Genomic DNA, 288,358 nt, shown 5'->3' on the forward strand with positions numbered 1-288,358 from the left:
ATTGGATCGAATCTAGGTTTTGCCTTTAGATTTCGTGAAAGTTACATTACATTTTCCCTTCTCCCATTGACTTGCCAAACCCTGGTCTGGTCTGTCAAGTCTGCTTCGCGAGGCATTCCCAAAAGTATCGGCCTGTTGGGCCTCTGGGTTTGAAAACTCTTTACTTTCATGCTGACATGTTGGCTAGAAAATAATTTTCAGAGTCATGTGTCCAATGCCCCCAAATGGATGGTCTCATCTCGGAACGTCCAAAAAGCTCTTAGAATAGCACCTTGAAAAGGAACAGCGATGAAATCATTTCTTTAATCATCTAATTTGTTGCTAATTCAGGTAATAGTTGGTTATGTGATAAATAATAGAGCTTCCACTTCCCATTAGCTTCTGGCTCGATGTAGAGAGCAGGAGGGAGGGGGGAGGAAGGGAGGAAGAAAAAAAGGGAGGGAGTAGGTAGAGAGGGTGGCGAGGGAGAGGGGAGGGATATAGAAATACATTTGAGCTACAGAGGCAAAGGTTAAACAAATCTCAAGAGTAAAAGCAGACTTACCTACTGGTTATTCTTAACTATAGCCTATAGCTACAGTACATCTCTCTTTGGTCTTTGCACATGAACTTCTGACATATACAAGACAAACAACTTCATATGATTTCATAAGAACACAAAAATAGACAAGTTTAACCAGGCAACTTTATTTAACTTTATTGGATGTTGTGGCTCAGGTCAGATGTTAAAGGGAATGTTTGTAGGTGGAAGGATCAGACGATGGCATTATGAGGATAGATTGGAAGTAGAACACACACTGCAATGTACTGTGATCTGTGCCATTGTCCAGGATTGACCTTGTTTTCTGTCCAGAGCTGACAGTAGTAATCTTGTTTATAGAAAAAAAGATTTCTGCCATCCCAGACCTGCAGTAGTGACCCCAGATGGTCTGGTCCAGAAGGGACTCACTGGACTAAGCCCTTTGTGTGTGTGTGTGTCAGTAGACATCCTTTCTCTCCTTTGCTGTTTAAATGCTACTGTGGCAAGTGAAATCACAGATTACGATACTCACCTATAGATTGTGTGGTGCCGGAGAGTAGGGCTGCCATCTTATTGGCTCTTAAACAACCATGCTTTTTCATTTTTTTTTTTTTGAGTTGTTCGTAACTTGTTTTCTACATAATGTTGCTGCTACTGTCTCTTATGACTGAAAAGAGCTTCTGGACATCAGAACTGGGATTACTCAACTCAAATTGGACGAGGAGTTCTTCTTCAATGAGTCGGACGCGAGGGATATACTACGCACACCCCGACCAGGCTGAGATCCCCGTGATTCGCTGGAAAAGGAAACGTAGGTTTCGCGGAAAGAGATCATGATGCCTTGTGAGGATCAGACGACGCGTGGCTAATCTGCCCTTGCCTTCCGTTCTGCTAGCTAACGTTCAATTGCTGGAAAATAAATGGGACGAACTGAAAGCAAGTATATCCGATCTTAGCTTTGAAAGACTGGTCATGGCTCACATCAACACCATCATCCTGTAAACCCTCCACCCACTCCAATTCGCATACTTCACCAACAGATGAAGCGATCTGAATCGCACTCCACACTGCCCTTTCCCACCTGGACAAATGGAACACCAATGTGAGAATGCTCTTCATTGACTACAGCTCAGCGTTCAACACGCGTTCCTGACGGGATGCCCCCAGGTGGTAGGGGTAGGCAACAACACATCATCCACGCTGATCCACAACACAGGGGCCCCTCAGGGGTACGTGCTTAGTCCCCTGTGGTACTCCCTGTTCACCCACGACTGTGTGGCCAAGCACAACTCCAACACCATCATTAAGATTGCTGACGACACAACAGTGTCGTCAACAGCCTGATCACCCACAACGATGAGACAGCCTATAGGGAGGAAGTCAGAGAACTGGCAGTGTTGTGCCTGGACAACAACCTCTCCCTCAATGTGAGCAAGACAAAGGAGCTGATCGTGGACTGCAGGAAAATGAGGGCCGAACAGGCCCCATTAACATCGGGGCTGAAGTGGAGCGGGTCAAGAGTTTCAAGTTCCTTGGTGTCTACATCACCAACAGTTGTGAAGAGGGCACGACAACACCTTTCCCCCCCAGGAGACTGAAGATTTGGCATGGGTCCCCAGATCCTCAAAGTTCTACAGCTGCACCATCTGGAACATCCTGACCGGTTGCATCATTGCCAGGTATGGCAACTGCTTGGCATCTGAGGGTAGTGCGTTCGGCCCAGTACATCACTGGGGCCAAGCTTCCTGACATCCAGCATTGTCGGAGGAAGGCACAAAAAAATGTCAAGACTCCAGTCCCCCAAGTCATAGACTTTTGTCTTTGCTACCGCATGGCAAGCGGTACTGGATCTCCAAGTCTAGGTAAAAAAAACAGCTTCTACCCCCAAGCCATAAGGCAGCTGAACAATTAATCAAATGACCACCCGGATTGCTACTCGCTGTTTATTATCTATGCATAGTCACTTTACAAATTACCTCGACTAACCTGTATCCCTGCACATTGACTCGTTACTGGTACCCACTGTATATAGCCTTGTTATTGTTATGTCATTTTCTTGTGTTACTTTTAGATTCTTTTTTACTTTTGTTTATTACTTTTGTTTATTTTGTAAATATTTTCGTAAACTCTTTCTTGAACTGCATTGTTAGTTATGGGCTTGTAAGAAAGCATTTCACGCACGCACACACACTAACACTAACCTCACTTTTCTACACATAATCAAACATTATCTTCATAAATCTCTCTTTCTTCATAAATCTCTCTATAAAGTTATAATTTCCATCTCACAACTGCATCCCACCTCGTCTGTCTGGGGTAGCTCATTGTAGAGTGTGCAGGGATGTCATTTATCAGAGGAGGGTAATCCTGACCGGTTCCTTTCCATAGATTGTGTCTAGAAAGGGGGAGTGACTCGGGTGATAACAGTTCTATAGATCGGGAGTGTTAAGATTGGCAAGAGTCAGGAAAAGTGAAGCTTGAATGGGAGATGGTTGACGTACTTTACTTTTCGGTGATCTTAGTGTTTTGGGGTCCAAAGAACACCCTTCTTGCAGCAAGGCAGCCCTTTTATTAGGGGTTCAAGCATCGAACCTGGGTGAAACCCTATTGTTTTTGTTGCCGTTCTTATTCTTATTCTTCCGTAAGGGGAAATTCAGATGGTAAGAGTTACAAGGTTGAGACTTTGCTAAAAGGCAAAGAGCCAAGGGCCACACCCTCACAAGCAATGCCATGTCAGTTGACCACATGGTGGCGCTATAACCAGCAATTGAAGATGAACATTTTGAAAAGTCTCACCTCTCACCACGTCAGACCTAGAGTCCTGAAATTTGGTACATAGGTCCCTCTCCTCAAGGACTCATATGGCCCGCCATGATGGACTTTCTGGCATTTTCTATATGGAGCTGAATATGTGGCATCTATGGACCAAGGTCTCTCAAATAAATACATATTTTCCAGACTAGTAACTCAAACACTCTACTGACCAATCAACTCTCCCGTTAGCATGGCCTGGCACATGAATACATATAAATCAGACATTGATATTCGTATTGTATCAACTTGATACCAATGTCCCAAACTCTTGTCAAAACTCAACAAATGCAAGCACTTTGAGATCAGCCACATGTTGGTACTATAACGGGCACAATCTGTTTGACAATCTGTTTAATCTGTTTAATTTGGCACACATGCTCAGGGATGTGAGTATAGCTAAACTGTAGATGCAAGCTCTGGCTCATATTTGGCAAGTGTGATATGATAAGGAGTACAGAAGTAGCTCATCCTATGGCAATGTGTCCGATTTGTACTGATGGTGGCGCTATGGGGCCAAGCTTGAACCCCGGCATGGCTGCTTCCAGCTATTGTGTTACATAATGTAGGTGTGAGTGTGTTTTATTTTGTGTGTGTGCATCCATGCGTGTGTTTGCGCGTGTGTCCGTGTGTGCTTCAGAATAATAACCTGTATGCCAGACAACGCTGCATTCAACAGCGTTACAGCTTGTTTGGCATGACAACAGCAGCAACATAGTTGGCTTAAGCAGAAGCAGACTGACGTTCAGGCTAAGGAGTAATGCTCTTGTCAGAGTTATGAGAATGTAATAAAGCCAATCCCCATTCGATATAACTAAAGTAGCCCCCCAGTTCAGATCCCTACTCGAGAATAGCTTCCATCTTCAGAACTCCCACACTCAAATCTGGAGACCATGCTAGATGCCAGATCCTGCCACTGTGCCACAGTCCGAAACCCAGGCTCATGGAGAGTCACAAGGGGTTCGGTATGTTGCTATTACTCTCTTTGATTTCCCTTCATTTCAGTGGCATTACTCCCTTAGCTTCGATCACACCGGCATTGTCTGTGTCCTTATTGTACCCCCTATCACACAGGCGAGCACCCCTGAACACACACACATACACACCCCATCACTCGCCCTTACTTCCCACTAAAGGCATGTGATGAACTCTGAGATTAGAGGTTAATGGATTTTACGGAAGTGAGACTGCCTTAATCGCCCCCTAATTAGTGTTCATTCATATCAGCCCTTCAGTACCTCTCTTCACAATTGGCCTCTTGCTTTCTCTGTCCACTGGCTCTTTTCACAGGTCCACATGGAATTGTAAAGTAGGGCAGAGGAGTTGCGCAGCGGTCAGGCCCTAGAGCACGTATCCTTCCACACAGTCAGGACCTAACTCTTGTAACTGTGGAGTCATTCTCTAACGGGTGTTAGTGCTTTGTGAGAAGGGACTGGAGTGGGACTCTAGGGTGAGTTCTGTGGTTTGGATTTCTAAGCTTCCTGTTGAACTTGCCCTAGATGAGAATACAGTAGAGACAAAAAGGAGGATCTGGAGATTTGCCAATAGGCAGGCTCCAAAATGATTCACTCCCTAATTTCGGTTGCTCTGTCTGTCGATGTCCCTCTCTCGTGCTCTCTTTCGTGTTCACAGTATACATTATTCACATGGTTAGAAGACAACGACATCTCGTTAGTTTCCCTCCCTTTCTTTCGCCATATGTGATATCAGCTTAGTTACAGACTGTAGAAGATTAGCTGGAGCAAAGTTAAAGTTCAGTGCTATTGCCCTGTTCCCTATTCTATGACATTTGAACTCTGACCAAGCACTGTGCTAATTGAATCTAATGATTGCACCATTTGTCCCTCCCTATCTGCCAGACATTGTAAGTGTATGTGTGTGTCTCTCTTTCTCTGTGTGTGTGTGTGTGTGTGTGTGGCATGTTATTCTAAGATCTCTAAAGTGAATTATGAGACTTAATGTGAGTGCAGAATAGCCGGAGGAGGAGCATGAGAGCCTGAGGGAGAGATGGAGCGAGAGAAGGATGTGGGATAGATGAAAGAACACATTAGCATGCTTAATTTACCCTGCTCTTTCCTTCCTCAACTACCCTCTCCCCTACACCCACACACCCTACGCTGTCTCTTAAAGTTCCTTGGAGACTTGCACGTCTCTCCTTCGACATCACACCCCTCTTACCCTCTATCAACCCTCACCGAAACACCGCAAGCGTAGTGTAAAATCTTCACCAATGACATTAGCTTTGCGGGTTTTGTAGTGATTGCATGTGCGTGTACAAGTGTGTGTGTGTGTGTGTGCTTGCTTCTGTGAGGTAAGTGCTCTAGATCTGAAACCAACAAAAAGCCTTTCCGATAACAACTAAAAACACAAGTTAACTACCATCATTAATGCAGTTTTGAGTCTACAGTATAGTTATTTTAGATACATTTCAAACGTGTAAGCCCAAGCCCAGGCTTGGCATCTGTACGACTGGGTCCTTGGCGCTGCTTAATGTTTCAGGATCCAAATAAACTATTCATAATGTGTGGATACTGTGGAGGGAGCTGCGTTGTAGAGGCGTAAACGCAACAAGCACATCCATCACAAACCCTTCCGTGTGGAGCTGCTCACCAGAGGAGAAAGAGAAAGAACTGAGAAGGTACGGTTTTAGAGGGTTCTCCTGTGCTGCTGTACTCTTCTGACAACCCAACTTCAGAACATTCTTTGTTTGACTATGCCTGAGTTTCACTCTTTTTTTTCAGATGCCTGTCTGCCTTCCCGTCTGCTTTCCTGCCTGTCTGCCTTCCCACCTGCCTTCCTTCCCGCCTGTCTGCCTTCCCGCCTTCCTTCCTTCCTGCCTGTCTGCCTTCCCGCCTGCCTTCCTTCCCGCCTGCCTGTCTGTCTGTAAATTAATGGACTCTATGGTCTTGTTAGGGAGCATCAGGAGTCAGGCGGGAATCATGTCCAAAATGGTTGTGTTTATTTACTGGTGCAGAAGGTGAATAAAGTTGGATCCAAAATATACAGGATGTTGATGAACACTGACATAGACTTAATAAGTATAACAAACAATAATTTAAATGGCCAATTCACCGAAGCTACAACTGGCTTCAGAGGCAGAGCGCTTTCAAACTAGGCAGAGTGCCTATAACTTGGACAAAGAGTCAATGATTCCTCACACAGCTACGTTAAAGAGAGCCCTGCGACAACTTGTCCCTCCAGCCTAAACTCCCTTGAAATGAACCACCTGGACAGGTTAATTGCCCAGCCCTTAACTCTGGAATCATCAAAAAGGAAACTAGACAGATATTTAATAAATGTATACATTGATATGTCACTCTAACTATTACTCTTCAATAGTTTAAGTACCAGTACGTAATTCATATCAGGGACAGAATATTACAAACATTTAACAAATAAAGATATTAGGAAAACGCCATTAACATAGAACATTCCAATTCCTATTGAGCGTGTGCACCTGCTAGATACTGCAACTATGTAGACTTGACAAGCGTACGCTCTTGTAATCAATCCTCAAACAACCACAGTGGCGAGTAGGCCAGGCCTATAGGTTGGTAATATAATGTCATTTTAATCTCTAAACAGTGTTAGAATTTATATGATATATGTTGTGATATTTTGTATTAGAACTGTTGGACATGTTTAGTGATAGAGTTGGAAACGATAAACATTAGCAAACACTTGCAATATCCGTTTGGTACCAAATGAGAGGATATAGCAATGTCAGAGGTGGAGTGATGAGAGAAAAGAGAGAAATCGGGCTTGTGAGACAGACAGCTATTCAAATTCTATCAGCATCAATACAATTGGTTTACTGTTTCCACCAAATGTTGTCTAGATTGCTGATGTGACAGGGCTCATGGTAGGAGTTATGACACGTTTGTGATAGCATCATGGGAGCATTAGAAACACACAGGTTTTCTGCCGTGGTGTAAAGTACTTCATTATCTGTACTTTACTTGACTATTTATGTTTTTGAGAACTTTTACTTTTACTCCACTACATTCTGAAAGAAAATAATGTACTTTTTACTCCATACATACTCTTGCCTTTGATCTAGCGGACACACTAAACACATGCTTCGAGTGTTGGAGTGTACACCTGGCTATCCATAAATCAAAAAACAAGAAAATGGTGCCGTTTGGTTTGCTTATAATATAAGGAATTTACAAATGATTTATATTTTTACTTTTGATACTTGCGTGTATTTTTAAACCAAATTCTTTCAGACTTTTACTCAAGTAGAATTTACTGTGTGACTTTCACTTCTACTTGAGTCATTGTCTATTAAGGCATCTTTACTTCTACTCAGTAGGACAACTGTCTCTACTTTTTCCATCATTTGGTTTTCTGTCATAATATTCTGGAGAATGCAGCTCACTGTCTATTCTAAGTACGTGGCAACGTGTTTGCAGTCCTTCAGCTAGGGATTGAATAGTGTGAAATGCATTTTCCTGCTGTGTACGTCACATCTACGTAAAACAATTGCCATGTCCTTTTTGACATTGTTAAGCAGGATTTCCACAACAACAGTAAGTTGTTTTTGCGGTGTTGAATGCAGTTTGGCTGGCAGACAGAACATTGCCTATAGAATGAAAGCAGGCTTTATGGACTTGTTTTAGTTGCAATTGACAATATCTAGCCAATGTACTAAGATAAAATAGAGGTTCCAGCACACACTTGCCCTCTCTCCCTTTCAGTGGCAGAGATAGTAGTAATTAGCAGAGTTAAGATAAGAAAACCCTGTGGTGGTTGAGTGGTTCACTGGCCAGCTGACATGCTGGGATAAACACAGTCGGTGAGAGAGATGAAAATAAAAACACCAGGTACTGTGGGTTGTCTTTTTGTTAGGGAAACACTGGTTTGAAATGGCTACACCCACACACACTGGGTTCCAATTGAAGAGGACTAATTCAAATCATTGTGTGTGTGTGTGGAGGTTAAGAGAGAATCGCCTTTTTAAAAACTCCCCATTTAATGTTTTATTGAAAGGCCGATTCCACTTGGTAACAATAACAGTATGGATCCCCCCCCCCCCCCCCGAATTAATGTCATGACATCGGCTTCAGGAATCAATCAGCATCTCATCTCCAGCCTCATTGGAAATTGGAAAATCTGTTTTTTATCCTCTCACTTGTTCTTCGGGGTGGCTGTGCAGAACAAATCTCTTTTTCTCTCTCCCATCTTTCTCTGTTCTTCAATTTTTCTTCTCTCTCTCGCACTGGCTCTTCTCTCGCCATCCTGCCCCTCCATCCTCTCTCTCTCTCTCCCCGCCATTCTCCCCCATGGGTTAGGCGGGTCAAGTGATGAAGACTAGATTGATTGTCTCACTCTGCCCATCTTTAGTTTACAGTGTTAATCTCCTCTTTAACAGTCTATAATCCTCATGCATTGAGTGTAAATCGTACAGTCGGCCAGCATGGTCAATAGGTGTTATTTCTGTTGTAGACTCATCACATTATTGGCATTTGAGTATCAACATGTCCAATAGTAAATCATATGAGTACATATTGTAGTCCCGGCCACTTTGGAAGCCTTTGTTAAGGCCTCTAGAAGTGCAAGTTATATAAAACACCAACTATTCATTTATATGCTGTAATGTGTAAACCAACCTGCTCTCACCACTCATGTAATTACGGTGAAACACTGTGAAATACAATCCCCATCTGCTCTGAATGAATTTGATTAATTCATCTATTTTATTCATTCATTACGATTTCAGTAGCATTGACCTTCTTGTTTTTTACAGTATAATGCAATCAATTCTACGGCATTGTGCTGTGTGTCATAATGTTGTTTTTGCTTTGAGACTGTATTTACATTACAGTAGGTGTACTCAATAGGAAATACGGTAGCTTACTTGCCAAGGCTGCCTGTAAGTCAGTCAAATTCACAGCGTCCCCTTTATGGTGCAGTGTTTTCAGGAATATTGCATTTTATGTGAGTCTACAGCATATGAACGTTGTGTTGCCATGGATATCAGATCTTCTATTTAACCGAGAGGAACAATAGAGCAAGTATGTTGCAATGAATCATCTTGTAAGTAGCCTATATCTACTATGTGTTTTCATGAATATACGTTTTATGCAACAGTAAAGATGATGGTGACCAACAGGCGTGACCTTTTATCACATGATCATTTGTGTTCTCCACATATAGACTCAAATTCCTGACCTCATATTCATAAAGTGTTTAGGATCAGTTTGCCTTTTAGATCATAACTAATACAATTACATGAACTGTGGGGGACCTGATCTTAGATCAGCACTCCTTACTTTGAGGCACTTTATGAGTAAAGGGCTTTTAACACTAAGTTCTCCTCCAGCAACCACGGGGCATGCAAAGCGTCTGAGAGTAGGAGTGCTGATCTAGGATCAGTTTAGCCTTTTAGATCATAATGAATATGATTATATGGACAGGGAAAGGAACTAATCCTAGACCGGCACTTGTATTCTGAGACGTAGACTTGACGAACACGGGCCCAGATGTATATTATTATGTATCTTGCCAACATCTGTGGACAGAGCCTAGTGATTTAAGCCTCGTTGTTGTTGTCTTATCTCTGATCTTCATGAACCATCTGATGTTTATGACCTGTCTGGGTTTCTCTTTGTCTGCTCCTTATGCCAGACACGGTGGGCGTGCCAATACACTCTGTGTTCCTCCTAAGGCTCCTACTGCGCTGAGTGTGTTATGATATGCTGTTAGCAAAGACAGTATGAATATGGGCAGAAAGTGCTTCTCCAGCAGAAATCCCCGATCCCACTTGTAGGCGATGTACTGGCGATGTTGGCTAGCTAAGCTTATGCGTACACCCGGTGACGTGTTTCTAACGGTCGCCTCGCGCCGAGCTGTGCATGTGCAGGCAGTCAAAGCAAAGGCACTCCTCTGATATAACTTTGTCAAAATTGAATTTTGACAAAAATGTGTTAGTTTGTCACTTTCATGTCGGCTTAAGTAATAACATGTTCATCTACTTAAAGACATTGGCTCGAATCTAGGTCGTGCCTTTAGATTTCAAGGAAATGAACAAGGGAATCATTTGTCACTTCCCTCGTTGACTTCTCAAACCCCAAACACCGGTCTGTTTTTGCAAGCGTTTCCGGAAGTCTGGCGCTGTAGCGCCTCCGGGTTTTCGAAACTCAGTGCTCCTAGGCTCCTGTCTGTTCTGATGCTAATGGCTGATGTTGACTACAATTAAGGGCCATTACCACACACTCAGCACAAGCATATAGACACGCATGTTAAATGGATGTTATCAGTGGCTGAGTGTTTACCATTAAAGAGTATATTTGCATGATGAGCGTAGGAGTGATGGACTTACCATGGCACTTTACTGTAATGGCAGCTCCACGCACACACACACAAGACAGCTTGAACAGAAGGGTTAACAGAATATACGCACACGCACAAACACACCCATGCACGCAGTGACATATAAACACATGATTGTGGGCAGGCAGGCAGGCAAACACGCACACACGCGCGCACACACACTGACCAATCTAATGTCCACTTACAAAGCACAAACTCTCCAACCCCTCATTTCCCTCCCACTCATCTCTACCCCTTTGTCTCCCTCGCACTCTCTTTCTCTCTCTCTCGCGCTCGCTCTCTCTTTTTATATTCCTCCTCCTTTTTTTATCTAATTTTCCCCTCATTGTTTGTTTGCATGTGTATATGCCTGTGTACATGTTTGAATGCATTAATTAACTCAGCCTCTCACGTTGTTACAGTGCTGTCAGTGGATCAGTTTCTCTGTCAGCATGATAGATCACTCTCCTCTCTCTGCTGTTTTCAAACTAATGCTTCCGATGGGATTCGGTGGGACATAACTAATTTAGTTAACAAATCACAGCGATTACCTCACAGATTGCTGCTGAAGTGACTCTCCGTCATCACAAGGGCTGGAAACACAATGTGCATGTTGATGACATGTCTCTCTCCTCCTACTAATCACCCCTCCCTCCTTTTATTGACCTCTAGTCTTTCAAAGACCTCCTCCTTTCCCTCTCCCTCCTTTTCCTCCCCTCCCTCTTTCCTCCTCCTCCTCTCTCTATCCAGTTCATTCCCTTTTGTTTAGCTGACGCTACAGAACACCTTAATTAATGAGCTCACACAGAAATATCATTTCTCTCTCTCTCTCCAGTGGGCCTCTTCAGTCACTTTTCCCCTTCCTCTGCACGGTACAAAAACCTCTTTAGGTGGGGGGTTACAGCTGTTGTGTTTTAGTAGACTGGGAGGGACCTCTTTTGACGTCTTTCCCACGCAATCCCAGATTACTGCTCGTAAACCAGCTCGGAAAACCGATTTTTAGGAACGCCTTTAGGTCTGTGGACAAACAACAGCTGGTATTCTGAGTGGTCTGCCATATAGCTTGAGTGAGCGTTCTAAAGGAGAAAGTAGGGAGTTCTAAATTCCATGCCATTCTAGAATAGGAGGATAGGAGAGAGATGCGCCATAGAACTTAAATAAGGGTTAGCCATAGCTAATTAGTGGTTAGCGTTCTATGGCTAATTGCATGTGTTAGCAGCTAATTAGCCATTAGCCTGCACCGCATTTGTGCTTGCATGTGTTCAGTGCTAATTAGTGGCTAATTCATCATGTACACTCTCCACGATAGTTGTTGATTGGGGACTTGTTAGGTCTTTATAGCTATTGTTTGGTGCACTTAAATGCACTCCAAAAGCCCCTTAATTGATTGTAATGCCAGGTTAATATGCAAGTGACCTGATGTGCGTCCTATATGAAAACGTTCAAATTGATGAAAGGAGGTGTTTTCAAATAAACACCTTTCAACTCTATGCATGAAGTGGTCATCAAGTGCAGTCATTCACTTTCTTTTATACATCGCTAAGGTACGAAATGCAATACAAAATTCCTCGGGAGAGCCATGGAATTAAAACGCAGAGCTTTAAGATAGTTATGGTTTCAGTTTTTCTCCCTTGTCTAATAGTTAAGATTGACTCGTCTCTGTGTGTGTGTGTGTGTGTGTGTGTGTAGGCTCGTGCACTCGTGTATTCTAATTCCTTTATTTGTGTGTGTGTTTCCTGCGTGCGTCATCATTCAACAATCTCACCCTTAACCCCTAACCCTCACCCTGCAATCTCACCCTTTATTACATAACCCCTGTATTGTTGCTTCTGTTTGAGACTGCTTAGTGACCCCACAGGACCTACCATTAGACGCCCAGCTCTCCCAGCTCAGCCGAGGCACTTACACCCCAATTTGTCCTCATTATAATTAACAGAAAACACTGTCAAAATGAATCCCATTTGGTGTGGCTATAGCTACTGCTCCTTGCTAACCCTGTGCGATCCTGCTGGGGAGGGAGGGAAGTTATTGTGTGGTGGGGGTAATTAAAAACAATGTCTTTGAACACGGCTGGGGCCATCGCCATCCGGAATGCTGTCGACCATGGAAACCGACGCATCCCTCCGCTCTCTCAGGCAATTCAATTGAATGATATACATGAGCTACGGCGTCAGCAGTGTTGTCTGTGAGTTACATACACAGTATTATCAAAAGAGATGTTGGAGAGGTTTCTCTCACTTTCTCTCTATGTACAGTATCTCTCTCTCCATCTTCTCTCCACCCCCACTTTCTGTCGGTCTTCTCCTTCTGTCTCTTGTCCCCCCCCCCCCCCCCTTTATCTCTCTGTTGCTGTCTCTCTATTTCTCCCACCCTAGCTATTTGTGTTGAAGGGCAGCAGAGCTATTGCCATAATTTACTGGAACTGCACCAGTGACGTCATCGGCCAGCTCAAGTGTTTCACTCTAGCTTTCAGACAAACCAGCCAGGAGCTGTAGAAGTACATTTATAAATATATGTTTACATTGGAAGAGAGAGATGGCATGTTTTATCAACTTTCAGTTCGTCCTGGGGGGGGGGGGGGGACGGGACTTTCCTCTGCTTGTCAAGTGTTTTAAGCCTCAGCTGCTTCCTCTGTCTCAGTACGGTAATGTCATCTTGGAGGATGGCGAGGAGGTCCGTGGGGAACATTGCAATTCCTGATATGTCCTGGTGTTTACTAGGTTTCACATTAGCAGCAGATTATATCTGTAGTTCCCCCGCTCTGTGAGTGAGGGCGTGCGGGCCTGCCTGTGTGCTTCCCGTGTGTTAAATGTTCTGTCTGTTTTATTTACAGTATGTAGGTTCAAACGGGCTTTGCAGGGAATGTTTCTTTCAAATCCATTTGTGGTTCTTGTTTCAGCCATCCCTAATTGTTTAGCTTGATCCAATTTCCACAAATCGACACTGAACAGAGAACACTTATCAATTTTAAACACGATCAAAAAGTATTTTGGCCTAATGCTCACCTTTCAAAGGTGGATCAGGAAGTGTCTAGTCCTCCAGTGTCCATATCATTATCAGTCATTTGGTCAGCTCAATGAGAGGAGCTGTCATGTAGCTGTCCTATAGATTCACTAGCCATGTTTATAGGACCCATTCCTCAGCATGTGACTTCCCGAAAGCTTGCCACCATGCATGCTCAAGTTAGAATCAATGCTAATTCTGACTGATGTATTTGTGTGCTGGGGGGCAACAGCAGGCTAATTGTAGCTAGGCTATTTTCAGTGGCATTGGCTAGCACTGGGACCTCACAGCTCCTGCATCATAACCTGGATATAATATATTTGTGTGTTGTCAGGGTCCCCAAGGAATGGTACGTCCCTGTATGACTGAGAGAGAGAGCTCGGAATAGCCCAAACGAGTTGGCGGCCCCTGTTTTTATAGCCGCTCACATTGGGTCCTCTTTTTTGTTGTTGTTGCTAATCGCTAGCAAGTTAGCTTAGCCCCTTGCTACTAGTCGGGGTGGTTGAGGTGCCACAAGGAGATTGGATTGTAATCCTTTAGTCCCATAAATATAAGAAGAATGTAAGTACTTTTATGTTTCTGTTTCTCCACTGTCTTCTCTCAATTCTCACTCTCCGCCTCCTCTCTTTGTTTCTTTCCTCCCTGTCATTGTAATGAATACTCAGGGAGAAAAGGGTGTAGATTCACGCGCAGAGCACAGCAGGTGTTTATTTCGCCTTTGCAGAAGGCAGGAATCGTGGTCACAGGCAGGCAATGGTCATACACAGGTAGACAAACAGGCAGGTGAATCAAAACTAGGACTGAAGGCTTTAACTGGTTCTCACAAACGAGCTAGGAAAAGGCTTAGTAGAGTCCAAATGAAGAATACCTCACAAAGGCACAAACAGAATGAACTGAACTAAATAAGGAGCTGATGAGACCAGGTGAGTAACTAACGCAGGTGAAATCAATGAACAAAAATGAAAGACAGGGCTACATTCAAGAACAACAACGAAACAGAACACAAGGTTGACTAAGAAAATAAATACAGAACCTTACGGTCATCCTTACATGACTTGACTGTGGTAACCTCTAAAGCAGTAACCTTGGACATACATTCTCTGTGTTTCTGTGGTATGTGTTTATGTGTAGCTGTGTGCAATATGTGTTTTTCTATTTGTTTGACCTATAACCTTTGGAATTTCTATAGAGTCTGCAACGATCGTGGTCCTCCCCGGATGAGGAATTGGAAGGATCAGACCAAAACGCAGTGTGGTAAGTGTCCATGTTAATTTTTATAAATAAACTGAACACTGCAATAACCAAAAAACAACAAAGAGAGAGTGAACGAAACAGTTCTTTAAGGTAAACACACAAAACAGAAAACAACTACCCACAAACACCAGGTGGGAACAGGCTACCTAAGTATGGTTCTTAATCAGAGACAACGATTGACAGCTGCCTCTGATTGGGAACCATACCAGGCCAAACACATAGAACTATAACACACAGAACAAACAGAATGCCCACCCCAACTCACGCCCTAACTAAAATAGAGACATAAAAAAGGAACTAAGGTCAGGACGTGACAGAGTATTTGTTACATGGATTGTTGCTATCTTTGTCAGCAGATCTCTTTCTCCAATAGCCAAGTTGTTTCGTTGTCAATGCCAGATATGAACTATTTTGCATACAGAGAGAATGTAGTTGGCTAAAGCAGTAACAAGTCTGCCTACCAGGCTGGCTAGCTTGCATCCCTAGTAGGTGTCCCAACTTTCGCCTCACGAGAATACCAGTGTCATGCACAGTTCATGACCTTCCCCCTCCCCCCATTGATTGCTGAGTGGATCTTGTCCAATCATAGAGGTTTATGAAGGCTATTGTCAAACAACCATGACGGATGTTTCACTCCGAGTCCTTGGAGACATTTGGCTGGGCAGGGCCCTCTCTCTCGAATGTTCTATATCTCCATGGTATTAAGTGTAGAGGTGGATGGAAGGGGGATTAAAAAGGAGGCGAGGAAGGTAATTGGATGAGTGCAGAGTGGACCCCTGTCTGTCCTCGTCCTCAGTGGGCATTTTGACTTTGATGCCTGCCAAGAACACACACACACCAGGGTTTCCGCAAGGAAAACTTGGTGCTGGACCACGTGAACGGGAATATTTTAATTTACCAGCCATTTGAGATATTTACAGGATCTAAATCTAAAGATGCATCAAGTAGGATGGGTCGCTAATATGACTAAGATTGATTAAGACTAAGATTGTGCCTTTGGCTTCGAGATCGAAAAACCAATAGAACAGAAGATAAATGGCATAGTGGTGGGTGCAATAGGGAAGTAGGCTAAATGGAAATAAACAATTATACACTGTAATTACTACTTATATAATCATTGAAAACGCTTCACCAGAAGACAGCCACAGAGGAATAAAGGATCATTTTCTTCCTTAACAACATAGCTGTGGATTGTTTCAAATCACAAGCTCGCAGTCCTATGCCTATTTGGGAAGTCCGCAATTTGGGCAGGGCGCGTGGCAATAGGCCTAGCTGATTGAGTTGCGGCTGTCAGTGAAAAGCATCAAAACATTTGAGATGAGAAGGGGAAGGGTGTGTGGCGAAAATAGCAGAGTCTCTCCAGAATGTCTCAGCTGTCTCCCGGCAATTCTTGAGCATTCATTGTTTCATTGTGTGAATTGTTTGGACTTTTATTTCAAATAATGATCAATTCCCCATTACATATCTCATCAGTAGTAAAAGTACTGTTAATCGCCTTCATTTGGTCATTTACCGTTCTCATTCTCGGAGTGGAAATGCTGTTTGCAGAGTTCACAACCAGCTACACTTATGAGAAACAAGTTTTGGTTTATTTCATAACCTGATTTGTATATTGCTTCAGTGTCTTTTTGTTTGGAGTGCTCCATGTGAGCATGTCTGGTTTCTCTGTTCCAATAATGTTGAGGGATCGTCGCGCATGCTTGAGCACGCATAGGAGTACCTGGCCTGCTGCGCGGAAATGTAGGAAAGTGTTGTTTTTTTAACATCCATTGCAGATGATAATACATTAAAAGTATAGTTCCTAGTAAGCTGTTTCAAAAATCTTTCCAACAATCTCCCCCTTGATAATCACCAATCCTCGGTGTAAACTGCTGCATTTGACCTATAGACCATTAGTTCCATGCTCTCATTTCTTGAGCGGCAAATGGATAATGGTGTATCAATATGTCCACATAAAAGAGGCTGGTGATCTCGCATTAGTTGACTTGAAAATTTCAGAATTTTATGATTACCCACATGACAATGATTTTTTAAATATTAAATCATGAATAATTAGGCTACCTCTAATTTCCATTCAGATAGCCTTGTCCAGCTAGGCCTGCTATCACCTTGTATACCTTAGCTGGAAATGTTGATATTGTGGCAGATTGCAACCAATACTAGACGTAATTAACCATATACTATAAAGCCTTGGCTACAGGTAAAACCATTTACAGCTATGATTTTATCCCCATTACCGTCAAGGGAGGTAAATAACGGGTTTCCTTGAAAAGTGGAGCTTTACAAAAATGCCAGTAGTATTAATCTACTCCTAATATTCAACATGTAGCATTTGGAGAAAAACGTGGAGCGAGCGCGGCAACACAGATGAATGAATTAAACCGCACGTGGGAAAATAGAGCTTTGAATGTGATCAAAGCAAAAATATTCTGCATGAAAGTAAGAGAGAGAGAGAGTAAACTTTATTGTTTCTAGTGGAGGTTGGTTACAAGTCAAGTGTCCTGGCTTTGCATCAGTTCAAAAGATAATGAGTGACTGAAGTGACCGCCTGGGAGCTGTGTGGGAGAGCTGGGCAGATCAGCTCAAGCAGACCGTGCAACTGAAAGATGTCAATTCTGCAAATGAGAGGATTGCATTAAATTAAATGTAATTTGTAATTGTTCTAATTGTTGTCTCGTTATAGTCATAGCTTTACTCAGGAAAAATAGGTAGTTGACGGGTATTGACATGGTTACTATTGACGAAATGAACACTGTGTTTTATATAGGTCATAAGATGGGAAGGTGAAAGGTCGGTGTTCGGAGGGTTCCTAAAACAACACGCATGCATAACACGCTCAGCAGAGAAAAATGTTGTTAATTTAGCTCTAACCTTTCCACGGCTATTGCCCACAGACCAGTCACATGTACCTGATCTCTCACTCTCACACTCACTCTCACTCTCACTCTCACACTCACTCTCACACTCACTCTCACACTCACTCACTCTCTCACTCTCTCTCTCACTCTCTCTCTCTCTCTCACGGCATTAAGAGTAAACCATACCCAATATGTTACGTGTGTGTTTACGAGAGAGAGAAATAGACGGAGACCCTCAGTAAGTACCGGCAGATGTTAGTGGTAGACAAAGCTCTATCTTTTCAGGGCAAAAGGAATCAAGGCTGTCATGCTCTTATACAGGGCAGACACACACACACACACGCTAGAACTAACACACACATGCACACACACAAGCAAAGTAGAGGGTGTAAGCGTTGACTTTATGATCTTAAATGGCATTTACACTGGCTGTTTAAACTCTCCTCTGGTGTCCTCACTTTTATCTCTCTCTCACTCAATCTCTCTCCCTCTCTCTTTCAATCAGTCTCTCTATCACACGATTATGTGACAAATGGCTGTGACTAAAACTAGACAAAAATTGTCCAGAGTCGACTGATGATAACTAAAACTAACGAAGGAGGAAATTACTAAAATGTGACTAAGACTTAAAGGTATTTTAAGATTGAAACTAAAGGAAACTAAATCTAAAACAGCTGCCAAAATGAAAATGCTAGCCACCTAATTTTCAAACGCTTTATGAGTGTCACGTTCTGACCTTTATTTCCTTTGTTTTGTATTTATTTAGTATGGTCAGGGCGTGAGTTGGGTGGGCAGTCTATGTTTGTTTTTCTATGATTTGGGTATTTCTATGTTTCGGCCTAGTATGGTTCTCAATCAGAGGCAGGTGTCATTAGTTGTCTCTGATTGAGAATCATACTTAGGTAGCCTGGGATGCACTGTTTGTTTGTGGGTGATTGTCTATGTTGTAGCTTCACGGTCGTCATTTGTTTATTGTTTTGTATACAGTGTCAGTACTTTCTTTATAAAAAATGTACCATGGACACTTACGACGCCGCATTTTGGTCCGATCCTTCTCGCCTCTCCTCTTCAGATGAAGAGGAGGACGACCGTGACAGAATCACCCACCAACCAAGGACCAAGCGGCGTGGTAAACAGCAGCGAGGACAGCAGCAGCAGCGGCCAGCATCACAGGAGGAATGGACATGGGAGGATGTATTGGACGGCAAGGGTTGCTACACCTGGGAGGAGATCCTGGCGGGAAAGGATCGCCTTCCATGGGAACAGGTGGAGGCAGCTAGGAGAACAGAGGCAGCCGGAGAGAGGAGCCGGCGATATGAGGAGGCAGCACAGCAGTGCGACAGGTACGAGAGGCAGCCCCAAAAATATTTTGGGGGGGGGCAGACGAGGTGTGGTACTAAGCCAGGTAGCAGACCTGAGCTCACGCCTCGTGCTTATTATAAGCAGCGCATTACTGGTCAGGCACCGTGTTATGTGGTTAAGCGCACAGTGTCGCCAGTGCGTGCCCATAGCCCGGTGCGCTATAGGGCAGCCCCCCGAAAGTGCCATGCGAGTGTGGGCATCGAGCCAGGGCGTATGGTGCCTGCTCAGCGGGTCTGGTCGCCGGTACGCAGTTTTGGTCCAGGTTATCCTGCGCCGGCTCTGCGTGCCGTGTCTCCGGGGCGCTGGGAGGGTGCAGTGCGTCCTCTGCCTGCGCTCCGCTCGTGCCGGGCGAATGTGGGAGTGGAGCCTAAGGGAGAGGTGCGTGTAGTAAGCACTAGATCTCCCGTGCTTACCCACAGCCCGGTTCAACCTGTGCCTGCACTCTGGAGGGTCCGGGCTAGAGTAGTTGTCCAGCCTGGGGATGTGGTGCCAAGGTTGCGCACCAGAGCTCCAGTGCTCCCCCACAGCCCGGTCCTTCAGGTGCCTCCTAACACCAAGCCTCCTGAGGGTCTCCTGTGGCAGCCCCACGCACCAGGCTGTCTCTCTGTCTCCTCCCTGCAGGTGGTCCCGCCTGTCCGGCGCCGCTGCCGGAGCCTCCCGCCTGTCCGGCGCCGCTGCCGGCGCCTCCCGCCTGTCCGGCGCCGCTGCCGGAGCCTCCCGCCTGTCCGGCGCCGCTGCCGGAGTCTCCCGCCTGTCCGGCGCCTCCCGCCTGTCCGGCGCTGCTGCCGGAGTCTCCCGCCTGTCCGGCGCTGCTGCCGGAGTCTCCCGCCTGTCCGGCGCTGCTGCCGGAGTCTCCCGCCTGTCCGGCGCTGCTGCCGGAGTCTCCCGCCTGTCCGGCGCTGCTGCCGGAGTCTCCCGCCTGTCCGGCGCTGCTGCCGGAGTCTCCCGCCTGTCCGGCGCTGCTGCCGGAGTCTCCCGCCTGTCCGGCGCTGCTGCCGGAGTCTCCCGCCTGTCCGGCGCTGCTGCCGGAGTCTCCCGCCTGTCCGGCGCTGCTGCCGGAGTCTGAGGCACCAGAGCCCCTCAGCCCAGAGCCCCTCAGCCCAGAGGCGCCAGAGCTTCCGCCCCTCTGTCCAGAGCTTCCGCCCCTCTGTCCAGAGCTTCCACCCCTCTGTCCAGTGGGGTCATTGAGAGGGGTGGTCATGGTTAGAAAGCCACGGAGGCGGACAATAAGGCGGACAAAGACAATGGTTAAGTAGGGTCCGCGTCCCGCGCCAGAGCCGCCACCGCGGACAGACGCCCACCCAGACCCTCCCCTATAGGTCAAGGTTTTGCGGCCGGAGTCCGCACCTTTTGGGGGGGGGTACTGTCACGTTCTGACCTTTATTTCCTTTGTTTTGTATTTATTTAGTATGGTCAGGGCGTGAGTTGGGTGGGCAGTCTATGTTATGTTTTTCTATGATTTGGGTATTTCTATGTTTCGGACTAGTATGGTTCTCAATCAGAGGCAGGTGTCATTAGTTGTCTCTGATTGAGAATCATACTTAGGTAGCCTGGGATGCACTGTTTGTTTGTGGGTGATTGTCTATGTTGTAGCTTCACGGTCGTCTTTTGTTTATTGTTTTGTATACAGTGTCAGTACTTTCTTTATTAAAAATTTACCATGGACACTTACGACGCCGCATTTTGGTCCGATCCTTCTCGCCTCTCCTCTTCAGATGAAGAGGAGGACGACCGTGACAATGAGTGGCCTGCTAAGGTACCTTTCTGCACCTTCTAAACCGTTGAGAATAGACCCAAACCTATCCTAATGGTCGCATAATCAGGTCCAGGCTGTTGGCCTATGCAGTTATTTTGGCGTGAAACAAAACAGGAGCACATCACTGTAGTTTACAGCCTACGGACAATAATTGTGTATTCACTTGTTAACATGAATAAAATCCTCATTGCACCGTGTTGTTGTAGCCCAGGTATAATAATATAAATTTTCTAAAAGCGTAGGCCTAATCAATAGTGGAGCTTTGCATTACCCAGGGACCACACAGCCTGGAGGAGCACACTACAGATCTGCCATTTCATAATCTGTTAATATTTAGCTGATGAATGGCCTAATATCTAGCTAATATTTAGCTTCTTACTTTGACTACACATCACTAGCCTCTCTCTTCCAGCTGTTCCCGTTGCCAACAAGCTATAGGCTACGCAAGCCTCTCCACAATAGACCATTCCTCTGCTTGTGAAAAGCCATAGGACATTTATTTTGATGATTGTTTATAGCCTATTTGGGGAAAGAAGCAGGATTGCTCTTGCTAATTGCTGAATGTAAAACAGGCCAACACCATAGAAAATGCATGTCTTGGATTGTTGAGGAGAGAGTGCATTGGTGTGATGACTTTTGGCCAGTTATGATAGCGCTGATGCATTGCAGATAGTTTGCACAGGACGTACAGAGATGAGTACAGTGAGAAATAAGACCCAAAGGACTTGACAACCATTAGAAAAATGGAAATCACTTGCAAACCATTTGAACAATGAGGCAATGACATACTGTAAAAGATGCGCCGGCTAAACGTTGATTTGCTCAATTTAAATACAAGGGTCTATCATTTGTCATTAGGCCTACATGTACATTAAATAATTATTTGCAATTGTCACTATGACAATGAACACACCCGGAAAGCACTGAACAGTCTGAACCAGTATCTGTGCAGCAGAAACCTCTTGAATGGTTGTGTTAACACCTTATTAAAAAGGCAACGTGCAGCAGGATGTGTTGATCAGTTGTTTGTCTGTAAAACGGTAAACTTTCTTCTCATGTGAATGCTCACCAATGGTTTATAGTTATTCTCACAACATTCTTACTAGCCTACTAGTAAGTCTAGCTAACGTTAGCAAACTTGAATAAAATCACACTTATACACTTTTACTTGTTTACCTGACTTTTATACTCTATAAATGTACTCTTTCCAATAATTTACCCTGGCAAGTTTTGCTACTGGCATGCTGCAGTTTTAACTCTATCCCAAACCTTAACCCTCAGAATGAATGCCTAAACTTAACCCTAATGCTAGACTTAACCAAAATCTTGGAATTAATGCTTGAACTTAAAAGTCAAGGTTAGTTTTGGTTTCACTTTTGAGCAGTTTGACTGAACGCTAACATACGGCAACACACTCCATAATCTACAGATGGCCCCACACACAGCCTCACATGCCATAATTGAAAGGGCGCGTCATCAGAGACACGAGGGCTGCTCGGGTTGAGTTCTCTGTGTAGCGTATTTACCCACTCTGAAATGAATATCCGGGGCTCTATTTTAACAAACCTAACGCAATGGTAAACCTTAGCGCTGGTGGTAGTGCTATAAGGTCCGGGTGTGTCAGAAATATTTTTGCCATTTTCACTGCGGGATTTAGAAGCGCAATAGCTGTTGGTGGCGCGAAAGGGCTGGGTTTTGATGAATAAATAGATTAAATGTGTGAGGAGAGCTTGGCCACTCACTGGCCAATCAACGTGTTTCCTGGCTTATTGCTGCATGCCGTTGCCTTAAATTCTGTTAGTTATTGACGGTCTTTACGTTGTCATCAACTCCTATTCGGCTGGGGGCACGTAATATTCTCTTCCTAGTCCATTGTGGATTGACACAGTTTATTTAATAGCAGAGGCTACAGTAATGAGTAAAAGCAGCAACAATTTTTTATTTATTTTTAAATCCAGTGTTGGCTAAAATATGTTTGGAGTGTTGACAGGCAACATTGTCGTAATTGGCTTCAGCGGGTATAGGCCTTTTACACATGGCACTTCTCCTCAAATGAAAAAATACTAGGCTACCGTAAATTGTATTGTATGTGTGAGGCACGTTGTCAATAAGCAAGATATAGCCTGGGCCTACAATTCATATGGCGCTACAGGACTGAATAATTTTAATTTAGAGGAGCAGGTCTTTGTTAACCGGACACGTGGTGCTCTTTGGAAATGGGGATGGAACCAACAGACTAGAGGAGTTTATGCACTGCAGGTAGGCAGTGAATTGTGAATAATGCAAAAACACGACGGCAAAAAAAGCCTCACGAGTAGACCATTTTAGAAACATTTTATGGATTGGCTACTTGGCTAATGCAAGGCTAAGATAAGAAAGACACCAGACACACTACTGTCGAACCAGCTGTCGTTATAGTAGGGTAATGTACAATAGCCTACATAGATTGAAAAGGGATGCTCCCAAACTTGATCTTTTAATATAGCTTTGGTTATTAAGATTTTCTAAATATGAGGTTTACGGGGGCAAAAAAAAGGACATCTCTCTTGTTCCATGTGCATATGAACACTGTGTGTCAGGGCTGGATAAGCTGTACATCCGCTGTGAAAATACATGCCATAACCAACTGTTACGGCTAAGACCAGCTTTTGGTTGGTTTTAATGGTCCAATGCAGCCGTTATCTCCATATCAAACCATTTCTGGGTAACAATTAAGTACCTCACTGTGGTGGTTTTCAATTAAAATGGTCAAAAATAAATAAGAATAGCCTCTTAGCGAAGAGGAAGAATGTATTAAGCAATAACTTTGCTAGGACTGTCTGGGAGTGGTCTGAGTGGGGAGGGGAAAACTGGAAACTAGCTTTTATTGGCCGAATGGTTTGGAACTCTTTCTTTTTGGTTTATTCACTAATTTAACACCAGGCAGGCCAAAACTCCATCCCACCAAAACAGGCTGATATTTACGGTCGTCTCTTACACTAAATTATTAGTATTATTCTAACCTCATAGTGTGGAAATATATATATATCACAAGAAAATCATGTTTTTGACTGCACTTTGACTTTGGCTCATGTTTTTAAGGACACACCTCAGATATTACCACTCCTCCAACCCCAGCGCAAGCCAATCCTGGCGCTAGGGTTTGGCAGCTTTAACAGGTTGAAATTGCAAACGAGCATGCATGCAGGTCTTGTGTAAATCTGCAATTAGGTGGTATTTATTTGGTCTTACCATAAAAGCTTCTCAGGTAAATTATACATCATAATCAAATCTAATTTTATTTGGTGACATACACATACTTAGCAGATGTTTTTACGGGTGTAGCGAAATGCTTGTGTTCCTAGCTCCAACAGTGCAGTAATATCTAACAATTCACACACATCTAAAAGAAAAAGCATGGAATTAAGAAATGTATAAATATTAGGACGAGCAATGTCGGGGTGGAGTAGAATACAGTATATACACATATGAAATAAGTAAAGCAGTATGTAAACATTATTAAAGTGACTACTGTTCCATTATTAAAGTGGCCAGTGATTCCATGTCTATGTATATAAGGCAGCAGCCGCTAAGCTCCAGGGTTGCATAACCGGGTGGTAGCCGGCTAGTGATGGCTATTTAATAGTCTGATGTCCTTCAAATAGAAGCTGTTTTTCAGTCTCTCAGTCCCAGCTTTGATGCACCTGTACTGACCTTGCCTTCTGGATGATAGCGGGGTGAGCAGGCCGTGGCTCGGGTGGTTGATGTCCTTCATGATCTTTTTGGCCTTCCTGTGACCTCAGGTGCTGTAGGTCTCCTGGAGGGCAGGCGGACTGCACCACCTTCTGGAGAGCCCTGATGTTGTGGGTGCAGTTGTCCTACCAGGCTGTGATACAGCCTGACATGATGCTCTCAATTGTGCACCTGTAAAAGTTTGTGAGGGTCTTAGGGACCAAGCCAAATTTCTTCAGCCTCCTGAGGTTAAAGAGGCACTGTTGCGCCTTATTCACCACACTGTCTGTGTGGGTGGATCAGTTCAGATTGTCAGTGATGTGTATGCCGAGGAACTTGAAGCTTTTTACCTTCTCCACTGCGCTTCTCATCAATGTGGATAGAGGCGTGCTCCTTCTGTTTCCCAGTGGTGTACTTTAAAGTATACTTTAAAGTATACTTTAAAGTACTACTTAAGTAGTTTTTTGTGGTATTTGTGCTTTACTATTAACATTTGACTAATTTTACTTCACTACATTCTTAAATAAAATAATGTACCTTTTACACCATACTCCAGAACATCCCTGGTCATCCCTACTGCCTCTGATCTGGTGGACTCACGGACTCACAAAACACATTCTTTGTTTGTAAATTATGTCTGAGTGTTTACACATTCTTTGTTTGTAAATTATGTCTGAGTGTTTGTATGCCCCTGGCTATCCATAAATTAATATATATATATATATGCCACAGAGAACGAGAGCCCAGAGTCCTTGGGAGCGGGCCGCGTTGGTGGCACTGTGTTATCCTCAAAGCGGGCGAAGAAGGTGTTTAGTTTGTCCAAGAGCAAGACATCGGTGTCCACGACTTGGCTGGGTTTTCCCTTTTGTAATCCGTGATTGTCTGTAGACCCTGCTACATCCCGTGTCTGAGCTGTTGAATTGTGACTCCACTTTGTCACAGTGGGTACAACATCCCCTATACACTTCCTGATGAACTCACTCACTGTGTCTGTGTATATGTCAATGTTATTCTCAGAGGCTACCTGGAACATATCCCAGTCCGCGTGATCTAAATAATCTTGAAGCATGGATTCCGATTGGTCAAACCAACCTTAGCACGGGTACTTCCTGTTTGAGTTTCTGCCTACAGCAAGGGAGGAGTCGTGATCTGATTTGCTGAAGGGAGGGTATAATAAATGCGGCCTCAGGATAAGTGGTTTCCAGTTTGCATATATCCAGTGTAGTTCTTGAGGGATGTCATGGTATCGGCTTGAGGGGGAATATACACCGTTGCGACTATAACATTAGAGAATTCTCTTGAGGTAATACGGTCGGCATTTGATTGTGATATTCTTGGTCGGGTGAACAAAAGGACTTGAGTTTCTGTATGTTATCACACCATGAGTAGTTAATCATGAAACATACATCACCAGCTTTCTTCTTCCCGGAGAGTTCTTTATTCCTGATTGTGCGATGTACTGAGAACCCAGCTGGCTGTATGGATGGGGACAGTATATGATTCCGTGAATCAGAGTATGTTACAGTCCCTGATGTCTCTCTGGAGAAGATACTCGTCCTGAGCTTGTTTACTTTATTGTCCAAAGACTGAACATTAGCGAGTAATATACTCTGAAGCGGTGGATGGTGTGCATGCCTCTTAAGTCCGACTAGAAGACCACTCCAAATACCTCTTCTCCGCCGGCTGCGTCTAGGAGCAGCCTCTGGGATAAGTTCAATTGCCCTGGGGGGTACGAACAAAGGATCCAATTCTGGAAAGGCATATTCCTGGTCGTAATGCTGGTGAGTTACCGCCTCTCTGATATCCAAAAGTTATTTCCGGCTGTATGTAATAACACAAACATTCTGGGCTAAAATTGCTCCACTTACACATAAACAAGAGTGCGAGAGAGAGAATCTTTGGCTGTGCATCACACGACAACAATGGGCCATGAAGTTAAACATACTTCACCCGGACATTAACACAGTATTTTACAGTGGGCACTTCAAAGTCTGCACAGCCCCAAATCAGCAAAAACAACTTCTCTTGGCAGTGTAGGGACAGTTTGAAATGTACTATTTTCACATGACCCTCCACTTAAATGGTCAATTAAATTATTAAACAAATAACAACTGTGTTTTCTTAACGTGAATATTGACTTTGCCGCTTCAGCATGCTTTTGTGGCACAGTCAATGCCACACAGTGCTACGGGCCAGAAGGTTGAGAGTTCGCCGACAACCACGGGGTCGAGCTCACTCTGCCTGTTTCATTGCACTACGGTCACAGCCAGTTGCAGACATTGATCAGCTAGGGGGAAATCAGATTTTAAACATTTTGATGCCATATTTATAAATATATAAAATATATTCAATACATTTTCCACCAACAGGTTTCTGTGCCAATGCACCACACAACCAATGAAAAAAAACATACAGGCGTTGGACACTTCAATATCATGGTTTGCGTTTTCAACACCACAATAAATAGACCGTCAATCTCGACAAACAGAAAATACACCCCTCCCTACCCTGTAGGCCTACACACTATTGAAGGCTTGGCTTGACAATCGCCGAATGTCATTAAACTTTTTGTGTTTTGTAACAGTTGTCTCTTTCAAATAGCTGCTCTCAGTAAAAACAAATGCAGTCGTGGCCAAAAGTTGAGAGAATGACACAAATATTAATTTTCACAAAGTCTGCTGCCTCGGATTGTATGATGGCAATTTGCATACACTCCAGAATGTTAAGAAGAGTGATAAAATTAATTGCAAAGTCCCTCTTTGCCATGCAAATTAACTGAATCCCCCAAAAACATTACCACTGCATTTCAGCCCTGCCACAAAATGACCAGCTGACACAGGTGTGAGTTGATGAGGGCAAGGCTGGAGATCACTCTGTCATGCTGATTTGAGTTCGAATAACAGACTGGAAGCTTCAAAAGGAGGGTGGTGCCTGGAATCATTGTTCTTCCTCTGTCAATCATGGTTACCTGCAAGGAAACACGTGCCATCATCATCATTGCTTTGCACAAAAAGGGCTTCACAGGCAAGGATATTGCTACCAGTAAGATTGCACCTAAATCAACCATTTATCGGATCATCAAGAACTTTGCGTTTCAATTGTTTTGAAGAAAGTTTCAGGGCGCCCAAGAAATTCCAGCAAGCGCCAGGACCGTCTCCTAAAGTTGATTCAGCTGGGGATTGGGGCACCACCAGTACAGAGCTTGCTCAGGAATGGCAGCAGGCAGGTGTGAGTGCATCTGCACGCACAGTGAGGCAAAGACTTTTGGAGGATGGCCTGGTGTCAAGAAAGGCAGCAAAGAAGCCACTTCTCTCCAGGAAGAACATCAGGGACAGACTGATATTCTGCAAAAGGTCCAGGGATTGGACTGCTGAGGACTGGGGTAAAGTCATTTTCTCTGATGAATCCCCTTTCCGATTGTTTGGGGCATCCGGGAAAAAAGCTTGTCCGGAGAAGACAAGGTGAGCGCTACCATCAGTCCTGTGTCATACAAACTGTAAAGCATCCTGAGACCATTCATGTGTGGGATTTCTTTTCAGCCAAGGGAGTGGGCTCACTTACAATTTTACCTAAGAACACAGCCATGAATAAAGAATGGTACCAGCACATCCTCCGAGAGCAGCTTCTCCCAACCATCCAGGAAGAGTTTAGTGACGAACAATGCCTTTTCCAGCATGATGGAGCACCTTGCCATAATGCAAAAGTGATAACTAAGTGGCTCGGGGAAGAAAATATCAATATTTTGGTTCCATGGCCAGGAAACTCCCCAGACCTTAATCCAATTGAGAACTTGTGGTCAATCCTCAAGAGGCAGGTGGACAAACAAAACCCAAAAGTTCTGACATACTCCAAGCATTGATTTATGCAAGAATTGGCTGCCATCGGGCAGGATGTGGCCCAGAAGTTAATAGACAGCATTCCAGTACGGATTGCAGAGGTCTTGAAAAAGAAGGGTCAACACTGCAAAAATTGACTCTTTGCATCAACTTCATGTAATTGTCAATGAAAGCCTTTGACACTTATGAAATGATTGTAATTATACTTCAGTATTCCATCTGACAAAAATAATCTAAAGACACTGAAGCAGCAGACTTTGAAAATTAATATTTGTGGCCAAGACTGTACATACAGTGCCTTGCGAAAGTATTCGGCCCCCTTGAACTTTGCGACCTTTTGCCACATTTCAGGCTTCAAACATAAAGATATAAAACTGTATTTTTTTGTGAAGAATCAACAACAAGTGGGACACAACCATGAAGTGGAACGACATTTATTGGATATTTCAAACTTTTTTAACAAAGAAAAAACTGAAAAATTGGGCGTGCAAAATTATTCAGCCCCTTTACTTTCAGTGCAGCAAACTCTCTCCAGAAGTTCAGTGAGGATCTCTGAATGATCCAATGTTGACCTAAATGACTAATGATGATAAATACAATCCACCTGTGTGTAATCAAGTCTCCGTATAAATGCACCTGCACTGTGATAGTCTCAGAGGTCCGTTAAAAGCGCAGAGAGCATCATGAAGAACAAGGAACACACCAGGGAGGTCCGAGATACTGTTGTGAAGAAGTTTAAAGCCGGATTTGGATACAAAAAGATTTCCCAAGCTTTAAACATCCCAAGGAGCACTGTGCAAGTGATAATATTGAAATGGAAGGAGTATCAGACCACTGCAAATCTACCAAGACCTGGCCGTCCCTCTAAACTTTCAGCTCATACAAGGAGAAGACTGGTCAGAGATGCAGCCAAGAGGTCCATGATCACTCTGGAAGAACTCCACAGATCTACAGCTGAGGTGGGAGACTCTGTCCATAGGACAACAATCAGTCGTATATTGCACAAATCTGGCCTTTATGGAAGAGTGGCAAGAAGAAAGCCATTTCTTAAAGATATCCATAAAAAGTGTTGTTTAACGTTTGCCACAAGCCACCTGGGAGACACACCAAACATGTGGAAGAAGGTGCTCTGGTCAGATGAAACCAAAATTGAACTTTTTGGCAACAATGCAAAACGTTATGTTTGGCGTAAAAGCAACACAGCTCATCACCCTGAACACACCATCCCCACTGTCAAACATGGTGGTGGCAGCATCATGGTTTGGGCCTGCTTTTCTTCAGCAGGGACAGGGAAGATGGTTAAAATTGATGGGAAGATGGATGGAGCCAAATACAGGACCATTCTGGAAGAAAACCTGATGGAGTCTGCAAAAGACCTGAGACTGGGACGGAGATTTGTCTTCCAACAAGACAATGATCCAAAACATAAAGCAAAATCTACAATGGAATGGTTCAAAAATAAACATATCCAGGTGTTAGAATGGCCAAGTCAAAGTCCAGACCTGAATCCAATCGAGAATCTGTGGAAAGAACTGAAAACTGCTGTTCACAAATGCTCTCCATCCAACCTCACTGAGCTCGAGCTGTTTTGCAAGGAGGGATGGGAAAAAATTTCAGTCTTTCGATGTGCAAAACTGATAGAGACATACCCCAAGCGACTTACAGCTGTAATCGCAGCAAAAGGTGGCGCTACAAAGTGTTAACTTAAGGGGGCTGAATAATTTTGCACACCCAATTTTTCAGTTTTTGATTTGTAAAAAAAGTTTGAAATATCCAATAAATGTCGTTCCACTTCATGATTGTGTCCCACTTGTTGTTGATTCTTCACAAAAAAATACAGTTTTATAACTTTATGTTTGAAGCTTGAAATGTGGCAAAAGGTCGCAAAGTTCAAGGGGGCCGAATACTTTCGCAAGGCACTGTATATACACACAGTACAAATATTTTTAAGTGACCGGGATTACACAATATAACGTTTGGGACTTATTTCTATTGTGGTCCCTATTTCTTTATATATTGTACACTGAGTATACAAAACATTAGGAACATCTGCTCTTTCCATGACAGACTGACCAGGTGAATGCATATTGATGTCACTTGTTAAATCCACTTCAATCAGTGTAGATGAAGGGGAGGATAAAGTTTAAAGAAGGATTTTAAAGCCTTGAGACGAATTGAGGCTGTTGAGGGCAAAGAAAGGGGGGGTGCAACTCAGTATTAGGAAAGTGTTCCTAATTTTTGGTATGTGCCTTCAGAAAGTATTCATACCCCTTGACTTATTATTACAGCCTGAATTCAAAATTGAATGTTTGTTTTTCACTCACCCATCACCCATGTTTTTAGAAATATTTGCAAACGTATTGAAAATTAAATACAGAAATATCTCATATGTATTCACACCCCTGAGTCAATACTTTGTAGAAGCACCTTTGGCGGCGAATACAGATTAGAGTCGTCTTGGGTATGTCTGTATCAGCTTTGCACACCTAGATTTGGGTATTTTCTCAAGCTCTGTTAAATTCAATGGGGAGTAGCAGTGAACAGCGATCTTCAAGTTTTTCAAGACTTGGATTTTGCTGGGCCACTTAAGGACATTCACATTTTTATTCTGAAGCCATTCCAGCATTGCTTTGGCTGCATGCCCCAGTCTAAGGTCATTTGCACTCTGAAGCAGGTTCTCATCAAGGACTTGCCTGTATTTTGCTCCATTCATTTTCCCTTCTCTCCTTACCAGTCTCCCAGTCCCTGCCGCTGAAAAGCATCCCCATAGCATGATGCTGCCACCACCATGCTTCATGGTAGGGATGGTGTTTGACAGGTGATGAGCTGTGCCTGGTTTTCTCCAGACATTGCGCTTTGCATTCAGGCCAAAGAGTCACATTTTTGTCTCATCAGACCACATCTTTTGCCTTATGATCTCAGTCTTTCACGTGCCTTTTTGAATCTCCAGGTGTGCTGTCATGTGCCTTTTTTTTAGGAGTGGATTTTTCAGGAGTGACTTCAGTGGTGATGTGCTGTACAGACTGTTTTCCTTCTGAACTCTGTAGTTCTGTCAGTGGTAATTTGGGTTTTTGTTCACCTCCCTGACCAAGGTCCTTCTTGCCCGGTAGCTCAGTTTGGTTGGACAGCCAGCTTTAGGCAGAGTCTGGGTAGCTCTATACTTGTCCAACCATTTCTTTTAAATAGCCTATGCAAAACATGATTTGTTTTAATCTGTTGAGACTTGGGTGACCACATTTAAAAACAAAACAAATGCAGGACAACGGGATGATTTCACTGGACATTCACAGAACAGTGTAGCCCACACACACACACACACACACACACACACACACACACACACACACACACACACACACACACACACACACACACATCCCCCTCCCAATGCAACAAACGGAGCTAATTGAAGTGCAGTTAGCCTCGTAATCTTTTGTCTCGTACAAAATTTGGTGTAACTTTCCTCTCCAAGTTAATTGGAATTAAGCCCAGCAGTCTGATGAATGTGATTTGGTTTCTCGTTGGTCTACTCTTGCGCTGTGCTTAATATCAGATCGCAAAAATTATTGGAGAAGTGTTTAACCTCACCAGTACCATATCCTTATGATATAAATCTTGTGAAAGGCGCAACTTGATTGCAAAAGAGACAGGTTGGAATGTCAATTTGCGTCAAATGACTAGGACGTCAGACTGAAATACAGGACAAATGGACCTTTTCTTGAAAAATAGTGGTGTTTTTAATTTGTTCAAAAAATGCAGGACATGGTTGTTTGACTTGCCTCGTGAAATAAAGGTTAAAAACAATTTTAATTAAGAGTTTGGTTGCAGAACGCTGGACATAATGCGGGAATGTCCAACACAATCCGGGACATGTGATCACTCTAATTGAGACATTTTCACTGTCTAAATGAAGTTGGAATTGTGTGTTAGGTTTTAAGTAGGCCTCTTGTAAAATAAACATCAGTAAACTACTGCTGTCATTTGTTGGGGACAGTAGGCACTAGCCTTTCTTGGTAATTGCTGCAATATACTGTAGCCTGTTCAAAATGTAGATGTAATTCTGTTTTGTTTCATTCTGTTGAGCAATTTTCTTTTGGCCAAATGTAATATCCTGCTCGAATTTTCCCTATAAACAATAGCTTGACTTTCATTTGATATTATCTTAAACTTATGTGAAGATTCGGTGTGGTGTTGTAACGAGTGCGCTGAGAGTCGGGAAGCAAGTTCAGGGAGTGGGTGTTTTAATAAATAAACAATGAACGCGAAACACAAACGCACCGAGAATGAACACAGAGACAATAACACCTGAGTAAAGAACCAAGGGGAGTGACAGATATAGGGAAGATAATCAAGGAGGTGATGGAGTCCAGGTGAGTGTCATGAGGCACAGGTGCGCGAGATGATGGTGACAGGTGTGCGGGATAATCATCAGCCTGATGACCTAGAGGCCGGAGAGGGAGTATACGTTACAGTTGTGGCTATCAAATAAAATCAAATTGTATTTGTCACATGCGCCGAATACAACAGTTGAAATCCTTACTTACAAGCCCTTAAACAACAATGCAGTTCAAGAAAGAGTGATAAGAAAATAAACTAAAGTTTTAAAAAATCGAATCAATCAAAAAGTAACACAAATGTACATAACAATAACGAGGCTATAAACAGGGGGTGCCAATACTGAATCAATGTGCGGGGATACAGGTTAGTCGAGGTAATTTGTAAAGTGACTATGCATAGATAATAAACGGTGAGTAGCAGCAGTGTGGTGAATGTAAATAGTCTGGGTGTCTATTTGATTAATTGTTCAGTCTTATGGCTTGGGGGTAGAAGCTGCTAAGGAGCCTTTTGGTACTAGACTTGGTGCTCCAGTACCACTTGCCGTGCGGTAGCAGAGGGAACAGTCTATGACTTGAGTGACTGGAGTCTTTGACACTTTTTTGGGCCTTCCTCTGACACCGCCTATTATACAGTGCCTTGCGAAAGTATTCGGCCCCCTTGAACTTTGCGTACTTTTGCCACATTTCAGGCTTCAAACATAAAGATATAAAACTGTATTTTTTTGTGAAGAATCAACAACAAGTGGGACACAATCATGAAGTGGAATGACATTGTATATTTCAAACTTTTTTAACAAATCAAAAACTGAAAAATTGGGAGTGCAAAATTATTCAGACCCTTTACTTTCAGTGCAGCAAACTCATGGCTACTTGCCACCCCATTTGGAGGTCAAGCTTCCATTTCTGAAGAGGGGAAAAGGGCAATGAACATTGAAGATAGAAAGTCTGAAACTCGACAACTGCCTCAGCCCCCTGTGACACACAGAACGTTTCTGGTAAGTGCACTCTCTCTTTTAATCTCTTGCTCGTTCTCTCTCTCATTCCGCTGCCCCATGGTCCTCTGCTCTTCATTACCATCTTTGTCTATATATGTATTTCCCTTCAGAGTCAGCAAAACAAATTATTCAGACCCTTTACTTTCAGTGCAGCAAACTCTCTCCAGAAGGAGGGTGGTGCCTGGAATCATTGTTCTTCCTCTGTCAATCATGGTTACCTGCAAGGAAACACGTGCCATCATCATCATTGCTTTGCACAAAAAGGGCTTCACAGGCAAGGATATTGCTACCAGTAAGATTGCACCTAAATCAACCATTTATCGGATCATCAAGAACTTTGCGTTTCAATTGTTTTGAAGAAAGTTTCAGGGCACCCAAGAAATTCCAGCAAGCGCCAGGACCGTCTCCTAAAGTTGATTCAGCTGCGGGATTGGGACACCACCAGTACAGAGCTTGCTCAGGAATGGCAGCAGGCAGGTGTGAGTGCATCTGCACGCACAGTGAGGCAAAGACTTTTGGAGGATAGCCTGGTGTCAAGAAAGGCAGCAAAGAAGCCTGGTGGATTGTATTTATCATCATTAGTCATTTAGGTCAACATTGGATCATTCAGAGATCCTCACTGAACTTCTGGAGAGAGTTTGCTGCACTGAAAGTAAAGGGGCTGAATAATTTTTGATTGGTTAAAAAAGTTTGAAATATCCAATAAATGTCGTTCCACTTCATGATTGTGTCCCACTTGTTGTTGATTCTTCACAAAAATATACCGTTTTATATCTTTATGTTTGAAGCCTGAAATGTGGCAAAAGGTTGCAAAGTTCAAGGGGGCCGAATACTTTCGCAAGGCACTGTATATGTCCTGAATGTCAGGAAGCTTGCCCCATGATGTACTGGGCCGTATGCACTACCCTCTGTAGTGCCTTACGGTCAGATGCCGAGCAGTTGCCATACCAGGCGGTGATGCAACCAGTCAGGATGCTCTCGATGGTGCAGGTGTAGAACGTTTTGAGCACCCACGCCAAATCTTTTCAGTCTCCTGAGGGAGAAAAGGTGTTGTGCCCTATTCACGACTGTCTTGGTGTGTTTGGACCATGATTGTCCGTTGGTGATGTGGATACCAAGGAACTTGAAGCTCTCAACCTGCACCACTGCAGCCCCGTCGATGAGAATGGGGGCGTGCTCGGTCCTCCTTTTCCTGTAGTCCACAATCATCTCCTTTGTCTTGATCACATTGAGAGAGAGGTTGTTGTCCTTGCACCACACTGACTGTTCTCTGACCTCCTCCCTATAGGCTGTCGGTGATCAGGCCTACCACTGTTGTGTCATCAGCAAACGTAATGTAGTCGTGTTTGGCCACACAGTCGTGGGTGAACAGGGAGTGCAGGAGGGGACTAAGTACACACCCCTGAGGGACCCCAGTGTTGAGGAACAGCATGGCAGACATGTTGTTGCCTACCCTTACCATTGACCCACAAGTCAATTCCAGGAATCAACGTTGTTTCCACATCATTTCAATTGATTAGATGTTGAATTGACTTGTGGGTTATGTGCAGCAGTCAGAAATCTTATCTCCCTCTCTGACTGTAGGATTAATGTGTCTCATTAGAGCTGACATTTCCTGCTTGGTTTCCCTGCTCCTCTTTATTGGATCCACGCTGACTGGTTGATGGGGGGGTTATGAACATATTTACTTCCCGCATCAAAATGAGCCTGCCTCCTCCTGGGATAAACGCACCACCTTGCAACATGGAAACGTAATTATGCTTTTGGGCTTGGTCTGCACTTGGTGTGTGTGTGCGCTCGCTGCTCAGGTGTGTACTGTGGGCCGTCAACTAGTCAAGCGCCAGTGGTCTGCCAGCTCGGATTAAATCAAGTGTGTGTGTGCACATGCTTGTGCGAGAGAACTTGCTTGCGTCTTGTTTGTGTGTGTGTGTGTGTGTGCCTTCTCCTCCAGATCAAACTCACTTACTATGGATCAGTCTCTTTCATAGTCTAGAGACAGTTTTATATGGATCATGTTATTTTTCTATCAAACTCTCCTTTTCCTCTCTCGCTCTTTCCTGTAGAAGTTCTTTTACATACGTTTATTTCCCACTCTAGTGACCATATGTCACATCCTAATTCCCTCAACGTTCCTTCCACAGTAAGTATGCTCACACAATTTCCATTCACATCTTATTCTTTTTCCTCACCAAAACATCTCTCCTCCTCTCTCAACCAAAGCTGGTGCGTTCTTTTATCCGTGTGAGGACGTCAACATTTTGATCTCTGCGTTGTGACTGATGTTTTTTTTTATGCTGCTCTCTCAGAGCGCTACTCAGATTAGCATGAGAACACAGCACAGTGCCTCTCTCTCTCTGCAGAATAATTCAATTGCATGAATTTGATTAGCTTCTGAGCTTCTGCTCTGTGCCTTTTTCATTGGGAGCTTTTCGATAATTCATAGGCATTGTTCCCGACTCGCATTTAACCTGTTTATGCTTTTACCCCAACCTCCTGGTGTCTATCAAATGTCTTCAAAAAGAACATTTCCTACAAATGAATTCCTCCAAAAGAAACAAGGCATCAAGTTTGAACATTTTGATTAAAGGTTGTGAATATTTTAGAAGTCTGTGTACGGTCCCGGTAAAACATTTTCTTTGCAATCAGAATATATATATATAATATATACAATATTATCGCTTGCACAGTGCTCCTTGGGATGTTTAAAGCTTGGGAAATCTTTTTGTATCCAAATCCGGCTTTAAACTTCTTCACAACAGTATCTCGGACCTGCCTGGTGTGTTCCTTGTTCTTCATGATGCTCTCTGCGCTTTTAACGGACCTCTGAGACTATCACAGTGCAGGTGCATTTATACGGAGACTTGATTACACACAGGTGGATTGTATTTATCCTCATTAGTCATTTAGGTCAACATTGGATCATTCAGAGATCCTCACTGAACTTCTGGAGAGTTTGCTGCACTGAAAGTAAAGGGGCTGAATAATTTTGCACGCCCAATTTTTCCGTTTTTGATTTGTTAAAAAAGTTTGAAATATCCAATAAATGTCGTTCCACTTCATGATTGTGTCCCACTTGTAGTTGATTCTTCACAAAAATATACCGTTTTATATCTTTATGTTTGAAGCCTGAAATGTGGCAAAAGGTCGCAAAGTTCAAGGGGGCCAAATACTTTCGCAAGGCACTGTATGTATATATATATATATATATCCATGACTACATGTAACTCTATTCCTCATCAACTAACAGATGCAAGCATTAAAATGAGATTTAAAAAAACAGTTAAATACACCTGATGGAACAGCAGGGACTGTGAAGCACACAGGCACATGCATACACACAATACACACATACACTATGATTTTGTGTTGTGGATATGTGGTAGTGGTGCAGCTAATGAGTATCCATAGTACATACAAGTGGCTTCCCTTTCTCTTTCCATTTTTTTTTGCTGACCTTTATTTAACTAGGCAAGTCAGTTAAGAACAAGTCCTTATTTTTAATGACGGCCTACAAACAGTGGGTTAACTGCCTTGTTCAGGGGCAGAACGTCAGCTTGGGGATTCAATCTTGCAACCGTTCGGTGACGAGTCCAACGTTCTAACCACGAGGCTACTTGCCACCCCATTTGGAGGTCAAGCTTCCATTTCTGAAGAGGGGAAAAGGGCAATGAACATTGAAGATAGAAAGTCTGAAACTCGACAACTGCCTCAGCCCCCTGTGACACACAGAACGTTTCTGGTAAGTGCACTCTCTCTTTTAATCTCTTGCTCGTTCTCTCTCTCATTCCGCTGCCCCATGGTCCTCTGCTCTTCATTACCATCTTTGTCTATATATGTATTTCCCTTCAGAGTCAGCAAAACATTGTTGAATGTTGTATGAAGGTCTTACCTTGGTTACACCCTGTTCTCCTCAGTGGACTAGACAGTTGGGGACTAGACTGCTGAGCTGGACTGGGGCTAGAACTGGTCTATACAAACTATCCATACCTAGTTATCTGTTGTAAAGTTGTTATCCACCCCACTGTGCCCATCCCAAGGTTTCCACAGAGTGCAGTGTATGATGAGGTTGCCCCTGTAGATGCTGATCCAAGGAATTAGAATTGGGAAAGAGTAAGCTCATCCTAGATCTGTTCAGGGAACTTGCCCAGACTCATTTGCACTCATAATCCTTTGGGGGTGATACATTTTTTAAGAGCTTAGAGGGACGAGTGCACTATGGGCAGCAGGTTTTTTAATGACCACTTAAGTCTGCGCGCACACACACACACACAAACTTAGGGTCTCTTTTCCACCTGGGAGGCTCTCCTAATGTCTCTGAAAGCTCACTGATGCTTAATACTCCCTCTGACCTCTCTTCTCTTTTTCCTCCTCTCCCTTTCCGTCTCTCCTCTCCTCCGGTTTCTGGGGTTTAAAGAGCGAGGGGAGACGGTTCTAACGTCTGAGTAACCTATGGTTCATTGGACAGGCCCTGGCAAAGGGCAGCACAGTTATATAAGCCTAGATAGAGCACTTAGTAAAAGTTAGACATTGGGCCATGTCCCCCTTTTCAAATAGATTTTCAAGTCTGGTATCCCCCTTGTGAAAAAAATATAAACGCAACAAGCAACAATTGCAGTTCATATAAGGAAATCAGTCAATTGAAGTAAATAAATTAGGCCCTAATCTAAGGATTTCTCATGACTAGATATACAGATATATCTGTTGGTCACATCTTTTTTTTTTTTTTAAGGTAGGGGCGTGTATCAGAGAACCAGTCAGTATTTGCCTCATGCAGCGCGATACGTCTCCTTCACATAGAGTTGATCAGGCTGTTGATTGTGGCCTGTGGAATGTTGTCCCACTCCTCTTCAATGGCTGTGCGGAGTTGCTGTATATTGGCGGGAACTGGAACATGCTGCCGTAGACATCGATCCAGAGAATCCCAAACATGCTCAATAGGTGACATGTCTGAGTATGTAGACCATGGAAAAACTGGGATTTTTTTCAGCTTCCAGGAATTGTGTACAAATCCTTGCTACATGGGGCTGTGCATTATCATGCTGAAACATGAGGTGATGGAGGCGGATGAATGACACGACAATGGGCTTTAAATACGCACCGGAAAAAAATGCGCTTGCCAAGAAACTGGGCGCACATAAACAATTGCCCTAAACCAGGACCACACCAGTCCGTAGGGAAAATACAAAATAACCAGCTTTACCACACAAAGTACATAGTGAGAAACGCAACAAGCCCGCACAAAGATGTGTAAGCCCTGGGCAGGCGTGGTTACACGTCTGCAGTTGTGAGGCCAGTAGGACGTACTGCCAAATTCTAAAATGACTTTGTCGGTGGCTTGTGGCATCTTGTTGTGTGACAAAACGGCACATTGTAGAGTGGCCTTTTGTTTTCCCCAGCACAAGGTGCACCTGTGTAATGATATGCTGTTTAATCAGCTTCTTGATATGCCACACCTGTCAGTTGGATGGATAATCTTGTCAAATGAGAAATGCTCAATATCAGGGATGTGAACAAATGTGTGCACAACATTTGAGAGAAACAAGCTTCTTGTGTGTTTGGAACATTTCTGTGATCTTTTATTTCAGCTCATGAAACATGGGACCAACACTTTACATGTTGCGTTTATATTTTTGTTCAGTGTAGTTTACACAGAATTCTAGTAGGTTATGTACAGTTGGTGTGACACCAGAATGAGAGGGATTTTAAACAGTTCTGGGACCAGGCTAGATACTGGCATGCCGCCACAGGAACTCCCGCTGATCCACCCGACAACGAGAGCTCCGAGATCACCGTGTTGGTGGCTGTTTGATTGTTCAATGTTGCTTCAGTAATAGGGGGACCCTGTCCCCTCACATCCTTCAGACTGGCTGTTCCCTGTAAAAAAATTAAGTTTGAATTCCCGAGGGGTGTATTGATACGGGGTTGCTAGGCAACCTTCTGTGACAGGGTCTTTAGGAGCAGGTTCTCTGGGCCATTGTGTCACAGCTGGGCAATCAACATTGAATCGTACATAGTGTGTGTGTTTGTGTACATGTTTATCTTGGTTTAACATAGTCTGAGATTTCATTCATCTTTGAGCAACAGGAGGGGACTGCTTTGACCTTATACACATAAGCTTTGGCTACAAACTGTTTGAACTAGTTATATTACGCCTTCTCTACCCCAAACCTTAAAGACCAGCTAACACCCCTCTAGACACCCAGCTGCGGACAGTCTGCAGTCCCTACTGAAGCTGTAGTTTAAAACCTATAAGGAGTGATTTCCCCCAGACACACAACTGTCACTCTGACTGGAGGCTCTTAATTGTAGATTGGGCAAGCTTCAGGGCTCTTTAGATGCTGTTGGAGTGTTAAAGTGTTTTCTCTCTGTGTTCTCTGTGCGTGGCTGGACCCTGCGTGTCAAATGTCACGTTGCTGGCTGTTGGGAGATGTAAGGGGCTTTTCTATACAACTCGTGACGTAACCCTGAGAATGTGGGACTGTTGGACATTCTAGAGAGGCTTATCACACACACACACATGGATTCCGTATGACACAGCTCCACACACACAGCTCCAGACACACACACACACACACACTCCTGTCCAGATGGTTGTGTGTGGTATCCAGAGACAGCCTTAATAAACATCATTAAACCCTACTCAACACACTGGGACTGAAAGAGCAGCCTGTGTGTGAGTAGCATTAGGTGGATAGAGTCGAAGAACCAGGTTAAGAAGACTCATTATAAAACCAAGTAAACATAAACAAGACAACAAAGAGAAAATACTTTTTTCTCATTCTCCCTGTATCTCTACTGAGCCTGTTTGGCTGTTTTTGCTCTGTATCCAATTTTCGGGCTTGAGAAATAATGTTGTTTTACCTTACCTCAATGTTCTGAACATTGGAACATAGGCCAAATGTAGGATTTATGAGTAGTCAAAGCAAGACGAGACGTGATTGAGCAAAACAATCTGTAATTTGAGTATGTTATATGGAACCCAGTAGAATAATTTGCTGTCTTAGCAGATGGGGGGGGAAAGTTTGAGCTAAACTAACTAGCTGTGTGACATGTTCTCTCTCTGTAAAATCTCATTCCTGACTGCTTGTTTATCAGATTCTCTGGTGTGTGTGTGTGCCTGCCTGCCTGCCTGTGAGCTTGCATGCACATGCATGTTTGTCTGTGTGTGTGTACGTGTATGCGCAGGTGTGTGTTTCTTCCCAAACGGACTTCCACTGGCTCATTAATTGTTATTTTATCCTAACTCTCAGATAAAGACATTCTCTGTTCATGCGGTGAATACCTTATAATATCTTTCCACTCAATGAGAAACAAGCTGATTTCTGAATGGAGGGACAAGGCTGAATAATCAGCCCTCATCTTGATTGTTTTCCTACTTCTACAAGTAGGAAAACAGGGTGGATGGACATTTTTCAGAGATTTTTTTAAATTTTCTCTGAAGATATGTATCGGGGAAATAATGAAAACAGCTAGGTTGTAATTCTATCGGCCCTATTCAAAATTATTACACTACATAAGGGAATAGGGTGCCATTTCAGACACAGCCCTAATGTTCTAGTTTTAATTCCCAGGCTGGCAGGATTGGGGTGTGGTGGTGAGCTCTGGGTATGAAAAGGAAAGTGAATGAAATCCTAACTCTCTGAAGCTCCCTTTAAGGTTTTGGAAGGAAAATGGAATAGTGTAGTCACGGTTAATACCAATACCAGAGATTAATAGATATTGATCACACCCCATCATTCTTAAATGGAAGACGTTTGGAACCACCAAAGACTCTTCCTAGAGCTGGGCCTTGGTCAGGGAAGGGCCTTGGTCAGGGAAGGGAGGTGACCAAGAACTCTGAGTTCATCCTATAGAGATGTGAGGAACTTCCAGAAGGACAACCATCTCTGCAGCATTCTACCAATCAGGCCTTTATGGTAGTGATGCAGAAACTTACATTGATGGAAGCTGCAATCTATCTGCAATATTAAAGCTGTTTCATGTAGGCTTCCCCTGGCTTGACATTTTGATAACCGTGTAAATTCCTTCGAGGACAAGGTGACTTTTATCAATATATACACTTGTATTTACCCCCCCCCAAAAGTGAAATGCTAATGTGGCAATCATAAAGAACTACAAATGCCATGATGATCTGTACGAGACTGCCTCTCACTCTCTCTCTCCTCTATGATCCATGTCCTACTTTCCCTCTCTCCCCTTCTCCTTTCCCCCCCTCCACCTCCCTCCCTCTATGAAGCCGTTTGCCATCCTGGGCTTCTGGCTTACCCTTACTTCCTCCCCCTCCCTTTTCCCTGTCCATCCAGCTTCCTGCCATCCCTGTTTCCTGTCCAGTCCTTTCTCTTTCCCATCGGCCCTCAGGGATAATTCTGGGTAATGGACCTGAGAGCCTGTGGTTGGCTGACGCCTGAGGGGAGGCCATGGGCCTGTGGAACATTCTGGAAGGCTGAACCAGCCAATGAACAACCATCCCTGTCCTCTCTCTGTGTTCTACTGCCAACTGAGATCAGCTCATAAGAGTCATTCATGAGGCGTTATGACTTTCCAGTTCAGGGTGTGCTAGAGGCCGGAGTGTGTGTGTGTGTGTGTGTGTACGTGTGTTCATGTGTGCGCATGCATGCATTCCTGTAAGTGTGCTGTAAAGGTGATCCAACTTTTTATTTTATATAGGTAATCTCATGCTATTCTACACATTTTGCCATGAAGCTCACTCTCCACCTCAGAACCAATTTGACCAGTGGAGGCTCCTCAGAGGAGGAAGGGGAGGACCATCCTACACAGTGAAATTCTGAAAAAAATCTGAAATAATACAACATAAAGTTACCCTTTTATACACTGAACACGAATATAAATGCAACATGCAACAATTTCAAATATTTTACTGAGTTACAGTTCATCTAAGGAAATTGAAATAAATGTATTAGGCCTTAATCTATGGATTTCAAATGACTGGGAATACAAAGGCAGGGGTGTGGATCAGAAAACCAGTCAGTATCTGGTGTGACCACCATTTCAGGATCACGTCACGGCATCTCTGTGCATTATTGCCATCGATAAAATGCAATTGTTGTCTTTGTCTGTAGCTTATGCCTGCCCATACCATAACCCCACCGCCACCATAGGGCACTCTGTTCACAACGTCGACATCAGCAAACCACTCGCCCACACAACGCCATAGACGCTGTCTGTCATCTGCCCGGTACAGATGAAACCCAGATTAATTCGTGAAGACCACACTTTTCCAGTCATCGAAGGTGAGCATTTGCCCACTGAAGTCAGTTATGACGCCAAAGTGCAGTCAGGTCAAGACCCCGGTGAAGACGATGAGCATGCAGATGAGCTTCCCTGAGACGTTTTCTGACAGTTTGTACAAAAATTCTCAGGTTGTGCAAACCCACAGTTTCATCAGCTGTCCAGGTGGCTGGTCTCAGGCGATCCCGCAGGTGAAGAAGCCGAATGTGGAGGTCCTGGGCTTATGGTAGTGAAATTAACATTACATTCTCTGGCAACAACTCTGGTGTACATTCCTGCAGTCAACATGCAAATGGCACACTCCCTCAAAACTTGAGACATCTGTACTTAATATTTCCACTTCTCCAAATACCTGATCAACCCTTGTGTGGTGTTCGGGTCTGTGGTACCCGTTTTGAATGTTTAGTCAAATAAAAAGGATGCAATGAATTGTTTTTTCATCCTGGGACTTATTGGCCGTGGCTCATTTTCTGTGAAGAACATGTAGAAGAACACATTTTCATTGAGAGCACACTGTGCACCCCCCTACACATTTACATTACATATATGGTGCTCGGCTCCACCGGGTAATAAAGGTGTGGAAAAGTGTGTGTGTTGGTGAAAACAAGTAAAAAATCAACAAAGGTTTGCTGTGTGCCTTCACTCTTTCTCCTCCCTGGGCCTGCTGTTTCAACATAACCCCAAGAACCTGTCTTTCTCCCTGCCTGTCTCACGCTTTTCTCACACTCTTTACCCTTTGTAGTGTGCGAAACGACACAATGTCTTGCGGGAACCTGTACAATACATTATTTCGATACATTATTTTGATACATTGCGAAAAGTTTTCCCACACTCTACCCCAGCCAGGTGCAAATTGGGGGAGGGACACAACAAATAAATAGCTTTGCTTGTGTGGCTCCTTAACACAATCAATCAGTATGGCAAAAATAATCTCTGCTCAGAGTGCTTTAGCATTTATTTTTGCAGAGAGAGAGAAGCTAGTGTGGAGGGAGCGTCTTCCACTTTTTTTCCCCAATATGAGGATCATGTCAAATCAAATCAAAAGTTATTTGTCACATGCGCCGAATATAACAGGTGTAGACCTTACAGTGAATTGCTTACAAGCCCTGAACCAACAATGCTTTTAAGAAGTTTTAGTGGAAAAAAAGTGTTAAGTAAAAAATAGAAAATAAGAGGAACAAATAATAAGTAAATTAACAGTAACGAGGCTACATACAGGGGGTACCGGCACAGAGTCAGTGTGGGAGGGGGCACCGGTTAGTCGAGGTAATTGAGGTAATATGTACATGTAGGTAGAGTTATTAAAGTTACTATGCATAGATAATAAGCCAGAGTAGCAGCAGCATAAAAGATGGGTCTGGTTAGACCTTTGATTAGATGTTCAGGAGTCTTTTGGCTTGGGATAGAAGCTGTTAAGAAGCCTTTTGGACCTAGACTTGGCATTCCGGTACCACTTGCCGTGCGATAGCAGAGAGAACAGTTCATGACTAGGGTGGCTGGAGTCTTTGACAATTTTTAGGTCCTTCCTCTGACACCGCCTGGTATAGAGGTCCTGGATGGCAGGAAGCTTGGCCACAGTGATATAGTGGGCCGTACGCACTACTCTCTGTAGTGCCTTGCAGTTGGAGGCCGAGCAATAGTCATACCAGGCAGTGATGCAACCAGGATGCCAAATATTTTTAGTTTCCTGAGTGGGAATAGGCTTTGTCGTGCCCTCTTCATATCGGTCTTAGTATGTTTGGACCATGATAGTTTGTTGGTGATGTGGACACCAATGAACTTGAAGCTCTCAACCTGCTCCACTGCAGCCCCCCCGATGAGAATGGGGTGTGCTCGGTCCTCCTTTTCCTGTATTCCAGAATCATCTCCTTTGTCCTGATCACGTTGAGGGAGAGGTTGTTGTCCTGGCACCACACGGCCAGGTCTCTGACCTCCTCCCTATAGGCTGTCTCATCCTTGTTGGTGATCAGGCCTACCACTGTTGTGTCATCGGTAAACTTGATGATTATGTTGGAGTTGTGCCTGGCCATACAGTCATGAGTGAACAGGGAGTGCAGGAGGAGACTGAGCACGCACCTCTGAGAGGCCCCCGTGTTGAGGATCAGCATGGCGACATGTTACCTGCCCTTACCACCTGGGGGCGGCCCGTCAGGAAGTACAGAATCCAGTTGCAAAAGTTGTTTAGTCCCAGGGCCTTTGGTTTAGTGATGAGCATTGAGTGCACTATGTTTTTAAATGCTGAGCTGTAGGCAATGAATAGCATTCTCACAAATGTATTTATTTTGTCCAGGTGGGAAAGGGCAGTGTTGAGTGCAATAGAGATTGCATAATCTGTGGATCTTTTTGGATTGCATGCAAATTGGACAGGGTATAGGGTTTCTGGGATTCTGGTGTTGATGTGAGCCATGACCAGCCTTTTCAAAGCACTTCATGGCTACAGACGTGTCGGCAGAAGTGTTGGTAGTCATTTAGGCAGATTCTTTTAGTGTTCTTGGGCACAGGGACTATGGTGGTCTGCTTGAAACATGTTGGTATTACAGATTCAGTCAGGGACAGGTTGCAAATGTAAGGGAAGACACTTGCCATTTGGTCAGCGCATGCTCGTATTTCACGTCCTCGTAATCCGTCTGGCCCTGTGGCCTTGTGAATGGTGACCGGTTTAATGGTCTAACTCTATGATCACACTCTACGAAGAGTGTGATCATACAGACTCATGCATGCTTCAGTGTTACTTTCCGCGAAATGAGCGTAGAAGTAATTTAGTAGGCTGGTAGGCTTGTGTGAATGGGTAGCTCTCGGCTGTGCTTCCCTTTGTAGTCTGTAATAGTTTGCAAGCCCTGCCACATCCAACAAGTTTCAGAGCTGGTGTAGTACGATTCAATCTTAGTCCTGTTTTGACACTTTGCCTGTTTGATGGTTCATCGGTGGGCATTGCAGGATGTCTTATAAGCTTCCAGTTTAGAGTCCCGCTCCTTGAAAGCAGCAGCTCTACCCTTTAGCTCAGTGCTGTAACCAAGGTATTTATTGAAACACGGGGAAGATTGAGTTCAGGCCAGGAGAAGACGGCATCAGGCAAGGGGGAACGGGCACAACGGGACAACAGGAACAAACAGCTAAAAACATGGACTGACTGAGCAGAGATTACGACTCAGCAGCGTGGAAGAGGCAGGACTGTGTATGTAGAGGTCTTGATTATGGAACAGGTTGCAGCTGATGGGGATCTGCTCTGACTCCAGCACACCTGTCTCCAGGAGAGAATTATGGTCAGATTTTCCAAATGGAGGGCAAGGGAGAGCTTTATATGAGTCTCTGTATGTGGAGTAAAGGTGATCTAGAGTTTTTTTTCTCCCTGGTTGCACATTTAACATGCTGGTAGAAATGATGTAAAACTGATTTAAGTTTCCCTGCATTAAAGTCCCTGTCCACTAGGAGCGTCTTCTCTGGGTGAGCATTTTCCTCTTTGCTTATGGCAAGCTCATTGAGTGCGGTCTTAGTGCCAGCATATGTTTGTGGTGGTATATAGACAGCTATGGAAAATACAGATGAACTCTCATGGTAAATGGTGTGGTCTACAGCTTGTCATGAGATACTCTACCTCAGGCGAGCAAAACCTTGAGACTTCCCTAGATTTCGTGCACCAGCTGTTTACAGATATGCATAGACCGCCACCCCTTGTTACAAGAGGCCACTGTTCTATCCTGCAGAAAAATATTAAAACCTGTATGTTATTCATGTCGTCGTTCAGCCACGACTCGGTGAAACATAAGATATTACAGTTTTTAATGTCCAGTTGGTAGGATATACGTAATCATAGTTTGTCTATTATATTATCGACTGATTGTACGTTGGCCTTTTAGGACCATTGGTAAAGGTAGATTAACCTCTCGGCAATGGATCCTTACAAGGCATCCGGATCTTCATCCTCAGTACCTCCGTCTTTTTCTCCTGCGAATGACTGGGATGAGGGTGTCTAATAATGTAAATCCTTCCCGTCTGACTCGTTGAAGAAAAACTATTCCTCCAGTACGGGGTGATTAATCACTGTCCTGATATCTAGAAGCTCTTTTCAATCATAAGACATGGTGGCAGAAACATTACGCACAAAATAAGTTACAAATAATGAGAAAAAAACATACACAGTAGCACAATTGGTTACGGGATCGTTAAACAGCAGCCATCTCCTTCGACGCCATTTGTCTCTGTCAATTCGGAGTCTGATAGTGAGTTAGAAGAAAAGGATGAGATTGACCCTCAGCCATCCCCAGGACCAGCCCGTCAGCAGCCATCCCCAGGACCAGCCCGTCAGCAGCCATCCACAGGACCAGCCCATCAGCAGCCTGCAGGAGGAGAAATATGAATGTGAAAAAATTGTGAAATGTAATGGTCTGCTTGCTCAATGGGCCATCTGCCAATGTGATAAGGATGCAACCAGGGCTGATGCGGATGGTGGTTATTTATGTGCAGGACAGTCTTCTTTTGAACTGTTCATCCCAGACACCAACCAGAAAATTACTCTGGACTGCACTCATTTGGAGGGAAGGCGTGTTTTGGAGAGAGATGGAAGGAGATGGACCAAACTCATTTACATGCATACTTTGGTGTTCTTATCCTTGCTGTATGATGCAGAAACTGTCAAAGAGCTTTTCAGTGCAAACAATGTCTCTGGAAAATGTACACATTATTTTCTGGATTATCCTCTTCGATAACCGAGACACCAGACCAGCCTGGCGACAGAGACCAGCTAGCTGCAATCAAGTCCGTGTGGGAGAAGTGTGTGGACCTCCTTCCCCTGTTTTTACAACCCTGGGCCCAACATTACTGTTGATGAGCAGCTCATGCCATTTAGGGGCTGCTGCATTCCGTCTAAACCCGCAAAATATGGAATCAAGATATGGGCTGCCTGTGATGCTGCTTCATCATATGCGTGGACCTTGCAAGTATATATGGGGATGCCAGATGGAGGAGCCTCTGAGAAGAACCAAGGGATGTAGGTTGTTCTGGATGTGACACAGGGACTCCGTGGCCACAACATCACATGCAATAACTTTTTTTACTTCACACAAGCTGGGACAGGAGCTCCTGAAGAAGGGATCTGACGATGGTAGGAACAGTACGAAAAAACAAGCCAGAGCTCTCACCTCAGCTGTTGAATACATGGAACAGACCAATCAATGCTCCTAAGTTTATGTTCACGGTCGACACGTTCCTAGGGTCCTACGTGGTACTCGTGAGTACGCTGCACAGGGATGGGAGAATCTGTGACCAGCAACATCAAAAATAAGAAATCATAATGGATTACAATGCCACAAAAGGAGGGGTGGACAATTTAAACAAGCTGGGGACTGGCTACAGCTGCAAAAGAAGAAACCTATGCTGGCCACGTGTGATATTCTTTAACATCTTGGACATCTCGGCGTACAACACGTTTGTCATCTGGATGGCGTTGAACCCAGATTGGAAGTGAGGGAAGCTCCAGCGCTGCAATGTGTGTAGACCCAAGAAGGACAGGAAGACGTAGTGCACACGCATCATGTGCAAGAAATACATTTGCAACACACACACATTTGTGTTCAATGGGGCTGATTTTTCATTTCCATAAAACACTGTAGGTAAAATTTGTCCTTCCAATTTGTTCAGTTCAATGCAATAAACATCAATAGTGATGAAAACCTTGTTTCATTTATATTTGTTCAAGATTAACATGATTTATTCACATTTTATTTAAAAAACATAATAGCGATTTTATTGATACATCTGATCTAGCAGAGGTAAATGGCAAATATTAACCAAGTATGCGATCTATATTGCTTGAAATTGATATGTCAACATCTAAGCATGAAGTATTTTTACATAAATTGTTATGGCTCTATTGTTTTAAAAACCCAATGATGTCATGGGTGAATAACAAAACATGACCACCACACAAGGGATAACACACAAGGTTTGGCAATGAAGCAGTAGTCTCAATAGCAACTTTCCTTTCTACTCTTGATGTAATGCCTCCAATCCAATAGTATGGAGGCTCGTGGTTCTCACTCCCTTCCATAGACTAACACGGTAATTACCCAGTCAACCTATCAGATAGGTGGCAGTATGAACTAACATATTTTCCATCCAATCAAAGGATCAGAGAATGAACCTAGTACTACGCATGGGTGATTTAGAAGAGGGAGAAAGTAAAATGTGACAAACACAGTTTTTCATTATGGTTGCTGGCTACGCTTTGCTACCACCAAAAACTAGGAAAGATTGCCAATTATTTCATTTTTAGAAGGACCAAAAAAATGGAGGCAGTGGGAGAATCACATTTAATACCACACAATACATGCCACCAGAGGTCTCTTCACAATCCCCAAGTCCAGAACAGACTATGGGACTTGCACAGTACTACATAAAGCAATGACTACATGGAACTCTATTCCACATCATGGAACAGCGGGGACTGTGAAGAGACACATACACAGGTACAGACACATGCATTCGCACACTCCCACACGCACTCTACACACACGTACATTGTAATATTGTTGTATGGGGTTATTATACATTTTGTATTGTAGATATGATGTAGTGTTTTTTATTTTTTGTTTTATGTACGATGTAAATGCCTTAATGGGTTTGGACCCCAGGAAGAGTAAGCAGCTAATGGGGCTCACAAATAAATATAATTACAAATACAAACCGTGGCAGTAGGAGAACCTATTAAAGTAAGGTTTGAATAAGTTCTCCTACTGTTTCCTTGCCACGACACCTCTTAGTATCGCCATACCGGTATTGTGACAACCCTAGCCCAAACACACCGACACAGTTGTAAAGAGGGCAACACCAACGGCTCTTCCCCCTCAGGACGCTGAAAAGTTTTGGCATGTGCCATCAGATTCTCCATAAGTTCTACAGCTGCACCATTGAGAGCATCTTGACAGGCTGCATCACCGCCTGGTATGGCAACTACTTGGAATCCGACTGTAAGGCGCTACACAGGGTGCTGCATACAGCCCAGTACATCACTTGTGCCGAGGTCCCTGCCATCCAGGGCCTCTATTTTGTTTGACTTTTATTCACTCGGGAACCCATTGAGCATAGACGTGGAAAGTAGGGGTGCTGAAGCACCCCATGAAAAAAAAAAAAGATACATATTACTAGTAGTAGCGGACCAATATAGACAGACCGATATTACTTTTTTTCCCAACAGCTCTACTTTGGTTGTTGTCCTGTCCCCGTCTCTGCAATTGTCATTCTAATGGAATCCAGAAAGAACAAAACCCTGTTCTCAAACATTTACAGTAAATGTAAAGTAAGATTGGAGACACGCACAAGGGGGTGGAGACAAGCACAAGACAGGTGAAAAAGATCTGGGTGTGACACAGTATTAATTTACCATCCTTACAACAATTCTTACAAAAATGTACATGACTGTATTTTACATAGGCTGGTCATCTAGGTTTGAATCTGTATCACCATGAAGAAAAACAATGCACAACACAGTAATTGAGTACATTTGAGACATCAAGTGGTTTGTGGTGATGTGGCTCAGTTGGTAGGACATGGCACTTGCAGTGCTAGGGTTGTGGGTTAGATTGTGGGTTAGAGGGACCAGTACGGAAAATGTAAGCACTCACTACTGTAAGTTGTTCTGGATAAGAGCGTCTACTGAAAAGGAATGAATAGACCATTCAAGTTGCATTTGTAAAGTAAGTAGCAAGTGTTTTTATTTTCCACAAGTATTATCCGATTAACTTTTTTTACAGATAATGATCAGACTCAAGTGCATTTAGTTGACATTTTTTCACAAAAGTCATGCACTGGGCCTTTACTAGTCCTGTGTTAGCGGACCAATAGACGTCTTCAGCTCGGGCAAAAAACAATCTCCACCCGTCTACAGACACATAAAAAATTCTCAATAAAAATTAAGTAAGCTACAAATTGCAGAATCAACACTACAGCTTCAAACACCATAAACACAATCACTTTATCCAAACAGTTGCAATTCTCATTAAATTCATTCAACATTAAAACTGCCCTAGAGGCACCAGAGTCTAGATCTAGGGAGTTTTGTAGGCTATTCCAAAAATGGGGGACAGTAAAACGGATTTACTTATCCAGTTGAATGGGTTTGGTGTCTCATTTAACATTTTGGTACTTTAAAATATAATAATTCTAACTCATTTTTTACCTTTATTTAACTAGGCAAGTCAGTTAAGACAAATTCTTATTTTCAATGACGGCCTAGGAACAGTGGGTTAACTGCCTTGTTCAAGGGTCGAATGACAGATTTTTAGCCTGTCAGCTCGGGGATTGATCTTGCAACCTTTCGGTTACAAGTCCAACGCTCTAACCACTAGGCTACCTGCCGCCCCAAGAATGTATTATTTGTTATACATTAAGAATATAACATTAAGAATATAATTTGAAGTAAAAAAAATGATTAGTTGAGAGGGTGCCAGTGATTCATATATTTTTGCAGGGCAAGATAGTTTAGAAATTGGGTGGTAGTTATCTAGGTCAGAAGGATCTACACCTTTGTGAAGGGGGAGGACATACGCCACCTTCCAGAACTTAGGGATAGTACCAGAAGCAATTTTTAAAATAAAAAAACCTGGGTCACATGAGGGGGGCAGAAAGCTGCAGTAGAAAGGGATCAAGCGAATCAGCTCCTGTGGACTTTTTTTTACATACATTTTCTTTGCAAGGCACTTAATACATGAAGAAAAAACATTGCGTGCCTGGAAGTGCATCGTTCTCTGCTATCTGTTTAGTGGTGAATAAAGGAGTCCCTCTTGTGGAAACTTGCGATATTTTCAGAAATCATTATTTCAAGTAGACAGCCAGCTGAGGCCGAATGGTTACTAAAAGCACCACAAATGTAGTTTTTGTCTTATGGGACCAGTTTTCAAAGATTTGACCACTTTCCAGAATTTTTCTGGATTTTCACCACTCTCAGATACAAAATTCAAGAAGTATACTGACTTTGCTTTTCTAACCAGAGTAGGACATCTCTTTCTCAAATGTCTGAAAGACTGCCAGTCAGAGGTAGAATCAGTCAATCTTGCCTTAGCATAAGCTAAGTTACTTTCATGTAATCTTTCAGACAAGTCATGCATGAACCATGGGTTAGATCTGTCCTTTACCCTTCATCTCTTATATGGGGCATACTTATCTGCAACAGAGTTAAAAAAAGAGTGGTAAAACATTTACGGGCCTGATCCAAATCAGGTTATACAGGAAATGTTGCTCATTGAAAGTTCTAAAATGTACTTTTGTAATGCATTAACACAATTTAGGTAGCTTAGTATCTCTAATGCAGGCAATGGAACAGTGGTCACTGAGCTTGTTACAAAATATTCCATTGACTGTATACTTATGAGGGGCGTTAGTCAAAGATATTCCAAAATAGTTGATTTTTCAGTTGTTTTAAGTTGGGGAAGGTTGTTTTAGTTATCAGTTCAGTTTACATTTAGCTCAGTACAAATATATTTCAGTCTATCTGATACTGGCATCAACCAATCCAGGTTAATATCACCCAATATTAATAATTCAGATTTAGCATAGTTAGACAGCAAGTCAGACAATTTGCTAAGAGCAATTGAGCGATAAACTCCCACTAATATTTGTTGGGCTTTATTACCAAGGCCCACATTTAGGACAATAAATTCAAATTGCTTAGAGACAGAGGTGATAATACACACAACAACATTCAAGTTGTTCTTTATGAATATGTTGACACCCCCACCTCTGCCAGCTCTGTCAGGTCTATAAACATTCAGAGACACATCGGAGTCTGGCACAGACTTTTTTTTATCCTAGTCTCAGTAACAATCAGAATGTATGTGTTAGTTTGAGAAGCTAGAATTACACTTTTTAAATCGAACTTCTGACATTTACATGAATCAATCCAATGCCAGAGCTGCAGGATTTCAGATCAGACGGGGTCTTTAACACTGTCACGTTCTGACCTTAGTTCTGTTGTTATGTCTTTGTTTGTTTTAGTATGGTCAGGGCGTGAGTTGGGTGGGTTGTCTATGTTCTTTTTTCTATGATTTGGGATTTCTGTGTTTGGCCTGGTATGGTCTCAATCAGAGGCAGCTGTCAATCGTTGTCCCTGATTGAGAACCATACTTAGGTAGCCTGGTTTCACTTTTGAGTTGTAGGTGCTTATTTTCCGTGTCAGTGCTTTGTTCCACACGGAACTGTTTCGGTTTTGTTTTTTTCACGTGGTCGTTTATTGTTTTGTTCACTGTTCATTATTCTTATTAAAAAACTAAGATGAACACTTACCACGCTGCGTATTGGTCCGATCCTTGCTACTCCTCCTCAGAAGAGGAAAGACGTTACAAACACAAACATGCTGTGATCGGTAGGTAACCCTCTAAACGAAATAGCCACGGGGTTGCCTTGAAATGGTATAGATACAAGATTGCTTAGAACTGTGAAATTTGGTCTGTGCCTCGAACAAGGATGTGGATTTAATACAAGGCTCAATAAGGGTTACCTTTTTCGGGCAAGGAATTGTATCCCGTAGTATCTTTTCAACATTAGCGTTCAGCATCCAAGCTCCTTTCCTGTTTGGGAGCAGGCCGTCCCTTTTTAGGAACTGTGGTCGCTCCAAAAACAGATTGTCAATCAGAGTCCTGATTTCATCCAAGAGTCCAGTGCGAATGGTCGGAAGAAGCGAGCAATTCCACGGCCATGTGTTGGGATAGGGCCAGAAAAAAAGGGAGAAAGTGAATAAGATCTTTTTGCTCGCTCGCCATTCCTCTTTCTGAGAGGTGATGACACAGGAGTCAAAGAAGTAATGAATCCTTGTCTCCAGTCTTCAGTTCTCTGATGTCAGCTCCTATCCCTCTTCCTCCTGTCCTTTCATTATAATCCCAGTCCACTTGATTCAGCCTTCTGGATTTAGCATGGCAACATCACCACTTCCTTCCTCTGAGACGTAACTGAAGGATCTGTAACAATGGCCCTTCATAAATACCAATTAAATTCCTTTTTTTGGTTGCTCTGACTGTGACACAGTACGACTGTAAGTCTCTGATCATAAGCGGGTAACAAGAGAGAGTAGATGAGACGAGGCTATAGAGTTAATTTCTGTTATTTTTTTTAAATCAATCAATCATTCAGAAGAAGTCTGTTTGATTTCACTGGTCTCAGTCGCTCGTGTCCTCTTGAATGTACACTGAACAAAAATATAAACACAACATGTAAATGTTCATTACTCTACCATAAGCCGTCTCCAACATTGTTTTAGAGAATTTGGCAGTACATCAAACCGGACTGGTTTTCTGATCCACGCCCCTACCCTTTTTAAAGCTATATGTGACTAACAGATCAAATCAAATCAAATTGGATTTGTCACATGCGCCTAATACAACAGATGTAGACCTTACAGTGAAATGCTTACTTACAAGCCCTTAACCAACAATGTAGTTTTAAGAAAATACCTAAAAAAGCAACAAATAAAAGTAACATAATTAAAGAGCAGCAGTAAAATAACAGTAGCGAGGCTATATACAGGGGGTACCGTTACAGAGTCAATGTTCGTGGGCACTGGTTAGTCAAGGTAATTGAGGTAATATGTACATGAAGGTAGCATTATTAAAGTGTGACTGCATAGATAACAGAGAGTAGCAGCAGCGTAGAAGAGGGTGGGGGTGGGGGGCGGGCAATGCAAATAGTCTGAGTAGCCAATTGATTAGATTAGAGCTCATGGCTTGGGGGTAGAAGCCTCTTGCACCTAGACTTGGCACTCCGGTATGGCTTGCCATGCAGTAGCAGAAAGAACCGTCTATAACTAGGGTGGCTGGAGTCTTTGGCAATTTTTAGGGCCTTCCTCTGGCACAGCCTGGTATAGAGGTTCTGGATGGCAGGAAGCTTGTACTGGGCCATACTCACTACCCTCTAGTGCCTTGTGAGCAGTTGCCATACCAAGCAGTGATGCAACCCATCAGGATGCTCTCGATGGTGCAGCTGTAGAAACATTTGAGGATCTGAGGACCCGTGTCAAATATTTTCAGTCTCTTTAGGAGGAATAGGTTTTGTCGTGCCCTCTTCACAACTGTCTTGTTGTGCTTGGACCATGATAGTTTGTTGCCAAGGAACTTGAAGTTCTCAACCTGCTCCACTACAGCCCCGTCAATGAGAAGGGGGGCGTGCTCGGTCCACCTTTTCCTGTAGTCCACAATCATCTCCTTTTTCTTGATCAGGTTGAGGGAGAGGTTGTTGTCCCCACCGCAGCCCTATAGGCTGTCTCGTCGTTGTTGGTGATCAGGCATACCACTGTTTTGTCATCGGTATACTTGATGATATTGTTGGAGTCGTGCCTGGCCGTGCAGTCATGAGTGAACAGGGAGTTCAAGAAGGGACTGAGCACGCACCCCTGAGGGGCCCCCATGTTGAGGATCAGCGTGGTGGATGTGTTGTTACCTACCCTTACCGCCTGGGGGTGGCCTGTTAGAAAGTCCAGGGGCCAGTTGCAGAGGGATGTGTTTAGTCCCAGGATCCTTAGCATCGTGATGAGCTTTGAGGGCACTATGGTGTTGAACGCTGAGCTGTAGGCAATGAATAGCATTCTCACAGGTGTTCCTTTTGTCCAGGTGTGAAAGGGCAGTGTGGAGTGCAATAGAGATTGCATCATCTGTGGATCTGTTGGTGCGGTATGCAAATTGGAGTGGGTCTAGGGTTTCTGGGATAATGGTGTCGATGTGAGCCACGACTGGCCTTTCAAAGCATTTCATTGCTACAGACGTGAGTGCTACGGGTTGGTAGTCGTTTAGGCAGGTTACCTTAGTGTTCTTGGGCACAGGGACCATGGTGGTCTGCTTGAAACATGTTGGTATTACAGACTCAGACAGGGAGAGGTTGAAAATGTCAGTGAAGACACTTGCCAGATCGTCAGCACATGCACGTCCTGGTAATCCATCTGGCCCTGCGGCCTTGTGAATGGTGACCTGTTTAAAGGTCTTACTCACATCGGCTGCAGAGAGCATGGACACACAGTCGTCTGGAACAGCTGATGCTCTCATGCATGTTTCAGTGTTACTCATGTCACGACTCTCCTGTGAGGATCACTCTCCTGAGGGATCAGGTTACAGTGAGTCCGCTCTACATCTCCCTCTCTCCCGCAGAGGGAAGACGGTCCGCAGAGAGAAAGACGGACCGTTTTATGACAGTTGTAAATACCTTATAGAAACTCTGCCTTTTGGCTCAGCAGGATGGAGGGGAACGAAACCTTTTGTTACAAGGAGATTCCTCCCGCCAAAACTACGACATCAAAAGGCTGGATAATGAATCAATAGTTCTGTAATCCAAACATTGGGAATGGTCCATGGGTCTTGAAAAAATAGCCATGTTCAGTTGTTTTGTGATATCATGAAGGATGGTATAACTAAATAATTGTACCTCAACTGGGATATATGCACTTGTAATCAGATTCAAATCTAAATGTTGTGGAACTCATATGATTAAATATGAAACTATTTTTGAGAAGATGTAATGTTAGTCTTCTTAATTAGAGAATAGTTTTTCATATAAAGTCTTAACCAGTCAGTGACCACACCCACATGAGCACAGACATTATGTCAGCGTCACGGAATGCCCCTTTTGCCAGAGTGCATAAAACCCCTCGTGAAGAATTAACATGCCAGATCAAGCAGGCGGATGGTGTTGAACCGTACGCCACGAATGGTTAGACTCCACCAGACCAGTATACGTGCAGCGCAAGCTGAATACATCACAAATGGTCAGGAACTCTGGACGAGTGTAGAAGAAAAAGAATGCACATTCAGTCTGCAGCTGTCTCAGCCTCCAGCATTTATGCTGCAGTAGTTTGTGTCGGGGGGCTGGGGTCAGTTTGTTATATCTGGAGTACTTCTCCTGTCCTATTCGGTGTCCTGTGTGAATCTAAGTGTGTGTTCTCTAATTCTCTCTTTCTTTCTCTCTCTCGGAGGACCTGAGCCCTAGGACCATGCCCCAGGACTACCTGACATGATGACTCCTTGCTGTCCCCAGTCCACCTGGCCATGCTGCTGTTCCAGTTTCAACTGACCTGAGCCCTAGGACCATGCCCCAGGACTACCTGACATGATGACTCCTTGCTGTCCCCAGTCCACCTGGCCATGCTGCTGCTCCAGTTTCAACTTCCACCTGACTGTGCTGCTGCTCCAGTTTCAACTGTTCTGCCTTATTATTATTCGACCATGCTGGTCATTTATGAACATTTGAACATCTTGGCCATGTTCTGTTATAATCTCCACCTGGCACAGCCAGAAGAGGACTGGCCACCCCACATAGCCTGGTTCCTCTCTAGGTTTCTTCCTAGGTATTGGCCTTTCTAGTGAGTTTTTCCTAGCCACCGTGCTTCTACACCTGCATTGCTTGCTGTTTGGGGTTTTAGGCTGGGTTTCTGTACAGCACTTTGAGATATCAGCTGATGTACGAAGGGCTATATAAATAAATTTGATTTGATTTGATATGTAAAATAGTCTAGGAAACTCGACCGAAGATAAGAATAAGAACATTTCCCTATCGAATGACCATTGGTACATCTGGAAAATCCATCTAACAGACACTTCGAGACCAACCTACTACAACGGACATGGTGACCTCTGGTGGACAACCAAATACTTACACAACAGGACTCTGTCAAATGACTCTCCAGACTGACTGGCGATTTCAACAGAGAGAAAAATACATACAATTGTAAATATTTACATTGCATTTCCAAATCAGAATGAGTGGATGTTGGGGTGCTTAATATCCATGTTTACAATAAGCGTATTATTCAACTGTATGTACGATAGGTGAAGTCCTTTGTCTCTTCTCCCGCAGGCGTTTATTTGTAAAGGACCTCAGGAGGAGGCAGGTAGCTGGATCCAGGGGCAGGCAGAAGATCATACACAGGGGGTCCAAAAAGGCAACAGTACAGGCAGGGAAAAGGCTAGTAATGTCATCCGGGAGATCAGGGAATAGGTTGATAGCAGGAAATCCGATAGGCTAAGGTACAGGCAGGGAATAGGCAAAAGACATCATTAGTGAGGCAGGCAAAAAATATCATACACGGAGGATTAAATTACGGGAAAAACAGAGCTTCGACTAGAAGTGTGTCACAAAACAAACAATACCTCTCAATGATGGGGTGCACCATTTTTTACTAAATAGTGTGTGATAATGACATACAGGGGTGTGAAGAGGATCAGAATTCAGGTGATTGGGATCTGGAGAGTGAGCTGCGTTCACGGGATCTATGTGTTTGCGAGTGTGAGCTGGAAAGTGAGCTGCGTTCAGAGGATCTACGTGTTTGAGAGTGCGAGTTGGAAGCACACATTACAATATCACTGATTCATCATTTATGCTAGTGTTCGTGCAGATTGTTAGGATATTACGACATTCAGAAGGAGAATGAAGGTAAATAAGAATGAATGAATTGACTGACTGATGTAATATATATTTCTATCTTTAGAGTTTAGTCGGGAGATAGTAACTTGTTAAATAACTTTTCCCATGGTGCCCCAGATGACTACTTAATTGTTATGTGATTAATTTATTTGCGTAATAGTTGAACGTGGTATGTAATTATTTTATAAATTAACAGTCAAACACATTAATGATAGTCAAGACACGACACTTGCCTCGAAGCGAGCATAGAAGTTATTTTGTGTCGGAGCCAGTGTAGTACGATGCCTTTTTGATGGTTCGTCAGAGGGCATAGCGAGATTTCTTAATCATCTCCTTTAGCTCTACTCTTTAGCTCAGTGCAGATGTTTCCTGTAATCCATGGCTTCTGGTTGGGGTATGCACGTACAGTCACTGTGAGGACGACGTCATCAATGCACTTACTGATGAAGCCAGTGACTGATGTGGTGTAATCCTCAATGCCATCGGAAGAATCCCGGAACATATTCCAGTCTGTGCTAGCAAAACATGACTGGGAATACATATCTGTTTTCCCAGTCATGTAACATCCATATTTTAGGGCCTAATGATTTAATGATGGTGATTTATTTAGATTCTAATGATTTATTTCAATTGACTGATTTCCTTATGTGAACTGTACCTCAGTAAAATCTTTGAAGTTGTTGCATTTTGCATTTCTACTTTTGTTCAGTATGGATCCACAGACAGAGTAGATGGTATTAACAGTTGGGGTTATATACGAGATTATGGGGATAGTTGATTTTGTATAATAAACCAGACATTCACTCTGTTTTGCAGCATTAGGTCACTGTGTTGGTTAAATTGTATTGTTCATATTTCTGTTTTCACTAAAATGGAAGAGATTGTCAGAGAGTTTGACAAAATATAGCAAAATATCAGAGGGGTGCATTTCTCCTATCATGCATTTTTGTCACCCTCAAAATATACTGAGATTAACTCAAATTGTAGCTGTGCATACATTCAATCAACATTTGATGCTGATTCAGCTTGTAAGAAATTGTCGGTGTGAGATAGGGCCTCATTCATAAATGCATCTATTTAGCAGATCTGTGAGTATAATGGGGGTTGATCATCTCTCTTAAATCAGACTAGCAGTGATAATGCAGGCAGTTAAAACTGCTTGAAGGAAAATTCCACCCCAAATCTATATTTTGGTATTTGTTTCATTAGGCCATTGTTGGTATAGTCCCAAAATGTGTTGCAGATCAGCAATCAGGTTTTCAAGATACAGAAATACAGCCGGTATTATGCATTTTTCATTAAAATGCTGTGAAGCCTAGTGGCAGCCTTGGTGTTTTACTGCTGAAAATGTCTCCTTATGTACAGTACCATTCAAAAGTTTGGACACACCTACTCATTCATTTGTTTTTCTTCATTTTTACTATTTTCTACATTGTAGAATAATAGTGAAGACAGCAAAGCAATCAAATAACACATATGGAATCATGTAGGAACCAAAAAATTGTTAGACAAAGCAAAATATGTTTTATATTTGAGATTCTTCAAATAGCCAACTATGCCTTAATGACAGCTTTGCACACTCTTGGCATTCTCTCAACCAGCTTCATGAGGTAGTCGCCTGGAATGCATTTCAATAAACAGGTGTGCCTTAAGTTAATTTGTGTTGTGACAAGGTAGGTGTGGGATACAGAAAATAGCCCTATTTGGTAAAAGACCAAGTTCATATTATGGCAAGAACAGCTCAAATAAGCAAAGAGAAACGACAGTCCATCATTACTTTAAGACATGAAGGTCAGTCAATACGGAAAATGTCAAGAACTTTGAAAGTGAATACATTACAATACAATACTCAGGGGTGTGAATACTTATGTAAATGAGATGTTTCTGTTTTTCATTTAAAAAAAATGTCTTACAATTTCTAACATGTTTTAACTTTGTCATGATGGGGGGTATTGTGTGTAGGTGGGCGAGGGGAAAAAACATATTTATTTCATTTTGAATTCAGGCTGTAACACAACAAAATGTGGAAGAAATCAAGGGGTATGAATATTTTCTGAAGGCACTGTAAATTGTAGTAAATCTGACTAAATTACTGGATAATATATTATCCAAAATGTGACCAGAAGACAATACTTAGGAAGTATTTCAAAACCCACACAAAGTAGGCTATTTGAATGACAGTGTATCTTACTTCTGTTACAATTCAGCGAAAAGAGAAAATACAAAACACAGTTTTTAAAATGACACAATTTCCCTATAAGACTTGTAGGAGAAATGTATATTTCACACTGTCATGGTACGTCTGGAAGCACAGCCCCATCCTGCAAAGTGGCACAGAACACATAGAACAGCCAAAGGAGGTTTCTACACATTTCCCAGTCTTAGCCCTGAATCCACTCTGGATGCATGCCACACACCCTCTCTTGCGCCCTTCAAACTTCACCGGGGAGTGGCCAGCTTTCAAATTATGAGTAACAGCTCAGGTCCACACCCCATGGTGCCACACAATTGGCACCCTGTTTCCTTCCACTGTAGCCATTACAAATTGAATGCACATGCTGCATTTTGAATGCCTTCAGGGACCAGTACCTGTCGTTTCTGGGAAGGGGCCTTTGCAGGGTCCCCCACACTGGTCTACTGACACCACTCTCGTGTCGTGACTATCATTAATGCGATGGGGGCTATTCATTGAATAATTACATACCACATTAAATTATTACGTGATTAAATTGATCATATAACAATTAATTAAGTAGTAATCTGGGGCACCACGGGAAAATTTAGTTTCTCGAATTAACTCAAGAATAGATCAGAATATCTATCATAGCCGTCATCCATCAATAATTAGCTAATTGTTACCTTATCAGTCCCATTCTGAATGTCGCAAAGTTCTTGGATATCTGCATGAACCCAAGCATAAATGATGAATCAGCAATCTCCAAATGAGCTTAATTATTTATTTACTAACTAACTAAATAATCACACAGAAATACATAAACACACACCAGATATATTATATATTGGTTACTAAAATGATGCAATGAAAAGTCCCAAGTTGACTAACCCGATATGATGTCTTGTTACACAATGAAAGAGGGGGGAGAAAGTGCGGGAGAAGAAGAGACAAAGGAATTCAACTATCGTACATACGGTTGAGTAATACGCTCATCGTATATATGGATATTTAGCACCCCAACAACGGCTCATTCGGATTTAGAAATGCAACGCATATTTACGCTTGCATGTCCTTGTCGTCTCTCTGTTGAAATCAACCGGTCCATCTATTGAGAGTAATTCATCAGAAGTCTCTGGTTGTGTGAGTCTCTGGTTGTCCACCAGAGGTCACCGTGTCTTTGTAATTGTAGTAGGTTGGTCTCGGCGTGTCTGTTAGAACTGGTCTTCCAGACTGGTCGTTCGATAGGGAAATGTTCTTATTTTCTTCAGTCAAATTTCCTAGACTATTTTACATATACAGCTGCAGACTGTGAATGTGTAGTCTTTATCTTCTACACTCGTTGAGAGTTCCTGACCATTTGTGACGTATTCAGCTTGCGCTGCACGTACACTGGTCTGGTAACCATTTGTGATGTCCGGTTCAACACCGTCCGCCTGCTTGGTCTGATAGAGACTTTCTTCTTCTCTGATGAAAGTTTCAGAGTTTCTAGCCATTCCGTACCTTTCAGCTGACGTTGTCGGTCTCGCTGATCTAAGAGAGGGCGCTGTAGGGCAGACCCACTGTAACCTGATCCTTCGGATCCTCACAGGACAGTCATGACACCACCCTCAGGGTATTATACATACTTTTATATATAGTATATATAAAAGTATGTCGATAAAAATATAAATGCAGCATGCAACAATTTCAACGATTTTACTGAGTTACAATTCTCATAAGGAAATCAGTAAATTTAAATAAATTCATTAGGCCATAATATATGGATTTCACATGACTCGGCAGGGTTGCAGCAATGTGAGTTTTTTAACACGACAAAATAAACAACTTGTTAGCTGGCTATGTAAACAAATATCACTGCAACTCAATATCATTTGAGCTCCATTGCATGGGCTTCTACCATAACACAACAGCTAAGCAAGCTGTCAAATAATAGGAAAATTAGGAAACCTATAGCCCATGAATATCTGTTACTAGAAAACAAGGCCAACAGAAAAACACAAATTACTCTAATTTCTATTCCATGGCTAGTTAGCTGGTTGTCTGTATGGCTAACGTTAGGTAGTGAAAGTGGCAGCTTGGCGTTTCGTGAGCGCAGCACACATTTAGCTAGCCTGACAGACAAACCTGACAGTTAACTAGCCAGTTAGCTGCTGTAGCTAGCTATAGCAAGCAGCTTGGGTCGTTTCAAGACAATACCATGATAGTCATTTAGCCAAGACCATGGACGTATTTAGAATACATTTCAAAGAGTGGATTAAGGTGTGATAACTATATTTTGTATATCTTTTGTTTATGCTTTCATTCCTTTTCGGTTCAGTTCCCTTGACACTTCGGAAGTGATAGAGCCATAAGCAAAGTCCCCATACAGACATCACTTAGTGCCACAATGCCGCTCATTTTGGAAAGAAATGTAATTATGTATTTCGAGAGTGTGTGTGCGCTGCTGACATCTGCCTAAAGTTACTGCCCAGATCTACAAGCCTGGACGACCAGACGACAGGTCCTGAAGGGCGATGCCCAACCCGGACATCCCCGGCCCATCCTTGGAGCGGCCAGAAGCTTGCAGAAATCCTTCCAGGGTAAACAACCAGAGGGGGATAGCAACGGCGATCTCAAACCAAGACATCCCCTGGCCATTCTTGTGGTGTCTTGCAGAAGTCCTCCGGGGGTAAACCACCAGAGGGGGTCATCAATGGCGATCACCAACCGGATCTCCGCTGCCCATCCTTGGAGCGGCTAGCAGCTTGCAGAAATCCTCCTAGGGTAATGGTGTGAACTCTGAACTATTGATCACTCAAGAAGAAGTGAGTCCTAGATGACAGCCTAACAGACTGCAGCTGGAAAGGTAGCAAATCTAGTACGACAACACTGACCGACGTGGACGATTTTCCGGAGTGAGATGAACCTCTCAGACCACGTGACCACACGACGACCCGGAAGATTCCACAAAGGCCAGGGCAAACCAGAGCCTCACATCACCAGCTTCACGTAAATACAATGCATTGCTTTTCCGAATGAGCGATCGTTAGTGGCATATGTATTTATGTGAGAATAGCTTCCCCTAGAGATCCATGTTCCTTAGTCTTCCTTCCAAAACCTCTTCTCTGAATCTATTGTGCTATAACCAAAAGTGTTTTGTTTAGTCCACTAGGGACGGTATAATGATATTATGTATTGTATATTCTGTAATTGTTTAATTAGTTAGTTAATAAATAATTGAGTCAATTGGTGTATGGCTGATTTATAGTAAAGGCTGGGTTTGTGCAGACAACCAAAAAATAACGGAATACCTGAAAAATATTCGGATACTGATAACTTTGGAATCTGAACATTTTCCATGGTGCTCCGACTCCCAAGTTAATTACATTTACATGCTTAGTTTAATCATGTAATAATAATTACAGAGAATTGATTTGATAAAATAAGTCTTCACCTTTAATGATACTAAAGACACGACAACAGCCAAACACACACACACACACATTAAGACACTGCCCTTTGAGAAAGGCCTTCAATTACAGGAGTGAAGGGAAAATGAGTGGAATGTTCCGATGGTTTTGTGTGTGTGTTGTTGGAATCGCAAAAGGAGTCTTGTCCCTGAGTGCTTTTTTATGTTCTGGTGAAGCTGCTGTCGTTATGTAGTGTAGTTATGACTGAGGTTCATGTCAGTGCAAGCCTTAGCACAAAGAGGAGAAAGAACGTCCTCATCCAACCCTTACTCTCTGATGCTAGAAGCCCATGCAGACTGTTAAAGTTGTATGCACACAGACATTCAGTAAACACACACACACACACACACTCTTTCCCACACTTCACCTCCATTGAATCTGCTCATATTTGCTCACAGATTCATCTGCCCATCGCATCCTACCATCACATCCAATGCCTTTATTTGGCCCTTTCTCCTCCTATCCCAGAATAATCCACTAGTCCTGCTCTGATGGGCATACATAGGCACATACAGCCCAGCCCACAGTGCCCACACCATCAAGACACCAACTTTGATGTTCATTCAAGCATGTCACATCAAAAAGGTTCCCCTGCTGGGATTACTGGAGTAAGAAGATTAAGGTAATTGGGGTTTGCAGAGGTGGAACAAAAAGTTTCCCGTTCTAAGGTTCCCTGTCAAAGAGAAAGCTACGGGAGAGAACAGTACAGTATGTCTCTGAGAACACTAAAGTACTGTACAGTAGGTTTCAAGACATACACACAGAGTCAGGGCTCTGGGTAATTGGTTGTTAGGGTTTTGATGTTGTCATACATTTGGGTTTGGGGTTACATGAATGAGCTGTTTATTCACAAACTGGGATTGGTGTTAGGATAAAAAAATATATATCTTTACCTCAGGGAGCTTGTTTGGACATGTATGTGTTATTATTCGCTCTGTGTTTGTGAGTGCGTAAATACTAGATAATGATTCATGTGTGTGTGTGTTTTTACAGGCTGGAGCAGAAGCTACGTGTGTAAGGGGTCTCCTTAGAAGAAGCACAGGGGCAGAAGCATAAAGGTAAGACTGGGATGCCAATACATCACTCTGCTTTTCAACAGGTCTACAGATCAAAGACAGTTCAATATAAATAAGTAGTGAGTATGTGATTGGGCGCATGGTTATATTTAGTTCAGTGAGATAGAGAGGGAATGATAGGGAGAAAGAGGAGGAGAGAGACACCTGAACCAGTGTGTGCTGCCATTTTTTTGGGGGGGGGGAGGGACTGGCTGCCTCCGCTTTTGATTCCCTCAGGTGTGCGTGAGCGAGCGTGTATGTGGGTTTGCGTGTGTGTGTGCTGTGTGTGTTTGCTCCTGTGTGTTCAGTCAAGTATGAAATTACTCTTTTAGTTACAATCTATTTTAACTTTATTGACCGTTCCATTGAACTAGTCTGAAATCAATCATTCTGAAAATCATTACCCCTAAACATGTTCGGTTAAACTGATTGATGGTTTATTTTTAATTTCCTTCCACACTTACTGTATAATCAATCTAATTTCTGAGCTTTGTATCTTTTGTTCTCCTTGCTAGCACACTCTACTAAAAAGCTTAGTTATGTACATGTGTGTGTGTATAAATCAGTCAATGCTACAATAATCTCATTCCCAGACACTTTGCCTAAATGCGCGGAAGGTCTATTGGAACACAAACTTGACCTTCGTTAGGACACGTAGCAGACATAAAAGAAGCACCTGAAACTAGACCCCCCCCCCTCATTCTGGTCTTGACGAGAATTACATTTTTAGTTGTTGTTGAGGGAGGTTTTCTTCTGCACTGCTCAACCAATCCACTAAATGTGGAGGAGAAAAGATGGAGTGTCGACCTTGTTAACTTCCAAAAGCGGAAGTCACGTCAAAGGCGCTCTCATACATTTCCCCTGAAAACCGGAACATTCAAGTTGTTGATGACCCCGCTAAGGCTAGGGATACAAGTTGCATTACTCAATGACTTAATTGGCTTAATCTACCAACCAATCACCTCTCACAACACCTACCCTCACGTGTCTAGGGCACCTCTTACGTTCAGCGGCGGCAGCTGAGCTGTCTCGATACTGCAATGACTCGGCGCAGAACAGGCAGTTGCTGCTTCATTAAAACGTATTAATTGTGATACAATTATGTTACTACTGTAGCTAGCTAACTAGCTAGCTAGGTTATTGAAGGAACATTGCATTTAGTGTTGCACTAGCTGCTTACCTACTCTTTCGTTTTGTAAGAAGTGGCCAGGGTCAGTCATTGCTTCGTCCCACAACGAGCCATTGTTTACAGACAGATGGATCGTTGTTGAAACTTCCGTAGACTGGTGTCCTTGATCAACCAAATCTAAACTATTCGGTATCACCAAAATAACGTTTCCAGTTAAGAGGTATTTCCAATATCTCTTAGGAACAATACTAATGATTTGTCGGGTTGAATTTGTCCTTCGCTATCAAATAAGCGTTGAAAACACATTTTTATCCAGGATTTCCCATTTTCTGCCTATGGACTGCCGTTGTAGATCACGCAGTCATGCGAGAGTAAGCTGCCGCATCATTTTCTACAGGTGGAAAATGTGAGACCCTGGATGAAAAACGTGTTTTAAATGCTTATTTGCATAGCGAAGGACACATTCAAACCGACAAATCGTAATGATTTTTGTTGTTGCTAGGTAGCACGCAGAGGTTCATGGGAAGATTCTGCCTAGGGAATGCATTCACTAAAATGAAATGATGACAAATACTTTACTCAGTAGGTCACTCCAATTAAATGATATGGTCACTCCCACTAAGGCCATTAACCTGGGGATGAGGTTAATGCTACAGTAGCTTTCTGTTATTATACAAACAGAAGCTCAGTCTGTTGCTGTGATGCATCTAGCTCCATGCTCGGACAAGCACATCGTCTAGTTTCAATTCAAACTATGAGTGCAATTCAGATGCTATGAGTCATCCATAGTCCACCTCGGCTCATCACTAATTCAGCCATTTCATCAAATGCGAGTTGAAGCTACTGTACCTTTCTGTTATGATCTAAATAAGGTGCAGTTCACTGTTAGAACATTAGGTTAGTGCTCCCAATGGTGGTGGTAAGAGTTTGAAGGAAGGTTTGACAAATGTATTTTTTCCCTCTGGGGCTCTGACACCTTTTTAGAGTCTCTTTCACTTGACTAGTGATGGATTCTGGGTTCTAGTGATGGGTTCTGGATTCTGGGTTCCTAAACTTAGGAATAGTGTTAATTATCAGGTATCCTATTGAAATATTGAGTGCTATGGTCTAGAGCAGGGGTGGGCAACTCCAGTCCTTCGAGGACCTGATTGGTGTCACCCCTTTTCTCCAGCCCTAATGAATCAAATTGCATTCTAAACTGAAGATCATGACTAGGTGATTATTGGAGTCTGGTGTGTTAGCTGGGGCTGGGGCAAAACTGTGACACCAATCAGGACCTCGAGGACTGGAATTTCCCACCCCTGGTCTAGAGGGTCGACACCAGAAGTTAATGGTTATCTGTAGGAGGAATGTATATGGTAGAGGCAATTAAGCTTAGAATGTACTGAGCGCAGAGCAGACGATCACATGTTGGCAGTCACTGATAAGGGGGGAGAGCTGTGGATTAGTGAGGAAGGTGTGTCGAGGTCAGGTCACCTTAAGGGAGAAGGAACAGTTTGTGGCCCGTATCACTTAACTTCCTTCCTAGTAATAAAGATGTAATGTTTAGAGAGAAGGGGGAGACTCCCACCCAAATTGGGGTATATATACTCAGTGTTGTAAAGTACTTAAGTAAAAATACTTAAGTACTTTAAGTTGTTTTTTGGGGTATCTGTACTTTACTTTGCTATTTATATTTTTGATTACTTTTACTTTTACTTTGCTATGTTCCAAAAGAAAATTATGTACTTTTTACTCCATACATTTTCCCTAACACCCAAAAGTGCTTGTTACATTTTGACAGGAAAATGGTTCAATTCACGCACTTGTCCAGGGATGTTCTCTTGATATCCCTACTGCCTCTGATCTGGAAAACTCACTAAACACTAATGCTTCATTTGTAAATTAATATCTGAGTGTTGGAGTGTACCCCTGACTATCGGTAAATAAAAAATTGAATAATAATTGTGCCGTCTGGTTTGCATAATATAAGGAATTTGAAATCATGAATACTTTTACTTTTGATACTTAGGTCACTTTTTCACACAGTGAGCACAACAGCAGTCTATGTGGGCTAAACTGTGGATCGTTTTTCATTGCTTTGACACGAATGCATTCAATGACTACATTTTTCAAATTTCATCAATTATTTTCTCACTCAGACACAACCACCACCAAAACTCTATGTACCTACAGGCAAATTTGTACATAACACAAAATAACATAACACAAAATTGAATAAGACAGCAATTTGCTACATTTCTACAGTAATACCGTATTGAAATATATTCCAAATCTAAAAAATGAAGTACTATAAAAAAACTATTGGACCAACCACAACTGATTCCCATTGTAGCTGAACACCTATCCAGGTGTTAGTCTTTCAATTTCATTACCATCTATACAAAAGGGGACATCTTGGGAATAATGCTGTACTTTAATGTAAACATGGACCCAGCAAAGCCTCCAAACCCACTTGTGTGTAATTGTTTTTGTATTTCTGCTTAGGACCCAACAGTTTCCTCCCACAGGCGGGAGAGGTAGGATTTTCACTGCTCAAAGAGATTCGGGACAGAGTGTTGGTAGACTACATTACATTTGGAAATATTCACAATGTAAGCATAACAACTATTTCTAGAGTCCTGAAACAACATCAAGTCAGTTGTACACTGTCCCCATTGAGAGGAACGCTGAAGTCAAGCAACTCAGGAACCAATATGTTCAGGTAAGATGACTATAAAATACAGAACGGGTTTTGAACTAAACCAAACAGTGCAGAGGCACACAATGGCATGTTTTAAGGTATAATGTAAACTACCGTAATAGCATAACTCTTATGTTGTCTTGTGGATTTATTTGAGAGAATCATGGAGATTGAAGCCAGGCAAACACCCCACATATTCATCTTTGTGGATGAGGCTGGTTTCAACTTGGCCAAAAAAACGGCGGCGAGGAAGGAATGTGATTGGGAAAAGAGCCACAGTGGATGTCCCGGGCCAGAGGGGTGCCAACATCACAATGTCTGCAGCAATATCCTCTGATGGATGGCTGTTACACAAGCCGCTAATTGGGCCATACAACACCGAGCGTCTCATTTCATTCCTTGATGACCTCTATGGAAGGGTTGTGCCAGGTGAGGAAAGGGTTGCAGTGAGGTGAAATCAGCCAACGTTTGTAATTGTATGGGACAACGTGGCATTTCACCACTCCCGTGCATTCACAGAGTGGTTTGCAGCCGATACCAGGATGGTGTCACTTTTCCTCCCACCTTACTCTCCATTCCTCAACCCCATAGAGGAATTATCTTCCTCGTGGAGGTGGAAGGTTTATGACCACCATCCACATGATCAAATGACCCTCCTGGATGCAATGAATGCTGGATGCCTGGACATATCTGCAGAATATTGCCAGGGATGGACCAGGCATGCCAAAATATTATTTCCTAGGTGTATTGCCCAAGATGACATAAGTTGTGATGTGGATGAGAACCTGTGGCCAAATGCAGAAGACAGGGTTGACTAGCATTGCTACTGTATCTGTACCGGTAGATGGTGTATATACAAATGATTGTATTTTGGAATCACTCAATGCCAAAAAATGACATAAATCATATTGAAGCATATTGCATCATGTCTGATTAATTCCTGTAACAAATACTGCGGTGAATTCTAAACAGTGGAGAGGTGTCATTCTTGTCTGGTAAAGACATTTTGAAAAATAAAATATTGTGTGATGCTACCTGTTGTTGGTGTTTTTTAGGTCATTGTTTTATGAGCGACAAAGTGTGCTTGTTGGGTGACAACCTTTGCTAGTGTTATGGAAGAAGGAGTTGATTTGAGACGTGTGAAGTGTTTTGGTAGTTTTAGTGCATTTTGGATGGGAAATGAACTGCTGTGCCAAGCTGAAAGTTGGTTAGGAGAACTGTGTGAAGAGTTTTGAAAAAGTGACCTAAGTATTGAGAAATGGGTCCTAGCGATTCAAAAAAGTATATTTTAGCAATTCCATTTACTTTTGATACTTAACACCAAATACTTTTAGACTTTTACTCAAGTAGGTTTTTACTAGGTGACTTTTACTTTTACTCGAGTCCTTTTCTTTTATGGTATCTTTACTTTTACTCAAGCATGACATTTGAGTACTTTTTCCACCACTGTATATACTACCACTGGTGGAGATAAGTATTTGTCTTATGCAGATGTATTGACTCAATGGGTGAATAAACTTGGATTGAGCTTTATTAAATATCCGTAAGTTTTAATAGGTTCGTTTAGAACCTAACGCTAGGTATTCACATCCTTGTTGCCGCTACGCTTATAAGTGCACCAACACATTATTCACATTCTGATTAGCTATACTGTATGTTTGTAATATACACACCAATATATTTAATGACCCACTTAGCAGCTGACAAACTGTCAAAGCTTTTCCTAGCATTTGATGGTAATTGTGTCCATGTTAGTGTTTGTGCGTGCGTGTCTGCGTGCGTATTATGCGTATATGTGTATTTGTGTACAGTTATGTATACATGTGTGTGTGTGTGTGTGTGTGAACATATCCTCTGGTGTCGATCCTCTAGTGTCCCCATTATCACTTCTACATCATACCGTACTTATGTAGGATCTTCATTTGAGCCAGTTTGCAGCAGCAGGAATATAATCCTGCAGCAACAAGAAATGTGAATTATTATTTATATTTGTAATTAATTAACATTTTTGTAGAGGTTGATACATTTTTTGTAAGGAAGTCTGAAATTTTAAAGTGGCAAATTCAAACTTAAGAAACCTTTTTTAAACCTCCAAGATGCTACACATTTTTAAAGTTCTCCTGCAACAGGGTGATCAAATTAAGGTCCTACATCTGTGGGATTGGTGATGGTTTGGTTCATTAGCTCATTTCATTCACACATACTAATCATATACGGTAAAAGACACAACAGAAGGTCATAATATCACAGATATATGGGCTTGTCTATCATAACAGCAGGGATTATTTAAACAAGAGAAAGCGCTATTAAGCTGTGTTATCTCAATTTTGATATTTTATTTCACCTTTATTTAACCAGGTAGGCCAGTTGAGAACAAGTTCTCATTTACAACTGTGACCTGGCCAAGATAAAGCAAAGCAGTGTGACACAAACAACAACACAGAGTTACATATGGAATAAACAAACGTACAGTCAATAACATAATAGAAATGTCTATATACAGTGTGTGCAAATGAAGTAAGATTAGGGAGGTAAGGCAATAAATAGCCTGTAGTGGCGAAATAATTACAATTTAGCAAATAAACACTGGAGATGTGCAGAAAATGTGCAAGTAGAGATACTGGGGTGCAAAGGAGCAATAAATCAATAACAATATGGGGATGAGGTAGTTGGATGGGCTATTTACAGATGGGATATGTACAGGTGCAATGATCCATAAGCTGCTCTGATAGCTGATGCTTAACTTCTTGCATCGAGCCATCCCGGATCCGGGATCGTGAATACAGCCTCAAGCTTAAAACTGGCACGTTTTTTTATCCATAAATTAAAAGAGCGCCCCCTATATCCAAGAAGTTAAAGTTAGTGAGGGAGATATGAGTCACCAGCTTCAGTGATTTTTGCCATTCATTCCAGTCATTGGCCGCAGAAAAGGAAAGGAAGGAAGGAAAGGCAGCCAAAGGAGGAATTGGCTTTAGGAGATGACCAGTAAAATATACCTGCTGGAGCGCATGCTACCGGTGGGTGCTACTTTGGTGACCAGTGAGCTGAGATAAGGCGGGGCTTTACCTAGCAAAGACTTATAGATGACCTGGAGCCAGTGGGTTTGGCGACAAATATGAAGCAAGGGCCAGCCAACGAGAGCACACATGTCGCAGTGGCGGATAGTATATGGGGCTTTGGTGATGAAACGGATGGCACTGTGGTAGACTGCATCCAATTTGCTGAGTAGGGTGTTGGAGGCTATTTTGTAAATGACATCGCCGAAGTCAAGGATCGGTAGGATGGTCAGTTTTATGAGGGTATGTTTGGCAGCATGCGTGAAGGATGCTTTGTTGCGAAATAGGAAGCCGATTCTAGATTTAATTTTGGATTGGCGATGCTTAATATGAGTCTGGAAGGAGAGTTTACAGTCTAACCAGACACCTAGGTATTTGTAGTTTTCCACATATTCTAAGTCAGAACCGTCCAGAGTAGTGATGCTAGGCAGGCGGGCAGGTGCGGGCAGCGATCAGTTGAAGAGCATGCATTTAGTTTTACTTGCATTTAAGAGCAGTTGGAGACCACGGAAGGAGAGTTGTATGGCATTGAAACTTGTCTGGAGGTCAGTTAGCACAGTGTCGAAAGAAGGGCCAGAGGTATACAGAATGCGTAGAGGTGGATCAGAGAATCACCAGCCACAAGAGCGCCATCATTGATGTATACAGAGAAAAGAGTTGGCCCTAGAATTGAACCCTGTGGAACCCCCATAGAGCCTGCCAGAGGTCCGGACATCAGGCCCTCTGATTTGACACACTGACCAATGTCTGAGAAGTAGTTGGTGAACCAGGCAAGGCAGTCATTTGAGAACCCAAGGCTGTTGAGTCTGCCAATAAGAATGCGGTGATTGACAGAGTCCAAAGCATTGGCCAGGTCGATGAATACGGCTGCACAGTCTTTTATCAATGCCGGTTATGACATCGGGCACGTTGCCGTGGGGGGTGCAGAGCTGTTTACAGGGGTAGCCAGGTGGAAAGAATAGCCAGCCGTAGAGAAATGCTGATTGAAATTCTCAATTATCCCGGATGTATCAGTGGTGACAGTTTTTCCTAGCCTCAGTGCAGTGGGCAGCTGGGAGGAGGTGCTCTTATTCTCCATGGACTTTACAGTGGCCCAGAAGGTTTTGGAGTTTGTGCTACCGGATGCAAATTTCTGTTTGAAAAAGCTAGCCATTGCTCTCCTAACTGCCTGTGGATATTGGTTCCTAACTTCCCTGAAAAGTTGCATATCGCAGGGGCTATTCGATGTTAATGCAGTACACCACAGAATGATTTTGTGCTGGTCAAGGGCAGTCAAGTCTGGAGTGAACCAAGGGCTATATCTGTTCTTGCCTGCTCGCTGAAGTGTTTTAGGGAGCGTTTGACAGTGATGAGGGGTGGTCATTTGACCGCAGACCCATTGCGGATGCAGGCAATGAGGCAGTGATCTCTGAAATCCTGGTTGAAGACAGCAGAGGTGTATTTAGTGGGCAGGTTGGTCAGGATGATATTTATTAGGGTCCCCGAGTTTACAGATTTGGGGTTGTACCTGGTAGGTTCCATGATCATTTGGGTGAGATTGAGGGCATCAAGCTTAGATTGTAGGACGGTCGGGGTGTTAAGCATATCCCAGTTTAGGTCACCTAACATTACAAACTCTGAAGATAAATGGGGGTAATTAATTTACATATGGTGTCCAGGGGTCTGGGGGCTGAGGGGGGTCTGTAACAAGCGGCAACAGTGAGAGACTTATTTCTGGAAAGGTGGAAGCTCGAACTGTTTGGGCACAGACCTGGATAGCATGACCGTACTCTGCAGGCTTTCTCTGCAGTAAATTGCAACTCCACCCCCTTTGGCAGTTCTATCTTGGCGGAAAATATTATAGTTGAGGATGGAAATTTCAGAATTTTTGGTGGCCTTCCTTAGCTAGGATTCAGACACGGCTAGGACATCAAGTTTGGCGGAGTGTGCTAAAGCAGTGGAAGAAAATAAACTTAGGGAGGGGGCTTCTGATGTTAACATGCATGAAACCAAGGCTTTTACAGTTACAGAAGTCAACAAATGATAGCGCATGGGGAATAGGAGTGTAACTGGGGGCCACAGGGCCTGGGTTAGCCTCTACATCACCAGAGGAACTGAGGAGGATAAGGGTACGGCTAAAGGCTATAAGAACTGTCCGTCTTGTGCGTTGGGGACAGAGAATAAAAGGACCAGATTTCTGGGTGTGGTAGAATAGATTCAAGGCATAATGTACAGACAAGGGTATGTGAGTACAGTGGAGGTAAACCTATGCGTTGTGATGATGAGAAAGGTTTCATCTCTGGAGGCCCAAATAGGTCCACAGACGATGCAATCTCAACCACACTGCACACTGCCCTAACCCATCTGGACAAGAGGAAGAGAATGCTGTTCATCGACTACAGCTCGGCATTCAACACCATAGTGCCCTCCAAGCTCGTCATCAAGCTCGAGACCCTGGGTCTCGACCCCGCCCTGTGCAACTGGGTACTGGACTTCCTGACGGGCCGCCCCCAGGTGGTGAGGGTAGGCAACAACATCTCCTCCCCGCTGATCCTCAACACTGGGGCCCCACAAGGGTGCGTTCTGAGCCCTCTCCTGTACTCCCTGTTCACCCACGACTGCGTGGCCATGCACGCCTCCAACTCAATCATCAAGTTTGCGGACGACACAACAGTGGTAGGCTTGATTACCAGCAACGACGAGACGGCCTACAGGGAGGAGGTGAGGGCCCTCGGAGTGTGGTGTCAGGAAAATAACCTCACACTCAACGTCAACAAAACTAAGGAGATGATTGTGGACTTCAGGAAACAGCAGAGGGAACACCCCCCCCCATCCACATCGATGGAACAGTAGTGGAGAGGGTAGCAAGTTTTAAGTTCCTCGGCATACACATCACAGACAAACTGAATTGGTCCACTCACACAGACAGCATCGTGAGGAAGGCGCAGCAGCGCCTCTTCAACCTCAGGAGGCTGAAGAAATTTGGCTTGTCACCAAAAGCACTCACAAACTTCTACAGATGCACAATCGAGAGCATCCTGGCGGGCTGTATCACCGCCTGGTATGGCAACTGCACCGCCCTCAACCGTAAGGCTCTCCAGAGGGTAGTGAGGTCTGCACAACGCATCACCGGGGGCAAACTACCTGCCCTCCAGGACACCTACACCACCCGATGCTACAGGAAGGCCATAAAGATCATCAAGGACATCAACCACCCGAGCCACTGCCTGTTCACCCCGCTGTCATCCAGAAGGCGAGGTCAGTACAGGTGCATCAAAGCTGGGACTGAGAGACTGAAAAACAGCTTCTATCTCAAGGCCATCAGACTGTTAAACAGCCACCACTAACATTGAGTGGCTACTGCCAACACACTGTCAATGACACTGACTCTACTCCAGCCACTTTAATCATGGGAATTGATGGGAAATGATGTAAATATATCACTAGCCACTTTAAACAATGCTACCTTATATAATGTTACTTACCCTACATTATTCATCTCATATGCATACGTAGATACTGTACTCTATATCATCGACTGCATCCTTATGTAATACATGTATCACTAGCCACTTTAACTACGCCACTTGGTTTACATACTCATCTCATATGTATATACTGTACTCGATATCATCTACTGTATCTTGCCTATGCTGCTCTGTACCATCACTCATTCATATATCCTTATGTACATATTCTTTATCCCCTTGCACTGTGTATAAGACAGTAGTTTTTTTTGGAATTGTTAGTTAGATTACTTGTTCGTTATTACTGCATTGTCGGAACTAGAAGCACAAGCATTTCGCTACACTCGCATTAACATCTGCTAACCATGTGTATGTGACAAATAAAATTTGATTTGATTTGACATAGGTGAGGTCTCCGCAAGAGTGTGGGGTGTGACGAAAGCGCTATCTAAGGCATTTTGAGTGAGACTGAGGGCTCCACAGTGAAATAAAGCAATACAAACTAGCCAAGACAGCAGTAGACAAGGCATATTGACATTAGTACTCACATACCCTTGTCTGTGGCTCCAGGTCATCTACAAGTCCATGCTAGGTAAAGCTCCGCCATTATCTCAGTTCACTGGTCATGATGGCAACACCCACCCGTAGCACACGCTCCAGCAGGTGTATCTCACTGATCATCCCTAAAACCAACACCTCATTTGGCTGCCTTTCATTCCAGTTCTCTGCTGCCTGTGACTGGAACGAATTGCAAAAATCGCTGAAGTTGGAGACTTTTATCTCCCTCACCAACTTCAAACATCTGCTATCTGAGCAGCTAACCGATCGCTGCAGCTAACCGATCGCTGCAGCTGTACATAGTCCATCGTTTATATTTATTTACTTTTCTGCTCTTTTGCACACCAATATCTCTACCTGTACATGACCATCTGATCATTTATCACTCCAGTGTTAATCTGCAAAATTGTAATTATTCGCCTACCTCCTCATGCCTTTTGCACACAATGTATATAGACTCTTTTTTTTCTACTGTGTTATTGACTTGTTAATTGTTTACTCCATGTGTAACTCTGTGTTGTCTGTTCACACTGCTATGCTTTATCTTGGCCAGGTCGCAGTTGTAAATGAGAACTTGTTCTCAACTAGCCTACCTGGTTAAATAAAGGTGAAATAAAAAATAAAAAGAAAGAGGCACAAAGCAATCACAGGTGTTGCTCAGGAGAGGTAAGACAACGGGTAAATGGCGAGGAAAGGGCAGAGCGGGTCAGTTAGATACATACAGGACCTGAGTTCGAGAATGGGGCCGACAGGTAAACAAAATGAGGTACCGTGTTATTGAAACAGTCCAGGGGGCATCAGCTGTGTAGCCGAGTGATCATAGGGTCAAAAGAGTAGCAATAGGTGAGTCAGGGTGCTGTACAGTATTCAGTACTACGCTGGGTGAGCAGGGGACACAGTATTCAGACAAAGCTAACGTAGATGGTTCTGCGGCGATATCGTGACAGAATACCCTGTTGAGACCACGATCATGGCGGCAGTCCAGTCGTGATGGATCGTCGGGGCTCCGTGTCGACAATAAAGGGTTCAGGCCAATTGGCAAAGGAGGTAATTGTAGCCCTAGCATTAGTTGGTATATGGGCCTAGCTCGAGGCTAGCTGATGCTTGCTTCGAAATAGATGCGTTAGCTAACAGTAGCCACTCGTTTGCAGCAAGCTAGGTAGCTAAAGCTAGCTAGGAGTAATGATCCAGAGCGGCAGGAATCCGGTGATATGGTAGAGAGAAGCAGTCCGGTATGCTCAGGGTTGATCTCGCGCTGTGCAGACTGGCAGGTAGGTGATTGTCCGAGCTAAGGCTGGCTGATTCCAGGGGGAAAAGGTGAGGACAGCTAGCCATGGCTAGCTCCTGATGGAAGTTCCAGTTATAATGAATAAAAATAGCAGATCCGTACCTCATTGGGTGAGGTGGGTTGCAGGAAAGTATATTTACTTCGTTGATATAAGTGAGATTGAGATATATATGAAAAAAGACTGGCTATTTGCAAGGGATAAGACATGGGATAAGACAAAGACAGATATATACGTCCTATTGCGCTGACATCTTGGATTCCAGATGTAATGTGGGTTTGGAGTGTGAGTGTATGTTTGTGTGTGTATGTGTGTGTGTTTGTGTGTGCGAGCATGAATGTGTGTACTTGTGCTTGTGTGTGTGTTGTGAAATTTCATGTTTTGAAGAAAAAGTCTTGAAAATGTTAATCTTGTCTTTAGGGGGGATGACCTTCACCTTAGGACCATCTGGCTGAATGCCCAGAATATGTTCTATAAGTTACGATAGGAGACGGTGCCAGACACATGCCAGAACCAACCTTATGAACTATGCCTATGTAACGTGTCTGTAACCAGTATGTAAGGGAACTGACAGGACTGCCCCGTTAGAGCTCCTGACAGACGTTCACTATGATGCATCGAGTTTGTTGGAACCTCTCCAGTTAACTGATAATAAACAATGATTTATTGACTTTCACTGTCCCTGTGTTAGAAGTTCTACAACAGTGTGTTGCGTTGTGCACGTGTGTGGGTTCTGAAGGAGACATTTCAGAAACTCAGCAACCCATTAATTACATAACCAAACATCAGACAGGCAAATAAGCACATTAACATCAACTATATTGAGTAATAGGCACTAGGGCTGTCCTATTATGACTGTGTCAGTGTACTGTGTACCAGTGTTACTTAGGGGAAAAAAGGATTTCCTAGGACTCATATGACAGTTTGATAGCCCTGCCACCTTCAGTCATTTCTGCTACAGTAGACTCTCTCTCCATCTCCCAGTCTAGACCACAATAAGTTTTGTGTCCACTTCATTTCACGCTTCCTGCTGTGTAGAAATATTCACTGTTTCCTTTTTCGCCTAATTCCTCTTGCTAGGGGCTAATGAGGCGATTTACCTGCATGATGTCAGTGGCTCTCAGAATTTTCATTAGGACGCTCAACATCAGCTTCCATGTAGCATTTCTTCCACTGGAATGGCTGTTGCTATTCTCTCAGGGTTTCCTACTTGTATTCCTAGATATGGTGATGAGGACAGGGCCTTGAATCAGCATACAGTGCTCCCAAAACTAACGATCTGTATAGAAGACCAACGATCTGTATAGAAGACCAACTGTAGCCGATGACTATTTGGTCTGCCTCACAAAAGTAAATGTCGGGGAAACACTTCCCCCTGGATGCGACAGAGCAGGCGAAACACAACAGTAGTATGAGACAGTAATAGCTGTGCTGAGTTAGTTTAGCCCCTCTGTCTCTCTCAGGACGATAAGGCTGTATAGAAACGAATCCCTCTCCAATTTCCCAGAAAAAATTAAGGAAAGAAAGAAAAACGAAAGCTGTGCAGCTCTCGCTAACCTGAGAGGAGCGTTTCCCTGGTCGGGGAGTTACCGTGGAAACGGAGCGTGAAGATAACTTCCTCCAGAGGGATGGAGAGAGAGAGAGGAAGACAGAGACTCAGAGGTGGGGAATGAATGAATGAAAGAAGGATATTTTACAGTAGGGATGAGGAAGGACAGATGAGATTGAGGAGGAAACAGAACGGAAGCAGAGAGAACGAGAGAAAGGTCAATAAAACTGATAGCAGCATGTCAGGATGCCCTCTTAGAATATCCTTCCTCTCCGATACACATCATGGAACACATTATATTAGCCATGTTTCACCCCTGGTGTGTGTGTGTTGCATAGAGGGAGATTGAGCATACAGAAAGCACCTCCTTGTCCAAACAGCTAGGCTGCCCACGACAGCTGAAACAGAACAGTACCTAGCCAATTGCTTTGCCCTAGTTTTTTATCAGGCCCGCAATCTGGAGGCCATGCAATGCAAGCCTGTGTACGTGGCCAAGACTGCCAAATATCAGCGCCACCATCTTGGACCTACACCCGAGGCTGAACAAGCATACCACAAGGGGCTGCTATTTAAGCAGCTCCTCGGCAAAGGCCTGCTCCATGTTGCCATCGAATGAGCAGGCCACTTCCAAAATGACCACCTCCCCCTGGCCTCCCCCATAACAACAATACCTGGTGTATTTGGCACACAGGAAAACACATCCTCAACATCAAACCAGATTCCCCTTACACAAGAATGTTTAAACATGTGTGCGGTTAGTGAGACTGCTTGTAGCATGTCAGCATGTCTGATTGCTTTCCTCTCTGATAACCATCATGGAACACATTACATTAGTCATGTTTCAACCCTGGGCCGTGTGTATGTGTGTGTGTGTGTGTTGAATAGAGGGAGATTGAGCAGCCAGCAGGGCAGGGAAATGCCTATGAACTGTGTGTGTGTGTGGTTGCTTGCGTTCGAGTGTGCGAATGACTGAACTGATGGTAATTTGTCCTCTGCTGTTTCTCCTGTAATTCTCTCTGTGATAAGCTGTAAACCTCACACACACACATACCACTCCCTTAATAGACACTGCCATCAAAAACAACACCCACTAAAGACTCTATGAATGCCTATAAACAAATCCCATATCCAGTGAGTGGCAGTACTGCTGGCTGACTACGAAGGAGGGTACACAGAGCGAGAGAGCTGGTGTGTTTAAAATTGTATTAGTATTTTTTTAAATTTAAACTTAATATAAAAAAGTATGTGGACACCCCTTCAATTAGTGGATTCGGCTATTTCAGCCACACCCATTGCTGACAGGTGTATAAAATCGAACACACTGCCATGCAATCTCCATTTACAAACAGTGGCAGTAGAATTGCCTTACTGAAGAGCTCAGTGAATTTCAGGAGGAATAATGGTCTGTGTTTTTTTTTTCATGGTTCGGGCTTCGGCCCCTTAGTTCCGGTGAAGGGAAATCTTAACGCTATGGCGTATAATGACATTCTAGACGATTCTGTGCTTCCAACTTTGTGGCAACATTTTGGGGAAGGCCCTTTCCTGTTTCAGCATGACAGAGCCCATGTGCACAAAACGAAGGCCATGTGCACAAAGCAAGGCCCATGTGCACAAAGCGAGGTCGATACAGAATTGGTTTGTTGCGATCGGTGTGTAAGAACTTGACTGGCCTGCACAGAGCCCTGTCCTCAACCCCATCGAACACCTTTGGGATGAATTGGAACACCGACTGAGAGCCAGGCCTAATCGCCCAACATCAGTGCTGACCTCCCTAATGCGGTTGTGGCTGAATGGAAGCAATGTTCCAACATCTAGTCGAAAGCCTTTCCAGAAGAATGTAGGCGTTATATCAGCAAATGGGGAGGGGGAACAACTCCATATTAATGCCCATGATTTTGAAATGAGATGTTCGATGACCAGGTGTCCACACACTTTTGATCATGTAGTGTGTCTTTAAAAGACAATTCCGCCACTTTATAACCAGTTAAAAGGAGATGATTGAGATGATTGTGGACTACAGGAAAAAGAGGACCGGGCACGCCCCCATTCTCATCGACGGGGCTGCAGTGGAGCAGCTTGAGAGCTTTTAAATACTTGTATTTAAAAAAATGCCATTGTTGGTTAGCGGTTCGTAAGTAAACATTTCACTGTAAGGTCTACACGTTGTATTCGGTGCATGTGACTAATAACATTTGATTTGATTTATTATGCTGCTAGTATATATACACTACTGTTTTGATGTTTTATCGTGATTGTTAGTCATACTGCACAGTTCCTAGTTTGTCATTTTGAAGCTTCTGTATTTCCGTCCTCTACTGCATACTACGATTCCAAGGGTGAATTTCGTCTCCCATGATGCAATGCACTATATAGTTAGCCTGCAGTTAGCTTAGCTAGCTGGTTATCAGACTAAGCTTAGTCTAAATATAGTGCTTATTATGTCATAAGTTATGAGTGCATTTCACAACAGTCTAAAGAAAATGCAGGCCTGTTAGAAGAACAAAACATATATTATGAAATTTACAGGCAAATTATTGCAGAATCCTAGTCTCTCAGCCTGTATCTTTGGTGCTAACGTTAGCAATGCTAGCTAGGTAAGCCTGCTGCATCTGAAATAAAGTGTTTTCAATGATAACAGACAAGTACAGCCTCACCGATTGTCCAATCAACCATCCAACAACACTGGACAACCTAATAAAAATAATTACGTTTATAGGTTATTCAATACAAAATATAGGCTGTTTGGAAAGGGCACAATGGCTTCTAGAGATGCAACTTTGCTGGATTACATTAGTGGAAACAAAGACTGTTGTCAGGGTTGATCTGGCGGTTTTGACTCGAAGAAGTAACTTTTTTTTTTTACTGGGATGACAGGGCAGCTAAGGTGAACAGTTATTAAAGTGTGAGTGCCATACTCTTGTTCTGTAATACAAAGTCTGCAACAATAACAGAGGATGGACCTACTACAACTCCAATAACTATTCACTTCCTTAAGTAGGGGTGCAGCTCTAACTCTCTCGCTCTCTCTCTCTCGCTTTATCAGTGCCCGTATTCTTATCTGCTCCCATCCATTTCTCTACACTCATCCACCCTCCGGTTTATCTCCTCTCCCTATCCCCATTCAATCACCTCCATATCTTTTCTCCATTTTCCAATATCATCTATCCAATTTACCCCCCCCCCACCCCTCTCACCATGTTATCCTCCTCTCCTCTCTTTCTACATCTTTTTGCCATTACCTGTGTGTGAGATGGGTCCTACTTGGGGTATAAAGATGCATCCCACTTCCCCTCTCAGTCCCTCTCTGCCCTTTCTACCCCCCCCCCCCCCCCCGCTTCCCCTTTCTGTCCCCTCCTTCCCTCTACCCACTCTTTCTTCATCTGTCTCCATCCCTCTCCCTCTCCTCAGTTCCTCCCCTCCTCTGTCCCTCTCTCCCTACTGTTACCCCCCCCCTATGCAGTATGGTCTTCTAGCGTCTGTGTGGAGTTTTATTGGAGGTAGATTGAAATGGGTGGAGCTGTAATGAGATGCCTCTTTACTGCAGGAGTATGAATCTCCATCTACCTCCATCTACCCATGGTTTTCTGAGGTCCAACATGCACATGCACGCACCAGGGGCGAACCGTGACTGTTGGAGCTAGGCCCTCAGTTGCAGAAGAAGATCTGACCGTCATGCATATAGATGCCTGTGTATACAGAGCATGACTTGAGACCTTTCTTTTGCAGACCTGTAGGAGAAGCAATTCTTTGATGACAGAGTCGAACGGTCCTAAGCCACGCCTCGGCTGCAAATATCGATAGCAGGAACCACGTCAGAAGAAAACACGGTTGCGTCGTTTCCACAAAACTTTTGCCAAAACAAACGGTCACTCAAATAGAGGCGGAATAAATTCCACCACACAAGTACTCGCATTGTTTCAAGACCACGGACAGTATATTCTGTCAGAGAGAAAAAAAAAGTTGTGCTGTATTCAATGTTCTATCTCCAGCATGCAACACTAAAAAAACAAATGCAGCACAAGACGAAATGTCATGTTCCCAGTACGTCCAATTGCAACGTCATTACCTTTGTTTCTACCACACAACCAGTGATCTACGGTTGAAATAAAATTTTACGAGTTGTATTCATAATGATATGAACGAGAGAGCTGCAAAATGCAAGCTTTAGATGGAAACAAGAAGTCATCATTATGATTATTATTTAAAAAACGAAGTCCATTCTCCTGTCCTTCTTCATGAAATGGGCAATGACGGGTTCATATAGCATGTCGTTTGATTTTAAAACCAAAATACGTTTTGGGCCTGTCCAGTGGTGATCCTGGAACATGTCTTGATCCTTTTTAGTACAGAAAATGTTTTTGTTTTTTTCTACTGATGCAGTGGACACTGGAATGGTCAAAACTAGACAGGTAAGCAGATTCAATTGGTGCATACTATCAATTAGTCTCTTCTGCTGGAGAAAGTGTGGCAGATCAGCTGGGCTCTTGCTCTCGAAGTCAGACATACATAACTGAGTTCTGTTTTAAACTGATCAAAATTAGGGTCAAAGCTTTCCTCGAGACTTGAGAACGCAGCGCTTGGAAAGTTTGGCTTTCCCTATATATATACTTTTGTGGGTCAAGGAGGGCAAGGAACCTGTTTCTTAGCTGAGTGACAATGTTGTCGATGATCGCACTGTGTAGCTGTTGGTACTGCCCTCAAACTTCTCCTTGCGTGTGTGTCCTGCGCTCCCTTGGAACTCACTCACAGTGTCCTCGGAGATGGAATCGAATTTTAATTTCCCCCCCTATCTGTGTTGTTGCAGAAGTAATCCACCCTGGACAAGCAGACCTGCATGTCAAACTCCCTGTTCCGCAGTATTCCAAACAGCACGTCAGAGTATGCAAATATGGAGTAGAACGCGGATAGCAGAAAGCAGAACTCGAAGCTTGTCAGGCGCATCGTGTATCCATCTGCGCCGAGAACGGTGTCTTCATCAGAGTCATCGGGATGGTCCGCTATGTATTCAAAGAGTTCAATGAGTTCTGCCTTTTTTTCATACACTGTGCAAACTAAGCATGAGGAGAGGTTCCATCCTGTTGGCGCCACTCTGGGTAGTTTTCGCTGGTGTATTTCATCCAGCAGTTTTGTTCGTTTGACAGGTCTTGATTAAAAACAAGATGAGGAAAAACAAATCTTGCATTTTTTTAGTTTACCAACACCTTGTGACATGACCAGATTAAGAGTGTGTGCATAGCAATGAATGAACAGAGCTTGGGGGATAGACTCTTTCACCTTGGTTTGTACTCTGTTTATACCATGGGCCATGGTAACACTTTCATAACACTTTGCCACAAATTTGGCCACGCATTCACTCTTCTAAAAAAAAAAGCTGATAATTCAAGCAGCAACCACTTCTGCCAGTTTATCCTCAGTTACATCCTCAAGATTTGAAAAACCTTTCCTTCCCACCACCATCGGTAGTGTAACGCAACACATCAGCAATGTAGCCCAAATGTCTTATGTCTGTCGTCTCGTCAAACCATGGTGGTTACAAAGCGGGTTTCCATGACATCTGTCATTACATTCGCGACTGCGGGTCATTTTGGATTTTGCTGGAAGTGCCTGTGAACACCGTAGGCGTAGCCAAATGGCAGTTTAACGTGCTGTCATACTCAGCCAAGAAATCCAGTATTTCCAAGTAGTTTCCATTATTCTTTACCCTCATCATGTCCTCTGAATGCTAATTCTTGCTTGCTTAAAAACCCAACCGTATGAATAAGGCGCTTTAGAATCTCCCTGTTGTACCTGACTTTATCATTGTGAGCAAGTGTCTCATTGCGCCGCTGCTCGTTAAGAAGAAGGTCTTCTCTTGTTTCAACAAATGTTTTTAAACTCACTGTAGCTCGCCGGTGTGAAGTTTTGGTGTCGAAGTGCTGACTTTGTCAAATAAGCTAAATCTTTGAAACCAGTTGTCGTTATAGGCAGACTATCACATTTGACCTATACTGTAGCCCATATAGCTGATATATTTTTTTTTAAAGGTCTGAAGACAGAAAACAGATCACTTGGTTCCATTTCAACATATTTAACATATATAAATGAAATCACCAAAACTTTTCAAATGTTCAAATCAAAAGGCTATTGCACAGAAAAACGTGGACAGATGGGCACATCGCAAATTCAGAACTGCTGGACAGCAACATAATAAACTAAAGCACTGATCATTGGGAAGGAGTTAAGGCTTGATCCATACATTAAATAATGAAACAGGTAGCCTACAAAACCTAAACAATCCATATGTTCAAAACAAAAAGCCTGATTAACATGACATCAATAACGCAGCCACATCCCGAGTCTCCGGTGCCGACACACTCAGAAATCAACACGTTTCCGTATTTAGTTTAAAAGGTCTGACTAAGGCCAAGAGAACAAGAAACACTTTTCAATTACAAAACAGAAATCCACTTTAGGTAAATACTCGTGATACTTTTAAGGAAAACAAAAACTACTTAGCCTATATTTGAACACCACCACGGAAGCTTTGCTATTCAGCAAATGTACAATTAATTAGTTTTGTTCTTTTGGCTACTTGAAGAGATCTAGGGCCCATCACTTGCATCCCATATCTTCCAATGCATTGTGGGAAAGTGTGCATCGAATTCTACTAGATGAAGTGCCGATATGAGTTCAGCATCCTGTATTTAAACCCACATACTATAAAACTTTCCATCTTCGCATACTGAGAATGCGTCATGCGCAAAATTTGTTTTCCACTATTCGTTTATTTCGGTAGCGCATCCCCATATCTAATTGATCAGCTGTTGTCAAAGCCAAAATTAGTATGACATACCAGGCAGGCATTGAAAATATACTAGACTTTTGAAATGTTGCATATTAATAAACTTAATTTTTTCACATACTCAAATGTCCCACTATTTAGGATGCAAGTACGGGTATTTGGATACAAGCCAGTATCTATAGTCCTAGATTTTCCCCAAAGTTACATGACCCCAAATCCCTCACCCTTTTTCCAATCCCCCCCACATCAGCCCGTGCCACTTTTACTGATTGTGTTGCGATGGGATGATTAGGCCCCCCTCCCCCCATGTCATGGTGTGGTTCGCTGGTTTACACACACTGCCATCAAAGCATACGGTCCTCTGACCGCGCTCCTCCTCCGCTTCTCTTTCTCTCGTTTCTCTCTCTATTAACAGCATCGCGCTTACTTCGCACTTCTGGGCGCCAGTATGTGATGCATTATGGATGTGTGTGTCTGGCGTGGGATGTGTGTGTGACTAGCGTGTGTGAGAAAGAGCTCTTTGATCTGGAGAGCCTGTCTTAAAGTGTAGAGAACACGCACACAACAGTGTTAAAGATGGCCATTAGAAGAGCCACTGTGCCACCTGGGGACTCATCAAATATTGACCATCTGTCTGGAATTGCGGCTTGAGCGGAACACACACTTCTCTCTCTCTCTCTCTCTCTCTCTCACACACACAAACACAAACACATTCATACACAGACACACCAGTCGAGTGTAGCGGAGGACACTATGAGGGTGCTTGCTGTTGGTGTAACACTAGGCCAGCTCAGCCTCCCTCCTTTGGGAACTCTGGAGCTCCCTCTCTCAATGTTCTTAATGCTTTGTATACTCAGTGTGTATATGGAAGGCATATGTTTGTTGGTCATGGCAACTACTCCCTGTTGTCCTTTACTATACTCACACACAGCGCGCGTACACGCACACAAACGCACGTACACAGATGCCTACTGTACACAAACACACACACCAGTCGAGGCTGCTGAGGGGAGGACAGCTCATAATAATTTCTGGAACAGAGCAAATGGAATGGCATTAAACACATGGAAGCCATGTGTTTGATGTTGTTGATACCTTTTCACTTATTCCGCTCCAGCCATTACCATGTGCCTGTCCTCCCGAATGAAGGTGCCACCAACCTCCTGTGACACTCTCGCAAAATGAACACAAAATGCCTACACACACACACGCACACACACACACACACACATATGGTCTATCAGCATTTACACTCATGTTTGCTTATCCCGCCTCACCGTGAGTGTGTTTGCACGTCCGTGTGAGTGTTTTAGTGTGTGTGCGTGTATACGTGTGTGTGTTTCTGAAAGGGTGAGGGGACAGATTTTGGAGTTTAGAGGAGCAGAAGTTTAAGTGTCAGAGCACAAAGTGTCTTTGTATCTGTGCTGTTCTTGAGTGGACCTTCTCTCTGAATTATTTGTGATATTGTGACTGTGTTGTGCTTTCTCTACAAATGCAGTCTATAGGCTAAGCAATGTTTTTTATACAAAAATACTTGTTACATCACTATCTGTCTGCTGCTGCAGTGTTTGTCTGAGACATACTCCAAGGCAGACACACATTCAGATGCATGACACAAACACAGAGAGAACCGTTGTCTGCTATTTTTCTGTAGTTTTCTGTCATGTCGAATTTAGCATTAGTAAGTTATATACATTTTTCAAGTTTACTTAAATTGCAAGCCCTGCCCAACAGTGCAGTATTTCATATAAAAATATTATAACTAAAAACTATTTTTAAAAACACGAGGAATATATGGAAGAATGTCAGTACCAAATGTACAATGTTCAGGGATACTGGAGTATTTGCGGTATATATGTAGATGTAGACAGATACTGTTTTAGGAGAAAGTGAATTTTTATTATTATTATTAACAGTATGGCAGCAGGGTGTGTGTGTGTGTGTGTGTGTGTGTGTAGGTCTTATAGGTGATTATACAGTACATGTAAAGAGGGTATCAGTAATATATAAATACTTCTGGTCATATACAAAAGGTAATACAATTGAAGTCGGAAGTTTACATACACCTAAGCCAAATACATTTAAACTCAGTTTTTCACAATTCCTGACATTTAAACCTTGTAAAAATTCATTGTCTTAGGTCAGTAAGGATCACCACTTTATTTTAAGAATGTAAAATGTCAGAATAATAGTAGAGAGAATGATTTATTTCAACTTTTATTTATTTCATCAAGTTCCCAGAGGGTCAGAAGTTCACATACACTCGATTAGTATTTGGTAACATTGCCTTTAAATTATTTAACTTGGGCCAAACATTTCGGGTAGCCTTCCACAAGCCTCCCACGATAAGTTGGGTGAATTTTGGCCCATTCTGCCTGACAGAGCTTGCTCCTGACAGAGCAAGCTTTTTCAGTTCTGCCCACAAATGTTCTATAGGATTGAGGTCAGGGCTTTGTGATGGCCACTCCAATACCTTGACTTTGTTGTCCTTAAGCTATTTTGCCACAACTTTGGAAGTATGCTTGGGGTAATTGTCCGTTTGGATGACCCATTTGCGACCAAGCTTGAACTTCCTGACTGATGAGATGTTGCTTCAATATATCCACAGGATTTTTCTTCCTCATGATGCCATCTATTTTGTGAAGTGCTTCACGGTTGGCATGGTATACTTCGGCTTGCAAGCGTCCTCCTTTTTCCTCCAAACATAACGATGGTCATTATGGCCAAACAGTTCTATTTTTGTTTCATCAATCTATTTATCTATGTGCAGTTGCAAACCATAGTCTGGCTTTTTTTATGGTGGTTTTGGAGCAGTGGCTTCTTCCTTGCTGAGCAGTCTTTCAGGTTATGTCGATATAGGACTCGTTTTACTGTGGATATAGATACTTTTGTACCTGTTTCCTCCAGCATCTTCACAAGGTCCTTTGCTGTTGTTCTGGGATTGATTTGCACTTTTCACACCAAAGTACGTTCATCTCTAGGAGACAGAATACGTCTCCTTCCTGAGCGGTATGACGGTTGTGTGGTTCCATTTTGTTTGCGTACTATTGTTTGTACAGATGAACGTGGTACCTTCAGGCGTTTAGAAATTGCTCCCAAGGATGAACCAGACTTGTGGAGGTCTGCACATTTTTGTTTAGGTCTTGGCTGATTTCTTTCAATTGTCCCATGATGTCAAGCAAAGAAGCACTGAGTTTGAAGGTAGGCCTTCAAATACATCCACAGGTACACCTCCAATTGACTCCAATGATGTCAATTAGCCTTTCAGAAGCTTCTAAAGCCATGACATCATTTTCTGGAATTTTGCATACTGTTTAAAGGCACAGTCAACTTAGTGTATGTAAACTTCTTACCCACTGGAATTGTGATATAGTGAATTATAATTGAAATAATCTGTCTGTAAACAATTGTTGTAAAAATTACTTGTGTCATGCACAAAGTAGATGTCCTAACCGACTTGCCAAAACTATAGTTTGTTAACAAGAAAAGTGTGGAGTGGTTTAAAAAGGAGTTTTAATGATTCCAACCTAAGTGTACGTAAACTTCAGACTTCAACTGTATATACATGTAATAGGGACCAGTAGCAGGATACATAGATTTATACTAATGTTAATGGCAATCAATAAGGGGAATTATACTGGTAGTATTACATCTAATCAATAATCATTTTAGCTGCAGTTTAGGAGTGAGAGGGGGAGTGGCTGTACTGTATGTGTGTAGTGTCGGTAATGACTCTGTGAATGAGGGAGGAAGGGTGTGTGTGAGTATGTGTTTGCGCGTGTGAGGTAAGTGAGTGAGTGGTGTGTGTGTGTGTCTGAGTGGGTGAACAGGGAGTACAGGAAGTTGCTATGGGCACACATCCTGTGGTCGTGAGCTAAGGGCACTATGGGGTTGAACCCTGAGTTGTAGTTGATGAACAGCATCCTCACATAGGTGTTCCCCTTTCTAGGTGGGAGACGGCAGTGTGGAGTGCAATTGAGATTGTGTTGTCTGTGGATCTGTTGGGGCGGTATTCAAATTGAGAATTTGGGAACAGGAAGGATGGTAGTCACCTTGTAATGTGAGGATTACCGACTGGGACAAGGAGAGGTTGAAAATGTCAGTTAAGACACCTGCCAGCTGGTGTATGTGTGTGTGTGTGTGTTTACGTTGAAGCATGTGTGTCTGAGTTAGTGAGTGTTTCGTGTGATTACTCCTAAGTGTTAACCTGTGCCAATGTCTGTATTGCCAGGGAGAGGGAGTGCCTGTGAGTGTGTGTATTTCAGTGTGTGGGTGGTCAGTGCTCTCCTATTGGCTGAAACCCGAAGGGGTGTATTTCGGGGCTGGGCCAGGACTTGTGGGGGAGGGGCCGTGCGTTGAGTCTTTCTCTTTGCAGGGTGCTCAGTCGAGAGCGGAGTGTGTGAGTGTGCACACAACAGAGAGAGCAGACGATAGAAAGAGGGAGTTGTTCTACTCTGGTTTTTATTCAGCTTATCCGTTTGTCTCCTCCTGACACCCAGGACTCCTCTGGCTCTATCTAACCCAGCAGGGTGCTTTCTGTTGGTGTAACAGTAGACCAGCTAAGCCTCCCTCCTTTTGGGAACTCTGGAGCTCCCTCTCTCACCGTCTGTGTTTGCTCTCCATCGACTGGCTGATTTTTCTTAATTTGGAGTGTGTGAGAGTGTGTTTTACTCGGCAGGATTAGGCAGTCAGTATGCACTCTGGTACAAGCTGGTACGGTGGAGGGCGTTTCACTCGTAAGTGTGTGTCGTTGCCTCTCGCTCTGTGAGCCGCACTTGAGTCTCATATACTCGTCGGATCTAACGGAACGAGCACCAACTCTTCCCAAGGATTTGGGATATTTGTATAAAGGTTTAGCCTTCCCTGAATTGTGGATACAGAGAGGGCTACACCTTACAACTTCCCAGAGGAGTAACATCGTCTGAGCAGGTGAGAGAGGCGTACCACTGCTTTCACTGGTTATCCACATGGACTGAGGTGTGTGCTTTCGTGTGCCAGCTTTTAAATCTGTTCATGTTGTGGGTAGGGGCATCCATGGCGAGTTGCATAAACTAGAGTCTGGTTCAGAGGGAGCATAGCTTATGTGCAGCTTTCTGCAGTAAACCATAAACCGAACTGAATATGTTGACTAGTATTTTCCGCATGGATGTTTGTCCTTGTGGTTCGTGGGCAGATTCCATGTTTTGGTGCGTTTGTGTAGGTCAGTGTGCTTTTTTGGTAGTTTTCATATGTGGCTGTGTGTGTGTGTGTGTGTGTGTGAGAGAGAGATCAGGTACATGTGACTGGTCTGTGGGCTATAGCCGTGGAAGGGTTAGAGCTAAATTAACAACATTCTTCTCTGCTGAGCCACAGAGTATGGAGACCTCCCCCTTGCAATATCCCCTTATACCCCCATCTGTACACCCCTCACCCTGCACCCTCACCCCCTATCACATCTGCACCCTCCCCTCAGGCCCCCTGCTTGCACCCCCCATTAAGGCCCCATTCCCCCACCCCCATAACCCCTATCCCACTCGTGTACTCCCCCCCCCCCCCCCCCCCCCCCAGACACACACACACAACCGTTATTGCTTCCCCATCCTAGCTCACACACACACACACACACCACTCTACCCCTGGGGTCTCGCTCAAACAGCTGTTACTTCCTCGACACTTTAAACACTTCGCTGGTCACAGGTTGAGGAATGGTTCCAAAAAAAATCACAACATTCACCTAAAATGAACCCTACAAATAGCAGTGTTGGGCGATTTGGAAAGCCATAGTCAGTCAATAAATAATAGATTAATACTGGTAGGAAAGGTTTTCATCTTTAGCTCACAATCTGGGGATTCTATATGATTAGAAAGGTTCAAAATGTAAAACAAAACGGCACAATTAAAAGATATATGGCACATGGGAACCAAACGAGGGTGGTCTATGGTGATGGGTAGGATGGGCTGAGAGTGGCTGAGGGGTGGGATTAAAGAGCTTATGGTTGTTAATGTATTATTGTTTTGTGATTGCTTTATGTACAAGTACCATGTATGTAAAATATGTATGCTAAATGTGTATGTAATATGTATTTGTAAAATGTATGTATATGTAGCAGAAAAGCTGTAAAAAAAATAAAATAAAAAGATATCTGTCCTCTGAAAGGGGGGGGTTAATAATAATAAATCATTTAAAAAATACACAAAATCGAAGGAAAACAAAAAATAAACAACTCTGCTGCTTTTCTGCTCCTCTCTCCTCCCTCCACTTCTCCTCTACCCTTCCTTTCTTCCCTCCCTCCCTCACTTGTCTCCTCCTCCACTTCTTCTCTCCCGTGCTCCTCTCCTCCCTTCTTTCATTCCTCATCTCCCCTGCTGCCATTTTACCATCTACCACTCTCTGGGCCACCGCTGCAACGAGCTCCTGTAAAACAGTAACCAGTGTGTGTGTGTGTGTGAGGATATGTTTTATGCCTTAGACCTTGTATCTTCTGGAGGAATGATGTATTACTTCTCTCACTGGGTCCTTTACCTCCCCTCTCTCTCTCTCTCTCTCTCTCTCACTCACTCACTCACTCACTCACTCACTCACTCACTCACTCACTTTCACTAAATTGTTCAATTCAATGTAAGGGCTTTATTGGCATGGGACACATATGTTAACGTTGCCAAAGCAAGTGAAGTAGATAATAAACCAAATTGAACCAAGCAATGCAAATGAACAGTAAATATTAGACTCCCAAATGTTCCAAAAGAATAAAGACATTACAAATGTCACATGTGCAAAGTGTAATAGTTAAAGTACAAAAGAGAAAATAAATTAACCTACATATGGGTTGCATTTACAATGGTGTTTGTTCTTCTCTAGTTGCCCTTTTCTTGTGGCAACAGGTCACAAATCTTGCTGCTGTGATGGCACATTGTGGTATTTCACCCAATAGATATGGGAGTTTATCAAAACTGGGCTTGTTTTCAAATTCTCTGTCTTTCTGTGTAATCTGAAATATGGTCATATTTTTTGCAGGAGGTTAGAAAGTGCAGGTCAGTTTCCACCTCATTTTCTGGGCAGTGTGCACATAGCCTGTCTTCTCTTGAGAGCCAGGTCTGCCTACGGCGGCCTTTCTCAATAGCAAGGCTATGTTCACTGCCTCTGTAAATAGTCAAAGCTTTCCGTAAGATTGGGTCATTCACAGTGGTCAGGTATTCTGCTCCCTGTACCCTGCATGCATTATTTGGTGTTTTACATTGTACACAGAGGATATTTTTGCAGAATTCTGCATGCAGAGTCTCAATTTGGTGTTTGTCCCATTTTGTGAATTCTTGGTTGGTGAGTGGACCCCAGACCTCACAACCATTAAGGGCAATAGGTTCTATAACTGATTCAAGTATTTTTAGCCAGATCCTAATGTCAAATTGAATATTCCCTTTGATGGCATAGAAGGCCCTTCTTGCCTTGTCTTTCAGCTCGTTCACAGTGGTCTCTCTCTCTCTCTCTCTCGCTCTCGCTCTCTCTCTCGCTCTCTCTTACATTCACAAAAAAATGTAAATGTCAAATATCAGGTTATTGGCTATGTACAGCGGTGTTATAATGTGCAAGTATAGTGCATTCGGAAAGTATTCAGACGCCTTCACTTTTTACACGTTGTTACATTACTGCCTTATTCTAAAATGTATGATTTTTTTTTTAAATACTCAGGAATCTACACTCAATACCCCATAATGACAAAGCGAAAAAAGTTTTACATTTTTGCAAATGTATAAAAAAAATTAAAGATACCTTATTTACATAAGTATTCAGACCCTTTGCATCCTGTTTCTATTGATCATTCTTGAGATGTTTCTACAACTTGATTGGAGTCCACTTGTGTTAAATTCAATTGATTGGACATGATTTGGAAAGGTACAAAGGTGTGTGTGTATATATATATATATATATATATATATATATACCCTGTATATAAATATATATATAAGGTCCCACAGTTGACAGTGCATGTCAGAGCAATAGACAAGCCATGAGGTCAAAGGAATTGTCCGTAGAGCTCAGGGACAGGATCTTCTCGAGGCACAGATCTGGGAAAGGGTACCGAAAAAATTCTGCAGCATTGAAAGTCCCCGAGAACACAGTGGCCTCAATCATTCTTAACTGGAAGACGTTTGGAACCACCAAGACTCTTCCTAGAGCTGGCCACCTGTCCAAACTGACCAATCAGGGGAGAAGGTCCTTGGTCAGGGAGGTAATCAAGAACCCAATGGTCACTCTGACAGAGCTCCTCTGTAGAGATGGGTGTGATAACATGCGTCTTGGTGAGAGGTGTAGGAGTCAGGCGCAGGAGAGCAGGGATGTCTGAGAAGTGTGTTTAATAATATAGTCCACCAATACAAAACGGCACAGACAAAATCCCAAAACTACGCTCTCGAATACTCAGAAACTCGTGCAAACGCACGGAGGAACAAACACAGTTCCGACACTTTACATACACGTGCGTAATAGCGAAAAAACAACAAACATCAAATACAATCGAGCGCAATACACACAAGTCTAATCCTGCACGAATTACGGAAGGTAACAGGTGCGCTATATACCCACAGAAATCAAAGCAATTGAAAACCAGGTGTGAAAAGGAACACAGACAAAACAACCAGAAAAAGAAAAAGGGATCGGTAGTGGCTAGTATACCGGTGACGCCGAGCGCCGCCCGAACAGGGAGAGGAGTTACCTTCGGTAGAAGTCGTGACAAATGGAGAAGCTTCCAGAAGGACAAACATCTCTGCAGCACTCTACCAATCAGGCCTTTTTTTTAACTTTACCTTTATTTAACTAGGCAAGTCAGTTAAGAACAAATTCTTATTTACGATGACAACCTACCAGGGAACAGTGGGTTAACTGCCTTGTTCAGGGGCAGAAGAGATTTTTACCTTGTCAGCGCAGGGATTCGATCCAGCTACCTTTTGGTTACTGGCCCAACACTTCAGCCACTAGGCTACCTGCCAGCCTTTATGGTAGAGTAGCCAGACAGATGCCACTCCTCAGTAAAAGTTATATGTCAACCAACTTGGAGTTTGCCAAAAGGCACCGAAAAACAAGATTCTCTGGTCTGAAGAAACCCAGATTGAACCCTTTGGCCTGAATGTCAAGCGTCACGTCTGAAGGAAACCTGGCACCATCCCTACAGTGAAGCATGGTGGTGGCAGCATCATGCTGTGGAGATGTTTTTCAGCAGCAGTGACTGGGAGACTAGTCAGGATCGAGGTAAAGATGAACGGAGTAACATACAGAGAGATCCTTAATGAAAACCTGCTCCAGAGCGCTCAGGACCGAAGACTGGGGTGAAGATTTACCTTCCAACAGGACAACAACCCTAAGCACACATCCAAGACAATGCAGGAGTGGCTTCAGGTCAAGTCAGGTCAGGTCAGGCTTCAGGTCAAGTCTCTGAATGTCCTTGAGTGGCCCAGCCAGATCCCGGACTTGAACCCGATCAGACTTCTCTGGAGAGACCTGAAAATAATGCAATGCTCCCCATCCAACCTGACAGAGCTTGAGAGGATCTGCAGAGAAGAATGGGAGAAACCTCCCAAATACAAGTGTGCCAAGCTTGTAGCGTCATACCCAGGAAGACTCAAGTCTGTAATCGCTGCCAAAGGTGCTTCAACAAAGTACTGAGTAAAGGGTCTGAATACTTATGTAAATGTAATATTTCAGGTTTTTATTTGTAATGAATTAGCAAAAACTTCTTCACCTGTTTTTGATGTTTTTGTCATTATGGGTTATTGTGTGAGTATTTTTTTAAAATGTTAATACATTTTATTTTAAATCTGTAACTTAACAAAATCATGAAAAAGTCAAGGGGTCTGAATACTTTCCGGAGGCATTGTAGTTAAAGTATGAAAGGGAAAATAAATAAACAGATAAATATAGGTTGTATTTACAATGTTCGTGCTCCAGTTTCCCTTTTCTCATGGCAATGGGCCAAAAATCTTGCTGCTGTGATTGTACCCTGCGGTATTTTCCCTAACAGATATGGGAGTTTATCCTTGTTTGATTTTTTTTCAAATTCTTTGCGGGTGTGATCTGTCGGAAATATGTGTCACTAATGTGGTCATACATTTGGCAGCAGGTTAGGAAGTATAGATCAGTTTCAACCTCATTTTGTGGGCAGTGGGCACATAGGCAGACCTGGCTCTCGAGAGAAGACAGGCTATGGCAGCCTCTCTGAATAGCAAGGCTGTGCTCACGGAGTCTGTACATAGTCAAGGATTTTCTTAATTTCAGGTCAGTCACAGTGGTCAGGTTTTCTGCCACTGTGTGCTCTGTTTAGGGCCAGATAGTAGTCCAATTTGCTCCGTTTCATTTGTTTGACTCTTTCCAGTGTGTCAAATATTTATAATTTAGCTTTCTCATAAATTGGATGGGTCTTAATGTGTTTCTGTCCTGGGGCTCTTTGTTGTCTGTTTTGTGAATAGAGCCCCAGGACCACCTGGCTGAGGAGACTCTTCTCAAGGTTCAGCTCTCTGTAGGTGAACTCTTTGTGGTGGAATTTGTGAGGATCGCTTCCTTTTAGGTGGTTGAAGAATTGAACGGGTCTTTTCTGGATTTTGACAGTTAGCGGGTATAGTCCTAATTCTGCTCTGCGTGCATTGTTTGTGGTTTTGCATTGTACACAAAGTATATTTTTACAGAACTCTGCATGCGGAGTCTCAATTTGGGTGTTTGTACCATCTTGTGAATTCTTGGTTGGTGAGTGGACCCCAGATCTCACAACCATAGAGGGCAATGTGTTTAACTGATTAAAGTCCCAGCGTCGTCCAGGTTTGGCTGTGGTAGGCTGTCATTGTAAATAAGATTTTTATTTAACTGACTTGCCTCGTTAAATAAAGATTCAAATTTCAATTCAAAGTATTTTCTCTCCCTCTCGCGCTCTCTCTCTCTCTTCCTCTCTCTCTCTCGCTCTCTCTGTGTGCTGATGTTTGTAATGCTTATAAAGGTTTGGCATGAATTCAGTCATTGCACTTCACCAGTGTGTTTGGTTAGCCCAACAGCTAGCTGTGTGTCCCGGATGGATGGCGTTAACACCTGGGACACAATCAGGAGGCAGACGTTGTGGAACTTTGCAGATAGACACGTCATGAATAGAACTGTATCCACTTTTATATTATGTTCACTCTACCTATTTGTACATAATGTTTGTAAACTTTGTGCAAACTCCTCTGTGTCTTTTCTCTCTAAATCGTGTTTATCACTAGCAGCACCATGTTACCAAGTAAAATTCTGAGTATGTGTAAATGTACTTGGTGAATAAAAGTGATTCCGATTTTGGCACGATTCCTAATTCTACATGTCAGAGAGGCGTGTTTGTTCTACATAACGTATTTCTATTCCCTGCTCCCAGTCTGCACTGATTGAATTCCAGCTTCAATATTTTGCTTTACCGACACAACTCTGGATATCCGTGGGTTCTCCCAGTCCATTTCCCAGGTAACCTCTAGTGCCTAATGCAATATGTTAATGTAACGCTCTGATAAGAGCCACTCTTATCATACAGTATAGCTGCCACCATGGAGGAGCTTATCAGCCCATGTTAACTGGTGCAGCCTATTGGTGAGGTGTGTGCATCCGTGTGTGTGTCTGTATGCGTGTGTTTTTTTTCAGCCCAACCCTCTCAAAGGCCCAGCCCTCAGCAGCTGAGACGTATATTAAAAAATATATTACTTTTTATGGCAGTATTAGTTTTAAGATGAGTTAAAACTGGACCCTTCTCTTCTCGTATGAATGTGGAACAGAGATTAAACTCTGTAGAGAGATTAAACACTGTGATGTAAATTAATGTGTTTTTGCAATGTAAGGGTAATTGTGTTATTAGCACAGACATGCACATACGTGTGCACACACACACTGCTCAGCCAGCGGTGGTCAGATGTACTCTTTGACATTGTGACCTGTTACCATAGCGACGGATGGTCATTAATCATACAGAGGGAGGGGGGGATAGGCTTCCAGCCTCTCTAACGTTTTAGAGCAGTGGGCCAGTAACCGAATGGTCGCTGGTTCGAATCCCTGAGCAAAGATCTTAACCCCCTAATTGCTCCTGTTAAGTCACTCTGGATAAGACTGTCTGCTTAATGACTAAACGTTCCCCTCTGCCCTCCATGACCCATGCATGATGTATGACTTCAGAGTGACCCCTCTTTGTCCAATGGGACCCCGCAGTAAACCCTGAAGGTTCAAGCTTGTAAGTACCCTCCCCCCGGGCCTCTTATTACTGATTGATGAACTGGTGGCGTGCTCTCTGGAGTGGACGACAAAACAATGATGATTTCATGAGTTATTGACTAACAGAGAGGCCTGTACCTCACACTCTTTCTCATACGCCCACATTTTCTCATTAACATTCTCGCTCTCTACCTCGTACACTTTTTCTCTGTGGTTCTTTCTTTCTTTCCCTCTGCAATTTCCTCACCATATGTTCTGTCTCTCCCTTCATTTTATCCTGTTTTCTTTCGTTTCTTCGCTCTTTTGCTCAGCGGTAAATTGGCAGGGATGGCGGCAGACATTTCCGTATTAAGCCAAAATCTCTTTATTCCACCCATGGCTGATTTATGAATGACCACGCCCCACCCGCCCTCTCCTCTCTTTTCCCCATCCCTCTCTCCCCTCTAGACGCTCCCCTGTTCCTCCCATGGTAATGTTTTCTCCATTAACCCCACCTGATGGCTGTGCAAGTAATTATAAGTCTATTGACGGCCCTGTGGCCACACACAATGAGAAATAAATAACGCGTTCGCCCAAGCAGAAACGCATTAGTTAGCTCTCTCCCTCCCTGCTCCCATCCCTCACTCACTCACACACACAAAACTCAAGAAGCTATAGGCCTTGATTTTTCCACAGAACTGCATTGTGCCTTACATCTCTCTTATTGGCTATTGTATGAGTTCTGACTCGCAGAGAGCCTTGCTCTATTATCTTCCCTTCAACAGTAAGGCTGTGCCCTTTACCCACATACTGTGTGTGTTCCACTCCTCGTCCACTCCACTTTCACTCCACTCCCCCACCGCCATTATTATATGTACACTGTGTTCACAAATAGGACTGGTGAATGACGTGAATAGGTTGTTGAGTCCGTCTGTATTCTTCTCTGGCGTATGTGGAATATTGTATGTATGACCTATAGCCGTATCATTTTAGAGTGCAGCCATGGCCATATTATCCAGCCTTTTTTTCTCCACATGGGGCATCTTCCTAGAGTACATGTCAAGCTTACCGCTCTGTTGGTAAATCTAAATGGGCATGTGTATGTGACTCCTTTCCTTCCTTCACACTTGACTCCTTTCCTTCCTTCCTTCCTTCCTTCCTTCCTTCCTTCCTTCTTCCTTCCTTCTGTGCTGGTGAAAGCATACATTTGGTTGGTGTCACACGTATCACTTTGACTCATCGCTTGCTTTTATATCAGTGCAAGATAAAGTAGAGGAGAAGAAGCCACTTTATTTTGAGATGCAAACATTGGTAATATTATTATCGTTTCATAGTCATCTTTTCCAGAGGTTAGGTGTCATAGCGTCCTACATAACGTCAACCCCTGCTCCTCTGGACCCGCTGATGCTGTTAAGTTACTGAGGCAATTTCAAGTTGTTATAACTCATATTTCATTCACTTTGGAGTCATGCCACATGACTTTATACTGGTATGATTTATCGTTGGTTGTTAGTCACTAAATCTCCTCTGTGTGGTGTTGTGTGAGACATTAGGCAAGCCTAGGCGCCAGAATGATTTGCTGTGGTAGAGTCGAGCATGAAGACTTCTGATTGCTTGATTGATTCGAGGTCGTTGTTTGTTTGTTTACTCACTCGGCTGTTTACCTCCGCAGTATGCCGAGAACGCTTGTCAGACTCGTGGCTTAGGGGTGTCGACAATAACCATTAACTAGTGTAAGTCAAACTATGCTGTAGCTAAGATGGTAAATCAACGTTTTTTTTTACAACTCATTTATCGAAGGCTCCCTTTTTGATTCATGCCATGTTGTGAAAATGTCGCCCGATGCCGTTGTATGCTCAATAATTGAATTAGGCACTCTGTGTATGAAGGGCTATTACACTTCACTGTGCCTGGAGTTTAAGACCCTCTCCAAGTTATAGAGGCTCAAAGAGGGAAGGAGGCAGAGAGAGAATGGGGTTGGTAGAAGTTCAATATGAAATATTGAAGTACTTCTACTTTGTTCCCTCCCGGTACACGAAAGCATGCAGGAGGCACGTTGAAACAACGTGTTCACATCTAAGTGTTCATCCAACATCCATGCCACATTGTGGTGCATGTGTGTGTACTTTCAAACGGAGTGGGACAAAGCAGAACACAGACACAGAAAGAGATTATATAAAAAATAAAATAATAAGTTATATGATTTAACTGTTCCTCCGTACTGGTTCAGATTCTTATGGGCGCGTGTAATCACTATCAGCCAGGATATGCTCTCAATACTTTCTAGTTCTGTGTGTGCGTGCGTTCGTGCGTGCGTGCGTGAGAGCGAGAGAACTGAGGTCATTTCGCTGCACTCGTTTTTCCTGTAGACATCCAAAGCAAAGAGTCGGACGAGAGAGCCTTGGTAACCATCCCTCTCTTCCACATGGATAAACAGAGAGAAATGAAGACAAGGAGGGACGAGAGCGGGAGCCGAGTATAAAGAGAGACTGGGGAGGATGGTTGAAATAATGGCCCACTGTCCAACATGTTCCACTCATCCTGCTCTTTTCATATTGAGTTGGGTGAAGGGTTCCACCAGACAGACCGAGAGGAGTCAGGGTGTGTGTGTGTGTGTGTGTGTGTGTGTGTGTGTGTGTGTGTGTGTGTGTGTGTGTGTGTGTGTGTGTGTGTGTGTGTGTGTGTGTGTGTGTGTGTGTGTGTGAGACCTGTAGAGGTGTTGCCCCTCCTGATGCCCACCATTGTGCTCCGAAGAGATGGGCAGCACTTACTCAGTACCTATTATGCTGAACATTATAGGTGAATGTGAGTCAGGGGTCATAGAACTGCAGAGACATGCGCGAGACTGACAATGTGGCCCGATTATTCCGTTTCGTTCAGTTGATTTTAATCCATGACACCAATGTTAGCTAGTCCTTTAGAATAGGGGATAATTATGTTCTGAATAGGTAACTGGCACCTGCTTTATCCTCTCTTCCCCCTGCTCTATATAACATATGCATAGCTGTTTAATTGCTAATTAGCCACTAATAGCTCTACATGCCCCGATGCCTACATGGCTGAATAGGCTGATAGGTGCTTTACATAGAAATACCCCTGTACTGTTGTGTGAGCGATTGTGTCTGTAGCAGCTGCCCCCAATAGACCAGTACATTCTTCTCAATATGGCCCAGTACATATTTTTTGAAGTTAATTACAGTATAATGTGACACAACATAACTTTTGTTGCTGTACAAGGTACTCTTACGTCCTCACAGTTGCGTGGTAGAATAAACAATACTGCCACCTCTTATGCCCCAAAACTGCTATGTCGCGTTTTGAAGTGGCGTGATCTGTGTAGTACAATATAGATCGGGTTGGAGTTCCTAATGGCATGACTTTCTGTTGCTGCCCTGTGTGTCTGTAAACCCAATTTGTAGATCTGTAAATTCAGTGGGAGATGCTTTGTCAGCTGGCTGTGTTCCGGACCTCCCTGTACCCTCGTGTTTAAAGGAAAGGTTCGCCCATTTTGGAATGTTATTGTTTTTGTTCACCTCTGAGGGATGCTCTATTGATTCCCAGCGTCATGTTTTCACGTGTATCTGAGCTGTTGCCTTTCAAGCGTGCTAGAAAGTATGACGTGCTTATAAAGCCACTCTCACTACGCTGGAGGTTAATAGGAATATGACTTTTAGATCACGAAAACCCCTGATATATGTCAGATTTCAATACTGGCCGATGTCATAACGCAGAGCGTCGTCTTCTCTTGAATGAGCCATTGATCATATTTTTGCGGTTTTCCTACTTCGAGAAATGTGTAATTTTAACAGAGGGTCTAGCACATTTCTTCTATTTGTCTGCCTCATCAGTCCAGGGTGCATTGCATGGTGATGTTGCATGGCTGCTGTGAATGTCAGACTCCATTCTGTGAGACATATCGATCTGCAGGTTGAACGTGGTGAGATTGTTGACTCCTCAATTGATAGTGCAGTTTGCTTAGGCAATTTTACAGTTAACTAGCTACTTCACATGCTGATACTGACTTTGTTATTATTGTGTGTAGCTATGTTTGCTTGCATTGTAGGTTTTGTAGTTGACTTGAGCCGCAACATATTTTCACATGTTGCTAGCAACCTTATTATAATGACAAAATGAAACATTTGTTCACGAAAAATATTGTTCTCATACATTAGTGTTGTTTAACACTGTAAATGAATGAATTAATTAATTAATTTGTGGTTCTGGATAGGTTTTTCCTTTTATCAAGAATCGTTGATCTACAGTGGTTCCTCCTTTAAAAGTTGTGTTGTACTGCGGCACACCTGGCGTGCTGCCGCAGCATTCGGTGGCACGTCATTTAATTATCAGTCATTTTTTCTGTTACTGCAAGTTATTGCTAGTTTGACCACCAGAGGGCATATTTGAGAAGCATTTGATAGTATTCCATATTGGCATTACCAGAGAATTTTAAACCTTTTTTGTAATAACATAAAATATGGGATTGATTTTAAGAAATTTGGCTTAATTTAATTAATATTATGGGGTTTCGATTCAAAGAAAAACTAAAACTAAACCCTCAGGGTTTCCGTTAGGATGGAATGGAAAATATGGTGCTGTACAATGTGACGGTCGGGAGTAGGCTACAGGATTGGAGGATTCTGAATTGTTTGCCTTCATTAGACAACTTTGTTCCAATAATTCCGTAAATAAGTGATATTTATTCCCGTAGTAATTTGTTATCGATCCAACTAAATCAACATCTGCATTTTGAAAGAGTTTTTTTAACCATTATTTTATGAACAAAATGTGTTTACTTGTTTATTAGGATGTCTGTACTACAGAATGCGGGGCACGTGGGAGACCGGGGTTCAAATCCCCATTGGGGAAGAAGGAGTAGGCTGTTCTTGTAAATAATCATTTGTTCTTAACTGATTACATATGTGCTATTTCATAGTTGTGATGTCTTCACTATTATTCTACAATGTAGAAAATATTAAACATTTAGAATAATCCTGGAATGAGTACAGTAGGTGTGTCCAAACTTTTGACTGGTACTTGCTGGAATGGAAAATATGGCACTGTGCAACATGACGGTTGGATGTACAGTACTGGGCTATTTAGCTAAATAATCCCCGCAGGGCACGAGGAAGGAGTATGCTGTCCTTGTAAATAAGAATTTGTTCTTAACTGAGTTGCCTAGCTAAATAAAGGTTACACTAAGAGCATAACATTTCTGCACCCTAATTTTCTAATTCTTGTCTAACCAAAAAATCTCATTGATTTTTCAAGACCAGTCCCCATGCTTGTCTCAGAGCAGTGCTAAACGGTGCTAAAATAATTGTAAGCTTTTTCTTCTAAGTTTTATATGCTCTTTAAATAAATTAAACCTACACCATTAACAGCACATTACTCAACAATAGTGAGACTCATTTTGCCTATGATAGGCCTACAGTATATCGAAAAATATTTTTTTCAATGACGTGACTCTCTGCCAATAATTGCATTTAGAGGATTGGAGGACTCTAAATGAATATCTAAGGGGCATTTTCCAGTAGGATCTGTAATAATATCTAAGGGGCTTTTATATAATTCTAAATGAATTAATAATAATAATAATCGCTTGTTTAAAATTAACAATATTTTGGAGATTTCGAGTTCATTTAACCTAGAATGAGCGAGAAAAGGGCAATTCTTGAACACGGTGTGAGACATTCTCACTCATTTGTAAGTAAAGCCAGTTTGTTATTTAGAATGGTTTATTTCTCGAGAAACCTAACTTGATTATTTGGCAGACATCACTTGCTTATATTCATGAAGATGATGAGCGATCGGCAAAGGCAATCTGTAATCTGCTGGCATCACGGCATGACACAGTCAGAAGACTTGCATGGACTTATGGATCGCTCGGTAAGAAATGTTCTATATATAAAGTTGAAGTCGGAAGTTTACATACATTTAGGTTGGAGTCATTAAAACTCATTTTTCAACCACTCCACAAATGTCTTGTTAATAAACTATAGTTTTGTCAAGTCGGTACTTTGTGCATGAGACGAGTACTTTTTCCAAATTTTTTTACAGACAGATTATTTCTCTTATAATTCACTGTATCACAATTCCAGTGGGTCAGAAGTTTACATACACTAAGTTGACTGTGCCTTTTAACAGCTTGGAAAATTCCAGAAAATGATGTCATGGCTTTTGAAGCTTCTGATAGGCTAATTGACATAATTTGAGTGAATTGGAGCTGTACCTGTGGATGTATTTCAAGGCCTACCTTCAAACTCAGTGCCTCTTTGCTAGACATCATGGGAGAAAAAAATAAATAAATAAATAAATCGAAACCCGCCATAAAAAAGCCTGACTACAGTTTGCAACTGCACATGGGGACAAAGATTGTACTTTTTGGAGAAATGTCCTCTGGTCTGATGAAACAAAAATAGAACCTTTTGGCCATAATGACCATCATTATGTTTGGAGGAAAAAGGCGGCTGCTTGCAAGAAGAAGACCACCATCATGACCGTGAAGCACGGGGGTGGCAGCATCATATTTTGGGGGTGCGTTGATGCAGAAGGGACTGGTGCACATCACAAAATAGATGTCATCATGAGGGAGGGAAATTATGTGGATATATTCAAGCAACATCTCAAGGCATCAGTCAGGAAGTTAAAGCTTGGTCACAAATGGGTCTTCCAAATGTCAATGACCCCAAGCATACTTCCAAAGTTGTGGCAAAATGGCTTAAGGACATCAAAGTCAAGGTATTGGAGTGGCCATTACACAGCCCCGACCTCAATCCCATAGAAAATTTGTGTGCAGAACTGAAAAAGCGTGTGCGAGCAAAGAGGCCTATAAACCTGACTCAGTTACACCAGCTCTGTCAGGAGGAATGGGCCAAATTTCACTCAACTTATTGTGGGAAGCTTGTGGAAGGCTACCCAAAACGTTTGACCCAAGTTAAACAAATTAAAGGCAATGTGTATATATACACATACATACAGTTGAAGTCGGAAGTTTACATACACTTTAGGCAAGTACATTTAAACTCAGTTTTTCACAATTCCTGACATTTAATCCCAGTAAAAATTCCTTCTTTTAGGTCAGTTAGGATCCACTTTATTTTAAGAATGTGAAATGTCCAAATAATAGTAGAGAGAATGATTTAGTTCGGCTTTTATTTCTTTCATCACATTCCCAGTGGGTCAGAAATGTATATACACTCAATTTAGGACCGTTTTTACAAAAACTTCTGCCTTCTTGAAGGCCAACAGGTCACTGAGCAATAGTTTCCCCTTGGGCTAGCTAGCTGGCTTTTGTTTTTGGCTAGTTTGCAGTGCTGCACAGGTGTTATCAAATAGGATGTTGCTGCTAATGTGTTAGCATCTCCCTTTTCAAGAATGACTTTAAACAAGAAGGTATGTTTCAAATGATCATCATCATCTGGTGAGTGGAACTATTTTTTATTGCAGTGCGTTTGCTGTTGTTGACCATCTATTTGAAAATAACTTATCTGTGTGAAACATTTTTGCATTGTAGCAACATGAAATCTTATAAATATCTGTTCAAATACACCCCCAGGAAGAATATGACACTTAAAGAAAATCTGACAAGCTACCACTTAGATCAGGTCCTTTTCACTTTTTCATACATTCTTAGAATGTTTGGGAATGATGTATAATAAGGCATTTGTGAAAATTCTATAGCAATATAGAGTGGGAAAGCGGCCGTGCATTTGGACAATTTATAGACACTGCAATAAAAAATAGATATATCTGTCTTGTCCATGTCCAGAGTCTACACACAGACCGGTGCTCTATAGCCGATCAGAGCTACAGTAGGCCTTTACAGTGCATTCGGAATAGATTCAGACCCCTTGTCTTTTTCAACATTTTATTATGTTACAGATTTATTCTAAAATAGATCAAACAAAATAATCCAGGTTTTTAGAGATGTTTGCAGATATACTTAAAATTAAAAATGGAAATACCTTATTTACATAAGTATTCAGACCTTTTGCTATGAGAATCGGAATTGAGCTCAGTTGCATCCTGTTTCTAAATCTTCATTGGAGTCCACCTGTGGTCAATTCATGATTGGGCATGATTTGGAATGGCACACATCTGTCTAAATAAGGTCCCACAATTGACAGTGCATGTCAGAGCAAAAACCAAGCCATGAAGTCGAAGGAATAGTCCGTAGAGCTCCGACACACAATTGTGTCGAGGCACAGATCTGGGGAAGGGTACCAAAAAATGTCTGCAGCATTGAAGGTCCTCAAGAACACAGTGGCCTCCATCAGCTCTTCCTAGAGCTGGTCGCCCGGCCAAACTGAGCAATCGAGGGAGAAGGGCATTGATGAGGGAGGTGACCAAGAACAGAGCTCCAGAGATCCTCTGTGGAGTTGGGGGAGCCTTCCATAAGGACAGCCATCTCTGCAGCACTCCACCAATCAGGCCTTTATGGTAGAGTGGAAAGACAGAAGCCACTCCTTAGTAAAAGGCACATGACAGCCCACATGGAGTTTGCCAAAAGGCACCGAAAGGACTCTCAGACCATGAGGAACAAGATTCTCTGGTCTGATGAAACCAAGATTGAACTCTTTGGCCTGAATGCCAAGCGTCACGTCTGGAGGAAACCTGGCAACATTCATATAGTGAAGCATCGTGGTGGAAGCATCATACTGTGGAGATGTTTTTCAGCAGCAGGTACTGGGAGACTGTTCAGGATCGAGGGGAAGATGAACAGAGCAAAGTACAAAGATATATCTTTGAGCGCTCAGGCTCCCCTTCCAACAGGACAACAACCCTAAGCACACAGCCAAGACAACTCAGGAACTCAACTCACAACTTAAGTTTCTGAATGTCCTTGAGTAGCCCAGCCAGAGCCCAGACTTGAACCCAGTCGATCATCTCTGGAGAGACCTGAAAATAGCTGTGCATTGACGGTCCCCATCCGACCTGACAGAGATTGAGATGAACTGCAGAGAAGAATGGGAGAAACTCTCCAAATACAGGTGTACCAAGCTTGTAGCGTCATACCAAAGACTCGAGGCTGTACTTGCTGCCATAGGTGCTTCAACAAAATACTGAGGAAAGGGTCTGAATATTTATGTAAATATGATATTTCAATGTATTTTAAATTTTTAATGTTTTAATTTTTAATTTTTAATTTGACCCCTTTCTCCCCAATTTCGTGGTATCCAATTGTTTAGTAGCTACTATCTTGTCTCATCGCTACATCTCCCATACAGGCTCGGGAGAGACGAAGGTTGAAAGTAATGCGTCCTCCTATACACAACCCAACCAAGCCGCACTGCTTAACACAGAGCGCATCCAACCCGGAAGACAGCCGCACCAATGTGTTGGAGGAAACACTGTGCACCTGGCAACCTTGGTTGGTGCGCACTGCGCCCGGCCCGCCACAGGAGTCGCTGGTGCGCGATGAGACAAGTATATCCCTACCGGCCAAACCCTCCCTAACCCGGACGACGCTAGGCCAATTGTGCGTCGCCCCACGGACCTCCCGGTCGCGGCCGGTTACGACAGAGCCTGGGCGCGAACCCAGAGTCTCTGGTGGCACAGCTGGCGCTGCAGTACAGCGCCCTTAACCACTGCGCCACCCAGGGGGCATATTGATTTATTTTTGTCCCAAAATGTAAAAAAAAAATGTTTTGCTTTGTCATTATGTGGTATTGTGTGTAGATTGATGAGGGGGAAAACAACTATTTAATCAATTTTAGAAAAAGGCTGTAAAGTTAAAAAAATGTGGATTTGGTATTATATTAGGATCCCCATTAGCTGTTGCAAAAGCAGCAGCTACTCTTCCTGGGGTCCACACAAAACATGAAACATAATACAGAATTACAGAATTGACAAGAACAGCTCAAGGACAGAAGTACATACATTTTGAAAAAATGCACACAGCCTACATATCAATGCCTACACACAAACTATCTAGGTCAATTAGGGGAGAGGCATTGTGCCGTGAAGTGTTGCTTTATCTGTTTTTTTAAACCAGGTTTGCTCTTTATTTGATCAATATGAGATGGAAGGAAGTCCCATTCAGTAAGGTCTCTATATAATAATGTACGCTTTCTTGAATTTGTTCTGAATTTGGGGACTGTGAAAAGTCCCTTGGTGGCATGTCTGGTGGGATAAGTGTGTGTGTCAGAGCTGTGTTTAAGTTGACTATGCAAACTATTTGTGATTTTCAACACATGAATGTTTCAGTATAAAATAAAGAAGTGATGCAGTCAATCTCTCCTCAACTCTTAGCCAAGAGAGACTTGCATGCATAATATTTATATCAGCCCTCTGATTACAATGAAGAGCAAAAAGTGCCACTCTCTTCTGGGCCAGCTGCAGCTTAACTCGGTCGTTCCTTGCAGCACTGGACCACACGACTGCACAATAATCAAGATTAGACAAAACTAGAGCCTGCAGAACTTACTTTTTGGAGTGTGGTGTCAAAACACCAGAGCATCTCTTTATTAAGGCCAGACCTCTCCCCATCTTTACAACCATTGAATCTATATGTTTTGACCACAATCTAAGGTAACGGCAAGTCATTTAGTCTTGTTCAACAGCCACACCATTCATTGCCAGATTCAGCTGAGGTCGAGAACTTAAGGAATGATTTGTACCAAATATAATGCTCTTAGTTTTAGAGTCGTTCAGGACAAGTTTATTACTGGCCACCCATTCCAAAACAGACTGCAACTCTTTGTTAAGGGTTTCAGTGACTTCATTAGCTGTAGTTGCTGATGCATATATGGTTGAATCATCAGCATACATGGACACGCATGCTTTGTTTAATTCCAGTGGCAAGTCATTGGTAAAAATGGGAGAGTAGAGGGCCTAGAGAGCTGCCCTGTGGTACACCACACTTTACATGTTTGTCATTAGAGAAGCTTTCATTAAAGAAAACCTTTTGAGCTCTGACCAATCGTATCGGGTGGTTTCCATGACGAATTGGACGCTATACCCTAAAATGTTTGGTATAAATATTATTTGTGAACCTAGCTATGAACCTCCTAAGCGGGTTGTATGAACTTCAAAATAGTCTGACATTAAGTAGAATATAATGGATTGAGTAGAATATAATATAACTTATAACTGTTTCAAGGATGCAAGTCGTAAATACATGTAGTTATTACCAAGGATGAGATCCCCACATTGTAGCATGTACATTGAATATATTCACTGATCATGTACTCTACCTGGACAAATAAAGGTGCAGTTTAGGGATTGAATGTCTGAGACATTCTTTTTCAGCCATGTCCAATACCAGGAGTATCAGACTCCGGTCTTTGAATGATGCTGTATCTGCATGTATGTATTACAATTATACACTTCAACAGTGTTTATCAATCCTGGTCCTGGGACATTGTTACACATTGTAACTCTGCAATAGACTAGAAACATGATTTAACTAGTTCAAGGCTGATTTCTAATCCATTTATACAGAAACAGAATTTAAAAAACTGTACACTGCACATCCTATGCATCATGTAAATACTCTAAAACTGGTTCCTCTCAATATCTAATTTCCTTCATATGCACTGATCTGAAGACACGGGATAGGTGTAGTATTTCATAAAATTAGAGACTTATTTTCAACCAGTAGAGAATGTGAAAAACTTTCTTGAAAGAAGTTCCTTATCCAAGTGTTATAAATACATAATGCATGCATTATAAATATTATATTTGTCATATTATATTATAAATACAAGTTCAAATTGAACTTCAATGCACATCTGGTGTCCATTATAAAAACAGAGGAAGAAAGAGAAGGTGGGAAGAGATGTGTGAGAGAGTGTAATAGACAGAAAGGGAAAGAGGTAAGACAACATATGATTAATGAATTACAGTGCTACTAAACTTAATATTCTCTCAGTTCCTCACAATTACATTATACATTATAGTTCTAGGGTTTCTAGCTGTGTCTCCTTACCAGCCTTGGGCTCCCAGTTGGCATGAAGGTTATCTTAAGAGCGGATGAGGTGGCGATGACAGGACTGGGGTTTGGCATCCTCTCTCAAATCCAAACATACCTGCGGACAAGAGACAGACAGAAGGATGGAGAGAGAGAGCATGATTAAGCCTCGTGTTTTGTTTATTCTAACACTGTCAGTCATCATAATCATCAGGAGGTGAAATGTAAAACTGACCTTGGATCATTAACTCTGGGACTACTACATCTCTATCTGTATTTCAATGTAAAGCATCTCTTGAATAACACTTCATGTTGACCCGACCAAGTGACCTCAAACCTCTGATCATGCCGTGCCCTCTATGTAGCCAGTTTTTATTTTTATTTTATTTCACTTTATTTAACCAGGTAGGCTAGTTGAGAACAAGTTCTCATTCACAACTGCGACTTGGCCAAGATAAAGCATAGCAGTGTGAACAGATAACAACACAGAGTTACACGTGGAGTAAACAATAAACAAGTAAATAACACAGTAGAAAAAAAGAAAGAGTCTATATGCATTGTGTGCAAAAGGCATGAGGAGGTAGGCGAATAATTACAATTTAGCAGATTAACACTGGAGTGATAAATGATCAGATGGTCATGTGCAGGTAGATATACTGGTGTGCAAAAGAGCAGAAAAGTAAATAAATAAAAACAGTATGGGGATGAGGTAGGTGAATTGGGTGGGCTATTTACCGATGGACTATGTACAGCTGCAGCGATCGGTTAGCTGCTCAGATAGCAGATAGCAGTTCAGATGTGGGAGGGTTCACCGACACTGCTGATATAACCTAGAGGATTTAGGGAGAAGGGGGGGGGGGGGCAGGTGTAAAGTGAAGGAGAGAGACTGTTATTGTGAAAATCAGGTAGTTAAAGAGTGTTCAACAGGCATCTGTGTGTGTGGCCTCACCTGGTGTCCACACTAAGTGGCTGCAGAGTACTTTATACTGATAAACATGCACAGACACTCGTGGACAAACAATATAGCGTAGTTATAGAAATAATGAAGTGTCTTACTATTCTCCATGGTTGGTCCTTTTGCCTATTCTTTGAAGGTGGAAGGAGACACAGTAACACACCTGAGCCTGCTTACTGCACAACACAATCCATCAATCAGATTGATACACGAGTGTGTAGGTGTGGGTTATAGGGTGTCTAATTGTTCTATATTTTTCCAATATGGATGACTCTTGCCTCCCATGCTGCGATGTTGGCCCCCATCCTTGAAACATCCTGCAGAGCAGCAGACCTCTCTGGCACATGGTGGCAAGATGCGGATCCCCTCCAACCTTATGAATTTATTCAGGACACAGTTAGCTTTCACATGCCTGAATTCCCCTAGGAGGCAGTCCCAGATGGCCCTGGTCACCCAACCATGCAGTGCCCTACACAGTGACTATAGGCTATCGAATTGAAGGAATCTCCAGTTGCAAGGTATCTGTAGGAATATTGGAAGATAATTTTAATATTATCAGGTCATTGTGGATTACTGAAGTTGAATATCTCTTATAACAAATCATTATAACATTATAACAAATCATGATAACATTGGATAGATAGATGCATGCACACTCGTGCACATGTAGCATGTGACAACAGCATGATCATATCAAGAATAGCATCACAAATGAATACATAAGTACCGCTTGAAGCTTGATGATGAGTTGATCATTTGAATCAGTTGTGTAGTTCAAAAACAAAAATGTGCAACCCTTTGAGTCCCTAGGACTGAGAACCACTGCTCTTCATTGGGACCTCTTCATCTGCAGACAGACTTTCATAGCTCTCTGTATCCGAGGACAGAAGACATCACAAGAAACAGACTTCATTATACTCAAATTAGACAGCACTGAATATTATGTTACTATTATCTCTGTCCTCACTGCTAGGGACTGGAACTACACAAAAGTACCTGCCCTATCCAGATTAGCCTACTCTCTCACTTTGACAGTTGGGGCTGCTATCCTTTCACCCTTCTCCATGGCTGGTAGCTAGCTACCGACAAATGCACATATAGATAGCTAATATGAAGTTAGGTAGCTGGTGATATTGAATCGACTTAGCTAGCTAGCTGTACAGTATGTAGAGTTTGTTAGACAGCTAGCTAGCTACATTAGCAGCTCCTTTGAGTTAGCCTGCACTGTAGCTGGTGAGCTAATAATATATTTTTTATTTTTTTTACATTTTCAAAATGTATTTACTTACCTGAATAGGTTATCCCAGTCATGTGGACGATTGGAAACAAAGCAGCAAAGTTTTTTTTGTCACCAAAGCAGTTTAGAGCATATTACAGTGCCTTGCAAAAGTATTCATTCCCCTTGGCATTTTTCAAATTTTGTTGCATTACAACCTGGATTATAAATTTATTTGGATTTCATGTAACGGACATACACAAAATATTCCAAATTGGTGAAGTGAAATGAAAATAAAAAACTTAAATAAAGTCCACCTGTGTTTGCTATGAAGTTCCTAAATAAGATCTAGTGCAACCAATTACCTTTAGAAGTCACATAATTAGTTAAAGAGGGACCACATGTGTGCAACCTAAGTGTCACCAGATCTGTCACATGATCTCAGTATATATACACCTGTTCTGAAAGGCCCCAGAGTCTGCAACACCACTAAGCAAGGGACACCACCAAGCAAGTGGCACCATGAAGACCAAGGAGCTCTCCAAACAGGGCAGGGACAAAGTTGTGGAGAAGTACAGATCAGGATTGGGTTATAAAAGATTATCAGAAACGTTGAACATCCCACATAGCATCATTAAATCCATTATTAAAAAATGAAAAGAATATGGAACCACCTCAAACCTGCCAAGAGAGGGCTGCCCACCAAAACTCACGGACCAGGCAAGGAGGGCATTAATCAGAGAGGTAACAAAGAGACCAAAGACAACCCTGAAGGAGCTGCAAAGCTCTACAGAGGAGATTGGAGTATCTGTCCATAGAACCACTTTAAGCCGTACACTCCACGGAGCTGGGCTTTTTGGAAGATTGTCCAGAAAAAAGTCATTGCTTAAAGACAAAAATAAGCAACATGTTTGGTGTTCACCAAAAGGCATGTGGGAGACACACCAAACATATGGAAGAAGGTACTCTGGTCAGATGAGACTAAAATTGAGCTTTTTGGCCATCAAGGAAAATGCTATCTCTGCCTTAAACCCAACACCTCACATCACCCTGAGAACACCATCCCCACAGTGAAGCATGGTGGTGGCAGCATCATGCTGTGGGGATGTTTTCATTCGGCATGGACTGGGAAACTGGTCAGAATTAAAGGAATGATGGATGGCTTTAAATACAGGGAAATTCTTGAGGGAAACCCGTTTCAGTCTTCCAAAGATTTGAGACTGGGATGGAGGGTTCACGTTCCAGCGGGACAATGACCCTAAGCATATTGCTAAAGCAACACTCGAGTGGTTTAAGGGGAAACATTTAAATGTCTTGGAATGGCCTATTCAAAGCCCAGACCTCAATCCATTTGAGAATCTGTATACTAGCGGAACCCATCCAACTTGAAAGAGTTGGAGCAGTTATGCCTTGAAGAATGGGCAAAAGTCCCAGTGGCTAGATGTGCCAAGCTTATAGAGACATACCCCCAAGAGACTTGCAGCTGTAATTGCTGTAATCCGTACCTCTACAAAGTATTGACTTTGTCTTATTTCTTATTTGTTTCACAAGAAAAAATATTTTGAATCTTAAAAGTGGTAGGCATGTTGTGTAAATCAAATGATTCAACCCCCCCAAAAGTCCATTTTAATTCTAGGTTGTAAGGCAACAAAATAAGAAAGATCATACAAACTTACTATGCTGGATTCTGGATGCACAATCGAACGTGCTGCTAAATGCTGCCAGCACACCCACAACAAGCAAGCCACTCTGGGCTTCCAGAGCGGCACACAGCAATTTACCACATAATAATGTATCCAGGGAATTAGTCATGGATTTTGTTTTTAAACCTATTTTTAAAACCTGTTATGAAGTTGGTTTTGTAGCATAAAATGGTAATTTGATATTTTTTGACTGATGTTGTAATTGTCTGTTTTTTCGTATCTGCAAAGTAGTTAAAACGGCATCACTTCCACTTTAAACGTTAGGTCACCGGTTACTTTGTGTGCCAAATGTGATTATAGTTTTTTTCCGCAATAGGAGGTAATAGTTGTACATTTCAATTGGGAAATGCTTAATGGTTGTGTTTTTGGATTCTTATGATTGGGACCTTCTGGCATATTATGTATGAGTTTATGGACTGCTTATTGTTTGACATCATACTGTGTGTTACTGCTGTCTTTCCATCGGCCCTATGCGATGGTGTAGTGGTGCCTGGAGGTTCCCAAATGACCCGCCCAGCGAAGCAAAGGCACCCTGTGTGGAAAATCCTGTTTTCCAGTTGTTGTCCTGTTGTCCACCCAGGCCCTATCCATGTGTATGCCCCTGACGCAAACAGTGCATGATGACAATTGCGCAACACAAATAGCCTAGGACAGAAATGCTATTTATGAATGTATGTGTGTGGGGGGTTTTCATCTTCAACTGAAACGTCTTTCCTACCCTACCGGCTACCAATGTCTTTCTTCTGTGAACTGCTCCATGCCAAAACCAGTTCAGAGCTGCACAGTCTTGCTCCCTGGAGATTATATTCTGCTGGAACTAGGCTACGTGTGCGGCACACGTTTGAATATATTTCACATGCTTTGCCATTGTGTAGGCTACTTTGTTCATGATTGCTCTATTGTACTACATAATTGATAAGTTGTATACCTCCACTACACTACTTTGATACGCATCAGTAGGGATTCAGAAGTGAGTGTACACAATGCCCACTGAAAATAAAATGTGTATACCCTCCACTACACCACTGGCCTTTGTGTTTTACAAAAAGTCACACACTGAAGACCTATAGGTTCTCTACACTATGGACCTGTCACACACTGAAGACCTATAGGTTCACCACTGTACTAACCTGTCACATACTGAAGACCTATAGGTTCACCACTGTACTGACCTGTCACACACTGAAGACCTATAGGTTCACCACTGTACTAACCTGTCACACACTGAAGACCTATAGGTTCACCACTGTACTAACCTGTCACACACTGAAGGCCTATAGGTTCACCACTGTACTGACCTGTCACACACTGAAGACCTATTGGTTCACCACTGAAGACCGATAGGTTCACCACTGTACTAACCTGTCACACACTGAAGACCTATTGGTTCACCACTGAAGACCTATAGGTTCACCACAGTACTAACCTGTCACACACTGAAGACCTATAGGTTCTCCACTGTGCTAACCTGTCACACACTGAAGACCTATAGGTTCACCACAGTATTAACCTGTCACACACTGAAGACCTATAGGTTCTCTACTGTACTGACCTGTCACACTGAAGACCTACAGGTTCACCACTGTACTAACCTGTCACACACACTGAAGACATATACGTTCACCACTGTACTAACCTGTCACACACACTGAAGACCTATAGGTTCACCACTGTACTAACCTCTCACACACTGAAGACCTATAGGTTCACCACTGTACGGACCTGTCACACACTGAAGGCCTATAGGTTCACCACTGTACTAACCTGTCACACACTGAAGACCTATAGTTTCACCACTGTACTAACCTGTCACACACACTGAAGACCTATAGGTTCACCACTGTACAGACCTGTCACACACTGAATACCTATAGGTTCTCTACTGTATGGACCTGTCACACACTGAAGACCTATTGGTTCACCACTGAAGACCTATAGGTTCACCACTGAAGACCTATTGGTTCGCCACTGAAGACCTATAGGTTCACCACAGTACTAACCTGTCACACACTGAAGACCTATAGGTTCACCACTGTACTAACCTGTCACACACTGAAGACCTATAGGTTCTCCACTGTACTAACCTGTCACACTGAAGACCTATAGGTTCACCACTGTACTTCCCTGTCACACACTGAAGACCTATAGGTTCACCACTGTACTAACCTGTCACACACTGAAGGCCTATAGGTTCACCACTGTACTAACCTGTTACACACTGAAGGCCTATAGGTTCACCACTGTACTGACCTGTCACACACTGAAGGCCTATAGGTTCTCCACTGTTTGGACCTGCCACACACTGAAGGCCTATAGGTTCTCCACTGCGCAGACATGTCTATAATAGATAAGGCTCTTAAAATACTAATGTTTCAAGAAAGGACTGTATATATTTGGCCTGGCAAAGCAGTTTTATGCGCTGACAGAATGGAAGCTGATAATTATTTGTTTTTTACTCGGCTGGTGTCTGGTAAGTCCTCACTGTCTGAGACCTAGCAAAGACCAAGTACAAATGCATCCGACACCGATAGATTTGCACATTGGTGTTGGATACATTTGTACTCGGTCTTGACCGATTCTTGAGTACTACAAGTCTACAACACTGGGTTTAAGGATTCAAAACAGTTGTCTGAAAGTGTCTCAAAACATGACGATAGTACATCACATGTAGACAATGCTTTTAAACTTGGAATACTGGTGAAATGAAGCTTTGGGGCTCAGTTAGAAACAGGGGCGTGTATTCATTCATAGATGTCAAGGGAAGTCAGGCTTCCCCCAAAAAATGGTCCAATAACAAAAAATCAAAAAGTACATTTCCTCTCTGTGCTTCATTAATTTCCCTTCAATTTGCAAGATGCTGAATGTATCTCACTGGAGAAAGCACATGAGTGAGAGAAACAAGGCCACCCTGTCTCTATGTGAAGACCATCTACAGTGCATTCGGAAAGTATTCAGACCCCTTGACCTTTTCCACATTTTGTTATATTACAGCCTTATTCTAAAATGGATAAAATTGTTGTTTTCCCCATCACCAATCTACACACAATCTACACACTTTTTTGGGGGTAATTTTTGCAAATGTATAAAAAAATCTGAAATATCACATTTATGTAAGTATTCAGCGATTACAGCCTTGAATCATTTTGTGTATGACCTTATAAGCTTTGCAAATTAATTACTTAAAAATCATACAATGTGATTTTCGGGATTTTTGTTTTAGATTCCGTCTCTCACAGTTGAAGTGTACCTATGATAAAAAATTACAGACCTCTACATGCTTTGTAAGTAGGAAAACCTGCAAAATCGGCAGTGTATCAAATACTTGTTCTCCCCACTGTATCTAACTTAGACTACTCAAATAGAGAGGGATGCTATGTTAGCTAGCTGGCTATGACTATTCAACATTAGAACTTCCAAGTCCAGGTCATCTTTTGGTTTTATTAATTTATTGCCACGAGGCCCGCCAGTGTAACTGCTAAACTGCTTTCAGGTAGATGCAGGCAAGAGTGTGCAAGGCGGTATTGAATGGAGGTACCTCTGCACCGACCTGTACACCTACATTGTCAACTTTAATTCATAGCTAGGTTAGTATCATGTAGTAGTCTCAACCTATACATTTTTTTTATTTTTTATTTTACCTTTATTTAACCAGGCAAGTCAGTTAAGAACACATTCTTATTTTCAATGACTGCCTCAGGGGTTTGAACTCGCAACCTTCCGGTTACTAGTCCAACGCTCTAACCACTAGGCTACGCTGCCGCCCCAATGTTACATTGAGTTGGGTGAATGGAATATGACGTTCATCCAACATGCTGTAATAAAAATAAGGCCATGCTCAAAGAAATGATCATCCTCCCTCATCTTAAACAGCAACGACAGCCACTGGTGCAGCATCACCCAACCTCACCCCATCCCAATCACACCCCAAGATATTTGTCTGCCCCTCTTTCCCATAAGTGTGGAAAAGTCTGTTCACAACCAGGCTACTTGTGATTTCCTCCCTAATCTCTGTCTCTCCCTCTCCCTCCCTGTGATTCTTTTTGAACCCCAAATATGATCTGAATGCCATTTCTCCTAAAGTGGCATAAAGGATGGCAGCGTGGCTGAAGAGAGCAGCCACAGCTAAATTATTTTCTGACTACAGGGGCCAGGAAGGGGATGCCGAGGAAGGACAAAGTGACAAGCTAAATTGAGGCACAAGAAATAATTAAATATTTCAGGAAGGTCAGGGGGAGCAGCTGCTTTCTCCATGGGATTGGGAGTGTGTGTGTGTGTGTGTGTGTGTGTGTGGATGTGATGACAGGTTTTATGTTTGGTTGTTCCTATAGTTCCATTCGGACTGACATTCTGTGCAGAGAGCAACACAGAGGAGAACATAGGCAGGGTGACACATGAAGGGAGGCAGGGTAAGATTGAGAGGCAGAGTGAGAGAGGGGCAGGACGATAGGGGAGGAGAGACAGAGGATGGAATGGAGAGGCAAGGTAAGGCTGAAGACTTAAAGACCTGAACTTTCATCTCTCTCCTCTCTTTGCCTCTCTCTTTCTCTATTCAATTCAATTCAATTCAAAGGGCTTTACTGGCATGGGAAACGCATGTTTACTTTGCCAAAGCAAATGAAATAGATAATAAACAAAAGGGAATTAAACAATAAACAATAGTGGTGCGGTAGGTAGCCTAGTGGTTAGAGCGTTGGGCCCGTAACCAACGCTAGTTCGAATCCCTGAGATGGTAGGTAAAAATCTGTCGTTCTGCCCCTGAACAAGGCAGTTAACCCACTGTCCCTAGGCCATCATTATAAAAAAGAATTTGATCTTGACTGACTTGCCTAGTTAAATAAACGTAAAAAAATGTACAGTATGTACATTACACCCACAAACATTCCATAGGAATACTTTTCAAATGTCATATTATAGCTAAATGCAGTGATGTAACGATGTGCAAATAGTTAAAGTACAAAAGGGAAAATAAATAAACATACATATGGGTTGTATTTACGATTGTGTTTGTTCTTCACTGGTCACCCTTTTCTTGTGGCAAAAGGTCACAAATCTTGCTTTTGTGATGGCACAATGTGGTATGTCACCCAATATATATGGGACTTCATCAGAATTGGATTTGTTTTCAAATTATGTGTGTAATCTGAAATAAATTATGTCTCTCTAATATGGTCATACATTTGACAGGAGGTTAGGAAGTGCAGCTCAGTTTCCACCTCATTTTGTGGGCAGTGTGCACATACTGTAGCCTGTCTTCTCTTGAGAGCCAGGTCTGCCTATGGCAGCCTCTCTCAATAGCAAGGCTATGCTCATTGACTCTTTACATAGTCAAAGATTTCCTTCATTTTGGGTCAGCCACAGTGGTCAGGTGCCTCTGTTTAGGTCAAAATAGCATTCTAGTTTGCTCTGTTTAATTTTTTAAAATTTTATTTCCAATGTAAAATAATGATATTTTTGTTTTCTCATGATTTGATTGGGTCTAATTGTGTTGCTGACCTGGGGCTCTGTGGGGTCTGTTCATGTTTATGAACCGAGCCCCATAACCGGCTCTCTCTGGGCAGTGTTAATAGTGATGATGTGATTGGTTTCATAAGCACTTCAACCTGGTCTAAAATACTTGCATGCATGTGTGGGTATAAAGGGGTCTGAGTCATAGCGATAGTGTGTGGTATGTACACCCCTCCACTTCTACGCTTCTCTGCCTCTGTTCCTTCTATACCCACTGTGTACGTGGTCCGTATTTATATGGCTGTAGCGTGACTGGGGTATGTTGTGGGTGTCTGGTTTCGCAGTGAACAGATAAGGCTTCTCACCCACTTCTAACCAGACTATAAGTTACCTGTGTTCCTTGGTTATTACATTAGAGCGACGAGACAGATATTTCACCGGGTGGTAGTGAGAGGAAGCCCAGTGGCCGTTAGTGGAGAAGATGGAGAGAGGGGGATTTTGTCTGACATTCTGAAAATGTTCTCATCAATGTTTATTATTATTCATTTTATTTTTTAACCTTTGTTTAACTAGGCAAGTCAGTTATGTCATGACTCTCCTGTGACGATCTGAAGGATCAGGTTACAGCGTGTCCGCTCTACAGCGTGCTCTCTCTCGTAGAGGGGGAGAGCGGGAAGTCTGCCGTTTTATGACGGCCATTAAATAGGCTGCATCTATGCTCTGTAGTGTTTGAGATTGGAATGTAAAACTGTGGAACACCAAGAGAACCTTGCACATCAAAAGTTGCAATATTTAAACCGTATTTATATTTTTGAGAATGGGAGTGGTCCGTGGACACTTATGGAACAATCCTGTCAAAGTTGTTTCATTTGGTGACCTCATGAAAGGCAGGAGACCCATATTACTGTATCTCTGTTTCTTTGTGTACACTTTTAAATATCAGATTTACATCTAGATGTTGTATAAAATGAATGAGTAAATATGAAACTATTTGTGAAAAGATGTAATGTGATGTTAGACTTCTAAATGAGTGTATGTATTCTTATATAAAACTAGTCAGTGGCCACGCCCCCGTGAGGCCATGGAATCGGCCATTTTACCAAACTGCTTCCTACAAAATGTACATTAGGTCAGAGAACGCAAGGACAGGGTCCCCACATTGGAATGGATACAATTCTATAGGCCATTAGGCCAGAAAATATGGAGCTGACGCTACATGTTGAAGTGGTTAATAACACAACTCTATAGGCCCAGGAGACCAGAGGGTGTGTAGTGTTGACTACACGGCTGGAAATGGTTCAACTCTGAGACTATCGATGACTACAGAATAAGATCAAACCATAAAATTATAATTACTGGTCTGCAGCTGGAAATTACGTAAGTCTAGTACGAGAACACCGTCAACCACGGGAAGCATCTATTCTATGCAATGACCATCTGTACGCCTGATGTATCCATTACGACAGACACTATTCAGAATTGCTGAGAAAGCGACAACTACAAAAGACATTGACTCTCTGATGAACTGACTCTCCAGCAGACAGACCGGCGATTCCAACAGAGAAGACAACATACGGGCGTAAATATATACATTGCAATTATTTTCGAATGAGCGGCCGTTCATGTGCAAATGATTAGCATTTCAATGAATATAATTATCAACTGTATGTAGTGAATCCATTTTGTCTTTCCTGCTTTTTATCTGTCCCCACCCCTTTCCATTGTCTACCAAGCCATCATACCGGTATAGCCCACTAGTGACGTATCAATGTATTGTGTTAGTAACCAATAACTATATTGTTTGTTTATGTATTTCTGTGATTTGATTAGTTAGTTCGTAAATAAATAATTAAGCCAATTTGTATATCGCTGACTCATTATGGAAACTAGGGTTTTTGCAGATATCCAAGGGTTTGCGACGTTCAGTAATGAGAACTGATGAGAACTGATGAGAAATGATGATACATTAATACAAGACTGTACTCGATAAGATGAAAATATCTGAAGAGTCGATTCGGGAAAAAGAGACTATAAACATTTTCCCGTGGTTCCCCGACTTCCTAGTTAATCAAAGTTTACATGATTAGTTTAATCACATAATAATAATTACACATAGAGAATTGATTTGATAAAAAATAGTCTTCACATTCAATGATAGTCACAGACTCGACAGTTAAGAACAAATTCTTATTTACAATGACGGCCTAATGGGGAACTGCCTTATTCAGAACAGATTTTTACCTTGTCAGTGCAGGGATTTGATCCAGCAACCTTTTGGTTACTGGCCCAGTGCTCTAACCACTAGGCTACCTGCCACACCAATCAATGAAACATTTGATCTTAATACAGTTTTATGTTCCCAAAACTAGAATCTCTTTACCCTGTGTTTTTTACCCTTAACCTAAGTTTTTTTTTTATTGCGTTGTTTAGAATGAGTGCAAAGGCGAATTGAGTTATTGCACACTCGCACTTCAGAGTAGGCGTTCCCTAACGGGAATATGCAAATGTTTGCTCGAATGCGCCAATAGGATCTCGCTAGCTAGTGCTTGGTGATGCCCACCTCCTTGCTTGTTCTGCCCACTATGACTCATTTGTTCCCATTTGAAACGATGTGCTGTGGTCTATCTTGGTTAAGTTATAAAGAATCTTTGCCTTGTTACAGGGGAGGGCCTCCAGAGAACAGACAAACTCACTCACTCGCTGGTGGAGGTGAAAGGAAGCTTAATTAGAAGCCAGTTCAACTATCTTAAAGTAAATTGCTTGTGCTGGGACACACACTAAAAAGATCAAAGAAAGAAAGGGGGAAACAGAATTTATTTTTTTATTTTATTTTTTTATTTCACCTTTATTTAACCAGGTAGGCTAGTTGAGAACAAGTTCTCATTTGCAACTGCGACCTGGCCAAGATAAAGCATAGCAGTGTGAGCATACAACAAAGAGTTACACATGGAGTAAACAATTAACAAGTCAATAACACAGTAGAAAACGAAGGGGGGGTCTATATACAATGTGTGCAAAAGGCATGAGGAGGTAGGCAAATAATTACAATTTTGCAGATTAACACTGGAGTGATAAAAGATCAGATGGTCATGTACAGGTAGAGATATTGGTGTGCAGAAGAGCAGAAAAGTAAATAAATAAAAACAGTACGGGGATGAGGTAGGTGAAAAGGGTGGGCTATTTACCAATAGACTATGTACAGCTGCAGCGATCGGTTAGCTGCTCAGATAGCTGATGTTTGAAGTTGGTGAGGGAGATGAAAGTCTCCAACTTCAGCGATTTTTGCAATTCGTTCCAGTCACAGGCAGCAGAGTACTGGAACGAAAGGCGGCCAAATGAGGTGTTGATAATGATAATGATAGGGAGAGGGAGAAGGAAACATGGCAGATGGGCAGCAGGTAGCCTAGCGATTTAAAGCGTTGAGCCAGTAACTGCAAGGTTATGCTGAAAAATCTGTCAGTGCCCTTGAACAATGCACTAGAACCCTAATCGCTCCAGGGTCGCCATTGATAATGGCAGACCCTGTGAACCCACTCTCCCAGGGTCTCCGGGGGAGTTGGGATGTGCAAAAAAACACATTTCCAATTCACACATGCATATAATACACACACTTGTACAATAATATATAATAATATATATAGTATAATACACACACTTGTACACTTGAAATAGGACAAATATAAGCACCCACACACGCACTATCAATGTTATCCATAAATAATGCAGACTGTATTTTGACGACGCTCCTAAATTCAGCGCCCCGAGCAGACTGTGTGTGGACGAGTCAGAGCCCGTCAGGCTATATTTGTTTCTTTGTGTCTGTTTTGTCTCTGTATATTCTATGCCTGCCTGTGTGTGTGCTTCTTTGAGTGTTTGTTTGTGTGTGTGTGAGTGCGTGAGATTGCTGTCTTTGAAGACATTTTAGCCTAATGCAATTGCATCTCAGTGGAGGGAGGGGGTGACTTCAAGCTAATTCTCTGGTAAATGTCAAACCCAGGTGCTTTGAATACATGTTTACATCATAGAGTGTTTGCGTGTGTGCACATGTGGTTAACATTGCTGTGTAACCAACAGGAACTCCCCTTTGAAATGTTATGGACAAACAGTTAACATTTAACTGTTAAGTTTAGGCATTCATTCCAGCGGGTTAGGGCTAAGGTTTTGGGATAGGATTAACACACACACACACTGGAAGCACAAGGTGCTGGGATTCAGTTAGGTTGTGTGTGTGTGTGTGTGTGTGTGTGTGTGTGAACCCTCCCCTTTTAACACACTCTGATACCTTGACTGTTAGTTTGGTGAAAATCTGACCTATTATCGCCATAGACATCACACGCCAGTGTGTGTGTTTGTATATGCGTGTGTCTGTTTGTGCAGGTGTACTTGCGCTTGTGTGTGTCCCCTAGCCTTTTGTCTGCTGCTGTTCCCTTAGGGGTGCGCTCAGAGGCTAGCATTGATTCACACTTGACACCACATCCAGCTGCATCCACAGAGAGTGGGGTGGATCGGTGACAATGTGTTGAATGCAGTTGTAGTTCTATAGGGTTGCTAAATTGGACCGAGCTCATTCTAAAAATCCTCTTCAACTTCATCCAGGTATTCAACAATCTCCCAGAATAGCTTTACTGCTCAACATGTGGTGGAGCCCTATTCTGGGAAGCCCAATGTAGCAACCCTAGATTGCTAGCACACTGGTGTGGTCGTTGTTGCGTCGCTAACTGCATTGACAGTGGGAGATGTGCTGTGGTGTGTGCTAAGCTAAAGAGGTGGCTGTGGGAAATTGCTACTGTTGCGCTGTATGCTAAGCTAATGTAGCACTATGCTACTTTGGGGAACATGGGTGTAATGGAGTAGAGAGAGATTACTGTTCTACATTAGCTTCATTATCTCTGTGGTCGTTCCTGAAGAGACAACAATTTCGCGTTAGCTTTAAATGGGATTGTTCTTAAGGTGTGTGTGTGTGTGTGTGTGTGTGTGTTTTGGCTAGTCATGCACAGGATTTTTTGAGGGATACAGACACACTCTTAACACACACAATTGGTCTACACACCAAACTCACTCACCAAACTCACTCACTGCTCACTGCTCTCAAACTTGGCCAAACTATAAATCTCAATTTGAGAGGTTTTATTCTGGATTTGTATATTGGAAACTTAAAAGAAAATGTATCCTTATCTTTGGCCTGTTAACTTATCGTGACTACATCCAAGCTCTCTTGCGCACAAGGAAGTAATGTCATTCGAAACAGCAATGTCAGTTTTTCAGTGTTTGCTGCTAGCAGTAAGAAGTCATCTTTTTAAATCACCTTGTTGGAGCCACTGCTCTCCCTCTCCCATTCTCTCTTCTCTCTTTCCCACTTCTTACTCTTCTTTATCTCTCTGCCCCTGTCTTCCCCTTGTTCTCTCTCTCTTTTTCTCCCTCTCTCTCTCTTTTCTCTGATTCTTGCCTCTAATTAACTTGTGGCCGTATGTACAGCCAAGACCCTGCTTGATTGATGATGAGTCAGAGTATCAGACTTGAATGATTGGACCGCTTGATTAGAGGGCAGTGCTGTCTCTACTATCTCCCTGAGTGTGTTATCTGTGTAATATGTCAAGAGACACTGGTCTTCCCTCCCTACCTATGCCCATCTCTCCCTTCACCCCTCCCTCCCCTCCGCTTCTTTCATCTCACTTCACCCCTACTCTCCCCCAGACAGTGTGGCTCTGTTTGGGTTATAGTAGGTTTTCCTCCCATTCCCCCTGGTCGTATAGAGCTTTACAGCAGCATTTCCATTATGGGCCAATCTGCCCCAGTCATGTCACCATCAGTGGGCTGTTACCACACCAGGCTGCTGTTAACAGGCAAACAATGGCAACACATCAGCTATTAACAGTCAACAGGAGGAGAAGAATAGACAGAGACCTCATGTGGATCTGTGTGTGTGTGTGTGTGTGTTTGATTGCGTGCGTGCGTGAGTGTGCGTGTGTGTAGCTCTGGGTGTACCTTTAATGCTTCAGGCCCCTGCTGTCAGTGTCTAGTATGGAGACAGTTGTGTAGGTGAGTATGTGTCTACTCCGAGTGCAGCAGGCCCCGGGGCCCAAAGGCAACCATTTCTGGAGCTTTTGACAGAGGTCACGTCCTCTGTTCTCTCTAAGAAGGAGATGGCCATCTGGAAACACAGCAAGGAGGAGAGAAGGATGGGCAAAGGACATAATACATTTATTCTGTTACTTACTCTCTTTGCTCTCGCTTCCATCTTAAAATACCCCCACTCTTTTCAGCCTCCCTCAGTCTCTTATAATGTAGTTCCATGTGACTTAGACACTCTCAAACTCTGTAATGAGCTCTCATTCACTGTATGTCTGGGCAACATATTTATTTTTTATTTATTTAACCTTTTATTTAACTAGGCACGTCAATTAAGAAATAAATCTTATTTACCATGATGGCCTACTCCGGCCAATCCCTAACCCGGACAACGCTGGGCCAGACGACGCTGTGCGCCGCCCTATGGGACTCCCAATCATGGCCGCTTGTGATACAGCCTGGAATGGAACCAGGGTCTGTAGTGACACCTCTAGCACTGAGATGCAGTGCCTTAGACCGCTGCACCACTCGGGAGCCCAGGTGATAGAGAGGCTACAGAAAGGGAAGCTTTTGCGAAAAGATAGGCGTTCTCTGGCACACTTGCACACACTTGAAAGCGCTGTAAAAAAAAAAGATATACAATATAACAAATACTAGGATTGATTGATTAAACAAACTCCTGTTGTTGTTGGTACTTTTAATCGACTTCTGTGCTACTTGTCGTCCAAATCCCCGAGCATGATTTTATGTTATTTATCTTTAGCTGTAATGCTCACTGTTTCCCTGTTTCTTTCCAGGTTCAAAGAGGGAGGAGCTCCCTCTTGTATTTCCAGGCTGACCCGTGAGGTGTCTTGGTATTGAGGAGTTGCTTTTCCCATTAAACGGAATTTCAGAGAGCGAACCTGGTGAGTAACCAATGGGAATTCTGGAAGGGCGTGTGCCTGTGTGTGTGCGTGTGAATGTGCGTTTCAAACTGTAGCCTGCGAGTCTTCGTATGTTGTGGTTCAATCAGCTTCTGTGCAGCAGCGCTAGACGGGTTCTTTCTGCTGAAATCTGTGTTATCCCCTGTCTGTCACCTGAGATTTGCTATGCAGTCCAATCAGTTTCCTTGGTCTCCTGATTTTGTGTGAGGATAATGTTTCATACACTGATCTTTACAGGAAACCTATTGATCGTAACAGTTTGTTGAGGGCTTCCCTTGAAAAACAGTTTTCCCTACAGCCAATTCTGTCAAATCAAAAGAATTTGCAAAAAACAATCAGATTCCGACAGAAATATGCCTGAGACGCAAAGAAAATTCAAGGGTACAAAAATGGTCCGATTAATACTGCCATTGAGAAAATTCAAAACAAATCCAGACAAATCTCTTTCAAGGACAGTCTAGCAAAAATAATCATTATTGTGTTCTAAGTACCCGCTATTCAAAGGGCTCTGAACAAATTAAGGGAATTGTTCACAAACATTGGCCAATTCTAAGATTCGATGACAGTATCGGTAATGTGTTTACGGACCCTTCCTTGGTTGTATTCTCGCGGGGCAATCTCAGAGATCAATTGGTAAACTCTGATTTCCCCCCCAAAAAAATATCCCTGCACAACTTTTATTTGCGCCTCTACCGGATGGAAACGTGTAATGGCTGCGTTCCAATGCAAGGGAACTTACAAATGTAGATCATTCGAACACTCCCAAATAGGAAAACAGATCCCAATCAAAGGTGTTATCACGTGCTCCACTAAGGCAGTTATTTGTCTTATAACTTGTCCTTGTGGTGTAAATGATGTGGGTAAAAAGAAGCGCGAATTAAAAGTGCAAATCCCAGAGCAACATATTTATCCCGAATCTTTAATTTAAAGACCCTTGCTGCCTTCGGTCTCAACTTTGACTTTGCTCTGAAGCCATTCTTGTGATTGTTGTGATTTTGCTATTGTAAATGTTTGTAGGCTTATGTAGCCAAATTGTACCTATGATCTTATGCTATCATTCATGGTTTTTGTATATTTTTACGTCTAAGAATGAACCAATGATATCAGGCCACACCCGGCCATGATTGCAGACACCCGTGTGTGTCCTTTGACACTATATAAACTAGTGACCGGCAGTGTTTGTCATTATGCCCTGATGAAGGCAGCTTGTCTGTCGAAAATGTTGGATATTCGGTTATTAAATGATTGCATCTGAGCTCCTTTTCTTTTTCTAGTGTTCTACTCCGCTAGCCAGCACCTCGTCTAAACAGGTGTTCTACTCCGCTAGCCAGCACCTCATCTAAACAGGTCTTCTACTCTGCTAGCCAGCACCTCGTCTAAACAGGTGTTCTACTCCGCTAGCCAGCACCTCGTCTAAACAGGTGTTCTACTCCGCTAGCCAGCACCTCTTCTAAACAGGTGTTCTACTCCGCTAGCCAGCACCTCGTCTAAACAGGTGTTCTACTCCGCTAGCCAGCACCTCGTCTAAACAGGTGTTCTACTCCGCTAGCCAGCACCTCGTCCAAACAGGTGTTCTACTCCGCTAGCCAGCACCTCGTCTAAACAGGTGTTCTACTCCGCTAGCCAGCACCTCGTCTAAACAGGTGTTCTACTCCGCTAGCCAGCACCTCGTCTAAACAGTTGTTCTACTCCGCTAGCCAGCACCTCGTCTAAACAGTTGTTCTACTCCGCTAGCCAGCACCTCGTCTAAACAGTTGTTCTACTCCGCTAGCCAGCACCTCGTCTAAACAGTTGTTCTACTCCGCTAGCCAGCACCTAGTCTAAACAGGTGTTCTACTCCGCTAGCCAGCACCTCGTCTAAACAGGTGTTCTACTCCACTAGCCAGCACCTCGTCTAAACAGTTGTTCTACTCCGCTAGCCAGCACCTCGTCTAAACAGGTGTTCTACTCCGCTAGCCAGCACCTCGTCTAAACAGGTGTTCTACTCCGCTAGCCAGCACCTCGTCTAAACAGGTGTTCTACTCCGCTAGCCAGCACCTCGTCTAAACAGGTGTTCTACTCCGCTAGCCAGCACCTCGTCCAAACAGGTGTTCTACTCCGCTAGCCAGCACCTCGTCCAGACAGGTGTTCTACTCCGCTAGCCAGCACCTCGTCTAAACAGGTGTTCTACTCCGCTAGCCAGCACCTCGTCTAAACAGGTGTTCTACTCCGCTAGCCAGCACCTCGTCTAAACAGTTGTTCTACTCCGCTAGCCAGCACCTCGTCTAAACAGTTGTTCTACTCCGCTAGCCAGCACCTAGTCTAAACAGGTGTTCTACTCCGCTAGCCAGCACCTCGTCTAAACAGGTGTTCTACTCCACTAGCCAGCACCTCGTCTAAACAGTTGTTCTACTCCGCTAGCCAGCACCTCGTCTAAACAGGTGTGCGCTTCTTTCGCCTCCAGGTCCCCTATCTGTCAGGCCTCCATTGCTTTGATCCAAGCACACTTAACATGGTTTGGCTTTATATTTGTCCTCATTAAACATTTAAAACACAATCTATATTCACAGCTGGATGTGGTGATGTGTGGGTAACTTTGTTTGTGTGTGTGTGTGTGTGTGTGTGTGTGTGTGTGTGTGTGTGTGTGTGTGTGTGTGTGTGTGTGTGTGTGTGTGTGTGTGTGTGTGTGTGTGTGTGTGTGTGTGTGTGAGAGTGTGTGTGTGTGAGAGTGTGTGTGTGAGTGAGTGAGTGAGTGATGAAGTCCCCGCAGTTATATCCAGGGGACAGGTGCATTTAGGGTCATGAAATATTGTGTGGATGAAGGGCGGGTTGAATAAAGAGAGAACAATAAATGTATCATTCATGTGCAATTTATATTTATAGGCTATATTGAGGCTTTTCTTTCATTATTTTGGGCTATCTGGCATCATTAGTGCGTAAGCTTTAGGGCCTCCTTAACAGCTTCTACCCCCAAGCCATAAGACTGCTAATCAAATGGCAACTCGGACTATTTACGTTGCCCCACCCCTTGGTTTTTACACTGCTGCTACTCGCTGTTTATTATGTATGCATAGTCACTTTACCCCTATCTACCCCCACACATTGACTCGGTACTGGTGCCAATTTTATTTTATTTTACTTTCGTTTCAATTGTATTTGTCACGTCCTCTGCATCCATTTTGCTGTCATGTGTTACGGTGTTCAGAGTTTGATATAACCAATGTATTGATGTGATTATGACATGCTATATGTCAGCCCCTATTGTGCCCTATTTTGGACTGGATTAGTTTTACTGGGGGAGGTTGGGTAATGTAATTATATGCACGAGCACAAAACAGAATTTTAGTCCCGTCTGAATCTGCCATGGCAGTCATTTTTACATGGCAGGAGAGTAACAATTCCAGCCAGAATAACCTACTGTTTTTTGGCTATCTACTAGTCCCGTGCGAATCGACGTCCCTGTGTATTGAGAGAAATGTCTGAGTTTGACAGGTGTTGATTGCGGTTTGCTGCGCATAAGTTACAGTCTATATGAATGGCCTACATTTGGCCTATCAACTTTCACAGTGAATGCTTTTGTTAATATGTTTTGTGCGTATGAATTGAATATTGCCAAATGCATCAGTACAAATATATATTTAGGCTGTTTAATGCAACCCTTGATGTCAATAGATCGCAAAGCAGCATTCAACTGACCTAAACATGTGGAAATGATCATTTAACTTTCTCGACCATAGCCTTTAAACAGTGTTTAATTCACATCTGAAGGCTGGGGGCATTTAGGACATACAGCGGATCACTAAAATATCCTAATGATTATGATCACACTCCCTCAATGAAATATTATGGCGACACTATAGCAAAAATGTTTTTCTATGTGGCCCTATCACTTGAACATGTTGAAATACTGTATCTTCGTGCCTAGAATAAAAACCTCCAGGCTTCCGTCACAATTTATATAAAAAATATAAAAAGATTCACGGGGCAGTTTGGAATAAACTAATCCCGTCCGAATCGTCCTCAGGAATAATGGACATTCTGGAGTAATAATTACATAGTCAACATTCTCTAGTAATACTAGTCCCGTGTGAATAGGTATTTGGTCACGTGCAGTGCAATGCATACATGTGGCAAGTAAAGGGAGCAAGTGTTGAGGGAATAGGGAATGTTTTTCCTAAACAAATGAGGGCTTTCAGTGACAGAACTTTTCAGTCAGAAATGGCTGTGCTTATGTTGCAGCTTCAGCAACACGGACAGCGCAATAAAGACTGATGTTCTGTGGTGGTCGTTGCAGCAGGGAGGAGAGGGAGACACAGTTACTCGCTGTCTTTATTTTTTAATAACACAGTGCAGCAAGTCTGAACCTGGCCCGGCACAATCAAATCAATTGCTGTTCGGACTCCCCCAAGCAATTTGTCTGTCTTAACTATTTAATCAAAGAGTGTGCTTAAAGCATCAGACCAGCTCAGTGAATATGGTTGATTCGATTAAAACACATAGGATGTGTCAATATATGGAAAAATCGCATTTTAAAATGTTGACTCATTAATTGGTCGAAGGAACAGACGACTCTTGGTCGACTAAGATATATTTTAGTCGGGGAGAACCCTAGTGAGCATGCATATGTGGGTGGGTGCATGTGTTCATCCTTTGTTCAACACACTCTCTCCCGGCCGTGCTGTGTGACAGGCTAAATCCTGTGAGACTCATATAAGGTCTCTGACAGGGCATTGGATCATAATGAAATTGAACTCTAGGTGTAAAAGTTCACACTGATATGTGGGTGGTGGGGATTTGATGTGGTTCACAGGCTCTCAACTCTACTAAACACACACACACACACACACACACACACACACACACACACACACACACACACACACACACACACACACGCACAGCATCCCACTGGTCCTCTCCTCACAGGAGCCAGACACATCATTGCAGAGCTGACCGGTTAGGCACAATACCTCTCTCGCCCTGACCCCTACCTCTTGACCTCAGACCCCTGACCAGTGAAAGTGGAAGGCGCTTATTGTCTTTACCACTGCCTGTTTGGCTCTCCCACAGGGCTTAGAGGGTCAGGTGGTGTTCTGACTAAACACTTTGCACACAGGGGAGGGTAGAGTATCTCACAATATATCAGAGCCTGCTGTGCTGTGTGCTTATGGTCAGTGCCATGCAGTGGGGGTTGTGTATAGGCCTCACTCAATCTAAACAAACAGTTAGCATTTATCCCTGTCAATAACTACTGGTGGACTCACACACAGGACAATTTAAAACTTCCACCCCACTGCCTCCCATCTCCATCCCTATAACACCCCTGCCCCCCACCATCCCTAAAACATATACACCGAGTGCAGAAGACATTAGGAACACCTGCTCTTTCCACAATATAGACTGACCAGGTGAATGGTAGAAGGTGCCAGGGGCACCGGTTTGAGAGTGTCAAGAACTGTAACGCTGCTGGGTTTTTCACGCTCGACAGTTTCCCAGTTTCCCACTCGGTGTATATGTTTTAGGGATGGTGGGGGGCAGGGGTGTCGTCTCGGGAGAGGCAAAGGTTGAGAGCTGTGCATCCTACGAAACACTACCCAGCAAAGCCGCACTGTTTCTTGACACAATGCTCACATAACCCAGTCACACCATGTGTCAGAGGAAACACCGTACACCTGGCGATCGTGTCAGCATGCATGTGCCCGGCCCGCCACAGGAGTCGCTAGAGTGTGATGGGACAAGGAAATCCCGGCCGACCAAACCCTCCCTTAACCTGGATGACGCTGGGCCAATTGCGCGCCACCCCATGGCTCTCTCGGTCACGGCAGAGCCTAGACTCGAACCAGGATCTCTAATGGCACTGTAATGCAGTGCCTTAGACCACTGCACCACTCAGGAGGCCACTAACCTTTATTGTTTGAAGAACTTAGGAAAGAGATCAGTGTGTTTTTTTTTCACTATGTAATCATGGAATTGGGTTGTTCAATGACACATTTATTTGTTTAAAATCTATCATATTTTATGGTTTCATTTCAGAGAGACAAATAATCATGTTTTAAAAAACATGCTATATATCCACCTCACTCTCAAGAAATAAGTGGTACTGCTATCTTTTACAGAGTGAAATGTAACAAATAACGACATTTTTAATAAAGAACTGTACAAATGATACAATTGTGACATCAAGGTGCATTTATTTTTAGAAAAAATAGTTACACTAATTTGAGATCTGTATGTATAACATTTACATTTGACATTGTAGTGATTTTGTCACACCCTGATCTGTTTCACCTGTCCTTGTGATTGTCTCCACTACCCCTCCAGGTGTCTCCCATCGTCCCCATTATCCCCTGTGTATTTATACCTTTGTTCGTTGTTTGTCCGTTGCCACTTCATCTTGTTTGTCAAGTCAACCAGCGTCGTTGTTCTCGGCTCCTGCTTTTCCCAGTCTCTCCTTTTTCCTCACCCTCCTGGTTTTGACCCTTGCCTGTTCTAACTCTGAGCCCGCCTGCCCCTGACACTGAGCCCGCCTGCCCCTGACACTGAGCCCGCCTGCCCCTGACACTGAGCTCGCCTGCCCCTGACACTGAGCCCGCCTACCCCTGACACTGAGCCCGCCTGCCCCTGACACTGAGCCCGCCTGCCCCTGACACTGAGCCCGCCTGCCCCTGACACTGAGCCCGCCTGCCCCTGACACTGAGCCCGCCTGCCCCTGACACTGAGCCCGCCTGCCCCTGACACTGAGCCCGCCTGCCCCTGACACTGAGCCCACCTGCCCCTGACACTGAGCCCGCCTGCCCCTGTCACTGAGCCCGCCTGCCCCTGACACTGAGCCCGCCTGCCCCTGACACTGAGCCCGCCTGTCCCCTGACACTGAGCCTGCCTGCCGACCTGTACCTTTGCCCCACCTCTGGATTATTGACCACTACCTGCCCTAACCACGAGCCTGCCTGCCGTCCGGTACCGTTGCCCCTCCTCTGGTTTACTGACCCCTGCCTGCCTTGACCTGTCTATTGCCTGCCCCCTGTTGGAATATTAAACCATTGTCAATTTGATGTGTCTGCGTCTGGGTCTTACCTTGAATTCTTGATACATTTAGCAGATGTTTTTAGCCAGAGCAACTTCCAGTTGCATTCATCTTAAGATAGCTAGGTGAGACAACCACATGTCACAGTCAAACATACAGGATCCGAACATCCCATTCCAACTTAACAATGGATATATACCGTAAAAGAAGATAAATGATTTCGATACACATCTAAAAATGTGTGAATCAAACGTTTGAGAACAGTCATATTTTACACACACATGAACATAACCCATAAGCAATCATTTCTGATGAAAAAACACAAATGTGAAAAATTGGTTTTGGAAATAAACTCTTCATATTGAAAGAGGAAAAAAATTGTGAAGAGATTAACAGAGAGGAGATGTGATTCGTACAGGCTCAAAATGGAAGTCCCTCCTATCCCTGAAGTAAGCATCCTCATCCCTTCCTCACCATCCCTCTCTACACTTCTGCTGTCCTCATTGTCTCTCTTCCCCTCTTTCCATCTGTTACACCCTCCCCTCTCACCATCTCTAAACCTACCTCCACCCATTCTCCTCCCTCTCTCCTCTTCTCCCCTTCTAATGGCCCTTACCCCCTTCATCTTGTCCATCTTATCCACTCCTCCTCTCTTCTACCTCTCACCCACTACTCTTTCAGAGAGATAAATGCCTCTCATCTTCTGCTTTGGAAGGTAAGAAATGGAGCTTCAACTCCACTGGGGAAATAAGCTATACCCCATCCTTTATCACCCAGCCTCTCATCCCCCCCCCCCCCCCCCCCCCCCCCCCCCCCCCCATAAACAGTCCCTCTTTCTTCTCCCTTTTCCCATAAGGCCTACTGTCACACTTCCATCTCTCTTTCTCTTTCGCTCTCCCTCTCTATTCCTCTATTTTTCTCTCAGATGAGAAACCCACACAGTTTACTCTCTCATACATGGAGATGTTCTCTGATATTACATGTTCTTTATGTTCATGATCTCTGTTTCTAGCGATTCATTTATTTTCTTCGAGAGCCGTCCAGCTTTGGATGATTAACTACCAAGTTAAGTTAATGATGTTGTTGTTTTTTGAAGGCACTGAGTCACAGGTGACTACCTCGTGAAGCTGGTTAAGAGAATGCAAAAGAGTTTGCAAAGCTGTCATCAAGGCAAAGGCTGGCTATTTGAAGAATCTCAAGTATGAAATACATTTTGATTTGTTTAACACTTTTTTCATAGTTTTGGTGTCTTCACTATTATTTAAAACAGTAAAAATAAAGAAAAAACCCATGAATGAGTAGTTGTGCTTAAACTTTAGACTAGTAGTGTATATGTACACTGCCGTTCAAAAGTTTTGGGTCACTTAGAAATGTCCTTGTTTTTGAAAGAAAAGCACATTTTTTTTGTCCTTTTAAAATCAAATTGATCAGAAATACAGCGTAGACATTGTTATTGTAGTAAATGACTATTGTAGTTGGAAAAGGCCAGCATCCCTGAGACGCCTCTTCACTGTTAACGTTGAGACTGGTGTTTTGCGGGTACTGTTTAATGAAGCTACCAGTTGAGGACTTGTGAGGCGACTGTTTCTCAAACTAGACATTCTAATGTACTTGTCTTCTTGCTCAGTTGTGTACCGGGTCCTCCCACTCCTCTTTCTATTCTGGTTAGAGCCAATTTGCGCTGTTCTGTAAAGGGAATAGTACACAGCGTTGTACGAAATCTTCAGTTTCTTGGTAATTTCTCGCATGGAATAGCCTTCATTTCTCAGAACAAGAATAGACTGACGAGTTTCAGAAGAAAGGCCTTTGTTTCTGGCCATTTTGAGCTTGTAATCAAACCCACCAATGGTGACACTCCAGATACTCAACTAGTCTAAAGAAGGCAAGTTTTATTGCTTCTTTAGTCAGAACAACAGTTTTCAACTGTGCTAACATAATTGCAAAAGGGTTTTCTGATTATCAATCAGCCTTATAAAATGATAAACTTGGATTAGCTAACACAACGTGCCATTGGAACTCAGGAGTGATGGTTGCTGATAGTGGGCCTCTGTACACCTATGGAGATACATAAAAAACTGCAGTTTCCAGCTACAATAGCCATTTAGAAGATTAAGAATGTCTACACTCTATTTCTGATTCATTTGATGTTATTTTAATGGACAACATTGTTTGATTTTCTTTCAAAAACAAGGACATTTCTAAGTGACCCCAAACTTTTGAACGCTAGTATGCAATATAAACAGTACCAGTCAAAAGTTTGGACACACCTACTCATTCAAGAGTTTACCTTTATTTGGACTATTTTCCATATTGTAGAATAATAGTGAAGACTTAAACTATGAAATAACACATATGGAATCATATAGTAAGCAAAAAAGTGTCACACAAATAAACCACATATCGGCCATATACCAACCCCCCCCCCCATGCATTATTGCTTAATTATACAACGTTTGGGTCTAATCCTGATTGCTGATTGGTTAAAAGCACACTCCAGCGCACTCAACCTATTCCACAAATTACCACCGGATAAATATTTGACTTTAAAATATCTCTTTTAGACTAGCATTTAGTTTTCAACAGTGGAGATTTGTGTAAACCTTGCTGTCTCTCTCCGACATTTACAACATTGGTTCAATATTCAAATTTGAATTCGATCTCCAACTGTCGCATAGTAATGAACGTGTAGGGGTTGGGAGTCGGGATGAGAGAGAGAGAGGCAGGCAGCGTTTCTCAGCCAGTCGAAATCATGAATCAGCTGGCAGCAATATTATGGATATGTACAAAATAAATGCAGCTAGTATGTGCAGCTAGTATGTCGTCTTTCCAGCTTACGTTTGAAGATGTTGTGTTAGCTGTGTTGTTGGCTAGCTCCTCTGAACAGCAGTGTCCTGACGAGAGAGCACATTCTCTATGCCAGGCGAAATCGCGCCTCATTTGCTCATTGTTATGGATGTATCCAAATAAATGCCACTAGAAAATCGATTCAACAAATTCAGCTACTGTTGTTATTCTGTCTGCACTGATTGACAGGGATAAGACCATTGCCAGCCAATTTGGCAATGGCACATTTAGAATGAACGACTGAGTCGCGTCTCTGGCAACCGAACCGATAGAACAGCCAGCTTGGGTAGCAACCCTAGATTTGTGTCGGGACATGAAATAGAATGAATAAATTAATAAAAATAATGTATTTAATGAAAATATGTCAATCATTATTTGAATATGTTGGTAACCCGTTGTATGAAAGTGATAATGCCCTTGAAGCCGGTGTTTGGGGGATATATTGGCACGGATTTGCCGGCCTGAGACAAGACCGGTGCCAATGTATCCTATATACACCGGCTTCTCGGGCGTTATCACTTAATTAACCCTTAAGAGTCTACGCCCTGTCTAAGCCCAAAAATGCTTAAATAATTTGATGAAACATTGTTGGGGGCCTTACTACTATTAGCCCATACTATCGGATTGAATAACAGATTCACTACATGGACCAACAGATAGTCCCAAAAAACACGACAAGGAAGTTTGTTTGAGATAAATTTGAGATAAATAAGAAAGATCAGGAAACATTTGTTATTTTTTGGACATGTGTTCATCCCCTTATGTTTTGGCACTAAACCGTCTCCATATATACTGTACCTCAATTGTTTTTATTTTCAACGGATCCTGGGGGACCTTCAGATGAGTCTTGTGAGGCCTGTGGTCATCCTAGAGAAATCTCACCTTTTCACAGAGGAGTCTAATTTAGTGTGTAGCCCAAGCTGTTTGGACGTTACAGACAGAAGTTGGCAGATCGGCTGTGCCGACTTCAGACGAGTGCCAAGACGCATCGTGTTCGTAAGAGTCCCATAATAGTTTTGTAGGCTAAACCGTTCGGACGCTACAGATGATTTTGTTAGAAGACAGATTTTGCTTGCTTGCTGTGCGGTAGCAGAGAGAACAGTCTATGACTAGGGTGGCTGGAGTCTTTGGGAATTTTTAGGGCCGTCCTTTGACACTGCCTGGTATAGAGGTTCTAGATGGCAGGAAGCTTGATGTACTGGGCCGTACGCACTACCCTCTGTCATGCCTTGCAGTCGGAGGCCCAGCAGTTGCCAAACCAGGCAGTGATGCAACCAGTCAGGATGCTCTCGATGGTGCAGCTGTAGAACTTTTTGATGATTTGAGGACCCATGACACATCTTGTCAGTCCCCTGAGGGGGAATAGGCTTTGTCTTGCACTCTTCACAACTTTATCTGGTGTTTGGACCATGTTAGATTGTTGGGGATGTGGACACCAAGGAACTTGAAGCTCTCAACCTGTTCCACTATAGCCCCATCGATGAGAATGGGGGGCGTGCTCAGTCCTCCTTTTGCTGCAAGCCACAATCATCTCCTTTGTCTTGATCGCGTTGAGGGAGAGGTTGATATCCTGCACCACACGGCCAGGTCTCTGACCTCCTCCCTATAGTCTCATCGTTGTCGTGATCAGGCCTATCACTGTTGTGTCTTCGGCAAGCTTAATAATGGTGTTGGTTTCGTGCCTGGCCATGTAGTCATGGGTGAACAGGGAGTACAGGAGGGGACTGAGGACGCACCCCTGAGGTGGCCACTGTATTGAGGATCAGCGTGGTAATGTGTTGTTACCTATCCTTTCCACCTGGGGGCGGCCCATCATGATATCCAGGATCCAGTTGCAGAGGGAGGTGTTTAGTCCCAGGGTCCTTAGCTTAGTGATGAGCTTTGAGGTTACTACGATATATTCACCCTCTGAATGGCACACAATCCATCTCAATTGTCTCCAGGCTTAAAAATCCTCTCTCTTTCCCCTTAATCTTTACTGATTTGAAGTAGATTTAAGATTTAAGTGACATCAATAAGGGATCATAGCGTTCACCTTGATTCACCTGGTCAGTCTATGCCATGGAAAGAGCATGCTAGACCTAGAAGTACAGACAGCTCAACTAATGCTGCAGCAGTCAAGTGCAGTGGAGGCACGAATAAAAAGCAGAGACACGGACAGATGTACTGCCAGTTGTATGTTTTGGCTCTAAATTATAGTGTAATAGTAATTAACCCTTAGGATAGTAGTTAGGCTTTTATAAGGTATTATGAGCCAATGGTCATCTGTTAAGCATTTATTCTGTCATTATTCTTCTTTATCTGGTATATGAGTCTATTCATTCACGACTAGGATGTTGCTGGGCCAAGCATGATCCCCTGGTCTTCTGGTACCAGTGCTGTGGGAAAGGTCAGAGGTGAGTGCGGTGGAGGTAGGAAGTAACCAGAGAGAGACGGATGTACTGCCAGTTCCTTAATATGTTGGCTCTATGTGAAGTCGTGACAGACTGACAGTGACAGCAGAGAAGATACAGAGACAGACTGCACAGAAGGGAGGCAACAGAGGCACAGTTGTCGTAGTGAGTTGTGGTTTCTAAGTGTTGTATTTGTCTTAAACATGAGCTGGTTAAAAGAGGAGGAGGACTATGTTCCACCGGTCACTGGTACAGTACATTTTGAAAAACGCTGTACTAGTGTGCTGCCTATGTTATGTGTAAGTAACATGGGGGGGGGGGGGGGGCAGGTGCGTGCACAGTGACGTGGGCAGGTGTGGCTAAAATGCCAGGGCAAATTGTTGTGTGTGTGTGTGCACATCCGCGATTGAGTGTCTGTCTATATGCGTGTGTGTTTTGTAGCAGTTATCTGTCTTGCTCAGTGGTGCTGAGAGCCAACCCATTAGTTGTCTCCACGGGGGAGAAAGGCAGTGATCAGATCAGCCCAGTGTCTGCAACTCCTATGGAGAAGAGATTAGCTGTCTGGCAGTTTGTTTATCCTGCGTTTTGAACACAGTAGCAGTCTTCCCGGCCACGCCTCCTTTTGAAGGTAGAGCAGACAAGTTGCACTGAGAAACTGTGTTTCTCATAGGAAGCATGGAGGCGTTCCCGAATGTTCTTGGGAGGGCAAATACAGCCCCACCCCCCTCCTCACTATTTCCTACACACCAATTTATGTGGAACATACGTGGGAGCCAGGGAAACCTAAACCATGTCACCTCTCTTCTCTCTCTTCTCCTTCCCACACATTTTATGCTGGTGGGGAAACCCAACCCTGAACCCTGGCCACTCCCCCCCCCGTTCATGTCGGACCCCCTGTATGGGTGTGTGGTGGGGGGACTTTAGGTTTACTGGCCAAGGCCCAGCCAGACCTTTAACCTCATAATTAGGAGATAAGCAGAGGTGTTAACCTGCATTAGTCATCTGGTTTGACAGCCACCGGATCCTGAGCCAACATCCCTGGACACTGATCTAAGGTCAGTTCCTTGCTGCCTCTCCTCTAATGGTTAAGGTCAGGAATGGGGGAAGGTAAGCTGATCCTTGATTTATAACTGTGCCTATGGGTAACTTCTACCCAAAGCAACCAGAGGAGAAAGAGCACTGGAGACTAGAAGAAAGCAGTGAAACCAGTTCAACTGACCTAAAGGTCCATTAGCAACGTGAAACCTTAAAACTGGTGGCTGTAGAAGTACTGTATGAATCACTATCCGTTTCATCAGTGTGTTTTCTTTTTGTTATTGGTATAGAACGGCGAGCGCTGCTACCAGTTGTTTGTGTTGTTTCTACTGGAATCGGACTGTCTTGGTTTAGCTTGGAGGCTCAATGGGAAACTGGTGCTCTAGGGATGAGATTGAATTTCAGGATGTAACTTTTTTTTCTCTCTCACTCACACACACACACACACACACACACACTCACACTCACACTCACACACTCACACACACACACACACACACACACACACACACACACACACACACACACACACACACACACACACACACACACACACACACACACACACACACACACACACACACACACACACACACACACACAGTGCTGAGACTGTACTCTCTGCTCCTCAGCTCAGTTCAATCTCCCTTCAGACTTTCTCCAGTTATTACTGCCTCTGATAAGGGATCGATCATCACAGCTTAATTTAGATAGCAGGCCAGACGCAGGCTCCAACTAGCTCTCTGTTTAGCAAAAACAGCATTGTGTCTACTTTAATTAGAGAGCTGTACTCCCCTGTCGCATGAACTCACACACACACACACATGCACATACGTACGGAAGCGCACACACGTTCCCTACTTAAGTGATAATGCCAGAGAAGCCGGTTTTTGGAGGATATATTGGCACAGGTGTCAGGCCCGAGACGAAGTCGAGCTAATAATGCAGGATACTTAGTATATATCCATAAAAATGATGCCATCTGTCTACCTGTCTGTCTGTCTGTCTCATCCCAAAATGTTCATTGCTATGGAACAGCTGGAGATCGAATTTGAATATTGAAACAATGTTGCAAATGTCAGAGACAGACCGCGAGGTTTAAACAAATCTTTGCTGTTGACAACCAAACGCTAGTCTAAAAGAAATGGGAGATAATGTCTAGATGCTTTTTATAGCGGAGATCAAGTTTATAAATTGCGTGGCTGGGCTGATGAGATAGTGGATTGCTCAGTGAGATGGAACAGAGTAAATAGGCATTTCAACTTCATAGCTTTAGCTGGTGGTAACTTGTGGAATAAACACTGGCTGAAATGAGGTTTTAACCAATGAAATTCGGAATGTCTGAATGTAATTTAATTCAAACAATACATTCTAATTTGAATTATCCACACCCTACAGGAAGCAGAATAAAATGTGAATTGAAGGAATTCACACATCACACACACACACTGTTAATCATCGACTCTTTGGAATCAGGTTAGACAATGAGAGAGAGTCTTGCATTCCTGAACTCCAACCAACTCCTGTCTTTTGTCACAGAGGGTTAACCGTGTGCACGGTGAAACCACTCCCCCTTTCTCTTGTTCTCCTTCCAGCTTCTCTCACCCCTTTCTCTGAGAGAGAGACTTATTGAAAGCGTGGCTGTCCACAACAACGTGGACTTGCAGCTACACGCTTGGTAGACACTTGACACACAGAGAGGAAACGATTGGAGCGTACACAAACACGCCGGTCGAAAGAATGTGCAAAGGTCACAGCGGCTTTTCACTATCGACTGTGTGGGTCTGTGTTTGTCCACTCGGTGTGTATGCCGGCTTTGTTTTCACCGTCAGCTGTCAATGTTCTTGTCAGGCCTACAAGCACGTCTCACAGATGGAAAGGTGAGAGAGAGACAGAACGAACAAGAGTGTGTGTGTGAGAGAGGGACGGAAAGAGAGGTGTGTGTGTGTGTGTGTGTTCCTGTGTGAACAGGAGTGAGAGGTGAGCAGCACTCCTCTGTTCTCTCCTTCCGTTCCCCCTTGAGTGAATTGTAGCCCTTCTGTACCCTTCTTTTACTTCTGTCCCTCTCTTCCTACAGTATCTCTCTCTGTTGTCGTCTACCTACAGAATGTTTATGTCCTGCATCTCTACCTTTTTCTGATATCTTTTCTCGCAATTATTTTCCTTAAAAGGTACTATCTCCAAAAAGTTTTCCCCAGGAATTTGACCTTGGTGTGCTGTGTTTACTATCTTGGATGTCCTTCTCTACACTGTGTGTGTGTGTGTGTGTGTGTGTGTCTGTTATGTGTTCTGTCTTTGTTTTATGTTGTTACCTAGTCATCCAGAGTGAGCCGTCGGAGGTGACAGTATGTTAGAACAACAAAGTAGGGCAGATGGGACGAGGTAACTATCTCTGCAGTTGTTGTTATTTCTGCAGGCCATTAAAGGATACTCAACTTAATCTGTTGTAGCGTCACTCTCTACAGGGGGCTGAGGAGGACGTTGTGTGTGCCTGTGTGTACGCCTGAGCATGTTTGTGAGTATTAGTGTGTCGGCGTCCGTGCGTGTTTATGCATAAGCAGGTAAATTATTGATTGTAAACTGAGGTGAGATTAGTTAGTCTGTGATCTAGCGTAATCTTCAGCTTTAGTGTTTCTCAAATCAAATCAAATGTTTTTGGTCTCATACACATGGTTTGCAGATGTTAATGCGAGTGTAGCGAAAAGCTTGTGCTTCTAGTTCCAACAGTGCAGTAATATCTGACAAGTAATCTAAGAATTCCCAACAACTACCTAATACACACTAATCTAACAAGTAATCTAACAATTCCCCAACAACTACCTAATACACACAAATCTAAAGGGGTGAATGAGAATATGTACATATAAGTATATGGCTGAGCGGCATAGGCAAGATGCAGGAGATGGTATATACATGTGATATGAGTAATGTAAGATATGTAGACATTATTAAAGTGCCATTATTTAGAGTGGCATTGTTTAAAGTGACTAGTAATCCATTTATTAAAGTGTCCAGTGATTGGGTCTCAATGTAGGCAGCAGCCTCTCTGAGTTAGTGATTGCTGTTCAGCAGTCTGATGACCTTGAGATAGAAGCTATTTCTCAATCTCTCGGTCCCAGCTTTGACCTGTACTGACCTCGCCTTCTGGATGATAGCGGGGTGAACAGGCAGTTGCTCGGGTGGTTGTTGCCCATGATGATCTTTTTGGCCTTCCTGTGACATCGGGCGCTGTAGGTGTCATGGAGGGCAGATAGTTTGTCCCCGGTGATGCATTGTGAAGAACGCACCACCCTCTGGAGAGCCTTGCGGTTGAGGGTGGAGCAGTTGCCGTACCAGGCTGTGATACAGCCCGACAGGATGCTCTCGATTGTGCATCTGTTAAAGTTTGGCAGGGTTTTGGGTGACAAGCCAAATGTCTTCAGCCTCCTGAGGTTGAAGAGGTGCTGTTCCACCGTCTTCACCACACTGTCTGTGTGAGTGGACCATTTCAGTTTGTCTATGATGTGTACGCCCAGGAACAACACTTTCCACCTTCTCCACTGCTGTCTCTTTGATGTGGATGGGGGGTGCTCCCTCTGCTTTTTCCTGAAGTCCACAATCATCTCCTTTTGTTTTTTTGACGTTGAGTGAGAGCTTGTTTTCCTGACACCACACTCCGAGTGCCCTCACCTCCTCCCTGTAGGATGTCTCGTCATTGTTGGTGTTCAAGCCCACTACTGTGGTAGTGATTTAATTGGAAGCGTGCATGGCCACACTGTTGTGGGTGAACAGGGAGTACAGGAGAGGGCTGAGCGCACACCCTTGTGGGGCCACAGTGTTGAGGGTCAGCAAAGTGGAGATGTTGTTTCCTACCTTCACCATCTGGGGGCGGCCTGTCAGACTGTCCAGGACCCATTTGCACAGGGAGGGGTTGAGACCCAGGCCTCCGGCTTGATGATGAGCTTGGAAGGTACGATGGTGTTGAATGCTGAGCTGTAGTCAATGAACAGCATTCTTACATAAATATTATTTTTGTCCAGATGGGACAGGGCAGTGTGCAGTGCGATGGCGATTGCGTCATCTGTGGACCTGTTGGGGCGGTATGCAAACTGAAGTGGGTCTAGGGTGGCCGGTAAGGTGGCGGTGATATGATCCTTGATTAGCCTCTCAAAGCACTTCATGATGACATAAGTGAGTGCTACGGGGCGGTAGTCATTTAGTTCAGTTTTCTTTGCCTTCTTGGGTACAGCAACAATGGTAGCCATCTTGAAGCATATGGGGACAACAGACTGGGATAGGGAGCGATTAAATATGTCCGTAAACACACCAGTCAGCTGGTCTGCGCATGCTCTGAGAACGCGGCTAGGGATGTCGTCTGGGCCAGCAGCCTTGCGATGGTTAACATTTATAAAGATTTTACTCACGTCAACCACTGAGAAGGAAAGAGCGCAGTCTTTGTTAGCGAGCTGCGACGGTGGCACTGTATTATCCTCAAAGCGGGCAAAGAAGGTGTTTAGTTTGTCTGGAAGCGTTCTCCTTCCCCTGTGTCCCTGTGACAGCTGGGGTTTAGCTCAGCAAACAATCCTCCATATTGTAAACAAACATTATATGATTATGACATTTTTTTCACACTAGAATTTAATGATCTTAACCAGGATTTGCTTTTCTTTTTTACTATGGCTCTGATTGGTCACACACACTCTCTTGCTGTGTGGAGTGTGTGAGAGAGTCCTTGCATTCATGCGTGAAGATTAACAGATTTTCACACAGTTCAGAGAAACACCTTACACACTGCTGAATCACCTTTTTTTCCCATTAGGAGAAGATTTTCTTTACATTTTTCAAACCATATTCTGAAAGAATTTTTTTCTGTGCCTCTGTCGATGATAGATAAGGGATAGGTAAAGATAGGTCATGGATATTTGCCCAGAATCCTTTATTTTGCTTCTTGCTCTCATGTTTCTGCAGGCTGCAGAACATCTCGCTCTCCTTCTGGCCCTCAGTAACCTGAAAACCATTCCCACCTAGAATTCCTAGACTAGAGTACTCTTTTGATGTATCTCTGTCTCCCAGGAATGCTACCCTAGTCTGCCCTCAAGCATGTAATTCCCTCATTTTTATTTTTTACCTTTATTTAACTAGGCAAGTCAGTTAAGAACAAATTCTTATTTTCAATGACAGCCTAGGAATGGTGGGTTAACTGCCTGGGAATGGTGGGTTAAGATTTGTACCTTGTCAGCTCGGGGGTTTGAACTTGCAACCTTCCGGTTCCTAGTCCAATGCTCTAACCACTAGGCTACACTGCCGCCCCACATGCCATGTGTTTCTAGTACTACATGTGTTTTCTATTCACACTACCGTTCAAAAGTGTGGGGACACTTAGAAATGTCCTTGTGTTTGAAAGAAAAGCACATTTTTGTCCATTAAAATAACATCAAATTGGTCATTGTTAATATTGTAAATGACTATTGTAGCTGGAAATTGCTCATTTTTAATGGATCTACACAGACGTACAGAGGCACATTATCAGAAGCCATCACTCATGTGTTCCAATGGCACGTTGTGTTAGATAATGCAAGTTTATCATTTTAAAAGGCTGATTGATAATTAGAAAACCCTTTTGCCATTATGTTAGCACAGCTGAAAGCTGAAAGACATTTATTCTGAAACTCGTCAGTCTATTCTTGTTCTGAGAAATGAAGGCTATTCCATGCGAGAAATTGCCAAGAAACTGAAGATCTCGTACAAAGCTGTGTATTACTCCTTCACAGAACAGCGCAAACTGGCCCGAACCAGAATAGAAAGACGAGCGGGAGGCCCCAGTGCACAAATGAGCAAGAGGACAAGTACATTAGAGTGTCTGGTTTGAGAAACAGACACCTCACAAGTCCTCAACTGGTAGCTTCTTTAAATTATACCCGCAAAACACCAGTCTCAACGTCAACAGTGAAGAGGTGGCTCCGGGATGCTGGCCTCCTAGGCTGAGTTCCTCTGTCCAGTGTCTGTGTTCTTTTGCCCATCTTAATCTTTTATTTTCATTGGCCAGTCAATGGACACTGTGCTATCTATTGGCCAGATAACAGAGCCGAGTAGAGTTAACAACTTCACAGTCCCCCTAGAACTCTGTCAATCACCATATTCTTATCAGCAGACTCTGTAGCCTCTTTTTTTCGGATGACTGCCTTGCCTGGTTCACCAATTACTTTGCAGACAGAGTTCAGTGTGTCAAATCGGAGGGCATGCTGTCCGGTCCTCTGGCAGTCTCTATGGGGGTGCCACAGGGTTCAATCCTCGGGCCGACTCTTTTCTCATCAATGATGTTGCTCTTGCTGCGGGCGATTCCCTGATCCACCTCTACGCAGACGACACCATTCTATATACTTCCGGCCCGTCCTTGGACACTGTGCTATCTAACCTCCAAACGAGCTTCAATGCCATACAACACTCCTTCCGTGGCCTCCAACTGCTCTTAAACACTAGTAAAACCAAATGCATGCTTTTCAACCGTTCGCTGCCTGCACCCGCACGCCTGACCAGCATCACCACCCTGGATGGTTCCGACCTTGAATATGTGGACATCTATAAGTACCTAAGTGTCTGGCTAGACTGTAAACTCTCCTTCCAGACTCATATCAAACATCTCCAATCGAAAATCAAATCAATAGTCGGCTTTCTATTCCGCAACAAAGCCTCCTTCACTCACGCCGCCAAACTTACCCTAGTAAAACTGACTATCCTACCGATCCTCGACTTCGGCGATGTCATCTACAAAATTGCTTCCAACACTCTACTCAGCAAACTGGATGCAGTTTATCACAGTGCCATCCGTTTTGTCACTAAAGCACCTTATACCACCCACCACTGCGACTTGTATGCTCTAGTCGGCTGGCCCTCGCTACATATTCGTCGCCAGACCCACTGGCTCCAGGTCATCTACAAGTCCATGCTAGGTAAAGCTCTGCCTTATCTCAGTTCACTGGTCACAATGGCAACACCCATCCGTAGCACGCGCTCCAGCAGGTGCATCTCACTGATCATCCCTAAAGCCAACACCTCATTTGGCCGCCTTTCGTTCCAGTTCTCTGCTGCCTGTGACTGGAACGAATTGCAAAAATCGCTGAAGTTGGAGACTTTTATCTCCCTCACCAATTTCAAACATCTGCTATCTAAGCAGCTAACAGATCGCTGCAGCTGTACATAGTCTATCGGTAAATAGCCCACCCATTTTTACCTACCTCATCCCCATACTGTTTTTATTTATTTACTTTTCTGCTCTTTTGCACACCAATATCTCTACCTGTACATGACCATCTGATCATTTATCACTCCAGTGTTAATCTGCAAAATATTTATTATTCGCCTACCTCCTCATGCCTTTTGCACACAATGTATATAGACTCCCCTTTTTTTCTACTGTGTTATTGACTTGTTAATTGTTTACTCCATGTGTAACTCTGTGTTGTCTGTTCACACTGCTATGCTTTATCTTGGCCAGGTCGCAGTTGCAAATGAGAACTTGTTCTCAACTAGCCTACCTGGTTAAATAAAGGTGAAAAAATTATAAAAAATAAAACTATTCCACGATCCTAATGGCAAAGCTACTGCAGTTAACTTTAGAGCTCTCTCTGTCTTTCTGCCATTCTTTCTCACTCTCTTTCTCTATGTCAATCTTCCTTATACAGTGCCTTCGGAAAGTAATCAGACCGCTTGACCTTTTCCACATTTTGCTACGCTACAGCCTAATTCTAAAATTGATTAAATTGTTGTTTTTTCCTCCTCATCAATCTACACAAAATACCCCAGAATGATAAAGCAAAACAGGTTTTTATAAATTTTTGCAAATGTCTTAAAAATCTAAAACTGAAATATCACATTTACATAAGACCCTTTACTCAGTACTTTGTTGAAGCACCTTTGGCGGTGATTACAGCTAGAGGTCGACCGATTATGAATTTTCAACGCCGATACCGATACAGATTATTGGAGGACCCAAAAAAGCTGATGCCGATTAATCGGCCGATTTCTTTTATTTTTTTTATTTGTAGTAATGACAGTTACAACAATACTGAATGAACACTTATTTTAACTTAATATAATACATCAATAAAATCAATTTAGCCTCAAATAAATAATGAAACAAGTGTTGGAGAAGAAAGTAAAAGTGCAATATGTGCCATGTAAGAAAGCTAACGTTTAAGTTCCTTGCTCAGAACATGAGAACATATGAAAGCATATGAAAGCTGGTGGTTCCTTTTAACATGAGTCTTCAATATTCCCAGGTAAGAAGTTTTAGGTTGTAGTTATTAGAGGAATTGTAGGACTATTTCTCTCTATACCATTTGTATTTCATATACCTGTGACTATTGGATGTTCTTATAGGAACTTTAGTATTGCCAGTCTAACAGTATAGCTTCCGTCCCTCTCCTCGCCCCTACCTGGGCTCGTACCAGGAACACATCGACAACAGCCACCCTCGAAGCAGCGTTATCCATGCAGAGCAAGGGGAATAACTACTCCAAGTGACGTTTGAAATGCTATTAGCGCGCACCCCGCTAACTAGCTAGCCATTTCACATCGGTTACACCAGCCTAATCTCGGGAGTTCATTGGCTTGAAGTCATAAACAGCGCAATGCTTGAAGCACAGCAAAGAGCTGCTGGCAAAACGCACGAACGTGCTGTTTGAATTAATGCTTACGGGCCTGCTAGTGCCTACCATCGCTCAGTCAGATTGCTCTATCAAATCATAGACTTAATTATAATATAATAACACACAGAAATACGAGCCTTAGGTCATTAATAGGGTCGAATCCGGAAACTATCATCTCGAAAACAAGACGTTTATTCTTTCAGTGAAATACGGAACCGCGAATACGGACCATATCGATTACACACTAGATAAACTAGTAATATCATCAACCATGTGTAATTAACTAGTGATTATGAGTGATTGATTGTTTTTTATAAAATAAGTTTAATGCTAGCTAGCAACTTACCTTGGCTTACTGCATTCGTGTAACAGGCAGGCTCCTCGTGGAGTGCAATGAGAGGCAGGTGGTTAGAGCGTTGGACTAGTTAACTGTAAGGTTGCAAGATTGAATCCCCAAGCTGACAAGGTAAAAATCTGTCGTTCTGCCCCTGAACAAGGCAGTTAACCCACCGTTCCTAGGCCTTCATTGAAAATAATAATGTGTTCTTAACTGACTTGCCTAGTTAAATAAAGATTAAATAAAGGTGTAAAAAATATATATTTTTTAAATCGGCCAAATCAGGTGTAAAAAAATACAGATTTCCGATTGTTATGAAAAATTGAAATCGGCCCTAATTAATCGGTCGACCTCTAATTACAGCATAGAGTTGTTTTGGGTATGACGTTACAAGCTTGGCACACCTGTATTTGGGGAGTTTCTCCCATTCTTCTCTGCTGATCCTCTCAAGCTCTGTCAGGGTGGACGAGGAGAGTCGCTGCAAAGCTATTTTCAGGTCTTTCCAGAGATGTTTGATCGAGTTCAAGTCCCAGCTCTGGCTGGGGCGCTCAAGGACATTCAGAGACTTGTCCCGAAGCCACTCCTGCATTGTCTTGGCTGTGTGCTTACGGTCATTGTGCTGATGGAGTCTGAGGTCCTGAGCGCTCTGGAGCAGGTTTTCAACAAGGATGTCTCTGTACTTTCCTCCGTTCATCTTTCCCTGACTAGTCTCCCAGTTCCTCATACATATCAAAAAGAAATAACAAAGACAAATAGAAACAAATTTGTGTTGATTTGGCACTCAAGCATCAGTTCATTACCCATCCTCCGACACTGTCAACCAAGAGTCAAGACTAAACCAATTCACCGTGGTGGTGTGCAGACTGGTTTATTAATATTATTCTTAACCATTTCACACAAAATAAAACAGAAAAAAATAACAACAATTTGTCCGTGAAACTGTATATTCAAAGTATTATGAATGAATTGTGGTTCATTTGGTAGTGTGTCGTAGTGTGACCGAATTGACTAATTACATCCCCAGGTCGCTGCTGTAAATGAGAATGTGTTCTCAGTCAACTTACCTGGTCAGAAAAAAATAAAAATAAAACATTAGTACTGTACAAAGTTGGCGCACCTCTATTTGATAGATTCCCACCCGCTCCCCCGACCTCGGGCTTCCAGTGGGTTTCACGTTCTGACCATAGTTCTTTTGTGTTTTCTTTGTTTTAGTGTTGGTCAGGACGTGAGCTGAGTGGGCATTCTATGTTGTGTGTCTAGTTTTCCCATTTCTATGTTTGGCCTGATATGGTTCTCAATCAGAGGCAGGTGTTAGTCATTGTCTCTGATTGGGAACCATATTTAGGTAGCCTGTTTTGTGTTGGGTTTTGTGGGTGGTTGTTTCCTGTCTTCTATGCACCAGATAGGACTGTTTCGGTTTTTCACATTTGTTCTTTTGGTATTTTGTAGTGTTCACGTTTATGGTCTTTATTAAAGATGTTGAACTCTAACCACGCTGCGCTTTGGTCCGATCCTTCATCCACAGAAGAAAACCGTTACAGTGGGGAGACCTGAGGTCAACCTGCCTCCGCCCCATCTCGTACTTCTGAGTGGGAGACCTTCCCTGGCAGTAGCCTGCCTAGCTCACAAACTACAATCAGGGCGCCCACTCCGACAAGGCTAATTGACCCACAGTCCCACACGGGGACATGATATCACTGACGTGACGTGCAAACGAGCGATTAGAAATTTGATCACGCAAAGGTCACCTTTACGAGTTTTATGGTGCGGGTGCCCCGTGCCACCCCCGGCAAGATGGCCACATCGCCTCTACGTAAATCCGCCACTACTCACACTCGCACACCCACAAAAACAAAGAAACACACACACTCTTATGATAGCAGTCAGAGCTGCAGCAGATGTGATATGAGCAGCAGAGTCTAAATTGCAGTTTCATGTTTCATGTGAAAACTCCCTGCTGTTACTTCAAAGTGTGTGAACCATCATATGAGCACAGATTATTGAACGGGGTGATAATTGTGTTTCTTATCCTGCTCTGAGAGAAATGCAGAAGAGAGAAAGGTGTGTGTGTGTGTTGCGTCTCTCTGTCATCTCCCCCGACACACGCCTGAACAGACTCCATTACTGTATATTGCCCCAAGTGACATAAAGCCTGATTTGACCTGATTTGAAGTGAACAGAAGTGATCTAGGGAGGCTGCAACAACAATACATGATGACACACAGTCAGCCAACCAAACGCTAATACAAACATTCACACACACACCCGAAATGGCTAATAAATATAGAAAATGCGCTGTAGGCTACAGTCAGAGAAGGAGCAATGATTTTTTGACAGGGGGTGCAGAATCGTTTTTTGCCTAATTTAAATATGTTTCTGCTTATAATTTCTGACATTTTGGTAGGCTATTTGTTTGTCAACTTGTCTGTAATTAGATACATGCAGCTTCCCTTCTGTCAGTATATGTTGCCTTGAAGACCAAATAAACTTGCTCACCAGAATGTTTATTTAAAAAATATTTATATATATTTAACTAGGCAAGTCAGTTAAGAACAAATTAACAATGACAGTCTACTTGTAAAGCCCCCCTTGGCCAAACCCTCCCCAAATGACACTAGGTCAATTGTGCGCCGCCCGATCACAGCCAGTTGTGATACAGCCCGGGATCGAACCCTGGTCCTTAATGACGCCTCAGACCGCTGCGCCACTCGGGAGTCTACACTGTTAAAAATAAGTGCTTTAAGGCCTCCCGGGTGGTGCAGTGGTCTAAGGCACTGCATTGCAGTGCTAGCTGTGTCACCAGAGACTTTGGGTTTGAGCCCAGGTTCTGTCGCAGCCGGCCGCGACCGGGAGTTCCATGGAGCGACGCATAATTGGCCTAGCGTCGTCCGGGTTAGGGAGGGTTTGGCCGGTAGGGAAATCCTTGTCTCATCACGCACACTTGCCCTCTTCCATTGTGGCGGGCCGGGCGCAGTGCACGCTAACCAGGTTGCCAGGGGCACTGTGTTTCCTCCATAACATTGGTGCAGCTGGCTTCTGGGTTGGATGCGCGCTGTGTTAAGAAGCAGTGCGGCCTGGTTGGGTTGTGTTTCGGAGGACACATGGCCTTCGACGTTCGTCTCTCCCGAGCCCGTACGGGAGTTGTAGCGATGAGACAAGATAGTAACGACTAACAATTGGATATCATGAAAAGGGGGTAAAAATACATTTTAAAAAAGTGCTTTGTAACACCAAAACTAGTGGCGACTGAGCTGCCATCAACTTGAAGGAGATGAAACTTTAACTTTGGTGGAGTACTGAAAAACATTATCCTGAGATGTTTTGAAACATAACATGGAGTGTTGTAACGCCACTTAAGTGTTGTGTGCAACACCTTGCCAGAGACTGGGAGCACTAAAAAGAAATGATTGAAAACACTATTTTGGTGTTTCGAGTCCTGTTTAGTGCCGAATTAGATACCTTCTCTTTTGGTGTCGTTTCCTCACTCTAAAGCTCCTAAACACCATTACGATTAGAATCCCTTCTAATGCATAATTAGATCCCTTTTTCTGAAGTGTTTTAATGTTTAACATTGTTTTATGTATTTGATCATTTGCCATTGTATAACATTTTGGCAGGTATTGTCAAGCTCAGTGTTCAAACCATCAACACTAACTGGTTGAACAGCAAAACTGTGGGACTCTGCACTTGCCCTCTTCCATTGACAATCATGAAGGCTTGAATGGGTGCTGTCTTCATTCAACATCAATTTGCCTGATGGTTTTGATATCCACTCATCAAGATCCATTACACCTCATGGCACAACGAGCTTATTACTCGTATAAAAATAGGCTTTTCTTTCGTCAAACATGTAATACAACATTGTGTGAAAGAATGATAAAGTCTAAAAATGTTGCATTATGCACAATGCTTTAACATCAGAGTCACATGGCAGGATATAAAATGCAAGGTGATTAAAACCAAAGACTTCCAATGAGTTCGATCACGACATTTTCCTCATGTTAGTTACTTACATTTTGAGGAATATATTTTGTTGAATTGATTCTTAGATTATTTTGGTAGAATGAAATGAATTAATCATAGAAATAACTTACATACATATTTTTTTTCAAGGTATTTTGGTGGTATTTTGACACTATTGAAACAGTCATGAAATGACAGAGGGGATACAGATAGGTGGGAGAAACAGACTGAAGGGTTGGAGCGGGGAATTTAAGCCCCGTCTTGGGTGGATAGAGAGGGGTGACATGTTTAAGCCGTGTGCGTTATTGCTAGACCCACGGGCACTACACGACTTGCATTCATTTTTCACGTTTGATTTCATTTCAATTAACCCCAGAATAATTTCTTGCAGCGTGACTGTGTGGTTGAGTGTGTCAAATTCCAACAAAATGTACCATTTTACTGCCCTCCTGTTTCTAATCTGTCTTAAAAAAGCATTGAAAAAAGGTATAATTCCACATGAAATATTCTCCATCGGCCCTTGTCATCAATCAATATTTAGACTATAAACCATTGATTGTAATGAGAAACAGTTTTTGTGTTTTTGATGCTGTCTTTTATGTGCACTAAAACCCTCAGTGTTTTCACAATACTCTCTTCAAAACAACAATATTAAGGTTGAAGAACCACTTTGGGTGGTTTCAGAGTACTTCCTTTCTGTTTAAAAACACATTCTGTGCATTAAAACACTTGCATTGGGTTTACATTCAAACAACCTCCAAACACCAGATCTCAGCTTAGTTTTCATGGTTTCATTACACAATCATGGTGTTTTGAGGCTTTTTACTTTTACAGTGTAGTTGACATCGTAAATCTGTGCTCTTGGGGACCTTCAATGCTGCAGACATTTGTTGGTACCTTTCCCCAGATCTGTGCCATGACACAATACTGTCTCAGAGCTCTACGGACAATTCCTTCGACCTCATGGCTTGGTTTTTGCTCCGACCTGTACAGTAAACTGTCGGACCTTATACAGACAGGTGTGTGCCTTTCAAAATCATGTCCAATCAATCGAATGTACCAAAGGTGGACACCGATCAAGTTGTAGGATGATGATCACTGATAATAGGATGAGGATTCTGTTTTGTATTATTATTAACTTTGCAAACATTTCTAAAAACCTGTTTTATGGGGTATTGTGTGTAGGTTGATGAGGAACATGTTTTATTTCATCCATTTTAGAATAAGGCTGTAATGTAACAAAATGTGGAAAAAGTCAAGTGGTGTGAATACTTTCAGAATACACCGTATGTATTATATGTATACATATAGTTATATTCCTGCCTCTGACATTGCTCGTACTGATAATTCTTAATTTCTTAATTTCTCTGGATTATGCGTGTGTTTTCTAAATGTTGTATTATTATTGCTAGGTATTACTGCACTGTTGGAGCTAGAAACACAAGCATTTCGCTGAACCTGCAATAACACCATTTGCAAATCTGTGTACGCGACCAATACACTTTGATTTGATTTGCCTCTCTCTCTCTGTCTCTGTCACACACACACACACACACACACACACACACACACACACACACACACACACACACACACACACACACACACACACACACACACACACACACACACACACACATGAACAAACAAACACACACACACACTCTTATGATAGCAGTCAGAGCTGCAGCAGATGTGATATGAGCAGCAGAGTCTAACTGCAGTTTCATGTTTCATGTGAAAACTCCCTGCTGTTACTGTGAAGTGTGTGAACCATCATGTGAGCACAGATTATTGAGCGGGGTGATAATTGTGTTTCTTACCCTGCTCTGAGAGAAATACAGAGAGAGAAAGGTGTGTGTGTGTGTGTGTGTGCTGCCTCTCTCTGTCATCTCCCCCGACACACGCCTGAACAGACTCCATTACCGTATATTCCTCAAACATTCTGTGCATTAAAACACTTGCATTGGGTCAAACACTCTTCAAACACCAGATATCAGTTTAGTTGTCATGGTTTCATTACACAATCATGGTGTTTTGAGACTTTCTACTTTTACAGTGTAGTTGACATCACAACATTGTTCTCTGTCATCTCTGCTTCTTTCATGGAGCAAAGACGTTTAGGGACCGGGGAGAAAATGCAATAATACTTTTTTTATTATATATATATATATATTTTTTACATTTAGTGTATCAATTAGCCAGGTCACCCGTGATACAAGTCAGTATTTGAAGTCTATCCATGTCTGAGGATGTCTGGCGAAGACGTGTAAACCGTCCACTAGGGGCAACAGTGAGCGCTGTTACCTTGAAGTAGGTTTCGGTTTTTCTCGGGTGTTGTGGAGTGGGATGGGCGTAAGCATCTGCCTCTGGTGCCAAAGGTTGCATGTTTGAATCCAGCAATAGAAAGTTGTTTTTGCGATTTTTGTTTTTAGCCTATCCCAAACCTTAACCCTTTACCTTAACCATTCGGAGGTAATGCCTTACCTTTAAAAATTCTGAGTTAATACCTAAACACTTAAAGACTTCGAAATGTGATGTTTGAGAAACATAGATGAACATCTAATTCTGACTTGAGCTTGTTGGTATCAATTTACTGCAAGAATTGCTTATTTCTGCAGGAGTTAATGTTAAGACTATGTGAGAGGTTATAGACCTACAGTCATTATCCAGATTTCAGTTTCCATTTAACCCATCTGAACAGTAGGCTACAGTTCCCTTGACGTGTCATATAGTGAATTCATATAGTGCCTCACACAAATCACACACACAACATAGCTGACACTGCTACCATCCTCTTTTACCACTTCACCAAATATTTCCCAAAAATACATTAATTCTCCATTTTGCAGCATTTCTGTTATTGAATTAAACTCTGACATTGTACTTTTTAGCCTCAGTGGAAAGACATTCACTTTTTCTACCCGTTCCCAAAAGCTTGAGGGGATTGGTGTGTAGGCTATTTGGCAGATGTAAAGTTAGGCCCTAAAGCTTAGGTTTTTGCACTAATGCCAGACCTCAATGTAGCCTATAGGCCTAGATGTAAATTGCACAAGAATTATGCTTTTATAGATTTTTTTTTCGGTACTATTTTCTCTTTATTCAACCCGACAGCCACCCGCCCGACCCGCAGATATAACTGCGGGGACTGCAGGTTATGAGTCAACCCACGTATCAAACACACACACACACACACACACAAACACAAGCCAGGTCAAACAAATGCAGAGGGACCCAATCCGTCTGTGCCACAGATACACTCACAGACATACAGACAGGGGTAAACGTATCCACTCTGAATGGATGGTCTGGTTTTCAATCAAGAATCTAATCTCAAGAGTGTGTGTGCGCGTGTGTGTGTGAACCCTGGGCTGAGGTCAAAATAGAGAAAGAGAGTAGATGATTAACTGTCTCTGTTATCATGGTTCTCTGATGCAGGAAGCGCCAGACTGATTATGCCCTAATCAGAGATATCTCCCTTCCTGCTTAGCTCAGTGCTAAAAGGCCCTTCACTTTTAATGGGGAAGCTACCGATAAAAGCCTTTACACAATGGCGTCAGCTCTTAATTGCACTATTACTTGCATTATATGTTTCTCGTGTTTTATTGCTTAGAAATACAGGAACAGGCAGGTTTCTCTTGGCACCATTCACTATGCTCTACAATAATGTGAAATAGAAAACTTTGGCTGTTTTGTACCTAACAAATGAAGAATTTCTGCTTTGGAGGACAATGCATGAAGTGTTGTATTCTGTTGAGTTTTTATTCTTTTTCCAACAAATCTCGTGGTCTGACTGCAGTATTCGACTTTTGACCATAAACACAGACATTTTGACGGTTAAGCTAAGGCATTAATTCCGTATGGTTAAGATAAGGATTAAAGTTTGGGGTAGGATTTTAAACCAGGGTTTGGAACCGGTTCAGGGAACAGAGCCGAAAACTGGAAAATAACAAACTTTTTCAAGGAACAGAATCAGAGCCAGTAACGGAAGTGATCTATGCTGTTCCGGAACAGAATCCTTGTTTTAAAAGAATGGAAACCGGTTAATAACGTTGTTTAATGATCTGGGCGGGAGGGAGGGAAAAAGGAAGAGATTTACATCTGTGGTGTAAATCATTTCAGAATGGGTTTATCTTCAGCACACACACACAGAGAAAAAATAAGAAAGATTCAAACGCAGATATCTTGCAGTATTAATCACTTGATGCAGCCAAGGGTTTCTGGGAAAAAATCCCCTTCCTGATTGATATCACCTTGACCAGGTGTTGTAGCTCCAGGGCGTAACCTCAATACTATGTGGATCACATGTACTATTACTGTACTTTAACAGGCAAAGAGCAGTAACTGTGCTTATAAAAGCACAGCAAGGAAACGTGTGGGGTATTTGACGTGAATGTATTTTGAGGTTATAGTTGAATCAACTGTGGATTTGAGGGGATTGTTGAACTATCCTTTTAAGGCAGGGTTGGCCAACCCTCCTGAAGAGGGGCCCGTTGAGGTGGGTGGTTCGCCTGTCTCTTCTGTATCTGCAGGCCTTGGCTCTCTTTCCCTATCCAATGTACAAAACCTCTCAACAGCCCTCACTTACTCTGACTGTTTTTAAATGTTTTATTTATTTAACCAGGCAAGTCAGTTAAGAACAAATTCTTATTTACAATGACGGCCTACCTGAAGGGAAAAGAGACCTAAGACAACAACATTGCATGTCAGCAACACATGAAAGCACAGCATGGTAGCAACACAACATGACCACAACATGGTAGCAACACAACATGGTAGCAACACAAAACATGGTACAAACATTATTGGGCAGAGACAACAGCACAAAAGGCAAGAAGGTAGAGACAACAATACATCACGTGAAGCGACCACAGCTGTCAGTTAGAGTGTCTGAGTCTGAGTGAATGAAGAGATGAAGATAAAACGGTCCAGTTTGAGTGTTTTTTTTTGCAGCTCGTTTCAGTCGACAGCTGCAGCGAACTGAAAAGAGGAGCGACCCAGGGATGTGTGTGCTTTGGGGACCTTTAACAGAATGTGACTGGCAGAACGGGTGTTGTATGTGGAGGATGAGAGTTGCAGTAGATATCTCAGATAGGGGGGAGTGAGGCCTTAGAGGGTTCTATAAATATGCATCAACCCTTGGATCTTGCGATGGGTATACAATGATGACCCATTTACAGAGGAGTATAGAGTGCAGTGATGTGTCCCATAAGGAGCATTGGTGGCAAATCTGATGGCCGAATGGTATATAACATCTAGCCGCTCGAGAGCACCCTTACCTGCTGATCTATAAATTACGTCTCCATAATCTAGGATGGTCATCTAAATCAGGGACTGTGAGCCAGCTATGGCTTTGGTTGTTGTGTTATTAATGTTACTAATAGCATTTTCTATAGAATTATACTTTTGGTTAATATACTGCACATGTCGGACTTGCTCTCCAGCATGTTGTGGTATTGTTGCTTTTCTCTCTCTCGCTGGCATTATCAGCAGTGCTCTTTGTCCTTGTCGTTTTAGAGTCTGCTAGCTGTAGGCGCTGTGACGAGAATCCATTGGAATGAGAGACCTTGAGCAAACACACACACACACACCTCGAGCAACCAAGTTAAGCGCCTGTTTTAAGTAAAGTTGCACACTGAAGGGCAGAATGTTCATTTGACAGTCTTGAGGGTGTGTGTGCGCACATATCTTGTTCTGGAGTCTGCTCTGCAGAGTGGTCACAAGCTGGTACAGTCATAGAATCAGATTTTAAACCTTAACCACACTGCTAACGTTAATGCCTAACCCTAACCTTAAATTAAGACCAAAAAGCACATTTTTGTTTTCATGAACTTTTACAATATAGCCAATTTTGACTTTGCAGCTGGCCCATTTAGCAGGAATCGCTCAGTTCTGCCTCCAGGACAAGACTCATCCCAATAAACGTCAACCTGCATGAAAACCTGGGTCAAGGAGCAAGTTCAGTTTAATCTCACCCCTATACCGTCCACCTATTCCACTTTCTCCTCCCTCTCTTCTCTCTCTCACCAGAGTTTTCACACCAGCAAAGCACAGGCCAGACACACTCTTCTTTTCATGAACTCCCAGATATTTTTTGACTTCTCTTCTTTAATTGGCAGCTGCATCCAATCTTGTTTCCTTCAGGCCTGCATCTAATTAAAGTGAAACGTGATTAATTAAGCTCATCCTAAAACAAAGAGAGGACCTGGAACTCTTATAGCCTTTATAGATAGAGGGAGGTAGAGAGAGAGAGGGAGAGAGAGAGAGTGAGAGTCTGCCCGCACTTATTGCCAATTGAGCCTGGCTGTGAATAAACTGTGTGTGTATGTGCGTACTTGCGTGCACATGTGTGTGTGCGTGCGCGTTTGTGCATTCATGCGTGTGCTTGTATTTGTGTTATGAGAGTGAGATGACATCATATTTTAAATGTGCCCCTGGCATTTCCGTGTCTTAATTTCTGCTTTGCTGGAATACAAACTGCACTGTTATGCCACTAAAGCATTTTGTGATAGCATCATGCTAACCCTCTCCCTCCTCCTCTCTTTCTCCTCGTCTCTCCCTTCAGATGAGAGGATGCAGCAGGAAGCGGATGTGAGACTGAGCCCCACCTGAGCCCTCACACCCGCCCCCGCCCCCACCCGGCCGTCCCATCATGCACATGCCGTTTCGAGGTCGTCTGAAGCTGCTGGTGGCATCTCTGACCGCTGTCATCCTGCTCACCTGGCTCTACCTGCTGGCTGGGAACCTGGAGAGTAAGTAGTACCGGCCCGTCGCCATGGTTACATGACTGACCGGAACTACTTTTCCACTGAGCTGCAGAAGAAAGGAATAGGAAACACATGTATGCATGTACTGTAGCTACTTTAAAAACACATTAAACAACGGTATACAGATGCTGTATCTTAATTTGAGCTTCCTGTTGTTGCAGGAATATGGAGATTGCAAACTTGTAGTGCATTCAAGGTTTAAAAAGGCTTCTAAAGTTTGTAATTTCCATTTTGAAATGTCAGACTCAAAATAATGTTTACGACCTCAAAATAACAATAACTGTAACGACCCTTTGTCTACTTTTTCCAATTTTTTTTGCCCTTTTTCTCCCTAATTTCGTGGTATCCAATTGTTAGTAGCTACTATCTTGTCTCATCACTACAACTCCCGTACGGGCTCAGGAGAGACGAAGGTTGAAAGTCATGCGTCCTCCGATACCAACCCGGAAGCCAGCCGCATCCAGCCCGGAAGCCAGCCGCACCAATGTGTCGGAGGAAACACCGTGCACCTGGCAACCTTGGCTAGCATGCACTGCACCCGGCCCACCACAGGAGTCGCTGCGCCACCCGGGAGGCCCTTGTCCGGCATTGCCATCAGTCATTGAGGAAATGCTTCCTTGAAATCAATGAATGCTGCTTCACTGCCCGTGTTGCGCTCACGATGCGTCACGTCCAATGTCAGCGTCTAAGCTCAAGAATCACAGAGGTTAAATTCTCGATGGCTGACGCAAACGTTAATTCTATCTTGTGAATTGAACTGATGACAAATAAAGTCGATTTTGGTTGCACATGGCCACGACTATACACCACTGGTTATTTTAGTCAAGAAGCTACTACAACTAGCTAGCTAGTTACATTGGACTAGCTAGGTTCAAAAGCAGCATGTGAAATTAGGGGATCATTTAGTACAACCACTAGCAGTACTTGCGAAAAACTGGACCAAAGCTATTATACTTACGCATAATCGTTGAATATGGTACAGTAGGCAAAATAGAATAAAGGCTCCTCTCTCAAAACAATGAACTCTGTGTAGCAGGTAAAACTTCACATTGACGTGACGCTGATGGCAAAGCAACACAATGCATATAGTGGAGCTGAAGAGTAACACTACAATCAGAGCTGGCGGCAGAAAATGATCAGCTAGGGAAATCAGATTTTATATCATTCTAGAAAATATATATTTTTTAAAAGATAACGAACAGGTGTCTGTGCCAATGCACCGCACAACCAATAAACAAAGCATACTAACTTCGGGCACTTCTATGTCGTGGTTTGCATTTTCAACACCACAATAAATAGATGTCAATCTCGGCAAACATAAAATGCCTCCCTCCATCACGACCTAGGATTGGCTTGACAATCACCGAATGTCATTAAACTTTTTGGTGTTTTATAAGAGATGACTCTTTCCGTTAATCAAATGTTTTGCTGCACAGTTTGGTTTGAGTTGAATGGTTCAGTAAATACAAATACATATACACACAGTACAACAATTTTTCAAAGTGACCGGGACACTTTGCACAATTAAAGTCAGACTTATTTCCATTGTGGTCCCTATTTTCTTGCATAGATACATAATGAAATGTCATAGATAGAGACACATTACAGAGACACAGAGAAAAAAATGCTTGCCTCTAGATGAGTATGAGTTTAAGTACAATTCTTACAAGCTTGTTTTTGCTGGTCTGCAGCTTATACTTTAGATGTTTGGGGGCTGCTGGTGAAACACTGGACTAGCACACTTGCCAGAGTCTTTAGGGTGTCCCTATAGCGAGCTTTCCATCCAATTGTTGACAGATTTTCATATAAATATGAAAAAATCTGCATAAAAACAATATTTTCCCATCAGATTTGTGTTTCCATCAAATTGACTTAAATGCGTAAATACATAGTCCACAAAAATAACTTTTGCGGTTAGATTCCTGTAGCGGGAATGAAATACAAGGTAAATGACTTTCCATTGCATTTAGTTCTACTGATGGTTTTGTCTCAGAAAAAAAGGCGTAGAGATGGTGAACATGCCCACTCAATATCAAGCCATTTTGAGGAGGCTAGAATTACATTTTGGACAAACGTGCGCATGCCTACAGTAGACTTCTGAAGTAGCGCATATAAAACGATACATTTTTTAAGTTTAAATTTAGGCTACATTGAAGCGTCAGGTTCTAGGTGTACAAGGAATGGCCGCTCGGATTTGGAGAGGAAGCAGAGCGTGCGTTCAGCGTTCCCGAATAGCTGGGCCTGCCGAGAGCATACAGTTGTATATATGGCCACATTATTATAGGATGACTTGGGAGAATGATGATCTTCAACACATGGCACATCTCAGTATCAGAAGTAAGAATACAGCCAGAATGGTCCGCTACTGTGTTTGACTAGACCTTAAAAACTGTCCACCCACAACTGATCCAAATGGAACGAAACATTTAAAATCACAGGGCTTTAACGTCATTATTCAAAGGACATTTTCACTGCAGCCTAGAGTAGAATTTTGTATTGCCGCCTATACAAGATCATGTCTTCAATGTTATTTTATGCACAATGATGCACCTGGCTTCTCGACTGCCTATCAGCTATTGCTATTTGTCCTTGTGGATTTATATTGAAAATGTATGCAGCTTTGAGGCATGATTGCCAGTTAGCCTCTTGCAGATCTTGACAAACCTATCACTGTTGTCACTATGAATGGTGGATAGAGGGCAGGATAGACTGGTAGACTACATTGAGTATACCAAACCTTAGGAATACTTTCCTAATATTGAGCTACCTGCTGTCCAGGCTCTGTCGCAGCCAGCCGCGATCGGGAGACTCATGGGACGGCGCACTATTGGCCCAGCGTCGTCCGGGTTAGGGGAGGGTTTGGCCGGCAGGGATGTCCTTGTCCCATCGCAGCACTACTGACTCCTGTGGCAGGCCGCGCGCAGTGCGCGGTCGCCAGGTGTACGGTGTTTCCTCCAACACATTGGTGCGGCTGGCTTCCAGGATAAGTGGGCATTGGGTCAAAAAGCAGTGCGGCTTGGTTGGGTTATGTTTCGGAGGACGCACGGCTCTCGACCTTCACCTCTCTGGAGTCCGTACGGAAGTTGCAGCGATGAGACACTGTAACTACCAACCTCTTGGAACTCTGGTTTACCAACTGGATACCACAAAATTGTGGAGAAAAAGGGGTAAAAAAATAAATAGTTGTTTGAGACGTGACCTACATCTCTTTTCACATAGAAACTGTAATCTCCATGAACCACTATCGATCGACCCGAGCCCCCCCCCCCCCCTCTTTTTGCCCTCAGAACAGCCTCATATGTACCTTTACAAGGTGTTGAAAGTGTTCTACAGGGATGCTGGCCCATGTTGACTCCATTGCTTCCCACAGTTGTGTCAAGATGGCTGGATGTCCTTCGGGTGGTGGATCATACTTGATACACTTGGGAAACTGTTGACTGTGAAAAACCAAGCAGCGTCGCAGTTCTTGACCCAGAACGGTGCACCTGGCACCCGTTCAAAGGCACTTAGTTTTTCCCATTCACCCTCTGAATGGCACACACCCATTTTATGTCTTAATAGTCTCAAGGTTTAAAAATACTTTAATCTGTCTCCTGCCCTTCACCTATACTGATTGAAGTGGATTTCACAAGTGACATCAAGAAGGGATCATAGATTTCACTTGGATTCACATGGTCAGTCGGTCATGGAAAGAGTACGTGTTAATGTTTTGTATAATCAGTGTATATTGATTGACCTGTGGTATAGTAAAAGTTAGCAGGCAGAAAAGTGTAGTGCATAAGGGAAGTACCAAAACAACTTGATATACAGTGCCTTCGGAAAGTATTCAGACCCCTTGACTTTTTCCACATTTTGTTACGTTGTAGCCTTATTCTAAAATTGATTAAATAAAACAATTTCCTCAGCAAATGAAACGCAATACCCCATAATGACAAAGCAAAAAATCGTTTTTTTATTTACATGTTTGCAAATGTATTTAAAGCAAAAAACGGAAATACCTTTTTAAACATAAGTATTCAGACACTTTGCTATGAGACTCGAAATTGAGCTCAGGTGCATCCTGTTTCCATTGATAATCCTTGAGATGTTTTTACAACTTGTTTGGAGTCCACCTGTGGTAAATTAAATTGACTAAACATGATTTGGAAAGGCACACACCTGTGTGTGGTCCCAGCATAAGGTCCCACTGTTGACAGTGCATGTCAGAGCAAGAACCTAGCCATGAGGTTGAAGGAATTGTCTGTATAGCTCCGAGACATGATTGGGTCGAGGCCAAGATCTGGGGAAGGGTACCCAGCCAAACTGAGCAATCGGGGGAGAAGGTCCTTGGACAAGGAGGTGACCACTCTGACTGAGTGACCACATGGGCGAACCTTCCAGAAGGACAACCACCTCTTCAGCACTCCACCAATTGGGCCTTTATGGTAGAGTGGCCAGACAGAGGCCACTCCTCAGTAAAAAGCACATGACAGCCCGCTTGGAGTTTGCCAAAAGGCACCTAAAGACTCTCAGACCATGAAAAACAAGATTCTCTTGTCTGATTGAACTCTCTTCACGTCCTTGAGGAAACCTGGCACCATCCCTACGGTGAGGCATGGTGGTGGCAGCATCATGCTGTGGGGATGTTTTTCAGGGGCGGGGACTGGGAGACTAGTCAGGATCGAGGCAAAGATGAATGGAGCAAAGTACAGAGAGATCTCAGACTGGGGCGAAGTTTCACCTTCCAACAGGACAACGACCCTAAGCACACTGCCAAGACAATGCAGGAGTGGCTTTGGGACAAGTCTCTGAATGTCCTTGAGTGGCCCAGCCAGAGCCTGGACTTGAAACCGATCAAAACTGTCTAGAGAGAGATCTGAAAATATCTGTGCATCGACACTCCCCATCCAACCTGACAGAGCTTGAGAGGATCTGCAGAGAAGAATGGGAGAAACTCCCCAAATACAGGTGTGCCAAGCTTGTAGCGTCATACCCAAGGAGACTCGATGCTGTAATCGCTGCCAAAGGTGTTCAACAAAGTACTGAGTAAAGAGTATTTATTAATATTTATGTAAATGTAATATTTCAGTTGTTTTATTTGATATATTAGCTAACATTTCAAAAAATAAAATACGTTTTTACTTTGTCATTATGGGGTAGATTGATGAGGGGAAAAAATGATATAATACCTTTTATAAAAAGGCTGTAACTTAACAAAATGTGGAAGAAGTCAAGCGGTCTGAATACTTTCCGAATGCACTGTAGGGGAGGCTCATGATGTGGAAATGTGGCTAGGATAGAATCAATTATATAATTAATCCTGCAAAAGAGCGAATGTAAACCAGGGACAAACCACACTACCCTCCCCTGTGCCCGATAAATTTTTTTAAATAAACACTTCCCAATTTCGATCTGTCCCTTTCCTCTTGCTGCAGGAATATAATCTTTCTGTGTGAAACTGGCTCAAATTAAGTATTCGGCCCCCTTGAACTTTGCGACCTTTTGCCACATTTCAGGCTTCAAACATAAAGATATAAAACTGTATTTTTTTGTGAAGAATCAACAACAAGTGGGACACAATCATGAAGTGGAACGACATTTATTGGATGTTTCAAACTTTTTTAACAAATCAAAAACTGAAAAATTGGGCGTGCAAAATTATTCAGCCCCTTTAAGTTAATACTTTGTAGCGCCACCTTTTGCTGCGATTACAGCTGTAAGTCGCTTGGGGTATGTCTCTATCAGTTTTGCAAATCGAGAGACAGACATTTTTTCCCCATTCCTCCTTGCAAAACAGCTCGAGCTCAGTGAGGTTGGATGGAGAGCATTTGTGAACAGCAGTTTTCAGTTCTTTCCACAGATTCTCAATTGGATTCAGGTCTGGACTTTGACTTGGCCATTCTAACACCTGGATATGTTTATTTTTGAACCATTCCATTGTAGATTTTACTTTATGTTTTGGATCATTGTCTTGTTGGAAGACAAATCTCCGTCCCAGTCTCAGGTCTTTTGCAGACTCCATCAGGTTTTCTTCCAGAATGGTCCTGTATTTGGCTCCATCCATCTTCCCATCAATTTTAGCCATCTTCCCTGTCCCTGCTGAAGAAAAGCAGGCCCAAACCATGATGCTGCCACCACCATGTTTGACAGTGGGGATAGGGTGTGTTCAGGGTGATGAGCTGTGTTGCTTTTACGCCAAACATAACGTTTTGCATTGTTGCCAAAAAGTTCAATTTTGGTTTCATCTGATCAGAGCATGTTTGGTGTGTCTCCCAGGTGGCTTGTGGCAAACTTTAAACAACACTTTTTATGGATATCTTTAAGAAATGGCTTTCTTCTTGCCACTCTTCCATAAAGGCCAGATTTGTGCAATATACGACTGATTGTTGTCCTATGGACAGAGTCTCCCACCTCAGCTGTAGATCTCTGCAGTTCATCCAGAGTGATCATGGGCCTCTTGGCTGCATCTCTGATCAGTCTTCTCCTTGTATGAGCTGAAAGTTTAGAGGGACGGCCAGGTCTTGGTAGATTTGCAGTGGTCTGATACTCCTTCCATTTCAATATTATCGCTTGCACAGTGCTCCTTGGGATGTTTAAAGCTTGGGAAATCTTTTTGTATCCAAATCTGGCTTTAAACTTCTTCACAACAGTATCTCGGACCTGCCTGGTGTGTTCCTTGTTCTTCATGATGCTCTCTGCGCTTTTAACGGACCTCTGAGACTATCACAGTGCAGGTGCATATATACGGAGACTTGATTACACACAGGTGGATTGTATTTATCATCATTAGTCATTTAGGTCAACATTGGATCATTCAGAGATCCTCACTGAACTTCTGGAGAGAGTTTGCTGCACTGAAAGTAAAGGGGCTGAATAATTTTGCACGCCCAATTTTTCAGTTTTTGATTTGTTAAAAAAGTTTGAAATATCCAATAAATGTCGTTCCACTTCATGATTGTGTCCCACTTGTTGTTGATTCTTCACAAAAAAATACAGTTTTATATCTTTATGTTTGAAGCCTGAAATGTGGCAAAAGGTCACAAAGTTCAAGGGGGCCGAATACTTTCGCAAGGCACTGTACACTCCTAAAACCAATTTATGGGAGTGCGCCAAAATTCATAAGCGCACACATGTGCATGCAAATCGTCTCTCACACATACTGTACCTAAGATGACTGATGGGGTGTTATAGTGCAGTCTGTTCACTTCAGCTCTACAGAATAGCCGTAGGAAGCAGTGAATTACTGTGTACACACGAGAGGACAAGGCTGTTCTTATACAGTATCTGTGTCAGTATTAGGTCTGACTGTCTACATATCAGTATTTCTCTCTCTCACCCACTTTCCTCTGAGCGACCAGGAACAGGTTGTGAACATTCCCCGAGTGCCACATTACAGCTGTGTCAGCTTCCTGTGTTATACAACTCTACAAATGAAAGAATTTATTCAACCCTAATCTTAATTCCCCTCTATCCCCCTCCTCGCCCCCCCCCCTCCCAGATGGGCGTTCTCTCCTCCTGTCCCCCTGTTTGTCAGAGACCCCCGAGGCACGGGTTCTAGAGCGGGCGGTTCTAGAGTCGCGGGTGCGCGAGATGGAGGAGGAGAACCGGCAGATCCGCCTGCAGCTCAACCAATTGCAGGGCACAGCCGGCCAGCCCGCCGACGGTGGTAACTATGGCAACGCGGCGTGGGGGGCGTCAGCTGACACTGGGCCCGAGGATGTGGAGAACACGGCGGAGGAGAGAGCCAATCACACAGAGTGTCCCCGTTCGCCCACCGTACTGAAGTGTGAGGTGAGCCAGGATCAAATACTTATTTTAGCGCAGCTCTGTGTTTTTACCTGTGTTAGTTTAGCTTCACTGTTTGGTCATTGGTGTTAAGTTGATATGTCAAATCTACTGTCATTGGTGTTTATGTGTTTTGGATAAAATAACATAGACATAGTTCAAAAAAATATGGCTGTAGTGCTAAAATGTAGGGAGTTGATATTCGCAACAGTGTTCTGCTTCTCTCTTTTCTGCACAGCTGATCCATGTAGCGTGCGTGTGTGCCGGTCACAACGCCAGCAGAGATGTGGTCACCCTGGTCAAGTCCATCCTGTTCCACAGGTAACACAACAGAGCTTCACATACAACTACACCTGCTGCTTATAGCTACAGCTACACTTTATAAAGCAACGGCAGTTGTTTGTTCGACTCGATGAATCCTGCGCCAATAAGGATGAAGTCAATTCGGAAGGCCACTTGTAAAAATGAGAATGATTTATTAATTCATTATTGGAAGTTTAGGAAATGTTAGACACTTCATAATCAGAGAGATGAAGCACTTGAGTAGCTCTTGGCATATGTTTCTTTCTCTTTCTCTCTCTCTCTCTCTCTCTCTCTTGCTCTCTCAGGAAAAATCCTCTCCATTTCCACTTCATCACAGACGCAGTAGCCAATCAGATCCTGAGTTCTCTGTTCCAGTCCTGGATGGTTCCGTCTGTACAAGTTAGCTTCTACGACGCAGATGAACTCAAGGTAAATGCCAACTATGGTCCTCAGGAGCCTGAGTGTCTGCTCTACCTTTTAAATCCGTGTTTAGGAAAACAATGGCGTGCACTCTTTGAGCAACCATTGACATAAAAGGGGATTACACCCCTTTCCAATCAATCTGTTGGCAAGAGAAAGATAAATCCAGTAGACACTTCACAAGGACTGGAGACCATACTTGCTCTTATTCAATTTTCCTTGCTCTACATGCTCTTTACTCCCTTCTCCCTTTCCCTACTCTTACACCAGTGATGTGTCACCTCAGTCCTTCTACTCCTCTGGCCTCTCCGCTCAGTCACTGTGTGTCTGTGTAAATCGAAAAATGGTGTGTGTGTGTGTGTGGGGGTTGGAGGGAGTGTATGTATGCATGTGCTGTGTCTTTTGTGTGCGGTATGTGTGTGTTGCGTGCATGTACTGTTGGTGGTTGGATGTGTGCGTCTAGCTTTGGCTCTTTTGCTCTTGACAAAGGGTTCATAAAGTAACATGTTGTTGCTCAACTCCCGTAACAACCTGGCCTCGACCTGTAATATGACTTGGTTCCGTCTCTGTCCCCATCATCAAATTCTCTCTCAGCACTCTTAGCAAGCTTAGCAGGAACAAAAGCTCCTTGTGCTCTCAAATGTCTCAACCTACTCACCGTTTTCATTAACTCAGTTCAAACGGAGAAGGAAACACTGCATCTTCTGAGCTGATTATGTTTGCAAATGATTCACTTATGCAGATCCCGTTCTGTAGAATCAAGAGGCGTAAATTATCAGACATGGTTGCCCCGATGCATGCCGAGAGTTATGCAGGTTTCAGTATTCATTTGGGTATCCTGGGCATAAAAAGAGATGACATTTTTTAAAAGATTGATGCTATTAAGTGAACAGCAGTAAAGCTCCAATTGCTTCACCTCTGCTTTAAAGGGACTTTTATACTAAAGGGACCTTAGGAAACGGATGGGTGTCTGAGCAAATTAGCTATTTAAAGGAAGGAGAATACCCTTATACACCTGACAAAAGAACCACAGTGGTGTTGCTTCTAATGACATTATTTTTCATACCTTGCAACTTTGTTCCGTTTCTTTTTTAAATCAATATTTGTGAGGTCTAAAGTGGTTCAACCTCGCTCTTGCTTTCTCTCTCCATCCCTTTACCGTCTCTTCTCTTCCAGTCTGAGGTGTCCTGGATACCTAACAAGCACTACTCAGGTATCTACGGCCTGATGAAGCTGACCCTAACCAAAGCGCTGCCCTCTGACCTCACAAAGGTCATAGTCCTGGATACGGACATCACCTTCGCCACCGACATCGCTGAGCTCTGGGCCATCTTTAGGAAGTTCACTGGTACGACCTTTGACCTTGATAAACGTTTCTGGTTGATTGATTGAATAATGAATTCATTGGCTGAGTGATAAAGCAAATTAGTGAATTGTACCTTTTTTTATGCTATAAAGCAAAAATCCCTTGAGTGCAAAAATGCCAAGAGAACAAAAATTATATTTGATGAACTAGTAGTTTAAAAGCTGTCTATATGCTGAAGAATACACCATGACCAATCTGATTCCATGCTCCAAGACTGCTTCCATCACGTGGACTGGGATATGCTCCGCACTGCGTCCAACAACAACATTGACGAATACGCTGATTCGGTGAGCGAGTTCATTAGAACATGCATTGAAGTTGTCGTTCCCATAGCAACGATTAAAACATTCCCAAACCAGAAACCGTTGATTGATGGCAGCATTCGCGTGAAACTGAAAGCGCTAACCACTGCTTTTAACCAGGGCAAGGTGACCGCAAACATGACCGAACACAAACAGTGTAGCTATTCCCTCCGCAAGGCAATCAAACAAGCTAAGCGTCAGTATAGAGACAAAGTAGAGTCGTAATTCAACGGCTCAGACACAAGAGGTATGTGGCAGGGTCTACAGTCAATCACGGATTACAAAAAGAAAACCAGCCCCGTCACGGACCAGGATGTCTTGCTCCCAGGCAGACTAAATAACTCTTTTGCCCGCTTTGAGGACAATACAGTACCACTGACACGGCCCGCAGCCAAAACATGTAGACTCTCCTTCACTGCAGCCGAGGTGAGTAAAACATTTAAACGTGTTAACCCTCGCAAGGCTGCAGGCCCAGACGGCATCCCCAGCCGCGCCCTCAGAGCATGCGCAGACCAGCTGGCTGGTGTGTTTACGGACATATTCAATCAATCCTTATCCCAGGCTGCTGTTCCCACATGCTTCAAGAGGGCCACCATTGTTCCTGTTCCCAAGACAGCTAAGGTAACTGAGCTAACTTCCATCATCATGAAGTGCTTTGAGAGACTAGTCAAGGACCATATCACCTCCACCCTACCTGACACCATAGACCCACTCCAATTTGCTTACCGCACAAATAGGTCCACTGACGATGCAATCTCAACCACACTGCACACTGCCCTAACCCATCTGGACAAGAGGAATACCTATGTGAGAATGCTGTTCATTGACTACAGCTCAGCATTTAACACCATAGTACCCTCCAAACTCGTCATCAAGCTCGAGACCCTGGGTCTCGACCCCACCCTGTGCAACTGGGTACTGGACTTCCTGACGGGCTGCCCCCTAACAACATCTCCCCGCTGATCCTCAACATGCTGGGGCGGCAGCGTAGCCTAGTGTTTAGAGCGTTGGACTAGTAACCAGAAGGTTGCAAGTTCAAACCCCCGAGCTGACAAGGTACAAATCTGTCCTTCTGCCCCTGAACAGGCAGTTAACCCACTGTTCCTAGGTCGTCATTGAAAATAAGAATTTGTTCTTAACTGTTCTTAACTGACTTGTTCTTAACTGACTTGCCTAGTTAAAGGTAAAAAATAATAATATAATAAAACACTGGGGCCCCACAAGGGTGTGTTCGGAGCCCTCTCCTGTACTCCCTGTTCACCCACGACTGTGTGGCCACGCACGCCTACAACTCAATCATCAAGTTTGCGGACAACACGACAGTGGTAGGCTTGATTACCAACAACAACGAGACGGCCTACTGGGAGGAGGTGAGGGCCCTCGGAGTGTGGTGTCAGGAAAATAACCTCACACTCAACGTCAACAAAACTAAGGAGAGGGAGCACCCCCCTATCCACATCGATGGGACAATAGTGGAGAGGGTAGTAAGTTTTAAGTTCCTCAGCGTACACATCACAGACAAACTGAATTGGTCCACCCACAAAGACAACATCGTGAAGAAGACGCAGCAGCGCCTCTTCAACCTCAGGAGGCTGAAGAAATTTGGCTTGTCACCAAAAGCACTCACAAACTTCTACAGATGCACAATCGAGAGCATCCTGTTGGGCTGTATCACCGCCTGGTACGGCAATTGCTCCGCCCACAACCGTAAGGCTCTCCAGAGGGTAGTAAGGTCTGCACAACGCATCACCGGGGTCAAACTACCTGCCCTCCAGGACACCTACACCACCCAATGTCACAGGAAGGCCATAAAGATCATCAAGGACAACAACCACCCGAGCCACTGCCTGTTCACCCTGCTATCATCCAGAAGGCGAGGTCAGTACAGGTGCATCAAAGCAGGGACCGAGAGACTGAAAAACAGCTTCTATCTCAAGGCCATCAGACTGTTAACCAGCCACCACTAACATTGAGTGGCTGCTGCCAACACACTGACTCAACTCCAGCCACTTTAATAATGGGAATTGATGGAAATTGATGTCAAATATCACTAGCCACTTTAAACAATGCTACTTAATATAATGTTTACATACCCTACATTATTCATCTCATATGTATATGTATATACTGTACTCTATATCATCTACTGCATCTTTATGTAATACATGTATCACTAGCCACTTTAAACTATGCCACTTTGTTTACATACCCTACATTACTCATCTCATATGCATATACTGTACTCGATACCATCTACTGCATCTTGCCTATCCCGTTCTGTACCATCACTCAATCATATCTTTATGTACATATTCTTTATCCCTTTACACTTGTGTGTATAATGTAGTAGTTTTGGAATTGTTAAGTTAGATTACTCGTTGGTTATTACTGCATTGTCGGAACTAGAAGCAGAAGCATTTCGCTACACTCGCATTAACATCTGCTAACCATGTGTATGTGACAAATACATTTGATTTGATTTGATTACCAATGATAATCAGCATTTTAAAATCCAGATGAATGATGATTGGTGATGCTGTGATTGCAGACAAGCAGGTGATAGGTCTGGTGGAGAACCAGAGTGACTGGTACCTGGGGAACCTGTGGAAGAACCATAAACCCTGGCCCGCCCTGGGACGAGGCTTCAACACTGGGGTCATCCTGCTCTACCTGGAGAGGCTGCGACGAATTGGCTGGGAGCAGATGTGGAGGCTGACCGCCGAGAGAGAGCTAATGAGCATGCTTAGTACCTCGCTGGCTGACCAGGTCTGTTTATTTACTTTTATTCTATTCTAGTCTATTCTTTTTATTCTGAATATTATTAAATACTCTTTAGATCATTACTTTTCTTAACAAATGTTAATATAGGGCAGGGATCATCAACTAGATTCAGCCAATTTTTTTATTGAACGGATAGTCAGAGGGACGGAAAATAATTGCAAATAATTTGTAGACTGCAAATCGACTGCAAGAAGCCCAAACAGATATAATGTTAGACTAAAACATCATCATTTCAAACCTTACTCACATTTGCATTACAATCAAGTGACTCTCTGTTATGGGTGGAAATAATTGGGAACAGATGTCTTGAATAAAAATCACTTGAAGATGATTTCCTGATGTTTTTACAGTCTTCTATGTCCAACAATAAATAAATAAATAAAAAAAATATATATATATACAGTTGAAGTTGGAAGTTTACGTACACCTTAGCCAAATACATTTAAACTCAGTTTTCACAATTCCTGACATGTTTTAGTTCAGTTAGGATCACCACTTTATTTTAAGAATGTGAAATATCAGAATAATTGTAGAGAGAATGATTTATTTCAGCTTTTATTTCTTTCATCACATTCCCGGTGGGTCAGAAGTTTACATACACTCAATTAGTATTTGGTAGCATTGTCTTTAAATTGTTTAACTTGGGTCAAACATTTCGGGTAGCCTTCCACAAGCTTCCCACAATAAGTTGGGTAAATTTTGGCCCTTTCCTCCTGACAGAGCTGATGTAACTGAGTCAGGTTTGTAAGCCTCCTTGCTCGCACACACTTTTTCAGTTCTGCCCACACATTTTCTATGGGATTGAGGTCAGGTCTTTGTGATGGCCTCTCAAATACCTTGACTTTGTTGTCCTTACGCCATTTTGCCACAACTTTGGAAGTATGCTTGGGGTCATTGTCCATTTGGAAGACCCATTTGCGACCAATTTTTTACTTCCTGACTGATGTCTTGAGATGCTGCTTCAATATATCCACATAATTTTCCTCCCTCATGATGCCATTTATTTTGTGAAGTGCACCAGTCCCTCCTGCAGCAAAGCACCCTACAACATGATGCTGCCATCCCCGGGTTGGGATGGTGTTCTTCAGCTTGCAAGCCTCCCCCTTTTTCCTCCAAACATAATGATGGTCATTATGGCCAAACAGTTCTATTTTTGTTTCATCAGACCAGAGGACATTTCTCCATAAAGTACAATCTTTGTCCCCATGTGCAGTTGCAAACCGTAGTCTGGTTTTGAAGCAGTGGCTTCTTCCTTGCTGAGCGGCATTTCAGGTTATGTTGATATAGGACTCCTTTTAATGTGGATATAGATACTTTTGTACCTGTTTCATCCAGCATCTTCCTTTGCTGTTGTTCTGGGATTGATTTGCACTTTTCGCACCAAAGTACATTCATTTCTAGGAGACAGAACGTATCTCTTTCCTGAGCGGTATGACAGCTGCGTGGTCCCATGGTGTTTATACTTGCATACTATTGTTTGTACAGATGAACGTGGTACCTTTTTGCATTTGTAAATTGCTCCCAGGGATGAACCAGACTTGTGGAGGTCTACAATTTTCTGAGGTCTTGGCTGATTTCTTTTGATTTTCCCATGATGTCAAGCAAAGAGGAAATTAGTTTTAAGGTTGGCCTTGAAATACATCCACAGATACACCTCCAATTGATTCAAAATGTCAATTAGCCTATCAGAAGCTTCAAAAGCAATGACATAATTTTTGGGAATTTTCCAAGCTGTTTAAAGGCACAACCAACTTATTGTATGTAAACTTCTGACCCACTGGAATTGTGATACAGTGAATTATACGTCAAATAATCTGTCTGTAAATAATTGTTGGAAAAATGACTTGTGTCACGCACAAAGTAGATGTCCTAACCGACCTGCCAAAACTATAGTTTGTTAACGAGACATTTTTGGAGTGGTTGAAAAACGAGTTTTAATGACTCCAACCTAAGTGTATGTAAACTTCCGACTTCAACTGTATATACAGTATATAAAAATGTTGGGGTACAAATAAAACCACCCTCGGCCAAAATTCGACCCACGGGCCGCCAGTTGGGGACCCTGATATAGGGTAATCTTATGCCTCAAAGCATACTGTGTATGAGGCAAATGCTAATGTAAGTGTGTAAGACATCTCAAATTAACATTTGGTGCATGTGTAAATGTGAATGTTTACTATTGTGTGCCAGAGTTCTATATGATTTTAATGTCAAAATGAGTGTGTATAATACACTCGTAGAAAGAAAAGGTGCAATCTTGAACCTAAAAGGGTTCTTCGGCTGTTGCCAAAGGATAACCCTTTGAATAACCCTTTTTTGGTTCTTGGTAGAACCCTATTGAGTTCCATGTAGAACCCTTTACACAGAGGGTTCTACATTGAATCCAAGAGAGTAAACATGGAACCAAAAAAGTTTATCCCATGGGGACACCCCGAAGAACCCTTTTGGAACCCATTTTTCAAGGAGGGTATTACACAGGTGTTTAATGTGAGTGGGTAATCTTGTGTGCAGGACATCTTTAATGCGTTCATTAAGCAGAACCCAGTCCTAGTGCATCAGCTGCCCTGCTTCTGGAACGTTCAGCTGTCTGACCACACACGCTCCGAACAGTGCTACACAGAGGTGTCTGACCTCAAGGTAGGGCTATGCAGTGAAATACACACACACACACGCACACACACTCAATATAGCAAAATCTCTCACTTATTTCCTTTATGAATGTACTGCGTCTAGTCATCTGGCTACAGGTCACCATGGTAACATGTTTATGTCCCGTGTCAGGTGATCCACTGGAACTCTCCTAAGAAACTTCGTGTGAAGAACAAGCATGTGGAGTTCTTCAGGAACCTCTACCTAACCTTCCTAGAGTACGATGGGAACCTACTGAGACGAGAGCTGTTTGGCTGCCCCAGCCATGCCACCTCAGAGAGTGTACAAGTGAGTAAAACATTACCTTAACGTTAACCATAATTATGTGATAAATCAAAACAAATCAAATCACATTTTATCTGTCACTTGCGCCCGAATACAACAGCTGTAGACCTTACAGTGAAATGCTTACTTACAAGCCCTTAACCAACAATGCAGTTTTAAGAAAATACCTTTAAAAAAGTAAGAGATAAGAATAACAAATAATTAAGAACAGCAGTAAATAACAATAGCGGGGTTATATACAGGGGGTACAGGTACAGAGTCCAACTTTAGGTATTTTTTTAAGTAAATAATCAATCAAATTGAAGACGGGATGATCTGTGTTCAATACAGGAAGAAAACAAACTGACGCTACCTTTCTGGTCACGCGCCTCTATCTAACAGTACCCTTGAAGTGACCCTCGTTTTGAACAGGACTACTTCTTCATTACACAAAGGAAAAACCTCAACCAATTTCTAAAGACTGGTGACATCCAGTGGAAGCGGTAGGAACTGCAAGAAGATCCCTTAGAAATCTGGATTCCCAATGAAAAGCCATTGAATAGAGAGTGACTTTTAAAAAAAAATCGGAATCGTTTTTCCTCAGGGTTTCGCCTGCTACATAAGTTCTGTTATACTCACTCACAGACATGATTCAAACCGTTTTAGAAACTTCAGAGTGTTTTCTATCCAAATCTACTAATAATATGCATATCTTATCTTCTGTTGAATTTGGGCATGCATTTCATCCGGACGTGAAAATACTGCCCCGTCACCAAGAAGTTAAAGGTCTTACTCACATCGGCTGCGGAGAGTGTGATCACACAGTCATCCGGAACAGCTGATGCTCTCATGCATGTTTCAGTGTTGCTTGCCTCGAAGCGAGCATAGAAGTTATTTAGCTCATCTGGTAGGCTTGTGTCACTGGGCTGCTCTCAGCTGTGCTTCCCTTTGTAGTCTGTAATAGTTTGCAACCCCTGCCAGATCCGACGAGCATTGGAGCAAGTGTACTATGATTCGAACTTAGTCCCGTATTGATGCTTTACCTGTTTGATGGTTCGTCGGAGGGCATAGCGGGATTTCTTATAAGCTTCCGGGTTAGAGTCCCGCTACTTGAAAGCGGTAACTCTACCGTTTAGCTCAGTGCTAATGTTACCTGTAATCCATGACTTCTGGTTGGGTTGTGTATGTATGTACTTCCTCAATGCACTTATTGATAAAGCCAGTGACTGATGTGGTGTACTGCTCAATGCAATCTGAAGAATCACGGAACATGTTCCAGTCTGTGCTAGCAAAACAGTCCTGTAGTTTAGCGTCTGCTTCATCTGACCACTTTTTTATTGACCGAGTCACTGGTGCTTCCTGCTTTACTATTTGCTTGTAAGCAGGAATCAGGAGGATGGAATTATGGTCAGATTTTCCAAATGGAGGGCGTGGGAGGGCTTTGTATGCGTCTCTGTGTGTGTAAAATGCCATTGATGCCGGTGTTTGGAGGGTATATTGGCATGGGTGTTGCGGCATTGGTGTTGCGTGTCCAAACACCGGCTTCGAGGGCATTAGCACTTTTATACAACAGGTTACTAAAATATTAAAATAATTATTGACATATGTGACCCACTGCCTTGATTCGGTCGTATGTAGCAAAATGTAGCAAAATGTTTTAAGTTTTTTTATTTTTACATTGGATAAAAGCAGAGACACAGAGCTACAAAATGGTATATTACACATTGCACTTTTAAGTTGATAAATTTGTAACCTCACTTTTGAGAAAATGGCCAATGTTTTGGTACCTACCGGCGAGCTCTTCTTTGTCTACAACCATTCAGCATCGATGACACACTCTTAAGCTTTAGCCCCACCCATCTCTTTAAGAGTTGATCCGAGCGTTCTGTCCTAACAACAACAGTCAAGCACCCAAGCTAACAGCTACTTCCAACCACAAATGAGAGAACAGCTCATTGACCATTTTACTCTGGTTAGGCTGTTTATATGTTGGTGACTGCAACTGTACTGCTGGCAACAATTTACAACAATTTACAATGTTTACTGACACCGACCATATTCAACGGGTGTTGAGTGTTCGTAAATTCGTCAGTTATTCTGCACTCTGGCACACTCAGACGAGAGTGCTCTGAAATCGGATTAGATAGCCAGAGCAAATTTACCAGCTAAGTCTATCAACAGTTGTTGCAGTGACATTCTTTTGTTAAGACATGTAGCTAGCTAAACAATGAACCATAATCCCAACTCATGACATTACTACCCTGCATGAATCTGCAGGTAGCTAACCAACCACGTCCAACGCTAGCTACTGTAGCTAACATTAGGCTATAACTAGTAAAGTAAAGGCCTTTGAGAAGTTAATAATAAGATCGTACACGTAACAGTAGCTAGTGAGCCAGCCAGCAAACATTAGCTAGCTAGCTAGCGAACAGTACAATTTAATTTGAAATTAAAATGACTTTCTGTCAAAATTAAAAACGTGTAATATCTGAAAATGTAGCTAGCTAGACTATCTTCTCCGTATACATCATGGATGGATGCCTCTCCCTGTCACGGATGCCATGGTTTCCCTTCGTTTGAAGATGTAATCCAGAGACAGGTGTTTTCTCCATCTCCTTAGCTATCATATTCTAATTCCACTGATTTCAAATCTCAGTCCTCCAGAAAGTGGAAAGCAACACTTATGCAGTTCTACTATGTGATACATTAAAAAGCTGTGTTTGACAGGATTACCTACACATACTGACCAGCTCAAATAGACAGAAGAGTGCTATATGGCAGACCAATCCGAACTCATCTTTCGGCATATCCAGCCCACTCGTTATCTCAGCCAATCAGGGCTAGCGGGAATGTTGCTCGCTTTTTCTGTGGCTAAACCAACTGCGCTCGTAATTGTAAATATGAATACAATTGTTCAGGTGGCATACAAGTCTGTTATTAACGCACGTGAAAGTTCATGTTCCAACGCATTTTGATAAAAAACTGGCACTCCTGTGAAATAGTGACCCGCGACATTCACCTAGTTTCCTGAAACAAGTTTCAAGAAAACAAGTAAAAACATTATTTTGGGCCTCACGGGTGGCGCAGTGGTTAAGGGCACTGCGCTGTGCCACCAGAGACTCTGGGTTCGCACCCAGGCTCTGTCGCAACCGGCCGCGACCGCACAATTGGCCTAGGGTCGTCCGGGTTAGGGAGGGCTTGGCCGGTAGGGATATCCTTGTATCATCGCGCACCATCGACTCTTGTGGCGGGCCGGTCATAAGTGCGCGCTAACAAGGTCACCAGGTGCACTGTGTTTCCTCCGACACATTGGTGTGGCTGGCTTCCGGGTTGGATGCGCGCTGTGTTAAGAAGGAGTGCGGCTTGGAGTACACATGGCTTTCGACCTTTGTCTCTCCCGAGCCCGTACGGGAGTTGTAGCGATGAGACAAGATAGTAGCTACTAACAAAAGGGGGGTAAAAATCAAAACCAAAAAAAAAGAAAAATAATGACACAAATTCGAATTTGGGTTGGTTTATGAGAGTTGTGAAATAAGCCGTGTCCTTGTCTTCTACAAAGGATAGGAAAGGTTGTCAGATATTATAAAAAGTAATTGCAGATCCCCTAACGGAGTAGAGTATTTTCCCTAGCTCGAGATGTTGCATAACTTCCTTTATCCAATGGTTAAAAGTAGGATCCTTCCACTTAAATCGTATAAGACGTTTAGCTAGAAGAATAGTAAATGCCAGCATATAAATGCCAAGAACTGTTTAGATGGGCCTCCTGTGGTGACAATCCAAATAATGCAATGAAGGCAGAATTTTCCGTAGGTCTAATCATGACTAATTTTGCCTTTGACCAATGCAGCCAATTAACTATTTTAAATTGAATTACAACATGTCTTAGACATATAGATGAAGAATGTATTCTCTGAAGCATATTCTGCCACGTTTCATCTGTAAACCTAAATCCTCTTCCCATTGGTTCTTAAGGTTCTTAAGAGAGTACAGGGAATCCAGATTGTGCGAGTTTAACCTGTTATGGCTGCAATCCCCCTATCGGGATAAGTGTCATCAACAACCGCTGAATAGCACAGCGCTACATACAATAAATATTACTATAAATATTTATATTCATGAAATCACAAGTGCAATATAGGACAACACAGCTTAGCCTTTTGTTAATCCACCTGTCGTGTCAGATTTTGAAATTATGCTTTACAGCGAGAGCAATCCAAGCGTTTGTGTAAGTTTATCGATCGGACAATAAAACATTAAGTACACTTAGAAAATCAGAAATGCAATCAAATTAATTGTTTACCTTTGATGATCTTTGGATGTTTTCACTCACGAGACTCCCAGTTACACAACAAATGTTCCGTTTGTTCTGTAAAGATCATTTTTATATCCAAAATACCTCTGTTTGTTTGTCGCGTTATGTTCAGAAATCCACAGGAAAGAGCGGTCACGACAACGCAGATGAAAATTCCAAATAGTTTCCATAATGTCCACAGAAACATGTCAAATGTTTTTTATAATCAATCCTCAGGTTGTTTTTAAAATATATAATCGATAATATATCAACCGCAAATGTCTTTCACAGTAGGAGAGGGGAAAACAATGGCTGTCCAAATTCTGTTTCGCAAGCAAAACTCATGTGACCACTTGTCGCGATGTTATTGTTCTGGATCATTTGTCAAAATAAAGGCTTGAAACTATGTCTGAATACTTTTGACACCTTGAGGAAGCGATAGGAAAAGGATTCTGGTTCATATCCCTTTAAATCCAGCAATGCGAGGCTATGGAACATGAAGTTTTCAAAATAGGAGCCACTTCCTGTTTTGATTTTCCTTAGGGTTTCGCCTGCAATATCAGTATATATACTCACAGACAATATTTTGACAGTTTTGGAAACTTTAGAGTGTTTTCTATCCAATACTAATAATAATATGCATATATTAGCAACTGAGACTGAGGAGCTGGCCGTTTACAATGGGCACCTTTTCATCCAAGCTACTCAATACTGCCCCTGCGGCCATGAAGTTAATAATGTATAGATCAAGATTATGCCCCCTTTGATATAAGGGTCCACTTTAAAAAGAGAATATAGAAAGGAGGTAGGTGGGCGTGATGGGAAGTTACTGGAGTATGAAGACACAAAACTACGCAATTGCAGGTATCTAATGAATGGGATCCAGGAATTAAACTTTTGTACTAACTTTTCCAAATATGAAAAATCCTTACCAATGTACAAGTCGTTCAGTGAGGAGATCCCTTTTCCAGACCAGAAATGAAACGCACGGTCTAATACTGATGGAGAGAATGTATGGTTCTTTAATAATGGGGCAGAAGTTGAAAGTTCACCGAGATCAAACGATTGCCTGAACTGTTTCCAGATTTCTAGAGAATGTTTCACACTAGTGTTTTTAGTGTATTTGGAAACAGGCTCAGCTAATGCAAGTCTTGAGAAAAGTAAGGCAGCTAAGGAGGTGGGGCCACAGGATGAGATCTCCAAGGTCAACCATTTCAGACCTGTAACATCAGGGGTATCTGTCATCCAATATAGAATTATTCATATATTAGCTGACCAGTAATAATATTGAAAGTTCGGAAGTGCTAGACCAACCTGGGGACGAGATCTCTGCAATATGCTCTTACGTATCCGAGGGTTTTTCTTGTTCCAGATGAAAGCATATATCAGTGTATCTATGGAGATAAAAAATATATATATATACAGTAGTGTGTGTGGGCTCCACGTGCCTGTATGACCTCCCTACAATGCCTGGGCATGCTCCTGATGAGGTGGCGGATGGTCTCCTGAGGGATCTCCTCCCAGACCTGGACTAAAGCATCCGCCAACTCCTGGACAGTCTGTGGTGCAATGTGGCGTTGGTGGATGGAGCGAGACATGATGTCCCAGATGTGCTTAATTGGATTCAGGTCTGGGGAACGGGCGGGCCAGTCCATAGCATCAATGACTTCCTCTTGCAGGAACTGCTGACACACTCCAGTCACATGAGGTTTAGCATTGTCTTGCATTAGGAGGAACCCAGGGCCAACCGCAACAGCATATGGTCTCACAAGGGGTCTGAGGATCTCATCTCGGTACCTAATGGCAGTCAGGCAACATCTGGCGAGCACATGGAGGGCTGTGCACCCCCCCCAAAAAATGCCACCCCTCACCATGACTGACCCACCGCCAAACCGGTCATGCTGGAGGATGTTGCAGGCAGCAAAATGTTCTCCACGGCGTCTCCAGACTCTGTCACGTCTGTCACGTGCTCACTGTGAACCCGCTTTCATCTGTGAAGAGCACAGGGCACCATTGGCGAATTTGCCAATCTTGGTGTTCTCTGGCAAATGCCAAACGTCCTGCACGATGTTGGGCTGTAAGCACAACCCCCACCTGTGGACGTCGGGCCCTCATACCACCCTCATGGAGTCTGTTTCTGACCGTTTGAGCAGACACACGCACATTTGTGGCCTGCTGGAGGTCATTTTGCAGGGCTTTGGTAGTGCTCCGTCTGCTCCTCCTTGCACAAAGGCGGAGGTAGTGGTCCTGCTGCTGGGTTGTTGCCCTCCTACGGCCTCCTCCACATCTCCTGATGTACTGGCCTGTTTCCTGGTAGCGCCTCCATGCCCTGGACACTACGCTGACAGACACAGCAAACCTTGCCACAGCTCACATTGATGTGCCATCCTGGATGAGCTGCACTACCTGAGCCGCTTGTGTGGGTTGTAGACTCCGTCTCATGCTACCTACTCATGCTCATGCTCTGTGGTCACCACCTGCAGAACCACTCCTTTATTGGGGGTGTCTTGCTAATTGCCTATAATTTCCACCTGTCTATTCCATTTGCACAACAGCATGTGAAATGTATTGTCAATCAGTGTTGCTTCCTAAGTGGACAGTTTGATTTCACAGAAGTTTGATTGACTTGGAGTTACATTGTGTTGTTTACAGTGCCTTGCGAAAGTATTCGGCCCCCTTGAACTTTGCGACCTTTTGCCACATTTCAGGCTTCAAACATAAAGATATAAAACGGTATTTTTTGTGAAGAATCAACAACAAGTGGGACACAATCATGAAGTGGAACGACATTTATTGGATATTTCAAACTTTTTTAACAAATCAAAAACTGAAAAATTGGGCGTGCAAAATTATTCAGCCCCTTTACTTTCAGTCCAGCAAACTCTCTCCAGAAGTTCAGTGAGGATCTCTGAATGATGCTATGTTGACCTAAATGACTAATGACGATAAATACAATCCACCTGTGTGTAATCAAGTCTCCGTATAAATGCACCTGCACTGTGATAGTCTCAGAGGTCCGTTAAAAGCGCAGAGAGCATCATGAAGAACAAGGAACACACCAGGCAGGTCCGAGATACTGTTGTGAAGAAGTTTAAAGCCGGATTTGGATACAAAAAGATTTCCCAAGCTTTAAACATCCCAAGGAGTACTGTGCAAGCGATAATATTGAAATGGAAGGAGTCTCAGACCACTGCAAATCTACCAAGACCTGGCCGTCCCTCTAAACTTTCAGCTCATACAAGGAGAAGACTGATCAGAGATGCAGCCAAGAGGCCCATGATCACTCTGGATGAACTGCAGAGATCTACAGCTGAGGTGGGAGACTCTGTCCATAGGACAACAATCAGTCGTATATTGCACAAATCTGGCCTTTATGGAAGAGTGGCAAGAAGAAAGCCATTTCTTAAAGATATCCATAAAAAGTGTAATTTAAAGTTTGCCACAAGCCACCTGGGAGACACACCAAACATGTGGAAGAAGGTGCTCTGGTCAGATGAAACCAAAATGGAACTTTTTGGCAACAATGCAAAACGTTATGTTTGGCGTAAAAGCAACCCAGCTCATCACCCTGAACATACCATCCCCACTGTCAAACATGGTGGTGGCAGCATCATGGTTTGGGCCTGCTTTTCTTCAGCAGGGACAGGGAAGATGGTTAAAATTGATGGGAAGATGGATGGAGCCAAATACAGGACCATTCTGGAAGAAAACCTGATGGAGTCTGCAAAAGACCTGAGACTGGGACGGAGATTTGTCTTCCAACAAGACAATGATCCAAAACATAATGCAAAATATACAATGGAATGGTTCAAAAATAAACATATCCAGGTGTTAGTCCAAGTCAAAGTCCAGACCTGAATCCAATCGAGAATCTGTGGAAAGAACTGAAAACTGCTGTTCACAAATGCTCTCCATCCAACCTCACTGAGCTCGAGCTGTTTTGCAAGGAGGAATGGGGGAAAATGTCAGTCTCTCGATGTGCAAAACTGATAGAGACATACCCCAAGCGACTTACAGCTGTAATCGCAGCAAAAGGTGGCGCTACAAAGTATTAACTTAAGGGGGCTGAATAATTTTGCACGCCCAATTTTTCAGTTTTTGATTTGTTAAAAAAGTTTGAAATATCCAATAAATGTCGTTCCACTTCATGATTGTGTCCCACTTGTTGTTGATTCTTCACAAAAAAATACAGTTTTATATATTTATGTTTGAAGCCTGAAATGTGGCAAAAGGTCACAAAGTTCAAGGGGGCCGAATACTTTCGCAAGGCACTGTAAGTGTTCCCTTTATTTTTTTTGAGCAGTGTATTTTGTTAAAAAGATAGGAATACATTGAATTAAGTATAAAAGCTTAAGTAATGCATTAGTTTTAACAATGCAAATTTTTCCCGGCCAAAGAAAGAGAAAGTAAATCCCGCCGTTCAAGATCCTGTTTCAGGCGGAGTATCAAGGGAGGGAAATTGGCATTATAGAGATCTTTTAAATTGTGCGTGACCCAAATTCCCAAATATGTCTGTGTATTCACTCTGAAGGGCACATAGCTAAAATAAGTTTGCATGGCAGAAAGATTAATAGGCACCAATTCAGTTTTTTGTGGATTAACTTTATAATGAGGTGCGATTTCACATGGCAAAGAAAATGTGTTCTCTCGTCAGGACACTATTGTTCAGAGGAGCTAGCCAACAACACAGATAACACAATCACTTTAAACTGAAGCTGGGAGGACTGCAAACTTTGTTTTACCTTCTTTCTATTGACATTTCTTTGTATATACCCATTAAAATGATGCCAGCTGATTTATGATTTGGACTGGCTGAGAAACGCTGCCTGCCTGTTTGTCGCAGTCCCGACTCCCAAACGTTCATTACTATGGGACAGCTGGAGATAGACTTTGAATATTGAAACAATGTTGCAAATGTCGGAGAGAGATAGCAAGGTCTATTCAAATCTCCGCTGTTGAAAACTAAATGTTAGTCTAAAAGAAATGTGAGATAATGTCTAGATGCTTTTATAGTGGAGATCAAGTTTATAAATTGCCCGGCTGGGGTGATGAGACTGTGGATTGCGCAGTCAGATGGAACTAGGTAAATTAAATGAAATTAACGTCATAGATTTAGCCGGTGGTAACTTGTGGAATAGACACCGGCTGGAATGTGGCTTTAACCAATCAGCATTCAGGATTTGCACCACCCATTGTATAACATTTAACAAACCACTCCCTAACACCTCAAGTAGGTTTTAACATTCACTATACTATCATGGACATCCAGACTGAATACAACAGAGTGTGCAGGTGTGCCGCATGCTCTCATGAAACCATGTTAGCCTATTAGAGGGAATATTTACAATCTGAACATGGGTTTTGACCTCCCTCTGTCCATCCCTCTCCAGTTACAAGGAGCTCTGGAGGAACTGGATGAAGACGACCAGTGTTATGACTTCCGGCGGGAGCGAATCACAGTGCACCGCGTGCACCTCTACTTTCTGCAGTACGAGTACACGCCCACCGGGGACGACACGGACGTCACGCTGGTCGCACAGCTCTCCATGGACAGGTGAACACTCACCTGGCCTTTGGTTTACTAGTTATTGGAGATGTGAGCTTGAATTCATTATCACGTTATGGCTAATCAGGAGTGCACCTCTCCACAAATACGATTGTAATTTGCTTATTTCTCTACTTCTTCCTCTTCCCCCTCCTCCATCTTTTCTTCTCTACTTCCACCACTGCTTTTACTATCATTATACATTGTGATACTATACTACTCTGTTTGTATTTTATGTCACCTCTATTTCTCTCAGGTTACAGATGCTGGAGGCCATATGTAAGCACTGGGAAGGCCCTATCAGCCTGGCCTTGTACATGTCAGACGCCGAGGCCCAACAGTTCCTGCGTTACGCCCAGGCCTCCGAGGTGCTGAAGAACCGTAAGAACGTGGGGTACCATATAGTTTACAAGGAGGGACAGTTCTACCCTGTCAACCTGGTGAGAAATGTGGCCCTGAGGAACGCCAACACACCTTATGTGTTCCTGGCAGACGTGGACTTCCTGCCCATGTACGGCCTCTATGATTACCTCAGGTGAGTCATAGTTCTTCCCAAATGATGTTCCATCATAAACATAGACAGAACACTGGCTGTTTTTTTTTTTTTTTTGTCATTTAGCAGTCATTTTAATCCAAAGAAATGTACAGACAACATATGTATGATGTTCATATATGGCCCATGTGGGAGTCGAGCCCACAGCTAAGGTGTTGCCAGCAATGCATTCCTACCAACTAGTGGCAGCTGTGGCTCTAGCTGATGAAGAGTATTCATTGTAAATGAATGGTTTCTCTATCGTACCCCCACAGAAAGTCAGTGGTCCAGTTAGACATGGCCAACACTAAGAAGGCTCTGGTGGTACCGGCCTTTGAGACTCTGCGCTACCGCCTCTCCTTTCCCAAATCCAAAGCCGAGCTGCTCTCCATGCTGGATATGGGGACCCTCTACACCTTCAGGTACACCAGCACTAACAGCTCACCCCCATTGGTCAATCTGGCTTGTAGATCAGGATGTTTGAATGGCCCTTCTGAAATAGACCCAGATGACATAACTTGGAACAGCCATCCTGATGTTGATACTATGTTTGTTACATTGATAAATTGAAGTCATTTGATAATATATACGGTACCAGTCAAAGGTTTGGACACACCTACTCATTCAAGGGTTTTTCTTTATTTGTAATATTTTCTGCATTGTAGAATAATCAAAACTATGAAATAACACATGGAATACTGTAGTAACCAACATATTTTTGATTTGTTAAACAAATCAAAATATATTTTATTTTTGAGATTCTTCAAAGTAGCCACCCTTTGCCTTGATTACATATTTGCACACTCTTGGCATTCTCTCAATCAGCTTCATGAGGTAGTCACTTGGAATGCTTTTCAATTAACAGGTGTGCCTTGTTAAAAGTTAATTTGTGGAATGTATTTCCTTCTTAATGCATTTCAGCCAATCAGTTGTGTTGTGACAAGGTTGGGGTGATATACAGAAGATTGCTCTATTTGGTAAAAGACCAAAGTCCATATTATGGCAAGAACAGCTCAAAAAAGCAAAGAGAAATGACAGTCCATCATTACTTTAAGATATGAAGGTAGAAAGTACACTTTAGAAAATCCCTAGGTGTGTCCAAACTTTTGACTGGTACTGTATACAGTGCATTCAGAAAACATTCAAAACGCTTGACTTTTTACACATTTTGTTACGTTTACAGCCTTATTTAAAAATATATATTTTAGTTTTTATAAATGTTTGAAAATGTATCAAAATAGCAAACAGAAATACCTTATTTACATAAGTATTCAGATCCTTTGCTATGAGACATCCTGTTTCCATCGAGTCCACCTGTTTTAAATTCAATTGATTGAACATGATTTGGAAAGGCACACACACACACCTGTCTATATAAGGTCCTACAGTAGACAGTGCATGTCAGAGCAAAAACCAAGCCATGAGGTCGAAGGAAGTGTCCGTAGAGCTCCAAGACAGTATTGTGTCCAGGCACAGGCACCTGGGGAAGGGTACCAAAACATTTCTGCAGCATTGAAGGTCCCCAAGAACACAGTGGCCTCCATCATTCTTAAATGGAAGAAGATTGGAACCCCTAACACTCTTCCTAGAGCTGGCCACCTGGCCAAACTGAGCAATCGGGTGAGAACTGCATTGGTCAGGGAGGTGACCAAGTGCAATCTCTGTGGAGATTGGAGAACCTTCCAGAAGGACAACCATCTCTGCATCACTCCACCATTCAGGCCTTTATGGTAGAGTGGCCAGACAGAAGCCACTCCTGGCTTGACAGCCCACTTGGAGTTTGCCAAAAGGCAACTAAAGGACTCTCAGACCATGAGGAACAAGATTCTCTTGTCTGGTGAAACCAGAATTGAATATCAAGTATCACGTCTGGAGGAAACCTAGCACTATCCCTACGGTGAAGCATGGTAGTGGCAGGGACTAGGAGACAAGTCAGGGTGGAGGGAAATATAAACAGAGCAAAGTACAGAGAGATCCTTGATAAAAACCTGCTCCAGAGCACTCAGGACCTTAGACTGGGGCAAAGGTTCACCTTCCAACAGGACAACAACTAAGCACACAGCCAAGACAACGCAGGAGTGGCTTCGGGACAAGTCTCGGAATGTCCTCGAGTGGCCCAGCAAGAGCCCAGACTTGAACCCAATCTAACATCTCTGGAGAGATCTGAAAATTGCTGTGCAGCGATGCTCCCCATACATCCTGGAAGAGCTTGAGAGGATCTGCGGAGATCAATGGCAGATACTCCCCAAATACAGGTGTTCCAAGCTTGTAGCATCATACCCAAGAAGACTCGATGCTATAATCGCTTCCAAAGGTGCTTCAACAAAGTACTGTTTAAAGGGTCTGATTACCTATGTAAAACGTTTTTGCTTTGCCATTATAAGGTATTATGTATAGATTGATGGAAAAAAACTAAAGATTTAATCCATTTCTGTAACGTAACAAAATGTGGGAAAAAGTCAAGGGGTCTGAATACTTTCCCAAATGCACTTAATGCAATCTTGTTCAAAACTATTATTAACACACCTGCACACTTCTCTTTCTCCTTGCCTTCCCCAGGTATCACGTTTGGACCAAGGGCCATGCTCCTACCAACTACGCCAAGTGGCGGACAGCCACCACGCCCTATAAGGTGGAGTGGGAGGCAGATTTTGAGCCCTATGTGGTGGTGAAGCGGGACTGCCCTGAGTATGACCAGCGCTTTGTGGGCTTTGGCTGGAACAAGGTCTCCCATATCATGGAGCTGGATGCACAGGTACAGTATGGAGGATAATGGTGGGGAGTTTAAATATAATAGATTTATTTTCCTCCAGTACACATTATCACACCACAGTACATTTGCACACATTGGGTAGACCAAACAACCATAGCAGACAAGACGGGCAGACAAAGATGTAGTTAAAGTCTGCATATGGTCATCTGTTTATGGCTTGTTGAGAAGAAAAATGTTTGTTAAAGTTATTGTTCACATTTTATCCTCAGATTCTACTCCCAAATAATCTGCACATAATAACTCCTTTTAATTTAAATTTAATTCAAAACCTCAACTCATCTTTGGAATTCAGTTAAGGTTATGCTAATGATTAGAACAGATTTGATTCGCAGTAGACCCCTGTTATTAGGTTTAATGCTTTCGCTAAGTCAGGAATAATAGCTGTTGTAATGGCCCATAAATCAAAGTCGAGCCGTGACATTTCAGTTTTCAGCACCTCAGAGCAACGAACGTGACTTTGTTTCTCGAGTCTTAAATTATTCAGTCACACCCGGGACTGCAGATGAGTATTAGCTACGTAGCTAAAATGTGGTGCCTGTTGTACACGGACCATGTCCAATAAACAAATAAAATAAAACCCGTTTTCACCCCTTTCCCACCCCCCAGGAGTACGATCTGATGGTTCTGCCCAATGCGTTCATGATCCACATGCCACACGCACCCAGCTTCGACATCTCCAAGTTTCGCTCCAGCCCGGGCTACCGCTACTGCCTGCAGACCCTGAAAGAAGAGTTCCACCAAGACCTGTCCCGGAAGTACGGCGCAGCCGCCCTCAAGTACCTCACTGCTCAGAGGAACATCTAAACCAGGACTCCCAAGGGCCACTGGGCTCCATATCTAGGGCCCCAACGGCCCCACTGGCCCCCATGCTCTTCCCTGGCAAGTCTGAAGGGGTTTGGGAATATTGGCAACTATCCTCCAATATCTCGACTAATCTTGGATATCAAGATGGAGCTTTAAAGTCTTGTAGAAATTTCTGGAGATGTGTTAAACTTTCTGGGGTGGTTTGGGCTGGGATGATCCACCCAACTATGCTAGAATGGATTATGGCCCAAACTGGAATTTTAAAAAATGAACCAAACAGAACAGACATAACAGTTGTCGCAAGATGTTGGGCTCACTGGGAAGACATTCCTCTGAGAGGGATGAGTGGTTGACTGCTTTAAGCCAGGGAGTAAGTGACGATTATCATGATTTGTTCTGACAATCAGGGCCTTTTCTGAGGAAAATACATTTCAAACCAATACGACCACATGGGATATCTGTACCTGGAACTCAAGGACAGGACATTTGGGAAACACAGAACTGAAAGAAAGGGAAGTTGCATCTTCCCTGGTCTCTTCAAGGGGACGAATCGGAATCACGTTCGGAGTGACCAATCGAACTGGATAAACGTTTAAGCCTTATAATTTTCCATTATATTTAATAAGATATTTAATGATATCAGTATTTTTCTCAATGTAAATGATTAGCAATTAATAGCAAACAAATATGGCATATATATGTTTTGATTATGATGTTGCATTATAATTACATTCTATTTCCGTTCTCTATTTTTGGGTTCCCCTGAAAGGAAAGAGTATGTCCTTGTTTGAAAGCCTCTGAAGGCTTGAGCGGGGAGAATAGCCAGGCATCATGGTTAAACTGGACATTGTGTATGCGTGTGCACTCACTGATTAAATGAGCTGCTCACTAAGTCACCATGCTATGTCATACTACATTCTACATGTCATATACTTTTCTCTTTCCTCTACATCATACTAATATCATCATGCATCTAAATAATATATACATACAGTATCATTCAAAAGTTTGGCCACACATACTCATTCAAGGGTTTTTCTTTATTTTGACTATATTCTACATAGTAGAAGAATAGTGAAGACGTTAAAACTATGATCCAGCACATATGGAAACATGTAGTAACCAAAAAAGTGTTAAACAAATCCAAATATATTTGATATTTCAGATTCTTCAATGTAGCCACCCTTTGCCTTGATGACAGCTTTGCACACTCTTGGCATTCTCTCAACCAGCTTCATGAGGTAGTCACCTGGAATGCATGGAGGATGGGGAATAATTTAGGTGTACCTAATTTGTGGAATTAATTTTCTTCTTAATGCGTTTGAGCCAATCAGTTGTGACAAGGTTGGGGTGGTATACAGAAGATAGCCCTATTTGGTAAAAGAAAAAGTCCATATTATGGAAAGAACAGCTTAAATAAGCAAAGAGAAACAACAGTCCACCATTAATTTAAGATATGAAGATCACTCAATCGGGAATATGTCAAGAGATTTGAAAGTTTCTTCAAGTGCAGTCACAACAAACATCAAGCGCTATGATGAAACGGCACTCATGAGGACCGCCACAGGAAAGGAAGACTCCGAGTTACCTCTGCTGCAGAGGATAAGTTCATTAGAGTTAACAGCCTCAGAAATTGCAGCCCAAATAAATGCTTCACAGAGTTCAAGTAATAAGACACATCTCAACATCAACTGTTCAGAGGAGACTGTGAATCAGGCCTTCATGGTTGAATTTCTGCAAAGAAACCATTACCAAAGGACACCAATTAGAACATGAGACTAGCTAAGACCAAGAAACACGAGCAAAGGACATTAGACGGGTGGAAATCTGTCCTTTGTTTTTTTTTTCAACGCTGTGTCTTTGAGAAACAGAGTAGGTGAACGGATGATCTCTGCATATGTGGTTCCCATCATAAGGCTTGGAGGAGGAGGTGTGAGGGTGCTTTGTTGGTGACACTGTCGGTGATTTATTTAGAATTCAAGGCACATTTAACCAGCATGGCTACCACAGCATTTTATAGTGATACGCCATCCCATCTGGTTTTCGCTTTCATTTGTTTTGCAAATGGACAATGACCCAACACACCTCCAGGCTGTGTAAGGGCTATTTGACCAAGAAGAAGAGTGATGGAGTGCTGCATCAGATGACCTGGCCTCCACAATCACCTGACCTCTACCCAATTGAGATGGTTTGGGATGAGTTGGACTGCAGAGTGAAGGAAAAGCAGCCAACAAGTGCTCAGCATATGTGGGAACTCCTTCAAGACTTTTGGAAAAGCATTCCATGTGAAGCCGGTTGAGAGAATGCCAAGTGTGCAAAGCTGTCATCAAGCCGAAGGGTGCCAACTTTGAAGAATCTAAAATCTATTTTGATTTGCTTAAAACAAATGATATGCTTTTTTGTTGTTGTTTACTTCATCATCTCATGTGTGTTATTTCATCGTTTTGATGTCTTCACTATCATTCTACAATGTAGAAAATAGTCAAATAAAGAAAAACCCTTGAATGAGTAGGTGTGTCCAATCTTTTGACTGGTACCGCATAGGTGTTAATATTAAGATTCTTCTTTTTCCTTCTGCATATATTTATCCCCTCTAAGCCAAATATGCACCCAACTTCAGTCAAAAATACAAGTCACCACTGATTGGGACCATCGCAAACAGACCCCCCCCAAAAAAGCAAAATAGCAACAACAAAAAAGCATCTCGCCAGAAATGCAATGGCTGAAAATAAACGGCCTGTTGTTGAATTGTTAACAATCACTACTGAAATGCCATTAGCGATTGGAGCATTACCAGTGCCATGTCGAGATGAGTAATACACTGTATGCTATGTGCCATCTACTGTAACAAACCTTGTCATCTACCAAACAAGCCGTTCTCCTTTTACGATGAACCTTTCCCCCTTTTCTTTAAAACTTCATTCCTTTTTCTATTGACCCATTCCTTGTTTTTTTTTCCGTATACCATCAGGAAACCCACTTCTGTTCTCACAAACCATCCCTTCTTTCTCTAATCCCAACCCCTTCCTAAATCTCTACATGCTACTACTACTACTGTTTTGAACTCTATAGTACACATAATCCATGGGACAACCGGGCAGTAACAAATCAACCTTTCAACCCCAATGAACCTACCACTCCAAATGCCAAATAATAGGTATACGCCTAAAGTCACGAGAAACGGCACAAGTGTTCAAGCCTATTTGCTACTGTAATGACTTTGCAATGACTGAATGGTCACATATAATGCCACTATGGGGTCGGCACATACAACACAACTATGGGATGGGCACATACCCTGCATCGTTACTATGGGTTAGGTATATACACAGCTGCCATTGGATTGGCTACCTAGGAATGGATCAAGACACCACCTCTCCCTGCCACCTTCCATATGCCTCCCACAACCCCTGTCGACTGTTCTGAGTGCAGTAAATGCTAGTGCCTTTGCTGTATTGTGTAACTGGATATTGATTGTACTGCTGTACGTTACCAATGGGGCCTGAGGATAGTCAGGCACTCTATTTATTATTGTCGACTCAAATCAATCATATTTTTCTATGTCGGGGACAAAGTGCTTTAAATAAATATGCCCTTTTTCAACCAGTTTGTCTGAGGTTTCTCCATTGGAACATAAGTGGAATGGATTGAAGGATATGGTATCACCACTATAAGTGTGGAATTATATACACATGATTTATTTTCAGAGTTAATTGGTTTTAAAACATCAAGGATTCTCCTCTCATTCATGTTTTTATATGAAGACATAATGTATGCAATGACTTCATACACACACACACACACACACACACACACACACACACACACACACACACACACACACACAGACACACACACCACTAAGGGGGGAAAACAAAACAAATTGTAATTCTCCGTCAGCTGTTTGTTATCTTCTGTGACATTTATTACCAGCCTGAAAATGGAATTGTCTCTTATAGATGTACTGCTTGTCTTAAGGAAATAATCGGCCACCAGGCAGGCAGTTTTCTTTCACCAAAAAATAGAATAAAAATAGTTGAGCATTTCTTCATATCCACTTTCCCATCTCCGATATCTTCAGAAACAACTGTGGCATGATTATAGTAATCTATGAAAACAGTTGTGTGTCACTCCACTGCATAAGCAATAAAAAGTCTGATATTTTCACATTACAAAAGGTAGAATGGATCACCGAGATGATCTATTAATGGACATTCACTCACAGAAGGCAAAACTAATCTGCTAATCATCATCACCTAAGTATGACATGAATTGCTGAATACGGATCATTCAAAGATTAGTGGGAAAAAGTCAAATACAAATGATATACTTACACTAAACATTTAAAAAACTTTGTAACAGGGGCCATTGTCGAACTAAAAGACTAGACATAATGCAATAAAGTATCTATATTCTCCTTACGAGAACGAAAAGGGATAGATTGGGCTGATCTAGCATAGAGCTACAGTGTCGTTAATGGCCTTTTCAAGGAGCCACATCAGACAGGTCCTATCAAACCATTAGACTGATACATTAGGTATTCACAATTAAAAAATGAATTATCTTCAATGACATTTCTTGACCTTTGAATGATCCTGGTAGTGATAACCAGCTTAAAGACTTGTTTGACCTCTCAACATATACAGGGTCAAGTTGTTCTGAAGTTCTTCCAAGCCGATTGGAGGGAAGAGATGTAGGGCATCTTGAATGGATGCGATGCTTCTTTCAAATTGAATTAAACACTTTATGTAAACCCTCTTTGTATGGACAAATTTACACCACCCTCACTTTCTCCTTCCCTCCATCCGTCCCTCCTTTCCTTCCTCCCCATCTCTTATCTGCTGGCTAATAATGGAGTAATTGCTGGATGTGGTCCTTTATGACGTTATGAATCATCTCGCCCACTGCACACATTAGACGGGCCTGACACAAGCACTCTTAATATAACAGGAGGTCACATAAGACCAACCACATAGAGGCGTACTGGAAGCTTCTCAAGAGGAGAGTCAGCAACATAAAGCTTCAAAAATCCAGCAGAGGAATGTACTCTTGCTTTACATTGAATTTCAGATAGGTGTTTATGAAAACGCTGACTCTATTTGGTTGTTCAAACCTGTTCTAATTTGTGATTCATGAATGGCTGGCAAAATTGGTTTGTTTCTAGTTATGAAATGCTCGACGTTTAAGCACGGAGGTGAGCTTGAGCGCTATTTTTTTTTACCCATGTTTGTTTAGACTCCTTTTGTTTTTGTTCCATTTGCTTTGCAGAAGCTTAAACCGTGTGCTAGGCTAGATATATTTAGAAAGAGTTGAGCCTTTGTGCTCCAAACAGATGCAATCTTGAGTTACACAACAGTTTCTAAGATTGCCTATCAATGTACAAAGAGAAGGAAATGATTCAAAGTGTTGCAAATGAGTTGGATGATGTGATCAATGATGTTCTGTTTTAGATATATTTTCCCCCAGTTTCCAAAAAACAAAGGGGTCAACAATTAAGTTAGCAAACTGTAAACTTGGAAAATCTAGAGGGTATGCAGCAAGATTCGGCCGAGGGCAATTTAAAAAAAATGATTATATTTTTTACACTGCAAATTGATCTCAAATAAGCCCAAAATAGATTTGAAAATGGTAACGTCATACCTTGATTATCTTGAGACACGATCATATATGTCTCTTTTTTTTAATTTGTGGGAATACTTGGGAACAGATTTCCTTAATTAATTTAATTTTGGTGATTTTATACAATTTTTTTGTACAAAAAACTGCCTATAGGCCCAAGCAAGTCTCTAATTATTGGTGTCCTTTAGGAGTTGTTTCTTTGCAGCAATTTGACAATGAAGGTCTGATTCACACAGTCTCCTCTGAACAGTTGATGTTGAGATGTGTCTGTCTGTTACTTGAACTCTGGGAAACATTTATTTGGGCTGGAGTTTCTGAGGCTGGTGACTAATGAACTTATCCTCTGCAGCAGAGGTAACTCTTGGTCTTCCTTTTCTGTGGCGGTCCTCATGAGAGACAGTTTCATCATAGCACTTGAGGATTTTTGCGACTGCACTTGAAGAAATGTTCAAAGTCCTTGAAATATTCAGGATTGACTGACCTTCATTTCTTAAGGTAATGACAGACTGTAAATTCTCTTTGCTTATTTGAGCTGTTCTTGCCATAATATGGACTAATATGGTATTTTCCCAAATAGGGATATCTTCTGTATACCACCCCTACCTTGTCACAACACAACTAATTGGCACAAACGCATTAGGAAGGAAATAAATTCCACAAATGAACTTTTAACAAGGCACACCTGTTAATTGAAATGCATTCCATGTGACTACCTCATGAAGCTGGTTAAGATAATGCTAAGAGTGTTTAACACTGTCATCAAGGCCAAGGGTGGCTACTTTGAAGAATCTCAACAAAAAAAATTGATTACCTCATGATTCCATATGTGTTATTTCATAGTTTTGATGTCTTCACTATTATTCTACAATGTAGAAAATAGCAAAAATAAAGAAAAACCCTGCAATGAGTAGGTGTAAACAATCGTTTGACTGATACTGTATATAAACTCAGCAAAAAAAAGAAACATCCTCTCACTGTCAACTGATTTTATTTTCAGCAAACTTAACATTTGTAAATATTTTAATGAACAAAACAAGATTCAACAACTGAGACATAAACTGAACAAGTTCCACAGACATGTGACTAACATAAATGTAATAATGTCCCTGAACAAAGGCGGGGTCAAAATCAAAAGTAACAGTCAGTGTCTGCTGTGGCCACCAGCTGCATTAAGCACTGCAGTGCATCTCCTCCTCATGGACTGCACCAGAATGAATGTCCAGTTCTTGCTGTGAGATGTTACCCCACTCTTCCACCAAGGGGGGGGGGGGTCGTGTCCCTAGCCCTCACCATCCGATCCAACATGTCTCAGACGTGCTCAATGGGATTGAGATCCGGGCTCTTCGCTGGCCATGGCAGAACACTGACATTCCTGTCTTGCAGGAAATCACGCACAGAACGAGCAGTATGGCTGTTGGCATTGTCATGCTGGAGGGTCATGTCAGGATGAGCCTGCAGGAAGGGTACCACATGAGGGAGGAGGATGTCTTCCCTGAAATGCACAGCGTTGAGATTGCCTGCAATGACAACAAGCTCAGACCGATGATGCTGTGACATACCGCCCCAGACCATGATGGACCCCCCACCTCCAAATCGATCCCGCTACAGTGTACAGGCCTTGGTGTAACGCTCATTCCTTCGACGATAAACGCGAATCCGACCATCACCCCTGGTGAGACAAAACCCCAACTCGTCAGTGAAGAGCCCTTTTTGCAAGTCCTGTCTGGTCCAGCGATGGTGGGTTTGTGCCCATAGGTGACGTTATTGCCGGTGATGTCTGGTGAGGACCTGCCTTACAACAGGCCTACAAGCCCCAAGTCCAGCCTCTCTCAGCCTATTGCGGACAGTCTGAGCACTGATGGAGGGATTGTGCGTTCCTGGTGTATCTCGGGCAGTTGTTGTTGCCATCCTGTACCTGTCCCGCAGGTGTGATGTTCGGATGTACCGATCCTGTGCAGGTGTTGTTACACGTGGGCTGCCACTGCGAGGACAATCAGCTGTCCGTCCTGTCTCCCTGTAGTGCTGTCTTAGGCATCTCACAGTATGGACACTGCAATTTATTGCCCTGGCCACCTCCTTGCAGCATGTCTAAGGCACATTCACGCAGATGAGCAGGGACCCCGGGCATCTTTCTTTTTGCGTTTTTCAGAGTCAGTAGAAAGGCCTCTTTTAGTGTCCTAAGTTTTCATAACTGTAACCTTAATTGCCTACCGTCTGTAAGCTGTTAGTGTCTTAACGACCGTTCCACAGGTGCATGCTCATTAATTGTTTATGGTTCATTGAACAAGCATGTGAACAGTGTTTAAACCCTTTACAATGAAAATCTGTGAAGTTATTTGGATTTTTACGAATTACAGAGACAGGATCCTGAAAAAGTGACATTTATTTTTTTGCAGAGTTTATGTTATTTGACAAAACACTGGGGGTTCAATCACTTGCGGGATGTTTTTTTTCCCCCGTGGGCCACCTGTTGTCCACCCTTGATACAGTATGATTACTCTCTCTGTGTCATTTTGTGCCACAGTGCTGGCAGACAGTCCTAGACATGCGAGATGCCAAGGAGTACTGGAGATAGACCCATCAGGGGAAAGAGTGGGTGGCACCAGTCTCATTATTGGTGTCAGCTGTGGGATCGATGTCCTACCTCCGAGTCTCCAAATAAAAATGAACTCCCACAACCACCCCCCTCCACACTACTCTTCCACCGCTGCCTCCACTGAATCAATGGCAATAACCTCTCCCTCTCTTTATTTTCCCCTCCGTTTGGTCAATAAAGTGTCCCCTAACAATCCATCCCACTCTACTGTGATTGTGCCTCCCGGTTGGGGGAATGAAAATATACCTTTCATACTTTAAGGTCTTTATTGTCCTATCCTATAGGGATACTCTTATGGAGCAGACTATTTGTTTACTGGAGGATTTATTGGAGGATATTATTATATTTGTTTAGCGTGTTTCTGGAAGGTTTCGTTTGTTACTTGATACCTGTAATTCCAGGCAATTTCTCTCCTCTAGGCTACCTGGATCAATATGGAGCCGGGGTCAAAGGGCGCAGGTCGTGAGGGGTGGCGGTGGCATTTACAGTCATCAACAAGGGTCAGGAGAGCGTCTAGATCTATAGCGCCTTGTAATTGTTTTTCTCCAATTGGATTTTTGCAGCTAGAGCTGATTATGGATACAATGACTTGTTTATTGTACTGAGGTTCAGTTCACTGATGCTTATGGACTCTGTTTTGTTTTGCACGCCTTGTACAAAATAATAAAATACAGTACGACAGGATATTTCTTAAAGTAGCTCTTTATTAGCTAGCTATAACTGGCATGTTTACGTGTCTCATACCATGACCAACCGAAAATGACCTCACCACCTGGTTGGTCTTAACCAATCATAGCGCAGTATGATGTGGCGGTAAAATGCATCCAATTACAATTCAGTATGTTTACACATATGAGATCCCCCCTTCTTTTAAAACAAAAATATATATATATTTTTTTACATATTCTAAATGTTCCTTTTGAATACATGCTCTGTAGTTTGAACTCAAGATAAGTGACCATTTATACTGCATACTGCACCAACTAAATCCACATAACAGACTCTGAAACAATGATTCAGCATACTGTTAATTTTAGAACGAAGAATTCTCAGTAACTCAGCTTTTAATCTAGCAATGACATCTTAAAATTTAAAACAAATACAATACCAAAGCATTTCAAGTCAACTTTTCAAGAACAAGAACAATCAAGAACTCTTTTAGGGCAGCTATCCGCCTATACCTTTTGACATTTCACAGGTCTAGAACAGCCCTGGGCTTGACCTTTCTTCCTGACCTTGTGTGATATGATCCTGAGCATGCATGTTGTTGTCTCTGCGCATGTTTTTCATGCATTTCCGTGTAGCTGACAACCTCCGGCTGCAGCTGCTGGTTGGTGCTGGGAAGGGTTGAGCGAAGTCTGAAGTCTGCGGCTCATCAACAGCTGGGCTGGTGATTTGAAGTTGTCAACTGGAGTGTTGCGGTATTCAAGGAGACTGAGGTAGGGGTCTCTCTTGTCTGCTTTTGCTTTGTCCATGAGTGATTTAGCAATCTGCAAGGATTTTTCAGCAAGGCCATTACTTTGAGAGTAATGCGGGCTTGTGGTGACATCTGAACTCCCGTGCTTTTGTGAAGGATTCAAACTCATTTGATTTGTAACAGGGACCATTGTCAGACACTAAAGTCTCTACAATGCCGTGCCTAGCAAAGATTGCTTCCAGGATTCTGTATCACAGCTGCAGTTGTGGTGCTGTCAAGTTTGAAGTATCTGCTGTAGTAGTCCACTGTTACGATGTAATCTTCGTTGTTCCACGACCTGCCAGGGTTGGTCTGGGATACAGTGAGGTAACATTGGCTCTTAGGTGTTTGAGGGGCGTTGTTCAAGACAGGTGGGGCATTTACCAACAATGTCCTCTATTTGTTTGGCCATTCTGGGCAAAAAGCTATTTTTCAATGCCCATATGTCCAGCATGGATCTTTGTCAAAATCTCTTCTCTGAGACTGGTAGGAATGATGATTTTCTCTCCTTTGAAAGTAATTCAGTTGATCTGTGATAGTCCATCATGATGGTTCCATAACTTTGAGACAATCAGAGGGGATTTTCTCCTCTCCTTAGGCCATCCATCCTGTATGACTTTCCTCAGCTGTGTGAGTTTTGTGTCCTTTTCTGCTTCTGCTATTTTTGTAGTTGAAGGATCATTCTATGTAGCTTTGGCGAGGCTTGCAGCTAGTGGTTTCCTTATGATTAACTCGAGGGCCTTGTGGTTGGATTCCACAATGACTTGTCATCCATATACAGTGGGGAGAACAAGTATTTGATACACTGCCAATTTTTGCTGGTTTTCCTACTTACAAAGCATGTAGAGGTGTGTAATTTGTATCATAGGTACACTTCAACTGTGAGAGACGGAATCTAAAACAAAAATCAAGAAAATCACATTGTATGATTTTTAAGTAATTCATTTTCATTTTATAGATTTTTTGATTTCACAGTCTGTGAGAGATTTGGAAGCGCTAGCCGATGGGCTTTCCTTCTTGCAGTAGCACTGCACCTACACCCACTCCTGGTTCTCTTGTGATCAAGTATTTCACTCTCTGGAAAGCAAGTCTTGTTGCTTGTCCCAGAGGAACTCACTGGACTGCTTTAGCAGCTGACACAGGGGTGCACTGGCTTGATTCCATTCGCTGTGAGAAGATGTCCGAAGTAGCTGACCTCTGTAGTGCAGACTGCGCTTCTCGGGGTTGAGCCGGACTCCTCTCTCGCGGGACCTTTGCAGCATTGCGCAAAGGTTTCTGTCGTGTTCCTCTTTGGTTCGACCATAAACAAGGATGTCGTCCACAATTGCAACAACTCCGTAGAGGCCTTCGTACACTTTGTTGATCCTTTGCTGAAACTCGTCTTGGGCTGAGATAATACTGAAAGTCAGGCGATGAAACCTGTAGCGTCCAAACAGTGTGTTGAACGTTGTGAGCTTAGATGACTCTTCTGTGAGCTTGATAGCCCAGTAGCCTGATCTGGCGTCCATGACACTGAAGTAGTGTGCTCCCGTTAGCTTGTGTGTGATGACATCTAGCGTCGGTAAAGGGTAATGGGGGCGTTTGATAGCCTTGTTCAAGTCTCTTGGGTCGAGACATACTCGGAGCTTGTCTGTGCGTGGTACTCTCCACCACCACTAACACGTTTACCCAATCTGTCATTTCTGTAACCTTGGTGACTATGTCAGATTGCTCCATGCTATCCAGCTCCTTCTTCAGACGGACACAGAGAGCAAGAGGAATCTTTCTCGGTGGGTAGACCACAGGGGGTGCGTCTGGGTCAAGATGAATGTTACATTCTCCGGGGAATAATCCTATTCCTGTAAAAACATCAGCAAACTCCTCCATTTTCTGTCTCTACTGGTGCTGTCACTGATAAAACTAGCTTAATGAGGTCCATGTCTAAACATGCTTTAAGACCATATCCCTGCAGGTGCTCTAGTGTCAACAACGTAAAAGTCCAACATGTGCATGTGCCTTTTACTAGGAGCTGTTCATAACCAGTCAGTCTGTCTGCGCGTGGTGGGCTGTAGCTCGCACTCAGATGACAAGCTGCAGCAGTTATTCAGAGGAATAATGCAATATCAGTATTTTACTCTTTGATTGACATTTTATCTTCACTCACTGTGTGTACTGTTTTTTGCATGGTAAGCTCTGCACACTTTTGCAAAGTAAACCCATTTCCCACATTTAGTACACCGTTTGCCTTTAGCTGGGCAATTTCCCTGTTCGCCATGTACTTTGTATCCACAATATCCACATGTTTTGGGGCTTTTTGAGTCTGTCTTGCTCTGTTTTGGAGTTCTGTCTCTCCCAGTTCTGAAGTGCGCTCTTTAGCCACCGGAGGTGTCTTTTGATGTCTGCCTGACTGTCGGCACTCCTTGTTCACGTGATGCGCTCGTGCTGCAGCCCAAAATGCTTTTCATCTGAACCTGTGCTAGCTCGTAAGCTCTGGCTATGTCGATAGCTTTGTCCTGCGTTAGCTCAGACCCAACATTCAAAAGTTTCTCACTCGAGGTGAGTGTATTCCAAATACAATACGGTCCCTGACTTATCCTTGTTTGCATAATCACAGTCTTTCACAAGCAGACGCAGCTCCGTCACAAACTGTTCAAACGATTCGCTAGCTCCCTGTACTTTCTCATGGAATTTGTACCTAGCGAAAATCCTATTGGTCTTCGGCACAACATATGCTTCAAAACGATCGTAGTATGCTTTCAGTACCTTTGATTCAGCCTTGGTAAGTGTCCATGTGTTGTAAATATTCAGAGGAGCAGGTAACTGTGCTTTTCCTCTTCCCCTCTTTCCTTCAGAGGACCCGTGAACATTAGCTCCACATGCTGTTTGAACTTACGCCATGCATCGGGTATGTTTGTAGACTCCCAGTCCATTCGAGGTGAAGGAACTCCATCTTTTAGTCCTTTCATTCTGACACCATGTCTTGTTTTGCACGCTTTGTACAAAATAATCAAATCCAGTACGACAGGATATTTCTGAGCGTAGCTCTTTGTTAGTTAGCTATGACTGGCATGTTCACATGTCTCATACCATGATCAACAGTAGATGACCTCACCACCTGGGTGGTCTTAACTAGAGGTCGACCGATTATGATTTTTCAACGCCGATACCGATTATTGGCCGATTATTTTTATTTGTAATAATGACAATTACAACAATACTGAATGAACACTTATTTTAACTTAATATAATACATCAGTAAAATCAATTTAGCCTCAAATAAATAATGAAACATGTTCATTTAAATAATGCAAAAACAAAGTGTTGGAGAAGAAAGTAAAAGTGCAGTATTTGCCATGTAAAAAAGCTAACATTTTAAGTTCCTTGCTCAGAACATGAGAACATATGAAAGTTGGTGGTTCCTTTTAACACGAGACTTCAATATTCCAAGGTAAGAGGTTTTAGGTTGTAGTTAATATACAGTAGTATTTATAGGACTCTCTCTCTCTCTATACCATTTGTATTTCATATACCTTTGACTATTGGATGTTCTTATAGGCACTATAGTATTGCCAGTGTAACAGTATAGCTTCCGTCCCTTTCCTCGCCCCTACCTGGGCTCAAACCAGGAACACATCGGCAACAGCCACACCCGAAGCAGTGTTACCCATCGCTCCACAAAAGCCGCGGGGAATAACTACTCAAAGTGTCAGAGCGAGTGACGTTTGAAACGCTATTAGCGCACACCCAGCTAACTAGCTACCCATTTCACATTGGTTACACCAGCCATTAGGCTGATAGGCTTGAAGTCATAAACAGCGCTGTGCTTGTGAAGAGCTGCGGGTAAAACGCACGAAAGTGCGGTTTGAATGAATGATTACCAGCCTGCTGCTGCTCAGTCAGACTGCTCTATCAAATCAGACTTACTTATAACATAACACACAGAAATACGAGCCTTTGGTCATTAATATGGTCGAATCCGGAAACTATAATTTCGAAAACAAAACGTGTATTTCAGTGAAATACGGAACCATTCGGTATTTTACCTAACGGGTGGCATCCCTACGTCTAAATATTCTTGTTACATTGCACAACCTTCAATGTTATGTCATAATTACGTACAATTCTGGCAAATTAGTTCACAATGAGCCAGGCAGCCCAAACTGTTGCATATACCCTGACTCGTGCAATGAACGCAAGAGAAATGACACAATTTCACCTGGTTAATATTGCCTGCTAACCTGGATTAGTTGTTATAACTAGTGATTATGATTGATTGTTTTTTATAAAATAAGTTTAATGCCAGCTAGCAACTTACCTTGGCTTCTACTGCATTCGTGTAACAGGCGGACTCCTCGTGGAGTGCATGTGGTTAGAGCGTTGGACTAGTTAACTGTAAGGTTGCAAGATTGGATCCCCTGAGCTGACAATGTGAAAATCTGTCGTTCTGCCCCTGAACAAGGCAGTTAACCCACCGTTCCTAGGCCGTCACTGAAAATAAGAATGACTTGCCTAGTTAAATAAAGGTATAAAAAAAATTATAATAATCGGAAATCGGCGCGTAAAAATACCGATTTCGATTGCCATTGCGATTAATCGGTCGACCTCTAGTCTTAACCAATCATAGCGCAGTATGATGTGGCGGTAAAATGCGTCCAATTACAATTCAGTATGTTTACACATATGAATATTACAGACTCCATTGACATTGTGAAGTTCTGTATCTTTTTCAAGGTGGCTATGCAAATACATGCAAACCCAAGTTATGCATCTAATATGTGTTCTTCTTCTGGCCTTCCAACACCTTCTTGAACATCTAAACAGCAATTTAAACAAAGTGCAGGCTCTATCATCAGATAGGTCTTCTGTTGCTTAAACTGCTTTAAAATCAAGTAAACCTGATTATTCTATTGATGTCATCTGAGTTAAAGTTCTAAAGATTAATAGTCGTTTGGAGAAGGAAAAAGGGCGGGAACAGACAAATTACAGCCAAGTTTTTCAATGAGCTTCAATCAGTCTGGACTTGACTGATTACTGTATGTGAAAAGGCTGTTATTGATATATTTTGAAAGATGTGTTTGGCCTTGTCTGGGTGTTATTATGTATAAAATTGGCATTTAGTTGCCGAGGAGAGTTTGGAGTGTGACTGCCATCGAACAAACACACACACACACACACAAGCGATGGATAAAAATGGTCTACATACACTTCAGAATCATGTGCTCTCATTTCAAAGTTTTGCACGGTGAACAACACGTGAAGTGTTTACCAATGTAAAAGCAATGAAGTGTGAATCATATGAACAGCAGTTTGAGGTGAGTTCAGGAGTGTAGTTTACCCACTTTTTTTGTTTGCACAAAAGTATATGGAGCATTACTTGTTTTTCACTGCAACCGGCGATCAGAGTTACCCATCTATTTTTTGTTTACAACTACAAAGCTGGGTGAGATTGATGTCCTGTTGTTACTTTGTCTCTTTCTCAATTCAGGTAAGCCTTGATTCCTCCACATCCTCTCTCATCGCCTCCTCAAAACACATTTGTGTAGAAGGTCTGAGGGGAGGGAACTTAGGCCTTCTCCAATACAGTTGAGAAGGAGGTGAGTACATAAGATGTTAGGAATTGAGGATGAATTGAGAAAGGGCCCGTTAAGTACTATGTCATGGGCATCCCAATCTTTCAGATGGTTTGTTAAGTCCATTCAAACTAAAGTCTTATAATCAAATGTATCTATTAGCAGCAAGCAGAAAATCTGATTATTGGTGAATAACTGGAATCTCCGGAGACTGGTATTGACTAGAACATGTAGAAAGATCTGCATTGTGTCACGAACCAGCTCGTAATCCGTAACAAAGAGGGAGACAATGTGGAGATAAGGAATAACAAAAATATATTGATTAACTGAGGTAACCTATATACAAATAAACAGTCAGTAATCAGTAGTGTAAGTGAGTGGTTGCGTGTATAGATGGGATAATGAGGAGTGTTGAACGATGCCAAAGCAAACAAACCGGCCACAAAAATGCCACAGCCAAAGTAAAAAAAAACTGTGTGTCTGCATGGAGAGAGTCTCCTCAATGAATAGGGAAAGAGGTGTATTTATCCCGGAACACACCCGAAGCCCAGGTGTGTCTCATTTCGCTGACGACCCTCCCGGCTCCGCCCACAGACATCCTATTAAGGAAAACAAGAGCAAAGAGAAAGAATTCGGCAGACAGAGTAGGAGGGTCGTCACAATTGGCCCAGATAGCCCTCCGGCCCATAATAGAAGAACATCTTCTATCATCAACAAGTTACATTTTTATAACCAGTGGTGTGTATTCATGAATGCAAAGGGAAGCCAGGCTTCCCCCAAATATTTGACCAATAAAAGAAATTTAATTATAAAATCATTTATCTTTCGGCTCTCCCTGTGTTTTCATAATTGTACGTCAATGGAAACAGCGCCCCTCTATCTCAGTATGTGTAGTCCATGTCTCTGATGCTGTCTTGACCAAAAGAGTATAACATGTTGCCGCCTTAGCATTTTATTGATTGATGCCAGCAAGCATTTGGCCTCCCTTGAATCAGTGTTGTGCTCAACTGTGGGTTGTCCTGATGCATCAAAAGCGCCCCAAGAGAGGCCCGTTTGGATTTGACTTCAAACCAAGCAAATCACTTCCTTTGAAAAACACAATTGTCTGAAAAATGTGTCTGTTTCTTGTCTGCTTGTGTTTATGTGCTGCGGTTACTAGCTTGCTAGATGTAACCTAATAGGCTCACGTTAGCTAGCTAGCTAGCTGAGTTGGTTCATTGTTGCCCATGCGAGGAAGTCAGGCTAGCAAGCACTTTAGCTAGGTAGCTTATGAAAACCAAAACTAAAAGTGTACTGTATGACAGAGCCATAGACCGTTTTGCCAACATGAAAGAGAAGAGGATGGCATTGGCGTTCAACTAGTCTATAAGTAGGGTGAGTAAAAACAAAAACAAATGTTTTACTTGCATGCGCACGCATGGATGCCCACGCATACATACATACACAGAAATGAATACCATGGACATCACATGACATTTAGCAACATTGATTGGACTAAATTGTTTTTGGTATCTTTAAGTTTGTTTTCAGTGTATTAAAGTAAGCATATTTCGCCTTGTTTATTTGATGATGTTTAAATGGAAATGGTGCAGGGATAGCAGTGCTCCTGTTGTCGTTGTGCTGACTTGCAGTATCTCCGTGATTCTAAATCAGTAGTTTTTGAAAACATTAACTTGCTTGACAATGCTGTCGGTGATAACTATTTTTATGCAATATTTACTATGAGGACTTCACCAGACAGATGTTGCTCTCAGTTTTGTGATGAAACAAACGTACGTGTAGTTGAACTAACTCCGCCACTCTGTGACTGTTGTATTTTACCCACACATGACTACTGATTGTAACATGCTGTAAAATTATTGGCCGCCCAGCCCTGCCCCTCAGTGTGTGTGTGTGTGTTGGTGTAGGGTCTCCATGCTCCAGACCTCCAATTACAAGCCAAACCCCTCATCTGGTACACAGGCCAAAACACCTGTTCACAACAGCTGCTGAGATCTCTAGGGAACATTTTTGTGTTTGTGTCCTGAAGACTCATGTCTGAGGCCAGAGCTAATACCTAGACATACTGGACGCAGAGGCATACACATAATATCCATGAGTTCATCTGACGTTGGGTAAGTAGACAAAGAAAAACGGTCAAAATCTCGCACCATCCCTGAAAAGTCTGAAAGGTTATATCACTAACTGGTCTGTGATCCGGCTTTTGTTGAGCCAGGTGAGATGAGGTGAAATGAGGATGACTTTGTTCTGACAAGCCTGTAAGAGATGAATTCTAGAGGCTTTTTTCCCCAACTCACTAGATTTTATCATGTCAAAAATGCTTTTCTTAGAACTCAAAATTTCTAAAATACATTTGAAAATGTTACTCTTTTATTTTGCCTTTGTGTTTTGTTAATCAGAGATATGAAGCAGAGAACAGAGAGTGTGCAGAGGAGAAAAATAAAGAGATAGAGAGCAAACAGACCATCAGAGAGCAAGGGCTTTTAATAATAATCTGTCTCCGACGGCAACGTTGGACGGTGAAAAGCTGATTGATGTGCTATGAGATCATTACAATAATTAAACACTCAGATGCTCTTATCAAATGGTGTTTAATTTGACGCAGCATTATGATGCATAATGGGAGAGACAAAGCGTGTGTGTTAGCCAACCTTCATTAGACTAATTGAACAGCATACTGTCAAGCCAAACACTGTTAAAATCAGCAAACAGGCTAACAGTTTAGCGAAGCGCTACAGAAAGCATCTCGCATCCGCCCTCCAACACATCAATAACACTTCCGCTGTGTCAAACTTAACACTTACGGCAGCTGGAGTGTGTTTGTGTGCGTGCTTGTTTGTGTGTGTGTGTGTTACCTACCACAGCAGTAGCTGAGGCTTCCTGTCAAAACTCTTTTAACGTCATCTCGTATTTCTCTCTCTCTCTTTAACACATCCATCCATCTCTTTATCCTGATCCCTCCATCTATCACCAAGCTGATAAATATGTGTCCATAGCTAATGGCAAACTGTCTCGAGGCCAAACCCCTCTGTGGGTGGTTACAGCTCTTCCACATTGATTAAAGTCTACATCCTCTTTGTAGTGATTTGTGTTATACCCGGCTCCTTTCAGCTGAAAGTTTGTGTAGGCATTTACTTGGCATTTTCCCCTTTTTTTTCTCCCAGTTGGTGTAGATATTTCCTAAAAACACTACGGTGTTCAAAAATATTTACCCTCATTCTATTCGGCGATAGGATGTAACAGACTAAAGATTTCAAATGTACTGTTTCACGCAGTTAGATACTTTGTGACCCACAAGGTTCTATGTATTTTTCATGTGTATAGGCTGTGGGCTCCGCCCCGGTCGCTGGCAAGCCACACCCAGTCATTTCCTGGTAAAATAGAAATCTTTGGTAACTAGAAAACTGATCATAATTTAAAATCCCAGGGTCTACAGTGCATTCGGGAAAAGTATTCAGACCCCTTGAATTTTTCCACATTGTGGTACGTTACAGTCTTATTTCTTCCTCATCAATCTACACACAATACCCGGTAATGACATAACAAAAACTGTATTTTAAAAATAAACAACTGAAATATCATATTTATATAAGTATTCCGACCATATACTCAGTACTTTGTTGAAGCACCTTTAGCAGCGATTATAGCCTCGAGTCTTCTTGGGTATGATGCTACAAGCTTGGCACACCTGTATTTCGGGAGTTTCTCCCAATCTTCTCTGCAGATCCTCTCAAGCTCTATTAGGTTGAATGGGGAGCGTTGCTGCACAGCTATTTTCAGGTCTCTCCAGAGATGTTTGATTGGGTTCAAATTAGGGCTCTAAATTGGCCACTCAAGGACATTCACAGACTTGTCCCGAAGCCACTCCAACGTTGTCTTGGCTATGTGCTTAGGGTTGTTGTGTAACGGCTCTCGTCGGAATGAGTGGACCACAGCACTGTGTGGAAAGTGTTCATGATTTTATTTATCAAAGAAACACTCGAACAAAGTAACACAACGAAAGTGAACAGTTCTGTCAGGTAAACAAATACTAAACAGAAAGTAATTACCCACAAAACCCAGGTGGGAAGTAGGTTGCCTAAGTATGATTCCCAATCAGAGACAACGATAGACAGCTGCCTCTGATTGGGAACCACACTTGGCCAAAACAAATAAATAGACAACATAGAATGCCCAAATCACACCCTGACCAAACAAAATAGAGAAATAAAACGGCTCTAATAAATAAAAAGGGCGTGACACGTTGTCCTGTTGTAAGGTGAACCTTTGCCCCAGTCTGAGGTCCTCAGCACTTTGGAGCAGGTTTTCATCAAAGATCTCTCTGTACTTTGCTCCGTTCACCTTTCCCTCGATCCTGACTAGTCTCCCAGTCACTTCTGCTGAAGATCATCCCCACAGCATTATACTGCCACCACCATACTTCACCGTAGGGATGGTGCCAGATTTACTCCAGACGTGACGCTAAGCATTCAGGCCAAAGAGTTCAATCCTGGTTTCATCAGACCAGAGAATCTTGTTTCTCATGGTCTGAGAGTCCATTGGGTGCCTTTTGGCAAACTCCAAGCGGGTTTTCATGTGCCTTTTACTGAGGAGTGGCTTCCGTCGAACATAAAGGCCTGATTGGTGTAGTGCTGCAGAGATGGTTGTCCTTCTGGAAGGTTCTCCCATCTCTACAGAGGAACTCTGGAGCTCTGTTAGAGTGACATCGGGTTCTTGGTCACCTCCCTGACCAAGGCCCTTATCCCCATTTTCTTTGAAATGTAGAAAGAAGCACTTTAATTGTGTTAGTGGCTGTGTCCGAATAGCCTTACCTGAGTTCTAAATAGTAGTCATTCTGGGTATGTGGAAAAAATAAAATAATTTGTATGCTTTAAATGGCAGGATATCAAACTAATGTTGCCTTGTCATCTAGTAGAATGGAAATTTGTTTTACTAAACAGTACTTTTGTCACGTGTGCTCCCTACCCGGCCGCAAGGTCACCAAGCTGCTCGTTGTGGCGCACACCTGTCACCATCGTTACGCGCGCCTGTGTGTCATCAGACTCACCTGGACTCCATTATCTCCTTGATTACCTGCCCTACATATGTCACTCCCTTTGGTTCCTTCCCCAGGCATCGTTGTTTCTGTTCCTGTGTCATGTCTGTGCGTTGTTCGTGTTTCTTATTTTGTCTTATGTTGTGTTTATTTGAAAACACTCACTCCCTGAACTTGCTTCCCGACTCTCAGCACACATCGTTACAACTTTCTAAATAGTATATAGTACAATTAGTAGCCAAGCCAGATTTCAGACACAGCCAGTGTGTTGAGAAAGGTGCAGACAACAACTTGACGTGTGATGTAAGTGCCTTAATGCGTTTGGAACCCAGGAAGAGTAGCTGCTGCCTTGGCTCCCTAATAAATAATAAAAACTATACAAATTAAGATTTAAGAATGAATTTTAATAAGGAGCTACAGTACCAGTAAAAACTCATTCCAGGGTTTTTCTTTAGTTTGACTATTTTCTACATTGTAGAAAATTAGTGAAGACATCAACACTAGGAAATAACACATATGGAATCATGTAGTAACCAAAAAAGTTTAGATTTGAGATTCTTCAAAGTAGCCACCTTTTGCCTTGATGACAGCTTTGCACACTCTTGCGATTCTCTCAACCAGATTCATGAGGTAGTCACCTGGAATGCATTTCAGTTAACAGGTGTGCCTTGGTAAAAGTCAATTTGTGGAATTTCTTTCCTTCTCAATGTGTTAGAGCCAATCAGTTGTGTTGTGACATGGTAGGGGTGGTATACAGAATATAGCCCTATTTGGTAAAATACCAAGTCCATATTATGACAAGAAGAGATCAAATAAACAAAGATAAATGACAGTCCATCATTACTTTAAGACATGAAGGTCAGTCAATCCTGAACATTTCAAGAATTTTGAAAGATTCTTCTAAGGCAGTCGCAAAAATCCTCAAGCGCTATGATGAAACTGGCTCTCATGAGGACCGCCACAGGAAAAGAAGACCCAGAGTTATCTCTGCTGCAGAGGACAAGTCAATTAGAGTTATCAGCATCAGAAATTGCAGCCCAAATAAATGCTTCACAGAGTTCAAGTAAAAGACCCATCTCAGCATCAACAGTTCAGAGGAAACTGTGTGAATCAGGCCTTCATGGTCGAATTGCTGCAAAGAAACCACTACTAAAGGACACCAATAAGAAGAGACTTGCTTGAGCCAATAAACACGAGCAAAGGACATTAGACTGGTGGAAATCTGTGCTTTGGTCTGATGAGTGCAAATTTGAGATTTTTCGTTCCAACCACCGTGTCTTTGTGAGACACGGAGTAAGTGAATGGACGATCTCTTCATGTGTGGAGGAGGTATGCTGGTGTGGGGGTGCTTTGCTGGTGACACTATCAGTGATTTATTTAGAATTCAAGGCACACTTAACCAGCATGGCTACCACAGCATTCTGCAGCGATACCTCATCCCATCTGGTTTGCGCTTAGTGGGACTATCATTGGTTTTTCAACACACCTCATTTGTTTTTCAACACACCTCCATACTGTCTAAGGGTTATTTGACCAAGAAGGAGAGTGATGGAGTGCTGCATCAGATGACCTGGCCTCCACTATCACCCGACGTCAACCCAATTGAGATGGTTTGGGAAGAGTTAGACCGCAGAGTGAAGGACATGCAACCAACAAGTGCTCAGCATATGTGGGAACTCCTTCAAGATATGTGGGAACTCCTTCAAGAAAGCATTCCAGGTGAAGCTGGTTGACAGAATGCCAAGAGTGTTTATAGTTGTCATCAAGGTAAAGGGTGGCTACTTTGAAGAATATAAAATATAGTTTGATTTGCCTAACACTTTTTTGGTTACTACATGATTCCATATGTGTAATTTCATAGTGTTGATGTCTTCACTATTATTCTACATTGTAGAAAATAGCAAAAATAAAGAAAAACCCATGAATGAGTAGATGTGTCATATTTTTTCACTGGTACTATAAATCTTCAGCCTTGTAGACGAACACACTACAAGGGCCTAAAATGTATATTACATAACATGTACACCTAAATAAAGTCCTACAACGATTTTTGTGTATTTTTATAACGATCTACTTCGTGACATATGCGTTATTTGACATGAGGAACAGTGCCCAGATGTACAAAACGTTCTTAAGAAGAAATTTCTTCTTAACTGCCATTTTTCCTTAACAATAGACCTAAGAAGAAAGTGAAGCGAAGTTGCTTTTCCTCCGAGAGGAGTATTTCTCATGTTTCTTGCGACGAGCAATCCCGGATCCGGGATCGTAATCATAGCCTCAAATGCATTAGCATAACGCAGGGGACATAAATACCCCTAGAAACTTTTCCTATTCATGAAAATCGCAAATGAAATGAAATAAATATATTCAAACACAAGCTTAGCCTTTTGTTAACAACACTGTCATCTCAGAATTTCAAAATATGCGTTACAGCCAACGCTAGACAAGCATTTGTGTAAGTTTATCATGGCATAATGCTATGCTAGGCTCTGCTGGCAGCAGGCAACATTTTCACGAAAATAAGAAAAGCAACCAAATTAAATAATTTACCTTTGAAGAACTTCAGATGCTTTCACTCAGGAGACTCCCAGTTAGATAGCAAATGTTCCTTTTTTCGAAAAATATTATTTTTGAAGGCGAAATAGCTCCCGTTTCTTCATCATGCTTGGCTGAGAAATCGACCGGAAAATGCTACAACTATAACGGCAAACTTTTTTCAAAATTTGCTCCATAATATCGACAGAAACACGGCAAACGTTGTTTAGGATCCATCCTCAAGGTGTTTTTAACATATATATTCGATAATATATCCGTCGAGGCAATTGGTTTCTCATAAGAAGTGATTGGAAAAATGGCTAACTCAGTATTTTACGCAAGATTTTCTGCGGGAGACACCATGTGACCACTTGCTATATATGGTCCCTTACGGCTATTCTTCAATGGAAATGCGTAAAAAGACGTCACAATGCTGTAGACACCTTGTGGAATACGTGGAAAACGTAAGCTCATGCGTAGCTCATTCACAGCCATATAAGGAATCATTGGCATGAGGCGGTTTCAAAAAATGCGGCACTTCCTGGTTCGATTTTTATCTGGGTTTAACCTGTAACATCAGTTCTGTGGCACTCACAGACAATATCTTTGCCGTTTTGGAAACGTCAGTGTTTTCTATCCAAAGCTGTCAATTATATGCATAGTCGAACATCTTTTCGTGACAAAATATCTTGTTTAAAACGGGAGCGTTTTTCAACCCAAAAAAAGTATAGCGCCCCCTAATGCATAACTGGTTAAGCAGAATTTAAATTCTTGAAAATCAAGTTATTGAAAATGTTATTGCGCTATTTCTTATTTTTCTCCTTAAGCAAAAAGTTAAAACAAAATTAGATTTTTGAAAATACATTTATTGGAAATTGCCTTATACTCAGGACAGTGGTAGAAAAAGCTCATGAAAGGAAAGCAATAAAGCATTTTTTATTCACTCACACACTTAATCTGAAAGTTTCAGTATTGATTATTTTAAACCCAAGAACATGTTTCAGAACAGTAATATCACTAAGAAATATGCTAACATGATTGCCATTGCTAGCTAAAACGGTTTCCTAGCAACAAACATCTTATGAAGATTTGTAAGAAGATATTTGGGAAGTTCGTAAGAAAATCATAAAATCTTTAGATATTGTTAAGGAATTGCACTTACAAACTATCTTATGAACTTCTTATTTTTTTATCTTAAGAATCTTCTTAAGTTTTTGTGTAAGAAGTGTTTTGTTAATCTACGTCCAGCAGTGGAGCGTTATTTCCTTTAAAAAACCTTTGGCCAAAACAAACTTCAAACCTAATAAAATACAGCTATTTAACAAGACCACCATCATCTTCATCTTTTTTAATGATGTAGCTATGAATGTAAGCATATAATCCTTCTACATGTTTGACTTGTGGTTGCCAGACGGCTAATTGTGCCAGGTTTGCCTATGAGAAAAATAAACAGCTAGACATTTTAAACCAAACGTCTTAACCTCAGGTAGGACCCAGTATAGACCCAGTGTTTCCTCACGCCATACAGGACGAGAACATTCCATAGACTTAGATAGACGACTCATCTTTGTATCTGTCCCATTAAGGCATCTGTGAGATTGGACATTGTCATTGAGGCCATCTCCATTTTGAGGTAGTCAATTTTCTTATTCTACTACTTCTATGAGTTGGTAAATAAACTGAAAGGGTGCATACTGCCACCTGGAGTGTTTTGTTTGAACAGGTATAAAGCCAAGCAGTTATGGAATGTTTGCTCACAAGTATAATTCATTGGCTAATCCCTCCTGATGACCTCGATGGAATTATGTGATCCTTCCTTAAGCCATAGGAAGTCCCACCCAGTTGACTATACTTCAAAATGGCGATAGTCCTTAATGGTGCCACCCATTAACTTTTGCAGACTACTTTCCTTTGGATTATTACACAAAGGAACAGCTGAACTGATAAGATCAATCCTTATTTCATTTCCTGCACCGGGAATTTTGGGGGAGGAGGATTTTGGGACTGAACTCTATAGAACATTTACTTTTATTGTAAGACAAAGGCATTGTTGTTGCTCAACTACTAAAACAGAAACTTCTTAAACATTTGAGTTAATTAATAAATGAAATACCATTTAGATTAGATTTGTATTCATTTTAGGGTATTTTGGTTTGATGTATTTATGCCAGCTGATTTATTTGTGAATACACAATTCTTTGCATGACATTCCCTTGTTTTTCTATTACCGACGAGAGCATATTTTTTTTACAGGGTTTCTCAGAGTTAATCTTGGTGGTGTTGTCAGCAGATGTCTGTGAAGAAGCAGAGTGGAGGGCAATTTCCCCGGGGCTCCAAACTATTCTGTGCTGGGCTGGGATGGTCTCGGCTGGACTAGGCTGGGGAGAGAGTCAATGAGGTGGGCAGAGGGACAGTAATGATGTGCAATATTCTTTCCAGTTGTTGACAGTATGAGGACATGCTCTCGGAAATACACTAACATACAGTAAATTTTTGACAGAATGGGTTTCAATAATATGGATCGGAGGATGAGGTATACTGGAAAACAGTACGATCTAGAAGAAAAAGAAACGCACACCTATTTAGGCGAGGTGCTGGCTAACGGAGTAGAAAACTTGAAAATAAAAGAGAGCCGCAAGCTGTCTTCATCAGTGTATAACTGGAAAACTGGAAAACAGTGACAAGTGTTACTCCTAGCTAAGTAAATAAAGTGATACAAATAGTGTACTCCCATTACCTAATTGTATTTATTATTAATCCCCATCCCCAGCTACTCTTCCTGTGGTCCAGCAAAATGAAGGCAGTTATACAATTTTTAAAACATTACAATACATTAACAAAAGATTTCACAACATATTAAGTGGGTGCCCTCAGGCCCCTACTCTACTACCACATATCCTCAACACAAAATCCATGTATATGTGTGTGTATAGTGCATATGTTATCATCTGTTTGTGTTGGTTCACAGTCCCCGCTGTTCCATAAGGTGTATTTTTATCAGTTTTTTAATCTAATTTTACTGGTTGCATGAGTTACTTGATGTGGAATAGAGTTCCATGTAGTCATGGCTCTATGTAGTACTGTGTCATAGTCTGTTCTGGACTCGGGAACTGTGAAGAGACCTCTGGTGGCATGTCTTGTGGGGTACGCATGGGTGTCCGAGCTGTGTGCCAGTAGTTCAAACTGTGTACAGTGCCTGGCAAGAGTATTCATCCCCCTTGGCGTTTTTCCTATTTTATTGCATTACAACCTGTAATTTAAATTGATTTTTATTTGGATTTCATGCAATGGACATACACAAAATAGTCCAAATTGGTGAAGTGAAATTTTTTAAATGACTTCTTTCAAATAATTTTATAAAATAATAATGTGAAAAGTGGTGCGTGTATATGTATTCACCCCCTTTGCTATGAAGCCCCTAATTAAGATCTGGTGCAACCAATTACCTTCAATGTCACATCATTTGTTATATAAAGTACACCTGTGTGCAATCTAAGTGTCACATGATCTGTCACATGATCTCAGTATATATACACCTGTTCTGAAAGGCCCCAGAGTCTGCAACGTCACTTAGCAAGCGGCACCACCAAGCAAGCAGCACCATTAAGACCAAGGAGCTCTCCAAACAGGCCAGGCACAAAGTTGTGGAGAAGTACAGATCAGGGTTGGGTTATAAAAAAATATCCAAAACTTTTAACATTCCACGGAGCATCATTCCTCACCATCTTAGATAAGCATGCTCCGTTCCAAAAATGCGGATCTAAGAACAGAGATAGCCCTTGGTTAACTCCAGACCTGACTGCCCTCCACCAGAACAAAAACATCCTGTGGCGGACTGCAATAGCATCGAATAGTCCCCGCGATATGCAACTGTTCAGGGAAGTCAGGAACCAATACACGCAGTCAGTCAGGAAAGCAAAGGCCAGCTTCCACAAGCAGAAATTTGCATCCTGTAGCTCTAACTCCAAAAAGTTCTGGGACACTGTAAAGTCCATGGAGAACAAGAGCACCTCCTCCCAGCTGCCCACTGCACTGAGGCTAGGTAACACGGTCACCACCAATAAATCCATGATAATCGAAAACTTCAACAAGTATTTCTCAACGGCTGGCCATGCCTTCCTCCTGGCTACTGCAATCTCGGCCAACAACTCAGCCCCCCCCCCCCCCCCCCCCGCAGCTACTCGCCCAAGCCTCCCCAGCTTCTCCTTTACCCAAATCCAGATAGCAGATGTCCTGAAAGAGCTGCAAAACCTGGACCGGTACGAATCAGCTGGGCTTGACAATCTGTACCTTCTATTTCTGAAACTATCCGCCGCCATTGTCGCAACCCCTATTACCAGCCTGTTCAACCTCTCTTTCATATCGTCTGAGATCCCCAAGGATTAGAAAGCTGCCGCAGACACCCTGGACCCAAACTGTTACAGACCTATATCCATCCTGCCCTGCCTATCTAAGGTCTTCGAAAGCCAAGTCAACAAACAGATCACTGACCATCTCGAATCCCACCGTACCTTCTCCGCTGTGCAATCTGGTTTCCGAGCCGGTCACGGGTGCACCTCAGCCACATTCAAGGTACTAAACGATATCATAACCGCCATCGATCAGAGACAGTACTGTGCAGCCGTCTTCATCGACTTGGCCAAGGCTTTCGACTCTGTCAATCACCATATTCTTATCGGCAGACTCAGTAGCCTCGGTTTTTCTAATGACTGCCTTGCCTGATTCACCAACTACTTTGCAGACAGAGTTCAGTGTGTCAAATCGGAGGGCATGTTGTCCGGTCCTCTGGCAGTCTCTATGGAGGTGCCACAGGGTTCAATTCTCGGGCCGACTCTTTTCTCTGTATATATCAATGATGTTGCTCTTGCTGCGGGCGATTCCCTGATCCACCTCTACGCAGATGACACCATTCTGTATACTTCTGGCCCTTCCTTGGACACTGTACTATCTAACCTCCAAACGAGCTTCAATGCCATACAACACTCCTTCCGTGGCCTCCAACTGCTCTCAACCGTTCGCTGCCTGCACCCGCACGCCCGACTAGCATCACCACCCAGGATGGTTCCGACCTAGAATATGTGGACATCTATAATACCTAGGTGTCTGGCTAGACTGTAAACTCTCCTTCCAGACTCATATCAAACATCTCCAATCTAAAATCAAATCTAGAGTCGGCTTTGTATTCCGCAACAAAGCCTCCTTTACTCATGCCGCCAAACTCACCCTAGTAAAACTGACTATCCTACCAATCCTCGACTTCGGCGATGTCATCTACAAAATAGCTTCCAATACTCTACTTAGCAAACTGGATGCAGTTTATCACAGTGCCATCCGTTTTGTTACTAAAGCACCTTATACCACCCACCACTGCGACCTGTATGCTCTAGTCGGCTGGCCCTGGCTACATATTCGCCGCCAGACTCACTGGCTCCAGGTCATCTACAAGTCCATGCTAGGTAAAGCTCCGCCTTATCTCAGTTCACTGGTCACGATGGCAACACCCACCCGTAGCACGCGCTCCAGCAAGTGTATCTCACTGATCATCCCTAAAGCCAACACCACATTTAGTCGCCTTTGCTTCCAGTTCTCTGCTGCCTGTGACTGGAACGAATTGCAAAAATCTCTCAAGTTGGAGACTTTTATCTCCCTCACCAACTTCAAACATCTGCTATCTGAGCAGCTAACCGTTCGCTGCAGCTGTACATAGTCCATCGGTAAATAGCCCACCATATTTACCTACCTCATCCCCATACTGTTTTTATTTATTTACTTTTCTGCCCTTTTGCACACCAGTATCTCTACCTGCACATGACCATCTGATAATTTATCACTCCAGTGTTAATATGCAAAATGTTAATTAAATGTTTGGTGTTCGCCAAAAGGCATGTGGGAGACTCACCAAACATATGTAAGAAGGTACTCTGTCAGATGAGACAAAAATTTAGCTTTTTGGCCATCAATGAAAACGCTATGTCTTGTGCAAACCCAACAGCTCTCATCACCCCGAGAACCCTATCCCCACAGTGAAGCATGGTGGTGGCAGCATCATGCTGTGGTGATGTTTTTCATTGGCAGGGACTGGGAAACTGGCCAGAATTGAAGGAATGATGGATGGCGCTAAATACAGGGAGATTCTTGAGGGAAAACCGTTTCAGTCTTCCAGAGATTTGAGAATGGGACGGAGGTTCCGCTTCCAGCAGGACAATGACCCTAAACATACTGCTAAAGCAACACTCATGTGGTTTAAGGGGACACATTTAAATGTCTTGGAATGGTCTAGTCAAAGCCCAGACCTCAATCCATTTGAGAATCTGTACACTAGCGGAACCCATCCAACTTGAAGGAGCTGGAGCAGTTTCGCATTGAAGAATGGGCAAAAATCCCAGTGGCTAGATGTGCCAAGCTTATAGAGACATACCCCCAAGAGACTTGCTGCTGTAATTGCTACAAAAGGTAGTATTGATTTTGAGGGGTGAATAGTTATGTATGCTCAAGTTCAGTTTTTTTGTCTTTTTTCTTGTTTGTTTCACAATAAAAACATGTTTGCATCTTCAAAGTGGTCAACATGTTGTGTAAATCAAATGATACGAACACCCCAAAAATATATTTTAATTCCAGGTTGTAAGGTAACAAAATAGGAAAAATGCCAAGGGGGGTGAATACTTTCGCAAGCCACTGTCCATCCAAGGACTAGCCGTGCTTCCCTGTTCTGAGCCAACTGCAATTTTCCTAAGTCCCTCTTTGTGGCAGCTGACCACACGACTGAACAGTAGTCCAGGTGTGACAAAACCTGGGCCTGTAGGACCTGCCTTGTTGATAGTGCTGTTTAGAATGCAAAGCAGTGCTTTATTATGGACAGACTTCTCCCCATCCTAGGTACTGTTGTATCAATATGTTTTGACAGTTTGACAGTTTACAGTTTACAAATCGGGGTTACTCGAAGCAGTTTAGTCTCCTAAACTTGCTCAATTTCCACATTATTCATTACAAGACTTAGTTGAGGTTTAGGATTTAGTGTATGATTTGTACCAAATACAATGCTTTAGTATAGAAATATTTAGGACTAACTTATTCCTTGCCATCCATTCTGAAACTAACTGCAGCTCTTTGTTAAGTGTTGCAGTTATTTCAGTCGCTGTGGTATCTGACGTGTATAGTGTTGAGTCACCCACATACATAGACACACTGGCCAGTTGTCATGGTGTTAAAGCATGGTGTTAAAGATTGAAAAAGGTAAGTGGCCTAGACAGCTGCCCTGGGGAATTCCTGATTCTACCTGGATTTTGTTGGAGATGCTTCCATTAAAGAACACCCTCTGTGTTCTGTTTGACACGTAACTCTGTATCCACAATATAGCAGGGGGTATAAAGCCATAACACATATACATTTTTTCCAGCAACAGACTATGACCGATAATGTCAAAAGCCGCACTGAAGTGTATGATTTGTACCAAATACAATGCTTTAGTATAGAAATATTTAGGACTAACTTATTCCTTGCCATCCATTCTGAAACTAACTGCAGCTCTTTGTTAAGTGTTGCAGTTATTTCAGTCGCTGTGGTATCTGACGTGTATAGTGTTGAGTCACCCACATACATAGACACACTGGCCAGTGGCATGGTGTTAAAGCATGGTGTTAAAGATTGAAAAAGGTAAGTGGCCTAGACAGCTGCCCTGGGGAATTCCTGATTCTACCTGGATTTTGTTGGAGATGCTTCCATTAAAGAACACCCTCTGTGTTCTGTTTGACACGTAACTCTGTATCCACAATATAGCAGGGGGTATAAAGCCATAACACATATACATTTTTTCCAGCAACAGACTATGACCGATAATGTCAAAAGCCGCACTGAAGTCTAACAAAACAGCCCCCACACTTTTATATCATCAATTTCTCTCAGCAATCAACAGTCATTTGTGTAAGTGCTATGCTTGTTGAATGTCCTTTCCTGTAAGTGTGGTGAAAGTCTGTTGTCAATTTGTTTACTGTAAAAATACATTGAATTTTTAAAAAGTTTACAAAGGGTTGGTAATAGGCTTGGTCGGCTATTTGAGCCAGTAAAGGGGGCTTTAATATCCTTAGGTAGGTGAATGACTTTTGCTTCCCTCCAGGTCTGAAGGCACACACTTTCTAGTTGGCTTAAATTGAAGATATGGAGTGGCAATATCGTCCGCTATTATCCTTAGTAATTTTCTATCCAAGTTGTTAGACCCCGGTGGTTTGTCATTGTTGATAGGTGCAAGGTTGTGAATTTCAGTTCTATAAATTATGGAAGTAGTGCAGTGAATGCTGCTCCACTGTATCTGGTACAATGCTCACTCATTCTCTCCCTCTTGTTCTCTTTTCCTCCTCTCCTTCTCTTTCAAAAACCATGGTAATGCAGTATACGATGTGTTGACCTCATTCAATCCTAACCCCCCCCCCCCTCTCCTCTCTCTGTGTTTCTCTCCACCTCTCTCCCTGTGCTATTCTTGGCTCTGTGGTCCAAAGCTAGGGGCTCTAAATGGGTCCTGTCCTGCTTCTGTCCTCGCCCTCTGGGTGACCATGGAGACAGATGGTCCTGCCCTGGGTGGAGATGTAGGATAATGAGGAGACTGGTGATGTCACTGGGGCTCTAATGCACATCTTAAACGTACGACTTGTTATATGTATTTTTTGCTTTCATGTAAGCGGTTGGCTAGCTGGGCCAAACAAATGTCGTTTGTCAGAAATAGTTTGAACAGAATGCCCCAGAGGCACAGTGAAAGGATTTGGTTCTGTTTGAAAGTTTTTAGATTATGTCTGAACTCAATTGTCCTGCCATGAGTGACTCAGCTGAGGCCATGCAGATGTCTGCTAAGGATGTGTGTGTAGTCAGTAGTGAATCTCACACACACAAACACACACGAGTAGGCATGCACACACACACACACACACACACACACACACACAAACACACACGAGTAGGCATGCACACACACACACACACACACACACACACACACACACACACACACACACACACACACACACACACACACACACACACACACACACACACACACACACACACACAAGCTGTGACTTTTAAACTCTTGTCATGACTGAGACTCCATGAGACATCTCATCCCTTCCATTACAATAGCTGACCTTTTACATGATGCTCTGGGTCACCATGTCAACCCAAACAAAAATCATATTAAACACACAAGCTAAAAAGGGCATTCCGTGAATGGATTGGGAGGATTTGGCAAAGAGCAAAATTGGCAAATTTTCCATCCCCGTGTCGAGCATGGGAGATTAGAAAATCATTAAGGCCTGTAATCATTGGGAATCCTGTTATCTGCGGATTAAGAGAGGGATATGGAGGGATGAAAAGAGGGATAGAGGGATGAATAGAGGGATATGATAGCTGGGGACTGGTTGTCAGTGGGCAGAATTTGGGAACAGAATCACAACTGTTGTTGAAGAGCGATTCTGTGGCCAATCTACAATTTCACCCGTTTCTGTCTCATTTCAATACACTTCAGGCTGTTCATCTGGGAATGACATTTATATAACAATACAGATTAACAATGTTGCTTGCTACCAAATGACCACAGAGAAATTCAGCCTGAAGTATCATAGGTGGTTTCTAACCATTTTTCTCCTTAATAGGAATGTTTGCCTTAAATGATAAAGGCTTGAGCCCAACTGTTCTCTGTTGAATATGAGCCTTTGGGGGAAAAAACACTCTGGAAATGCATTTGAATCATATCATAATTGAAAAGATGGAGGCTTGGATGAGAAATTTCACTGTTCTGATAACGATGCAGCAATCATTGTTGGTTTTCCGAGAAGGAGCAGTAAGGATTCCATTTGCGCCCATGGGAGAATTCCATTGTAGCCATGACAGTAAGCAGGAAGGCTCTCGCTGGTGAATGGGGCAACGGCAGAGTGCACTCGCACCCATAATTAATCTTTCTCCACCTCTGTCCCTTCGTCTCCACATCCCACTGTCATTTTGAGCGTGGGTTCTGAATGCTGAATGGCACCACTCGACGGGAGAAATAGTTGTTCAACCAAGCTTTTATGACTTTAAGATAAGCATAAATGTAAGTATAGAGACAGAATAGACATTTTATTATTGGTTAGTTCATCCATCTTTTGTGTTCAAACCTCCCCGCTGCGCTCCATCCCTGTAGGGAGTCTCCCATTGTTAGGTAGAAGATAGTCACATAGAAGGTCTATTTCAGGTTGTTGGAGAAGAATAGACTGTCATGGTATCCTCAATTCTCATCTCCTCAGTTCGTTAATCTCCCGTCAGTGAGGGAGGCTGTAGATTCATTTCAAACAGGAAACTCTCACTGAGCCTCTCTGAGGAGCTCCATTAACAGATTAGATCATTGTTAAAGTCAAATGGAATAATTCAATGGGTTCAGTTTAACGTAGAGTTGGGGTTTTTTCAGTGTAAAGAGTAGGAGACATGAATTGTTTCCTCTTGTAACATGTGTTACCATGAAAGCTTAAAGTGAATATTTTATTAAATATTGCCCCATACTAAAATAAATCTTGCTATATGAGCCACGTTACAATTCCCACCGAATGGGTGTTAGAAGTGGGATGACAGCATGAGGCCATCGGAACGCACGGCCGGATGTGTGAGGGGGGCCATGAGGACGTACCTTACCATTCAGGGAGAGCAGTGTATCAATCCTCTCTATATACTGTAAGCCATTTTACAATTCCCACCAATTGGGTTAACCCAAATGGCACGATGCATGGTATGTTTGCTTTTCACGCCAATGGCCCAGGTTCGCTTCCCTGCCCCGCCATTGACTACAGTATGAAATTATAAAAATAATGTGTCAATGAATGTAATTGATCAAGACTACCTTAACACACTGTAATGTGATGATAAGTTCCTATTGAGCAGTAAACGTTTAACCCTCATACTACCGACTGGGGTCGTTTTGATCCCAGGGCCATTATTTTAAATCATATCCCAGAGGTTGTTTATTCAATTCTTAGAGAGGTTTAAATTGTTCTTAGTAAATCTAAATCATGTTTCTGTATCAATATGGATTTTTAAAAAATTATTCAAGCAAAAATCGCCTAATTCCGTCTATAGTAATTTGATAGATGGGACCATTATTTGAATGCAGGTTTCTCTATACAAAATAACAAGTTATCCAAACATGGGGTGGGGGGACCTGTATCAGTGATTTTGACCAGATAGACAGATAATCTGCAGAGACATACAATACCAGTCAAAAGTTTGGACACACCTACTCATTCAAGGGTTTTTCTTTCTTCATACTATTTTTTACAATGTAGAATAATAGTGAAGACATCAAAACTACGAAATAACACATATGGAATCCTGTAGTAACCCAAAAATATTTTTGATTCTTCAAAGTAGACACCGTTCACTCAGCGGTCCAACTCATCCCAAAACATCTCAATTGGGTTGAGGTCGGGTGATTGTGGAGGCCAGGTCATCTGATACAGCACTCCATCACTCTCCTTGGTCAAATAGCCCTTACACAGCCTGGAGGTGTGTTGGGTCATTGTCCTATTGAAAACCAAATGATAACCCCACTAAGCGCAAACCAGATGGGATGGCGTATCGCTGCAGAATGCTGCGGAAGCCATGCTGGTTAAGTGTACCTTGAATTCTAAATAAAACACTGACAATGTCACCAGAAAAGAGGGGGTGGCAGGTAGCCTAGTGGTTAGAGCATTGGACTAGTAACAGAAAGGTTGCAGGCTTGAATCCCCGAGCTGACAAGGTAAAAATCTGTCGTTTGGCCCCTGTACATGGCAGTTAACCCACTGTTCCAAGGCTGTCAATGAAAATAAGAATTTGTTAATAACTTCCTTGCCTAGTCAAACAAAGGTAAACAAAAAAAATCTAAAGAATGTGCAAAGCTGTCATCAAGGCAAAGGATGGATACTTTGGCTCAAGGTCATCTATAAGTATTTGCTAGGTAAAGCTCTGCCATATCACAGATCATTGTTCACCATAGCAACACTCACCCGTAGCACATGCTCCAGCAGGTATATTTCACTGGTCATCCCCAAAGCCAACACCTCCTTTGGCCGCCTTTCCTTCCAGTTCTCTGCTGCCAGTGACTGGAACGAATTGCAAAAATCACTGAAGTTGGAGACATATCTCTCTCACTAACTTTAAGCGTCAGCTGTCAGAGCAGCTTACCGATCGTTGCAGCTGTACACAGCCCATCTGTAAATAGCTTATCCAACCAACTACCTACCTCATCCCCATATTTGTTTAGTTTTTCTGCTCTTTTGGACAACAGTATTTCTACTTGCACATCCTCATCTGCACGTATATCACTCCTGTTTAAATTGTAATTACTTCACCACTATTGGCCTATTTATTGCCTTACCTCCTTACCTCATTTGCACACACTTTATACAGATTTTTCTATGGTGTTATTGGCTGTACGAAACGGGAAATGTTACATAAATACCAGAATTCCTATAATATCCTACAATATTCAATGTGTGCATATTGTTATGGTATTTGGGTTGCTCTAACATTTGATTTACAGTGACATTAAGGATTTGACCATGCTTTTTGAAGTGTCATGCCATGGGCCCTACCACTCTCATTGTTTCACTAGCAGCGATGCTAATGCCGACTGTGGGGTAAGTAAATAAAGAGACTTACGCCATATTGTTGGTCATTTTGTCTCTCAGGATCAATGGATGAATCAATTTATGTCAATTTAAGAATAGTCCACGTTGGTGTACAACCACTTTTATTTCTCTAAAATGTAGTTTGCTTACATCCCTGTTAGTGAGCCTTTCTCCATTGCCAAGGGAATCCATCCACCTGAAAGGTGTGGCATATCAAGAAGCTGATTAAACAGCATGATCATTACACTGGTTCAGCATGTGCTAGGGACAAAAAAATGCCACTAGAAGGTGCAGTTTTGTCACACAACATAATGCCACAGATGTCTCAAGTTTTGAGGGAGCGTGCAATTGGCATGCTGACGGCAGGAATGTTCACCGGAGCTGTTGCCAGAGAATTTAATGTTAATTTATCTACTAACGCTGTTTTAGAGAGTTTGGCAGTACATCCAACCGGCCTCACAACCACAGACCAATTGTAATCACGTCCGTAACTCTGCATCTTCAACTGCAGGATCGTCTGAAACCAGCCACCCGGACAGCTGATGAAACTGTGGGTTTGCAAAACTGAATATTTTTTGCACAAGCTGTCAGAAACTGTATGGGTGTGGTTGGAGGCGTGGCCAAACCTACAGGTAGCATCTGGGGTAGGCCATCATTTCAAATAAGAACTTGTTCTTAACTGATTTGCCTAGTTAAATAAAATAAAATATATATATATTTAGGCTGAAAAAATAGGAATTTAAGTCCTCTTCTCCTATATTGCACACTGTTTTGTCTGAAAATTCAGAGCCACCTGTGTCCATTGGACTTGAATTTATGTTGGATTATGGACTTCATTACCTTTTTGTGTTCTTAGAGGGTTTTTCAATTATATGTTTTATATCAATCTTTTGTTGATTTGCCTATCAATATACGAGATGGTCAGTTTGGAATATCTGTAAGTCGGACAGTATAGGAGTGTTTGGGAAATGTACAGTGCCTGCGGAAAGTATTCAGACTCCTTGACTAAAAAATGTTCTTAATCCCTGAAGAAATCTACACACAATACTAATTTGATTTGCTATGAGACTCGAAATTGAGCTCAGGTGCATCCTGTTTCTGTCTACTTGAGATGTTTCTACTACTTGAATGGAGTCTACCTGTTCAATTGATAAGACATGATTTGAAAAGGCACACACCTGTCTATATAAGGTCCCACAGTTGGCAGTGCATGTCAGAGCAAAAACAAAGCCATGGGGTTGAAGGAATTGTCCTTAGAGCTCCGAGACAATGTTGTGGCACAGATCTGGGGAGGGGATGTCTGCGGCATTGAAGGTCCCCAAGAACACAGTGGCCTCCATCAGTCTGAAATGGAAGAAGTTTGGAAGCACCAAGACTCCAAGAGTTGGCTGCCCTGCCAAATTGAGCAATCAGGGGAGAAGGTCCTTGGTCAGGGAGGTGACCAAGAACCTGATGGTCACTCTGACAGAGCTCTAGAGTTCCTCTGTGGAGATGGGAGAACCTTCCAGAAGGACAACTAGATCTGCACACCAATCAGGCCTTTATGGTCGAGTGGCCAGACGGAAGCCATTCCTCAGTAAAAGGAACATGACAGCCCGCTTGATGTTTGCCAAAAGGCACCTAAAGACTCAATATGCTCTAGTCTGATGAAAACAAGATTGAACTCTTTAGCCTGAATGCCAAGTGTCATGTCTGGAGGAAACCTGGCACCATCCCTACAGTGAAGCTTGGTGGTGGCAGCATCATGCTGTGGGGAGGTTTTTCAGTGGCAGGGACTGGGAGACTAGTCAGGATCGAGGCAAAGATGAACGGAGCAAAGTACAGAAAGATCCATGATGAAAACCTGCTTCAGAGTGCTCAGGACCTCCGACTGGGGGCGAAAGTTCACCTTCCAACAGGACAAAGACCTTGTGCACACAGCCAAGACAATGATGGAGTAGTTTCGGGACAAGTTTCAATGGCCTTGAGTGGCCCAGACAGATTCCAGACTTGAACCCAATCGAACATCACTGGAGAGACCTGAAAATAGCTGTGCAACTCTCAACATATATCCTGACATAGCTGGAAAGGATCTGCAGAGAAGAACAGAGAAGAACTCCCCATATACAGGTGTGCCAAGCTTGTAGCGTCCTACTCAAGAAGAACTGACGCTGTAATCGCTGCCAAAGGTACTTCAACAAAGTACTGAGTAAAGGGTCTGAATACTTATGTAAATGTTTCAGTTAAAAAATGTTATAAATTAGAAAAGAAAACAAATATTTGTCAGTATTTTAGAAGAAGCTGTGTGTGTGACAAAACTGCACCTTCTAGTGGTATTTTATTGTCCCTAGCACATGCTGAACCAGTATCTTAACAAAATGTGAGAAAAGTCAAGGGGTCTGAATACTTTCCAAAAGTACTGTGTTCCTAGGTTGTGGCTTCACGGTGGGCACGTGTGGTGTTTAGTTTAGTTTATTTGATCATTTTAAACAAGGTACACATAAAGTATGCACTTGATTAAGAATCAGAGGAAAAATACAAAAACGTCAAACACCTTATTTTCATTGTGGTCCTTTTTCACAATAGCATTTGGCATGTGTGGCAGGATTTAAAAAAAACAGAAGCTAAAAATGGCAGGTCAATTTTGTAATATAATGACATAAAAACACAACAATATATACATACTATGCACAAAGGAACACTATTTGCTCATCATCGATGGGTTAGAAGGGATTTCTCACAGAGGCACACTATCCATTAAAACCTCTTGGTATTACCCATCCCGGATCCGGGAGCGTTGTCATCAACTGACACTAATTAGCATAACGCAACGGACATAAATATTACCAGAAAATATTCCTATTCATGAAATCACAAGTTAAATATATTGAAACACAGCTTAGCCTTTTGTTATTCACCCTGTCATCTCAGATTTTGAAAATATGCTTTACAGCTAAAGCAAGCATTTGTGTAAGTTTATCGATAGCCTAGCATAGCATTACACCTAGCTAGCAGCAGGCAACCTGGTCACGAAAATCAGAAAAGCAATCAAATTAAATTGTTTACCTTTGATGAGCTTCGGATGTTTTCACTCACGAGACTCCCAGTTAGATAGCTGGTTGAGAAATCGACCGGACATATATATTCCAAACATTCCAAATTAGCTCCGTAATATCGACAGAAACATGGCAAACGGTGTTTATAATCAATCCTCAAGGTGTTTTTCAAATATCTATTCGATAATATATCAACCGGGACAGATGGCTTCTTAGTAGGAAAGAGAGAAACAATGGACGCATTTGTCCTTTACGCACAAAACACTCTGAGAGACTTCAGCTGACCACTGACGCAATGTTGACATTCAAATAAAAGCCTGAAACTATGTATTGTGACACTAGACACATTAGGAAAGCCATAGAAAATTGAATCTGGTTGATATCTCATTCACTGCTCAATAGGTATGCATAGGAATGCAGAGGTTTCTAAATAAGAGTCACTTTCTGATTGGATTTTTCTCAGGCCTTCGCCTGCAATATCAGTTCTGTTATACTCTGTTATACAATATTTTTACAGTTTTGGAAACTTTAGAGTGTTTTCTACCCTAAGCTGTCAATTATATGCACATTCTAGCATCTTGTCCTGACAAAATAGTCTGTTTACTTTGGGAACGTTATTTTTCCAAAAATGAAAATACTGCCCCCTAGATTCAAGAGGTTTTAAACAGTATTTCACCTTCCTTTATAAAGCTACTCAGAGTTGGATTTGTTTTGACAGAGGCAGACTATTCCACTCAGAGGCTCCTGAATATAAACAAATACTATTCCCTGCCAGGCTTCTGAATCTATACTCACACACATTAGCTATCCGAGCTCTAGTGTTGTTGTTGTGTGAATTTCTAACATGGGGAAAGTAGTCAGACAAATACCTAGGAGCTGCTCCATGGATTAAAAACGGACTCCTACCAATATGAGTACATTAGATTCAACACCACCCTATTCAGCTTGATCTGGGCTATCTGAGGGGTATACTACGAAGCAGGTTCAATGAGTCAGCCAGCTAACTTGTCTAAATATTCTTACGTAACTTTTATTTTTAAGAAAGATAAGCTTGAAATGGAAATTATCTAGTTGAGTTAACAACCAAAAACACATATCTGAGTTTAGCTTTCTTAATGAACCAGAAAATGTGTTTTTATTTCTGGTTGTTTATCAGCTAGTTGATCCTATTTTGTATGTGGCAGTGTCTACAGACAAACAAGGACTACAAACGAAAAACTAGCCACGTCGCAGATGTGTGTAAAAATATTTAGCTTTTACCCCTTTTTCATGGTATCCAATTGGTAGTTACAGTCTTGTCCCATTGCTTCAACTCCCGTAGGGACTCGGGAGAGGCAAAGGTCAAGAGCCGTGCGTCCCCTGAAACACAACCCAGCCAAGGCTCACTGCTTCTTGACACATAAACCAGAACTCAATCACACCAACATGTCGGAGGAAACACCGTACACCTGGCGACCATGTCATCGTGCATTGCGCCCGGCCTGTCACAGGAGTCGCTAGAGTGTGATGGGACAAGAACATCCCTACTCTACCCTAACCCGGATGGATGATGCTGAGCCAATTGTATGCCGTCTCATGGGTCTCCCAGTTGCGGCCAGCTGCACCAGAGCCTGGACTCGAACCACGATCTCTAGTGGCACAGCTAGAACTGCGATGCAGTGCCTTAGAACACTGTGCCACTCGGGAGGCACCATTGTTGTGAATTGTTAGATACTACTGCACTGTTGGAGCTAGGAACACAAGCATTTCGCTACACCCGCAATAACATCTGCTAGATATGTCTATGTGACCAATACAATTTGACTTGATTTGATTTAGTATACCCCTCTGAAACTAGCTTTTTAGTAGATTAGTTAAGCCTTCAAACCAGGAAGTGCTAGCATAGTCAAAATGACATTGGATTAGCGCATTAGCTAGCACTTTCTTTGAACCTTTGTCCAACAGCTTAGAATTCCTAGCCAAGAGCTTGGTCCTGGCAGTGACCTTACCTAGTACCTTAGCGGCCATTTTCCCCCAGGTTGCTCAAGTTGCCATCTACTGTACGTCTAGTGTACAAGTATTTAACTGCTGTTTTGGCTGTGAGTACCTATCCTGCTAGCTGTACCCTGAGGTGCAGAGACAACTCGTTGTCTATGAGCCATGCAAGGATGTTAGTGAGCTTTGCACTCGGTATACTCTCCAGTGTGGTTTGGTTTTTGTGAAACACCAGGAGTGTCAAATCATCTGCATAAAGAAACAGGTGACATGAGCGAGCATCCTTCATACCCTTTAGAAAACATAGGAAGAGTCACATGAATCACAATCAGCATTGATGAAAGAGCTTACTGGTCTCAGGCTATCACCAATGTATGCTGAAATGTAGGCGGTAGAGAAAGCAGAGGAAGGTGTGTGTGTTTTAAAGTGCTTACCTGCTGTAAAAGACAGAGCTGATGAGCCCCTAGTGTCCCCCCTTACCCCTCTACCTCTCATTTCCTCTCCTCCTTTTCTCCCCCTCTCATTCTGTCCTTCCCCAGCAATCTGACACTGACTTTCTGCTGACATGGGCGGGTTTGCAGAGAAAGGATGTGTGTATGTATGTGCATGTTATTACTGATGTCTTGTTGTGGTTTCCTGGATGCTACCTGGCCCTGAATGCACAAAGGGATACCGTTTTTCATTGTGAATACTAAGTAGTTCTTTGGGAGGTGGAGAGAGTTCCATATTTATAATATCATCAACCTCTGCTATGTTCAGACCCAACCAGCACATACACCATTATCTTAGCCAGCGCCAATTAGGTTTTTGAACATATGTTTCATTCAAGAGACGCCACTACATTAGAGAGTAGACTATGTTCAGTATGTAAATAGCATGTTTTTTTTGTTTTTTTTGCATATCTCTTATTGAATTAGAGACACTACCGTAACTTCAATTCTTAACCTCCTCTGTTCTTTGTGTCTTTTTAAACAATCCAGAGTAGGCTAGGCTGGGTTCCGTGTATAAGTAACATCGCCACATCTCTCTGCTCCTCCTCTGAACCCTCATTAGTGAGCAATAAAATCCAACCATCCTTGGCCCATTATAGTAGTAGTATCACAGACGAAACATTGATCTCCTTTTCGGACTTATTTCTGCTGGTACATGTCTATTGATCTGTCTCTCTTCATAGCACAGCAATGATTACAAGGTAAACAAGCAGCTCAGAGGCACCGTAATGATGGAAGTGTTGCTGTTTGGAGGATAACGAAGGCAGATGTCCCACTGAGCCACATTTGACTGGTTGAGGCAAGAGGCCTCACTCTTACACAAGGGCTAGGGGTTACCTAGTCAGTTGCATACCTGAAAGCATTCAACTGAAATGTGTTTCAGCCAACCCCTCTGAATTAGAGAGTTCCGGGGGGCTGCCTTAAACAACGTCATCGGCGCAGTTGTTATTGGGGGTTAACTGCCTTTCTCAAGGGCAGAACGGACCTTTCAGAACAGATCTTTCGACCCAGCGACCTTTCAGTTACTGGCCCAATGCTCTTAACCGCTAGGCTAACTGCCACACTTTCTGAACGTGCATATGCTCTAAATATATCTTTCCCACCCCACCTTTCACTTAAAAAAAGAAAAAAAATACTGTTCTCCATTCTTTCTCTATCTCACCCTCCTTTCCTCTCTCTCTCTGAGGATGCTGGTTTATCTACCAGAGGCCCTGATCAAAGACAGAGGCCTCAGCCATGAAGGATTCCCAATTAGCCTGAGCATGACTCAGAATCTCTCTCTCTCTCTCTCTATTTGTTTTCTAGTTGTTCAAGTCATATGCTCGGTTGAACACTAAAAAGACTGAGGATGTGGCAAATTGGAGGAGGGAACGCATAAGAGGGAAACATGAAGGGAAATGATGTTTATTCACGACAAGATGTAAGAAACGGGAGAAAGACGAAACACGGCTGTCAGTTGTGTTTGCTGGGCCTGTTTCGTTTGTAGCGTGATCTAAAATGTTCTCCTTTAGAGCGGAGAGTCGATGCTGATTGAGATGTTCCAGAGACAAAATGAACATTTGTTGAATAATTTCACTGCAAGAAATGCATAATTCTGCAGGCGTTAATATTTCACATTTCAGTTACTATTCCATTGAACCCAGACAGTCTACTTCAATGAGGGATTTCATGGATACAGCTTTTCCCAAATAATACCTTAGGCGGGATATGAGCTACTATCCGGGAATACTGTGCTCATGTAAACGTGGTCGTTGACTGAGACTTTAGAGAAATACGCTCTTCTTCTGCTGTACCTCCTCCCACCATGCAGCCACGGCCACCTATTGCTTCTTCTGTTACACATGCTACAACATCATCTAACCGCCTGTCAACTCCATCGTCTTGTTTCCCCTTCTATTGTTCCCTCAGAAGCGTCCACCTACCATCATCAATCTCCCATGCACCTCCTCCTTTCCTACTTTATGAATTGTCAGTCGAAAAGTATTTGTGCGGTATTTAGTTCATTAGCACACATCTACATAATGGATGCTTGTCCATGTTCTAGGTGTGTTTAATGTTCTGGGTTTATCTTCTAGTACCATAGTTCTGCCTCGATTCCTTTTTCTAACAGGAATCACATGTTCAGGTTCTAGATCTATTCATGTTCTAGGACAGTTTATGTTCTAGTAGTGTTGATGTCCTAGGCTTGTTGTTCAAGGTGCCAGAGTTCTAGGTCTGTTTTCTCTCTGAGCCAGTTGTGTTTATTATTATTATTATTGTTGTTTTATTTACCTTTATTTCAACAGGGAAATTATATTGAGACTAAGGTCTCTTTTGCAAATGAGCCCTGCAGGTATAGATAAACCTACATTAGGTTAAATAAAGGTTAAATAAAGGTTAAATAAAACACACACCCAAAAAATGTAAGAAACAAAACACAGTCAATTAAAACACACACATTCTTCATTATAAAAATCCTGTGTCAGCTGTCTGAATTGCCTTAGGGACACCAAAGCAAGCAATTGAAACATATTTAAGAGATTATTCTAAACATAGGGTGCAAGAGAGATTTAAAGCTGATTTACCTAAAACCGTGTGAGTGGGTTTGATAACTAATCTAAACAGTGAAGTTCGGTTGGAAGCTTGTGGGGCAGGGCTTTGTAAACAAAATGAGTGTAATGATGTGATCTACGTGACATTAAAGATCACTTTAAAGATTTATACTGTAGATCACTATCTGAGTGAGAGGGTAATGATGCGCTGCAAATGGGACTCATCCCAAAATCATTCTCTCCCCCTGTCTCCTGGAATAACCCCATTAACATTCTCACACACAGAGATGCCAGGCAATACAAACACTGTCTCAATGACCAGCTACTGACCACTGGGAACATCAACACTGTTATTTTGTTTTCCCATCACGTAGGTCATAGGATGAGTCAGAAATAGTGCCCTATTCCTTAAGACCAGACCCAAAAGTAGTGCACTAAAATGTAGGGAATAGGGTTCCATTTCAGACGCACATTAAGATCAAATAGACCTGTTTGTTTTTCTATTCGTGTAGACCAGGGATGGGCAACTTTGGTGGGGGTGGGGGCCACAGAAAATCTGAAGTCATCTTGAGGGGCTACAGTGACTCACGGACCTGCATACCCACATCCATACTGTGCCCACACATGCATTCAGAGCCGGCCTTAGCCTTTTGGGGGCCCTAAGTGACATTTTGTTGCTGTCCCCATCTTGACAGCAGCGATAAACATTTCGTTTTCTTTAGTTCATTTCCGCAGTTTTACAGATTTTGCCGTGGCACGTAAAAGAAAATGTTGAAATGTTGTAACTCATTTCATGCAATTCTTAAAAAACAAAAATATTCTTCAGTAAAAAAAGGTTATTTATCAGTTCTAGAGAGCTTTGGAGATTATTCCACAAGTAAGGGTGAAACAAAAACTTTAAAGCATATTTACGTAACTCAGTGGAGATTGAAGCAATCTCCAGAGTTAGCCATCCCTGAGACCAGGTCTCGTATGTTTACAAGTTAACAATGAAGTAAGGTTCGCCGGAAGTCTATGCAGGAAAGCTTTATAAACAAAGAGTGCAATGCATCGATCTATGACATTTCAAAGGCCCAGGCTACTATCTGATGCAGAATGCAGTGATGTAAAGGAAACCTGCCTTAACACCACTAGAGAAAAACACAGTGTCCTGTCAGTCAAGTAATCTTTTTACCAATTACATGACACCTGATCCATACCCATTGCAGACAATATTTGAATCAATAAAGAGTGGAGCTGCACATTGCTTCCTCCTATCCATATGCTTAACCACATAATTTAACACCAAGTTACAACAGAGATGGTGTATGACTCCATCTGAAACCTGACTGGTGGACACTTAGAATACATATTGTAGTTATAAAGTATCCAAGCTGCCATTTGATTCATGATTTTACCGTTTGTGGAGAGGGAGCACATGGGCCACCTTCCAAATCCTATAGCACCTGTCCACGTTATTGTCCACGTTATTGTCTCCACCCCCTCCAGGTGTCACTTATTTCCCCAGTGTATTTATCCCTGTGTTTCCTGTCTCCCTGTGCCAGTTCGTCTTGTATGTTAGTCAAGTCTATCAGCGTGTTTTTTTACATACTCCTTTTGCTATTCTCTTTTTGATAGACCTCCCAGGTTTTGACCCCTGCCTGACTCTGGGCCTCTATCCAGTCTGCCTGATCTTCCTGCCTGGCCTGACCCTGATTCCGCCTGCTCTTCGGTACCTTTTGAACTCTGAACTGGTTTTGACCCTTTTGCCTGTCCACGACCATTCTCTCGTCTTCCCCCTATTGGATTAATACATATTGTGACTCCAACCATCTGCCTCCTGTGCCTGCATCTGGGTCTCGCCTTGTGTCATGATAGTCATATTACCAATGTGTCAATGACTCCACAATCAGGGGAGCAGAAAGCTGCAGCAAGACAGGATCAAGCAAATCATTTTTTTAGGGTCTCTCTATCCCCGTCTCTCTCTCTTAATTTCTTTATCTCTCTCTGTCCTGCTCCCAAGCAGAAAGTTGTGGAAATGAAAACAAAGATGAACTAGAATTTTACTGATTTTCCAAACAAGCCAACTGGAGGCTGGGAGAGGGAAGAGCATTTAACTGATAGACCAGTGTCAATTATACCACAATTTCTTTCAAATAAAAACCCTGCAGAGATACAATGCTAATTAAAAGCATCAGCAGTCAGCTACCACCATCAGATTGGTTAGTTGTGTGACTGACAGTAGGTAAGACTTGGCAAATCAACACAGTCTGAATCCGCTGTTGTATAATAGAGGTATAGAATTAAAGATTACCTTATTGGCCCCACACTGTTCAACACTCCAAACGTTGTCTGTAAGTTATGGACATGCTGTGCGGCGATCTATTCCTCTGTAATTGAATACATCTGCTCTGCCTGTCCGATGACAGAGAGCTGAAGAAAAGAGATGGAGTGAATTAAAGAGGGATAGAGATTAGGGGAGAGGGAGCCTTCCCTTCATCTGGGTATAGGTGTAGTGAAATGATCACAGAGAGCTGTGATAATGAGATGGACCAAAGCCATTCATCTCCTAGATTAAATGTATCCTTGACATCCTGAGGCTGGTATAGGAAAGAGCTGAGGTCCAGGAGAGAATTGTTCTCTTTATCCATCTCTCTCTTTCTCTCTCGCCATCTCTCTGTCTCTCTTCTCCCCCCCCCCCCCCCCTCTCTCTCTTTCCCCATCTATCTTGCAATGTCACTCTTTCACTCTCTCTCCATCCCTCTGTCCCGCTCTTTCTTTTTCTCTCCCTCTCTGTGTACATGTTCATTACCTACTACGTTTAATTATTATTCTATTAAATGAATCATATAACAACTAATTCATTAGTAATTTGGGGCACCACTACCTGTGGTAGTTTATGTAATGAGTTACCGTCTCCCAAATTAACTCAAGGCTATATAGACATCATACCATTCACCAATTAATCATTTCCTCATATCGGTCTCATTCTGAACATCATTGACTTCGTAAATCTACACGATCCCTAACTTAAGTGATGAATCAGCTATACACAAATTGGTTTAATTATTCATTTACTAACTAACTAAATAATCACACAGAAATACATAAACAAACATACACACAACTGCCTCCGGAAGCAACGTCAGCGCAAAATTTTTCATCAGGAGCTTCATGAAATGGGTTTAAATGGCCACGCAGCTGCACACAAGCCTAATATCACCATATGCAATGCCAAGCATCGGCTGTAGTGGTGTAAAGCTCACCGCCATTGGACTGGAAAAGCGTTCTCTGGATTGATGAATCACACTTCACCATCTGGCAGTCTGATGGACAAATCTGGGTTAGACGATTGCCAGGAGAACGCTACCTGTCCCAATGCATAGTACCAACTGTAAAGTTTGGTGGATGTGGAATAATGGTCTGGGGCTGTTTTTCACAGTTCGGGCTAGGTGCCTTATTTCCAGTGAAGGGAAATCTTAACGCTACAGCATACAATGACATTCTAGACAATTCTGTGCTTCAAACCTTGTGGCAACAGTTAGGGGAAGGGCCATTCCTGTTTTAGCATGACAATGCCCCCGTCCACAAAGCGGGGTCCATACAGAAATGGTTTGTTGACATCAGTGTGGAAGAACTTGACTAGCCTGCACAGAGCACTGACCTCAACTCCATCGAACACCTCTGGGATTCATTGGAACGACGACTGATAGCAAGGGCCTTATCACCCAACATCAATGCCCGACCTCACTAATGCTCTTATGGCTGAATGGAAGCAAGTCCCCACAGCAATGTTCCAACATCTAGTGGAAAGCCTTCTCAGAAAAGTGGAGGCTGTTATAGCAGCAAAGGGGGGACCAACATATTAATGCTAATAATTTTGCAATGAGATGTTCAACAAGCAGTTGTCCACAAACTTTTGGTCATGTAGTGTACCTCATTCTCAGCCCCCAGAAACTGGGTTTCATCCATCGCTGTCTCCCAGAAAGCCTGGCCTTTCCCCATGGTTGCCATGGAAATATTAGACACGGAGACGAAGTTGAGCCTTGTTAGCAACACTAACCACATACACACACACTAATGCTCATGTGAAAACTTCAAAGAATTTGGTTGTCTTCCAGGAAGGCAGGATGAGGGGATTAGTATTCCGTAGATACCTTGCTTCCCGCTCACACAGACACGCACACACACACACACACACACACACATCATGTTTCGCCTCCCGCTGCATTAAATGGTGCCAAAAGAGACCTCCACCTGTATGTATGTGTTCCTACTAAAATGCTGAGACCATTATTTATGTAGCTTTTAATGTGCTCTCCATTTGATATTCAGAGTGCTTCTGGACCTCCATCACAGGCTCTGCCACTGCTTCCCTGCGACCCCATTTTGGATCTATCCCAAGACGCTTGCGGCTCCCAATACCGGTCAGTTGCAGGCACACGGCTCCGTCTGGCACTCTGTTCCTTGGTAGAGCCAGTTAGGCACTAAGCTAATGCCATTCTACTTTTATTACGCAAATTACCTGCTAATATGCTGATCAGTTAGCTGCGCTGCCTTGTTGACTAAAATGACATACCCAAATCTAACTGCCTGAAGCTCAGGTCCTGAAGCAAGGATATGCATATTTTTGGTGCCATTTGAAATGAAACACGTTGAGGTTTGTGGAAATGTGAATGGAAGGCAGGAGATTATATCACAATAGATCTGGTCAAAGATAATACAAAGGAAAAAACAAATGTTCTTTTGTATTTTTTTTGTACCACCATCTTTGAAATGCAAGAGAAAGAGTATAATGTATTATTCCAGCCGAGGGGCATTTTAGATTTTGGCCACTAGATGGCAGTAATGTACGTGCAAATGTTTAGACCAATCCAATGAACCATTGCATTTCTGTTCAAAATGTTGTATCAAGACTGCCCAAATGTGCTTACTTTGTTTATTAATAACTTTTCGTGTTCAACATTGTGCACTCTCCTCAAACAATAGCATGGTACTGTTTCACTGTAATAGCTACTGTAAATTGGACAGTGCAGTTAGATTAAAAAATAATTTAAGATTTCTGCCAATATCAGATATGTCTATGCCCTGGGAAATGTTCTTGCCATTTACAACCTCATGCTAATTACATTAGCCTATGTTCGCTCAACCGCCCCATGAATGGGTCACCGATCCTGAAGAAGTTTTAAAGGAGACTTGTAGCAGAGAGGTACATAGCAGAGAGGAGAGGTCTGTGTATAGAGCTGCATGTGGGAGGATTAACCTGACATGGAGCATGTGTTTCTCCTCATTCTAATCTACCTCTGCATGTTTTGCATTTTTTAATCTCTCTCTCTCTCTCGCTCTCTCTCTCTCTCTTACTCTGTTTATCTCTCCCTCTCTCGACAACCTCTGTGTTGCCTAATAATCCAGTGACTGCAGTCTCTCCATCTTTCTCTCTGTCTCTTTCTCTCTCACTTTCTTTCTCTCTGTCCCTCTCCCTCTATGGTTGCTACTACAGACCTTATCAAAGACAAGCACTTTAATCCGGCCCGACCAGGTAATCCATGTGGGGATCCCTGTCAACCTGACAGCCAACACACACGTGAATTTAGGGCTCAATCTATATCGCTGATTGCACAATAGAAATTTGAATGGAATTTCAGACTGAGCTGACAAATACAGCATTTTACTGTGAATGCAGTCTCTGCTAACACGGGAACATTGCCTTTCAATCTCAATCACGGTGTAACGCTGAACCTCTGCGATACGGATTCTCACACATACGGTATGCACACACGCAGACAAACTTAATCAAACTAAACACGTATGTACGAACATACAATGCACGCACTTAAACAAACAAAATCTGTGTGTACAAACATTTAACACAAGCACACATGCAGAAACACGCACACAGACCCACAGACTTAAACACACAAAATATGCATACACACAAACACATTTCACATACAAAAACAAGCAGAAACACAGCAAGACTAAAGTGGCTGTTAGATTAGCTGAATAATTCCAGGCGTGATCCATGCGGAAATTAGACAGACTGTCAGACAGTAGAGGACACACATGCTTCACCGTCTCCCCTACATTATCAATCAATCAATCAATCAAATGTATTTATAAAGCCCTTCTTACATCAGCTGATGTCACAAAGTGCTGTACAGAAACCCAGCCTAAAACCCCAAACGGCAACCAATGCAGGCGTAGAAGCACGGTGGCTAGGAAAAACTCCCTAGAAAGGCCAGAACCTAGGCAGAAACCTAGAGAGGAACCAGGCTATGAGGGGAGGCCAGTCCTCTTCTGGCTGTGCCGGGTGGAGATTACCAACCATAAGAGCAATGATGGCCTTCTGCTGCACAGCATTCTGATTAATATTACCTTAATTAATAATATTACTTCTATTCTATCTAAGCCTCCAGTAATTATGCTGCAGTAGTTTATGTGTCAGGGAGCTAGGGTCAGTCTGTTATATCTGGAGTATTTCTCCTGTCTTATCCGGTGTCCTGTGGGAATTTTAAGTATGCTCCTCTAATTCGCTCTCTCTCTCTCTTCTCTCGGAGGCCCTGAGCCCTAGGACCACGTCTCAGGACTACCTGGCCTGATGACTCCTTGATTTCCCCAGTCCACCTGGTCCTGCTGCTGTTCCAGTTTCAACTGTTCTGCCTGCGGCTATAGAACCCTGACCTCTTCACCAGATGTGCTACCTTGTCCCGGACCTGCTGTTTTCGACTCTCTCTCTCTACCGCACCTGCTGTCTCTAACTCTGAATGATCGACTATGAAAAGCCAACTGACATTTACTCCTGAGGTGCTGACCTGTTGCACCCTCTACAACCACTGTGATTATTATTGTTTGACCCTGCTGGCCCCCTATGAACGTTTGAACATCTTGGCCATATTCTGTTATAATCTCCAACAGGCACAGGCAGAAGAGACTGGTTCCTCTCTAGGTTTCTTCTTAGGTTCCTGCCTTTCTGGGGAGTTTTTCCAAACCACCATGCTACTACATCTGCATTGCTTGCTGTTTGGGGTTTTAGGATGGGTTTCTGTATAGCACTTTGTGACATCAGCTGATGTAAAAAGGGCTTGATGAATAAATGTGATTGAAATAAATGGTGTTATTCAGGGTAACCTCATGGTATGGAAGACAGGGTTAATATTGGAAGAGCACAGTGTACTGTGCATGCAGCGTCCTTTATAGTGTTCCTTTATCATAATGCCATTCTTATGTGCTGTTCGTTGTCATATTAGAGATACAATGTTACTTTAAGGTGCCGAAATGGCAAGATATTGACATCCAAATGACAAGATGAAGTGGTAAATATAGATCTCAATACACTGGACATTACGTTATCAATCCTTGGTGCCAATAGTAGATGTTGAGCATCGAGCTGAAATCTCATTTGGCACCATGTTGTTAGACATTGATTTTCATTGTAAATACCAATGGAAACAGCAAATAAGTGCTTCCTCAATGTCTGTATACCCTGACTTTAAATGTAGAGTGTGGTGATGGAAAGGTGCTACACTATATCCACTCCAGAACTGTTATTCTCCCGCACCTCCAGGGAGTGGTTATTGACAGTGTGTGGATAATAACCTCTCTGCCTGCCACTGGGGAGCTAATATGACTTATTGACCATGAGGACTGAGGACGACCGGCTGATTTAGGGGTTGTCATGGCAATGTTTCCTGCATAGCATCACAGAGACGGGCGGCTAGGACCAGAAAAGGGCGCTGGCATGCAAACAAGGTTGTGTGCCAGGGGATTAGCCGGGCGTGTGTGCAATCGTGCGTGTGATTCACGGGATGTGTGTGTGTGTTGGCGTGTGTGTGTGTCATGGGAGTAATCAATTGTCAAACATTACTGTGAGTGAGGGCTGGAAAATATGCTACTGCACTGTGAGAGGGTGAACATGCTTAGGACATGTTATATGGCATGGAACCACCTATAGAGAAAGGGCAAGCAGCACATGTCAGATGGAAGGAGATCCATGGCACCTGCTATTGCCCTGAGAGGACATGTCATGTTGCATGTCCCGTTGACATGTTTGCCCTTTCTCTATGGGTATTTCCATGTCCTCCCCAACATGCTACTTCACTGGGAGGTGGGTGAACATGCTAAGAACGTGTTAGTTTCATGTATGATACATTCTTTAATCTCTTGTGGACAGACTTGTAACTGGTACAAGTAGAATCTGTCAGGAACGAATGGGATGTGTGGGATAACTAGCAAAGGTAGTTCCGGTGTTTGGGTTTTTCATCACTAGTTATTTGGACAAATCACAATTTTGCAGGTGTTAGCATCTTTCGAATTTCGGAAGGGAAGGGGACATTTGGCCCATAAACTTGCCCATAACTTGCAAAGAGAGAGGGTGGAGCTCCTCGTTCCAGTTCCGCTCCTCTTCCTAGCTTCTCTTAATCCCTTCTCTTCACATGTATGGACCCAGAACTTAATCGAGCAACTGACCAATTGCACAAGACTTTAGGTCTGGGTTAACTGAGACTACATGTTTGTGCAAACAAACTCAGAGGAACACGCCTTTGAACAATTCTAAGGGTGGCATATACATAATCATATCCATTAGGGTTCATGGCATAAAAAGACTGTTTGCCGTTCGGGCAATTTAAAGTGTAACTGACAACGTTTTAACTGTTTTGCAGATATGAAACAAACACACAATCACAATATCAGTAAAACAAATATACAAATTCCAGTTTATGCTACAATACTAATTTTGTAAGAGGTTTAAGAAATAGGTTCACTTTGACTCAACATTCCATGACGTCCCCTAAGGCATTGTTGGCAGAATAGATGGATGTAGTTCAATGCACGATTCATATAATTATCCAATACATTTAGTACAAAAAATATTGCTATCAGGTTGTAAATCACAGCTGGCCTGGTACATTGTTTGCTGCCTCCATTCGGGATGCAATGTTTCAGTTTCAATGACTCAATGTAAATGTCAATACAATCAAACTAGCAAGGTCAATGATCACAAGTCAGTCATAATGTGGCTAATAGGCTATAGCGTATCTATTTATGTAGCAAGCTAAAAACACAGAGCCTAACGTTAGCTAGCTAGCTGCTAGGAGAATGTCATGTTAGTGGAGGATTGGGTGAGTGAGTGACTTTTTACCCCCATATTGTTTTTCGGTTGCTATACACATCCAGAGCTGCAGGTGTCATTAGGTTAGCTAGCACGAACTTGAATGACTGTTATCCAGTTAGCATAATTCTTGCTTTTGCAAATTCATTCTGGATATCTACTCTGATTTCCGAGCACTCTCGATAAATTTTGCAACGTGCACCACCCGCTGAATAAACTCAGCAAAAAACAAACGTCCTCTCACTGTCAACTGCGTTTATTTTCAGCAAACTTAACATGTCTAAGTATTTGTATGAACACAACAAGATTCAACAACTGAGACATAAACTGAACAAGTTCCACAGACATGTGAAATGGAATAATGTGTCCCTGAACAAAGGGGGGGGGGGTAAAAATAAAAAGTAACAGTCAGTATCTGGTGTAGCCACCAGCTGCATTAAGTACTGCAGTACATCTCTTCCTCCTGGACTGCACCATACTTGCCAGTTCTTGCTTTGAGATGTTACCCCAATCTTCCACCAAGGCACCTGCAAGTTCCCGGACATTTCTGGGGGGGATGGCCCTAGCCTTCACCCTCCGATCCAACAGGTCCCAGATGTGCTCAATGGGATTGAGATCCGGGCTCATCGCTGGCCATGGCAGAACTGACATTCCTGACATTCCTGTCTTGCAGGAAATCACTCACAGAACGAGCAGTATGGCTGGTGGCATTGTCATGTTGGAGGGTCATGTCAGGATGAGCCTGCAGAAAGAGTACCACATGAGGGAGGAGGATGTCTTCCCTGTAACGCGCAGCATTGAGAGAGCCTGCAATGACAACAAGCTCAGTCCGATGATGCTGTGCCACACCGCCCCAGACCATGATGGACCCCCCACTTCCAAATCGATCCCGCTACAGAGTACAGGCCTTGGTGTAACGCTCATTTCTTTGACGATAAAAGCGAATCCGACCATCACCCCTGGTGAGACAAAACCGCGACTCATCAGTGAAGAGCCCTTTTTGCCAGTCCTGTCTGGTCCAGCGATGGTGGGTTTGTGCCCATAATCAAAGTAGTTTCTGGTGATGTCTGGTGAGGACCTGCATTACAACAGGCCTACGAACCCTCAGTCCAGCCTCTCTCAGCCTATTGCAGACAGTCTGAGCACTGATGGAGGGTTTGTACATTCCTGGTGTAACTCGGGCAGTTGTTGTTGCCATCCTGTACCTGTCCCACAGGTGTGATGTTCGGATGTACCGATCCTGTGCAGGTGTTGTTACACGTGGTCTGCCACTGCGAGGAAGATCAGCTGCCCATCCTGTCTCCCTGTAGCGCTGTCTTAGGCGTGTCACAGTAATTGCCCTGGCCACATCTGCAGTCCTCATGCCTCCTGGCTGCATGCCTAAGGCATGTTCACGCAGATAAGCAGGGAGCCTGGGCATCTTTCTTTTGGTGTTTTTCAGATTCAGTAGAAAGGCCTCTTTAGTGTCCTACGTTTTCATAACTGTGACCTTAATTGCCTACCGTTTGTAAGCTGTTAGTGTCTTAACAACCATTCCACAGGTGCATGTTCGTTAATTGTTCATGGTTCATTGAACAAGCATGGGAAACTGTGTTTAAACCCTTTACAATGAAGATCTGTGAAGTTATTTGGATTTTTACAAATTATCTTTGAAAGACAGGGTCCTGAAAAAGGGACATTTCTTTTGTTGCTGAGTTTATTTATTTAGCAAGCTAAAAACAGAGTCTAATGTTAGCTACCTCACTGCTGGGAGGATGTTATGTCATTGGAGGAGTGGGTGAGTGACCGACTATTTCTCCTCAACGGTTTTCAGTGACAACAGCTAGAGATGCAGGTGTCATTTGGTTAGATGGAATGAAATATGAATCGCTTTGCTAGTTAGCTATACTGAACTTGACCATATGTTATCCAGTTAGCATATCTCTTGCATTTGTAAATTCACTCTGGCTATCCACTCGACTTCATAGCACTCTTGTCTGACTGTGCCAGAGCGTAGAATATTTTATGAATTTTATGAATGCGCAACACCCACTGAATATGACCGGTGTCAGTAAATGTCTGCAAACAAAGTAATTACATTGTTGCCAGCAGCACAGTTAGTCACTAACACTCTAGATCACTGTTTCCTAATCCTGGGATCCCAAAAGGGGTGGACATTTCTGTTTTTGCCCTAGTACTACACAGCTGATTCAAATGATTAACTCATCATAATCTTTGATGATTTGAATCAGGTGTGTAGTGCCAAGGCAAAAACTAAAATGTGAACACCTTTGCGTCCCCAGGACTAGGATTAAGACACACTGCACAGCCTAACCAGCTCTGCTAGGGTGAGTAAACAGGTCAGAGATGAGGTGTTCTCTCATTTGTGTCTGGAAGTAGCTACATTTAGCCAGTTAGCTAGGGCGCATGTCTGCCTTTGTCAGGAACCCTAATCCTCGGCCAGAGTGTCCAGAGTCAATTGTACAGTGTGCTCTGACAACGCTCTGAATTTATGAAAGACCCAGAGTGCACTCTGACACACTGGAGGCAATTTAACAATGCACCCTTAGTTGTCAATCAAATGTACTTGGTGTCGATCAAATGACAGATCAAATGGCAGGCAAGTTCACATTCAGTTGTCAAAACATTGGTTGGGACAAGCATGCATTGGCAGACAAGCTGCAGAAGGACGAGGAGGCTACTATTTACCATTGTTTATCAGTGCAATTTTGACGGCCGACTAGCTGAAAACATTTGAGAGGGTATACAGTGGGGCAAAAAAGTATTTAGTCAACCACCAATTGTGCAAGTTCTCCCACTTAAAGATGAGGCCTGTAATTTATCATAGGTACACTTCAACTATGACAGACAAAATGAAGAAGAAAAAAATCCAGAAAATCACATTGTAGGATTTTTTATGAATTTATTTGCAAATGATGGTGGAAAATAAGTATTTGGTCAATAACAAAAGTTTATCTCAATACTTTGTTATATACCCTTTGTTGGCAATGACAGAGGTCAAACGTTTTCTGTAAGTCTTCACAAGGTTTTCACACACTGTTGCTGGTAATTTGGCCCATTCCTCCATGCAGATCTCCTCTAGAGCAGTGATGTTTTGGGGCTGTTGCTGGGCAACACGGACTTTCAACTCCCTCCAAAGATTTTCTATGGGGTTGAGATCTGGAGACTGGCTAGACCGTGAAATGCTTCCTACGAAGCCACTCCTTCGTTGCCCGGGCGGTGTGTTTGGGATCATTGTCATGCTGAAAGACCCAGACACATTTCATCTTCAATGCCCTTGCTGATGGAAGGAGGTTTTCACTCAAAATCTCACGATACATGGCCCCATTCATTCTTTCCTTTACACGGATCAGTCGTCCTGGTCCCTTTGCAGAAAAACAGCCCCAAAGCATGATGTTTCCACACCCATGCTTCACAGTAGGTATGGTGTTCTTTGGATGCAACTCACCATTCTTTGTCCTCCAAACACGACAGGTTGAGTTTACCAAAAAGTTCTATTTTGGTTTCGTCTGACCATATGACATTCTCCCAATCTTCTTCTGAATCATCCTAATGCTCTCTAGCAAACTTCAGACGGGCTTGGGCATGTACTGGCTTAAGCAGGGGGACACGTCTGGCACTGCAGGATTTGAGTCCCTGGCGGCGTAGTGTGTTAATGATGGTAGGCTTTGTTACTTTGGTCGCAGCTCTCTGCAGGTACTTCACTAGGTCCCCCCGTGTGGTTCTGGGATTTTTGCTCAACGTTCTTGTGATCATTTTGACCCCACGGGTGAGATCTTGCGTGGAGCCCCAGGTCGAGGGAGATTATCAGTGGTCTTATATGTCTTCCTTTTCCTAATAATTGCTCCCACAGTTGATTTCTTCAAACCAAGCTGCTTACCTATTGCAGATTCAGTCTTCCCAGCCTGGTGCAGGTCTACAATTTTGTTTCTGGTGTCCTTTGACAGCTCTTTGGTCTTGGCCATAGTGGAGTTTGGAGAATGACTGTTTGAGGTTGTGGACAGGTGTCTTTTATACTGATAACAAGTTCAAACAGGTGCCATTAATACAGGTAACGAGTGGAGGACAGAGGAGCCTCTTAAAGAAGAAGTTACAGGTCTGTGAGAGCCAGAAATCTTGCTTGTTTGTAGGTGACCAAATACTTATTTTCCACCATAATTTGTAAATAAATTCATAAAAAATCCTACAATGTGATTTTTCTGGATTTTTTTTCTCATTTTGTTTGTCATAGCACTTTTATTTTTAAATGTTTTGAATTTTACTAGGCAAGTCAGTTAAGAACAAATTCTTATTTTCAATGACGGCCTAGGAACAGTGGGTTAACTGCCTGTTCAGGGGCAGAACGACAGAATTGTACCTTGTCAGCTCGGGGGTTTGAACTTGCAACTTTCCGGTTACTAGTCCAACGCTCTAACCACTAGTCTACCTTGTCGCCTACTTGAAGTGTACCTATGATGAAAATTACAGGCCTCTCTCATCTTTTTAAGTGGGAGAACTTGCACAATTGGTGGCTGACTAAATACTTTTTTGCCCCACTGTATTTAATGTTCCCTTGTAAGATTTCAGGTCATCTCATTGTTGATGAGAAAGTTGACTTTAAAGTTACAAAATGTAAGAGGACTGGTATTTAAATATTTGCAAAAATCTATTCAGGTGTATTTCGTGGCATTTGAGTGAATGTGTTTTAATGATCTACAATTTCACTGTTGCTCCTGCCTGTAAACACACAGTCCAGTTCAAAGTGAATGACGGCAGGCCCATGTGGGAAATGGCTTATTTGCTTAAAAGCCTACTGTAGCGCTGATTGGCATGGTGCACCGGTCTGAGTAGACTCCTGTCCTGGACAAGACAATAGTTTTTATTAGGTTTTATTTACTGCAGTGTCAATAATTTTTCAAACGCACGGCCGCTTACCCTCACTATATTCCTATAGAATTTTCACAAATGCCTTACTCTACATCATTCCCAAACGATCTATGAAAATGTGAAAATGACCATATATACAGTATCTAAGTGCTCGCTTGTCAGATTTTGTTTTTTAAAGATATCATGTCCTTCCCAGGGGTGTACAGTGTATGAACAGATTTTAATACAATTTCATGTTGCTAAAATTCTGTCCATTTGTTTCCAAGCTCTCCAGTTTTCCTCCATAAATCAAAATGATGCAAGCTTCACAACTGTAGGTACAACACACACACACTCATGCATGCACTCATGTACACTATTGTTCAAAAGTTTGGGGTCACTTAGAAATGTCCTTGTTTTTTGAAAGAAAAGCACATGTTATGTCCATTAAAATAACATCAAATTGATCAGAAATACAGTGTAAACATCGTTAATGTTGTAAATGACTATTGTAGCTAGAAACGGCTGATTTTTTATGGAATATCTACAGAGGCTCATTATCAGCAACCATCACTCCTGTGTTCCAATGGCACGTTGTGTTAGCTAATCCAAGTTTATCATTTTAAAAGGCTAATTGATCATTACAAACCCCTTTTGCAATTATGTTAGCACAGCTAAAAACTGTTGTTCTGATTAAAGAAGCAATACAACTGGCCTTCTTTAGACTAGTTGAGTGTCTGCAGCATCAGCATTTGTGGGTTCGATTACAGGCTAAAAATGGCCAGAAACAATTATCTTTCTTCTGAAACGCATCAGTCTATTCTTGTTCTGAGAAATGAAGGCTATTCCATGAGAGAAATAGCCAAGAAACTGAAGATCTCGTACAACGCTGTGTACTACTCACTTCACAGAACAGCTCTAACCAGAATAGAAAGAGTAGTGGGAGGCCCCGGTGCACAACTGAGAAAGAGGACAAGTACAGTAGAGTGTCTAGTTTGAGAAACAGATGCCTCACAAGTCCTCAACTGGCAGCTTCATTAAATAGTGCCTGCAAAACACCAGTCTCAACAAGAACAGTGAAGAGGCGACTCCGGGATGCTGGCCGACAGTGTATTTCTTATGATCTTCGGTCATTGTTGCTTTAGATCAGTGCACAGCAAATTTATTCTGGTTGTGTCTGTTTTTTCCCTCATTTAAAACCTCTTAGATGTAAAGTCCCCTGTTTTGGGGACCTGCATGGTTCTGGCACCGGTTCCGACCAACATTTTCTCTTATAAATCTAAATGTGGACACCATAGATCGAAAAGGGTTGCAATTAAGCGATAACCCTTATTCTTACAAACACAAGAGTTTGTCTCTTCTGTCTGTGTGAAATCTGACACCATTTGAGCTGGGATGTCCATCCTACCAATTTTATTCTCTCTTCCGACTGTCTGTCAACTCCTGGCTAAACCCTACATTACAGCCACCAACAACGCATATATTCAGAGACTGATTTATAGCCATTAATCTAAAATAATTCATAGATTTTAAACAATAACCACTGTTTGTCATAGACGGATATGATTAAAATGAGATGAAAGGTGAGTTGCTAACGAGTTCAGGAAGCCAAGCTAGAGCTCTTGTGATCAAGAGAGACCTTTAGAAAATATGCACATAATCTCTTAACAGGCAAAACCTCAGTTAGTTGTTATATGAATTGATTATGCTATATCTCAAGTTAAAAAGCTATTTTTAACTAAGTGTAAACTGTCAATAAGCATTAGTCTTCTTCCAGTCAACCTGATACATACAGTTTTTTCATACAGTTTTGTTGCATAGGAGCTTGTGTCCTCAAAAGTGACTACACCTCAGCAAATGTATAAATACAGTGCCTTGCGAAAGTATTCGGCCCCCTTGAACTTTGCGACCTTTTGCCACATTTCAGGCTTCAAACATAAAGATATAAAACTGTATTTTTTTATGAAGAATCAACAACAAGTGGGACACAATCATGAAGTGGAACGACATTTATTGGATATTTCAAACTCTTTTAACAAATCAAAAACTGAAAAATTGGGCGTGCAAAATTATTCAGCCCCTTTACTTTCAGTGCAGCAAACTCTCTCCAGAAGTTCAGTGAGGATCTCTGAATGATCCAATGTTGACCTAAATGACTAATGAGGATAAATACAATCCACCTGTGTGTAATCAAGTCTCCGTATAAATGCACCTGCACTGTGATAGTCTCAGAGGTCCGTTAAAAGCGCAGAGAGCATCATGAAGAACAAGGAACACACCAGGCAGGTCCGAGATACTGTTGTGAAGAAGTTTAAAGCCGGATTTGGATACAAAAAGATTTCCCAAGCTTTAAACATCTCAAAGGAGCACTGTGCAAGCGATAATATTGAAATGGAAGGAGTATCAGACCACTGCAAATCTACCAAGACCTGGCCGTCCCTCTAAACTTTCAGCTCATACAAGGAGAAGACTGATCAGAGATGCAGCCAAGAGGCCCATGATCACTCTGGATGAACTGCAGAGATCTACAGCTGAGGTGGGAGACTCTGTCCATAGGACAACATTCAGTCGTATATTGCACAAATCTGGCCTTTATGGAAGAGTGGCAAGAAGAAAGCCATTTCTTAAAGATATCCATAAAAGTGTCGTTTAAAGTTTGCCACAAGCCACCTGGGAGACACACCAAACATGTGGAAGAAGGTGCTCTGGTCAGATGAAACCAAAATTGAACTTTTTGGCAACAATGCAAAACGTTATGTTTGGCATAAAAGCAACACAGCTCATCACCGTGAAAACACCATCCCCACTGTCAAACATGTTGGTGACAGCATCATGATTTGGGCCTGCTTTCCTTCAGCAGGGACAGGGAAGATGGTTAAAATTGATGGGAAGATGGATGGAGCCAAATACAGGACCATTCTGGAAGAAAACCTGATGGAGTCTGCAAAAGACCTGAGACTGGGACGGAGATTTGTCTTCCAACAAGACAATGATCCAAAACATAAAGCAAAATCTACAATGGAATGGTTCAAAAATAAACATATCCAGGTGTTAGAATGGCCAAGTCAAAGTCCAGACCTGAATCCAATCGAGAATCTGTGGAAAGAACTGAAAACTGCTGTTCACAAATGCTCTCCATCCAACCTCACTGAGCTCGAGCTGTTTTGCAAGGAGGAATGGGAAAAAATGTCAGTCTCTCGATGTGCAAAACTGATAGAGACACCCCAAGCGACTTACAGCTGTAATCGCAGCAAAAGGTGGCGCTACAAAGTATTATCTTAAGGGGGCTGAATAATTTTGCACGCCCAATTTTTCAGTTTTTGATTTGTTCAAAAAGTTTGAAATATCCAATAAATGTCATTCCACTTCATGATTGTGTCCCACTTGTTGTTGATTCTTCACAAAAAAATACAGTTTTATATCTTTATGTTTGAAGCCTGAAATGTGGCAAAAGGTTGAAAAGTTCAAGGGGGCCGAATACTTTCGCAAGGCACTGTATTTTTACCAGAAAGGTGAGATTTTAACGTCTTGGAGTAGGCCTATGCAGAATGACTAGTTCTTGTTTATGGCCCTCTCATGATAAATAATTACTTTGGGGGATTATGTGGATTACATTTTTGATTACATTTAGTTACATTTAAGAAGTCCTGGAGATGATCATAGAAAATCGCATTTGAACTCACATACTGTTCAGGGATATAAATAGAAAGTAGCATTGTAACTGTTGGATTATTCATCGGGTTAGGTGACGTTTCCTGCCATGTATTGTGGGTTTTGTTCTGAGAAATGCCCTGGAAATGTTTCCTAACAGGGATCACCAAGGACGGTTTGACATTTGTGCGTGTGACTGGGAACAGATGCATCTCCAAGCAGAGAGAGACATTTCAAACAGAGATATATTTCTCAGTGTTATTTCTACATAATGTCGAAGGCTCTGGATGGATCAACATTGATTCACAGAAGAGTACATACTCTACTGATTTCCTCTTGTCTGAACAACAAAAATAAACATGCCATGTTTGCAGCGAGAAAATATTTTTACCCATCTGAGCATGTGTGTTTGCGCGTGCTTGCATGCGTGCACTTGCATATGTTTGTGTACGTGGGTGTGTGTCGGATGCCTCAAGTTCCATTATTGCATGATTGACAGATCATCTCTTCGATCTTATCCCACAGAATCCTTTTGCTCACATTCCAGATGGCCAGGGTCTGTCCTTCCAGCTTGAGGGGAGCTGAGTGACTCTGACAGCTGCTTGCAGTTTCCAACCTTTCTTTTATTGTGCCTTGTGGTGCTATATGTATTCATCTGCTTTTCCTGTGACCCCTAGTCTCTCTTATTTCTTTCTCGATCTCTGTGTGAATCCTTTTCTCTCTCTCTCTATTGTTCTTATCTCTCATACTCTTCCCATTCAAACCTTCTGTCTCTGTCATCTCTCTCCTCTCTTTTGTCTCTACTGCTCTCTCCTCGTTCCACAATCTCTCTCTCTATCTCTGACTTTTTTTCCTCCCCCTCTCCTCTCCCTGGTCTGCCCGTGGGGTAGTTGTCAGACATCTCCCCTTCAGTCACCGTCAGTCCTTGGTGGGCAGAAACAGAGATTGCTGCGGGGGCCAACTCATGACTAGCTAATTATGACACGGAAGCTCTGATCCACCATTAGAACTGTCAATCGAAACCTGGTCGTTCAGTGATGAAGGCTGTTCTGTCTCCCTAGGCAACAGTAATATCTGTAGAGGAGGAAGAATGAGAGTGTGAATCTGATCTTTGCTGTTTATGGAAAACGTAAGCTTTCAACTTTAAAGGGGGAAGAATGAAGAAAGTTGGTTTTGCTTTAGTTCAAGATATATTTTTTTGTCTCTTGTTTGCAGTCCTTGAGGTGTACACCAGGACTGTTTGGGCTCATAGTAAACCTTGCAAAGTTGTAAATGATTTTTGCTATAAAGTGCATGAAGTATCACTTTTCAAGGCAGAAAGCGCGCCGTGAGCAAAGAGCTGAGAGCAGGGGGGGTATAGAACACTCAGCACCATTTCAGATCCAGAGAGAGGTTGAAAAGCCAATTATACAAGACGCTGGTTGATTACGATCATTAACAGATCCATATGGTCTAATCCACAGAGACTGTCTCTTTTACTAATTAATTCAGCATAGCTGTTCAGCTTTTGCCGTCTTCGTATCCTATAGGTACAGTACTGAGTAGCAATGCTGGGATGGATGGGATGCTGAGCACTATGGTAACATAGACAGCATTTATTGTATGTTGTGCCTTTCTTTTCAGAGGATCCCAATGTATTTTAAGTGTGTGTATGAGTGGAGGGTGGGACATCTGTACTCTCCTTGTACTGTAAAATAAATTGAAGACCCCCCCCCTAATTGAATTATATATACAGTGGGGCAAAAAAGCATTTAGTCAGCCACCAATTGTGCAAGTTCTCCCACTTAAAAAGATGAGAGAGGCCTGTAATTTTCATCATAGGTACACTTCAAGTAGGCGGCAAGGTAGCCTAGTGGTTAGAGCGTTGGACTAGTAACCGGAAGGTTGCAAGTTCAAACCCCCGAGCTGACAAGGTACAATTCTGTCGTTCTGCCCCTGAACAGGCAGTTAACCCACTGTTCCTAGGCCGTCATTGAAAATAAGAATTTGTTCTTAACTGACTTGCCTAGTAAAATTCAACTTTTTTTTTTTAAAGTACTATGACGGACAAAATTTGAAAAAAAAACATTTGCAAATGGTGGAATGTATGGTGGAAAATAAGTATTTGGTCACCTACAAACAAGCAAGATTTCTGGCTCTCACAGACCTGTAACTTCTTATTTAAGAGGCTCCTCTGTCCTCCACCCGTTACCTGTATTAATGGCACCTGTTTGAACTTGTTATCAGTATAAAAGACACCTGTCCACAACTTCAAACAGTCATTCTCCAAACTCCACTATGGCCAAGACCAAAGAGCTGTCAAAGGACACCAGAAACAAAATTGTAAACCTGCACCAGGCTGGGAAGACTGAATCTGCAATAGGTAAGCAGCTTGGTTTAAAGAAATCAACTGTGGGAGCAATTATTAGGAAATGGAAGACATATAAGACCACTGATAATCTCTCTCGATCTGGGGCTCCATGCAAGATCTCACCCCGTTGGTTGAAAATGATCACAAGAACGGTGAGCAAAAATCCCAGAACCACACGGTGGGACCTAGTGAATGACCTGCAGAGGGCTGGGACCAAAGTAACAAAGCCTACCATCAGTAACACACTACGCCGCAAGGGACTCAAATCCTGCAGTGATAGACGTGTCCCCCTGCTTAAGCCAGTACATGTCCAGGCCCATCTGAAGTTTGCTGGAGAGCATGTGGATGATCCAGAAGAAGATTGGGAGAATGTCATATGGCCAGATGAAACCAAAATAGAACTTTTTGGTAAAAACTCAACTCGTTGTGTTTGAAGGACAAAGAATGCTGAGTTGCATCCAAAGAACACCATACCTACTGTGAAGCATGGGGGTGGAAACATCATGCTTTGGGGCTGTTTTTCTGCAAAGGGATCAGGACGACTGATCCGTGTAAAGGAAAGAATGAATGGGGCCGTGTATCGTGAGATTTTTAGTGAAAACCTCCTTCCATCAGCAAGGGCATTGAAGATGAAACGTGGCTGGGTCTTTCAGCATGACAATGATCCCAAACACACCGCCCGGGCAACGAAGGAGTGGCTTCGTAAGAAGCATTTCAAGGTCCTGGAGTGGCCTAGCCAGTCTCCAGATCTCAACCCCATAGAAAATCTTTGGAGGGAGTTGAAAGTCCGTGTTGCCCAGCAACAGCCCCAAAACATCACTGTTCTAGAGGAGATCTGCATGGAGGAATGGGCCAAAATACCAGCAACAGTGTGTGAAAACCTTGTGAAGACTTACAGAAAACGTTTGACCTCTGTCATTGCCAGCAAAGGGTATATAACAAAGTATTGAGATAAACTTTTGTAATTGACCAAATACTTATTTTCCACCATAATTTGCAAATAAATTCATAAAAAATCCTACAATGTGATTTTCTGGATTTTTTTTCTTCTCATTTTGTCTGTCATAGTTGAAGTGTACCTATGATGAAAATTACAGGCCTCTCTCATCTTTTTAAGTGGGAGAACTTGCACAATTGGTGGCTGACTAAATACTTTTTTGCCCCACTGTATATATAGTAGACAAAGATTTTTTTAACTGACCGGAATTGCACAATTCAGTCTTGGACTTATTTCCATTGTTGTCCCTATTTATTTTGTACTTAAATACATAGACACAATACAGAGAGAGAGATGAAAAAATGCACAACCTCCAGATGAGTATGAGGGGGGTGTTTAAGTACATTTCTTACAAGCTTGTTTGGCTGGTAGCTTAGATGTTTGAGGCTGCTGGTGAACCATGAAGTGCAGGCATAATCAAATTGACACTGGACTAGCACACTCATCAGAGTCTTTAGGGTGTCTATGGCTACGTTTCCATCCAATTAGCGACCGACTCATGTGAACATTCCAAAGTCTTCATAAGAATAATATGCCATTTCTGAGTTTCCTTTAGAAAATGTTGGCACGGGGAAGATTTTAATTTACCAGACATTTTAGAAAATGTATGGACATCCATATGCTTCCGGTCCAACCTGACACAGCCATCGCATCAAGAAACGAAGGATGTTGGCCTGCCATGTTTATTGACCTATCCAAAGCTTTTGACACTGTTGATTATGGAACTCTGTTAAATAAGCTGTCTTCGATTGGACTGGGCTCTGATATTTGCTAACATTTCAATAATTACCTCCATGAAAGAACCAAAGCCATCGTGGCAGATGGTATCAAATCTGCCAGTTTCTAGAGCTTCAAAAAGGTGTCCCACAACGCTCGGTACTAGGGCCACTATTGTTTACTATCTATCTTAATAACATCAATGATAATATGAGATCTTTTTTAATTAATTTATACGCTGAGAATACTCTGTTAAACTCCATTGCACCCACTATTGGCCGAGTATTTGAAATCTGACTTTCTGATACTGCAGAAGACACTTTCTGATTTTAAGTTTGTGCTGAATCCTAATAAAACAAAATACAGTGCCTTGCGAAAGTATTCGGCCCCCTTGAACTTTTCAACCTTTTGCCACATTTCAGGCTTCAAACATAAAGATATAAAACTGTATTTTTTTGTGAAGAATCAACAACAAGTGGGACACAATCATGAAGTGGAATGACATTTATTGGATATTTCAAACTTTTTTAACAAATCAAAAACTGAAAAATTGGGCGTGCAAAATTATTCAGCCCCCTTAAGTTAATACTTTGTAGCGCCACCTTTTGCTGCGATTACAGCTGTAAGTCGCTTGGGGTATGTCTCAGTTTTGCACATCGAGAGACTTAATTTTTTTCTCCCATTCCTCCTTGCAAAACAGCTCGAGCTCAGTGAGGTTGGATGGAGAGCATTTGTGAACAGCAGTTTTCAGTTCTTTCCACAGATTCTCGATTGGATTCAGGTCTGGACTTTGACTTGGCCATTCTAACACCTGGATATGTTTATTTTTGAACCATTCCATTGTAGATTTTGCTTTATGTTTTGGATCATTGTCTTGTTGGAAGACAAATCTCCGTCCCAGTCTCAGGTCTTTTGCAGACTCCATCAGGTTTTCTTCCAGAATGGTCCTGTATTTGGCTCCATCCATCTTCCCATCAATTTTAACCATCTTCCCTGTCCCTGCTGAAGAAAAGCAGGCCCAAACCATGATGCTGCCACCACCATGTTTGACAGTGGGGATGGTGTGTTCAGGGTGATGGGCTGTGTTGCTTTTACGCCAAACGTTTTGGATTGTTGCCAAAAAGTTCAATTTTGGTTTCATCTGACCAGAGGACCTTCTTCCACATGTTTGGTGTGTCTCCCAGGTGGCTTGTGGCAAACTTTAAACAACACTTTTTATGGATATCTTTAAGAAATGCCTTTCTTCTTGCCACTCTTCCATAAAGGCCAGATTTGTGCAATATACGACTGATTGTTGTTCTATGGACAGAGTCTCCCACCTCAGCTGTAGATCTCTGCAGTTCATCCAGGGTGATCATGGGCCTCTTGGCTGCATCTCTGATCAGTCTTCTCCTTGTATGAGCTGAAAGTTTAGAGGGACGGCCAGGTCTTGGTAGTTTTGCAGTGGTCTGATACTCCTTCCATTTCAATATTGTCGCTTGCACAGTGCTCCTTGGGATGTTTAAAGCTTGGGAAATCTTTTTGTATCCAAATCCGGCTTTAAACTTCTTCACAACAGTATCTCGGACCTGCCTGGTGTGTTCCTTGTTCTTCATGATGCTCTCTGCGCTTTTAACGGACCTTTGAGACTATCACAGTGCAGGTGCATTTATACGGAGACTTGATTACACACAGGTGGATTGTATTTATCATCATTAGTCATTTAGGTCAACATTGGATCATTCAGAGATCCTCACTGAACTTCTGGAGAGAGTTTGCTGCACTGAAAGTAAAGGGGCTGAATAATTTTGCACGCCCGATTTTTCAGTTTTTGATTTGTTAAATAAGTTTGAAATATCCAATAAAACTCGTTCCACTTCATGATTGTGTCCCACTTGTTGTTGATTCTTCACAAAAAAATACAGTTTTATATCTTTATGTTTGAAGCCTGAAATGTGGCAAAAGGTCGCAAAGTTCAAGGGGGCCGAATACTTTCGCAAGGCACTGTATTTGCTCTTCTCTAGACTACATCATTTAAATCTCAATGACTATTAATAAATGACCAGCCTAAATTGTATAGAAGTTTAACTTGTTCCTTATTATAAATATCTTGGTATATGGCTAGATGACAAGTTGTCTTTCGAAACACATATCTGAGCTGGTAAAGAAAGTTGAAATTTAAGATTGGTTTATTTTATTTGTCAATAGAAAGAAAATGGTTCATTTTCAGTGGTGTGGGGGCTGTGCTTTGGCAAAGTGGGTGGGGTTATATCCTTCCTGTTTGGCCCTGTCCGGGGGTGTCCTCGGATGGGTCCACAGTGTCTCCTGACCCCTCCTGTCTCAGCCTCCAGTAGTTTATGTGTCAGGGGGCTAGGGTCAGTTTGTTAAATCTGGAGTACTTCTCCTGTCCTATTCGGTGTCCTGTGTGAATCTAAGTGTGCGTTCTCTAATTCTCTCCTTCTCTCTCTCGGAGGACCTGAGCCCTAGGACCATGCCCCAGGACTACCTGACATGATGACTCCTTGCTGTCCCCCAGTCCATCTGACCGTGCTGCTGCTCCAGTTTCAACTGTTCTGCCTTATTATTATACGACCATGCTGGTCATTTATGAACATTTGAAAATCTTGGCCATGTTCTGTTATAATCTCCACCCGGCACAGCCAGAAGAGGACTGGCCACCCCACATAGCCGGGTTCCTCTCTAGGTTTCTTCCTAGGTTTTGGCCTTTCTAGGGAGTTTTTCCCAACCACCGTGCTTCTACACCTGCATTGCTTGCTGTTTGGGGTTTTAGGCTGGGTTTCTGTACAGCACTTTGAGATATCAGCTGATGTACGAAGGGCTATATAAATACATTTGATTTGATTTGGTTCAGGCCACCTTTATGTGTGTATTGGATTATGGGGATATTTACATGCATGCTGCAGCGTCCACCCTTCAACCCTTGGGTGCTGTATGTCGTTGTGCTCGGAGGTTCATTTCTGGCTCTGGTTTTAAAACTCACCACTGTTCCTTATGTCTAGAAGTAGGTTGGGCCTCTTTATCCACCAGAAGAGAGCAGCAGTTTATGTCATTTCTCTATGAAGCATTAATGCAAAAAAAACCATCCAATGTATCTGACATCTCTAATCTCTTATAGAATGACTAATTATAAAACTAGGTCAATTCATTACATTACACTTCAGACCCCCCCCCCCCCAACTTTCTACACAGATTGGAAAATGCACCTTCAGTTATGCTGCACTTCACATGCGGAACAATTTACAAAAAAACTCTTAGATTGGATGTTCTGGTCCCTCGGTTAATTAAAAAAAATCTATTTATGATCTTTAAAATGTTCATTTTCATTGTTTTTCTTATTGCGTATATGTCTTAGTCTGTGTATTTGTGCATATATGTTTTTCTTCTTCTTTGTGTTGAAAACAGTGCTGTACTGCAAATGAGACCTTGGTCTCAGTTGATCCCCTGTATAAATAAAAGCTTTTCCCGCACTTCACTACTGAGGCTCTTTAAAGACCTCTCACTGCAAGAGGACAGCAGTAGTAGACCACAGAGCCCTTCTTTAATGATCACACATCTGCAGAGAGAGTGAGCGAGAGTGAGAACAAGAGAGAGAAAATGAGAGGTTTTTTCCTCTCTCACTCTGACAGGGTGTTTAGTGTCCAGATAAAGAAGGGATGAAGTGGGAAAATATAGCATCCAGGGGGGAGCAGGGGAAGACAGGTCTGAATAAATGACTAGGGGAGAGAACAGTAATTGGATATGATAAATCATTGGTGGATATAGATTTGTTAAATTATTAGTAGTGTGTGTGTTGGGGTGCGTGTGCAGCGTGCCCGACTGTATGTGACAGGCGCGTAGTCATAAGTAATAGCTTTTTCAAGGTGTGTGTGTGTGGTATTTGACTGCCAGGTAGACAAAGAAGCAATCGGTCTTTCTTGATGTGGAAACCACGTGTGAGCATGTGCATTGGTGCACTTGTGTATGTGTCACATTGTTTTCTATGCCTATACTTTATGTGCACCTGTGAATTTGTGTTCAAATCAAGCTTCTGACTAAGACTATCCAGTCAAGGTATCACAGTCTCACTTCAGAATCAGACTTTTCAGAAAGGGGATAAATGCCTATGTATGAAGTGAAAGTAAACATCCATGTTTTACAATTAAGTTTAGGCATTAACTTCCGAGTGGTTAAGGTTTGGGAAAGGCTTAAAACTTTATAAAAAAACTAAAAATATGCATACGACAGTATTCCTCCCGAGGTCTTTTTAAATATTTGAGAAAATGAACATATTGCCACGGCTGAATTTCTGCAGCTCAATGCTTCCCATGGCTCCCGCTTTTGGCTATTGGGATACAATTCATAGTGCAGTTTCAAAATGTAAATGGCAAGTTAAACAATCCCGGATAAAATGAACACATTTACAAAAAGGGAAAGCCTTAAGAGGACTATCCGTACTGCACTAGAAATTGTATTTCCAGGCACTAGCATGTCGCCCTATCCTAAATTGGTTTACACATGATTCTTCTGCTCCCTGGCTGAGTATAGCGAGAAATGGCTACTCCGATTGGCCTGGATGAGGTGGTCTTTACTGATATACAGTGCCTTCAGAAAGTTCTCACCCTTTGACTTTTTCCACATTTTGTTGTTACAGCCTGAAAATAAAATTGATTAAATTTAGATTTTTGGGGGGTCAATAGCCTACACACAATAACCCATATTGTGAAAGTGGAATTATGTTTTTCTTAATTTTGTACAAATTAATAAAAAAATGAAAAGCTGAAATGTCCAAAGTCAATAAGTATTCGACTCTTTCGCTATGGAAAGCCTGAATAAGTTCAGTAGTAAAAATGTGCTTAACAAGTCACGTAATAAGGACTCACTCTGTGTGTAATAATAGTGTTTAACATTTTGAATGACTACCTAATCTGAATGACTAACCCACACATTAAATTATCTGTAAGGTCCCTCAGTTGAGCACTGAATTTCAAACACCAAGACCAGTGAGGTTTTCCAATGCCTCGCAAAGAAGTGCATCTATTTTTAGATTGGTAAAACTAAAAAAACAGCCATTGAATATCCCTTTGAGCATGTTGAAGTTATTAATTATACTTTGGATGGTGTAACATTACATCCCGTCCCTTCAAAGTTACATTATTCCTTTCTAACTAATTTCCCAAAGAGGAAGGAAACCGCTCAGGGATTTCAACATGAGGTCAATGGTGATTTCAAAACAGTTACATAGATTAATGGCTGTGATAGGAGAAAACTGAGAATGGATCAACAACATTGTAGTTATTCTACAATACTCAACTAATTGACACTTTGAAAAGAAGGAAGCCTGTACAGAATACAATATTCTGTGGCCATAATGACCACAGTTATGTTTGGAGGAAAAAGGGGGAGGCTTGCAAGCCGAAGAACACCATCCCAACCGTAAAGCAGTAGAAACAAAGTCTATAGAAACAAAATTCCATTGTCTGCATAAAGGGCAATTAGAAGTACCATCTGATCTATTCTGATACCTGAAATATTGGGGTGGGACTTAACAGCTATGCCTAGAGGCTCAATGGCTAGAATAAACAAGAGAGGAGAAAGAGGGCAGCTCTGCCTAGAACCCCTGCAGATGTCAAAGGATTAGATGCCGTATTAGTAGTAAGCATCTCTCCAGTGGGATTTTTATATAGTATCTTTATACATTTACAAAAGCTCTCACCACAACCAAAACGAGTTAACACTTCAAAGAGGTAGGGCCACTCAACCCTGTCGAAGGCCTTCTCTGCGTCTAACGACAGGATTGCAGTGTCTGGCGACCCAATTCTAGCATGTAGAACATTTAGCACTGAATAAGAATAATAACTCCCCTTGCATGGGAACTAAATGAGGCTGCAAAGACCTGCCCAGGCCACCTTTTGCGTATCTTAGGAATGTTGCCAGAAAGATAGATGTGATTCTTGCAAAAATATGATCTTTGCCTGAAGTTGTTTTAATCTACTTATGTATTACCTGTTTGATTTCGGCAATTTTATTTAATCCCCTACAGTTCCAGGATGTAAATTGAACCTTAACACCATGAGTCACCGAATTTACCAGGGACACTTGAACTAAAGCATTGCCCCATAAGAACACATTGGATCAGCAATAATATACCAATAGGCCTCTGTTACCACCATAAACAAAAACAAAAAGGACGCTTTAAGGCACGTCATTGTACAAAAACACATGCCCAACAATCAACCACGGACGTGTCATTAACCCTCTTGCCCCAAAGTATCTAACAGACCTCTCCTCCTCTCAGTGACACTCCGTATAAAGTGCTCAACAGATCCACACACGTGAGTAGCTGCCTCTGCCTCTGTGTTTTTGCCCCTCTGTACACCTTCTGCCCCGATTACTTGTCATTACACTATATTGTGTTCACCATTTAACTAAGAGCCAAACAAAATACCAGGAGTGAGACAGAATATAAGACCACAGTGATCTAGCCTCATATTGGCTAAAACAAAACAAACCAACAACAGGATGTTCTGATGAAAAAAAGCAAAGTTTCATGGTACATACAATTATAATAAGGCTAGGCTTACTTGTTCAATAGACAGTGCTACTACGTTATTGGATCAATTATAATACAGTGAACTGGCTCAAACTTTAAATAGCTGTTTAGACAAAACCGAAAGCAACAGTTTGAAAAAGGTCAAAAAAAATAGGTCAAAGTTTAACTTTGCGTTGGTATCGCCTCTTCTTCGGCGTTGTTCCACTTCCACACCTCTGCCGAGCTTCTCAAGAAACTGCTCCGCCTCGGCTGGTGTTTAAAAAATGTAGGAACGACCGCCGTGTGAGACCCTCAGGCGCGCTGGAAAGATGATTCGGATATCCTTAGCCCATAGCCGCTGCTTGATACCGTCGAAGCGTTTCTGCTGCTTGTGGACTTCTGTGGAGAGATCTGGGAAGAACATAACTTGCCGAGTACGGACTTTCAACTCCCTCCAAAGATTTTTCTATGGAGTTGAGATCTGGAGACTAGCTAGGCCACTCCAGGACCATGAAATGCTTCTTACGAAGCCACTCCTTCGTTGCCCGGGCGGTGTGTTTGGGATCATTGTCATGCTGAAAGACCCAGCCACGTTTCATGCGCTTGCTGATGGAAGGAGGTTTTCACTAAAAATCTCACGATACATGGCCCCATTCAGTTGAAAAGTTGAAAGTTGAAAGTCTGTGTTGCCCAGCAACAGCCCCAAAACATCACTGCTCTAGAGGAGATCTGCATGGAGGAATGGGCCAAAATACCAGCAACAGTGTGTGAAAACCTTGTGAAGACTTACAGAAAACGTTTGACCTCTGTCATTGCCAGCAAAGGGTATATAACAAAGTAGTGAGATAAACTTTTGTTATTGACCAAATACTTATTTTCCACCATAATTTGCAAATAAATTCATAAAAAATCCTACAATGTAATTTTCTGGAATTCCTTTTTCTCATTTTGTCTGTCATAGTTGAAGTGTACCTATGATGGAAATTACAGGCCTCTCTCACCTTTTTAAGTGGGAGAACTTGCACAATTGGTGGCTGACTAAATACTTTTTTGCCCCAATGTATGTATTTCTTTGATTGTTTTTATGTATCTATAACCCACTCCGCCCCCCAAAAATGGTCAAAACTAAATTGAAAGTTAATCTGATTTTTCTCCACTCTCATTCTGTCTTAGTTTATTTTACTTTGACACTCACTAAGTCTCTCTATTGATCTCTGAGTGTATTTGTGTGTCCCACTCTCTAACACCTCTCTTTCTATCTCTCCCCACGACCAACCCCCCTCCTCTTCCATTCCTATCTATAGCTGCAACAGTCTGCGTATCATGACACATTTGGCTCCAGTGACAAGATGGATTCCATCATCAGCCTCTATAATTTAATGAATCAACCAATCAAATATGAATAAGGACACACTCACTTCCCCCGAACACGGCCACTGAAATCCATAGAGGAATCAGAGAGAGAGAGAGAGAGAGAGAGAGAGAGATGAACACAGCCACTGAAATGCACAGAGAAATCTGAGAGAGAAAGAGAGAGGAAATTAATGGATTACGGAACACAGAACAAATTTACAGAAACCAAAGCCAGTGGGACTTTAATTGTGTAACTTGTTGGAGAAAATCAATGGTAAAACTTTACATTGTAAAAGAACATCATAATCTACGATAAACCAACCAACAGAAGTCTAAAACTAGCTCCTGAAAAGTCTCTCAGCATTTTCCTTGAGCTTTTGTGACATGAAAAAACATGTCTGCAATTATATTATCTCGCTTCCCGTCATGAAGCTGCCTGTGTTTCTAAACTGGAACCTATTATCATTTGTATTTTCTATACAATCGAAAGGCTAAATAAGGAAAAATAATGATATCCCTACTTTGCTTTTCCAACCAAGGTCTGTGATTAAAGGAGAAAAAATGAAATCAACTCAGAGGACAATGAAAGTATATGAAAAAGCATATTTCCTGTACTATCAAAACTTTATTAAAACCACATCGACTTCCATTATCCTCTACAAGAGTTGCTGAAAATGTTTCACCGGTAATTACATACTGACTAAACTGTCTGAAACCTTCTAGTTTCCCATGGTGTTATGGTGTTAGGCATTCGCAATGCCCGGTGAACTAGTGATGTGGGGATGTCTGTCTTTGTCACTCTCCAAACCAATATAAAGTTGTCTTCTATCGCTCTGAAGTCTGATAGGTGACCCAACATCTGTGTGGACATACACACACACTCTCATATGAGCGTACGCACACGCATACAGGCACGAGCACGTGCTCACACTCGCGCACACACACACCATTAGTAATGTCAAAGGTTAGAGGAGGAGAGCGCTACTGTATAATTCTGTTTACTCAAAAGAACTTGAACTCTTTCTTATCGTCTGAGATTCCCATGGATTGGAAAGCTGCCGCGGTCATCCCCCTCTTCAAAGGGGGAGACACTCTAGATCAAAACTGTTACAGACCTATATCTATCCTACCCTGCCTTAGTTAACAAACAGATTACCCACCGTACCTTCTCCGCTATGCAATCTGGTTTCCGAGCTGGTCATGGGTGCACCTCAGCCACGCTCATGTTCCTAAACGATATCATAACCGCCATCGATAAGAGACATTACTGTGCAGCCGTATTCATCGACCTGGCTAAGGCTTTTGTCTCTGTCAATCACAACATTCTTATTGGCAGACTCAACAGCCTTGGTTTCTCAAATGATTGCCTTGCCTGGTTCACCAACTACTTCTCTGATAGAGTTCAGCGTGTCAAATCGGAGGGCATGTTGTCCGGACCTCTGGGAGTCTCTATTGGGGTGCCACAGGGTTCAATTCTCGGGCCGACTCTCTTCTCTGTATACATCAATGATGTCACTCTTGCAGCTGGTGATTCTCTGATCCACCTCTACGCAGACGACACCATTCTGTATACCTCTGGCCCTTCTTTGGTCACTGTGCTAACTAACCTCCAGATGAGCTTCAGTGCCATACAACTCTCCTTCCGTGGCCTCCAACTGCTCTTAAATGCAAGTAAAACTAAATGCATGCTCTTCAACCAATCGCTGCACGCATCCACACGCCCATCCAGCATCACTACTCTGGACAGTTCTGACTTAGAATATGTGGACAACTACAAATACCTAGGTGTCTGGTTAGACTGTAAACTCTCCTTCCAGACTCACATTAAACATCTCCAATCCAAAATTAAATCTAGAATCGGCTTCCAATTTCGCAACAAAGCATCCTTCACTCATGCTGCCAAACATACCCTCGTAAAACTGACCATCCTACCGATCCTCGACTTCGGCGATGTCATTTACAAAATAGCCTCCAACACTCTACTCAACAAATGGGATGCAGTCTATCACATTGCAATCCGTTTTGTCACCAAAGCCCCATATACTACCAACCACTGCGACCTGTATGCTCTCGTTGGCTGGCCCTCGCTTCATACTCGTCGCCAAACCCACTGGCTCCAGGTCATCTACAAGTCTCTGCTAGGTAAAGCCCCGCCTTATCTCAGCACACTGGTCCCCATAGCAGCACCTACCCGTAGCACTCGCTCCAGCAGGTATATCTCACTGGTCACCCCCAAAGCCAATTCTTCCTTTAGCTGCCTCTCCTTCCAGTTCTCTGCTGCCAATGACTGGAACAAACTGCAAAAATCACTAAAGCTGGAGACTCTTATCTCCCTCACTAGCTGTCAGAGCAGCTCACAGATCACTGCACCTGTACATAGCCCATCTGTAAATAGCCCATCCAACTACCTCATCCCCATACTGTATTTATTTATTCATCTTGCTCCTTTGCACCCCAGTATCTCTACATGCACATTCACCTTCTGCACATTCTACCATTCCAGTGTTTAATTGCTATATTGTAATTACTTCGCCACCATGAACTATTTATTGCCTTACCTCCCTTATCCTACATCATTTGCACATGCTGTATATAGACTTTTTCTACTGTTGATTATATGTTTGTTAATCCATGTGTAACTCTGTGTTGTTTTATGTGTCAAATAAAATAAAATAAAATCAAATTTATTTATATAGCCCTTCGTACATCAGCTGATATCTCAAAGTGCTGTACAGAAACCCAGCCTAAAACCCCAAACAGCAAGCAATGCAGGTGTAGAAGCACGGTGGCTAGGAAAAACTCCCTAGAAAGGCCAAGACCTAGGAAGAAACCTAGAGAGGAACCAGGCTATGTGGGGTGGCCAGTCCTCTTCTGGCTGTGCCGGGTGGAGATTATAACAGAACATGGCCAAGATGTTCAAATGTTCATAAATGACCAGCATGGTCGAATAATAATAAGGCAGAACAGTTGAAACTGGAGCAGCAGCACAGTCAGGTGGAAGTTGAAACTGGAGCAGCAGCATGGCCAGGTGGACTGGGGACAGCAAGGAGTCATCATGTCAGGTAGTCCTGGGGCATGGTCCTAGGGCTCAGGTCAGTTGAAACTGGAACAGCAGCATGGCCAGGTGGACTGGGGACAGCAAGGAGTCATCATGTCAGGTAGTCCTGGGGCATGGTCCTAGGGCTCAGGTCCTCCGAGAGAGAGAAAGAAAGAGAGAAGGAGAGAATTAGAGAACGCACACTTAGATTCACACAGGACACCGAATAGGACAGGAGAAGTACTCCAGATATAACAAACTGACCCCAGCCCCCCGACACATAAACTACTGCAGCATAAATACTGGAGGCTGAGACAGGAGGGGTCAGGAGACACTGTGGCCCCATCCGAGGACACCCCCGGACAGGGCCAAACAGGAAGGATATAACCCCACCCACTTTGCCAAAGCACAGCCCCCACACCACTAGAGGGATATCTTCAACCACCAACTTACCATCCTGAGACAAGGCTGAGTATAGCCCACAAAGATCTCCGCCACGGCACAACCCAAGGGGGGGCGCCAACCCAGACAGGATGACCACAACAGTGAATCAACCCACTCAGGTGACGCACCCCCTCCAGGGACGGCATGAGAGAGCCCCAGCAAGCCAGTGACTCAGCCCCTGTAATAGGGTTAGAGGCAGAGAATCTCAGTGGAAAGAGGGGAACCGGCCAGGCAGAGACAGCAAGAGCGGTTCGTTGCTCCAGAGCCTTTCCGTTCACCTTCCCACTCCTGGGCCAGACTACACTCAATCATATGACCCACTGAAGAGATGAGTCTTCAGTAAAGACTTAAAGGTTGAGACCGAGTTTGCGTCTCTGACATGGGTAGGCAGACCGTTCCATAAAAATGGAGCTCTATAGGAGAAAGCCCTGGCTCCAGCTGTTTGCTTAGAAATTCTGTCGAACTGCTTTGCTTTATCTTGGCCAGGTCGCAGTTGCAAATGAGAACTTGTTCGCAACTAGCCTACCTGGTTAAATAAAGATGAAATAAAAAACTTGTTCTATCCTTCAGGGATTTTCACCTCTCTTCTCCTTTCTGTACCCAGCATGCTCTCTGCTACAGTCTGCAGTCTTTCCACAGGGAGTCGGGCAAAAGTCACCCACATCCACTGGGCCATAGTTAGCGGAGTTGTACTGGGGGTGACTGAGGAAGGCAATGATCTGTAGAATATTTGTGTTTGAAGAAAGAGTTAGATAAAGTGTGTGTGTGTGTGTGTGTGTCTTTGCCACGTGTGTTTGTATGCATGTAAAATACATTTCCTACCCACATGGAGGTTAGCAGGGACTCAGAGACCTTGGTTCCACACAGCAGTGCAGGCAGAACAGATGAAGATGGATTGGAGGGGCTCTCTGACACTGTAGGGAAGCAGAACCAAGACAGAGGTATAGGAACACACTCACACACTGAGAGCACATTACTCCACCCCGCCGCCAAGGTTCTCAGCAGAAAGGTTCAGTGCTTTCCTTGGCTGGTTTTCAAAACCAAGACACAGCAGTTTCCTCTCTTTCTTCCCTCAATCTTTTTATGTTTCTTCTGGCTGACCACTTTGCTGAGTCAGCTGATGAGTTGCTTTGCTTTCTGTGTTTGATGATCCCTCCCTCTTTTCTGGTGTGTGTGCGTGTGTGTGCAAGCGTGCGTGCGTGCCTGCCAGCTTTGTATGTCTGTCCGTCCATCCATCCGTGCATACAGTAGGAGGGATCAGTCAATCTGACACATCATTAGCCACACTGACAGAAGGGTCACAGCTTAAAGTCCTAAAGGCAGAGGAGAGGTCAAATCCATACATCCTTCTAACCTTCACCCCATATCTCCTCACCCCACTCTTTTTCAATCCTACCCCACAGCCTCAGGCACTCACCTCCTCCTTTATTCCCCTCTGCCCATCCTCTCCCAATGTCTATGTAAAAACAGTTGAGACTTAATATACCCCTTCTTAGGGATAGGAGTCTTAGGGATAGGAGTCCCGCTAGTGGGACAACTTCCAGGGGAAATTGGATGGCGCGCAATTCAAATAAATATTATGGATTTTAAACATTTATGTACATATAAGTGTCATATTGTCGGAAAGCTTAAATTCTTGTTAATCTAACTGCACTGTCCGATTTACTGTTGCTATTACAGCAAAAACATGCCATGCGATTGTTTGAGGACGGCGCCCCACATCAAAATATTTTTCCACCGGCACAGGTTTCATACATTCACAAAAAAAAACTTTTGAAAATCTTCTTCTGATTTTTTTATCCAAAGGGTCCCAGCTATAACATATAGTGTCGTTTTGTTAGATAAAATCCTTCTTTGTGTCCCAAAAAGTCAGTTTAGTTGATGTCCTCAACTTGAGTAATCCACTCGTTCAACTTGCAGAGAAAGGAATCTGAAAATCTGCCACTAGACTTTGTTTCAACAAGTCAAAATAAGTTTATATTTACTCCTCAGATACCCTAAATTGTAATCAAACTATAATATTTCTTATAGAAAGAAGTATGTTCAATAGGAAACTGATTTTAGCAGGTGCGTAATGTCTTCATGCGCGCACAAACACGAATTTCTAAAACAGCTAAAACTGATATTTCTCATTTGTTTTTGAAATTACATGCCTGAAACCTTGAACATAGACTGCTGACACCCTTTGGAAGCCATACGAATTGCATCCAGTGAGCTAATTTTCAATATGACCATTTCCTTTCTAAGAGGATGGTCTCTCTCTCAAAAAAAAATCCAGTTGGTTTTTCTTTGGATTTTCTCCTACCATATCTATTGTGTTATATTCTCCGACATTATTTTAACATTCAGGGCCTGAGCTACAGGCAGTTTACTTTGGACAAGTCATTCAGAAAGGTAGTGGAGAAAAAAGGGGCCTAGCCCTAAGAAGAAATTAAAACTCATATTCTCAGTAATTAGTGTTCTCTCTGAATCTCGACAGCAACCACCCCCCTTTCAACCCTCCCAGATCTGATCTTTGATCGGCATTAACAGCTTAAAATCACTCAAACACATACCCTGAGCTCTAACAACCCAGTACCGCTGCAACTTGTTATCATTCTGTCAGAGCCACAAAACATTGGATGAAAAACACATCCATGCCCAATGTAATGCCTTTCCCCTATTAGACAAATAGGAAATGCTTTATTTACTTGTCTACACACTGGCTTAATCATTTCGCTCCGAATGCTTTCTGCTTCCGTGTACCGTGGCTAAGAGAGGCAATCTGGATTGGTTTGTAGCGTTTGTTGTTCTGACTTTCTTGTGTCTCGTCGTTAATAATGCAACTCTTGCGCATTTGAAGAATTGTTTCCAGCCAGCGAACTGAAGTTAATCTGCCAAACCTCTCCAAAGTTAGTTTACTTTCTTTTTTAACAACCTTGAAAAATGAAGTGAATAATTTCTTTAAAATCCTTCCTTCCTTTGTAGATATACTGCTTTTCCACACAACAAATACATTATTTCCCTGGAGTCAATTATTGATAAGGAGTGAAAAAGTTTTCCTGAAAAAGTAACGATCCTCGGTCACTGAAAGGCCTTGAATTTTTCTCTCCGAGTCCATCAATGAAGGTTGACAACCCACAGAAGAAAACACTTTGCCTTGGAAAAAGGGCCCTTTTTGTTGCTTGGTTACTAATCTCTTGCCAACCTTCCTCCCGCCTGTCAACTGGATAGGAGCACAGCTAGAGACATTTTGCACCCTCGACAACCACTGTAATTATTATTATTTGACCCTGCTGGTCATCTATGAACATTTGAACATCTTGGCCATATTCTGTTATAATCTCCACCCGGCACAGCCAGAAGAGGACTGGCCATCCCTCATAGCCTGGTTCCTCTCTAGGTTTCTTCCTAGGTTCTGGCCTTTCTAGGGAGTTTTTCCTAGCCACCGTGCTTCTACACCTGCATTGCTTGCTGTTTGGGGTTTTAGGCTGGGTTTCTGTACAGCTCTTTGTGACATCAGCTGATGTAAGAAGGGCTTCATAAATACATTTGATTGATTGATTGAATGAACTTTCTCTATCTCATGGCCTCTGCTAGAAGGATGTCAGACAGAGGACGCTACAGGCTGAAATAAATACTCAACCCATCGTACACCTAAATGTATCGTCCTGACTCATCTTTTTGCACATCCTTTTCCTCAATTATTAACTGAATGAAGGGCCAGAACGATCTCACTAGGAGGACTGCAATCTGTTTTTAATGTGGAAGAACGGATAGGCCTATTCCTCTTTCTTCATCGTGAGAGAAGTGGAAGGGAGTGGAGTAAATCTTGATTTGAATATGCGTATTGCTTTAAAGCTATCACAACTACAGGCCAGGCTGCAAATATACAGTGTAGTCAAACTGAATATTTGGCACAGAGGTCACAACCAACCAACTGTTTCATTCCTTGCAATTGAGCTGAAGCGTTATAAATCATTAAAGTCAGACATTTACTACCATTCATCTATTAGGCTACATACCAGAGGTTTTCTCTCTCAAGCCCCTGTAAAAAACTAACCAAAGACTAACGCCCTAGATGCATATTGGTCGGACAGCCCACTCCACAGATATACAGCTTTGGACCCAGTGACAGTGAGTTTGCAGCCAGTGGGACCAGGGCAGAGGGGAAAGATTGATGTTGTACATTTTCCCTCCAAACTTCCCTCCACTCCCTCTGTTGCACAGTGAAGTGTGACAGGACATTTTACAAGCATCCCCAACACCACTGTGGTTATGAAACTGGGCCATTTAATGCTGCATGTGGGGAGCATTTTGGCACAAAATGGCTGCCATACATCACCCAAGGCGGTAGGTTGGTAGACCGGGGGTGAAATGGGGTTTGTCAAACACATAAGAGCAAACCCATACGCGTGTTTGTGTGTGTTCGCCGTGTCTGTGCATGTTGGGTGTGTGAGGGTCAGATGTGACCAATCACAGTGGTTAATGACTCTCCAAACAGCACTATAATAAAACAAATTCATCAGGGGAAGAAATGTTTTACTAATCAGAGAGCTAACGAATCTTGCGGCATGGCGACAAGTATTGCTGAAGATGATTAACTCCCTATGTGATTGACTTTGACAACTTTATTCTCCTCTCTCTGCTCTCAGACACTAACACAAGGTACAAACTCAACACTAACTGAAATCAATTGGAATTGAAGCTGTGGAGCAAAAGAAGAAGATATGAATGAATGAATCCAGAATAAATCAAGGAAATCATCTGAAGCAAAACAAGGAAGAGTCCATTCTAACTGAAGCTACTCCTTCCTGTCACTACTCTCCCGATTGCAGAAAATGATACCTAGAAGCTATGAAAAGAGCACAATACCTGATATTTCTTACTCTGTCCCATTTTGCTCTCTCCCTTTCAATTGAATGTTAAGGGCTTTATTGGCATTGGAAACATATGTTAACATTGCCAAAGCAAGTGAAGTTGATAATAAACAAATGTGAAATAAACAATAACGATCTCTCTCTCTCTCTCTCCTTCCCTCGTTTTCTCCTTTGCTAACATCCGTAATACACTTCTGGCAGGAACAGATGTGCGATGAAGCAATAAAGAAGTGATGGGCTATAACAGGCCCCTCATCGTTCCTAAAGTTTGGTGTGTTTGTGTGTGCGTGATCCTCTGGGAAATGATCTGAGACCAGAGTGCAGTCCCCTCGTGGCTGGCAACAGATGCTGGATATGCTAACCCCCTATAATACCCCTATAACAAGGTCACTCACCCACAGAGACGGGAAGACGGATATTACTGTATGGGACACACTACCACGCAGTGTATGGTGAACACAGATGTCGGTGCCTTTCTTTTTCTATGGCACACTTCTGTGTATAGCGGGAACAAGGGCTGCCAACCTAACTCCACTTCCATCTAATTCATATGTCATTTTGAAAGTTAACTTGCCAGTATGTGTGTAAACCAATAAAACGAACTACATGACAGAGGACTCAAGGCACGGAGGCAACTGTAGCACATAAACGTGTTAAATCCCCTATATAAATGCTCTAGATAGACAGTTGGTCTGAATCCACAGAATAGACAGTGGCAGTCTCCAAGAGCATGTTTCAATTAGCCTCTGCCACTAGCCAGTGCCACTGCCACTGCCACTCATCTATCCTCTCCTCTTTTCTTGCATGCGTGTGTGTGCGTGCACATGTGCGTGTGGATTTGTATGCCTGAGTCACCAATTACACTATGCTGTGAATTCCAAAAAAACATACTTCCCTATTCCTGATTTAGATATACTGCAATTACAGCCAGTAAGGTGAATTTGACCCAGAACATTGACCCAGAACAAACATAATAACATGATTGTCTCTTTATTTTAATGCATTCTGCCTCAATACTTCTGCCTTTTTTGGGGGGTCTTTTCTTCATCTTTCATTTCTCTCTATTTTTATCACCACTCTTGTCATCTCTCCTCCACACCCTCTATCTTCCCCAAGTCTCTTTGTTTGCACCTCTTCTGTTCTTTGTTGATTTACCTGTTTTCATATCTCCTACTACAACCGTGTTGAATCCACAAAGTATTACCTTGCCATTACACAAATGCAAGACAAGGGAAACAACTACTTCCAGGTCTCAGAGCGGTTGATGTCACCGATTTAAACGCTACTAGCGCACACCGCTAACTAGCTAACCATTTCACATTGGCTACAATAAATCAAATCAAGCTGTATCAGTCACATACACGTGTTTAGCAGATGTTATTGCTGGTCTAGCGAAATGCTTGTGCTTCTAGTTCCGACAGTGCAGCAATATCAAACAAGTAATATCTAACAATGTCTTAACAAATACCTAATACCCACAAATCTAAGTAAAGGAATGAAATTAAGGACATATAAATATATGGATGAGCAATGTCAGAGTGGCATAGACTAAGATACAGCAGATAGTATAGAATACAATTTACAGATATGAGATGAGTAATGCAAGATATGTAAACATCATTAAAGTGACATTATTAAAGTGACTAGTGTTCCATTTATTAAATTGGCCAATGATTTCAAGTCTGTGTATGTATGTAGGCAACCGCCTCTCTGTGCTAGTGATGGCTATTTAACTGTCTGATGCTCTTGAGAGAGAAGCTGTTTTTCAGTATCTCGGTCCCATCATTGATGCACCTGTACTGACCTCGCCTTCTGGGTGATAGCGGGGTGAACTGGCAATGGCTCAGGTGGTTGTTCCCCTTGATTATCTTTTTGCCCTTCCTGTGATATCGGGTTCTGTAGGTGTCCTGGAGGGCAGGTAGTTTGTGCAGACTGCACCATCCTCTGGAGAACCCAGCAGTTGTGGGCAGTGCAGTTGCCGTACCAGGCGGTGATACAGCCCAACAGGATGCTCTCAATTGTACATCTGTAAAAGTTTGTGAGGGTTTTAGGTGACAAGCCAAATTTCCTCACATCGGCCACGGAGAAGGAGAGCCCACAGTCCTTGGTAGCTGGCCGTGTCGGTGGCACTGTGTTATCCTCAAAGCGGGAAAAGAACGGGTTTAGTTTGTCTGGAAGCAAGATGTCGGTGTCCACGATGTGGCTGGTTTTCCTTTTGTAGTCCGTGTTTGTCTGTAGACACTGCGACATACGTCTTGTGTCGGAGCCGTTGAATTGCGACTCTTTGTCTCTGTACTGACATTTTGCCTGTTTGATTGCCTTTCTAAGGGAATGACTACTCTGTTTGTATTCTTTCATATTCCCAGTCACCTTGCCTTTGTTTAATGCGGTAGTTCGCTTTCAGGTTTGCGCGAATGCTGCCATTAATCCATGTTTTCTGGTTAGGGTAGGTTTTAATAGTCACTGTGGGTGTAACATCTCCTATACACTTCTTGAAGAACTCAGTTACCTTCTCGGTGTACAAGTCAATATTATTCTTGGAAGCTATCCGGAACATATACCAGTCTGTATGATCCAAAAAATCTTGAAGCGTGGATTCCAATTGGATTCCAGCATTGAATAGTCCTTAGCACGGATACTTCCTATTTGAGTTTCTGCCTTTAGGGAGGGAGGAGCAAAATGGAGTCGTGGTCAGATTTGCCAAAAGGAGAGCGGGGGAGGGCCTTGTATGCATCCCCGGAAGTTGGAGTAGCATTGGTAGAGTGTTTTTCCATCAAGAGTACTATAGCCGATATGCTGATAGATTTTGGGTAGTCTTTTACTCAAATGTACTTTTTTTAAAAATCCCCAGCTACAATAAATGCAACCTCAAGATATATGATTTCCAGTTTGCATAACGTCCAGTGAAGTTTCTTGAGGGCCGTCATGGTATCGGCTTGAGGGGGGATATGCAGGGCTGTGACAATAACCGAAGAGATTTCTCTTTGGAGATAATACGGTCGGCATTTGATTGTGAAGTATTCTTGGTCAGGGTGAACAAAAGGACTTGAGTTCCTGTATGTTATTACAATTCCACCATGAGTCATTAATCATGAAACATACACCCCCACCCTTCTTCTTCCCAGAGAGATGTTCATTCCTGTCGGTGCGATAAACTTAGAATCCAGATGGCTGGACCAACTCCGACAGTATATCCTGAGAGAACCATGTTTTCGTGAAACAGAGAATGTTACAATCCCTGATGTGTAACGATCGTCATAGGTGGAAAAAGGAGAGGACCAAGGTGCAGCGTGGTACATGTTCATGATCTTTTAATTACACTGAACACTAGAACAAAAATAACAAAAACGCAACAAACGAAACAGTCCTGTCTGGTACAGAGACAGAAAACAACTACACACAACTCAAGGGCGAAACCAGGCTGCCTAAGTATGGTTCTCAATCAGAGACAACGATTGACAGCTGCCTCTGATTGGGAACCATACCAGGCCAAACACATAGAAATACAAACATAGAACAAAACATAGAATGCCCACCCCAACTCACGCCCTGACCAACCTAAAAAGAGACTAAGGTCAGGACATGACATGATGTCTCTGGAAAGAAACCCTTGCCCTGATCTCGTCAACTTTGTTATCCAGGGACTGGACATTAGCGAGTAATATACTTGGAAGCGTTGGTTGGTGTGTGCCCCTCCTAAGTCTGACTAGAAGAATGCTCCGAATTCCTCTTCTCCGCCGGAGTTGTTTTGGGTCGGCCTCCGGAATCAGTTCAATTGACCTGGGTGGTGCGAATAAAGGATCTGCTTTGGGAAGGTCGTATACCTGGTAGTAATGCAGGTAGTACTAGTGAGTTACCTCCGCTCTGATATCCAATAGTTGGCTGTATGTAATAACACATACAATTTTCTGGGCTAACAATGTAAGAAATAATACATAAAACACAAAATGCTGCAAAGTTTCCTAAGAACTAGAAGCGAGGCAACCCTCTCTGCCGGCGCAATTTCTCTCGATCTCTATTCTGCTCTAACCCCTTATTTCTAACATTCTCAATATGAAATGTTCTCCCTCATCATCCTGTCTGTTTTTCACTCTCTTTATCTTAAACCTTTCATCTGTAAAATAACTCACCTCCTAACCTTCCACTTCAATGGTTCTGCAGGGCAGGCTGTTCTCCACCAATAACTTTGGCCAGAACCAACTAGAAACGTACAATGGGCCACTGTAACACAATCACACATGCAAGCACTTGTTGTAGCGTTGACTATCATTAAATGGGAAGACTGTTATATCAAAATTAATTCTCTATGTGTAATTCTTATTACTTGATTCAACTAATCATGTTGACTTTAATTAACTAGGAAGTCAGGGCACCATGGGAAAATGTTTATAGAGTCTCTATTTCTGAATTGACTCTTCAGATATTTTCATGTCTTATCGATTACAGATTACAGTCAGGCAAACCCTTGAATATCTGCATGAACCCTAGCATAAATCAGCGATACACAAATTGGCTTAATTATTTATTTACTAACTAACTAATCAATCACAGAATTACATAAACACACACACAGATAGATTGTCAACACAAAGTCTCTGGTTTGTCCACCAGACATCAAAGTTTTGGAGTTGTAGCTCATTGTAATGGATACGTCAGAGTACCATTCAGTTGCTTTACCGGTTACATTTACCAGACTAAAGTACTTAAAACTTCACTAGGGTAGGGGGCAGCATTCGGAATTTTGGATGAAAAGTGTTCCCAAATTAAACTGCCTGCTACTCAGGCCCAGAAGCTAGGATATGCATATAATTAGTAGATCTGGAAAACACTCTAAAGTTTCCAAAAACTGTTAAAATAATATCTGTGAGTATACCAGAACTGATATGGAAGGCAAAAACCTGAGGAAAATCCATCCAGGAAGTACTATTATTTTGAAAGTCTGTTTTTCCATTGACAGTCTATACACTAAAAAGACTTAGAACCCAGTTCATGATCTCTATGGCTTCTTCTACATGTGGCCAGTCTTTAGGCATTGTTTCCGGCTTTTACTCTGAAAAATTAGGGAGATACAGCACTTTCAATGAGAGGACAGTGGAAATTTCCAGCCATGAGCCCAGCGTGTGATCGGGAGCGCGCCTTTCTTGTTTACTTTTTCTATTGACAAAGCTTTTGTCCGGTTGAAATATTGTATATTATTTATGACAAAAACAACCTGAGGGTTGATTTTAAACATCGATTGACATGTTTCTACAAACTTTTATTGTCTTTTTTTGACTTTTCGTCTGGATGTTGAGAGTGCGCATTGTGCCTGTGGATTACTGAACTAAACGCACCAACAAAACTGAGGTTTTTGGACATAAAATGGGACATTATAGAACAAAAAAATATTTATTGTCTAACATGGAGACCTGGGAGTGCCACCAGATGAAGATCATCAAAGGTAAGTGATTCATTTTAACACTATTTCTGAATTTTGTGACACCTCTCCTTGGTTGGAAAATGGCGGTATGGTTTTCTGTGGCTAGGCGCTGACGTAACATAATCGCATGGTGTGCCTTTTTGAAATCTGACACAGTGGCTTGATTAACAAGACGTTTATCTTTCATCCTATGTATAAAACTTGTATTTGTCATCAATGTTTATGATGAGTATTTCTGTAATTTCATGTGGCTCTCTGAAGTTTCACTGGATGTTTGATTGAGACAATGATGACTGTACATAACGCGTCAATTTCAACTGAGGTTTTTGGACATAAAGATTAACTTTATCGAACAAAACATGCATGTATTGTGTGACATGAAGTCCTGTGAGTGCCATCTGATGACGATCATCAAAGGTTAGTGATTAATTTAATCGCTATTTCTGACTTTTGTGAGCCCTCTCCTTGGCTGGAAAATGGCTGTATGGTTTTCTGTGACTAGGCTCTGACCTAACATAATCAGATGGTGTGCTTTTGCCGTAAGGCCTTTTTGAAATTGAACATTGTGCTTGGATTTACAAGAAGTTTATCTTTAAAATTGTGTATAATACTTTTTATTATGGGATTTCTTTTACATTTTTATTTGTTGCCCTGCAATTTCACTTGCTGTTGTCGAGGTGGGACGCCAACGTCCCACTGGTACCAGAGACGTTTAAACAGCTGCAGTCTGAATAATTGTTCTCTAGTTTGTAGATTTCTTAACCATTTCAATGTGGGAATGATCTCCACGTTCTCTGGTCTTGTCCTTTGGTAGAGTTGTAGTTTGAACAACACACCAGCATCACCCAGCATGTTTTGGTCTCTAGAGTAGTACTTCTTCTCTGTTGAAAGTTTCAGAGTTCCAGCCATTTGAACCCGGGAACTCCCATCCCTGCATTTTTGACTAAATGTACATTTAGTCAAATAAATGTACAAGTCCTTTTTATTAGCACACGTCTTGGAGGGCGGTTTCATACCTTTTGTCCCAATGTCTGTGTCACACCCTGACCATAGTTTGCTTTGTATGTTTTGTTTGGTCAGGGTGTGATCTGAGTGGGCATTTTATGTTACATGTCTAGTTTGTCTATTTCTATGTTTGGCCTGATATGGTTCTCAATCAGAGGCAGGTGTTAGTCATTGTCGCTGATTGGGAACCATATTTAGGTAGCCTGTTTGGTGTTGGGTTTTGTGGGTGATTGTTCCTGTCTCTGTGTTTGTTGCACCAGATAGGGCTGTTTCGGTTTTCCACATTTGTTGTTTTGTATTATGTTCATGTTTAGTTGTCTTATTAAAAAACATGAACTTCAACAACGCTGCGTTTTGGTCCGCCTCTCCTTCAACTCAAGAAAACCGTTACAGTCTGTGCTTACGTGTGTGGTCACTGACTAGGTAAAACTTTCTATGAACATTTTAGAAGGCTAACCACGTTACATATTCTCGCAAATAGTTTCCTATTTAATCATATATTTTATAAAACAATCAGATGCAAACCCCATAATTGAGAAGTATATACAAACAAAGAAACAGTAATGTGTGTCTCCTGTCCTTCATGAGGTCACCAAATGAAACAAACTCGACATGACTGTTCCTTAACCATCCACGGACCACTCGAACTGCTTGGAATACAGAAATACTGTTCAATTATTCAACCTTTTGATGTCCAAGTGTCTCTGTGTTCCACCGTCACATTCCAATCTCGAATACTACAGAGCCCAGAAGCAGAGTACTTTACAACCTCCATAAAGCACCCCCCCCCCTCTCCCTCTGTAGCAGAGAGAGTAGACGCTGTAGAGCAGGCCTACTGTAGCCTGATCCTTCAGATCTTCACCGGAGAGTTATGACATAAGAGTAGGGGTGTTAACCCCGGTGTCCTGGCAAAAATTCCCAAACGGGCCCTCATACTGTACCATCATGGCCACCTAATCCTCCTCAGCTTCCAATTGGCTCATTCATGCCCCTTCCTCTCCATAGTAAATATTTCCCACGTCATTGCTGTCAATTTACCTGGTAATACAAGGTATTTATTTTTTTAAACATACATAATGATGAGGCATAAAAAGTTTCAACACCAACGTTGTACCATTATTATACATCTAGTTCAATCGATTTCCCCTCCACCCACGTTTGAAATGCCTGCCTGCTTCTATTGAGCTAATTAAACCCATGAAAGTGTTTGGAATATAAAAAAAATCCTTATCCAGGAATGCTACACAATCCCCCAGAACATTTCGTGTGTTTAGAATGCCAAGATGGGCTCTGCGATAATCACACTCACATTGTGGAGTCACAGCATTAATTAAAAATGACCTTTAGGAGGCGGCAATTAGCCAGCCTAAGCTCCACTCCCTCCAAAACAAAAGCGTAGAATTAACAACAGTTAACAGGAATCAATAGCCGTGTCTATTATCAGGCTGGGGTCTGGGGAAATCGGTTCAGATGCAGGGAGATCTAATCAGTCAGGATCACAACAGCATTATACGATGGGACAGAATGCTGAGGAGGAGACATACGGTGTGCACAGCTTAATCTGGTGAACAATAACTTCTCGTGCTTATGGATAATAATTATTTACCGCAAAATATGATTTTAGCTAAAGCTCCTGGACTCCTGAAATGGTGATTGTTTTCTGCAAGTAGTTAATGGATAGTTGTTCTTTACTTTCTAACTCTACAGTAGCTCAAAATTTGACTGAACCATTTTTCAAAACCTTGACCCTTGTACTTTCATTATCCAACCCTTCTCTAAAAGCCTATGATAGCCTTGACTTCTGCATTTCAGGCGTACATCTTCCCCACTGTCACGACGAAGTCGATGCCTCTCCTTGTTCAGGTGGTGCTCGGCGGTCGACGTCACCGGTCTTCTAGCCATCATTGATCCATTTTTTATTTTGAATTGGTTTTGTCTTGTCTTCCTACACACCTGGTTTCAATCCCAATCAGTACCTGTTGTGTATTTAACCCTCTGTTTCCCATCATGTCTTTGTCAGAGATTGTTTTATGTTCATTTTTGTGTTGTTTGTATTTGGTGCGTGACGGGTCCTCGTACCTAATTTGTTTAATTTGTATTTTATGGTTTTGGAGTTATGTTTTGTTTATTAAATTACTCCATTTTGCCAAGTTTAATTCTCCTGCGCCTGACTTCCCTGCCACCTATACACACGATTGTGACTCCCACTGGGCAAAAACTGGTTGATCTACATAATTACATTTAATCAATGTGGAAATCAGATTGGAATTGCACCAAAAATATCACCCAACTTTTTACCCAAATCCAATGTCATGGAGATATTTAATGTTGAATTGCTGTTAGTTGACAACTCAACCAAATGTAAATCAAAATAGACATTGAACTGACTGACGTCTGTGCCCAATGATCTCTTTTCTTCAGGGATTCTCTGTCATCTGTCATCTTTTAGCTAACAGAATGTTGAACTTCACTATGAGCAGTCAGTTTGTGATTTGCTCAAATAAAAATTATCTTAGCAATACATGTTTACTAATTTGTGTCAAGGTTTTATCCCTTTTTGACGTAATTTCTGTCTGTGTTTGACTCTGGTAATGAGGTTTGACACATTGTGCCGTAGTTTTCACCAAAAGATCAGTTGATTGCTTCTGCCCTCCTAGGTCTCTGTCACCTTTCCATATTCATCCTCTGAATTGGTCATTCAGTCATAGAGCAAAACTTTGAAAATCTAAAAGGATGAGAGTGTGCAGTACTTATTATTATGCTCTTTCCTTTGGTAAGAGTGACCAAGGTTGTTGGCCGGATTTTTTTGTATATTGGTATTTCAGAATTTCCATGTAATCAGACTTGCTTTCTTCCTCGCCAAACGCAGGCAATTACAAAAAGTGAGGGGAACTTTTAATCTGGTAGCATATGATGAAGCTTTGATGGTATTTTGCCTCTATCTGAGAAAGGTTGCATGTGAATAGGATGCTGTCAATCTGTCTTCCCAAGAAGGGCCAGGGGGAATAGTACAAAGCAGGATCAATGAAATACCAGAAATAACTACAGATTTTCTGGTTCATTATGAAAGCTAAACTTAGATATGTGTTTGTGGTTGATAAGTCAATTACACCATGCCCATTTCAAGCATATCTTTCTAAAAATTTTTAAAGTTAGCCAGATAACTTGACCAAATATTCTGAACTAACTCATTGATGCTGCTTTGTAATATATCCCTCTGGAGGGCAGATAGATTTCTGTCAGTTGCCATCCTACTCTGTCTCCTCATGTTGAGCATGTCTGTCTGTGTGTCTGTCGCCCCTTTCATTAAAACGCCATTATAACCCAGCTAATGGTGAGTTAATGAAGACAAGCTCGGCGGATCGTCCTTCAAGTATGGCTCAGGGGCGACTAATCGCTGCCTGATTCCCTGTCTGAGAGGATGGGACTGGAAACATACACAGTACGAATCGACTGACACTTGGGAGTCTGGACCACATGCAGGAGCCCTGGAGGGTCGAGATAGAGAGCGGGAGAGAAAGACTGTGCATAGACTAGAGGTTGACCATTATGATTTTTCAACGCCGATACCGATACCGATTATTGGAGGACCAAAAAAGCCGATACAGATTAATCGGCCGATTAAAAAAATTAATAAAAAATTGTAATAATGACAATTACAACAATACTGAATTAACACTTATTTTAACTTAATATAATACATCAATAAAATCAATTTAGCCTCAAGTAGATAATGAAACATGTTCAATTTGGTTTAAATAATGCAAAAACAAAGTGTTGGAGAAGAACGTAAAAGTGCAATATGTGCGATGTAAGAAAGCTAACGTTTCAGTTCCTTGCTCAGAACATGAGAAAATATGAAAGCTGGTGGTTCCTTTTAACATGAGGCTTCAATATTCCCAGGTAAGACATTTTAGGTTGTAGTTATTACAGGACTATTTCCCTCTATACCATTTGTATTTCATTAACCTTTGACTATTGGATGTTCTTATAGGCACTTTAGTATTGCCAGTGTAACAGTATAGCTTCCGTCCCTCTCCTCGCTCCTCCCTGGGCTCGAACCAGCAACACAACGACAACAGCCACCACATCGAAGCAGCGTTACCCATGCAGAGCAAGGGAAACAACCTCCCCAAGGCTCAGAGCGAGTGAAGTTTGAAACGCTATTAGTGTGCGCTAACTAGCCATTTCACTTCGGTCACACCAGCCTAATCTCGGGAGTTGATAGGTTTGAAGGCATAAACAGCGCAATGCTTGACGCACAACGAAGAGCTGCTGGCAAAACGCACAAAAGTGCTGTTTGAATGAATGTTTACGCGCCTGCTTCTGCCTACCACCGCTCCGTCAAATACTTAGATACTTGTATGCTTGTATGCTCAGTCAAATTATATGCAACACAGGACACGTTAGATAGTATCTAGTAATATCATCCACCATGTGCAGTTAACTAGTGATTATCATTGATTGTTTTTACAAGATAAGTTTAATGCTAGCTAGCAACTTACCTTGGCTTACTGCATTTGCGTAACAGGCAGTCTCCTTGCAGAGTGCAACGAGAGAGAGGCAGGTCGTTATTGCGTTGGGCTAGTTAACTGTAAGTTTGCAAGATTGAATCCCCCGAGCTGACATGGTGGAAATCTGACTTTCTGCCCCTGAACGATGCAGTTAATCTACCCATCGTGTCCGATTTCAAAAATGCTTTACAGCGAAAGCAAAACATATGATTATGTTAGGTCATATCCAAGTCACAAAAACACACAGCCATTTTTCCAGCCAAAGATAGGAGTCACAAAAAGCAAAAATATAGAAAATGTTACACTGGCAATATTATTATATTAATATTTCCTGACGTCATTTCCGGTCACAACTTGCAGGCTTGTTTTCGAGTTGCTGTGCGTTTTGTTGCTAACCTGTTTTGCTACCTGACAACTTTACGGTTTTCACTTTTTAATTACCGTTCATTCATATTTTTTACTCAACTTTTTCACTCCGGACGCTTTATCTGGACACGATTCGTCAGGACCTCCAACAGCCGAAGCTAAGTAGTAACATTAACATGATGACTTCTAATTGCAGCCGCTGTACTCGGCTTACGGCGAGGATAGCTGTGCTGCAAGCCCAGCTTCAGACGCAATCGTTAGGCAAGGGTAATTTCAGTGTAGGAAAGGATGAAATAGCGTCTGTGGCACCAGTAAGTACAGATAGTAGTGTAAATCCCCTGGCACAGTCCCCGCAGCCGGACAACTTTCTCACGGTTTCTGGAAGGAAATGCTGTAGGAACGCTCAACCGGTGTCGCTCATTCAGCCGACAGAAACTTTCAACCGGTTTTCCCCATTAAGCAGCGGGTCGGAGTCAGAGGCCGATTCTTCTCTGGTCTCTACTCCTCCCGTTACGGGGTCTGAGACGCCGAAGCTTCCCACCATTAGCTCTGACAAATTGAAAACTCTAGTCATTGGCGACTCCATTACCCGCAGTATTAGACTTAAAGCGAATCATCCAGCGATCATACACTGTTTACCCGGGGGCAGGGCTACCGACGTTAAGGCTAATCTGAAGATGGTGCTGGCTAAAGCTAAAACTGGCGAGTGTAGAGAGTATAGAGATATTGTTATCCACGTCGGCACCAACGATGTTAGGATGAAACAGTCAGAAATCACTAAGCGCAACATAGCTTCTGCGTGCATATCAGCTAGAAAGATGTGTCGGCATCGAGTAATTGTCTCTGGCCCCCTCCCAGTTAGGGGGAGTGATGAGCTCTACAGCAGAGTCTCACAACTCAATCGCTGGTTGAAAACTGTTTTCTGCCCCTCCCAAAAGTTAGAATTTGTAGATAATTGGCCCTCTTTCTGGGACTCACCCACAAACAGGACCAAGCCTGACCTGCTGAGGAGTGACGGACTCCATCCTAGCTGGAGGGGTGCTCTCATCTTATCTACCAACATAGACAGGGCTCTAACTCCTCTAGCTCCACAATGAAATAGGGTGCAGGCCAGGCAGCAGGCTGTTAGCCAGCCTGCCAGCATAGTGGAGTCTGCCATTAGCACAGTCAGTGTAGTCAGCTCAGCTATCACCATTGAGACCGTGTCTGTGCCTCGACCTAGGTTGGGCAAAACTAAACATGGCGGTGTTCGCCTTAGCAATCTCACTAGGATAAAGACCACCTCCATTCCTGTCATTACTGAAAGAGATCATGATACCTCACATCTCAAAATAGGGCTACTTAATGTTAGATCCCTTACTTCAAAGGCAATTATAGTCAATGAACTAATCACTGATCATAATCTTGATGTGATTGGCCTGACTGAAACATGGCTTAAGCCTGATGAATTTACTGTTTTAAATGAGGCCTCACCTCCTGGCTACACTAGTGACCATATCCCCCGTGCATCCCGCAAAGGCGGAGGTGTTGCTAACATTTACGATAGCAAATTTCAATTTACAAAAACAAAAATGACATTTTCGTCTTTTGAGCTTCTAGTCATGAAATCTATGCAGCCTACTCAATCACTTTTTATAGCTACTGTTTACAGGCCTCCTGGGCCATATACAGCGTTTCTCACTGAGTTCCCTGAATTCCTATCGGACCTTGTAGTCATAGCAGATAATATTCTAATCTTTGGTGACTTTAATATTCACATGGAAAAGTCCACAGACCCACTCCAAAAGGCTTTCAGAGCCATCATCGACTCAGTGGGTTTTGTCCAACATGTCTCTGGACCCACTCACTGTCACAGTCATACGCTGGACCTAGTTTTGTCCCATGGAATAAATGTGGTGGATCTTAATGTTTTTCCTCATAATCCTGGACTATCGGACCACCATTTTATTACGTTTGCAATTGCAACAAATAATCTGCTTAGACCCCAACCAAGGAACATCAAAAGTCGTGCTATAAATTCACAGACAACACAAAGATTCCTTGATGCCCTTCCAGACTCCCTCTGCCTACCCAAGGACGCCAGAGGACAAAAATCAGTTAACCACCTAACTGAGGATCTCAATCTAACCTTGCGCAATACCCTAGATGCAGTTGCACCCCTAAAAACAAAAAAAATGTCTCATAAGAAACTAGCTCCCTGGTACACAGAAAATACCCGAGCTCTGAAGCAAGCTTCCAGAAAATTGGAACGGAAATGGCGCCACACCAAACTGGAAGTCTTCCGACTAGCTTGGAAGGACGGTACCGTGCAGTACCGTAGAGCCCTTACTGCTGCTCGATCATCCTATTTTTCTAACTTAATTGAGGAAAATAAGAACAATCCGAAATTCCTTTTTAATACTGTCGCAAAGCTAACTAAAAAGCAGCATTCCCCAAGAGAGGATGACTTTCACTTTAGCAGTGATAAATTCATGAACTTCTTTGAGGAAAAGATTATGATTATTAGAAAGCAAATTACGGACTCCTCTTTAAACCTGCGTATTCCTCCAAACCTCAGTTGTCCTGAGTCTGCACAACTCTGCCAGGACCTAGGATCAAGAGAGACGCTCAAGTGTTTTAGTACTATATCTCTTGACACAATGATGAAAATAATCATGGCCTCTAAACCTTCAAGCTGCATACTGGACCCTATTCCAACTAAACTACTGAAAGAGCTGCTTCCTGTGCTTGGCCCTCCTATGTTGAACATAATAAACGGCTCTCTATCCACTGGATGTGTACCAAACTCACTAAAAGTGGCAGTAATAAAGCCTCTCTTGAAAAAGCCAAACCTTGACCCAGAAAATATAAAAAACTATCGGCCTATATCGAATCTTCCATTCCTCTCAAAAATTTTAGAGAAGGCTGTTGCGCAGCAACTCACTGCCTTCCTGAAGACAAACAATGTATACGAAATGCTTCAGTCTGGTTTTAGACCCCATCATAGCACTGAGACGGCACTTGTGAAGGTGGTAAATGACATTTTAATGGCATCGGACCGAGGCTCTGCATCTGTCCTCGTGCTCCTAGACCTTAGTGCTGCTTTTGATACCATCGATCACCACATTCTTTTGGAGAGATTGGAAACCCAAATTGGTCTACACGGACATGTTCTGGCCTGGTTTAGATCTTATCTGTCGGAAAGATATCAGTTTGTCTCTGTGAATGGTTTGTCCTCTGACAAATCAACTGTAAATTTCGGTGTTCCTCAAGGTTCCGTTTTAGGACCACTATTGTTTTCACTATATATTTTACCTCTTGGGGATGTTATTCGAAAACATAATGTAAACTTTCACTGCTATGCGGATGACACACAGCTGTACATTTCAATGAAACATGGTGAAGCCCCAAAATTGCCCTCGCTAGAAGCATGTGTTTCAGACATAAGGAAGTGGATGGCTGCAAACTTTCTACTATTAAACTCGGACAAAACAGAGATGCTTGTTCTAGGTCCCAAGAAACAAAGAGATCTTCTGTTGAATCTGACAATTAATCTTAATGGTTGTACAGTCGTCTCAAATAAAACTGTGAAGGACCTCGGCGTTACTCTGGACCCTGATCTCTCTTTTGAAGAACATATCAAGACCATTTCGAGGACAGCTTTTTTCCATCTACGTAACATTGCAAAAATCAGAAACTTTCTGTCCAAAAATGATGCAGAAAAATTAATCCATGCTTTTGTCACTTCTAGGTTAGACTACTGCAATGCTCTATTTTCCGGCTACCCGGATAAAGCACTAAATAAACTTCAGTTAGTGCTAAATACGGCTGCTAGAATCCTGACTAGAACCAAAAAATTTGAGCATATTACTCCAGTGCTAGCCTCTCTACACTGGCTTCCTGTCAAAGCAAGGGCTGATTTCAAGGTTTTACTGCTAACCTACAAAGCATTACATGGGCTTGCTCCTACCTATCTCTCTGATTTGGTCCTGCCGTACATACCTATACGTACGCTACGGTCACAAGACGCAGGCCTCCTAATTGTCCCTAGAATTTCTAAGCAAACAGCTGGAGGCAGGGCTTTCTCCTATAGAGCTCCATTTTTATGGAACGGTCTGCCTACCCATGTCAGAGACGCAAACTCGGTCTCAACCTTTAAGTCTTTACTGAAGACTCATCTCTTCAGTGGGTCATATGATTGAGTGTAGTCTGGCCCAGGAGTGGGAAGGTGAACAGAAAGGCTCTGGAGCAACGAACCGCCCTTGCTGTCTCTGCCTGGCCGGTTCCCCTCTTTCCACTGGGATTCTCTGCCTCTAACCCTATTACAGGGGCTGAGTCACTGGCTTGCTGGGGCTCTCTCATGCCGTCCCTGGAGGGGGTGCGTCACCTGAGTGGGTTGATTCACTGTTGTGGTCATCCTGTCTGGGTTGGCGCCCCCCCCCCCCCCCCTTGGGTTGTGCCGTGGCGGAGATCTTTGTGGGCTATACTCAGCCTTGTCTCAGGATGGTAAGTTGGTGGTTGAAGATATCCCTCTAGTGGTGTGGGGGCTGTGCTTTGGCAAAGTGGGTGGGGTTATATCCTTCCTGTTTGGCCCTGTCCGGGGGTGTCCTCGGATGGGGCCACAGTGTCTCCTGACCCCTCCTGTCTCAGCCTCCAGTATTTATGCTGCAGTAGTTTATGTGTCGGGGGGCTGGGGTCAGTTTGTTATATCTGGAGTACTTCTCCTGTCCTATTCGGTGTCCTGTGTGAATCTAAGTGTGCGTTCTCTAATTCTCTCCTTCTCTCTTTCTTTCTCTCTCTCGGAGGACCTGAGCCCTAGGACCATGCCCCAGGACTACCTGACATGATGACTCCTTGCTGTCCCCAGTCCACCTGGCCATGCTGCTGTTCCAGTTTCAACTGACCTGAGCCCTAGGACCATGCCCCAGGACTACCTGACATGATGACTCCTTGCTGTCCCCAGTCTACCTGGCCATGCTGCTGCTCCAGTTTCAACTTCCACCTGACTGTGCTGCTGCTCTAGTTTCAACTGTTCTATTATTATTCGACCATGCTGGTCATTTATGAACATTGAACATCTTGACCATGTTCTGTTATAATCTCCACCCGGCACAGCCAGAAGAGGACTGGCCACCCCACATAGCCTGGTTCCTCTCTAGGTTTCTTCCTAGGTATTGGCCTTTCTAGGGAGTTTTTCCTAGCCACCGTGCTTCTCCACCTGCATTGCTTGCTGTTTGGGGTTTTAGGCTGGGTTTCTGTACAGCACTTTGAGATATCAGCTGATGTACGAAGGGCTATATAAATAAATTTGATTTGATTTGATTAAAACATTAACCTTTGATCTTCATCAGATGACACTCATAGGACATCATGTTACACAATACATGTATGTTTTGTTCGGTAATGTGCATATTTATATCCAAATATCTCAGTTTACATTGGTGAGTTACGTGCAGTTTGATTCCAAAACATCCAGTTATTTTGCAGAAATATTCATAATAAACATTGATAAAAGATACAAGTGTTATTTACAGAATTAAATATAGACTTCCCCTTAATGCAACCGCTGTGTCAGATTTTATTTTATTTTATTTGAACAGAAAAAGCATAATCTCAGAACTCAAACCAGCCAGAGGAATATCCGCCATTTTTGGAGACAACAGAAGCTGGAAATAACACCATAAATATTCACTTACCTTTGATGATCTTCATCAGAAGGCACTCCCAGGAGTCCCAGTTCGACAATAAATGACTGGTTTGTTCCATAACGTCCATCATTTATGTCCAAATAGCCACTTGTTGTTAGCGTGTTCAGCCCAGTAATCCATCTTCATGAGGCGCAGGCACTTCGTCCAGACAAAAACTCAAAAAGTTCCATTACAGTCCTTTAGAAACATGTCAAACGATGTATGGAATCAATCGTTAGGATGTTTTTAACATAAAACATCAATAATGTTCCAACCGGAGAATTCCTATGTCTGAAGAAAAGCACTGGAACGAGAGCTAAATCTGTCGGGAGCGCGTGTCACGAGACTGAGACACTCTGCCAGACCACTGACTCATAGGTCTCATGAGCCCCTCCTTTATAGTAGAATCCTCATTCAAGTTTCTAAAGACGGTTGATATCTAGTGGAAGCCATTGGAAGTGAAACTTTCCATATCTTAATGTATATTCGGTAGGCCAAGCTTTGGAAAACTACAAACCTCAGATGTCCCACTTCCTGGTTGGATTTTTCTCAGGTTGTTGCCTGCCAAATGAGTTCTGTTATACTCACAGACATCATTCAAACAGTTTTAGAAACTTCAGAGTGTTTTCTATCCAATACTACTAATAATATGCATACATTAGCATCTGGGACAGAGTAGGAGGCAGTTCACTCTGTTCACTCCAAAAGCGAAAATGCTGCCCCCTATCCCAAAAGAGTTAAACACGGTTTCCCATGCTTGTTCAATGAACCATAAACAATTAATGAACATGCACCAATGGAACGGTCGTTAAGACACTAACAGCTTACAAACGGTTATGAAAACTGTTATGAAAACTTAAGACACTAAAGAGGCCTTTCTACTGACTCTGAAAAACACCAAAAGAAAGATGCCCGGGGTCCCTGTTCATCCGTGAACGTGCCTGGGGCATGCTGCAAGGAGGCATGAGGACTGCAGATGTGGCCAGGGCAATAAATTGCAATGTCTGTACTGTGAGACGCCTAAGGCAGTGGCAGCCCACGTGTAACAACACCTGCACAGGATCGGTACATCCGAACATCACACATGCGGGACAGGTACAAGATGGCAACAACAACTGCCCGAGATACACCAGGAACGCACAATCCCTCCATCAGTGCTCAAACTGTCCGCAAACAGGCTGAGAGAGGCTTGACTGAGGGCTTGTAGGCCTGTGTAAGGCAGGTCCCTCACCAGACATCACAGGCAACAACGTTACCTATGAGCACAAACCCACCGTCACTGGACCAGACAGGACTGGCAAAAAGGGCTCTTCACTGATGAGTCACGGTTTTGTCTCACCAGGAGTGATGGTCGGATTCGCTTTTATCATCGAAGGAATGAGC

At 42.7% G+C, this 288,358-nt stretch overlaps 1 protein-coding gene and 1 long non-coding RNA gene across 6 annotated transcripts; both read left to right on the forward strand.

Annotated features, from left to right (window-relative positions):
• Window positions 1-14,099: 14,099 nt before the first annotated feature.
• Window positions 14,100-18,872, forward strand: LOC116374772 (uncharacterized). The gene is made up of 3 exons (XR_004210711.1): window positions 14,100-14,209; window positions 14,838-14,902; window positions 18,833-18,872. It is a non-coding gene; the product is annotated as an uncharacterized LOC116374772 (long non-coding RNA).
• Window positions 18,873-65,013: 46,141 nt separating this feature from the next.
• Window positions 65,014-214,234, forward strand: LOC109895561 (LARGE xylosyl- and glucuronyltransferase 2). 5 transcript variants are annotated; one of them, XM_031830568.1, is made up of 15 exons: window positions 65,014-65,079; window positions 125,824-125,931; window positions 158,717-158,903; window positions 166,396-166,688; window positions 166,921-167,003; window positions 167,291-167,414; window positions 168,582-168,753; window positions 171,622-171,839; window positions 174,366-174,491; window positions 174,636-174,791; window positions 184,449-184,612; window positions 184,860-185,138; window positions 185,411-185,557; window positions 187,695-187,890; window positions 188,515-192,318. In XM_031830568.1, the coding sequence occupies exons 3-15, from the start codon at window positions 158,804-158,806 to the stop codon at window positions 188,710-188,712; spliced, it is 2,256 nt and encodes a 751-aa protein (XP_031686428.1). In that variant the 5' UTR covers window positions 65,014-65,079; window positions 125,824-125,931; window positions 158,717-158,803; the 3' UTR covers window positions 188,713-192,318. The 5 variants fall into 5 exon arrangements, with proteins under 5 accessions (XP_031686428.1, XP_031686431.1, XP_031686430.1 ...); XM_031830571.1 differs by lacking the exons at window positions 65,014-65,079; window positions 188,515-192,318 and adding exons at window positions 89,949-90,493; window positions 213,756-214,234; XM_031830570.1 differs by lacking the exons at window positions 65,014-65,079; window positions 188,515-192,318 and adding exons at window positions 89,949-90,493; window positions 197,347-197,611.
• Window positions 214,235-288,358: the final 74,124 nt, after the last annotated feature.

This window comes from Oncorhynchus kisutch, linkage group LG8, assembly GCF_002021735.2.
Source record: "Oncorhynchus kisutch isolate 150728-3 linkage group LG8, Okis_V2, whole genome shotgun sequence".
Taxonomy (NCBI): domain Eukaryota; kingdom Metazoa; phylum Chordata; class Actinopteri; order Salmoniformes; family Salmonidae; genus Oncorhynchus; species Oncorhynchus kisutch.

What these genes read in the sequence shown, in the direction of transcription:
- LOC109895561 (XM_031830568.1), top strand. Translation starts at nt 158,804, where the DNA reads ATGCACATGCCGTTTCGAGGTCGTCTGAAGCTGCTGGTGGCATCTCTG. An exon ending in GTACCTCGCTGGCTGACCAG is followed by an intron (nt 171,840 to 174,365) that starts GTCTGTTTATTT and finishes TCTTGTGTGCAG; the next exon opens with GACATCTTTAATGCGTTCAT. An exon ending in GCACAGCTCTCCATGGACAG is followed by an intron (nt 184,613 to 184,859) that starts GTGAACACTCAC and finishes TATTTCTCTCAG; the next exon opens with GTTACAGATGCTGGAGGCCA.